Source organism: Notechis scutatus, chromosome 6 (genome assembly GCF_049901735.1).
Source record: "Notechis scutatus isolate UNSWTSFEM ecotype Mainland chromosome 6, rNotScu1.2, whole genome shotgun sequence".
NCBI lineage: Eukaryota > Metazoa > Chordata > Lepidosauria > Squamata > Elapidae > Notechis > Notechis scutatus.
In genome coordinates, this window is record NC_142014.1 from 53,073,535 (window position 1) to 53,331,025 (window position 257,491).

Below are 257,491 nucleotides of genomic sequence, written 5' to 3' on the forward strand. Positions count from 1 at the left end.
AACTGAAACTAATAAATACAGGAAATTGACAAACACAAGATTGAAGTCCATTTCAACCTTTGTTATTGTGGGGTCACTTGCACCTAAGATAAATATCTGCACTGACCCTTTTTCTGATAATATGGAATTGTACAGATGCTCTTTTTCTGGTTCCAATAAAACAAGGGAGGCCTGCTCTTTCCTCCCCTCCTTTGTTGAAAATCTGAGGTGAATAGGGAAAATAGGAGCCCATTTTCCAAAGCACCTGAAGGCCAAAGAAGAAATAATGGGTGAAAACTGATCAAGGAGAAATTCAACCTAGAAATAAAGAGAAATTTTCTGACAGTGTGAACAATCAACCAATGGAACAGCTTGCCTTTAGAAGTTGTGGATGCTTCATCACTGGAAGTTTTCAAGAAGAGACTGGACAGCCATCTGTCAGAAATGGTATAGGATCTCCTGCTTGAGCAGGGATTCGACTAGATGACCTGCAAGGTCCCTTCCAACTTTGTTATTTTATTTATTTATTGAAGAGAGTTATAATTCAGAAAACAAAATGTAAACAGAGAAGGCAAGCTACAAAAAAGAAACAGATTCTAGTGGAGGCTGACTAGTGATTAGAGGGCATGCTCAATCCACCCAAAACTTACCCAACTAGCAATGTCCACAAAAGGCAGCAATGACTTTATGATACAAATCCCTTACTACTTGTTCTGACATCTGATGAAAGCAGCATATTTTGCAGCATGAAAATATGATATACATTTCACTGCTTGCTCCTCTTACCACAGCTCTGAACTAATCTCTATGCACTTTCCAGATAATGGGAGATAGACTATTATGGATTTTATACATCACGAAGCTGTGAAAAGTTTTCAACTTCAGAGGAAAACATCTACATTTATTTTTAAGATGACTTAGAACTTGTGCTGGGAACAAGATGATAAGAATATCATGTATCCAGAGGGAAAAATGGAATTGCCAGATTGTAACGAATAATGACAGGCCCAGGGACTAGTATTAAAGGTTATATTTCCATGCATCTATTTTTGCTGCTTAGCTTTAGGATCTTTAAACTATTAGTTTTTAAGTTTACAACTAAGTATGTTGGCATATGCTGTCCTTCACTAATAATCCCTGTTCTGCCACAGCAATACACCTGCTGAATGATGCTGTTCTTACATACCTAATGGAAAGGGATGGGCTGATTTTCCAATCATTTTCCCCACAAAAGTACCAACTGCAAATGGGAAAACCATCTCTCCCATAGTGAGATGAATTTAGGTGAATGCTTACACACAGGGGTCCCCAAACTTGGCAACTTTAAGACTTGTGGACTTCAACTCCCAGAATTCTCCAGCCAGCATAACTATGAGAGAATTCTGGGAGTTGAAGTCCACAAGTCTTAAAGTTGCCAAGTTTGAAGACCTCTGGCTTACAGTTAACAGTTTTAGCTACCCACACTGTTGTTTAGCTAAAAGGTGACAGGTGTTAAGGTGAAATCACAAGATAATGCAGGAGGGAAGTTCCCCACTGCTTCTTCTTAGCACAGCTATACACAAGAAGCAGCAGCATCATAAGCGTCACTCAAATTTTCCTCCAGCCCAAGCCTAGTCATAGAAGGCAGTACCCAGTGGGGAGAGGGCATGCCCGCAGCAAGTCTAGGAACATTCCCAGTCACACCCCAATGCAAAAGTCAGGAAACCTGTCAGATCGCAACACCACGAGGTGTTTGCGGGAAAGGAAAACGCTTCAGATATGGAAAACTTTTAAGCTGCCTAATGTGCGGGGAGAGAGTTTTTTCTCTCTCTCTCTCTCTCTCTCACACACACACACACACACACAATTGCCCCAGCGCGTCCTGCAATGCTTGAAACTAACGAGGAACACCCTCAATCGGACGCTCCTCCTGCGCACCCAACACCCACCCCTCCCGGAGGCCTGGCAGCTCTTCCTAAAGCGGGAACGAGCGCCCCGCCTTCCGACCTTCCTTCCAATTCTATGCCACGCCTAACCGGGGGCGGAGCCAGCCCTGCTGCAGTTTATCCCGCCCCGGAGCTTTTTCTTCTTGCGCAATCCGGCAACTGAATCCACAAAAGGAACGAGGTGGGGCGGGGGGAAAGGAAAGCCGACCAACGGAGGGCGCTTCTTGTTCAAACTAACCAATAGGCACAGGGCGTCGCAGGAGATTGACAGCCCGGGTCAGGTGCGGCTCCTGCCAATAAGCTCATGCTTGTGAGGTTGGTTTGACAGGCGCACGGCAGGCGCTTGGAGAAGAGCCCCGTCAGGCTCTATTGTTGGCGCGCGGGGCGCTTGCCGAGGCTTCGAGCTGCCAACGGCGATTCATCAACTCACTTAGAAAGCCCCTAACTTCGCCTGCTGAGGAGAAAGTCCGGAACCTCTTTGAATTTGTGGGAGGGCTTCTCGTGTTTTTGTTTGGAATTTCTTTTGTGCGTCTCTCTTCCGAAGCCGTTGTGAAAGGTAACTCCGTGGGCTTAAAAGGAGAGAAAAAGGCAAAAGACTAATGGCAGAATATTTCTTCCTTTTCTTCTTTTCTTCCCGCCCCCTTCCTCCTCCTTCCTCTGGGCTGTGCTGTAGCTCTATGGGATCTCCCCCCAGCTCTCCGTCCGCTTTTGCGGTGCCCGAGCTATTTCCCACTTTCAAAACATCCCAGGCGGTGTGAGCCATTTCCTGCCCGGTCCCCTTCCAGATTGTTGGTAGGGATTACAGGTCCTATCTCCCACATCTTGGGTGGGGATGATGGAGCTTGCCCCACGTTTTGTTGCGCTCCGTCTTCCCTACCGCTCATTTTTTTTTCTTTGAGGCGTCTTCGAAGATTTCTGCCGCGTTTCTGCTACCTTTCTGGAAATGCGGCTGCTTATTATTATTATTTTTTTTAAAATCAGGCTCCGCTGCTTTCGCTTCCTTCCGGCAAGCGGACGCTGCGTTTGCTGCCGTCCTTAAAAAGCGGAGAGCCAGCTGCAGCTTGGAAGTTTTTTCCTCGGAGATAATAAAGAGGAGCGACCGGGAAAAGGAGGGCGGGAGGAGACAGCGAGTGAAATAGATACGCCCCGGTCCTAAGGCAGGCTTGTCAGGATCCAAGTTTCCGTACATGGATTTGCAAGTTGTGTAACGAACGTGGTTGCCGTCGAAAAGCGCAAGGCAGCCGCGTGGATCGAGGAGAAACGGCACAGACCGCTCGACCTGCTGTAAGGGAAACAACGGAAATGGTTTGACAGTTTCACTGCTGTCTGAACCGTTATTTTCTTTCGTGCCTCTTGGCCTTTCTTAATATTGGCAAATTGAGAAGTGGTGGTGGGTTTGAAGGAGCGAAGCATGGGGTTAAATTTCTTGGCATGTTTAATTTATAAAGAGAAGGAGGGAGGAGAATTTGCCGGTGGGAGGAGAAATCACGCCTCCTAATTTGGAAATCCTATCCTGAAGAGACCTAGATTCAAATTCTTCTTAAAGATGATCTTGGCTCATTGACAGCTCGGTCTAACCTATTTTGCGGGATTATTGTTGCGAGGGAAGAATTACTTTGTTTTCAGGGAAATGCAGAGAAATAATCATGTTTTAAGCCACTGAAAGAAAATGTGGGATTTAGTGTTACTGAAACTCCCAGGAGATTAGGGGTGACATATGTATCACTTTTAGCCCACTGATTTTCACCTCTCAAGAGCCCTCTGTTGTAGTCTCAGCAAAAAATACTCATATTTGATTATATATGCTGATTTATGCAATTTTAACTGGCATTCTTGAACCACATAACTTGTTTTCTTTAGACCAAAAAATGCACATGGTGCAGCTCAAGTACTAAAACAGATGACAACTGTTATTCTCATATGAGGGGAGGGGGTTTCAAAACTGAAAGTGGGAGCAGCTTGAAACACCACCTTGTGAATACAAGACAGAATCAAAATGCAGTTTGAATTTCTGCACACTTTCAAATTTGTCTTCTTTAGAACCATTCTTCCATTTTAGCAAATTGACCTTGTTGTTGAAAACAGTAGGGTAGGTTTTGTTCCATAGCGTCTCAGTAGTTTTCTTTCTCAGAGGTTGAAGCATAAAAGTTAAGGGGAAAGTGGGAGAAGAATGGATGATGTGAAGGAAAGGAGGCCAGCTTGTCTCCTGGGGTAACATACTTGATTTGATTTGAGCTGCCTAGGGATGAATGTGCATCCTAATTGAGATGAAAAGAGGCATTTGTATTTTCTTTTACTCTTGGGAATTTGGTACAAATTTTCTTTGATTTTGTTCTTTGCTTCCTACATATTTATGTGGAGGGGTGTAAAATTATGAGAAGGAATATGTGCTATAACAACAATTATAGCTACTAGCTGTAATTATAGCTACTAGTGATAACAACTAGCTACTATATTTGGGCTATGAAATCCTGATCACCACTAATGTAACAGAGAGGGATAAGGCAAGAGTCTTTTGCTTTGATATAGTGGTGGTCCAGAGCAATATTTCTCAGCCTTAGCAAGATGTAATGGATTTTAATTCCCAGAATTTCCCATTTGAAATCCACATATCTCCAAGATGCCAAGGTTAGAGAAACTGGTCTGGAATTTTGCAATCCAGGTAGAATATTGGAAATAACGAAGAACAGGAGGGGGCGTGGAGAATGGCAGCAGCATGGCTTATGACCAAGCAAGGGAAACCCTCTTGTAAGATGCATGTCATTTGACTTGCTGAACAATAGAAACATTTCCCAGGAGAACAGTTGTGTTGTAAGAGTAGAAATGCAGGCTGAGGCATGATAGACATATAATTAGAGGATTAATGATGTAAATGTTGATAAACAATTGCCAGTGAGCAGACTTCTGACCTGATTTGCTTGTGGCAACGAACAGAGAGGGAGGTGGCTATTTTTTAATTATATGAGTTAGAAGTGAAGTATAGGCACAAGGCCGTCTTGATTCTGCTATTTGGGTTTTTTCCCATCTCAGCAGGCAAATCTGCAGGGTGACTGATGCTGTATAAATATAGTTGTTGCTGTTGCTGTTGGGGGTGGTACTTGACTCAGTTCCAGACCAGCCTTGTCTTGGCTGGGATATGAACTATATTTTGCCTTGCCTGAAAGCTCGACTGTTTCCAGCCAAGAGGCATTTTGTTCATGATACTCTGATGGGAGTATCTCATGAATCCATCAACGGGCTGTAAATTGAGCTCACATGCAGTGGCAGTTGGAAGGTGACCCTGCAGGGTAGTTCAGTGCAAGAGCAATTAGGTATTAGTCCCCAGGGTCTTTTGATAGAGAAAAGAAATGAAGAAAAATAAATCCTCAAATCAAGCTGAGATCCTGATAAATGGAGACAAATACAGTCATGCTGGTTTGTTGGTGATAATACTGAAGTAATTTGCCATTCTTTTTGTTTTTGTTTATTTACCAAATGTATTTGTCTACATCTACCTGAATCTAAGAATGTGAAGATGACTGAGGCAACATTTGAAGTAGTCACTCAAGTCTTGCAAAGATGTGCCTGCCTGGATATTTCAAAATGAGTTACTTCATTGGCTCTATCACAATTTTAAAGGATTTCTTTCAAATGATTTGCATAGTCTGAATTGGTATGGATTATTTTTCCTTCAAGTCAGCATTGATTCTTGGTGACCGTCTGGACTAATCTCTGCACTTCTCTTGGCAAGATTTTGGTAATGATTTACCATTGCTTGATTCTAAGGGCTGAAAGTCAGTAACTGGTCCAAGTCGCTCAGCTAGCTTCTTGCCTAAAGCAGGTCTAGAACTTACGGCAAGGGTATCAAACGCGTGATGACACATTGTTGTCACGTGGTGTATTGCAACTTCCCCCCCTTTGTTAAAATGGGTGGGCGTGGCCAGTGCATGACGCATCTGGCCCATGGGCCGTGAGTTTGACACCCCTGATTTACAGTCTCCCAGTTTCTAGTCTGATATCTTAACCATGACACCAAACTGGCTCTTAACCAAACTGGCTCTTCACAGTCTTAGTAACCACTAGACAATCCATGCCCTGCTGGGTCATTGTTTCAGAGGTATTTGCTTACCTAGACAGAAACAGAATGACTACAGGTGGGCAAAGAAGCAGTGGGATTGAGAGCAACTTCTGACTTCCTGCTGGCTTCCCTATTGAATCTCCTTGTAGGTTGACAGCTTCATCAAAAAGTAGCAGAAAACTTTATCCTTTCCCTCCCAAGAATTTTTGCCAAATCTCCCATTTACTTTGTAAGAAGTTTGCAGAGAGAAAGTCAATGGGGGAAGCCAACAGGAAGTTGCAAGTCCAGCAGGCAAGTAAATTGCTGTCGCTAGTGAGGGGAATGAGGTGCAGGTAAGGAATTATATATGAAAGTATGTGAGAGGCATCATGCGGATTAGGAAATTATGTGGGTGTGCACCAGAGATGCCACGTTGGTAACATGGGGGGCATGGATGAATAGCATAGATTTGGAAAGTACCTATGCAACTGCCTTGGGGGTCACAGGAGTGCGTAAGAAGTCTATGTGGATCAAGAAGGGTGCAGTGTTTGTGTGCATGTGTCAAGATGAATGAAAGGGGATAACAGGTGTGAGAGAGGTGCCATAGCAATCAGGCATGGTATGTGGGGTTGTGGCATGGGTTGGGAAGGTTGCCTGGGAGTGCCTAGAGTGGACATAAGGTGCTGTCAAATCAGAGATGGTACGAGGGGAAGTTGGGAAGGGTGTGTGGGCTATGAGAGTGCCCAAGAGATGCTGCATGGATCTGGGGACACACGGGGTGGTGCAGGTTGGAGAAGACACATGGCGGGGTGTGTGGCACTGCTTGAGCCCGCAGGACAATGGCATGTGCCAGGAAGGGTGTATGGGGGCCTTTCCCTCTTCTTTCCATAGGTAAAGGGCTGCTGGGTGGGGGAAGGAATGAGAGATTTCAAGACTGGCTGGGAAACTGTCACAACATGTTGAAAATGAAAGTCTTGTAACCACAGCTCAGCAGCAGCCAGCAGCACTGAAGCAGCCACAGTTTCCCCATATTTCATCCTCCCAAGACACACAGGTCAAGTGTTTGGACACTTTCTGTAAGTTAGCCTATTTGAGTAACTTAACTCAAAAATTGTTGCCCTATGATTCACCAATTTCCCTAATTAAATGTCATGACAATGGGAGCTTTAGTAGTATATAAATTAGTTACTTCAGATAAAGGGAACTTCCCTATCTAAGAGCAATATACATTAGAACAATGGTGCACTCTGGAACACGTTAGCTGAGATTCTTGGAACTCAGTTTTGCTAAGGATTCTGATGTCCAGATCAGAAAAGTGGAATATGAGCAATAGCAAGATTTCAGTACCTATTTCATTTAAGTAACCTTTATAAAGAAATTGGCTTGGTCAATAGGAGAAAGAATGCTAGCCTTTGTGAACTTTTCTTCTGGATTCAGCAAAACTCTTCAATCTGTATAATACTTATAGCGGATGTAAGTCCTAATGTTTTCTTCTTTGTGCTGCTTCCTCTAAGAACTTTGACACAACTGGAGGCAGCTCTTTTTTGGTCATGTCTCGACGAAGCCAACGCATTGGTGGGACTCTTCGTAGTTATCAAAGTGAGGATACTGGCAGCAGTAGGATCGGTGGAGGAAGTTCTCTACTAAGTGAACCTCAGCCCCTGTTTATAGAAAATTCAAACAGGTAAGTCGGAAGGAAGGAAGAAGGAGACTCTTCCACGTATGCTATGCAGGGGTGGCCTGCTACTGGTTCGCACCGGTTCAGGAAAAGCGGATTTTAATTTTATGGCCAGTTCAGCATAATGGCAAATCCCACCTCTGGCTGGCCCTGCCCACCCCGCCCCTCCCAGGAGTCCCCACATGGCCCATTTTGGATCTCAGGTAAGTGCAGGGCCTGTGCTGGAGGCTTGGGGAGGGAAAAAACAGGCCTCCCAGAAGTTCCAGAGCCCCTCTGGAGGGCCAGATCTAACTCCCCCGTGGCCCGTTTTCACAACCAGGGTGGTGCAGGAGCCTGACTCGGCCACGCCCACCATGGCCACGCCCACCCAGAAACTGGGCAGAGAACCAATTGTTAAATCATTTGAAGCCCACCCCTGATGCTATGTCAAACTCAAGGCCTGGGGGCTGGATTAGATCTGGCCCATGAAGTGCTTAGGTCTGGCCTGTGGGCCTGTCCTGGAAACTGAAGGACCAGCCCGCAGTGCTTCTGCCAGAGAAAAGGAGCGCAGGGAGGCTGTGTGTGGCCTTCCCAAGCTCTGTTTTTGCTAGCAGAGAGCTACAGGAGGTCAAAAACAGAGCCTTGATGAGTGACATTGAGCTGGCCACACCCCCTGGCCCCCCAGGGTCAAACACAACCCTGATGTAGCCCTCAATGAAATTATAGGGTTATAGTTATACGGTTTCTTCATCTTTTGAGTGGTAAAATTAGTTCATTATTACTACTTTTTATACTTGTTATTGTTCCATCATCCCCAACTTGTTATCACAGGGGTCCTCAAACTACAGCCTGCAGGACCACAAGGCTGCCCGCCCACATTGCACCACCTACCTGCCAGCCCACACCTGCCTTCTGCAGGCCGGGAATGCCAAAGATGGGCTCGTTTTTGGCCTCCCGAGGCCTCCGCATGTTCCATTTTTGGCCTCCCTGGCCTCCATTACCAGTCTGCCAGCCAGAATTGGGCCCACATGACCACCTAGCCTCACCCACCCAGCCGGTCCAACCACCAAACAATCTGAGGGACCGTGAATTGGCCCCCTGTTTAAAAAGTTTAGGATCCTTGTGTTATCCATTATCAATGTCAGATACAATTCCCATGATTATTAGCACTATAATTCAAAATATTTAAAAGGCGGTAGAATAGAGAGGGGTCTGTGGCATGAAGTGGAAATAGGATGAGGTATTTTGAACTGTAGTATATTCACAGTTGTCTCAATATTAATATAGAACTCAACTAAGCTCAGATTGAATTCACAAACTTTCATTTTAGCAGGCTTTGATTTTTGTATTGATACAATTCTGTCTCAATTTTATTATAAAGAGATTTTCTTGTATACTACTGATTTGTCTTGTGTTAATAGTAGCTGTTATGAATGGATTGTGAAGTAGCAGCAAGGATGAATCTGGCTCTAAATAGAACAAAGTGTACCATTAAAGATTGCACCAAGCAGCTTCTCAATTTGCTTTGTCCCTTCTACATTTACAAATAATGGGTATTTTAAGACTTTTCAATATTTTCTTTTTACATCTGGCACTTCATAGCCCATTTCAGTACAGTAGTTGTAGTACACAAATAGCCAGTATGTAATTAATTTTAATATGCAAGGTTTTTTTTAAAATCACTTTCCCCAATCTGGTTGGGTTACCATTCTTTAATTTTCATTTAATTCAATCTATAGTTGGACTGACTTAGTTGTAGTTGTGAAGTTATAGCCCAGTACTCCTATAGTCACCAGAATAGGGAAGGCTACATTAAGTGGCTGGAAAGCTCCCATTCCCATTAGATACTTTGATTCTTTAAAAAGAGAAAGGAAAAAGAAATAGATAAATATTGTAAGTACTACAGCAGGAGAGTTAAATTAGTTGTCATTGCTGATATCATAAGAACTGATTATTATGGCCCATGTTCATGCCACTATGTTCCATTTGAAATAGCAATGAGGATTGTAAATGAAGAAAAACAAATATTTTCTCATGAAAATGTTACATTATTAGGCAATTTCTTTGTCATAGTCTAGAATTTTCTTGGTGGGAACAACTAATGACAATGGAAAACCATAAATACATGTTCAGTTGAATAAATGGAGCTGTAGATAGAGGCACAGAAGAGTGTTGGTGCCATAGGGAGAAGCTAAATTTGGATGTATAATTATTATTTTTTTCATCTCAGAGAGCTAGTTTTAGTACAAAAATGCACAAATACTTGCTTTTCTTACAAGTAGCCATAATGAAATATGGGGGGGAGGCTCCCCCCTTGATCAGTTGGAAATTCTAATTGCTTCTTAGTAGAAACTGAAAAATAAGAAGCCTGTTAACCTCATGTCACCCTTCGCAACCCATTTTTACAGCCCCCTTACTCTTCAGAATAACCCTGAAAAAATTGTGAGCTGCAATTTTTGGAAGAGAGGCCTCAGGGAGAATGACCTTAAAACGGGGCTCTAGGAAATCTAGTGCATTATTTAAAAAAATACAGCACTCTCCCCTCAAACAATGAGAAGAAGGATCAAAGATTTTGTCTTTGTCCAGTCTAGTGACATCATGCCTGCGACACTGCTGCAATCCTTACAGGTAGAAAAATAATTCACTTTTAAAAAATGTAATTTGTAGGAGGAAAAATATTAGCTGCAGCAAATCATACCTGACTTTTGAACAATCAACAAGGCATTGCCACTAATGGCAAGATTTCCCTGTGATGTGATTTGCCAGAGTTTTACTAACGTCTTCAGCTCTGTTTCTTGCTTCCTCATAAACAGCTCTAACCACATCGGAAAGCAATTGTTGTTGCAGAATAAGCAGGCAGGAAAGAGAGTAGGCTGAGTATTTTCTCTGTTGGTGCATTGCCTCCGCTTGGTTAAAGAAATGTGGGTGGATAAAAAGGATGTTACCATCTGTCTGTATTACTCCCACTTCTTCCATACCCAGGAACTTTAAAGAAAAATATTATACTCCGAAAAAACAGCTTCTGCTATTTTATTCTCTCCTTGGAGTGTGGTCGAAAATTCACCCCAAAAGTGCCAATGTTTGGAGAGCATCCAAAGGATTGTTCTATTAATTCCAAAGCTAGCAGGTTACAATGAGTCATTGATCTCTTGCAAAGAGCAGCAGCTGCAACATCACACAAATGTTATGTAGAATGTTGTTCAAATACTGAGTATGGAGCTACATAGCAGAAAACCCCAAATACAAAATAATGGCTTTACAATTAATAAGAAAACAAGATAACCACAAAACAGGTATGCTACTATTTATACTACGCTTAGGGATGTGGATTCTATAAAGTGGTAGGAGTTTACTGGTGCTAATTCTAAATAACAGCATTTATGCATGTGTACAAATGCATATACATGTTCATGTTCTTCATCTAACCATGTACTAGCTTATCAATATGCCATTTCTTCTCCTGTAGTCGAACCCTGAGAAGGAAACCAAGCAGTGTGAGACGCCTCTCCCCTACACCTAGCCTAGGGATCAGTTCTGCTCCCCATACTACCTCCTACTACAGTGAATCTGTCATTAATGAGTCTTACCTAACTGATGACAGAGGATTTTCTCTTAAAAGTAATGCGGTCTTTGATGAGCCATTGGAAAGCAGTTCTTATTGGAGTAAGTATATCTCTGAAATATATGCCAGGCACTTGTTTGGGAGAAATTAATATAAAATGCAAAGCAACAAATTGGAAATTCATAAACCTTGATATGTTTTTGAACTAGACTAGGAATTCCAGTTGGGGCTGATGAGAATTGGCATCCACAATAACTGTACCACATAAGCTTTTCATTCTTATTGGCTCTGCATAGTCATTGTACAGATCCCCAATTGTTTTTCACCTGTTATCTAATCTTTCAATTAACTCTGGTCCGTAGTTAGCATAATTCATACCCAAGTTAGAATATACTTCTGCATCATCTCGCCTACATGGGGCTTGAACCTATTTCCAATTTGATGCTATTGGAAGACCACATTTGGAGTAAATCTGTTGGCCTTTGAGATCTCTCGAGGTCCTTTGTTGTGACTTACACTATTTATACAGAATGCTTCAGAGAGTTCATTCAATCTTTATTTGTTGTATGCTGTCAATATATTTTTGACATTGTATCATTTTTTCAACTGGTGCCGTGGATATCAGCCAAATGATTTTGGAATATTGTTCTGGCTGATGAAAGTTAAAGTATAGCAATACCTGAAAGGCCATGCATGATCTTCTCTGAATTAGTCGTTGGGGTTTTGAATGCAAGACAATATTAAAGGCGACTGAGGGAGAATTGGGTTGGGACATGTGCTGAAAATCCAGCAAAAGCAAGACTATTCAAGGGAAGCTGGCTGGTGGAATTCTCAAACATCTAACCAATTAATATAAAATACTGTAGCTCTTGATGGTGATGTAATCCATCACCTGCATCATCAACAATAAGTATTAAACATGGATATGAAAAGGAGGGTAGAATTCAAAAAATAAACTCAAGGCACAAGGGAGTTAATCTTCAAGCTCTCCTGCAATTTTCACTAAATGCTTTGCTTAATTTTCTAAAGCTCATGGTATCTAGTTTCATTCAAGTTTTTGGTAAGAAACGTATAAAAAAATGATTGAGTTTATTTTTAAAATATTTTTTAAAATCTATGGTCAGGTGAGGATCTTTCACGGAGAAGAGGTACCGGGGGCATCGAATCCAATAAGAAAATCAATGGATTAGGAGACAGGAGGACATATGACACTTACGGTTCTTCATCTGGTTATTCCTCGGAGGATGACTACACAGGTATTGGGAAGTGCTGTGCGCCTAAGCAATCAGACGGGACTCCTGGAGGAAAAACATTGGGGATAGAATTTATTAATATCATTTACAGCAAAAACTGGTTGGCTTGATAAACTAAAGTAAGCCATCAGCTAACAAAAGGCCTGATGAACTCCTTGAACTGCACGTATTAAAGTTTGCCTCAAGGCTGTGCGTACTTAAAACTGATTTTTGGTTCCACCACAGATCTTTGTTATTCCACTCATCACAGAGAAGTTGCTTGTCTGTTACTTTTTTTAACACAAATAAGGACGTTATAATATTTTTCAGTTTGTTTTAAAAAAAAACAGCTGGAGCAAAACTGATCTTCCGTTTGGTAATGCAGAGACAGTATCAATAGTTATTATCTCCATACAATTGGCAGAGGATGAGTTTAATTTATAGAGAGGAAAGATTAACAACTATGTCTGCAACCTCCTTTCATAAGTCAGACAAACTCAGCTACCAAAACAGTACAGCTGTTAATATTTTATTTCTGCTTTAGATCGATAAAGTAACTGGAGGAAACCACTAGATCCAATTTGGCCAATTCCTGGCTTTGCAAGATTCTTACCATAGGATCCAATCTGGGTCAGTGACCAGAACAAGAGATTTAGCCTCCCGAGCTTTCAGGCTTATGTTGGAGCCCATCCTCAGGGAACTTCTCTCTAGCAGAAAATGTGTTTTGGTCTATTCGGTCTGTGGTATTTATATGGTGCCTGTATATATTTATATTTATACTACACACTGAATAGACCAAAGCAGAGGGTAGCTTTAATTAACTCTCTCTGCTGGAGAGTAGTTCCCCGAGGATGGAAAGTTCGAAAGACTACATCTCTGGTCCTAGTGACTGACCCAGATTGGACCCTGCAATGTTGTCCTGGGAAACATATATTTGCCTTCATTCTTGCCACAGAGTGTGAAGTGTGCATCATCTGTGCTCTCTATTAACTGCATGCAATGTTTTGAGGTGGGATGTAGGGGAAATTGATACCTTAAAAGCACCTTTATCTGTTAAGCTTAGGGTAAGGTGGATGTTGGAATAAAGGCTATAACATACAGATATGTCCTTGGAAATTGTTTGTGGGTCACTGTCAAACTGGGGCAGACAAGGAAAGGGAAGGAAAGGAAAGGGAAGGGAGGAAAGAAAGAAAGAAAGAAAGAAAGAAAGAAAGAAAGAAAGAAAGAAAGAAAGAAAGAAAGAAAGAAAGAAAGATGACTTGTTAGCTGACAAAACTGTCTCTGCTTCTTGCAGGTGGTTCTTCCATGGACCAGAATACATCCAATTTTGGGTTCAAGAGTATCTTCTCCAAAGTAGGGTCCTTTACTTGGCTGGTGCTTTTAGCCCCAGGTAAATGGAAAAGACTTGTTGGAAATTTGATTAATTATTACACATGTTAACAAAGGAAGCTATATAGCAGTGTCTATATCTCTCTACTGCATTTTCAGTGCTGACTTATCTGATATGAATTTCTTCAAAATAATGCTGAAAATGTTCATTTGGAAGGGATATAGGGAATTATATTAAGAGATGGCCAGAGGCTTAGGACCAAGCATCTGGAGAAATTTTAATTTGAGATTAATTTGTCCAAGAATGCAATTCAACTTGGAAAATTTTTATTTAATGTTTTGAATAATTTTTAAATTGTCCAGAGTCATTGGGAATCAAGGGGCATATATACAGTATGTGTAATTAATAATGTCTTGTGGGTTTTTGTAAACTACCATTTCTACTATTGAATGTGCAAGTACGGCTTCTGAGAAATTCAGCTGTAAAGAAATGGAAGAGATGGGAAAAAAAGCTGAGCTGTTGCTCATTTAAAAGTTGTTCTGTTTTTTTTTGCAGGACGGCTGTTTGGTTTGTTATACTGGTGGATGGGAACCATGTGGTATCGTCTAACAACTACAGCCTCTCTCTTGGATGTCTTCATTTTAACACGGTTAGTGGGAATAGAATTTGAAATATAAAGGGACATGGCTAACTTTGATTCCTGGATGGACTGGAAAAGTAACTGAAAAAGGGGGGAATAGAAGAAATTCCTGCAGGTGCACTGCTTGGAGTATCCCCAAATTCACCAGCATTTTAGAATGTGTGTGTATTTTTCTGCTACAGCTCTGTTTCATTTAATAACTATCCAACCAACTAGACGCTTATAATATGCACAATCCAACAGCAGATGTTTAAGAGCTGTGGGATGGACTTAAAAGTTTGAAGTGGCCCAACTCTACTGTGGTTGATGATTGGGCTTGCATGTTTTGCTAAATAATTTTTCACCATTCAATAAACCATGATTGCCTGGATTCATATAATCTAAACCATATTCCGTGCAGTTTATAAACCATACTACATTAGCTGAATCTACCCTATGCATTAAGTAAAAAAAAACAAACACAAGCAGACTATACTTTCATAAACACATTGCACATTTAGCTGGTTGGATGAACCTAGCCATTATAATTAGTAATCTGTGGCTATAGCTTAGAATATTATATGTATTGTTAAGTAAACAACACACTACAATATGTGAACCAGGTCTATGTATTTTGATTATTTTCCAATATTAACTATAGCACTTATGATATGGCATCATCATGTCAATAATATGAAATTGGGGTGTAAACCTCATTTCATTGAGGTTCACGTTACATGTTCTACTTTCATTGGCAAGCTGAGGCAGCACTGCTTTGCTTATAATGTTTGATTTTGTCTTGTATTAACAGTTTGTTCTCTCTCTTCTGTTGTTTGGGGCCCAGGAGCTATCCAGTGTTGAAGAAGATGTTGTTGTTTATCCTTCTGCTTTTGCTCCTGAGCTGTGTTGGTTATGGTGAGTTTCACGTTTGCCTTTGTCTGTACCTCTTAGAAAGTATGAGATGACATCACTCTGATAATAGTATTATTGTAGATCTTATATTTCAACATGTGATTCTTTCTGCAGACTTTTGCCTTACATTGTGCAACCGTTGAGAAAGGAAGGGAAAAAATGGGGGAAGGGAAACATCTTTTTAATGCACTCCTGTTTTTTTCTGTTAAAAATCGCTTCCTCTATTTAAAAAAATGTACCTCTGGGTAGGAGAATCTCTGGTTTCTTTCATGACATTTAAGCAGATAAACTCAGCTGGAATATTTTAATTAGGAAAACAGTGACCAGGAAGAATTGGGAAGTCTTTCCTCCCCCAATACAGTTCTTGTTCTCAGGAAAGCATTCCACTCAAGTAGTGACTTGTCCCAAACAAAATGAGATAAAAACTGTTTATTGGTACAGATCTGGAATCGAGTGAGTCCACTTGCCACTCTTGCAGATAAGCACTTAGAGATTCTTAGCTTGGCTTCAGAGATATAGTTAACGATGCTGAAACTAATGCTACTCTGCAATAATATGAATCAATTGTCGGGGTCTTATTATATCTTCATTCTACTGAGTGACTTTTAAAAGATTAGCCCTTTTTAAATTGTTGGCTTCTTCTTTGAGAGAGACATGTGGGAATGAGTCTCAGGATCCAGCTGAGAATATTTGTGAAAGGAATTCCGGGCCCATTTCTTAAGAATTATAGGGCTTTGGTGTTTCCCTGATACAACTGGAAGCTGAACTCAGAAGGGCTCAGAGTTCTGCTTTCCTTCCCAGTGTGGTTGGTACTAACACTATTGAAGGTATTTTTTAGGGCTTTTATACTTCAATATATGGCTTCTTCCTTCTATGTTATATATCCTTTCCAACTGCAACCACAGCTCCATTTGATCAGACCATATCCCTAAGAACTGCTGAAGAGCTATACCTAATGGCTAGAGTCACTTTCCTTGGAAGACCAGAAAAAATATATATAATTTTAAAAAATGCTTTGAAGAATTACATCCGTATAGCAGTGTTTCTCAGCCTTAGCAACTTTTAGATGCAGGGACTTCAACTCCCAGAATTCCCCAGCCAGCATGTATGGTATATCAGAAATATGATAATAAAAGGAGCTTTATGTTGTTGCTGGTAACAACATTAGTTCTTTCAATATCTGATATTTTTCTGACTATTCTCTTCTAGAAATATGATTTTGTGTGTTATCTTTCTGAGAGCATGGTCCTAAAAACAAATGAGAACTTTAAAATATGGAATGTAACACTGAACTCTAGAATTATGTTTGTCAATATCTTGAGTTTCATTGAATACAACCTGCCAGCCTTCATGTTTAGAATCTTCTGGAATATACTCGGCAATTATCCTTTATCATTTTTTATTTGATTATTTTACTTTTCTAATTATTTTAGGTGCCTGGTATTTTTATCCCTTTGGGCTTCAACCTTCTATGTTTTCTTGGGGAACAGTGAAATTATTTCCCTCTGGTACCAAGAAGGGCCAAGAAATGGGAGAGACTGCTGTATTTTCTGAGGTGTGTATTATGTGGATTTAGAGGGGTATTTGTAGGGAATCTTCATTTTTTGGTATCACCTATTGTAAAATTCTCATATTTGCTCAGAATTGGACAGTGCTTTAAGAGGAATCACCAGGATTTCTTCATGTCATAAATGTAGCACAGACACTTAACCAGCTTAATGTTATTTTGGTAGATTATTTCAGACTGAAAGGTGGTATGTAATGGCTAAAAAAATTGAGTTAGGAAGGCCCTAGTTTGAATATTGTTTTTGCCATGGACTTATTACATGGTCTTAGGCAAGGAATATAATCTCAGCTTCAAATCCTTCTATTTACAATTTATAATATTGATTTGATCTACAAGATTATCCCACAAATGTTAACTATTTAATACATCTTCAATAAGCAATAACAATGTGCAGCATGATATCAATATCAAACAAACATATGTATAAATTGGTGAGGAATGTGGGTCTTAAGTTTGTTATCACATTTGTTTGCTGCCCATCTTGTTTTAAAGTTCCTCTGGGCAGCTTACAACGTTAAAAGCCATAAAACCATAAAATATAAATATTTTATATAAATATTTCTAAAAGCAATAAATTACAATCCAAAGTAAATTTACAGTTAAAAGATGGAGAGGCAGCAGGATGAGTGGGGGGAGAGGAGGGGAGATTCTTAATTCATCAACCACTTCCAGTGTGATGCTCCCCTGTTGGGTCCCCAAGTCAACTGGCAAAGCCAGGTCTTCAAGCCCTTACAGAAGGTCAGGAGGGTAGGAGCTGATCTCACCTCAGGGAGCAGGATGTTCCAACGGGCAGGAGCCAAACAGAGAAGGCAGCTCTCCTGGACCATGCCAGCTGAAATTTCCTGATTGACAGGCCTGCAGCATGCCCCTTCTGACAGCATGGATAGGCAGGCAAGTCCATTGGGATGAGATAGTTCATGAAGTAATCTGGTCCTGTACCATTCAGGGCTTTAAAGGTAATAACCAAACCCTGAAGTGTACTCTGAAGCAAATAAGCAGCCAATGCAGCTCATGGAGCAGTGGTGTAACACAAGCCACCTTAGGGGCCCAAGAACTACCCATGCCATCATACTCTGCACCAGTTGTAGTTTCCAAATGCTCTTCATTGGTAGCCCCGTGTAGAGCAGATTGCAGTAATCCAAATGTAGAGGATAAGGGCTCAGGTGACTGAGCGCAGAGACTGCAATCCAGAAAAAGCCAGCCCGGGGGGTGGGGTGGGGGAGAGAGAGAGAGAAAGAGGAGAGATGCTAATACTGTAAATACCTCTATACATCTCAATGTAAATGTTAATATAATATAAAATAATTCATAATTTAAAGTGAATCATAAAAAATATTCCAGGTATTTGTGTTACACATTGGAGCAACCTGGAAACCAATGTAATGAGCAAAAAAAGTATTCCTTTCACTGTAGTCTACGAGTGTTTCTACTTTTTTCATTGGCTGCAGTTCACACAGAACATTCTGCATAATTCAGTTCTTGAGATTATTAAACTCTGGATGAAACTTCATTCTTTTTTCTTTCATATTGTCTCTTGATTAAAAGGCCCAGCAACAGGCTTTGTCTCGGCTCCAGGCACTGGAAAGACGTTTTGAGACCCTGGAAGCTGCAGCTTCTATGCTAGAATTCCAGAAAAGAAAGAACACAGAAGGTGCCACCCTGTCGCATGAGGATATCCTGGTGCTTCTGGATAAACTGATGACTCAGCAAGAGGCAGCCATGAGAGAGAAGCTTGGCTCAGACATAGATCTTCATCTCCAGGTCAGGGAGCAAGGAGGCCAGTTGGGACTAAAGGAAAGGTGCACTGTAAAAACTTGAATTATTGTGAACTAGAGCCACTAATTGCTCAAAGAATGTTAATCTCCAATCTAAAAATATGGGACCCTAAGTAGAAGCTTATTAAACATTGCAGTTCTATTCTATCATAATCTGTTCTAAACAGACACTTGGTAGCATACCATAAAATAAAATATAAGGTATATAATACAAAAACAACAAATACCTAAAATACCTAAACCACTAAGTGATGAGATGGTTCAAATACCCTCTGGAAGAATTCCATCTTCAACTTCTGGAAAGTGAACAGTGTCAGAGCTACAATAAGTAAATCTCCAACAAGAGGTCATACCAGAAGGCTGGCCTGACCAACAAAAATGTTTCCAGCCTTCAGCCCCCTTGACTTTCACCAAATGGTGAACAGTTAATTGTTTCTTCTGGCTTAATCAAAATGGTTGAGCCAATTTCAGGGGAGAGATTTAGTCCTGCAAGTAACTTGGGGCTGAGCTATGAGGGTCTTTATAGGCTACAGCTAGCATTTGAAATTGTACTTGGAATCTAATAGGAGCCAATGCAGGGCCCAGAATGTAAGTATAATCTAATCCTACCAATCCTACCAACGGCCACTGGTGAGCTCTTGGGCCACTACATTTTGCATTCACAGAATCTCAACATTTAATAAACTTGACAAAAATTTCACAAGATAAAGAAATGCTAAAGATTGCACTGATATTACCGGAAATCGCATAAGAACTCAGAATAAGATTGCCACCATTTCATAAAATGTGTATGTATACAAGCTCCTGGTATCTGAAAATATTGCTGTTTTTGGCATAAGAACTGTGTATAGTAATGTGAAAAAAGTTGGAGTCTAGATGAACAGAGGATGGCTCTTTAAAATTACATTTGTGAGCTGGATTCATTTTTATATGTTAAAGAAATTTGAAACAAGTAAAATTTAAAACTACTTCAATTTAAAGAGCGTCTTTACTTTTTTAATCAGCATTTTCCCCATTCATTAATTTGTGTTCCTTTTTTTCTGTTTTGTTTAGAATAAGTTGGATGCTTTCCGATCTCAGGTGCAGAAGGATTTTGACAATCTCCTGAAAAAAGTCTCTCAGACTTCTGAGGTAGAATTTGCTTTGAGTTTGTTTTAAAGGGGACAAGATGTCATGGTATGACAAAACCTGTCTTGCTCTATAGAGTTTATGCATGTAACTTTTATGTCAATATTTCACAACTGTTTTTCAAAACTTTTTGAAACATCTGGCAACACTATTGGGCACAATCAGTTACATTTTCCCATCCTATGTACCACTGAATTTTAGCGGACTTAATCCTGAAAAAGGAATTTCCATTTATACAAATAGTTCAACTGTTATTAAGGGCAACAGTCCAAAATGAATAGTATCTTAAATTCAGTCCCTCTGGGTTGTCCCGATATTTGGGGGGCTTGGTGGTTGAGGGAATTGGAAGGACTGCAGTGGGTCTGTTTAGTGAAGCAAAGTCAGATACTCATGACATACTTGTGGAGGACTGAAGATTTTCTACCCTGTTTAGTAAGCATGGCAGACTTGAGTTTTTCTTTCTCAGCCTACGTTTAGAGTACAGTTTCTTCTTATTCTGCTTCAAAATGGGAAAATATAGTACAAATGTTGATCCATTAAAGCAGGAGGATGCTCTGGGACTGTACAATATGGAGATGGGACTCATAGTCTTGAGGCACCAAAGCTTCAGGTTGTCCGTTCCTGGTTTAGCCTAAATCCCTAGAGAGTCTCTAGTCTTATTGGGTTACTAGCATTTCAGCCAGCTTCGGGAGATCCCAAATGCAACAATAACGTACCTTTGACAATCTATATCTAACAGGTATACATGTCAGAGAGCTGTCCTACAAGTAATTTAGGAACATGAACTGGTGTAAAACTGGCTCACAGATCAACCACACTTCTCCTCCCTTTTTCTTTTTTCTTTTTTACCCTTTTTTGTTTTGTTTCATTTTGGCTTTTAATCATCTGCCTAAGATTTCTAAGAAACTTGAAAGCTTATAACTGATACAAAATCTTGCCTGTGCTAACTGGTATTTCTCCCACAGGAGGTGGAGACCCAGACACTTGAGAAGACAGCTCAGTGGCAAAGGTAATTCGAGCGCCATGAGCAAATCATGTTCCTGTTTCTGTTGAAAAGGAACAAAGGAGTCATGGAATGTTCTTACACCTTGCAGGAATTGTTATTCTAAAAAAGCATTTTTAGCACTCATAAAATTTAGTGCATTTCTACCCAAACTGTTTAGAATGATGATTAATAGGTGATTATTTTAACTGAGGTCCGACTTAACTTTTCTGCCTGTGCAGTTACAATTCCTCAGGTCATTTCAAGAAGGCACAGTAAGCAGGAACATTTCTATTGCATCTGTGCAGGATACTTTTGTTTCTGTGCTATGTTTACTATGTTTACTAAGCAGTGCTGAAAGAATACACATGCAATAATATAGTGCATGGAAATTTAGATTTTTTTTTAAAAAAGGGGGGGGATTATGATCTCCAATTCTTTGCAATAGAAATGTATTCATAGCCAAATTTGATTTTAGTATTGGGATTGCTCATATTTTGTATCTGCTTTCTTGAGTTAATGTTTCTCTGTACTTTGTTGAATTACAGGGTTGTTAACCATCCAATCAGTATTTCTGGGAATTGGGATTCAATAGCCTATAGAAGACATGGCCTATCCACAAAAAGCTAGATACTCTTTATATGCCTTTATTTAAAACATTTTTGCTTTGTTGTTCAATAAGCAAGAGCTCCCAGACCAGCTGACATAAAATTCATTAACAAAACTGAAATTGGGTTTTTCCAACTGTTACCTTGCTATGATGTGAGATTGTCCAAGGATTCCATTTACTGTGTGCAATATTATTATTAAAGATTAAAGGCACAGTTTGCATAATTGTCAATACTTTGAGGATTAAAAGGTTTAAAAGTTCATATCCTTAAGCTAGCTTTTGATAAACACAATTGAAAAATGTGGATAAATACATTTTATTTGCATTGGATTATAAGTAGCACCTCAATGTTTGTTCTGTTTTTTCCTCTTTCAAAGCTCCATAAAAGAAGGCCTAATGAATACTTTCCGAAAGGAAATGGACAAACTGGAGGAACATGTATCAAGTCTGAAAAAGGAACTTGTGACTTTAGGTTCTCATCAGAAGGCATTGTCAAGACAAGTGGAATCTCTTCCAGGGCAGATCAAGGAAATGCGAGAAGATGTGAGATTCCTAATATGTTTCCCATTTTAAATCAATTTGTTCCAAATTTTCTTCCACTTGTGGTCCTGCCCCCTAAATGTCTGCCCTATTTCTCTTCACTCTCTTGATGATTCAAGGCGCCACTCAAACTTTGTTGGAAGGAAGAGGGCACTTGGGAGCACTAGTATAAATTGAACATACCATCTCCTTGTTTTCTAGATCAGTCGGGCCTTCAACAGTATTACAGAAAAGGCAGGAAATTCCTCAAGTAAATTTAGGAAACTTTCTAGAGTACCTGGTTTTAGACCATATTAACTAATCCTGCAATGAGTTATAGCAGGTATCGCTGTAAAAATTATCAAAAAGTGATCCATCCATGACAACATCCCCAGCCAACAAAAACATTTCCTACAGATGATGAGACTAAACACCTTTAAGAAGGTATCAGATTAAGGAAGATCTGTTCTTTTTAAAAGTCCACAATAATTCAGAGGTTCTTCTGAAATAAACAATACACTTTCTATCTCATTTGATAGAAAAATCATACATGATACAAAAAGTGAGGATGGAGGAATAAACTGTTTATCAAATTTGTTCTTCTCTTAATGATTTAGGTGGAAATTCAGTTTCCGACATGGTTTAGCCAATTCCTGTCCAAAACTGGAAAACCTTTTGTCCAGCATGAAGAATTACAGGAGCAGCTACGCAAATTGGAGCATAAGATCCTTGCCAAGATCTTGAAGGACCAAGAATTGTCTGTGCAGGATGTTGGGGTCACCCTTCATAAAGAAGGAATTACAGGAGTGACTGAAGAGGTAGGAGGATGTCTTTCCCAATAAATCGAAGAACATCATTTAATATCTACTGAATAAAGGGATGTTGTTTATACGAGATGTTCTTTGCACTTGTGCAAATCTATATTGTAAAGACCTGCTCTGTGATTTATATTGTGAATTAATTGCACTGTTTTTATCTGAATGGCTAAGTTCTAGAATTAATAGCACTTAGCAATAGCACCTACACTTATATACTGCTTCACAGTGCTTTACAGCCCTCTCTAAAACAGTTTACAGTCATCATATTGCCCCCAACAGTCTGGGTCTTCATTTTACTGACCTCGGAAGGATGGAAGGCTGAGTCAACCTAGAGCCAATGAGAATCGAATTGCCTAACTGCTGGGAGTTGGCAATCATCAGAATTAGCCTGCGATATTGCATTCTAATAGCTGCACTACCATGGCTCTAAACTATCATTTTGTGGCATTCTGCTATCAATCATAAATAGATTGGGCAACAGGGGGAGGGATGCTAGCCTTCTATATTTTTCCTCTTGACCTCTTTACTCATCCCATTCATTGCAGATAGACGATACGTTTTATGCAGCCTTCCCTGTGTTCTTAAACTAACCTCAGATGCATGAAGAAGGCAGTTTTGTTTTGTTGGCTTTTGTAGGAGAAATAGAGGTATATGCCCCTTGCCTTGGTATCAAAAGGTTTTGACTTATCTTTGCTGAAAGGCCTCCTTGCCCAGGCTTGAAGCCACAAATTTGAGAGGCTAGTATTCTTTCCTTATCTCTCACCCTATAGAAGGGCAATACTTGTGAAGCATTTTCTGGCTGTTACCACAGGAATTGGCAGTCTTTATATTTCTCAGCTTAATTTCAGTTCCTTTTACACTCTATACAAACAAAAATAGATGATTTCAGGTGTTTATAAGCAGCTTGTTTCTTGGAAGAGTGAAAACAGTGTGTCAGAGAATATGTGTCCCATCGCTTTTTGTACTCCAACTCCAGCTCTTACCTGACCCTCAGGCAATCACCCTGAGAGAATGTGACCCTGTATAAGTTGCTTCCCTTTAAATCTTCTTGTATTCAGTCTTGCTCTCTTGTTTCAGCAAGTTCATCATATTGTGAATGATGCCCTGAAGCGCTACAGTGAAGATCGCATTGGAATGGTTGATTATGCACTTGAATCTGGAGGTAGGTTATACCAAAAAAAAACAACCTTTCACAACAAGTTTCCAGTTTTCATATCAAGAAACTAGAATTATTTTGATCAATTTCATCTATAGGTTTAAACATTTGGGGAGCATTTTCTTTGCTCTGTGTGTTTCTGTGTACATAAACATACACACATATATATTAAGAGCAATAATAACTAATTCAACTAAATTAAAACAGGGACAATGAAAAGGGAGAAATAATAGGTAAAGCTAAAAGTACAAGGAAATGAGAGAAAGTAGAAAAAGGTTATAAATATAAAACTATAAAGAAGTATCTTCCAATATTCTTCACAGCACTTAAAAGTACAATTATATTGTAAACTCTTTCTCTAAAGTTACGACATGAGTCCATAAAGTATGCTGCATTTTCAGGCTTATTGCTTCCCAAAAGCTGGCAACTTTTTCTTCCAGGTTCATTCTCTGCAAAAAAATTTTTTTGCCAAGAATGAAGTATACAAACATGTACTAATAATCTAATACCAGATTTATAGTTCCTCATTTACAGAATGATTTGGAGATTAGCCCAGTGCACAACTTACCTTCATCTGTTCACTTTAATTATAGGGGCCAGTGTAATCAGCACCCGGTGTTCAGAAACCTATGAGACCAAGACTGCACTCCTTAGCCTTTTTGGCATTCCATTGTGGTATCACTCCCAGTCTCCAAGAGTAATTCTACAGGTATGGGTTCATTTTCAGAAGAATAATAGAACCACTGTCTTTTTCCCCTCCTCCCTGTTCACTCTCCACCATTTTGCTTATGCCCCCTATTTGTCACCCAGTTTACTTCCTGTGGCTTTTGTCCCATGATGGGGCAAGTTTTTGTAGCAAGGAGAATGGTTCTTCCTTTCTCTAGCATTTATTGTAATGACCATGAGATATCCATAATTACTTTGTCATTCGAGAAGGTAAGAAGCTTCTCTGCAGTGCGTTATTTATAAACTAAAGAAAGTTGGAAGGAGTCCTTTGCCTGATAGAGATAGAATAATCCCATGGCTTTTTTTAAAAAAAGCATTTAGGGAATGATAAACTTGGAAGTTGTCCTATTATTTCACTGGGAACAAAGCTCCAAACATGCTTCTAGAGGGATTTTTGCTGAAATTCTTTTAAGTTTTTATTTTGAATAAGATAGTTATTTCATAAGGGCCAGTGTTAATTTTTATCTGTGAATTTCTATCAAAAGACTGCCCAGGGTTTGTGATATTCTTTCTTTTGATTGAATAGAGTATTCATGTGCCTTGAGAGAAATAAATCTGCACACAAGGGTTTACTCTTTTTACCTCACATTCTTGTTTGTCTCATTTGATACAGCCAGATGTCAATCCTGGAAATTGTTGGGCCTTCCAAGGCTCCCAAGGTTTTGCTGTCATTCGTCTTTCAAGCAGGATCCATCCCACTGCTGTGACACTAGAACATATCTCCAAGTCGCTTTCCCCCAGTGGAACCATTCCCAGCGCCCCCAAGGACATCACAGTTTTTGTAAGTCTGGACAACACAGCAGGAAACAGCAAACTGTAGTGAGCTCATCCTGGTAAAGGGCAGGTGTTTTTTCCCCTATCACAGGGAAGACACAACCCACAATAGGCAATTCCTCTCATGTTTAATTGGCAGTCAAGGATTGTAGAAGTTCCTGAACTTTCTCTGTATAGGAATCTCCTCTCTCCTGCTTCCAGTTTTGCTAAAAGATTGAAAAATAATCTTTAACATTTGTCAACTCTGTATTCTAGTGGGAGAATATGTTTCATTTTAAAATGTTTTTAGCACTTCCCTACAGATAGTCTTCCAGTATTCACTCTAAATTAGTGAATGTCTAATTTGTAGTCATCAGTTCTTGTATTCATAGATAGCTTTGAACTAGGCGGTCAGGAACACTGGCTATGTGGTTTTCTGTGGGGGGGTTTAAGGAATGATGTAGCTTGTTGGGTATTGCCTTAGCACAATAAGCGATATGTAAACAATGATTTATGACTGAGCATTTGAACTCAACCCTTGTGACTTTTCCAATAAAGCATGGTTAAGCTTTGTGGTGCTTTAAAACACCAAGATAGAAACAAGGAAACCAAATGTTTGTCCTCCCTTAAGCGTGAAGTCAGCTGGGTGACTTTGGACCCAAGTTAGTCTATGTAAAGAAATAGACAAATTTACATGTATTTAACTACAGTTAAATAAAGCCAAAATAAAATAAAAATTGAATACAGTAAAACAATACAAAATATAAATACAACTAAATAAAAGAGAAATAAATGTCATAATGTCATCCATCAAAATTAGGATGTCTTATGGCTTATATAAATTGCTGCAGGGAGAAAATCACAACTCTGTTGCTGATGCTGGGTTTACTATTATTGCTAAACTATCATAAGGGTATGGAAAAACTTCTATGCTGGGGAAATGACTCAAAACATACTGAAAAGAGGCTGAGGGCAGCTAGAGTGCAGCAACTCAGGAATTGCTCAATATAAGTCTCTGGCATTGACTGAAATTCTGTAATCAGACATGTACTTGAGGTGGGAGATTATAAGTCTTTTTGCTATGTTGGTTCTATACAAGTAGTCTTCAACTTTCGGCCACAACTGAGCCCAAAATTTATGTCTCTAAGTGACAAATTTGTTAAGTGAGGATCACATGACTCTGGGAAACTGCAACTGCCATAAATATGAGTCAGTTGTCAAGATCCAAGTATAAATCATGTAACCATGGGGATTGCTATAACGGTCATAAGTGTGAAAAATCATGTCACTTTTTTCAGTTCCATTGTAACTTTGAACAATCACTAAATGAACTATTGTAAGTCGAGGACTACCTGTATGTGCCTTACCACCTGTGTGCTTTATTTTGGCACACAACTACACAAGTGGCTGTGAGCATCCCTTGCCTGCTTCTCTCATGATCTTTCCAAAATCCTCATGGCTTCAGCTCTCTCCTTTCCTATCCCCATCCTCACTTGTTTGCTCAGGGCTTAGAGGAAGAAGGGCATCAAGAGGGCGTCCTCCTTGGGAAGTTCACATACAATCAAGATGGGGATCCTATCCAAACATTTCATTTTCAGGTAAGAAAAAGGACTAAAAAATGGGAGGGAAGGGAGGTAGACCAAGGGCTTCAGACCAGAGGTGGTATTCAGCAGGTTCTGACCAGTTCTGGAGAACCGGTAGTGGAAATTTTCAGTAGTTTGGAGAACCAGTAAATGCCACCTCTGACTGGAGATTTTACAGTATCCTTCCCCTGCCACGCCCACCAAGCCACACCCACAGAACCAGTAGTAAAAAAATTTGAATCCCACCACTGCTTCAGAGCCTGCAGGAAAATTGGACCCTATTTGCCAATTTTTATTCAGTACTGAATGGATTTGCAAATAAAGCTAATGTCCCTTTTATTTATACAGACTTCCCTGTATAACGAACCTGTTTGTGAAATAGGTTTTGAACAGAACAATAAAATGTAGGGATTATAATAGTAGTTTTTGTTTTTTAAGTATAACTGTTTTGGTCTCATTGTGTTATTACCTCCAGAGCTACCCAAGGATTAGCCATTATGAAGGCAGCAGATAGATTTTCCTGATGTTTTAAGGGACATAGCCCAAGTCTGCTCCTACTAAAACAATAATAACCTTTAACACCATCAAACATCCATATCTGCTTATCCCTGGTCCTTGGGAAGGACTCGATAAAAAGATAAAAATGCCAAATAGAGTCTGAACATCTGGCTATGCAATAAGCTCCAATAATACGGTGAATAAATTGATCATTTTACTGTTCTGCCCCATACTAACCCAGCACTCTCCATATGTGAAGGATTAGATCCCCACTAACTCTGTTCAGGACAGTAATGAGTCCAAGCTAACTGGTCTGCGCAGGCTGGGGAAGAAGGAACACAGTTTTTATCCTTTTGTCAATGCTTGCAGAGTTCTATTATATTTCTATAGATGATAGAAACAAATTAGAATTATGTTTAAGGCTTTTCCTATTGGTTGTTGGTGGAGGCATCTTTAAAAAGTTTGTTTATACATTTGAATGCATGTACCCTGCATCTTGCCTTCAATTTGTGGCTCCCAACACTTCCAGACTGCACAATCAATTTTCAGCATTTTTAATTTTAAAGAAAAATGTGTACATCAAACATTTAAGAACTTAATGGCACTCACTTTTTCCCTTAAGGGAAATCATACAAAAAGGGGCCCTGTCCTATGCAGGCTTTACTATGTAACCAAATATATTTCTAGCATCTCCAGGGAGAAAAGTAAAAATAAAGCCATGGCTGAAAAAGTGACACATTCCTGTTTTAACTGATCAGACATGTTACTGTTCTCTAGGCAGTAAATGGACGTTTGAACTAAGTTAGGCCAAGCTGAAGGAGCAATCCTCCAGCATTCTCTATGGGTCACATTTTTAAAAGTCAACCTTTTCTTTTCTTTTCCCATCCTCAGGATGTAGACAGGCAGGCAGCCTTCCAGCTGGTGGAGCTAAGAGTTCTCAGCAACTGGGGCCATCCAGAATATACCTGCATTTATCGTTTCCGTGTGCATGGGGAGCTGGTCTCATAATGTCTTCTTGCACTTACTAGCTCAAAAGTCACCTACCTCAAGATCTGCACTTCAGACTGTGAAAGGCAGTTGGGAAACAATGTCAGGAAGGCAAGCAACTTGGAATGGACAATAGATCCTTTTTGCTATGTTGCACAGAGATGGGATGTAAGCTGAACTCTCTCTAATCAGTCAGCTGTCTCCTGGAAACAACACGCTTCTGAGTGCAGAGGAAGAAAGAGGCCTTTTGGATTTGATATTTTATATTTAGTTGTTCTTCAAGCAGATTTTTAAACATACTTAATCCAGTTCATATTTACCCCATCCTTTATATTTCTCCAAACCTGATTTCTGGTTGTTCCTCTGAAGCTCGATTTTCTGGGGACTGAAGGCATATTTAAACAAGCTAAGCAATGCAGGAAAAAATTTGGCAGTGACATAAGGTTTGATTTGAGGTAAGGATATAAAGCCTTTGCCAGATTCTGGATCCTGCTTAGACCCTTATTAGTGTCCTTCACAAAAGCCTCAATCTCTTCACAGAAAGGTGCCTTTTACCTTTACCTACTCTGAATGGCTCTGGGGGATACAGAAAGTGCTGGAAACTGTGCAGTTGAAATGTTTTTTAAAAGTGGTGTCATAATTTTGGCCACCTTTATTTCATCATATTGTGTGGAGGCAGGTAGAGGAATGTTTTCATGAAATCTGTCACAAATGAGGATTGTTGACTTAGGGCCATTCCTCTTCCTGTGTCGACAGGATTCTGATTATTTTGATAACCTATCCATAACAGATTGAGATTGAATTCCATGGGAAGCAACAATACCCAGGTTAAAAGCTGCAGAGAAAAATCAGAGATTGTTTATTAGGGAACTGTGATGTGTTTAAAAATGGAAAGCTGCAGTTCTGAAGAATGGAAAAAAGTGTTTTTCTATGGGAAAAATAGTGTAAAGATAAATTAGTGTTATTTGTATGGGTTAAATATTGACACATATTTCCCAATGTGCAGTATTTTATTTCTTAGAAAATGAGATGTTGTCAGGCCTTCACTCTGGCCTAGAATCAAATACACCAGTTCCTAATAAGAGGGAGGTGGTTGCTAATGCTGATGGCAAAGTATCCAGCATGTTCAGACTTGAAATATTTCTGAATACTGTTTTCTTGACTATCCCATATATTTTACAACAGTCAGTATTAGAATATCGGCTCATATTGTTTCATATTGAACTCTAGCTTTTAATCTGCTTGCAGAGGACAAGTTGCTTATTGTAGTTCACCAAAAGTTAAAAGACTCTTGGGTTGATTTCAACTCCTGATGATAATATAGATATATCAGAAGCTGCTGTAATTCAGACTGTATATGTTGGAAAGGGATTGAACGCTGTTTTTAAGCTTGCGTAATATATATATTTATCTCATAAGCCATTAAGAGTAGCAGGAACTTGAACTCCTAATGTACCACAACCTTATATTTCTAAGCTAATTGAATTTTCAGATGTTTATTTGAATAGTTTCTTGAGACAAAGTGCAACTAACTGTATATAACTTGCTAAATTAGTCCCATGTATCAGCTGAGAAAATAGTAAAGAAAAAAAGCAGCCCTCCTTTAGTAAAAAAAACAAATCCAGCAAAGAATAAAACAGCAAGCCAAGGAAAACCTTACTATCTCCCTGTTATGTAATTGTTAACTGACGAAACAATTTTACAGGTGGAGAGATTGAAAAAGTTGTGTTCTTTTTCTTTGCTCTAAAGTGTTATTACACTCGCATTTTTCTTTTTGCCCAATGAATGAAATCTGTCTTTGAATAGATATAGCTTTCTGGATTGTTGCCTAAGTAATTCCTCCTTCCATTTTTGAGAAGAAAATAGCCATACATGGCAAAAGAGTGTAGAAACTCTGGTGGGCCTCAAAAGACCCAATTTTTCAGACTGAAACAAATGCTTCCTACTTTAGAAAATTTGATCTGGGGGGAGCCATAGAGCCTTGTCCAGCATTTCTAATTTGGGTCCCTCCAAATGTGTTGGTCATCCTACAGGTCTGTAGTGTGGTCATTAATAGTTGACATTGACTTGATGACCCTGAATCAATGCATCAGATAAATTGGGATTACTAGAACAGAGATCAGATGGGGAAAAATTGATCTAGCATTTGGAACACACTAGTCAACATGAATATTATCTCTATTCTTGACTGCAATTATTATTATTAACTATTTAAATGAAGCCACATAAACATTTAGGTAGGAAACCATGCTGACAACTGGAAAGAGTGTAGAGATATCTGGTAGCAGGAGGATGTAGTGATCTACGCCAGAGTAATGTAAATGTTGAATGTCCTGGGTTCATTCTTTGATATATGTGGTTAAAGTTAGTAAAACCTTAGTTCTGCAAATGATTGTTGCTAGCACTGTCCAGAGGAGCTGCATAGTTCTCCTGTAGCAGAAAGAAAAACCCCATAGTCCAATCGAGTCAACTGGTTCCTTTTTTCCCTAAGGATAGGTGACAGTGGAGTAGGCTGGGTGTGGCTATTTCCTCTGCTTTGGGGCTTTGTTTTAAAAGTATTTTCTCAATTGTAAATATAAACTTAGTGGATGTGCACAAGTTTACTGCTGTACTTTGGTAGCTACAAGGGCAGGGAAGTATCCGTTACTCATTCCATGCACATACTGAGAGAAGCGGTGTGGGGGCAAAGGACAAGGTTTCTGGCAACTAGAACTGGTGCATGCATATAACAGTATTATAGAAGAAATAGTATTATTTGGGCCTTGCCTCACTACTTTGGTATGATGTGACTGCTGTGACATAACATATCACGTTAAATGCTTGACATTTTGTTAACATTATTGGGCTCTATAAACTTCGTTAACACCTGCACCAAACAAAGATCTAGCTAGTATTTGTGATGTTGGTGCAGACCTCTCTGGTAGTATTTGTCTTTCCTTGTGTGTAACTGTAAAAATGACAGATGGGTACTATCAGGCAATTCTCTATTAACTTTTTTGTAATTACCGTATATACTCGAGTATAAGTCGACCTGAATATAAGCCGAGGCACCTAATTTTACCACAAAAAACTGGGAAAACTTATTGACTCGAGTATAAGCCGAGGGTGGGAAATGCAGCAGCTACTGGTAAATTTCAAAAATAAACATAGATACCAATAAAAACTTTCACTAGGACAGTTGAGAATAAGTTTGATGTTCACGATTTCCTCTTTGAAAGAGACCAGTAAATAGGGAACAAGAAGATGAAGAAAAAGAAGTGTGTTTTTTTTTTCACACTGCAGTGAACAAAAATGGCATCGTAGGAACAGGCTTATTCTCAGTCCAAAGGTTTTTTTGTGATTTCTTCCCTGATTTAAGGGAAATTTGGGAAACGATCTCACTATCATGAAAGGTTTAATTGATTCACTAGCCCAAAAGAAGATGATGATGACAGTGGGAGGCAGGAGTCACTCTCTCCCTTGCAAGAAAAAGCAAGAGCCGTTCTTATGATCTCTCTCTCTCTCTCCCCGTAATACAGTCAAGCCCTTTCCAGCACGCGCGATCTGCCGCCGCAGCTTTGTACCTTGCAAATGCAAAATCCTGGGGTTTTTGCATTTGCAAGGTGCAAAGTGGCGGGGCGGATCGCGCATGCTGGAAAGGGCTTGACTGTATTACGGGAGGAGAGAGATCATAAGAACGGCTCTTGCTTTTCGTGCAAGGAGAGTGACCTGCCTCCCACTGTCATCAACATCTTCTTCTTTGGGTTAGTGAATCAATTAATTTGGGAAATGATGTCACTATCATGAAAGTCAGTGTTCTCTGCCCGTGGGGCGTAAGGGGAATCAGAAATCCCTGCATTCAACGCCTAGCACGCAGCTGTGAGCAAATACTGGGAAAACCTGATTGATCAGAAGGAAGGAGGCAAAAGAGGGAGGGGTGGTGGTGGACGGAGGTCCCACTGGTATTTGTGAAACACTTGGTCGGCAGCGCTTAAAGTCAACGTCCTGGCTCCCACCCACCCACCCACCCAAAGCCACAAAGTCCCCCAATTGCGCAGCCCAGAATCACCCTCCCCTCAGGGGGCAGCAACGACGCCCGGTGTTTCCCGAGACAAGAAGCTCCGCCGTGCAATGAAAGCGCCCTGGCTCTAGGCTCGCGGGCTCAGAAAACAACGCGAGCCGAGGTCACTTTGGCTCCGCTCAGCTTCGTTTCCTCAGCCCCAGCTGCTTTCAGTCCGCTCGGGAGGAGGGGGAGGAGGTGGTGGCGGCTCGCGTTGTTTTCTGAGCTCTAGGCTCTAGGCTCAGAAAACAACGCGAGCCGAGGTCGCTTGGCTCCGCTCAACTTCGTTTCCTCAGCCCCAGCTGCTTTCAGTCCGCTCGGGAGGAGGGGGAGGAGGTGGTGGCGGCTCGCGTTGTTTTCTGAGCTCTAGACTCTAGGCTCAGAAAACAACGCGAGCCGAGGTCGCTTCGGCTCCGCTCAACTTCGTTTCCTCAGCCCCAGCTGCTTTCAGTCCGCTCGGGAGGAGGAGGAGGAAAACGAAGCTGAGCGGAGCCGAAGCGACCTCGGCTCGCGTTGTTTTCTGAGCCCGCGAGCCTAGAGCCAGGGCGCTTTCATTGCACGGCGGAGCTTCTTGTCTCGGGAAACACCGGGCGTCCTTGCTGCCCCCTGAGGGGAGGGCGATTCTGGGCTGCGCGACTGGGGGACTTCGTGGCTTTGGGTGGGTGGGTGGGAGCGAGGACAGATGGAGTCCGTGAAGTGGGGCTTGCCTGCCCTTGCTGGCTGCCTCTGCTTCCTTAGGGGCGGGAAAGAGGGCTCATCTGAACTAAGGGTGAGTCTCCCCCTCAGTTTCCCCTGAAGGATCTTCCGTCGCTTTTGCCTTCTCCCTACATCTTCCCTCTGTTAAAAATCCACACACACACACACACACTTATTTTCGGGCGGATAGATTTCGTGTCTGAGCATTCTCACATGGCGGTGGGTCTTTCCCCCCCCCTAAAAAGAGTTAAAAAAAGAAAAAAACAATATATCCTCATGCAAGAACTTTTCTGCTTCCGATTACCCCCATGCTTAAAAGTTGCAAAGGAAACACGGAAGCAGGGAAGCGGCTGCCCAGCTCCGGAGCTCCACACCGTTTTTTTTTCAGAGGGGAATCTCACTCGAGTATAAGCCAAGGGTTTTTTTTTTCAGCACAAAAAATGTGCTGAAAAACTCGGCTTATACTCGAGTATATACGGTACCCAAAATAGGAATGGGTTAAAGATGGGTTTTTTTGTTATGAAAGCAATAGCAATAGCACTTAGACTTATATACTACTTCACAGTGCTTTTACAGCCCTAAGCAGTTTTACAGAGCCAGCATATTGCCCTCAAGACAATCTGGGTCCTCATTTTACAAACCTCGGAAGGATGGAAGGTTGAGTCAACCTTGGTGAGACCCAAACTGCTGGCAGCCAGTGATCAGCAGAAGTAGCCTGCAGTACTGCATTCTAATCATTGCGCCACCTGATCGATGGATGGTTCTATCTAGAAGGAAACTGAAATTTCTGGAATACTGCATTTTAAAGACATTTGATTAACTTAGAATTTAATATGGCATGATGAATGTGCAATGGTTTTGTGAAGTAATGGAACAATATTGAGAAAGATAAATATTGTGAAGGTCAAAAGCAATTGTATTCTTGTGACACACAAAAGCTAAAAGGCTTCAAATTAAAAAAAGGCTTAATTAAGCAGCACTTATTGGTATTCTTGCCCACCTGACCTTATTGACAAATTGGTCAAATTATTTGACAATTATTTGACAATTAATTGACTTATTATATGTAGTCAAATTTCATGGCTTGCCATCACGTCCAGGTGCATTACTTGGGGGCTGTGCAACCTGGGGCCTTAGGTTAAGTTTTAATATATGTTAATTCCTGGCCACCATTTTGGTTCAGCCAATAAATCTGGTTTAAGACCATCACATGGTATGGATAATATAGCTAAATGTGTAATTAACAAAGCTTTTTAACTTAAACATGTTACAAAATACAATCGGAGACTGAAAATCCAGTGATATCAAATCAACAGTGACCTTATGTAAGCATATGAAAAAGTATTATACTTTTATGATGCTAATGCCTTCACCTATCATTTGCATGCAGCTGCTCTCACTACTCACATACCTAACCCTTTTCACATAACCACAGACCGTGATGGGAGTCGTACATTTGAAGGTACTAAACTACAGAAGGCTAAAGACTGCTGACTGGGAAGCATTATAGTAGCTTCCAAACTGTACATATCCAATGGTTATCATCAGGAATGCTTTTATACAGTATGTTTTTCAAATGGATACAAGAAGCATGAAAAATATGACTTTTCCAGACTTATTTTTGTCCTTAGGAAGGTACCCCACAGATTAATGGTAGTAATAATAAATCATACTCCTAAGAAATCTTTTTGTAATTTGTACTGAGAGTTGGGAGGAGTGTATCTAAGTTTATAGATTACAAATGCTGCAAAGTCTGTTATTTTTGTTGCAATTTATACCTATGCAAGATAAATCAATAAATGATTTTTCTTAAAAGTGGTGAAACTAGTCATCAATGAACAAAGAAATTTGTGTTGTCAGAGAGGAGTAAAATGGAAGTAGAGTAGAAATTCTCATCAAAGAATAATGGCACTACATGTTTTTGTCAAATAGATCACAGACCATATGCAGACATACACCCCCCTCCTTCCTAAGTTGATACAAATCTCCTATGATGGAAGGAATCCCAAGAACAGTCAATCTGCTGAAAAAGTTACATAATTAAGAAAGAAATTTATACTGCTGTTTAAACTACTGTAGTTTAATTTTAAGAAAACATTTGATGTCAAGGCTTAACTAAAATCAGGATTGCAACTTTTCCAATCAGGTTTTTAAAATAGCAATAGCTTTGAACTTATTTTTTAATTGCGCACATTTCTTATGAACAGTTGTTATAAATATATTTAGCCCTTGGAATACTTCATACAATTCTGGTAATTGCACCTTTTTTGTAGTGCTAGGAAGGATGTAAATAGGATACCCAAAATAATTAAGCTATCTTCTAGCTCAAAAAGACTACAAACTATTTTTCATTCAAAATTTGATAAATGTATATAAAAAGCAAGGTAGAAATTTTCCTAATACCAGAACTTGGCAACCATGCATCAGTATGAAACTCAGGGGGATACAAGATAAGGCAATTCTTTATAAAGCACATAGAATTTGCTTCTATGAGATGAATGTGATTGGTGATACTGGTTTTTGTTTTTTTAAAGCTAGTCGAACCTGTAGAGCTACTGATTTCAGTGAAAGTATAATACCTTCAGAATGAAAAGCAGCATTTGCTAAATACCAGTTGTAAACACCTGATTTTGCTTATGCTTTTGCACAACCCCTTAAGTCACTTGTATACAAAAAGGCAGGTTTGATTCAGCAGGATCTTTCCTATGACACATGTTTCTTTTGTCAATTTGATTTTCTACAAGATTCTGAAAGCATTTTAGTTAATCTCCAGTTCAGGAGAACAACCAGCTAGCCCTTTAAGACTTTTCAGAGAAGAAATTTCAGCCATATAAAACATATTTACAAATTACGTCTAACCTGATTTACATTTTATGCAACAACAGGATTAGTGAATACCCCATTTCCTTTAAAATGGAGAGAACAACAAACTTTTTTTTTAAACCAAATTGTTCTTTTTAATGTTGACACCATGCGAGCCTCAGTAGTTTTTATGTGCGGCTCAAAAAGGAGAACACAGCACTGTGATTTTCTTAATGCTTGCCAGCATTGTACATTCATCTTTCTTAAAAGAATGAAACAAAGAAGACACCAGACTAAGGCCTCTGCTTCCCTTGGTATTGAAAGTGGAGACAGATGTAATACAGGGTAAAAGGCAGTAGCAGAGGTTGCTACCTTGCATTAATCATCCTCACGCTGATTTGTTCTGACAGGGCTCCCTTTAATGTTGCAGATGCTGAGCATTTTGTTAAAAAGGCAGATATAGCAATTTTCCTTAATCTGGTATCTTCCAAGATAGATTGGTCTGCAACTTCCATCCATCTCATATAGCATATCTGTTAACCATGCTTGCTGGAGAATTGTAATCCAACACATATACAGCACATCAAAGTTGAGAAGATGGTATAAGTAGTCCTACCTGCTCTTTAATGTTTATAACTTAAAAAAGGCTGATTATTCCAAAAAAAATGGTTAGAATGGAATAAATCCAATAGGGAAAATGCTATTCAAAGTTACAAACGAGTTAACTACAAACCACATTTTTTTCATGCTTTCTCCTTTTTAAAAACATGTAGTTAAAATGTCAGTTCAGAATGAGTGCCTTGAAGAGACACAGCTACCAAAGTTATAAAATCACAAATATGACTTTAAATTTTAATGGTGGATTCAATAAACCTCAGCCCACCTCTATGAAGTCTCTGTAAGTGTCCCAGAAAAAATATGGAGAGGCTGAAACAAGTTTCCAAGTTAGTCTCTAAAGCATTAAATTAAACAGGCAGCTATTTCTGTAATGTGAAGGGAGCTGAATATGCAGAGGCCAACGACAGCATCTATTCATGGTAGGAAGGAAATGTGACCTTCAAATTGGTTTGGAAGCCATGAAAATAAATGGACAAATAACCAGAAAAAACCTTGCACTCTGACTTTCTTGTTCCTAATGTGCCCACATAGCTGGGTGCAAACCTAGATATAGCATGCAGTCGGAAGCCTCTACAGTTTGTAGGAAAAAAAAAGTTTTGAACATAATATACAAAATATGAAATTAATTCTCTTTGGCCTCCAAATCTCACTTTCAAAACTCTCCTTTTCTTTCAGAAGAATGAAGTGTGTGCAAACAAGCTTGCAAATACACACTGAACTTCTAGGATTTCATTGAAATCTAAGGTTTGGGATGAGGCTTGTTTGGGAGGTTTCCTTTTTGACAGTTGTCATCTATGGTCATGGTGAAATTAGAGAGAGACCTGGTATCTGTTTCAAACCATTGGAAATATGGGGAAGAACTGTTTCCTCCCTGCCAAATACCACATATTCTTAATCGTAAACGCTTGGGATTTCAGAAATTCCCAATGGCAAAAGAATAAGTTGGCTAGCCTAATGATGAACGTGGGAATGGGGAAAACACAGGTACTTCATTTTCTTATACCTGTATTCTCCTGGATGCACATGCTCACAAGCACACTCACACATAAAACCACCATAATAAAAACATAAAAATCATGACTAAGAGCTCCAGGTGTACAAAATGTTTTGGGAAAAGGGAGAAGGTGGCTGCTGGTCAGTCCCATCTATTCGTTGTCACCTTCATTAGTGTCAATGGAAAACCCACATTCCCTGAAACTTCCTCCCCAATCCCAGTCCCCTACCCCCACCCCAAAATCTTCCACAGTAGAACATCAGCTGCAAAGGATTTTGGTTAAGCTGCTCCAGGTTTTTGAATTGAAGAAATGGAGAGGGAGATGTGAATTTCTCAATTACTGAAAAGATGTTCAGCAGCCACCAGCTGGAGTCACAATAACTGCTTGAGATTTCACTTTATGACGTTGGCCACCACGCCTCCGGCCACCACCCCCAGCCTTTGCCTAGGGAAAAGGGGTGGGGAGAGAAAAAAGCCCAAGTTAGAATAAGACAGACAAGAGATTTTGGATGACCAAAGAAACTGGGAAAAAAAAAAAGCACAAATACAAGTCACAGTGTTGGGTATTGGATATGTGTAAGCCCCATAAAAAACCATCTTCCATCTAAGCTTTCCCAATCCTATTGGGAAGAGAACATCTCGCTGATGCTTTTCTTATTGTCATGATGGTGGGGTATTCTCTGTTATTGTAAGTGGCACAAGCACTGCAGCAAAATAAAGTGGGCATGGAGCATTTCCACCAAAATGAAAAACAAACTATAAATATAAATAAAAACAAACTATAAATAAAATCAAATAATAAATGGGAAATGAGAGGATGAGAAAACATTTTCATAACAATTCTCTCTGAAGGTTCCTGAGTTTCATGAGAATTCAATTTAAAGGTTGTGACGAGCTCCCTCCAAGCCTGTGCTCCTAAGGCATGTAAGCCATAGTAGAGGAAATACCTTATTTCCCTCTTGATTGTGCGATTCTTCATCCAATGCAGGCTGAAGGAAAGCATTGGGAAAAGAAAAGCAGAGGTAAGCTGAACACAGGACAGACAAATAACCAAGACAAACAGACAACTAAGATTGGACAAAGGGAGTTCTGTTCCAATTCATGTGGAAAGCTCTAGACAGATAACACATGGCAGGAGACAAAACAAAGGCACAAACACACACAGGCCAAAGGAAGAAAGGAGACTGGTGTGCTAGATAAATACTGATTGCAGATACAGAGCACAACTATCTAAATTAAGGAGCACTGCTATGCTAAAACTCTCAAGCTTTTGTCAATTTAACATGCTACCTGGGCCAAAGTTTACAATGGCATCTTAACAGTTAAAATGCAATAGAATACTATAAATTCTGCAAATGAAAACCTCACAACTGTAAAAACTCATCTTGCAGAAACAGAAATTTGAATTGGATATATTTTATGCCTTCAATGTAAGTCAAGGAAAGCCCCATAATTGAAGAGGGAGTTCATTCTACACTTTGGGGCAACTGTAAAAATAAGGCTCTCTCTGTAAATCCTTACTATATTAACCAACATCATAAAGATAAAGGAAACAGTTGGATCCACAAACTGCAAAAGAACTGCAAGCTCATGTGGAAAAGATTTAACATCCCACGCACTATTAAACAGGACACTTAAAGTTGAGGCAGACAAACAGCTGTTTCACTCTGAACTAAATAAAAAGCTTAGGATGTTCATTATGGGATAGATGGAAATAAACTTCCATTTAAAAGGAAACAAAGATACAAGCAGTCTCCTTAGCTACAAGATTATTACCCTGACATTTGTGCCTGTGTTGGGAGTCATTTTTATGATGTAGTCATACCAATTGTGGACAGAAAAACAACCGTGAACACACAGTTTTAAAAATGAACATACAATACCCTGCTTGATTATTTTCTTTTGACTTAGCAGGGAATGGGAATCAGGATGCAAAGGCTTGTTCAACAAGGCTTAGTTTAAAAAGCATGTTCTTAATATGAACTCAGCAAAATCAGTGGAGGAGAAATGGTGGTTCCCTTTAAGGTAAGCCTGGGAAAGGCACTTTATCTACCTGTGGTTGTTGAGCACCCGGTGGTGCTGAGGCAACTGTTGCCAGTGAGGCTGCATCCTCTGCCGCAGAGGAAGTCAGCACTGCTATGCCAGCCTGGGGTCCACTCTCTTCGCGCTTGGTCAAGGGTCCTTTTTTGGTAGACTGCATCTTGATCTGCTGGGGCTTTGAGTTCATGGGAGAATTATTGGTGGTCTGGAGTAACTGCCAGTCAAAAACAGATAACCAGAATCAGGATCTTTGCTGAGTGTTGGGTTTTACTTTAAAGCACAGAATCAACCAAGCAAAGTTGATATGACTTTAGATACTTAGAAAAAGAAGCTAAGCTCTCTCATCTCCTCCAACTCCTGAAGCAGGAAGAAACTAAAGTTAGTTTCTTTTTTAAAAAAATCCAGGAGCTTAGGGAAGGCCAAACATTATGTAAAAGAGAGATGCTAACAGCAAAATAATATTTAAGCCATTTCATTTATTCTATTTGAATGATATATAAAATTATATTCTGATTTGGCAACCAAAACCTTCTGAATTTGCCATGCTTAAAAAAGGATGATTTACATTGCATTTGTAAATATGAAGAATCCATTTGGAATAATACCTTCATTCCAAACAGAAGCAAGGCTTAAAGGACATAGAACTGTAACTGGATTTGCAAGCCTTTAGAAAAGGTGGCTATTGCAGCAATTTTTAATTTCAATGGAAAGAACACTGATGCAGGACACCTAAGATGATTTCATTTTGGATGGGGTAAAAATTCTAAAAGATACTTGACTTGTTATGGCATCTCTAAAAAAAAGAAAGGACCAAAACTCCATCCTTTTCTCACTAGCTTCCCAGTGGATCCTTCCAGCAGAGCTAAATACAAATTCAGATAGACAAGCAACAAGTCAAACTAAAGTTCCTTACTGAACAACAATGTTCCAAAGGGGCCCGTGTTATGGCATCTCTAAAAAAAGAAACTCCATCCTTTTCTCACTAGCTTCCCAGTGGATCCTTCCAGCAGAGCTAAATGCAAATTCAGATAGACAAGCAACATTTTGTCAAACTAAAGTTCCTTACTGAACAACAATGCTCAAACTTGTTCTAGCTACCCGGGCTGAAAGCTCTGAAAAAATGGGAACAGAACCATCTTAAGCATAGAACTTGCTGTAAAATTAATCCCATCCAACACACTGTAAGCTTTAAGAAAAATATAGAGATACTGGAAAATAACAAAATTGTTCATCAATTATGTACCCCACCAGTAACTAGCAACAAGCAGTAACTGGAAACAAAGCAATACACTGTTTAATCAATGAAGAAGAGAAATTATGCACCTGCAGATGCCAATCTCTGAAACTCCTCCCCATCCATTATTACCTTGGTGATAGTGCCGACAGCTTTGGTACGCCCCTCACGAAAAACTAGCCGCTGGTCTATGTGCAAGTACTCTGGAGTTTTGATGAAGCGGAAGTGGACTGTGGCTTTGTCCCCAGTGCGTAAGCAGTCTTTGTCCATGCTAAGGATAGTGGCTGTTTGGCGAATGCTACCACAATGTACTAGAAACAGTAAGAATCTCACTGGCACTCAGAATATCACCAGGGAAACAAATATTGGCAATATACATGGATGCTATTAATTCACCACACAAAATAATTTCAATTTCCTTTGTTATGTATATGGATCTCTGACTAATAGGAACAACATCAAAACTTTACTCTTGTTACTTTCCTTAGTGAGCCCAGATCTTCATTGCTCAGTGGCATTCTTAAGCAGTGAGGGATTCCTCTAATGACAAATCTGAAGGCTTCCCATATGCCATGCTTTCCTCAAAACCTCTATCCTGTAAGATACAGGTTAAAAAAAATCACATGCAGCCCCTCGCTCTCTTCCCCCCACCCCCGGGGTCACCCATCAAACCTAGCACTAAAATAGAATTTGTACAGTGGTGCAAGTCATTGTGAAACTTTTGGAATGTGGCAGAAGAACATCAAGATTGTTGGGTGATCCGTGTCTAGGGTGCACCCTAGACACGGATCACCCAACAATCTTGATGTTCTTCTGCCACATTCCAAAAGTTTCACAATGAATAGTACTCTTTTTGCTCATTGTTGGTGCTGTCCCCTTAAGTTAGAGATGCAAAATATTAAGAGCTGCACCTGGCCTCTTAATGTTCTGCTTGAGGAGGGAAGGATTAAGTTAACAGCAATACTCCTAATCTATTTAGTAATTTTACAATTTAGAGGGGAGATGGGACTGCAACAAGAGCTTCAGGAGCAGAAGATAGTCTTGGCCCTATGTTGTACACTCCTATTCTTATGGAGAATAAACCACTACCATTTAATATTTCACTACTATTATAATTAATATTTCAAGCTAAATTACAACAGGTGTATATAAGACATAGAAAGCAACTTCACATACCCATTGCCTGATAACGTGGACTGATAGTGGTGGGATGGTGGAGTACCAGAATCTCTGCTTCAAATTCCCAAGAGGCTTGAGGATTCAACCGAGGTGATACCATCACCATGCCTTTCCTAATAGAGGAGCGTTTGATCTGGTAAGAGAGTTATCAAAATCAAAAGTAGGTTCATTGGAAAATAAACATACTTCTGTGGTATTTACAGAAGAGTACAACATCTTTAAATGCAACCTCTTCTGGGAGGTTGGATGTCCAGCTATCCAACTAACCAAGTAGGACACCATTCCAAGACAGCTTAAAGTGGTGGCTTGGTCAAAACTTACTAGTAAGTTTTGGCAAGATTTTCAGAAGTGATTTGCCATTACTTTCTTCCTAGGACTGAGAAAGAGTGGCAGGGCCAAGGTTACCCAGCTGGCTTTACGCCCAAGGCAGGACTAGAACACATGGATTCCCATTTTCTAGCCTTGGGCCTTAAAGTACTATAACAAATTAGATCTCTACATTTACTTATCTAGGACTAAATCCAATTGAACTCAATTTATTTCCTAAAAAAATTAGATAGGATTAATGAGTGGAAAGGAGATTATGGAAGAAAATAAAAGGGACTGCCCGTTCCTCACGCATATACATCTTTGTCGTATTTCTCATTAACTTATTCCCAGTGGAGGCAATTTTGGTTTGTAATTACAGACAAAACTCACTATACCTTAGCCATCATGAATATACAGACCAAATGTGTATACTTCTGGATACACGTTTACCACTTTACTGTCAGACACTGAAAATAAAGGCCTTCCCAGAAAGTACAGCCAGAGCAAGTTGGCACTCACCTTTTTCAGAGCAAAGGAAGCAGTCTGACCACCCCGCACCTCTTTGACTGGCATGCGCTTGCGATGGATGGATTTCACTGCAATAGGCAAGAAATTGCCAAGCGGATCTGGGCCTAGAAGCAAAGTGTCATTTAACTTGATTAGGCCTCTCAGGGTTGTCCCAGACACCACTGTTCCAACACCCTATTTCAGGAAGAAAGTAAAAAAGGAAACAAGTGAATCAAGTTAGGACTCAAATAGCAAATTACTTTTCTCATTTCTGAAAAAGTTGACAGAAACATTTTTCTAGAATACTTCTGCTTACTGGCACAGAATAAGTATCATCTATCTGGAATTCCGCAGGTTCTTCTTCTCGGTAACTTGTCCTTGGAGATAAGAGATTGAGAAACATCTTCAGCAACTCCAAATTCTCACCAGTGACATTGGAAATCTGGAAGATTGGGCACATCCTAATGAGAAAAAAAGATGATTACAAAACAAATTACTCGGGGCTCTTTACTATCTTATTCTTCATGTTTGGCTATGAAAAAATGATAAGATTGTGAGGGTCTACTTATATTTGCTTTAAAAAAATATCAATTTTACAAGGCTTTCCTAGAAGACTTTTATCTCTGTTGTAAGTTATCAAATTAGGATTCAACTTGTTTTCATTAATTACCTTTCAGAGCTGAAATTGGAGGCTGTAACAATAACATCATCTTTGCTCTGGACCAACACAGGGATCTTCCTGCATCCTGGGGACTTCAACAGTCGTTGCAGGAGCTTCAGAGTTTCTTGATGAACAAAATGAAAACAATTAGGCTTGTTTATGGCCCTTAATTTTGATAGGGTTAGTTGAGAGCAAGAGAGAGAGGTGGAACAGGATCATCTTCCTTCTGTCAAAGCAAGCTCCTGGATGATGGTCCCCTTACCATTTTTCCAGCTGGACCATTTGTATTCTTCTTGTTCTCCAGCTGACAACATTGCAAATAGCACAATGGCTCATATTCAGAACTAACCAGGTACTACATCAAAACAGCAGATAAGTACACTTCCAATTTATTTGAAATACAGTATTTACAGCCTGGAGCACCAGGATTTCAAAATTTATTTAAAAGGAGAAAAACAAGTCTTAAATAGAGCTAGAATTTAGAAAGCAAGATACAGATGTTCAGTGGGAGAGGGTTAATCAAATTAAAATTTAAAGACTGTAACAAGAACTTTGGAGGCCCTAAAACAGCTCCTTGTTTCTGCTTGCTTACAACTTTTATTCTCTATTACATGTACCTTTTTTATTTAGAAAAATCAGTCCTAAAATAAAGCAATTCTTACAGATAGAATTTAATCTGCATTATTACTTTGACCACAAGTTAATTTCACAAAACACAATAGTTTAAGAAAATGTTACAAGATTTAATCTTATCATGTGATCTAGGATCTTGTTTTGCTCTCAATATCTATTTTTAATAATGTTTCTTTAAATTTAAAAAATACAAATATAAACTAAAAGAAAATATAAAAAGTAAAAAATAAGAAAGGTACAAAAAAAGGTGGGAAGAAAAAAATATGTAAGGGAAAAAATGAAATGACTGCCCCCTTCATTAAGTACAAACATTTTAAATAGCTGATCATTTCAAAAGATCTCATCTTCCCATATCTCATTCTCATCTATGAACAAATTATGAAGACTGGTCATTCAACCTTCATCAGCAAAAGTCCATTAAGAGTTACCCAAAATAACAACATATATATTTCAACTATAATCAAATAAATCACTTTGTGTTCCTTTACTTTCAACACGATTGTTTTCTCTAATACAAAAAATAATCTTCCCATATCTCATCTCATATATAAACAAACTTTTCCCTCCTCTTTTGAACAGTCAAGAAAAATCCTTTAATAGCTACTAGAAACAGCAACAAATTTAAAATCATCATCTTTAATTCCTTTGATTAAAATTCATTTATCATTTTCTCTTTGTCTCCTCTCAGAAACTGCCTTGCAAGTTTAACATGTAACAGAAGTTTTAACTTCTGTATTTTAATCTTAATCATGTAAGCCAATTTGTGTAATCCTTTAACATCATAATTTATCACTTTCTCTGAAAATACAGACACACAACCTTCTTCTGATATATTATCTATAAATAAGTATATAAGGTCTCCTCATTCTGTCCTAGTTTAAAAAAATACTAAGCTACTAAAAACATGTATTTTTAATCTTAGTCTAATTAGTCAATTTTATATTTTTTCTTTTTAATTTTAAAAATCTTGAAGTTTATTCTCTTTAAATAGTAGTTGATTTCTTTTCACTTTTCCTTTTTTTCCCTCAGGAATTCCTTCATAAGTGTTAATATATCTCCTGGTAAGTCCAAAATAAGAAAGTTGTTCAAGTCACTCTTCTATCATTTATGTGTCCCCTTTATTTATTAACACATCAAGGGTTTCATTGTAAGTCCTGTATAACATCTTTTTCCATATCATTCTTGTATCTTATTATTTTTTAATCCATATCCAAAACAGTGTGGTTCTCACTTATACTTCTTCTATCCATCTATTCTTTTAAACCTATTTTCATGGTAGCAAGAGAAATTTCTGAATGCACTGTTACCAAATATTCTTTAATTCTTCCAAAGTTAAAATACTTTTTTCTGTTCTGTATTAGTGGGCCTCTTCTTCTTTAATTATCTTTTACTATTTCTGGTTGCCTGTATCCTCAATGTTTTCCCACAGGAAGATTTCTTACACTTAGATTCAAAATCCACATATATATTAAAAGCATTTTAAATAATCCAATTAGCTTCAAAATCTTATTTCCCACCATCTAGCCCAGGGCTGTCAAATTCCCAGCCTGTGGGCCAGATGCGTCATGTGCTGGCCATGCCTACAACCAGTTTAGCTAAGGGGGAAAAAGTCCTGAAATGTCACATGATGCCGCCATGATGACGTGAGTTTGACACCCCTGATCTAACCCCTCGGTCTGTTTAAAACTTTCCAAAATCAACATAATTACCACCCTTTGCTATTTATTTCAGAATTTAAAAAAATTAAGTTCTTAAATTTATATGAAATTTCTTTCACTATGGGTTGAAGGAGAATCATCCAGTGTGATGAAAGATATTCTGAAGGTTCTTAATATCCAAGAGGTGGTTAACAAGCCATTTCCTAAAATGATTTCAGAGAGGAAGTAGGTGAAACTAGTGTCCATTTTAAAGTTCCAAACTGGGCAAAGCTGGTTTTCACTACGCTCCCAGAACTCTTAACACCCACTGGAAACCACTATTTATGGTCTCCTTGCAGGCAGCATCTCAATGAGACACTTGTGGGTGATCCCATATCCTTCCCTTTATCCAGAATTTCAAGGCTTTTCATTCCACAAAAAGCAAATCTGTCTTCAGTCCACCACTGCTTTCCTGCAGTCTGGTTTTAGGTCTCAATATTAAAATGGTAAAATAAACAAAGGCACCAAGAACCCAGAATATCCATTTTATCATCATAACAATATAGAAATGCAATTTTTGCCCAGAAGCAGGCAGCCTCATTCATCTGCCAACATAACTGTGAAGGTGTCAGAACGGATCCTATTCCAGTCAGCCTGTTCTCTTAGAAATGCCCTGCTACAGAATGCTTTTGGCATTCATTGTACTTTTATACGAAGACAATAGCTTGTCTTTGACAGAAAAAAATAATGTCCCCATGAACACTTACCACAGTAAGGAATGAATGAAGATGCTCTTGTAAAGGACAATGTCAAAAACAGTCTACAATCTATAGATTTTGTAAAGAGTCAATTTTTAAGACCACTGGTGATAGACCAGCTTGCCAATCAACTCTGGGCTCACAGCCATTGTTCATTTTACAATGGTTTGCTGAATAAATCCAATTGTAGTTATTACGCCAAGCATATGTACTAGATAAACAAAGCCCTTATTTTCTAGATAAACAAAGCCCTTATTACAGAGCTGGCTATGTAGGAGCCCTGATCATACCTTACATAAAAGGCCTGGAAAAACTAACATCTGCAATATCAGAAAACAGTATTTGCCTACACAAAACTACACATTTAAAAAAAGATCAATGGAAAATCACTGTTTGAAACAACTAATATGTCCTTAGTATTTTCTTTTGCTTTTGCTTTTAAAGACAAAACATATGTCATTTTATTTATAATCCTCTGAAACAGAGTTGTACAGAGCAGAAATAAAAAACACACTTGCATATTTTAACTCACATTGATTTTCATGGCCTCTGTAGCATAAGATACACCCATGTCCCATTCCAAAACACAGTAATTGGTCTTGCCACTAACAACCTTGGCTGCTCCTACCACAAAGTATATTAGAAACATCCTTGCTGAGGGTCCTAATTTATGATGGCCATTGGTAACCATATTCATTTTAGATAGAATGAAGAAATAATGCTTTCATTTGTTCACAAGACTCACAACTATTTGCTACAATATATAAATAGAACTCTTTAATTCCAAAATAATATGTCCTTCATAACAAATGTTGGAGGACAATAATGCTGAAGGATTATTTACTTCATATCATTTTTCTGAGTTTGTTGAAAACATTTCAAAGGGGTAAAGGCTGGACTATAAACATCTTCAATTATGTTTATGTCCTGATGCTCCTTTATGTTTTCTTACATGAGATCAGCCTCCCTAAACAAGTGTCCTGCAGAGAACAGGAGCAGTAGCCCAACATATCTGAATAGTAACAAATTAAAAGAGGCTGCATTACTTCAGAGTTACCTGTAAACCCAAGTCAACTTGCTAACTGCAAATGCCTGCTGCAGGTGTGATAGTTATGGTTAAATACTTACATACTTATAACTCATAGATAAGTTATAAGCCAATATAATCATCTGCCAGATTCTTACTTTTTTCTGTGTTGCAAAATTCTATATAGAACTCACAACTTATGTGCTACAAACAGCTCCAGAAGTAAAGCTGTTTATAAACTAGTTATTAAACAAAATATTTTCCCTATTCAGACCTAACCTCCATAATTTAAGTTTTAAATATCTAGAAAGAAAGAAACCAATTACTATCACAATATCAGGAAAAAAATTTAAAGATCTCCATGGAAAGAAATGCCCATAACTCTTCATCTTACATTATCAAATGGATGAAGAAAACATATAAACTTTTTTCTTAAAAGTTTATCTATGAGACAGAAAAAAAAACAACAATGATACATTGATTTCGAGCCATTTCATTGCACCAGTGTGACTGTTTTGTGAATTGCAGATCACATAGGATGAATACAAATTTGAATGAATACAAAGATGAATACAAATTTTACTAACCATAGAAAATTTCTAATTCATTTATTTATTTAATTTATATGTCACCCATCTTGCTATCAAGAGACTTTGGATGGCTGGGTTAATTATTTTAATTAATCTTAATAAAGAGAAGGGGAGCTTAAAAACAATACAAATATAAAGGGTTACAGAGCTGACCTTGGAAATAGGGAAGCAATGAGCAAGCTGTTGAAGAGACCTGAAGATTACACAGTCCTAAAATAGGGGGAAATACAGGTGGTCCTTGACTCACGACTACAACTGAGCCCCAAATTTTTGTTGCTAAGCGAGACAATTGTTACGTGAATTTTCCCATATTACGACCTTTCTTGCCACAGATGTTAAGTGAATCACTGCACTTAAGTTAGTAACATGGTTGTTAAGTGTTTATCTGGCTTGCCCGTTGACTTTATTAGGTGGTGGTCATATGACCCTGGGACACTGGAACTGTCATAAATATGAGTCAATTGCCAAACATCTGAACTTTGATCATGTAACCACAGGGATGCTGCAAACGTCACAAGTGTGAAAAACCATCATGTCACATTTTTCAATGCCGTTGTAACTTTGAACAGTCACTAAATGAACTGTTGTAATTTGAGGACTACCTGTATGGCAAAGAAACTCAAAATAACCCCACCTTAATTTTGTTTAGGATAAACTGAGACAGAGAGAAACATGGACAGAATAACAAGATTCTGTAATTCAACCTTATGAAAATATAAAGCAGTCCTGGAATCCATATTGTGCCTGTTTTTTCTATCTGAACTACCTCAAAGGGCTAGTGTCAAATTAATTGGCAGTGACTGGAAATTAATATTTTAATATGATGCCACTACTTTCTTTGAAAGCATCAACCACAAGAAGAGATAGAAAAAGATCAGAAAAACAAAAACAGAAAAGAAAGCCAGGATGGTATAGTGATTAAGGTGTTAAACAGAATAGGGAGACTTGGTGTACTGTTAAGACTGCTATGGTTTCTCGCACAGTGAGCCTGGATTTTGCTTTTTTATCCACCTATTGAATCCTCCCAAGGACCTGGGATAGGAAGATGTTATTGTCTGATGGTGCTAAAGGTATTGTCACAGAATGTAAGCCCGTGATGGCGAACCTATGGCACATGTGCTGGAAGTGGCATGAGAGGTCGCCCGGAAGAGCCCCACTGAGCATGCACACATGCACCGCTTGCCAGCTGATTGTTGGGTATCCGGTGTGCATGCGCGGGGTCAAGGGTGCGCAGGAGGGGTCTTGCGCACATGCTCAGAGATGCGCAGCACGGGGATCACGTGTGATGCGCAGACGTGTGGCGTGCACGGGGATTGTGTGCACATGCTCAGAGGGCATGGGGCCCCCCGCTCGCATTGCCTTCTGGGTGCTGCCATGTGAGCCCAAAAAGGTTAGTCACCACTGATATAAGCTATTCCAAGTAAGGGTGCCTTTTGAAATTGACTGGTGATTTTGTCAATGCCAATGATGCTCAAGTGGTGCTCCAGTACTTTTGGGATTGCACCCAAGGAACCTATTACTATTATTATTTACATTTGTATATGACTCTGAGCAGTTTCAGCTTTGCCCTCAGTCATAAAAGCTCTTTGAACTTTTCTCAAGGCTGATGTGGGAAATTAGGAATATTTTTGTACTATATATGTATGTAGTGAGAGTCAGTCTGATGCGATTAAGAAACCAGGCTAGAAATTAGAAGGCAGCAAATCCTAGTCCCTCCTTAGCACAACTGAGATGAACACAGAAAAGAGAAACTGTTGTAGCAATAACCATTTACCTTGAAGTATGTTAGCCGGACACATATCAATCTTGGTCACCACCACAAAGACTGGAACATTAAGTGCCAATGCCAGACCTAGGTGCTCCTTGGTCATCCCAACAATTCCAGCATTGCTGCCAACCTGTATTGAGATAAAGTTTAAGGAAAAACAACTGTGACTATGAGGGCATTAAGCAATGGTTTATGGGTATGCCAAAAAAGATGGGCATAGACATGCACTTCAATCATTCATGAGAGAAAAAATTAGGAGTTGTAGCAAAATAAAAGTTGATCTATTTGTCATATGAGAAATAATTTTTCAGGGTTAGTAACACCATTTGTGAGGATAATTTGAAGAGCATAATTCAAGAGGAACCAGAGTCACCTTAGGTCATGAACCAGGAGAAGTAAATATTCCAGCCTATTCAAAATGTTATCTAAAAAGCAATTTTCCACATTTAAAAACTTCTCTGTAGTGTCTGATTTTTGCGTCAAAGCACTTCCCAAGCTTCCCTTTATTTTAGGATGGGATATGCACCTCAGAATCAGCATACAATGACAAAGGGAAACTACCTGCTTGCTACTGTCATGGAAGAAAAATCACTGATACAAACATAACCTAAATCAATTCTTATTAGGTTACCATCACAAAGTTACTTTTTTGTTTTTCCAGTGTAAGGAAGAATGTTCAATAAGCCAACAGGAGCCAATGTTTACAGGCTTTGCATGCATTATTACTTATGTCTTTGGGATAATCCCACATGGCATGGAGGTATTTCTACTAAGTTTACATTTTGTATTTGAGCAGCAACTTTCATACATATTGTAAGCTGCCCAGAGTTGTTCTTGATAGTGAGATGAGTGGCATATAAATTAAACAAATAAAATACATTCTGTACAATTCAAAAACAAAGTTAGGCTGAGAAATATCATGTAAAATCAAGACAAGCCACAAAACAGTTTCATGAGCAGAAGATAGACAACTGAAGTTCCCAACATTCAGTTTGGTAAAAAGTTTTAGTATGTAAATTCTACCATATTATTATTGTTGTTACTGTATTTATTATTGCTGTTATTGCTGTTATTTATCATATAAATTATATTCAACTGTGAGTCAAGAACAATGTTAGAAAAGGGCTGCTTTACCACAAACACCTTTCCCTACAATTAGCATTGCTTACCATTAGCATGCAAAAATCAGGGAGATGCCCAGTCATGCCAAAGACTGTAGTCTTCAAGTACTTCTCATGCCCAGCTAGGTCAATGAAGGTTATGACTTTTGTTGATTTCTCACAAATCTTGGTCCACTCCAAACTCCCACCATGGCTGTCAGGCTTGTTCACGACGTTGCCTTCGCTGTCAAAGCCCAAGATGTCATTGCCCACACTGCTGGTACGGCCTGATTCAATCTCATGCTTGTGGCGAAAAAGTTTTTGCCGAGCAAAACCACGTCCATTGTCCAGCTCACCATGGGTAAGAACCCCCAGCAAAGTGCTCTTCCCAGCATCCACATTGCCAACCACCGCTACCCTATAGGAAGACGAAGGAAAGTGATAAATTTCTTGGACTTCAATGCAACAATTGGAATCAATTTCCTCCTGTCAATATAGAATGAAAATCAGCAGCATCAGCAGCATCAAAATGTTGCAACATATATTTTAAGAGCTACTTCATAAGGTTCCAACCACAAGTTTCCACATCATATAAAACATAACTAAGACTAAAGGAGGAAAAAGTCACCAATGCCGTTGTTAGAACATTGAAATCTCACAAGGATGTGCACAATGACATAATCAGTACCAAAACTATTTCCCAAACACCAGTGTCTTCATTCAAACCTAAATCCAACACAATGAGAAGGCCCTAGGATTACAATTTTGTCTTATAACTCTTCACAGCTAGCACAACTGCTACAAGCCACCATTACACAATGTGAAAATATAAGTACATATTCAGAGCCCCTACTGTATACAGCTGGCACATGGCATGTTAGTTCTGTACCCATCTACAAATTTTCTACACTGACATAGTCACAATGGCGACCTGAGTGAAAATATCCCTTACAGATGCCCTGCAAATCTTAAGAGCATCTCAAAAATGCTGTCCTGACCCTTCAATTAGCTGTAATTTTTTAAAAGTTTTTAAAAATGGATCCAGTGGAATGTTATACTCATCAATGAAACTCTCATTGAATGATTTGCACAGAGCTAGCATAGTCAACCTTTGCTTACCTTCAAAACTAAATGGGTCAGACTTATTTAATACTTGGTTGGGAGATCATCACAGGAGTCCAGAACTGGGGTGGGAAGACAACAGCAGCCCAAAAAGAAAGCAGTGGTGAACCACTTCTATACTGTGACTAAGAAAACAACTTGTACACATTCATGAAGTCTCTAGGAATCAATCTGAATGTACAACTTTACCTTTTAACATGTACGTTAATCTTAAATGTTTTAAAGATACCCCACTACACATACATTTTGGAGATGAAGGGTGAAGGAGACTGTATAAACAGCATTTGCCAAAGAATAGCAAATTAGAATTGACTTAGAGGAAATTCTTAACTACATTCCAAGTTCCTACTATATTTCCATACAGCTAATAAGAATGGCATAAGTTTTTCATCGTGATACTCACCAATTACTATTAAACAAAACTGGAAAAAATATTTCCAGTTCTTAAGCGTCAGGATCAAATTTCAAGAGCTGCTATGTGCCAACTGAGTAAAGATAAGAAAAAGGTGAACAACTTAAGACACCAGTATCAACTTTTCATCTGGAAAATCCAGATTCATGGAATGCTTCCAAATGGGTTTAAATTCTCCTCATGAGCATGTTTCCATGACCTGTTTCATACATAATACTGGTTTGTTGAGTGGCAGAGCTCACCAGAACACTATACCCAAACCAAGTAAACTATGTTTTAGTTTAATATGCTGTGTTTGCCCACAGTAAAAAATAACTGAGCATAAATGTATAAGACAGTTTAAGCCAACCCTTAAAAAGTTAGTTGAAAAATCTATAAAGAAAGTAAATGTTTGCCTTTTGTTGGATATGAAAAATAGAATTTGCAATGTTCTAACCATAATAACTAGGAAACTGCCATTCAGACACTTCTTTATAAGAATATATACTCCTAGTCCCAACCATAAATTTATATGCATAGCATGGAGAAAAAAAATTAATTAGACCAAATTACTTCCATAGTCAAACCAGAGTTACCAGATTTTGCCACTGCTAGTACAAGCTGTAGCAGCAGGTATTATGCTGACTAAGCAAGCCTCCATATCTTTTCTTACCTGACCTCTAGGAAATCGTTATCACCCACACGTTTCCGCACCAAATAATCACGCACTTTGCCTCCTGCTTCTTGGTGCTCTCGCAAGAGAATTACATCAGCATCTATTTGTTCTGCCATGCTCTTCACTGTGGCATAGGAGGCTTCCATGTCTCCATCACTAAGCCCATAGTCAGTCCCATCTGATGAAGCATTAGGAAGGAAGGAGGAACAGTTACATGAACTTATTATAACAGATTTAAAGGTACTTTGTCCCTCCTGGTCTCTTAACAGATTAGCCAAGGGGTTCTATTATTTAAAAAAGTTTGTACACTTAAAGGGCATTGATTAAAATACGCAAGATAACGGTAGAAGAATAAAAACACTAATTTTATTTCAAATACTTATAGAGCCACTTGATAATGAGATGCACGGCATATAAATTTAATGAATGTATGAATAAAAGCATATAAAAACAACCTGTAGGACATGGAGGTATGTGACCTGGGAGGGGGTAAGTGCACATTTCACTGATGTAACCTGCCACCCTTTCTTTTCTATCTTTTCTACCAGCAGAAAACTAACCCACCCAAACACACCTAGCTGCATTTCTATGCAGCCCTTGTTTATCTGATGTATCAGAGGGAAAAGGAGTTTAGAGGCTACATGCAATCCTAAAATTACATATTACATCCTCTAATTGGGGAAGAAATATCTTCTGTATTACAGGTAGTCTTGGACTTACAACCATTCATTTAGTGACAGTTTGAAGTTACGTCACTGGAAAAAATGACGTGATAGGTTTTCACACTAATGACTATTGTAGCATCTCCATAGTCATGTGATTAAAATTCATATGCTCAGCAACTGACTCATATTTATGATGGTTACAGTGTACTGGAGTCATGGGATCGTCTTTTGTGACCTCATGACAAGCAAAGTCAATGAGGAAGCCTTATTAACTTAACCATGTTATTAACTTAACTGCAGTGATTCATTTAACAACTGTGGCAAGAAAGACATGTTTCACAAATGTTTCACTTAGCAACATAAATTTTGGGCTCAATTGTAGTCATAAATTGAGGAGTCCTTGCATTGTTTTCATTTTATATAGCTAATTTGAACATCCTTTATCAAAATCACATCAATCATCAGTGTTCATATTTTCTCCCTGAACAAAACTGAAATTCTTTATGAAGAATGTATGTAGTTTTTGTATAGAAATAACTATACATACACTGTATAGATGTATAAAGGACAGTATTTCAGTTTTGTTCAGGGAGAAAATATGAACATTGATGATTGATGTGATTAATTAGTTGGCACTGACAACTGAAAACAGTGCTTATTATGGTGTGATTTAACATTAGCTAGAAGTGAAGATGAGGAAATCATCTTGTTCTATTACGGAATAAAGTAGGTATTATATATTAGCCTTTTTTCCCAAACACAGTCAATTGAGCTACTTCTGCAAAACCACCATTTTTTAAAAGCTCAGCATTTGGCATTGAAAAAAACCAGAGAGTAGTTACCTGAACCTTGACCAATAACATAGATGGTCTCTCCACATCCTTCATCCATCCTCTCCCACATCTGTCGGAGTAAACTATCATACTGTTCGGATGTTGGGCTCACCATTACTAGCTAAATAGAGAGAGTGGGCATTTACTTCTTATAAACTATGTGAAAAACAAGTTATTTCTCTTAAGATAGATATTGTTTTAATCAATGACAAGTCAATGAACAAACACATTGAACAATACAGCTAAAACAAAATTCAAGCAATATATCACAAGTTTCTGTTAAACTGTTCCTAAGTCCCTTCGATGAATGCCCCTTAAAATAAATATTTGTTTGAATTGTATTGTTTTCAGAAAGAAACAAATGATAAAGAAAAACAATGATAGAACAAAAATACCCAGCTATACTACTTAATTAGGAAACAATATTAAAATGATTTTTAATATCTGAAATTGATTTCATTTTCAAATACTGTATTTACACTATGAGAAATAAAGTTTAAGTCTGCTGCTTCTGACACGGTATAAAATATCCAGAATTTTATCGTGTTTGACAGGATACATAACTATTCCAATACTTTAAGAACAGCTTCTATTTACCTAGATCTGCAAAGTTCAGTACAGCATAGCAACAGAGGCCTGATCTGTCAGTATCTTATCAGATTACACAAATAGTGAAAATTGCTCAGATCCCTTTCCAGTCCATCACATAACCATGCCCAGCAGGTTAACAAACACTGAGGTGCTACCACCAGTTCTTTGATCAGAAAAATGCAATATTAAAATAAATGGTATCCAAATGTCTATACACATAACTTTATACCCCAACTTTAAAACAACAATCAGTGGACATATAAGAAAAAAATTAATCAAGGTTACAATTCTAAAAATGTTTGCAGAAGAGTTAAGTCCCACTTTTTCCTTATTTATGGGAAAACTCATTCAGGAGTATAGGATACATGTATTAACTTCCTGAATCCAGGCACGTGCCAATGGTGAATGCCACGTACTCCGACTCAGATCCCGCGAAGCACCCTGGATTTACACTCTCACGAGTATTTTCTTTCAGACACAATCGTGTCGTTATCCGCGACAAAGGCAGAAGAAACCAACCTTTTACCATCTCCTAGCAAATTCACTTACAGTAACATTAGTGAAACGACCCCGAGTGAAGTTCCCCAAAGACTATCAGAACAAGGACAGACCTGGTATGGGTGGTAAGAAAGGGAACCGCGCTCAAATGAAGGACTGAGGCGGCGAAAGGAGCGCGACCCGGAGTAGTCACAGCCGACCTCCGGCCGTCTCAGCTCTTGTCCCCAGCCCCGCCAGGCCTACCTTGCTGGTAAGATCGAGCTCCGGCTCTCCATTGAGCAGCTCTCCGTCCTCGCTGCAGTCAGCTTCTGGGACGCCGCCGTGGGGCCTGGAGAAAGCCGCCGCTGTCCCACCGTGCGCCACGGGCTCTGGGGCGAACATCGAGGCCGGCACTGGCGAGCCCCCCACCGGAGAGCGACTCCTTTCCGTCGCCATCTTGGCAGTGCCAGCCTCCTTCCCCGGCCTCATTAGTATAAACCCCGCCCACTCGCGCGAAAATTGCTTTCAAGGAGCCAGCAGGGCTTCGCTTTAGAATCCGCCCAAACAGGTGGTTCAGCCAATGAGCCCTTGGCCCACCAATCAGGGAGCGGAGCCGTTTAAAATACCTTTACTGTATTGCTATGACGACCGCGTTAGACTCGATTAATATGGATGAGCCATGCCTCTTTCGAATATTTTCTTTCCGCTTCTTTCCAGGCTGGAAGGAGAAAGGAGGCGGGCGGTTAGTTTCGTTTATGAATGTCGCCTAGAAACTCGAGAAAGGCTCCTGCTCAGCCTGTCCCCCTTTGGCGGCTGGGACAAACATAGAGGCTGCTTCCTAATCCTGTTTTAAAGGATTTAATTTCAAGAAACGCTGGGAGAGACCGAGGCTTCACCAACCATTGGCCGCAGCTTATAGACCGAGCCAGTTAGAGGAGAAAAGCGTCGACAAGAAAGCGACCTATCTAAGCGAAAGCCAGTATGCTTGGAAACCCTTCTAATCCTATGCTTAAATGGGATTTCACCTCCTCTATTTACCAATTGTTTGGTCCGGGATAGTGCCTGTCCAAAACTGGAGATAGAGGCTCCCTGACCAGAGATATTCTTATCCTACCAGCAGCAACAGAGGTTTCTCGTGACTTTTTAACCCTGGCAGGGAAAGAATCTCTATTGCACAGTACAAATCTTCGTTGATTTGGTCGAGATGCCGTTGGGACATATCTGAATCTGAAAGTGAAATGTTTATTTATAGAAGTAAGTAATCCTATAATCTCAAAATCTCTTGTTAGCAAAAGCCCATGGCAAATGTTCTTGTGCAAATGCAGCCCTAGAAACTATGTTCCATAGGGAAACGTGTTGTTTGTAATCAGCTCCAATCTGATATGTTTCTGTAATGAAGAAGGGGTCGATGACTCCCCCCCCCCCAATATACAAGAACAGATGTTTCTTAGTAATGGGAAGACTGCTGCAACGGATTTTTCACCACACCAGTTCTCAGAAAACAAAAACAGGAAACATCTAATTTAGTAGTTATATCAAAACTTGTTTCATTGTTTAGGTTTACCATTTTTTTTTTCCTGCCAAGATAATTGAATTTTTAAACAGCTATTGAAAAGGGAAGGTTGTGGGATCTTCATCTCTGGAAATTTTTAAGAGGATGAATAGCTGCTTGTTGAGGAGAGCTAATAAACTTCGCTGTGGTTAGGAATATAAAAAATTGTGTAATCCTTTTTCATGTTCCTTTTATTACTAAAGCAAAATATGTAGAAAAATGTAAGACATATTTGCCCTCAACTACAGTCAGCATTTTTGTTTCCAGTTCCCATTTTTTGAAATCAACACTTTCCTATGGAAGAAAGTACAGTACATCCACACAATATTTTCTGAAGCAAAATACACTGCCATATTTATGAAATGTATTATATATGGGTGGATGATGCAAAAAACAAACTTTTAGTCAAGATGAGTCTGAAATTACTTTGAAGTTCCCTGTTTCTTAACAGAAAATGAGCAGTAAGATCTGATAAGAAGGGCATGAGATATAGGATCTTTTCAGCGGTTCGATAAACATTGACTACCTTTATTCCCAAAGTAATTTTGAATGTTTATAGAAATCTTTATTCTAATGTCAGATAGCAAGGTCCCATCATAATTCTGATAACACTAGTCCTTTCTCCACTAGCAATTTTACAGTAGCACCATCAACCTCTTGGTTCCTCCTTGGTCAGAAAAGGCTAGTCTCATTTTATTACAACTTATTAAACAACATTCAATAATTATTTTGTATACCGACATACAAGTGATTTTTCCCTTAAAAACCTGATTTTGCCCTGTCACACCTTGGGGGCTCCATTATTTTATTCCTGAAAAGAAGGGGTAAATTTTGCAGTTGTATATTTGTTCAGTTCCCAAATAGCATTAGGTGAGGTGCCACATCCCCGCTTTTTGTTATTTGTTTGATAATTACATCCCATATTTTTCTTTAGGTTCTCAAAATGGTATATATCGCCCTCTCCCCTTGCTGCACAACAACATTGTGAGGTTGCTCAGGCTGAGAGGAAAACTCACTCAAAATTACACAATATGGCTGTGGGTGCTCTTGAACCTGGTTCTCCCCATGACAGTCCAACTTCTTAATCATTATACTATATTTGCTCTGTTATAGAATGGATTATAGAACACTGAAATGAGGGATAATAAGCCTTGGCAATTTGCAATTATTTATGTATATTTGTCAGTTTCAGCCAGTCCCTCACCTACCCACTCAATTACTAAGAATCAACGTGCTTTCTGGCTATTTGTTTCAGTCATCCAGATCTATAGATTTCTCCTTGCAGTTATCTAATTATGTCTGTCCAAATATGAATCTGGCACTATTCCGTTAATTAAAATAGAGATACCTACACCTTTAGAATCTGGACTCACTTGCTTACTGTCAAGTGATTTTTTATCTTGTAAGAGGTTCAAATGGTGCATTGGATGGGCAAGCAAAGTGATCTAGAGGCCAGTTGCTGCAGAACTGTGCAGTTGCCACACCCAATAGTTTCCCAGTGTAGTTCTCCCATTGTGGATGAGTGATGATACTTTGAAGGGGAAAGACACAAACCCAGAGAAAACCCATCCTGCCTCTATAACAAGGCACTCACAAATCTGGGCAATGCAGTTGGGCAGGAAATTGCAAAAGGCAATAAAGAGATAGCATAGAAAATGTAGCAGCCACCCATTCTTATAAGGGTAATATTTTGTAGTGACAAGAGGAAGGTGTATGATGCTTTAAATGACTAGCTACACACATGAGGATGTGGCTCACTAAAGATAATAGAACTCCAGTACATGAGAACACAAGCAAATGAAAAACATAGAATGGTTTGTTCGTGCAGAATTTTCTATGAAGGTCAGGAAGGACTAATTCCCATTTTATCTTCAGACCAGCCACTGAAACAAGTCCATAAAGGAATATTATAACCAAAACGGAACTCCTGATACAGCAGACTCTCTCCAGAGTCTACATGTAATGCATGTAGCCTGCGATAGGCAGAACTCCACTTTCCAGAGACCCCCGGCCAGCGACGAACAGAGGAGCCCCCTCCAGCTGGGGGAGGTTTGAAAGCGGACGGTCTCTGACATCAGGAGCGCTTACGCTCGCGACGTCAGGCTGCGGTGGGGCCGAGCGAGCGTTGGCGCGACGGGCCGGGACTCCGTGCAGGGCTGCGCATGCGCCGTCGGGGTAGGTGGCTGTTGGTCCAAGAAGGCTGGGGCTGCTGGAAGGTGAGGTGAGCCTCGGGACGATCGGACTTCAAAGGGAGGCGTTGTGCTTCCCCTTCCCCTCCGGCGGGGAGCCTGGTTCTTGGGTTAGGAAAAAGGCGGGGAAGTCTCTGGGGCCGTTTGGGTAAGGGAGTCCTCTCCCCAGCGTCCCCCTAGCCGGTCGCCGTCCTCGCGGGTAGTGTGGGGTGGGGGTCTCGACTCGGTCCGAGGGTGCAGGTATTCTAGCCCCCCCGCCGCCGCCGCCCTTATCTTCCCCCTCGGAGGAGGGACTTTCCGGAGCTTTGGTTTGCCCACCCTGAGAAAGTGAGGGGCGCTTTGAAGGGCCTGCTGGCTGTGCTGCTGCGGTTTGGAGACGATAAGCCAAAATTGCTGAGATTTGTAAACACGGAGTCCCCTCCGCGGCCACGCAACGCTTGATCCACACGTCGGCTCTGGGGGCTTTTTCCGCTGACGGCGCGTGACAGCTTGTCGTGTAGTAAAGGATCCGAAAGGGTTGGAGGTTTGAGAGCTTTCCCCGAGGGGTGGATCTTGGCTGGAAAAGCGCAGGCCTTGAATCTTCGTTGTGTTAGTTCGGGAGTATTTCTGGCTTGGGAAGCCTATTGGGAGCTGTTTTAAAACTGATGGTCCTTGCCCGCTACAGTAATGAACAAGATCCTATGCTTAATTGAATATTTTCTTTCTCCTTCAGGAATACGAGGACAGCCGAGGAATCTTTGCTTCTCGAAGGTGGAGCGGTTGCTTTTTATTTTCCTCCTCTATCTTGGGAAAAGTAGCTTCTTCCCTGTCTTTTGATTGCTCTGTTTTGGAGGCCTTTCCGGAATGCAAAGATGCACTTGATGCTTTCCTTGGGAGCCTGGTGTTGTTTATGAACAGGAATAAAAGAGACACTCTTTATCGGGGAGAGAGGTGGGACGTGGATCTTGGCTTTACAGTCATCAGTGACCAAAAGAAATGGAGGAGAAGGAGCGATGTGATCAATTCAATCTGACACTCCTATGCTAAATACTCTCAAACAATTTTTCAAGGGGAAAAAAAATCAGAAGAGAAGAGAACAATATACTAAAAATAATTTCTTCAAGTTAAGGAAGCAGGCAGGTGAATGGAAGAAGAATGGTTCAAATTTTGAAGTTGCTTTTGCAGCTATCAAATAAAGACAATTGAAATCCAACTGCAAGTCTACTATTTGTGCTGAAATTGTCTATAAAGAAAAGGTTAGTTCGCTCTTTGTTTCTTTTGAAAAAGAACCTTCAAAAACATTATCTCCAATCTTCACATCAACGCCACTTTTTGAAAAATGAGTTGCGTGCCATGGAAAGGTGACAAAACAAAATCGGAATCACCAGAAACGCCACAAGTGATGCCAGTGCACATTTATCATGAAAAACAACGCAGAGAGTTATGTGCACTCCATGCTCTCAATAATGTCTTCCAGGACAGCAATGCCTTTACACGAGACACATTACAGGACATTTTCCAGAGGTAGGAAAAATGGTTTTATTATATTATTGTGGAGAGTTTGTTTACATTTCTTTGGTAGACTAGACTAGATCTTATAGTGATTTTCTGATGTTTTATTATTAAACTCTTCTATCATTCAGTTCACTTTGATCTTCATAAATTAGTCTACCTGCCTGTCTTAACTTCAGACAAGGAAGTAAAATCCACAGGATTATATTATACATTTCTAATGTAAAGAATGTAATGACTAAATCAATAATTAGGTATAATTTTCTGTTAAGGGGAACTGATACCAGTTCAGGATATAAAATTTAACTCTAGCTGTTGAGCATTTGGTTGCCCATAATCCATTAAGTTCTGCTGGCAAACTTAATCAGCAGATCTGTAAGTGTTCCTATCCTTTCCTGTTCCCTTTTGACTGCAAAAGTTCCTGTCAAGTGCCTAAGACATCTATCTTCCTGATTTATAGATGAAAAAAAGCTATGAAAAAGGCAACTTTTAGTTTAATCTCTATATGCTATTAAAACTTTCTTTATGACCTTTAGCTGGGTGAAACAGTGCATCATAGAGCAATAGTTTTTAAACCAAGCTACCTAAAATGGGCTAATTTATAGTATATATCCAGAGTCCATGATCCATGACCCCCAAGGAATGAAATTTGGGGAAGTTGTAGTTGCCTCAGCACTATTGGCTGCTGATGCACTGCTGAGCTACTGCTACAGTCACATGATCTTCATTTTCAATGTTCTGTGACAGTCTCCCAGCCAGTCTCACAATCCCCTGCTCCTTCCCCCACCCAGCAGCAGCCACTTATCTACCTACTATAAAGGGAAGGGAAGAGAGAAGAGAAAGGAAGAACTCTGATGCACAAGAAAAGTTAATGGGGAAGCCATCAGGAAGTCAGAAGTCAGTCCTGCTCCCACTGCTTTTTTGCCCACCCTTGTTCATCCTGTTTCTCTGTTTAGGTAAGAAAGTATCTCTGAAACAATGACCCAGTGGGACGCAAATTGTCTAGTTTCCTTTTTTCTGTTATATATTTATAAGGTTGGCTTTAACTTCTAGCTTTTTTCTATACAGTAGCTATGACACTGCCACAATTCATCTCTAAAAGGAGCTGGTGAGATGGCTATTTTTATATAAGTAACCTAGAAATCATCTTGATGCATGTTAAAATATAGCACCGTTGAAGTCATTTTGGATAGAGAAGTTTTTGAGATTCTAGTCCAATCCCTTATCTTCCTTAAATAATTGGAAAGATAGAGGGACCATCTGCTATCGCCCAAATGCCATTCCTGTCTCTAGGATAAATTGGCACTTCCTATAGGATCCACTGAAATGCTTACATGTTAAAGCATCTGATTTGCATGCAGAACAGTCCAGGTTCTTACAATTACTAAGTAATGCTAAGAAGAACTTCTGATATCTACCTGAGCTTTCGCCAGTCAATAATGAACTAGATGAACCATTGGTTGGATAAGTCTAGTCTCCACATGTTTTACATTTGATGTCAAACTCTAAAGCAATAATGGATAATTTCTGTTGAAAATTGTAATTGCAGATTGGCTTGAGTTGAAAAGCTGTGCTCCCCGCTATTTACAAACTTCATTTTTCAAACACTGCTTTATGACTAGATTTCTTTGTACATCTATAAGAAGTAATGTAAATGCATAAAACCGTACTTTATATTTTGAAATATGGTAATTTCCAATAGTTGTTAAAATGAAAACTATAATGCAATTTCATTCAGTAGCTGCTTGCAGTGTTTATACAATGAGAATTTTACCTTATCTGGGCTTTACAAGACTCATTAAGAAGCAATGCATTACAAGTTAATTCTTGTGACTTAGTGAATTTTGAATGATAAACTTTGTGAAGTTTATCACTGGTGTAAGTGGGATGGGCTTATCCCATCAGGGAGAGAGAGCTCCTCAGAAATGCTTTCTCTGGAAACTCAGGGTGTCAAAAAAGGCGGCGCCGCGGCCTGGCGCCGCTGGGGGGGGGGGGGGGGGGGGGGGGACCCGCCGACCGGGGGTCAAACTCAAGGCCTGCAGCCGCATCCATACTTAGATCTGACCCATGGGACCACCCTGGAAACAGAGAAGGACCAGCCTGCAGTGCCTTTGCCACAGAAAAAGGAGCTCAGGGAGGCCGCACATGGTGCACAACATGAAGTTGAGCAAAGGCCATCCTAGCCATGACTGCCACCTACACTTTGAGCAGGAGTTGTGAGTCCAGGAGGATGCCCAAGGTACACACCAGATCTGTCTGGGGAATGCAAACCCATCCATAGTTAATTACGTTAAACAATTTTATGATTTCGTTGACTTTTAGATCATGCCCTCAAAGCTTAGGATTTTCTTTTTTTCCTAAAATATTTTTTAAAGTGTTGTATATTAAAGTCTTTGTTACAATCATATTTATTTAATGTTAAGTTTATATTCTTGTTTTAAGATAATTTGCAAACTTGTATTGCTGGTTCTGTAAGGTTTTATGTGTGCTAGCAATATTTTTTCAAGAAATAGTTGAAAATAGGAAAATTACAGACTTATTAATTCATATGTGGCAAGAATTTGGAGAGAACAATGCAGAGGTTTGGGCTGCAAGTGCATACATAACGTGTACTGGTAATTTTTAATAGGAATCTATATTCAACCTAGCTACCAAAGTACCTCTTTCATATGATTTGGGATAGCAAACTTTTTTTTCAAGCACTGATACTCTGCAAAGTAATGTCTAGAACGGTTTTCCCTAGTTTTATCTTTACAGGAAATACTTTGTGTAACTTGGTCTCTATGTGTGTAACTGGTTTAAAGTAATCTAGTGAATTCCTTGGTCAAATGGGAACTTGAACTGATTCTCCATGTAATGGCATGTGAGAGAGATCTACTTTCTAACTAGCTAGTCATTCCTCCATTATCAGCAAAGAAAACTCTTCACATATGAGTCATTAGGATATGGAGAAAGTCCCTGCCTTAGGAAATAGATTCTAAAAGAGGAAAGCAAACCAGTTGTTGAAATTTTTGTAACCTTATTCTGCCTTCTTTCAATAAATCTTTGTTAAAAATTTTATTGGAGGAAGCATACTTTCTGTGAGATGAAGGCAGTCAGGAACTTGACCAGTCAATACCTTAAAATTATCATAGTACATTCTCTCTCAGTTTATTTGTATTATTTATTTGATGACTAGGCTATCTCCCAACACCATGGTGACACCACACAAGAAAAGTATGCTGGGGAATGGAAACTATGATGTGAATGTTATCATGGCAGCTCTTCAGACCAAAGGTTATGAAGCAGTTTGGTGGGATAAGCGCAGGTAAAGTAATCCAGAGTATATATTTATTGCCATTAGAGATGGCTGATTTGAAAGGATGTAAGAATTTACTTTTCCTTCCTCTTTCCTTGTTCAGGGATGTTAATGTGATTGCCCTTTCCAATGTCATGGGTTTCATAATGAATCTGCCCTCAAGCCTCTGCTGGGGTCCACTGAAACTTCCTCTTAAACGGCAACATTGGATCTGTGTCCGGGAAGTGGGAGGAACCTACTATAACCTTGACTCCAAACTAAAGGTTCCTGAATGGATTGGTGGTGAAAGTGAGCTCAGGTAGGTTGTCTTTGTTAATCTGAGACCTGAAGTGCTATCATCGAATTTATTCATCTGAATAACATTGTTTGGCTTTAGGCAATGAAATCTCCCTTCCCTCTCCCCACTAACCCCTCCAAATTAATCAAATGTTCCAACAAAGATAAGCGAAATTGTCTCACTTTGGATTCTGTTCTTGTATCTTTACATATCACAATAATAAATAGTCACATTTTTATGTAACTATTTCCACTGCTTATGACAGATAAGTTTTGAACTTATATATTGTTTTTGGAAATAGTATCAGTTGCCAAATTCAGTGGATTACATTTGAATTAAACAAAATTTGTACAGCTCACTAAACTATCTAATGCTAAGAGCAGCAGTTAGATTTTAGCCAAGTTAGCACACAGAGAGGTACTAGTTGCTTTGAGCTTCAGCAAATCCAAACCACAGGTTTGCTATTTTTCATGTGTTTAAAATAGTTTTGTTTTCAGGAACATGGAAGGAAACATTTATTTCAAGTAGCAGCTGCTGAATCCAATCTTTGTCCAACTGCACTGCATGAAGAGCATGTACTGTTTTCATGCATTAATTAGACTTTTTTGATTATTAGAAATCAATAAAGAAATAGACTTTTTTGATTATTAGTTTGTGGCTTCTTCCAATAGCATATGCAATGTGTATTTTTACAGTGACATAAAGCTAAACAGAGCAACATAGCTTTATGCTTGGTTAATCATAGACTCAACAGTATAAGCAAGCTGTTTTTGAGGTAAAATGCACTGTTGTATTTGACAATTTGCCTAAAAAAGCACAATACTATATATCTTTACTATATGGTAAATTTCACTATAGAAATTTAAGAACAGCAAACTTGCCCATTGGCAACAGTCTTATATTTAAAATGGTTCTCAATCTCTGAATATATAATTTAGTGATCTCTTCCATTACCACTTTATTCCATTAACTAGCTCCAGTAAAAACAGCAGAGATGCTATCTATGCCTCATTTCATTGATTACTACACTTTGTCCAAGTCTCTATAGCTGGAGAATGTAATAAAAGAACAAAAGATAGGAGAGTGGAACTTTTCAGAATAGTTTGCATATTCAAATCAAATCAAACCTTTTTTGTCAATGTACAACATGTGTACAATGAAATTGAAATGAGCCTCCCTTGGTGCAGCCCCCCCCAAACATAAAATACCTCTCAATAAATGAAAGAAATAGAATCCCTAAACCCAAATAATAACTTAAAACACATTCCCATATATCTATATGTATGTAACATATATTACACGGGATGAACGTTGCACGTTGCACTGGCCCTGCAAGTCTATCATATTAAACCTAATTGTGATGTTATGCTGTGTTCAGAAGTTTGACAGCCCATGGATAAAAGCTATTTTTCAGCCTATTCGTTCAGCTGGCCATGCTTCTATATTTCCTGCCTGATGGTTGGAAAGTAAAGAAGTGCTGACCAGGGTGTGAATCATCCTTGAGGATTTTCCTAACACTCCGCTGTTTACAAAAATTCCAAAATATCCTCAAACAATATTTGTGCCTTTTGTGCCTTCTTTTTATTTCCACAGGAAGTTTTTAAGAAACCAGCTTCAAGGAAAGAACTGTGAACTTCTGCTCGTAGTACCTGAGGAGGTAGAAGTACATCAAAGTTGGAAAGTTGATGCATGACCTGCAAAATATCTTATCTTTGCACTACAGTACTGGTCCTTCTCCCTTCCAACTTCTAATGTCCTGTGATGTGGATAATGAGCACTATATTCTCCCCAGGAACTTTCCATTATGAAGGTGCAATAAGGCAGTCACAAGGTACTGTCAGGGCCAAACCAGATTATTGAAGACGGACTTAGACAAAGAAGTAGAAGCCAGTTTTGCGTTCTTTCATTATAATGCATAATGAATTAGAAATGGGGTATTGGAATCCTCTCCATTAAATTCTGATTCATTTTCTTACCCACCACCCTAAAATACTTTATATTGAATTGTACACTACTGTCTCTAGGAGTCTCTATAGTTGGATGGTTTGTCGCTCCTTCAGGAGAGGTTTGAGGCTAGGCATGTTCCCTTCATATCTATGACTCCCTTCTCTACCAAACTTAAGTTGAAGAAACTTGCAAACGGTATGGGTCTCTCAGGAAATTTTAGATACTCTTAGCAATGGTATGGTGCTTGTGGATTCCCTATTTAAATAACAATTGTGCCAACAGTTAGGGGACATTGACATAACGGGACCATAATTCAGGAACGCCTATTGGAGTTTGGGGCTTTTCTTTGTCATACTTGACTTTTTTTTTTATTTGAGAATGAAAGAGTAAATAATTTGGGGAGATAATTGATGCTTAATTTTCAAAAACCTCAAATATTTTTGGTTAGGTGGGTCAGGTATAGCCTTTTTATTTATCTTGTTTGTCCTGTAATTCAGGGAAATAATTCACTGAGCAGGGAATATATCAACAGACTTCTTAAGGATAAAATCATGACATAAAAGGAAATTATAGCCAAGTTTTTGTAAGGTAGAACATTGTTGAAAGGGCAAATGTTAATTCTGCAACCTATTGTCAGGAACAAATCCAAGGATTAGAGTTTTGTTCTTATTTCAGCTGATAATAGCTGAGATTAAAAAGTTTCCAGGGAAGTTTGATGCGGGTAGATGAAGACTATTTAAAGCAGGTAAGCTGAGTTACATTCTTCCATTCCACCTGGCAGGAAATCATAATCTCTCTTTCCCTCTAAATAAAAGAGCTGAAGACTGGCAGGAACCTTATTAGTTTCCCCTTTCACTTCATCTAAGTGTGCCTCATTTATTGTCATGGTTTTACCCTGTTGCATTTAAGTGTCATTTACATTAGAACTGATATATCAAGAATGGGACCCATGTTTCCAGCATCATCCTGGTAAAGGAGGGGCAAAAGTAACTCTTGTAATTGTAAAGAATGCCTTTTACTTTCTATTTTGAGTAAAAGCAAGATAGACACCTTTCAATTTTGTACTTGAACTGTCCTTTCAATCAAATACTTTGAGGATGACAATGAAATCAAGACAAATCTTGTTTATTGATGCCTGGATAATTTGTAGCCATATTCTGGGAAACTGAATTGTCTCTTCTCTGCATGTAACAGTTCAAACATAATACTTCTAGTTTAATAGAAGCTCTCTTTTCTTCTGGACTATACATTCCATTGGTAAAACCAGCTGATATTTTTACACATATATTTTTCATAAGCAGAACATTAGGCCTGAAGTTCTGCTTCTGACTTGAAGCCATTTTTTTCATGAATTTTAAAAATATCAGCAGTAAAGACTATTCTTTATGCTGACTAAAACAGCACTTTGGAGAGACCGTTTGCATGGAAGCCAATGGACCAGTGCATTATATACAAATATCTTTTAAAAAGTAAAGCTATTTCTTTCCTCTCAGTATATTGATGTCATTGTTCTGGCCATAGGGAAAGTGGTGTGATTCAGCGGCTCAGGAAAAGGGAACATGTAATCATACACACTTCAGAACCAGAATTATGACACAAGAGGAGAATAATCAGCCCAGTCCAATTGCTTGGGAATAGAAAAGCCCATGATTGTTTTCTTGCTTGTTTGGTTTTGTTATAGCTTTGTCTTGGGTTTGTTTACAGAGATGTATTTTGTTTAACCAAATATTAAAAATAAGAAAACTTTTCCCAATGTCCTGATATTTGTGTGGAAATTGTGCTGCTCTGTTTGTAAAAGTGGAAAAATTGTACATCTCATAAATCAACTATAACTTTCCTCATTGGTCTTTAAGATATTCTACCTAAAGAAAAGTTCAGAAGCATATATTATTTTATAACACTGAAACTGGCTTAATAAAGTTATTGCCTTATTAAGGATTGAAGATTTTATCCCCCACCCCCCATGGCCAGTTCAACTATCTTATTTTTTTTTTAAGGTATTGATTCAGATTTGAAGACTTAAAACTCTGCTAGAAGCCTTTTAATACCCAGCTTGAAAATGTGGCTCAACAGAGAAAACAATTGCCCATGTGGTCAACTTTTTATCATAACATGCAATTAAGCAGTAAGCTGAAACAATAAAGAAAACATTCCATGATTACACTCAAACAATTTAATACAAAAGGGCTGTAGTGGATTTCAGTATCAATAGAGATGCAACAAAATTGGTGAAAATGACTTATCTAAGGTTCCCTCAGCATCGAAACATTAACTCAAATAGAAGCTCACTCAGTAAAATTTAGTATGCACCGGACTGTTCCATTGTACTTGTAGCATGTATACTTCAGCTTGTGCTGTTTCTAGTCTAAAATTCATCTTCAGTATTTCAGGAGAGAAACAGGACTTTATATAGACAAACATCGCTAATTAAATTTGGCCAGAATCTGGCATGTCCTGAGACGGTTTCCTGGAAATAAGGATACCAAAATAAAAGCTTCAAATGTCCTTGTTAATTGGTTTGATTATCAACTGAGGGAAGGAATAAAAAAATCATGATTGCCTAAGGATTAAAGAAGAGGTCAATGTCATAAAATACATATTGGGGTATGCCTCCATCATAAACAGATGTCCAAGAAAAGAAAAGAAAAAAACCCCCACTCCTGCCTAATAAACAATTGCAGTATTTCCTTCCATAATATGGCTCCAATGATTTGATTAAATCTTGCCAGGAAGAGAAGGCAGAGCACTTGACATTCCTCCAGAAAGCCCTGTATTTGGTCCTAATAAAATCTGTAAGAAATGAGAACATGTCAAAATGATTGAAATGCCAAACTAACATTCAAATTTATGTAACTTATTTGAGAAGAATTTCTATTTCAAATGTCATAAACCCAACAATTATCTTGCATCATTTTTACCCATAAAGAATACAAATATAGCATTTGTTTGTAGTCTGTCATTACAAAAATACAGTTCTTGGTTCATATGATTATCAGATTTACTGTATATGAAGAAACATTTGTAAATGCACTCATGTTTTTGATCCTGCAAAGTGCAAATACCTTAGTGTGCTAAATCTTAATATTCTGGTTAAGTATGAGACCTGGAAAGTTTTATCCTGACAAAAATTCATTTAAATCTTTGGTTTTCTTCAGAAAGTGGCCACTATTGTTCCATTTCCTATTTTATCATATTCATATCATGTTCATATTTTCAATGTTAGTGTATGAATCCAAGTAATTATAATACTTCAGCAAGAGAGGGAAATTAACAATCAGAAATAAGTTTACTCATCCCTGTAAGAAAGCAATGTTTACAAAAATGACATGATGAAACAACTAGTATGTAAAAAAGTATTGTGAGATACTCCAAGGAGTTGTTTTTCTGAAAGCACTTACAGTAGAATATTACAGCAGTCATACCAATCACGATAAAATGTGCTCCTTTCAGCTGAGAATTATACCAGTAGTATAAAGGCTAAAAGATACCCATCACATCCAGCAATAACTTTTTTCACTCTGATAAAAGTGTGAACATGCACATTTATTAATGTGAATTACTACACAGACTAATGAGGCTAAATTATTATTACTATTATGGGTGAATATTTTAAAGGGATGGTGAATACATACATATATACACATATGCATACAGTGTATATGTGTATTTTGTTTAAGTCACTTTTTACTTGTATCAATTACATGGAAAAGACCATTTCATTTTCTTGGCAATTGTTTCAAAAAATGGTGATGAGCTAAAAGGCTGCAGTCTAATTTTTTTGGGTGTCCTAGCACTGCCAGCAGCTGTTATGACACTAGAACACTAGACTTCAGTCATTAAGTCTGGAAGTTCATCACCACTTGATTGATGGCAGCATCAACATATTTTTAGCAACAGTTTGCTATTTCCTTTTTCTTATGGCTGAGAAGAGCAATTGATCCAAGGTCACCTAGCTGCATTCAGTATCAAAGGTAGGATTAGTTTCCTGGCTTCTGGTCCAATGCATTTATTTAACTATTACATTACAACTAACTGTCATGGTAAACAGATATACAAAACTTTCACCAATCTTATGCTTTCCAAATGTGTTGGTCCAGACTTCCAAGACAGTACTGTACATTGGAGAAGTATACAAGCTGCATTACAGATGAAAAATTATATTAAATAAAATGTAGCTTTCCAATGAGTTTCTTTATAAATTCTTGATAGGTTGGAGAATGAAGATATATATACAGTTCATGGACAAAAGGAAGGTTAGATTCATTAAATTAGAGCTACACGAAATAGTATTTACCTGTCGTTGTTGCAACTGCTGCTGCTGCTCCATTTGCAGTTTCTCAGTTTCAAAAACAACAGGAAGAACTAGGATCATGAAAGAAGTGGTCCCAATCCATAAAGCTGCCCTTGAGAATCTTTGGGAAAATGGGAGAAAGCAGAAGTATATTCTGACTTTTGTGGAGATGGAAAGCAGCTACTCTACAGATCTCAGTTGCAGTATGGAAGTGACCCATTTCACATAGATTCATATACAAACTACATATTCATAATAATTTGTAAAACCGTATTTTAAAATTACCAATATGCTATTTAGACCTAGCATAAAGCATAAAGACATACATATTAATTTCACCCAATCTTTGATCTTATATGTAAAACTAACTAAAGAATTTTAAAAATTAAATTCTTACTGTTTATGGAACACGTTGTGACCATAAGATTGGTATTCTTTAATAGGAATGAATAGCACTTAGGATTTGATTTCCAAAAGGTACTTCAAATGCATAGCAGCATGTACATAAAACATGTCTGCAATGTTTTAAAGCAGCTATATATTTTTTATGGGATTGCACAACTGTCTTCCATAGTTGTTCCAGGATCACAGGAAAGGGAGCACCTACTTTAAGGTAAATAGATGCTACATTTATGCTTTGATGCACTTTTTGAAGGTTGAATGCAAAGTGCCATATACTCCTGTTTTTCAAACAGAATATAGCAGCATTTTTTAATTTTAATCTGCAATCTAACCACCAAAGGTTGTAGGCTATCTTTCCTAAAAAGAACCAGGGGATAAAATCCAAGTTTGGTTGAATAAAAAAGCTGTTATAAGTGAGACAGGCTTCTCTAAGAGACAGATACAGGAAATAGCTGTGGTTTAATACGTGCATCTTACAGAAATGTGAATCATAGATTTATATTCTGTCTTTTCTTTACTACTTCAAGGTTCTATGTGTAGAACCTACTTCTCCATTTCCCCTCACACACAACCATCATCCCATGAGTTATCCTGGGCTCCTTTAGTCATACTACTGAGTTTCAGCAAGATCAGAAAAGCTGTAATATATAGCTGCCTTACTACTCAGAAATATTTAAATAGTGTTATTTCATTACCATCAGATAAAAAAAGCATTCTCAAACAAAATTTTGGGGAGGAATATCTAGAAATTGTAACTATAATTTATGATAATGATATTTGGCTTGTTTATTTTTAATATAGCTTTATATAAAATACCTGAATATTTGTGTTTAATTTTAATTATGTGTTAAAAACAAAGACTTTAATATATTTAATAATGAACTTTTATTGATTAGAATATTAATAAATATGCCTATGCTGCAGATAATCACATAATTTACAATTTATGCAGTTCTAAGTCTATCTCTCCACCACAACTTCAGTGACACCAGCATCTCAATCATAATTAACAATAAAGGCTCTCTGGGATCTCGTTTGATACCATCAACAATGTATCTTTATGCATCAGCTTCAAGAGACTCCTTAAGCAGACTCTATCCTTATTTGGTTTGCATTTTAATTGTTATTTGTATCCTTGGTTAATTTTTTTTACAAATAACTCAAGGCAATGAACATATCCAACACACCTTCTGTTTCCTATTTACCCCACAATAACAACTGTGAGCTGGGCTCAGTTGAAAAAGAGTGACTGGCCCAAAATCACTCAGCCGGCTTTCATAAGTAAGATGGGACTTGAACTTATGGTCTGCTGCTTTTTGGGAAGGTATTTTAACCAATAGACAAACTGTGATTACAAGGAATGATCTGCTATGTGTTACATGCTGCAAATTGAAATACAATTTTATTCTTAGCTTCATTTGAACTGCTTAAATAGAACAGATTCCAGCCACATAATGAAGAAACTTCTCTCCAGCCAACTGTAGTCCTGAGGTAGCCCTCAACTTAGGACCACAATTGAACTCAAAACTTAAGTTGCTAAGTGAGAAATCTGTTAAGTGAGTTTTGCCCCATTTTACGACTTCTTGCCACATCGATCAAGCAAATTACTGCAGTTAAATTAGTAATATGATTATTAAATGACTCTGGTTTCCCCATTGACTTTGCTTGTCAGAAGCCCTGCAAAAGATGATTACATGACCCAAGGACACTGCAACCCTCAGAAATGTGAGTCAGTTGTCAAGCATCCAAATACACTGCTCAAAAAAATAAAGGGAACACAAAAATAAGACATCCTAGATCTGAATGAATGAAATATTCTTATTAAATACTTTGTTCATTACATAGTTGAATGTGCTGACAAAACCACACAAAAATTATCAATGGAAATCAAATTTAGCAACCCATGGAGGTCTGGATTTGGAGTTACACTCAAAATTAAAGTGGAAAAAAACACTACAGGCTGATCCAACTTTGATGTCGTCCTTAAAACAAGTCAAAATGAGGGTCAGTAGTGTGTGTGGCCTCCACATGCCTGTATGATCTCCCTACAACGCCTGGGTATGTTTCTGATGAGGTGGCGGATGGTCTGCTGAGGGATCTCCACCCACACCTGGATTAAAGCATCCCCCAACTCCTGGACAGTCTGGTGCAATGTGGCGTTGGTGGGTGGAGCGAGACATGATGTCCCAGATGTGCTCAATTGGATTCAGGTCTGGGGAACGGGCGGGCCAGTCCATGGCATCAATGCCTTTGTCTTGCAGGAACTGCTGACACACTCCAGCCACATGAGGTCTAGCATTATTTTGCATTAGGAGGAACCCAGGGTCAACCGCACCAGCATATGGTCTCACAAGGAGTCTGAGGATCTCATCTCAGTACCTAATGGCAGTCAGGCGAGCACATGGAGGGCTGTGCGGCCCCCTAAAGAAATGCCACCCCACACCATTACTGACCCACTGCCAAACCGGTCATGCTGGAGGATGTTGCAGGTAGCAGAACGTTCTCCACAGTGTCTCCAGACCCTGTCATGTCTGTCACATGTGCTCAGTGTGAACCTGCTTTCATCTGTGAAGACCACAGGGTGCCAGTGGCGAAGTTGCCAATCTTGGTGTTCTCTGGCAAATGCCAAATGTCCTGCACGGTGTTGGGCTGTAAGCACATCCCCCACCTGTGGACGTCGGGCCCTCATACCACCCTCATGGAGTCTGTTTCTGACCGTTTGAGCAGCCACATGCACATTTGTGGCCCGCTGGAGGTCATTTTGCAGGGCTCTGGCAGTGCTCCTCCTGTCCCTCCTTGCACAAAGGCGGAGGTAGCGGTCCTGATGCTGGGTTGTTGCCCTCCTACGGCCTCCTCCACGTCTCCTGATGTACTGGCCTGTCTCCTGGTTGCGCCTCCATGCTCTGGATACTACGCTGACAGACACAGCAAACCTTCTTGCTACAGCTTGCACTGATGTGCCATCCTGGATGAGCTGCACTACCTGAGCCACTTGTGTGGGTTGTAGACTCCGTCTCATGCTACCACTAGAGTGAAAGCACCGCCAGCATTCAAAAGTGACCAAACCATCAGCCAGAAAGCATAGTGGTCTGTGGTCACCACCTACAGAACCACTCCTTTATTGATGATGTCTTGCTAACTGCCTATGCTTTCCACTTGTTGTCTATTCCATTTGCACAACAGCATGTGAAATTGATTGTCAATCAAATTGATTGACTTGGCGTTACATTGTGTTGTTTAAGTGTTCCCTTTATTTTTTTGAGCAGTGTTTAAAACAATGTGACCATGAAGATGCTGCAACTGTAGTAAGGGTGAATAATGATCATAAGTCATTTCTTTCAGTACCGTTGTAACTTCAAACCATCATTAAGTGAAGTGTTGTTAGTTGAGTACCTCCTGTGTATGAAACAGGTTCTGTGCCCCTTTTGCAATAATGACATACAAGTGACATAGTAGTATGTTATTAAACCATTAGAAAATCATCTCAGCATCTCTGGATTAATTGAGTAAGTTCCCTATTTTTCCATTTCCTTATCTCACCTGTACATTTTCTGAGCTACAGAAAAGGACACGTCGAAGGTGGCTCCAGCTGCCGATCGAAGGCGCTCTGGAAACATCTCTGTGAGACCCCAAAGTCTCTCCGCCAGGGTCTCATCCAGCTGCAACAAGGTGAGAAAACACGGAAAGTAGGAGTCCACCTAACCCTCCAGCCTGCTCCCATTCCACCCCCACCTGGAGTTGAAGACCTATGGACTCAATTAACGCCTATTCATGCCCCCCTCCAAGGAGACCCTCTTCCAAAGCACCCACCGACCCTCCCCAAAACACGCTCCAACTGACCTCGTGGGGCCCCGGCGGTCTCCGCACGCTCTGCCCCGCCTCCAGGAGAGGTTAAGCCTCGCACGGTTTATGCCAAGGCGCCTTACGCAGCTCCGCGGCAACGACCCGCTTACCTCATCTTCCTCCTCCTCTGTATCCTCTTCCAGCTCATCCGTTTTGCCGGCGCTTCCCTTGGATGGCAGCAGGTCTTCAGGGGACAGCGGCGTCGTAGAGGCGGCCATGACTGCAACTGAATGACGAACGAGGAGGCTCCCGCAGCGGCTAGACCGTTACCGGAAGTCAAGGTCTGGATAGCCCGGCGGCCCTTCTGCAATTGCACAGCGACGCACAGCGCACGGGAAGAACAAGTGAAGGTAGCGAGCGCAAAGGCTTAGCCCAGCGTTTCTCAAGCTGGGTAATTTTAGGAGGCGTGGACTCCTTTTCAAGGTTAAATGAGGTTAAAAAATAGTGGCCTACAGCAAAAATGGATGCATTCTAAGGAAGATATGAGGAAGTGCATATATTGATTTATAAACAGGAACTGCAGTATTAATGTCTCTCCCTTTCCTCAGTGGGACTTGATGCAGTCATTTTTATTTCCAGGGTAATGATAGGTGTTTGGTTTTTTTAATCCAAGTTTTGCGATTTGGCACTGAAATTCAACTTATTTTTTTCTTCCTGGGAGATGGGGACAGAAGAAAGTTACTTATCCGGCTAAAGTCTGACTTTAGCCGTGACCATACCAGAAAATTCAACGGGTTGCAGGCATTTATTATGAAAAAGGCCAAATCCTAAAATACTGCAACTTTATAAAAAGAAATATTCTAAAAATAGGGGGGAGTTAATGGTTGAATTCATATATGGTAAGTCATAATGAGTGGTTTTGGTTCACTGTATTGTATAAATCCACCTTTTAAGTGATTTATGACCATGTTGCAGAAAGCCAGCTAATCATAATCAGTAAATCATGGTTATTTAAATCATAGCTTAGTTCCATCCCTCCCTCCCAGGCAATGTAGCAATAGCTATGTAGATTCCTGTGTAGATATTTAACTTGAAAATGGCAGCTTTTGCTGTACTTTTATCTGTGCCAAGGATTATATTTAATATATATAAAATTAATGGAAACAATGTTTATTTTAAAATATGAAAGTAGATTTAAAGAGCAATTCAAGAACAATGTTTTTCTTTAAAATGATCTGATTAGACCTGCAAATTGCCCAAAATACCTTAAAAGGGAAAAATGTGCCTCATTGGCCCTACCCCCAGCAACTAAAGGTCAATACATATAATTCCATAAAAATATTGAGAATTCCAGTTTATCTGGAAAATACTTTCAGAAAATAAATTCTTTGTTTAGAAAATTTGTATAGGGTTCTTCAATTCTGAGAATATCTTTATAAAAATGCAATTACCAATTAATGAGGAAGGATTCAATTTTCCAAATCTGGAGCTACATGTTTACCTACTGTCAACCATTAGATACTGGAAGTCAACAATTAAGTGTTAATTTTCCAATTTGGACCATTTTGGAATATATTGGTTGGATGGACAGTGTTAGGATCTAATCTTAACTATTCTAGTACTCTAATATCTCTGGAAACAATTGTGTCAATTAGAAAATTATGGAATATAATATCTAATAAAAAGATTTGATGCTTTTTCCCATGCCAAGTTGACTTTATGGAGAATCCCAACTTTGAGAATTGGGAAATGATGGTGATATAGAAATGGAAATGCTGACATTGGACCACCAGATACATGATGATGAATTATTAGCATTCTAAGTATTAGAGGTAATTCAAAGTTACAACAGCCATGGAACAGGTGCTTTAGGGCCTGTAAAGTACCCCTGGTAATTATAAATGGACAAGTCATCTGTAGTCATGTGACCACATTGGGCAGATCAGCTTTAAAATTGGTCATGGTTTTCAAGGTTATATGACCGTGATTTAAGATATTTTTTGCTGGTTTCTGGCAAAAAATGCCAAAATTAATGGGTTCACCAAATGATGGAGGTATTTGCTTAACGACTGCAATACTCCCTTAAGGACAGCAGTAAGTACTACGGAAAAAGTGGAAAAATTACTTCTGGTTACATGAGTGCCTCAACTTACAATCACAATGATTTACAACCATAATTCTAGGCTCAATTAAGGTCACAAATCAAGGACTCTCAGTAAAAGATAAATATCATTTATCTGATATAACCCAGTGGAAATATTTACAATTATAGTGAACAACATTGTTTGGACCAGCAGCATTTTCAGCTTCTGAAATACCTGAGATAATAGAAACACTTGTTCAATCCTTTAAAATTAAAAACCCTATTAATTTTTTTAGATGTTATCAATAAATCAATCTGATATGCAGATATTAAGAAATGGATGGAATAAAAAATAACAGGTTCCTAAATTGTCTGTATAATGGGAGTGTGTTTAACCCCAATTTATGACTTTTATAACAAACAATATTTAAAATTCACTGGAATCTGTATAGAAAATAACTATTAAAAACAGCATTTTGTTGGAGATGTATTAAGAATAATGCTTCTTTAAAATACATGTTTTTACAATGTCCTATACTTAGGAAATCTGGGCAGAAAGTAGTGGATTACATAAATAGGATTGTGCGACAAAAGCAAAAATTCTGAAGAGAATAATATTCTATTGGTTTACATATTTAGTACATAGAATTTGACAACTGGACAATGTAAATGGATTCTCCATGCCCATACTATGGCCAAAAGACTTGATATTGCATCATTGGAAAGATTAACTCATGGCCCCTTTCACTCAATGGATTGAATACTGATTGCATTGGCTACCTATGACCAGATTCCCTATAGGTAGCCTATAGCTGTTATATACATGGACAAATATAATATGTGACTCATTTATACAGAATACAGTTACTTAAAAAAGTCATGTTACCAGAAATATGTACATCTGAAATAATATTTATATTAGACAAGTATATCATTGCATGACATTTGTTTTTATTTTTTTGTTATAGCATTTTGTGATTTTTTTCATTTTTGAAATAAAAGAATATCACTATCACTGTTTTTGGTTTTTGTTATTTTTATTAATTAAAAAACAAGAAAAATAATTTTAAAAAGAGGTGATTTATTATGAATTAAGGAGCAGAAATAATAAGAATTGGCTATTCAGTGTAAAGTTCAAAGAAATAGGGTTTGGTAAGATATGTAAAAAAAGTTGTTCTTGCACTTTACAGGTAAATTATTGTAGTTATAAGGCAACCTTATTTTTTTGAATTGTAGAATAAATAGGCCATTTTTAGATGAATATGTTATATCATCTAAGTATCTGTGAGCAAGTGACTACTCTATTAAAGCAGATGCCACAACAATTTTGTTAGCTTTTAAGGTTCCTCAAGATGTGTCCTTTTTCTGATGTCATAGATTTTAAATGTGACCTCACTGGTGGCTTTCTATATACTTTCAGGGAAAGTGCAGGGGCATTTGTGATACCTCCTATAATAAAAGAAACTAATGAAAAGATATGGTGTGCTATCTATTTTGTCTGCCATATACCAAGTCATTGTCAGAAACTACAATCCAGAAATATTTTGCACTCCACACATTAGACTCCCAGATACCAAGGAATGCATGGATAGTGAGTCTAAAGTAGATGAAAGAAAGATAATGGCTTATTTTAGACACAACATGAGTCCAGGCATGATAAACCAAAATGTGCACAAGCAGCATGCACTCATGTACATACATTCCATTTGCAGGCAACCAGTTCTGTATAAAGCAAAAAGCAGGCTACATTCCTAGTTCACACTTAACCTGTTAAATGTGAACTTTCAATTAAGACAGGATTTATAATCTAAAGCTGACTTTCAGTCTGCCTTGTTTAGACACAATTTACCATGTTTTCAGTCTTACGAATTATGAGTAAATTCAGCTTTCTAGCTTGTTTTACAATTCACATGACAAAATAAGTGCATGCTGAATGTATATATTCTAACTTAATAAACTGACATTTCATTATTAAGTATCCTGAGATGTATTGCAAGGAATCTTCATATCTTCTCATCTGATCTTTCAGAGTGGTTGCTATCTTCTTGGAAAGATGACATAAATATTATCTATACTTAATCATCTATTAATTATGTATTGAATATGTGTTAAGAGCACTTGGATAGAAGTTTCACAAAGAGAAAAAAGTAGATACTAGCTTCCTCATAGCACTGGAACTTACTATTTCTTAGTTGGGGCCCTGGCTACAAAGAGTCGAAGACAGCAAAGTCTTCCAAGGCAGATGTGACTTCACAAGTGATGAATCTGATTGGCCTAAATCATATTTGCCTGTTATTTCTTCCCCTTATTTCCTAGTGATTGCTAATTTATAATTCACTTTCTCCTTCGGCTGTAATTTTTCAGTTCTTCTAATTCCTTTCCCATGAGGTGGGATTCAGCAGTTGTCTCAGAGAGCTGAAAGTGCAAGGCATAAATGGGAATGAAAATATATACATACTAATGCTGTAACACATCCAGAAGTATTTTTCTTTTGGTTTTATTCCAAAGCAAAATTATTCCAAAGGTCTAGTTAGATGGTCTGGATTCAATCGTGTGTTTGGGATAAAAGTAATTCTTTACAAATAAATCATCAGCTGCTGGTAATGTATAACATATATGGTATTCTGTTCTACATCTTAAAATACATTTTCAGACATTGAATAAAATATCTGAATACTGATGCAGTCGCTTCCTGCTGTTTCTACCAACCAGCAAGAACGGTCATTTTCAAGTTCCATCTGCAAAACGGTGCCATTTTGTGGGACCTAGAACACAGGTGATCACTGTAGCTATGCTTGCCCTGTGAAACAGCATTCCTCAGAAGTCCATATGATCCTGACTCTGCTGTACTTTCATGAATTTTTAAGGCTGGGTTTTCCAATAAGCTTTGTTGCAGTTTGGATCATGATCTGTGCTTTGTTTATTTTTCTTTCAATTGTTACTGTGTCCTGTTTTGTTCTTGGTGTATAGTTGTATATTATTTATTTTTATTGTTTTTAACCCTTATGTTTAAGCTATCTAGAGTTATTTTGTGTTGAGATGGCATACATACTGAACAAGTAAACTATTTGAAATTTATCTGGAAAACCATTTCTCACTCAGAAAAAGCCTGTTACTTGTAGTATAATTTTTAATTTTCTAGATTTAAGTTTGGATAATAAAGTCTACAGTATCTTAGGTTAATGAATGTCAGATTTTATTCACTGGGAAATTCTCCTTATGGGCTGTCCTGTGTTGGGGCCAAGAAGCTGGCTCACTTAAAGCAATCAATTCACTTTGAACATTAAACATAAATGTTTAAGCATGTAAAGAATAGTATACACCGGACTCCCAACAAAACATTCAGAGATTGCTAAAGCAGAATCACAGCTCACATACCTTTGGCCACCACACCTGGAACTGGCATATAAACTATTCGGAAGGTGTGAAATGCAATAGCACCACACATCTTCAAATCATGCTAATTTGAATTTGCAAACTGTGCTAAGAAATCACTAAGAAACTAAATAACTACTGAAATATGCTAAAAAGAGAGACAACACAGTGACCTCACCATATCCAACAAAAGATCCACTTTCAATCGAAGAAGATTGTTCTCTTCTTCCAGTTGCTGATTCCGTTTGCGAAGACGCTGTGTCTCCCTGCGGTCCCCATTGCTTCCAAATGATTCTGGAATTACATATTCCAAGATTATCTAATTTGTCTTGCTCTAGGTATCTCATGGAAGATGACAGCCAGAACCCCAGCAAGAACCAGTCACATTAGCTTTACTAAAATAGGCAAAATAACAACTCAGAAAAACAATGAAAATCTGATAGAAAATAACATTTTATAAAGAATCATTAAAGCCTAATAAATAAAGATATTGCAAACAATATATTACAGCACATGACTTAGGTCTGGCCTAGTATAAATCCAGGCCAGAAGAGATATCTTTGAATATCGTAACATTTTACCTGCATCTAAAAATTCTACAAGGACAGTGATGACAACCAAACACTTTAATGATGGTTGTCAAAATAAGGTCTTTATTAGTTAGTTCGAGTTTCAATCCTTTCTGCATTCCAGTCTGCAAGATAGTGTTACCTTTCATTTGCCAGTTGGATAGATAGAAGCCTAGTTCTCACAGTAAGGGCTGCGTTTCATTCACGCCTGAAGCCCCTGTTGTTTCCTCCTTGTTTACAGCAACCCAGAACTCAGAATATGTATCTGAAAGTTTCCAAATACTCCTACTATTTGGATACAAGTAATCCTCAACTTATGACCACAGTTGGGAACCAAACTTTGGCTATCTAAGCAATGGGATTGTTAAGTGACTGACATCCAATTTTACAATATTTTTTGCCATACTTGTTAAGTGAATCACACAGTCATTAAACAAATCTGGCTTCCTCCACTGACTTTGCTTTTGAGAAGCTGGCAGGGAAGGTCACAAAACATGTGAAACCAAAATGCTACAACCACTGTAAATGGATGCTGGTTGTCAAGTGCCCAAATTTTGATCACATAATTGAGGAGACAGTGTGATGACCATAGGTGTGAAGATAGTTGTAAGTCACTTTTTTCAGCAACATTATAACTTTGATCATTAAATGAATGGTCATAAGTCAAGGACTATCTGTGTATGGCCATCCCTATGGCAGTGTAATGAAGTCAGTATGTCTTGTTCTTCTCATTTGCAATTCATGATTATTTTAGATTTCAATAACTGAAGTTCTCTGGGCATTACAACACTATTTGAAATAATAAGTATTTCTGATTAAAAAAAAAACTGAAGCAATAAAATAGAACATAACATTGCATAGTAAATATAAAATCTATCACTCCACAGTAAATTAAGACCTTAAAATCAAATTGAACATCCACCAATAGATATGCCTGTAGGTATGTTTTGGTGCATACTACAACTTTTTTATGTCTTCGGGAAAAAATGAGAATCGGTGTTATGTAAAGGATTAGCAGGAACAAAGATCTATCTGAACCTATGATTTAGCAAGAATACCAAACCAGATAAAATGACAGTATGAATACCACCCCTAGCATAACTATCAACACGCTCTAGATGGGACTGCCCTTGAAGAGCATCTAAAAGCTCCAGTTGTGCAAAATGCAGCGGCCTGCATGGTTTTGTGCAGACCCCGGTTTGCACATGTGTCACATCTCCTGCGGGAACTGCATTGGTTGCCGATTTGCTTCCGGGTGCAATTCAAGGTGCTGGTTGTCACCTTTAAAGCCCTTCATGGCTTGGGACCAGGTTATCTGAGGGACCGCCTCTTTCCGGTCACATCTACATGACCCATCAGAGCGGGGAGGCAGGGAATGTTGCGGTTTCATCCCTGAGGGAGGTACACCTTGTGGGACCCAGGAAAAGGGCCTTCTCCGTGGTGGCTCCCTCTCTCTGGAACATTATTCCCCCAGAGATTAGAATGGCCCCCACTCTAGTACTCTTCCAGAAGGCGCTGAAGACCTGCTGCCAGCAGGCCTGGGGAACCCAGAGAGGGATGGAGCCCATTAAATGGCTCGTGTGATCTGCTGTTGCTGGGGCAGGGGGGTGGATTTGAAGGGTGATTTTGTTATATTGTATTATATTAATTTATTTGATTCTTTTTGTTAGTTTTTATTGTTTTAAATGTGGCTTTATATTCTGTAAGCTGCCTTGAGTTGCCATGGACAAATAGGCAGCAATATAAATTCAATAAATAAATCTTACTATTTGCACACCCAACACAATAACAACCATTAGTTTTTGCAAAAGAACATCAAAAGAAAGTTGATAGCAGGAAGCACATCAGGCTGATTGATTATGCTCCCTTTTGGAAGGAATCAGGATTTAAATACCTCATCCTTAAGCACTAGAATATTAGACATAGGATCCTGGATATATACTGCGGGATTACAGGTAGTCCTCAAATTACAATCATAATTGAGTCCACATCGAGACTGTTGTAAAGCAGGTCATTATGTGACTGCACCCAATTTTATGACCTTTTTTGCATCAGTTGTTAAGTGAATGCTGCAGTAATACAGCAAATGCTGCAGTCATAAAGCAAACGCTTAAATAAACCATTTTTTTTGCTATGGGAGATTTTCTGCCTGAAACCGAAAGTAAACACTAATTTTCTATAGAAACATTATAAATTATGATCCTGTGACCACAAGGTGCTGCAAATGGTTGTCAATGCAGGCCGGTTACCGAGTTTCCAAAATGAGATCACAGAAGCACAGATGCTGGAACTTCAGAATGGGCTGAAAGTAGTTTTTCAGGATGTGTTATAACTTTGAATGGTTGCTAAGCAACCGTGGTAAGTCAAGGACTATCTCTAGAGCTATATCTCTGATACTCTGCAGAATTCTGCAGTCGCTAAGATAATTTCTCTTTCTCTCTTACCAGGTATCCATTGGCCATTCTCAAACCTCAGACTCTGTCCTGTAAGTGTCATAACAGGAGTTCCATATTCTAAGCCCAGCTCAATTTCACGGGTAGATCTGTCCAGCTGTAAAACAGAAAAATCACTTCAGTATTTTCCCAATATTTTACTTAATTTCTATTTATTTTCTTAGCATAAGGCAAACCTGTACAAAATATGTCAAATCCATTTATTCTACCGCATAAAAAGTATATATTTTATTTAAATATGCATGGGAAGTTGTTTTGCATCCTCACACTGATGCATCATTTTAGGGAAATATGGATGCAATTCTATTGCTTTAGTGTCCAGTCATTGCAGAATATGTTGGATTCCCACCATCAAGATCAGGAAACCTCCAATATGAAATTTCTTTTTCAACCTCTTCTGAAACCAGTTCCTCTCCTGAGACTGGGAAATGTAAACCATAAAAAGTTCAAAACAAAAACAATAATGAGATGGGCTAGGCTGATGCTAAGATGTAAACCCCACTTTCTTCTCTACTATGTTACAAAACAGAACAAAGATTTCATTAGAGCTCGAGAACTGCTTTAAATCTCTTCTTTTGCACACAACACAAGAAAACTTTTTATTATTTTTATTAATAGTTCTTTCCTCAAAGGGAGATAGACGACCAAATACATTTTACTTTCAAAATAGAAATATTATGTGGTTTACTGGTGTAGCCAACAATTTTGTGTTTTTATATTCAGTTTACAGTTGGTTATTTATTGTTAAAAGAATATTTTATCATTTAAATAAAAATGGGTAAAGGCGTATAACATCACAAGAAGAATTCAACAAGTAACAAACTGTGAATATTTTATATGCCAATGTGGCTTAAAGAGTCTCCTAGTCTGATGAAAAAGATAGCATAAGGATCTTCACTTTCTTCTAGAACTTACCGAATGGAGGTTGGAAAGTGAGGCTGATTTTCTGGGCGGAGTTTTCTTTGGACTGAATGTGTTTCCAAAAAGTGGCATCTTTCTAAATTCCTCTTATCTTTGGGGGGAAAAAAATATCCCACAAAGATTATCATTTCATTGAAAAACGCATAGATCAATCACTGCCCACAAGAGTTGGGAGGCAGAGAACTTTTTGACCTCAACTGGACTATAAATTCCCTGCTACCATTGCCTATATAGTAGCCTACATGATCGCCAGAAGGTACCAGGTTCGGCCAAAAGGCAACCATAAACACTGCTTTTAACCACATGCAACATGTGAGTATATGTACAATAGAGGCAGCTCGGCTGAATTTCATCTGATGTATCGCTGAGTACCGACCGTCTCCTCAAGGTAGCGGGTGGCAATTTGAATGCATCTCAAGCGACCCAGGAGCCTTATTACCGCCTCTGCTCCAAGCAATACCCCACTGGAGGATTTTTGGAGAACCCGATATTCCGGACCTCCTGTGCTTAGAAATGCAGAATCCAAGTTAACCCCACCTTTAAAAGAGCTCCATGACAAGGAGCGGTATTTTCTTGAAGCCGCCCCGCATCTCATACCTAGCGCTTCAGACCTAATTTAGGGAACTTTCACACCATGGTCACGCTCCCCGAACATACAACAGTCCCAACCTTCGAAACCAATCTGCGCAGGCGTAGCCTTAACCGATGTTTGAAGCCTTGCAACCCGCGGTAGCCCAGGGACGATCGCGCAGGATAGCTGGGGCAGCACAAGGGGAGGGGAGATTATTTTTAATTGCACAATTGCGAAAATCAGCTTTGATATACATTCATGCAAACTGAACGTAGATAAACTAAGAGCGCGTAACCGAATCTCTTAACAGGAATAAGAGGGACGTATGAGTAGAAGGCTTGCGAAGTTATAACCCGTATCAGAAGATACAGCCCCCTCCTCGTGTGATGGTAGCGACCCAAGCTATGTGAAAAGAGTGAACAGCAGCAACCGGGATAGGATCGTACCACCGTTGTAATCCGGGGGAGGAAGAAAGAAAAATAATAATTTTAATACAGATATTTTAATGCTGTTGTTCGGAAGATGTGTTTTCAAGTAAATTATTCCCAATTTATTACATTTTCCATTAATGGCGAAAAAGTGCTAGGCTCTCCTTTAGTCTGGTATAAAGGTAGACTAAGGGAATAGTTTCTTCCGCTGGTTGTTGTGGCAACAGAAGGACGCCAAGCTTCCGGGGGAGGGCGGTCCGTGGCCTGATTCGAGCCTTGGTCTGTGTCAGGAAAGTGAGCTTTTTTTATCCCCATAATAGCCGTCCCCAAACTGAACAATGGCTGGGAGTCTGGATGCGGTGTGCTGTTCCTCAGCGGACAATGCTCGACAAGTTGTAGTTCCCATGTACCGAATTAAGAGTCTCAGCCCGTCCAGTTTGCTCTTGGACAGATCTAGGCAGGGAAAGGAGCGCGATACTTTGTTCCACTGTAGAATTCCTGCCATTGTTAGGAAGCGGTTTTTTTTTTTTTAAATAATCAGTCGGAATCTACGCTCCAGTAACGCAAATCCATCCATTATTTTGAATCCTACAGTTCTGAACAGTACAGAATAGTCCTTCATTATTTCCAATGTGACCTTTTTATTTAGCATGCTCAGATGTAAGGCAATGGACTTCATTTCCACTGTGATTTAACAGATAACAGATAATCAGAGTTGGAAGGGACCTTGTAGGTCATCTAGTCCTGGGGTCTCCAACCTTGCCAATTTTAATCCTGGCTTTGCTGGCTGGGGAATTCTGGGAGTTGATGTCCTCCAGGCTTAAAGTTGCCAACGTTGGAGACCCCTGATCTAGTCCAACCCCCTGCCCAAGCGGGAGACCTACACCATTTCTGACAAATGGCAGTCCAATCTCTTCTTGAATGTCTCCCACAACTTCTGAGGGCAAGCTGTTCCATTGGTTGATTGTTCTCACTGTCAGAAAGTTTTCCCTTATTTCCAGGTTAAATCTCTCCTTGTTCAGTTGCCATACATTATTCCTTGTCTGGCCAACAGGTGCTTTAGAACAGGATCCCCAACCTTCGCGCTGCCCGGTTCCGACATCAGCTGGGCGCGCGCCGTCAGCGTCAACTGGCGCCGCCATCTTTTATGCGAAAAGCGCTTCCGTGCGTCATAGCTGGTGAGCTTTTCGGTAGAAATGGCTTTCCAGAAAAGCTCACGGGCCTGCGCCCATCTTTATGCGAACAGCGCTTCGGTGAGCGCAAAAGATGGCGGCGCCCAGCAACCAGCGGCCGTAAGGCTTGTTCCGCGGCCCGGTCCGTCGCGGACCGGCGGTTGGGGACCCTGCTTTAGAAAATAGCTTGACCCTTCCTCTCTGTGGCAGCCCCTCAAATATTGGAAGACTGCTATCATGTCTCCCCTGGTCCTTCTCTTCACTAGACTAGCCAAACCCAGTTCCTGTAACTGTTCATTGTATGTTTTAGCCTCCAGTCCCCTAATCATCCTGGTTGCTCTTCTCTGTACTTTTTCTAAAGTCTCAACATCTTTTTTATAATGTGAACAAAACTGGATGCAGAACTCTAGGTGTGGTCTTACTGAGGCTTTATAGAGTGGTATTAGCACCTCCTTTGATCTCGATTGTATCCCTCTGTTAATGCAATTTAGGATTGCATTAGCTTTTTTGGCTGCTGCTGCACACTGCTGGCTCATATTGAGCTGGTTGTCCACTAAGACTCCAAGATCCCTCTCACAGTTACTGCTGTTTATATATTTATATCATCATGTATATTTATATCATCACGTAAATTTATATATTTTCTCCACAATGCCCTATTTTCCTATATAAATGTTTTAAATTAATAAATTCAGCTTGGAAATTGAAACCAATATAGCTAAATCCAAGTTCACTTTCTTGGAAGAGGATTATATTGGAGCCCACTTCAAAGTCCCCAATCTCTTGTCCGCCTTGCCCTACCTCCCACTTTGCATTCATGATAGTCCCAATTCAATCTTCGCTTCCCTCCCTGATTGTTAATGCAACTGTTTTCTACTCTGGCCACTTCCCCAACTTCTGCAGATTCTTCCCAGGTGATATCACAAGGTGTCACCATGGTCTTATTCTTGGACTCTATCCAGCCAGCTTCTAACTCCTATAAAAAATAAATAATCCCATCTGCAAAATACTTCACTGATATACCTCAGCAACCCATATACTTTAATAGGGCCCAAGCTATTGTAAAAAAGGACTTTCAACATGTTTTCAATACAGTTTCCTATGTAAGTGACTTCTTTTGTTTCTACATTGCAACACAAGGTGATGATAATTTGTTAACTTCAAGAATGATTGAGAGTAAAGTGACTGAATAAAAGTGTGTTTCAAGTGAAAATATGCTTTCCTTCCCCTTTTTAATGTTGTTTTCTGCAGGATGGATTTAATACATACTAAAGCATTTTTAAGCCCCCTAAGTGGGTTCTTGATTTTGCCATCCTCAACCCAAGAAGAGAGAAGCAAAACCTTGAGTTGCAATTTGGATGACCTTCCACGCTGTATCCTTTTTCCTTTTTTTCACTAATTACAAACAACATGAAGTTTGCATGAAAATATTTCTCTATATACACATGTATATTTCCATTTAGCAGAAAGATGCTTTTGTGATACAAATTGTTATTGGACCAAGTCCCCGCTCAATTTATTTTAGAAGAGATTTGAATTGGATCTCTAAATTAAGGATTTCTTATGAAAAATGCAAATAACTGCAAACAAACAAACTAGATTCTGTTTTAATTGTGACAGATATTGATGTCTAGCCTGGTGCCTTAACCACTACACTAACCTGGCTTCCCAAATAAAACAATGCATATCACATTTAAAAAGCAATATTAAAGTAAAGGAAAAAGAGACAGAAATAACAGCAACATTTGTATAGTGTCTCTACAGACTTTTGGGGGAAAAAACCCTTAACAAAATTGTTAGTGTATGTCATTGGCAATATACAAAATGTGAATAAAAAAATATCTCAGTTAGAATTGGGACTGAGAAGATATGACAGTAGCGGTGTGGTAAGTAAAGATACATTGCAGCATTTTTAACCTGTAGAATTCCAGAATGTTTTTCTGATCTAATTTTAAGCGATTTAGGAATTGTCAAATACCTTGCTTAGCCTTTTTGATGACAAGGTGAAAAACAATGCAGTTTTTTTTCTTTCTAAATATAAATACACATATAGCTGAATAGGTGCAGAAAATAAAAAGCACATACCAAGCTGATGCAGCTGCATGAACAGTTTAAATAATGAAAGCTTTTCAGCTTGAAATTATGCACAAATGTACATAGCACAAAAACACAATAATATTTATCAGTTTTGGGGAAGAGTATTGGTGATTATTAGTTGTATAATGTATTGCTATTCTTCACACCATAGTTAAATCATTCTTGTTCCACATGAATGAATTATTTATCAGGTTGAACATTGTTAGCAATATAGAGATTTGGATTTCTTTTAAGTAAATGAAAATTTATAGAGCAACTGAAAATGAAGAACATGATTCTAGGAAAGGCAAGCACTTTAAAATTCCATTACTTTTGATGGAGGAGATGCAATATTTTAACTATTCAGATAAATGGGAATTACAGAATAGATAATATTTTCTTTTACAGTTTCTCCACAAATAAGATACATTTAAAGAAAATTGTGTCAGATTATCTTTTTCTTTATTGTTATCACTGAAGGTGATTGAGGATATGATGCAGAGGAAATATGCAGGGTTGAAGGGTCCTAGAAGAGGAAGACGTATTAGCAAGCAAAAAGGTAAGCATAATGATAATATTAAATCAGTGGTCTAATTGCTTCAAACATAAGGTTTCATTACATCATATTTAAACATATCCATTTTTGTCATTGCTAGTTAAATCAGATATCTTACTAAACTGCTCTTCTAATAACCATAGTTAAGAATCCAGAATGTTTGAGGAAGCTGTTGTTTGCATCAACCATCTCCGCTGATGAAATACTTGACATTTCCCGCATTGGCCGAGAGCTCAAAAACAGAGACGGCTCTGTGGCCCCACGCTTGTGCAGAGTCATTTGCAAAAATGAATCAAGCAAACGTAAATTCATTTACACTATAAATTCACTCGCCAAAACCAACACCAACCATAAGAACCTCCGTTGTCGCCCTGACCTAACCATACAGCAACGTGCCAGCTCCCGTGTACTCCGCACTGAACTCAAAAAACGTCTAGACAATGGAGAGAAGGACCTGTACATTGACTACCATGCTGACTGTATCAAAAGTAAGCCACACAACCCGCAACTCAGCTTTAACCCTCAACCACAATCCTACCTCAACCGATCCACCATCACCCAAGACTAGGCATGCATGCCCCTAACTACCTCAATTCCAACTACTGCTGGCCTTAAATGCAAACTACTTAATGCAAGAAGCCTCGTGAATAAAATACCTGAATTTTTCCTCCTACTAAATATGGCTAAATTCGACATTATATTTGTCTGTGAAACATGGCTCAATGCATCTCTCCCTGACTCCATTACCACAGTAAGAGACTATCATGTTTACCGATCAGATCGTGAAATTCGTAGAGGAGGTGGTGTTGCTATCTTCTATAAAAAGTCCTTACATCTAAAAAATATCAAAGTTACCCAGGAGCTCTTCCTGAGACCATCATCTGTGAACTATCCTTAAATATCACAATTCGATTCTTACTATGTTACAGAGCACCTGATTATGACATCGAACATGTAAACAAGCTAAATACATTACTAACATGGGCTGCATCCTGCCCATACCCTTTTATCTTTCTTGGTGATTTCAATCTACCTCATATTGACTGGACTCTAAATGATTGTACAACTGAAATCATACACACAACCTTCTACAATGCTATTACAAATCTGGGACTGGAACAACTAGTAACCAACAACACTAGACTAAACAACTGCCTCGATCTCATCTTCTGCAATAGTTTGAATTTAATTTACGGAATACAAACTAAAGAACCCTTTTCCAGCAGTGACCACAATATGATTGACTTTTGTCTCAACATACACCCACACAAAAATCACCACAATGATGTAATCCCCAATTGTAACTTCAAAAAAGGCAACTATAATCTTATAGACAACGATCTCTCATCCCTTGATTGGCAATCTCTATTCACTGGATGCAATACTGTTGAAGACCATTACAACATATTTTTACTTGAAGTCAAAAGAGTCATCAAACTATATGTACCAACAACTCCCAAAACAAAACAAAAAAGCAGATTACCCATAACAATAAGGAAACTTCAATCCAAAAAGAGATAACTCTGGCGGAAAAACAAATCTGGTCACGTTGCCAATTTCAAAAGCCGATACAAAAATTTATGCCACCAGATAAAGACCGAATGCACCAATTATCACATTAAACAAGAGGAAAACCTTCTAAGCACCAATTCCACCCGTGCTTTTTACAATTTTGTAAACAACAAACTAAAAGATTCAAGGTCCATCCCACCCCTGATAGGACCTGATGGTAAAGACTGCAATGACGACACCATTAAAGCCAACATCTTTAACACATTCTTCGGCTCAGTATTTGTAAACAGCAATGGATCATGCCCAGTATTTCCTAGCCGTACCACAGATAACCACAATGATCTAATACATATCGATTTTACAGAAGACAATGTTGAAAAAGCACTACGCAATCTAAAACCATCTCTATCTATTGGACCGGATGGAATATGTGCCTACTTCTTAAAAAAGCTATCCACTGCCATAGCCAAACCTCTAAGCATAATCTTTGAAAAATCTTTCAGGACCAGCTCCTTGCCTAACCTATGGTCACAAGCCACAGTCATCCCCATCTTCAAAAAGGGAGACCCAAGCCTAGTTGAAAATTACAGACCAATCTCCTTATGCTGCGTCACCTGTAAAGTCATGGAATCAATTATTAACCAATCCATCATCCTCCACTTAGAGACAAACAACCTACTCTCCAATAAACAATTTGGTTTCAGAAAAAAAACTATCCTGTAATCTGCAACTCTTACACTGCAAAAACATATGGACGACACAACTCGACCAGGGCAAAGCAATAGACACAATCTACATAGACTTCTGTAAAGCCTTTGATTCAGTGGTACACGACAAACTACTCCTAAAAATAAAATCCTATGGTATCTCTGGACAACTGCATAACTGGATAGAAGCATTCCTGGCAAACAGACAACAAATGGTCAAAATTGGGAGCGTCCTATCAAATTCTGTACCTGTCAATAGTGGTGTCCCCCAAGGCAGTGTTCTAGGACCAACTCTCTTCATACTCTACATAAATGACCTCTGTGATCATATTAAGAGCAATTGCGTTCTTTTCGCTGATGATGTAAAGCTGTTCAATACCACAGACAATACTGCTACCCTACAAAAAGATCTTGACTATGTATCAGAATGGTCAAACAAATGGCAACTTCAAATCTCAACAAATAAATGCTCTGTCTTACATATTGGCAAAAAAATCAGAAAATAAAATACAAGCTGAATAGTCAAGATCTTGTTGATGACCCAAGCTCTGTAAAGGACCTTGGAATACTCACCTCTAATGATCTAAGTGCTAGAGCCCACTGCAACTACATAGCCAAAAAGGCATTAAGAGTTGTTAACCTAATCCTCACGTAGCTTTTTCTCTGGTAATATCACACTACTAACCAGAGCATACAAAACATTTGCCAGACCAATACTCGAATACAGTTCATCAGTCTGGAACCCACATTACGTATCTGATATTAGCACAATTGAGAAAGTCCAGAAATATTTCACAAGAAGAGTTCTCCACTCCTCTACTCGTTGTAGAATACCTTATGCCACCAGACTTGAAATTCTAGAACTAGAAAACCTTGAATTACGCCGTCTTCGGTCTGATTTAAGCATGGTATATAAAATCATACATTGCAATGTCCTACCTGTCAATGAATACTTCAGCTTCAACCATAACAACACAAGAGCACACAATAGATACAAACTCAAAGTTAACCGCACCAAACTTGATTGCAGGAAATACGACCTCAGCAATAGAGTGGTCAATGTCTGGAATCCTCTACCCGACTCTGTAGTTTCTTCCCCAAACCCCAAAAACTTTAACCTTAGACTGTCTACTATTGACCTCACCCCTTCCTAAGAGGTCTGTAGGGGTGTGCATAAAGCGCACCAACGTGCCTACCGTCCCTGTCCTATTGTTTCTCTTATTCTTTTATTTTTCTTATATGTACCCATATCATGTATTCACAACTATGTATACACTTATACTTATTATCTTGTAAACAATTGGCAAATCAAATAAATAAAATAAATAAATAAATAAATAAAATAAAATAATAAATAAATAAATAAATAAATAAATAAATAAATAAATAAATAAATAAATAAATAAATAAATAAATAAATAAATAAATAAATAAATAAATAAATGTTTGAGGAAGCTGTTGTTAGATGTGTACTTTTACCCTGTTCTATTTGTTCAACATACATCTTCAAAATTTCATAAGTTCACTCCTGGAGCATGAGTATGATTGGGGATGGGGACATAGCAATGGTCCTAATTTTGTCTTGTCAGAGGATTATGAATCAGGGCTAATACCAAATTACAATAGCTGTTATTTTGTGTATAAATAAGCTCCCTTTAGCTTTAAATGCACGACAAAACAAAAACTTTTGACATGGAACAAGTCTACATTTCTCTGTCTGATACATACCAATTACATTTGTATATTAAGTGAGCTTCTATTCAGGGGCTCAATAGGAGTTTTCTTTTTCTTACATTGCAGAGAAGGATCAGGCCGTGACACAGAGATACGGAAGGCTTGGTTCAGATGCAGCTACTTTAAGAAATCAGAAAAAAATAGCTCAGAAAAAGGTATGATACTGAGTGACAAATCAAAAGTCACTGTTTCTTATAAGTATAGTATATAGTATTTAGAAGCTATATTCTTCTTAATGGTTAGTTAATATACATTTTACTGTGAGATGTATGCTATGAAGAAATCATGCAGGATAGGGATCTTTATGTTTAGTGACTATTAAACTACAATTTGTAACCTATTGCATTAATTATGCTAATATTGCAAAATATTTTATTATACTTACTTGGAATTCTGGGAGCTTCTGTAGAAAACATCTATTATGTGCATCTCTCAAAAATACTATAAATGTGTCCTAATAGTATTTAGCATTTAGTAGGGTAAGCAATCTATGGCCCCAAAATTTTTCCGCTTACTGCAACTTTTCAGTATAATTTCCCACCATATTTAGGCAAAATACCAAGTAAGCATAGTGGGAATCCTTTAAAATAAAATTAAAGTAGTTATAAAAAACAAGAAACAAGAAACTCTGAAAGTAAAGAAAAAAATAAAAGCCTTCTCCATGTATATGCAATATTAAATAACCAATGAAACCTTGGATCATCATTTCAGAAATATTTCCTTACCAGATTCCTCAAGCCTCTAGCACTGAGTTTTTCAGCAGAGCTTCTAATGTACTTGAAAAGTGCTTAAAATTCAGAGTAAAATTGAGATATAATAAAGATGTAAAGGAATATAGAATTGAGGCAAAAGATACGCATTTAGACAAAATACTCTCAAGTCCTGAGAAAGGGTTGATTTCTAAGCTATATAATTATATATTAGAACAGGGGTCCCCAACCGCCGGTCCGCGGACCGGTACCGGGCCGCGGAACAACCCTTACCGGGCCGCTGGTTGCTGGGCGCCGCCATCTTTTTGGTAAAAATCATTTTTTCGTCAAAAAGATGGCGGCGCTGCGCTCGTGAGCTTTTCCGGTAGAAAGCCATTTCTACCCGAAAAAGCTCACCGAAGCGCATGCGCCGCCATTTTTTTTGATGAAAAAATCACTTCCGGTGACGTCACCGGAAGTGATTTTTCGTAAAAAAAAATGGCGGCGCCCAGCTGACGCCGGAACCGGGCCGCGGCGCCCAGCTGACGCCGGAACCGGGCCGCGGCGTCGAAAAGGTTGGGGATCCCTGTATTAGAACATGAAATGGCTGAGAGAATCATGAAAGGACCTATATTAGCCTGGGGGAAAAAATTTGGTCACAATATAGATCTGGATGACTGGGAAGAAATTTGACAACAAGACCTCGTACTAACTAAATCAGTGGCACATAAGGAGAATTTGTACAAAATGATGTATAGATGGCATCTGGTACCCTCTAGATTGGCCAAAATATTTCCGACAGCAAACCCATGCTGTTGGAAATGCAAAGGTAAATTTGATACTTATTTCCATCTATGGTGGACCTGTCCTGAGACAAAGAAATATTGGTTAAAAATAAAAGAGTGGATAGAAGAAAATATAGAGTGTGGGCTGGAGTGGAAACCTGAACTGTTCTTGTTGGGAAGATTAAAGGGGAATATTATACTCCTAAAGTAAGATATCTGACCATTCACTTATTGACAGCGGCACGGATTTCATTAGCAAAATATTGGAAGAATCCAAATGTACCACCGATACATATTACTATTCAAAAAACGTATGAGTGTGCCCAATTGGAGAGGCTCACACTCAAAATCAGTGAGAAGGAGGACACAGATTATTATAGGATATGGGACAAATGGTACAACTGGGTAGACCGTAAAGGGAAAACACGTAAATGAACCCTAGAAACAAATTATATGCAACGTTCTTTATGAAATGTACAAGAATAACAAAGGTGTGAAATATTCTTTTCTTCTATATTATTATTATTATATTCATTATATCTTTTTATTTACTATTCAAAAATTATGAATTTATTATTAATTAATAGATAGTTATAATCCAACGGGAAGATTAGTAGAGTATTGCAAGTTACGTAGTGATTAAGATTTGATAGTTAATGGAAATGTGAGAAGTATTAGTAACGATTATCAGGCCGTATCAAATTCGATATCAAATGTAAAGTGTTATGTATACATTATTGGTTTTGTATTTTTAAATTTTTATGTTTTTAATTCTTGTAAATAAAGTTTATTTAAAAAAAAAAATTCAGAGAGATATCCAGAGATGCATCTGCCTTGAAAGAAGGTCATACTGACTTGTATAATACAATCAAATATCAGGAATTGACACAAGAAATGTTTTATAATATTTTGTATTATGTCATAAAACATTTTATGATAATTTTATAAGATTTGCCAAATTTCAGTTCTTTGGGAGTCATGGGTCCCAGATTTTGGAAGGATTTTATAAGTTAGCCCATACGAGGTACCTTGGTTGAAAAGATTTTGTTCTATGTTACACTGTTTCAACATAGTTAAAAGTTACAGACAATAGATTAGCCAGTTAAGCCCTTCTCGTCGACGGACTGGGGACTGCGACTGTCCGCAGCTTTGGTCCGTGCTCTCGTTGGAGAGCCCCAATCATTGTGATTAGGGGCTGAAGCTGCCTCGGAGGGGTGGCGGAGTAAGGGAAAGCTGCCAGCCAGGTCCAGGGGAGCCACATCCCCCCTCCCTAGGCTAGGCAATTTTTCCCCCTGAAGACCACCGAGCAGTGGTCTAAAATGGCCACCCTGAAGAGGAGGACTTAGCTGCACTAAGATTTGTGCAGGAGAGAAGAAAGAGGTGGACAACATAAGAACTGGACAACTTGGTGCAACAATTAATTAAAAGGTACCCCAGGACGGTATTTTAAGAATTTTTATGAAAGAATAATAAAGCGGCAGATTTTTAAAGGGAAAGGGAAAAAGAGTGAAAATATCTTTGACAGCTGAGCAGGGCTTCGAACCAGGATTGGAAGAAGCCGGAACAAGATATCCAAACAAATTGAATTAAAATACATTGCTAACAAACAGGCACAATTTAAAGCTGGACTTAGGAGTTTTCAAAAAGAAGGGGGAAATATTTAAATTGAAGATTTTATTGCTTTGGAATACCGAGGTTTGGAAAACCCGAACAAATAAAACGGGGGAAAAGGTGAGGACATTGTATAATGGAGAGTGCCATCTGGTGGACAAAAATTTAAGCTGAGGGAAAGTTCCTATTTCTCTATGAATCGGATCTCATACAACGAAAAGGAAATATTGAAACAATATAACAAGTACCCTAAAAAGTGAAAATTGAATAAGAACAAAAGAAAAAATATGGATTGTTGGACTGATTGGTGATTTTGCTATAAACCCAGTTCGGGAATAGTTGTTAATCCAGAAAGTTTGAAGAAGAAAAAAGAAAAAGATTGGTGATTGTTGGATTTTAATGACTATAAGATATAAGAGTGTGTAACAATATCTCTGCGGGATCTAAAAATGGAACTTAAAAATTTGAAAGAACTACTACATTCAAGAGGTGAATCACTTGCCTCTGAGTTAAAAGCTATGGAAATGGCGATTGAAGAATATGAAGAAGAAACTCAAGAAGCCATCTTAAATAGACAATCAACACAAAGAACACCACAAAGAAGAGGAAAAAGAAGGGGGGTTAAAAATGGGATATTTAAAAAAGTAACTAAAATAGGGAATATTTATAAAAATCGGAAAGACAGAAAGAAACAGCAGAAAAGTAAAGGGAGAAGGAAAATACACTGCTCAAAAAAATAAAGGGAACACTTAAACAACACAATGTAACTCCAAGTCAATCACACTTCTGTGAAATCAAACTGTCCACTTAGGTAGCAACACTGATTGACAATCAATTTCACATGCTGTTGTGCAAAGGGAATAGACAACAGGTGGAAAGCATAGGCAGTTAGCAAGACATCCCCAATAAAGGAGTGGTTCTGCAGGTGGTGACCACAGACCACTTCTCAGTTCCTATGCTTTCTGGCTGATGGTTTGGTCCCTTTTGAATGCTGGCGGTGCTTTCACTCTAGTGGTAGCATGAGACAGAGTCTACAACCCACACAAGTGGCTCAGGTAGTGCAGCTCATCCAGGATGGCACATCAATGCAAGCTGTGGCAAGAAGGTTTGCTGTGTCTGTCAGCATAATGTCCAGGGCATGGAGGCACTACCAGGAGACAGGGCAGTACATCAGGAGACGTGGAGGAGGCTGTAGGAGGGCAACAACCCAGCATCAGGACCGCTACCTCCACCTTTGTGCAAGGAGGACAGGAGGAGCACTGCCAGAGCCCTGCAAAATGACCTCCAGCGGGCCACAAATGTGCATGTGGCTGCTCAAACGGTCAGAAACAGACTCCATGAGGGTGGTATGAGGGCCCAACGTCCACAGGTGAGGGTTGTGCTTACAGCCCAACACCGTGCAGGACGTTTGGCATTTGCCAGAGAACACCAAGATTAGCAACTTCACCACTGGCACCCTGTGCTCTTCACAGATGAAAGCAGGTTCACACTGAGCACATGTGACAGACGTGACAGGGTCTGGAGACACCGTGGAGAATGTTCTGCTGCCTGCAACATCCTCCAGCATGACTGGTTTGCAGTGGGTCAGTAATGGTGTGGGGTAGCATTTCTTTAGGGGGCCGCACAGCCCTCCATGTGCTCACCAGAGGTAGCCTGACTGCCATTAGGTACCAAGATGAGATCCTCAGACCCCTTGTGAGACCATATGCTGGTGCGGTTGGCCCTGGGTTCCTCCTAATGCAAGACAATGCTGGACCTCATGTGGCTGGAGTGTGTCAGCAGTTCCTGCAAGACGAAGGCATTGATGCTATGGACTGGCCCGCCCATTCCCCAGACCTGAATCCAATTGAGCACATCTGGGACATGTCTCGCTCCATCCACCAACGTCACGTTGCACCACAGACTGTCCAGGAGTTGGGGGATGCTTTAGTCCAGGTGTGGGAGGAGATCCCTCAGTAGACCATCTACCACCTCATCAGGAGCATGCCCAGGTGTTGTAGGGAGGTCATACAGGCATGTGGAGGCCACACACACTACTGACCCTCATTTTGACTTGTTTTAAGGACATTACATCAAAGTTGGATCAGCCTGTAGTGTTTTTTTCCACTTTAATTTTGAGTGTAACTCCAAATCCAGACCTCCATGGGTTGCTAAATTTGATTTCCATTGATAATTTTTGTGTGATTTTGTTGTCAACACATTCAACTATGAAATGAACAAAGTATTTAGTAAGAATATTTCATTCATTCAGATCTAGGATGTCTTATTTCTGTGTTCCCTTTATTTTTTTGAGCAGTGTATATATAGAGAGAGGGATATAAATCAGAGGGAGAAAAGATTTGGAAAAACAAAAGGGAAGAGAGGTAATGAGGAACAGGAACAGGAAAGAAAGAAATATGGGAATTGTAAAATAAAGGAAAAAATTTCTTTACCTAGAATATATCGGGACAATGGTAAATGAATTAAGAGGGGATTCCGCATTGATATGAGGGGTAATAATAATGTACTTTGCAATTACAAATTATAGAATATAGTTTATTGAGAGGAGGGAGGGGCACTGATATCTATTTAGAAGATGAATGCATTTTCTTATTTTTATTGTTACAAGAAAGGTTAATGTTTATTATATATATTGAAATGATTGGAATGAATTGTGAGGAAGTTTAAAAATGAGATTAATATCAGTGACCAAGCAAAATGGATTAATTGTTTCTTTCTTTCTTTCTTTTTTTTTGATACCATAAATAAAATTTTATGGAAGTAAAGGGAGAAAATACATTGCAGAATCTGACTGAAAAGTACAATGTAAAGTAGTTTATTTTTCTAGGGATTAATTATTACTATAACTAAGTAAAATAGATGTTTAATTGGGAATTACAGATGAGGGAATTAAGGCATACTACCACTGAGGTGACACCCCAAACTAGTAAAAGGGGAGGGGAAATTTATGTTTTGTTTTATGTGAAAAACTTGTATTAATCTAGATTTTATGAAAAGAATATGCGATGGAAATGCAAATTTGACAAGATAAAAAAGAATTAAAAGGGAATAAGTATGAAGATATGGAAACTATTAGTGATTTTAATGAGAAAAGAGTACTTTGGAAAAGGCAACATTTAAAAGAAATGTTAAGGCTTAAGAAATACATTTGAAATAAATTGAAATGAATTGAGAAGATGTTTAGAATGAGAGTAATATTAATGAATAGCATTAACTTGCCTGTTCCTTTTCTTATATAAAAGTTGAGTGGTAACATGAGAAAAGAGTACTTTGGAAAAGGCCACGCTTAAAAGAAATGTTAATGTTTAAGAAATATATTTGAAATGAATTGAGAAGATGCTTAGAATGAAAGCAATATCACTTAACAGAATTAATGTGTTTGTTTCTTTTCTTATGTAAAAGTTGAAATGGAGAAGTAATAATAGAATTAAGTTAAAAATGGACAAGACAGAATGTTGAATGTAAAAATGAATATATAATTACTGTCATATTTTCATGTAAAAGTGGTGACTTGGAATTATGTTGTACACTGAAAAGAGCCTTTTTTATGTTGTTTTGAAAAATTTAATAAAACTTGTTTAAAGTAAAAGTTACAGACAATAGAGTTTTAGTAGTATACAGACATATTTATATTCGTTTTATATTATTGCCACACCCACTGAAGATTTGGCCTCACCTCTAGATGTTAAATCATTCCCCACTCTTTATAGTTTTGAACTTTCAAAAATATATTTTTAAAAAAATTATTGTTAAAATGTTGAAATATAAAAGGAGGCAAAGAAATGAGACAGAACAAAAGAAGCACTATATATAGATTTCAAAAAAGAAAAAGGCATAGTTAATAGATCTTCTTCCTTTCTATTTGTTTCCTCAACTACTAACCATAATATGTATTTATACATTACATAGAAGATTAGTGGTTGTTAATGACTTCTAATTAAGTCATAAAAACCCTATTTCATATTACATTCAAAAAGTTTCTACATTCATTATCTTAATGTAGTGTATAAAATAACCCAGTATCTATATCAACCCCATAGTGTAAATAAGAGTTGTGGTTGAAGACCAAACCAGGCATGAAATGTAACACCTGGTAGATAATTATTAGAACATGTGGGTATGAATTCTGTTAGAATCATTGTGTGTGGAAGATAATCCTTACCTACCCTGACAAAATCTTTCTCCTAGCTGCACTTGCTGCCAAGTCCAGAAAAGTAAGCCCCGATTGGTGTAAACGACAATTTACTTTCTTTTATCTACCAGGAACCAACCTTTGTTTCAATTTTTACCATAGCGGGACATGGAATGACTTTATACAGCTTTATTTGGTACATTAATGCTGGCCTTTCCTGCTAAAGGAAGATCTAGCCTTAGTTATGAATCTCATGGTTTGAGGTTGGACAAAATATAGCTGTACAAAAATAACAATACTATGTTCCTAATAATTAAATAAAACACAGTATTCATAATTATAATAGTAAACATTGTTATGAAAATTTATTTGGCCCATAGTCACACTCTGCACAAGCAGATTTAATCAATAAGTTCTATAAAGATCAGGAAGCATAAAGTAATATGTTCTGATTTATTGTTCTATAATGGTAACTGTTACTTAGCCTCTTACAATGTCTTCTTTAGTCAGATCCAAGACCTGAATCCTGCTTAGGTCATCACTGCAAGAATAACTGGGGCTTAATTTGCTTGGTATAGTGAGTCCCTAGTCTGACTTATTTACTAACACATTACATTGAACTTAATATATTCTGAACAATAGTGCAACTTGATTGAAAGGTAGCCAACCACACCGGCTTTATTAGGCAGGAGGACATTCATTTTTTCCCTAAACAGATTGCTTGAGTAGAACGTATTAAAGTGTAGGCCTCCTATGTTTCTCATGTATTATACCTTCCTTTCATCCTTAGATGAGCACAGAAAAGAATAAACTTGTAGAGTTGTATCATTACCCAGGATATCATGAAGAGGAACCCACACCACTGCCCAATGGAATAGAGCTAAATGAAATTTTGGAGAAAGTGATTCGTGCTCAGAGTAAAACTGCAGTTGGGAAGGTAGTTCAGACCTTCAGGTTTATGTGGCAATACTCTTATCTTCTGGGTAAAAATAATAGGGATAGATTAATGATATATTTACTTGTTTTAATGTCTATTAGCACCTGCTATTTATAAGTAGCCATAATGGACAATGGTGATGATTGCACAGGTTTTTTTTTTCCTTGCTCAGCTTCAGTATGGTAGATCTAGTTACTTTTCTAATTAACAGAGTATCTAGACATAGCCACTTGATAAGAACAAAAGACTTGTCATCACTCATTGACACAGGATAAAGGTTGAAATAGGTTGTTCTTCCCTATTTCATTTTCCCTTATGTCTTATTATGATTAAAAATGTTCATAGTGAAATGTTTGTCATTACATCCAGAACTGGAAATTTCAGGTCAAAGATCAGAATATAAATCAAGGATTCAAGGAACAACTTTTGTGATTTACAGATTGAGACGGAACCAGTTTTATAATGTGAATTGATTTAGTGGAGAGCATGATCTTAATTATTTTTTTTCAGGTTTTAACTGTCCTTACTTATTCAGATTAGCTCAGTTTGGAGAGCTGAGATTCAAGATAACTGAAACCCCTTGCTATGACTGCTTAACATAGTTCTGATTAGGCCCCCGAGGGAGTAAATGTACCATAAAATATTCTTTCCAGTCAGTTCTGAGGATATTTTGACTAGTAGTTCCCAGCTGACCTTCTCCAGAGGTACAAAATAGCTAGTCCCATTATTGCCAGGCTTTGTCTATGCATACAGGGAAGTCGGGGAATTGCAGTTCCACACCTGTGGAGGGATCATAACACAAGAGAATACAGATCTAGACTATGCTGTCACTCTTGTTTCTTTACAGACGAAGTGGGCTGTGAAAATGCTGCATAGGTTTTTTGATGTTCCGTGCACCCGAGCTGTTTTGCTGGATAGTTTCTGGTGGCAATTCCTGCACTTGTATCATGTAAGGATAAGGATAAGGTTACTGATTAGATTATTAAATTCCATTTCTCCAATTTTTCATTTTTGGTTCACCATTTTTATATTGTTCCATTTGTTTTAAAATAGAGGTATTCCAAATGTAGCACTATCTATATCTCTAATATGTTCTATATAATTATAAAATTATAATAACCTATTCAAAAATTTTTAATATTGGCAAAGAAAAACTATAACACTTTTTAAAAAGTCTTATAACTATTGCTTTAATTTGGATTTTTGCATTCATAGCCGCACAGGTAGTCCTTGACTTGCAACCATTCATTTATGGACGTTCAAAATTACAGTGGCACTGAAAAAGTAACTTTTGACCATTTCCCACACTTTGGACTGTTGCAGCATCCCCATGGTCATATGATCAAAATTCAGACACTTGGCAATTGGCAGTAGGGTGATCACCTTTTGCAACCTCCTGACAAGCAAAGTCAATGGGAAAGCCATATTCAGTTAAAAAGCCATGTTACTAACTTAACAACTGCTGTGATTCCCTTAACAACCGTGGCAAGAAAGGTCATAAAATGGAGCAAAACTCACATAATAACTGCCTTGCTTAGCAATGGGAATTTGGGGCTCAGTTGCAATTGTAAGTCGAGGACTACCTGCAGCTTACTTTTCCAACTCTCTGATTCTGTACCACATAATGTTAATTAATGTTAATGATGTTGTTAAAGCCAGTGAAGTACATATTTATGGCATTCACTAATGCATTATGTTAACAATTTTGTAGAGGGGAGAGAAAAAGTATCTGATCATATATCTCAAAAATGTGAATATTGCAACTCAAGGGCATCAAACTTACAAGATTTCTACAAGGATGGTGCAAGAGGAAAGAATCAGATGTCTGTCGGTCTATCACATTTTTGGAAAACCAATACAGTATATGATCCTCCCTCCCTTCCCCTTCTCTTTCCCCTTCTCCGTCCCTCCCGCCTGCCTGCCTGCCTTCCAGCTTTCCCAGTGACTTTGCTTGTCAGAAAGTTGCAAAAGTGATCATATGATCCCAGGATACTGCAACCGTCAAAATATGAGTCCGTTGCCAAGAGTCTAAATTTTGATCACATGACCATGGGGATGCTGCAATGTTTGTAAGTGTGAAAAATGGTCATGTCACATTTTTCAGTACTATTATAATTGTTGTAAATCAAGGACTATCTATACTTCTCAGAGGCAGTCCCATTTCATCTAATGATGCTTTTATCTTAAGCATCTTGTAACTAGTTTTCCTTCCTAATATTACATTGCCATGACACTGTGGTTAAATAAATATGCTTTCAATAATCCTGCAATTTATAATTCTCCCAATAGCCAAATCGAGAAATTCAGGGGCATTTGTTTCAACGCATTGCAGAAAATTATGCCCTCATTCTATTAGGCAGGGCTTCCAATCAGGAATGCATCCTCACGGTGAGTAAAGAATTTTAAGAAATTCTGGACTATAAGCAATATTAGTGTTATCTTTTTAAAACCAAATCTTAAGAGTGATATGATTTAAATTTTAGAAATACAGGAAGAAATTTTAAATGTAAGGGTTAAAACTGGAACACTACTTAATATTTCTTTTTCAATAATCAACATGGCTTTTTATTGTATAAAATGTGTGCCATCTCTTCATTTCCAATGAATATTAATACTTTCTCCTCCTAGGAAAATTAGATAAAAATTAAGATGAACTTAATCTATGGATTTTTTTTCCATAAGTGGTCAGTATCTAGCAACAGCTTTCCTCTGTTATGGTATTTATTTCTAGGATCTGGTTTTCAAGGAATATGGAAGTTCACCTGAATGTGAAAGTTCTCTCTAGTTTTCATTAATACCAACTCAGTATCTATGTAGTCATCGACATTTTTTACTGTAATTTAATCCTCCAACAATATATACAGACATTTTGTATCCTTACCTTTGTGGCAAGCTATGGTTTTGAGGACTAAACATCATCATTTAAATAATTATGCAGTAATTTCTACTGAAAGAAATCATTGCTCAAACCTATGCACAGAAATCTTCTTAGTTTGTACCTGGGCAAAACTAGTTAAGATTCAACAGTATTCAAGGGGGGAGGGTCGGACCTCAGCCTCGTGCCCACACAGGGATTCTAGACTAAGTCCCCATTTGGCTCTTCCCCCCTGGCTCTGCCAGTTACTCTCCTACAGAAGGTTAAAAGAGAAGATGATAATTTTCTGCCAATGGGGACTTGTAAAAAGGTTTTAAGGAGGTTTGATATTCTTATAACATAGACTGAGAATTAATTGGCTGAGAAATTTAAATTCTCAAATACAATTGCCATAGATTTATTTGAGATTTTCTCCCCCTCCTGCTTTGTTTGGGTTTTAGTTTTTTCCATCACTACTATGTCAAGCTGTGTATATCTGCTTCTGCTCCTGTTTCCCGAGGTCCTGGTTTAATACCTCTGAATTCAAGGCCCAGCTCTGTGATGTATTCTTCGAGTGGCTGGGAGGTGAGATGCCATCATATTCTTACTCAAGGAGTGGATCTTATAGATTTTGACCAAGAATTCATATATTTTTTTATCATGTGGTATGTCAAAACATGAAATATCACTGCCCCTCAGTTATACTTTACTCATCTAGATAGGAACCACACTTACACTTTCCAAAAATTACTTTAAATTATTGCAACAAAAATATTGATTATGGCATAGTTTTTTGTGAACTAGAGACCAAAGTATGCCATAATAATAATTCTTTAAAATGTTTTAAGATTCTTTGTTGTTTCGACTAGTTATATACCAAGAGAATTTGTCCTTGTATTTCTTAAGCACAATCTTATGTCAACTAGGTAACACAGCATGTAATATGGCATATGGAAGAATGCTGTTTATAGAGAAGACAGCACACTCCACACCTATGCTGCAGTGTTTTATTAACTTCTTGTGGTATAATCCTTTAACAGTTATCCTGCAGTACATCAGGCAAAAAAATCTAAAAAAGGTTCTTCAAATTTTTTCTATTTTTTGAATACTTGGAATTCAGCTGCCCTAGGAAGCTTTTGTTAGGATGGCTGTCATTGTCTACCAATATATATTACATGCTAGCCAACCATAATCTACTACTTTCCAGATGAGTTAAAGTTCAGCTGTGTTGTTTGGGCTGCTTAGAAATCATGAGCTGAAATCTCAACATATTAGGATGGCCCAAGTTGCAGATGTATGTGCCAAAGGCTTTTTCCCAGTTATGAACCCAGATGGTTCATAATCTGGGGGGAAAATGTAGTGCTGAAACTATCCCTCTTGGTTGCCTGAATAGAGACTGCTTGGGAACAATAAATATCAGTCCCTTTATATGATTGTTAAATAATCAGATACAACATGCTATTTGAAAATGCATTATGTTGTATTCATTTGGTTCTTTAAATTGTTTTAATTGTGGTCTCCCGTCAATTTCTTCCTCTCATTCCTTTTGTTTCAGCATAAAATCTAAATTATACCAACATCATCCACTAGATTATGATTTTCACTATGAATCCCTTTTGGCACAACCTTGTTAGGTACACTGCGCGAACCAAGAAGTTTCTATAAATGGGATTACTCCCAGCTGGAACCAGAGCGGTCAAGGAGAGAAGATTTGATGTCAAGAAAGAAAAAATTAGGGACTGGTAAAATCTTGATAACATTTATGTTTTCTTTCTTATGTAGTCATTGATTTAAATAAAGTAGTTTCTCATTATGAACCATTATATTGTGTTACATCAGTAAAATTTAAACAATATGCCAGTTCCCCCTTCTATTAAAGTTCAACCATGCTAAGGAGTCAAAATGAAATCAAGGTTTGTATAGTTGTCATGGATTAGTGCTAAATATATGATTTAATTATAGAATACTGCAATTTTAGATATTCCAAATAATAGTATTTCAATAGAGAATATGAGAAATATTGACTCTTCTTGGCAGATTATAATGCAAGGCTGGATAGATCAATGGTCTAAAGCAGTACAAATTAGACCTACCATATTTTCTTTTGAGTTTTCAAAATTAAAAGTTTTAGTAAAAACATTAATCATACATACATCTTAAAGCAAGGGTCTTCAACCTGGCAATTTTAAGACTTGTGGACTGAGAGTTGAAGTCCACAAGTCTTAAAGCTGTCAAGTTTGAAGACCCCTGTCTTAAAGCAAAGTTAATCTATAGTAAATAGATTAATCTGAAAATGGTGGACAATCTTGTCTGAGATTTTGTAGAAGGTGAACATCTGGATGTAAATAGCTATTGCAAGTCCTTTTATTACTTTTTAACTCACTCTATCATATTAACTGTAATATAAGCCTAGACACTTGCTTTAATTTTTTCAGGATTATGTACCTGCATAATACCTGAAATTTTCCACACGTGGATAAATGGCAAGTTAAAACAACCCTGATCATAATATGCCTTAGAGATGAAAACTAGCCTATAGGTTATATGTTTTCATCACAGCCTCTCTTGAAAATAGGTTGCAATACAATGTTGTAGAGCAGCGGTTGCCAACCTTTTGGACCTCGGGGACCACCAAACTCATAATTTTAAAGCCCAGGGATCACTAACTGGTTCTGTGGGTGTGGCCTAATTTGTGGGTGTGGCTTGGTGGTCATGACTGGCTGGGCATGTCTTGTATATAAATATTATAAATATTTATATAAATATTGAATTTTGTATAAAAAAAGAGCAACTTTTACCAAAATCAGGGGAAGGAGGCAGGCAGATTGAGTTGCTCACAGATTCATTCAGTGATCTATCTATCTCCATCAGCTACCTGAGTCTGTCACATAAAATTTGCTTGCCATGAGTCTGCACTGAATAATAGAACCTTCAGTCCTAAGGGAGGTTCGGCTGTGCTTAAAAGCAGAGCCAAAGATCTAAAGACTAGCTAGAAAGCAAGAAATTCAACCATTTCCTGCTTCCTAGCTAATCTAAATCTCCTGGCACAGCAGAACACCTGATGGTCGGAAAAATAGCAATTTAGCAGGCAAGTTGGCCAGTTAAGGAGTGAGTGGGCAGGGAGGGTTCCCGCGGGCCATTTGGGTGGCGCAGTCTTGTGTTTCTGCATAGCCTGGATTAATTGCTTTTGGGGGTGCTCTGGGGGTGAGATTTCTCTGCAGCCCACCAAAATTTTCTCGCAGCCCATTGGCGACCACTGTTGTAGACAGCATGCACTGGATTCAAGGCAAGGAGAATATACCAGCCTTTATTGATTAAATTTCATATTTCTTTCATCTCTATAGGCACTGGTATATCGTTTGAAAGCTACAAGCAATACAGTGCTATAGGAAAGACTCATTTGCAGAAGGTAAAATATGATTTAGAGTTGGAAATAAAGCCATTTTTATTTTTTTCAGGATATGAAGAAAAAAAGAATTTACCAAATGCTAAAGCTGAATGTAATGCTATTAAGAATACATTTTTACAAAAAAAATCAAAACAATGTTTGTAGCAAGAAATCATGCACAATTATTTTGCTTCTTTTCAAAGAGCAGAGGATCTTAGATTGCCAAATATATTTAAACTCTATTTTTCTTTGAAAAATGTACCAACCCATAAATCAGATTGTAATGCACCTCCAGTTCTCTTTCCTAGTCTGATCTTCTAATATGAAATTATATTTATGTTTTTTTCATCTTTCTTTTTTTGAAACAGATTCCATCAAGGAAAACATTTAACCTATCTATTAAAAAAGGCAAGAAATCTGTATCTGAGAAAAAAGGTCAAAAGCAGCTTTCCAAAAAAGTTATCGTATTGGAAAGTGAAGGTAACATCTGCAGAATTTTCTATAATACCAACTTTAATAATGTATGTATGACTTCATTTTCAGACTAAGTAAGCAATAATAATGTAGAATGCTCTCTCCAAATAAATGGATATTATCATCATCGTCTCTCCAATTATAAAAAGGGATCTTATTTTCATATATCATGCAACCATATTCCTATGACAGAAAGATACAAATATGCTTCATTTAGTTAGTTTGCAGAGAATTCACAAGATAATAATCTTGTAATGCTGATATTTATCACAAAACTTGACTAGCATATGTCTAGATAATAAAGTACTGCATTTATCTAAGGATTGTATGGAAGCAAAGAGGTTCTGCACTGGTTTATTTCTGTACCATTAGCATTGTTGATTTACAGATGAACACGCTGTGAAGCTACAATTGTTTTACAATTGTTTTTAAAATGTTCTTTGTTTCCCCAAAGATTACAAGCATTTTTGTTTCTTCTCTCTTCCTAGCTGTGGAACTTCATCTAGCTTAATAGTTTTGTAACTCCACTACAGTAGCCAGTTTCCCAAAGTTCTTGTCTTGTCTTGTTTTTCCTTTCCCCCTGGTAGGGTGGTGATGGTAAGGAGATTTGTGTTGCTGCACACCACAATAAGTGTGTTTTCAGCATTTCAGTTTGGCAGAACAATCAAAGATCACCTTTAAACTAATTCTGATAATTTTGGGAGTGAAAATAATAGCTGTAAGTAGTACCGTATTTGCCGGCGTATAAGATGACTTTTTTGCCCTGAAAAACATGCCTCCAAGTGGGGGGGTCGTCTTATACGCCGGTAAATACGTTGTCACTCGGTGCAAGAGCGATGGGGGCGGAGCTCCGCAACTTGCGAAGCCCCTTCAAGCCCAGCCAGAGTCTCTCTTCCTCCTCCTCCCACCCACCCACCCACCCACCCTCCGCCCGGCTTGGGGCGCTTGCGGAGGCCAATCTGGAGGTGGGGTGGGGGTGGAGCGGGAGGGTCTCTGGTGGGGCCACTTCGCCCAGCCAGCCCCGAGCCGCGTAATAACTTAATAAATATTAAGCAGGGCCACCCGGCTCCCGAGCTGCTTTCCAGTGTCCCCTTGGGAAGAAAAGGGGCGGTGGGCGGTGGAAGAAGGCGAGGGACCTCCTCCCGCCCCCTGTCCCATCCCGTCCCTCCTCTTGTCCCCTCCTCCCCTCCCCGCTTAAGAGAGAAAGATCCGCCTCCCCTGCACCGATCTTCCACCCGGCGCCGCGTCTCCCGGCCAGCGCGCTATGACTTGGGAACCGGCCAAGCGACTTTAAAACCGAGCGGAGGCCAGAGATAGCCGGAATTACCCTCCACACCACACACACACACACACACACACACACAGAGAGAGAGAGAGAGAGAGAGAGAGAGAGAGAGAGAGAGAGAGTTGGCAGCTGTCCATCCCCCACCCTTGGAGTCCCGATGGCACGCACGCAGGGGCTGTCACAAAGAAAGGGAGAGGAATTGAGTGCCAGCCTGAGAAAGGCGAAGCTGCCTCTCTAAAGCATTTTGGTGGCTTTGTAAGTTTGGGGGAAAGGGGCGGGGGTGTCAATCAAGAATTATATCCAGAATACCCCAAGTGTTACAACTTACTGTATTTGCCGGCGTATGAGATGACTTTTTTGCCCTGAAAAACATGCCTCCAAGTGGGGGGGTCGTCTTATACAGCGAGTATATAACAAAAACTATATTTTGAGTGGAAATGTTGAGGGCTCGTCTTATACGCCCAGTCGTCTTATACGCCGGCAAATACGGTATATAAGATTAAGTGCTATCGCTATAAGATTTTGAACTGCATTAGCAGAAAGATTCCGTATATTACTATATAAGATATAAATGCAGTTAATTACATATTTTTCTATGAATTCTTTAAAAAAAACTAATAAAATCCTTGCTAAACCTTAATAATACAGATAGAAAATTATATTTTGTATTTTTACTGATCTGCACATCTAAAAATGCATGTAATTTATGCTGCCTAGATTTGATGAGATGAGCTCATCTAATAAATCTAATACAGGTATTCATAGATGTACAACTGTTCATCTACATAAATAAATGTGACCCCTACACAAATCAGCATTCCATTGTTCTGGAAGAGTTTTCTAATTATAGGCCAGTCTCAAATATTCAATTTTCAAATAAAGTGATTGAGAAAATTATGATTCTATAGCTCCAACTGAATGAAATTTATTTTGGGAGCCTATTTGTTCCAGGATATGGTAATAAGTGTAGTGAAAAACTCTGATTGTGGTCTGCTAATAAAATATGGATTTGCTCATCCATGAGGTCACTTTTCTTCAATACTTGAATATGAGTAATAATTCCTTGGGAAAGTAAACTGTATATGTTATTTATTGATTGATGGTTATTTGAATATATAACTCCTAATAGATTAATACTTATCAAATGAGTGCTCTTTTTAGAAATAAAGCATACTACATCAAGTAGTGACCAACTTAAAGAGGATAATGAGAAAGCTGCATGGAGCAGACACCAGAACTTACCCAAAAAGAAACTAAAGATAGCTATGCTTCCTCGAGAGGTGACATTATTTATGGATAATAAAAATGATAAAATAAAGTAATTATTGATGGATCTGTATAAAATAAGAATGTATTACTTACTCTTGTTCAAATCACCCTTTGACATCATAACTTAATTCTTTTCAATTATTTCAACATATATTTGCTTGATTTATTTTGTGGCAAAATAAATCAGCTCTCTCCCAGGTAATGAAAGTAATTTGTCTAAAATGAACTAATGATCCAGAAACATTTTACAAATCTGAGAGTTGTTCAACCTTATGTTTGGGTTGGTTCATATTCAAGTATCAACCTCCTTGAGATTGTGATGGGTTCAGAGTCAGCCTGACAATAAACATCACTCATTTAGAAAGACTGGCTACATTTAGATGAATTATGTAATAGTTAATTAGGATACTTGGATATTGAATATCAGAAAAACCATATATATGGAGAAAAATTATCAAAATTCATAGGAGAATTTCACCAATATATGCATATAATTTTTTTCTTCTGTTCAATGATGTTAAATTCTTGGAGACTAATTGGGAATGTCCTGGCTGTTTTCTTGACAACTATACAGAAACAAGATCCAAAGATTGTGAACAATTTTAAATATATTGCCAAAGTTGTAGCATAATTATTCACCTGATAAAAAATATTCATTCTGAATGTTGCTTTTAGTAATAGATCTAATAGTCATGTATGTTTATTTTCTAGTCACACCCAGCTTGCAATGGTCCTGACTTTACATGGCATCGTTTCAATATTAATGGTCACAGTCCACTAATTCAGCATTACTTCCAGAAACACGGCACTGAATCAAAATCAGGATGTGACATCTTTCTGTCTAGGAGGGAGATATACAAACCAATGCCATATCCTTATGATGTTCAGAAGAGAAGTATTGATGGAAAATTCTTAAGACTGAGCTTCTTCGTTCAACTACTATTTTTTTTTTCAGTATAATATTTAAGAAACGCATTGTTAAATTTACATATAAATATCTAGGTCATTTTGGGAACCCATTACTTTTTCTTTGTGGTTTGCTTAAGAAAAAAATTCTAAGTAGAAATTTCCTTTACATTTAAATTCACTGATTCTGTCAAAACATATGCAGAAGTGATCAAGGAAAATTTTCATATCGTCCATCAGAAGCACAAAGCCTTCAGAAAATGTTATTGGCAACAATACAGAGAAATGAGGAAATTTGATGAACAGAATAAACATAACCAGGAACTTTACAGGTACCCCAAAGTGTACAGTATATTGAAGCTATGTAATTTTATGCATATAATGTCCAGATTTTAAAACTCTTTCTGGATGTAGATATGCTTGTGTAACAGCCACATTATTTTCTTCCTCTAGACTTTCAAGTTTTGTTTCATACCATCTTGTGTGATGAAGAAATCTTACCCATTCTTTTGAATTAGCTGATATTGCTTTAATAAAGAATTGAAAGGAATTCTAGCATCATGATATCAACATGAGCAAAACAGGGCTCTCTCTAGAAATTCCCTGTTTCTTACACAATGCATTTATTATTAATTCTTATTTCTTCATTGACCACTATGGATTATTCATTACACTAACCCAATACATTGCTTTAAGGATTTTTGTATTTGTTTGCTCCCACATTTACATTCTTGATTTGCCCTAAGCTTCACAGTTCAACAAAATCCAAGCTTTTATTTTGTAACATCCATGCGTACTCTGTAAGAATTGCATTTCTGTTGTGTGGATGTTATACTTTTCCTGAATAATTTCAGAGGGAAAAAAATCTTTAATTTTGAAAAAATCCAAATAATTTAAATATATTATTGTACTTTTCCTATATTGGAGAACTCAACTCTTAAATACTTTTAATAAAATGACAGGAGCAAGTTCTTATACTACCCTCACTCTTGCAGCCCAGTTACCTCTTCATCTTAATCTCTCATTCATTATATTTGAGTGAAATACATTATTCTATGAAAAAAAAATCAGTATCTCATAAGCAGCTAGAGCACAACTTGGACTTATTGTGAAAGGCTTTATGTATGTACATAATATGTATACATATATTTCAAGCATTTAGGAGCTGCCTGGTTGAGAGCTTTATTAGAAAATATTGCTTCAATCTTTAGCTGCAGTCATAACTAGATTTCTTCTCAGTTTTAAAATTCAAATAATTTCTCTTCTGCTACTTTATGCTCAAGTAAATTTCATTTTTTCTCTTATCTTGTTCTGCAGAGAAGCTATAAAAGAAGAGATGAAAAAGAGAAAAGCACAAAAACAAAAAGAATTGCTTTCTTTGAGGGATAGGCAGAATAGCTCAGAACCTTCATCCCTGTTTTCAAAAGATTCATCCGGAAAACGCCGTAATTAACCTAGATCCCCCCTTTTGAACTGACATTGATTGAGTTCACTGGAAGCATGTTACAGAATGACAATTTAAATAAAATTAAAGAACCTAGATTTGGTACTAAATGTAAATGTATTGCTAATTAGAAATAAATGAGCGCTACTACATTAAGGGGGAAGAATATGATAATGTTTTAGGAATGCTACTGGAATATAATTTCTTTTATTACTTTTGAATATGATACGTATAATTCTTTCCCATTACATTTGATTTTATTGTATCTCTTTCATTCTTTGTCCAGTTTAAAAATATATTGACTCTAAATTGGATTATTTGCAGCTTTTCTAACATCAATTTCATAATAGGCATACACAATGACAATACTTTTCTTTAGAATTACAATATCTAAGTTTGGAATATTTAATTTGTTAACTGAACTCTACATTTTAGCTCCTAGTGAAACTAATGTGCAAGGTGTTATTTTTCTTTGTTCTTCCATATTAGTCCCAATAAATGAAGTTTAAAAGAGCACCTCTTTTTAAAGAAGAGCATTTCCAAATATTAAAAATTGTATTATACTAGTATGTCTATAATGTTGTAATTATGTTGTAATTTAATTATGTTGTAATTAAATCATGACAATAATAGATATGGATTTATATATATATATATATGAAATTATTTCTATTCTTTTTGTAAATATAATATTTAATTAGGTTCTGAGTATTACCTTTCAAAGAGGATATTCCTAAACTGGAACATATACAGAGGAGAGCAATCAAGATAATTAGTGGCCTAGAAGTTTACATTTGTGAAGGAAAACTGGGGAGACAGAGACATGATAGGTCTCCAAGTATCTGAAGGGCTACTATATAGAAGCCCAGCAGAATTGATCAAGTTGTTCTTGAAAATATGCCAAGAAAAATTGAGCTTAAAGAAGTTTTAGTTGATCAGAAGAAAAAAAACAATCCTAATAGTAAAAGCTGTTCTGTTCCGCTCTTAATTGTTAGGAAGCTTTTCTTTAAATCCATTATTCTGTGTCCTTTGGAATGGTATGCCAGTGTTTCCCAATCTTGGCAATTTACTGTGGAATTCTGGGAGTTGAAGTCCACACATAGCAAAGTGAAAAACATAGCCAAATTTGAAAAACATTGTCTGAGAAGCTAATTTCTTTTTCCCCTCCAATTTGGGAGCTCTGTTCCCAACAGCTGTAAATTGTGCCTCCAAAGTCGATGTCTGAACTGCAGGCCAGTCCGTGTCAACTTGCATCAAACTCAGTGGCATATAAAGCAAGGTCTGAGCAGCATTTTGAGTGAAGGGAAATCAACCTCTCTGTCCCTAAGGCTGCAGATTATTCCCCCACCACCAAGTTTTCTCTCCCAGCCCAATTTACTTCCAAAATTACTAAAATGTTATTTACAAGTTGGCATAAAAGTGACATGAAGAGAGAATTGAGAGGAGATAAACTTCATCTACCTAATTTACCTCAGAGCCTAACTTTACCTATCTAATTTGCCTCATAGCATTCAGAATGTCTGGTGAGGAAGCAATAGAGGTTTGAGTAGGGGAAGACTGATATGCCATTCTGAGCTCCTTTGTGATAAAAAAAAGTAACTGTTTTTTACAGAAGATAAGAGGCCTTTGCAAATTTTACACTTCTAGCTTTCTTTCAGAAGCAAGTCTCCAGAATAAGAGTTGGCCTCCATAGATAAAATCGATATTAAAATGTGTTCTAGAAAGATGAGGATCACACATATCTTGTATACCGTATACTAGTTTTTTTTTTCAAAGTTGCACTTTAAACAATATATCATTTCTCATTTATTAGATGGCTATTGCAGATTTAGACAGGAAAATGTGGCTTATGATGGAAGTGAGCAACATTTTTATGTGTATATGGTAACATGTACAATTATGTAATGGATATATTGCATAATTATTATCTATGTACACACACACAATTATATTTGTGTATTTTAGGAGTGTAATTTGAAAATGATTAGATAAGTTATACGTTGCACTATAATAAAATTCACTGTGAATCTGTTAGTTTATTGTTACCATAGTTTTATTACCACATTGGTATATGCTGCATTTATTGTCACTGCTATTGCTAATGTGGGATTTTATCTTGCAAACAGCACAACGACCCATGGGTTTTATCTTTAATTGGCCAGACTATGTTCCCTTGCCTTCCAGCTAAATCAGATTGCCTCCTTTTATTCCACCTATTGATAGGACAAAGTGAGCTTCTGAACTTTGTGTGTGTATAAGCATATTTAAATCTAAAACTGCATAGAACAGTTTTATCAAAATCGGTTTCAAAACACAGGAGGTTACTGTAAATATATTAAACATCCTAAGAGCTTAATTAACCATTTTTGTCCTAAAATACAAGAAGCCTAATATATAAAAATATTTAAATATTAATTAGAAAATAGAAAAGATTAATATGAATATAAGAGCAGGTAGATATGTTGTTTGATGCATTTTGAGTAAGCATAGCTTTATGCTTCCTTCCTTTCCTCACAAGAGTTAGGGTCTCTGTTAAAGTACATTTATTAATTTCATTCAGAATATTATCACCTCACAACTTTAGCCAAGTTAAACATACTTTCTTGAGGGACATTTGGTTTTCTTCAAGCATGAAAGTGAAAGAACTGTATGAGATAATCATTATTTTAAAAAGGACAGCATTACCATTAATTTCATAAATCTCCAGATTTAAATTTTTAATTACTGCCCATATTCTGGATGCTAATTTACAATATTCAAAGAACTGTGAATATTACTATAAGTTAAAACATATAGTAAATATATAGTATTTGAGGACTGCCTTCATGTATTGTAGGCATTCATAATTACAGTGAATTGGGTATGAAAGCTATTTTTTTAAAAAAAATCTCAAATGATGTTGCAACATTTTTGGTAATCTATTTCTCCTTTTAAATCTACTTGGAAAAGATTTAAATCAGGGCTGATTCAAAGATCAGATCACTGTAGTAGTGAGTGGTATATTTATTTTGAAATGAAATTCATCTGAGTTAATGTATTTCAGTAATCTACTTAGCCCCTTCTAGGTTAGCATAATATAAACATCAAAAACTCATAAAATAATTAGCTTATTTATGCTTTTTAGCAGTATTGAATTGATTTCTGCAGCACTGACTGAATTCTATTAGTTCTGTTTTCACAATGAAATCTGTAGAAGACCAAGTTGTACAAGAAGAACTAGGATACCAAGATGAAGAGGTATGGAAGTATATTTGATTCAGTAATAATTTTCAATGTAATCTGTCCCTTGAGAAAATTCCATACAAGAAATGTAATAAAATGCATAGTTCATCTACAAATAATAATTTAAATATAGATCTATGTTTATATTGTCATTACGTATCAGCATCAAAATAATAAGAGTTAGTTGGCAACAGGCAGGTGATCTCAGTTGAGAACAAAGAGTTAAACAGGATTGGACTTGGTATCTGAGAAGTTATTAGGACTGTAGACTAATTAAAAACGTGAGACTGGGATGAGAAGAAACATGCTGAACCTAAACCCAAATAAGATGGAGTTTGCATTTATTCATCAAGATTGTCAACTAGTTCCTGTGTTTCCTTTGGATGGGATGACTGTCCTAAGCACGGTAGTGAACATCCTTTGGATGTTTTCCTTGATTCACATTTACTACTAAATATACTTAAGATATACTTTACCTTTTCCCACATGTAATTAGATAAGATTAAGGGTTCAAAAATATCAAAATAGGAAAGGTCAGTGATGGGATTCAAATAATTTAACAACCGGTTCTCTGCCCTAATGACTGGGTGGGCGTGGCTGGGTGGTCATGTGACTGGATGGCCGTGGCCAACTTGATTGGTCTCACCCTTAGGAAATTTCTCCTTAGTCCAACTCACAATAAAATAGCACAATAAAATAGTGCTATTTCAATATTTAGAATAGAATAGAATAGAATAGAATAGAATAGAATAGAATAGGAAAGGATCTTGGATCTTGGAAGTCCTCTAGTCCAAGCCTCTGCTTAGGCAGGAAACACTACACCACTTCAGACAAATGGTTATCCAATCTCTTCTTAAAAACTTGCAGTGTTGGAGCATTTACAACTTCTGGAGGCAAGTTGTTCTACTGATTAATTGTTGTGTCAGGAAATTTGAGGGCCTCCTACAAAAATGAGAGAGTCAATCTATTTTCTAAAGCACCAAAAGGCACACAAGTGCTGTTTCCCCTCCTTCCAAGGCCAACTGGTGTTGGTAGGAAATGAAAAGTCTAGCTCACGGTCCCTTTATGGGGTACTATAGGGCTCGGTGCTCCTTTTCAACATCTACATGAGATCACTGGGTGAGATCATCCATCTCCATGGAATGAGATATTACTAATATGCTGACATTATTATATAAATTGTATTATATATCTCCATCCCGGATGAAGTAAGTGCTGTAATGGGCGTCCTTTCACAATACCTAGATACTGTGGAGGTCAGACTGGGTAACAACAGATTTAACTGAACCCAGTAAGAGAGTGGGTGACCTCTTCTGTTCCTGGGATTTTACCATCCCTGGTCTTGGATGGAGTTGCACTACCCCAGTCTTCTTGAACTCACAACTCCTGATCAAAAGCAGGTGACAGCCATGGCCAGGAGGCCCTTTGCCCAAGTCCCATTGTGCACCAATTAAGACCTTTCCTGGACAGGGAAGCTCTATATTCAGTCATTCATGCCCAAATCATCTCCCATGGGGCTATCCCTGAAAAGTATTCAGAAGTTTCACTGGTTCAGAGTGTGGCCACATGGGCCATATTGGGTGCCCAAAGAAGGACACATGCTATATAACATCCTTGCTCCATGAACTGGTCATCACTTATAAAGTTCTACATGACATAGGATAAAATTACGTACAGAGCTGGCTTCACCCCATCTCATCAGCTTGCCTCAATCAATCAGGCAGAGAAAATACACTGCAGGTTCTGTCAGTCAAAGAATTTTGACTGGTGGGGTGTAGGAAGAAAGCCTTCTTGGCTACTGCCCCTGCTTTATAGAACATCCTATCCCCAGAGGTGAGGAAAGCAACTCCCCAATATCTTGACTTTCTGCAAAAGAGTTAAAACTTGGCTGTACATCCTTGAGTGAGAGGCACAGAAGCCCTTGCAACTGTGGTGCTGGCTAGTCCCATGAGTAACCCTCCCTCCACACCGGTAATAATCATCTTGGCATGGCCATTTTAGGATTTTTTTTCTTTTCCCCTTTTTGATGTTTAATTGCCATCATTCGACAATTTTAAATGTTTTAAACCTGATTTAACTTAAAATTTTATATGAGGTTTTATTTATTGGTTATATCTTGTCTTTGGGGGAGATGGGCAGTTTAAACATATGAATATAAATAAATAAATAAAATAACCAATATTCTGTTCTGATGTTAACAGGAATCATTTTTCCAGGACATTGATCTGTTACAGAAGCATGGAATTGTAAGTACATTCAGGGATTAAACTACAATACCATAACAACAGCAAAAGTGGGTGTTTTCTCAATGGATGTAAACTCTTTCGATACACTTAAACATGATCCTCTCTTTCTGTCTTTAATTATTTACACTTGTAGTTATCGTAATATTTTTTTCTTCTATCTCTGCTAAAAGGAAGAGATTGTGCATATGTGTGTTTTTATCTGTATTTTTGTGAAAGTGGTTTGCATGTGTAAGAGAATGGCTGGTGTAAGAAATAATATTTGACATAAATGAGCCATATTTTAAAGGCAAATAATTTATTAGTTTTTTTAATCCTATCATTATTTTTTATAAACAACTCAAGGCAGCTTTCATACCTAAGGTGGGACTAGAATTCACAGTCTCCTGGTTTCTAGCCTGGTGTCTTAACTATTACACAAAACTGTCTTTTCCTGACCATGTCTTTTTTTAAATGTATGGATTGTGTTGTGAATTGATGCATACATAAATGCACATGGATTTATAACTTTTCCTCCTGCCCATGTTTATTGGTGAAAGAGGGATAACATCTGCAGCACTGGCTTCGCCTAGATTAGGCTGACAAGAGGAAGACATTATTCCAAAGAATATTTATTTCTAGGAAGATCATCTTAAATTCAGAGTCATCTTTCTTTCACTACTTTAGATCATGTTTATTTCCTTCACAGAATGTAGCAGACATTAAGAAGCTGAAATCAGTAGGAATTTGCACAGTCAAAGGGATTCAGATGACAACTAAGCGCGCATTATGTAATGTGAAGGGACTTTCGGAAGCCAAAGTAGAGAAGATAAAAGAAGCAGCCAACAAACTTATAGTAAGCAAAAATTATCCCATTAGATTTTCTTCATAGTTATTTCCTACAGGAAACCTGAGAATGTACAGGTAGTCCTTGACTTTAGTATATGTGATTCACTAAAATATATCACATTTTCTAGGAAAGCATTTAATTCTACATTTTCCTGGTTTTGTTTTTATTTTCTCTTTTCTCGTTCCTCAGAAAAACTAACCAAAAACACTAAGATATGACCCTGTCTTGCATTGTATTACCCTAGCTCTCAAGATTGCAGAATTCTGATAAAATTATTCAAAGTTATTAGAAATTAATTCATACACACATACACACATTATAGCGAGCATCAAACAAATACATGTACATATACATACATACATATATATAATGTGTTTGCTGCTTATCTCACTATAAGGCAACTCTGGATAGTTTATAATATTGAAATAAAACCAGAAATATGTGCATAAATATATATAATTATATTAAAAAATACAATAAAATACTAGTTATAACTAAAGATGGGAAGGAAGGAGAATATATGAGAGGGAGGTGGGAACTGCTATTAATTGATCAACAACCTCCAGTGTGAAATTCCCCTATCAGGGCTCCAAGCCAACAGGCAGAACCAGGTCTTCGGGCTCTTACAGAAAGTCAGGAGGGTGGGAGCCAATACAACCTCAGGTGGCAACATGTTCTAAAGCAGAGGTGTCAAACTCGATTTCATTGAAGGCCACATCAGGATTGTATTTTACCTCGGAGGGCCAAAGTGGGTGTGGTCAGCTCGACAGCACTCATGTCAGGGGTGCCTGTGGTGGCCCAAGCCCTCTGCCAGAGAAAACAGGCTCCTGTGCTCTGTTTTCGGCTGCAACGGCCTCCTGTAAGTAACCCTCTGCCAATGAAAACAGAGCTCTAGAGGGCTGTGTGCAGCCCACCCGAGTTCTGTTTTTGCTGGCAGAGGCACCGCAGGCCAGTCTTTCGCCGTTTCCAGAGTGGCCCTGCGGGCCAGATCTAATCACCCCGCGGGCCGGATCTGGCTCCCGGGCCTTGAGTTTGACACCCCTGTTCTAAAGGATGGGGCCACAGTTAAGAAAGCTCTTCTCCTGGACCCCACCACCTGGAATTCCTTGGCTGATGGGATCTGCAGCATGCCTCCACTGCTGGCATGGGTGGAACGGACCTGTCCCATAGGGGTGAGACAGTTTGTTTGTGATGACACGAAAGCAACACAGCCAGAGAACAGGTCTAACTCCCTTTTATTGCTGCAACTTTGCTCCCGAACATCCCCACGTTTACTACAAGTCCTGGAGCAAAGCATTCACATGCACCTTCAGCAGCCTCTGGCTGCGAGTAGTCCAATAAGCGAAGTTAGCCAAACAGTAACCAGGGCAAAAATTTCAGCAGAGTAGCAAACCGGGCAAGCAGCACAAAACAGAGTGTCAACTCATAAAATATTTCTATGGTCTTTTTAGAATTGCCAACAGAAAGGGAGGGGGGAAAGGGTTTTGAAAGAGCAGTGCTGCAGCTTGGAAAGCGAAAGTGCATTCCATAAATAGTTTTTCAAAGTTAGTAACTAGGTGACTAAAGTTTCTGCTGTGCAAAATTCTAACTGAAGAACATAATTGATGACTCTTGGCTATGGATGTGTCTCATTGGAGAATATGCATTACGATACACCCAGGGGGTGGGGGGAAACCAGGGTCAAGGGTGACAATGAATTATGTGTCTCAGAGTCAGCTACATCCAGGCAGTGCCAGACATGTTAACTCCCAATAAATCCTTTTTGAAGTTTTGGAAGTTTGGCTTGAGATTCATGATTTAATTGGGGTAACTGCTGGAATCCTGACAGAGAGCACAGTAATCTCCAGGTGTCGGCAAGTGCACACGAGGCTCCACAGATTCCACACTTGTTCCTGACAAATGCCTCTCCCACCAGCACCTCCTTACATCTCAGTCCCCAGGTGTGCCTTGTAAGGGGAGCAGGGCACTCTTCTCCCTCGTCTGTGTTGGTCTCGCCTTCTTCCTCCAAGGCCAACAGATTCAGACTCCAATGGGGGCATGACATGGTTCATCAACTAATCTGGACCTATGCCATGCAGGGCTTTATAGGTAATAATCAACACTTTGAATTGCAACCTGTAGCAAACCAGTAGCCAGTGCAACACTCAGAACAATGGTGTAACATGGGCCATTTTAAGGGCCCCAAAGATTGGGCACACTGCTCCAATCTGCACCATTTGAAACTTCCAAATGCTTTTCAAGGATAGCCCCCATATAGAGCACATTGCAGTAGTCCAAGCATGAGATGACTAAGGTTTGAATGACTGAGTGCAGGGACACCTAATCCAGGATAGGCTGCAACAGATGCACAACCCAAAGTTGTCTTCTAGCCAGTCTTGAGTCCAGGAGAACCCCCCAAGTTGCAGACCAGGTCTGTATCTAAAGCAAAGTCCCACATCTTTAAGTCCATGTATCCAGAGCCATTTGATCTTGCCAGGGTTCAGCCAACACCTGTTGTTCCCCAGGCAGGCCCCCATAGCCTCCAGCACTAATACTTTTTCGCTGTTCTTCTTATTTAATACTTTTTCTTAAAACAAATAATTTGTGAAGTAATTCGATTTTGCAAATCAATAACCAATTGTTTCAAAGTAATTTGGTTTCAGTCTTCCTCAGGTCCTGCTTTGATTCAGTCACATCCATCCAATTCAGTTAGGAATTCTGCCATATATAATACATATCCTTAATTTACGTCACCATGTGTTTTGATAGTTTGCTGCATAGAATCAAGCTTTGCAATGTCTAGTCATAGTCAACAAATGGTGAAAACCTAGAGTAAATCTAAATTCATTAGTTCAGCTCAGCAATCTGAAGTGATCTTGTAACCAGAATATAACTATTAAAAAGTTATTGCTTTCTACAAAATAAGCATGAACTACTTTATTCAGATTTGTTAATTCAAGAACTGTTCTATACACTTTTGAATATATACCCCACTAAATATTATGCAAATTACATTGAATAACATATTCAGAGCTTCAGGTAGTCCTTGACTTACAACCACAATTAAGACCAAAATTTCTGTTGCTAAGCAACACAGTTGTTAAGTTGCACAAAGGCTCTTCTAGCCACAATGTCACCTACCCTGAGCAGGCATCAGAGTTGCACACTGGATTTCTCTGGGATAATGCAATTCCATACATATTTAATATTATAAACAATTTTATGACCTTTATTGTAACACTTGTTAAGTGAATAATTGCAGTTGTCAAGTTAGTAACACGAATGTTAAGTGAATTTGACTTCCCTATGACTTTGCTTGTCAGACAGTTGCAAAAGGTGATCACATGATCCTGGGACACTGCAACCGTCATAAATATTAGTCAATTGTCGAGCATCTGAATTTTAATTGCGACCGTAGATATTCTGCAATGTGTCAGGGTTCATCAAATGGTCGTTAAAACTGTCATAAGTCACTTTTTTCAATGCCATTGCAATTTTGAACAGTCACTAAACAAGCTGTTGTAGATCAAGGATTACCTGTATACTACTATCACTACTACATGGTTAGGAGCTTTGATCAAATATTATATAATTGTTTGCTCTAACTACTTGCATTATTTGTTCAGTGTACAAAGCAATTTACAAATATTAAATTACCATGACTGCAAGACATATTAAATAGTTTCATTTTCCCCCTAGGAACCAGGGTTTCTGACTGCATTTGAGTATAGTGAGAAGCGAAAGATGGTATTCCATATTACCACTGGAAGCCAGGAATTTGAGTTAGTAAACTGACAATCCTACACCCTTATTTTTTCATTTCCTTCATGCTCAAGTTTTTAATCTTTTGATTTTAATTTAGTTTCAGCTGAATATCTGTGCCCTATTCACTCACACTCACATGTCAGTGTGGTTTATGGAGGGTTTTTTTGTCTTCCCCCAGCTTTAGCACTGTCCCAACCAAAACCAGCCATGAGCAAGGCCAGATTAATCCCCCAGGCAATGGCCAATTAGTCCATAACACAAATAGCAAGCTGCTCAAACAGCAAGTCGAATAAACAAACATAAAGCCCCCAGGAAAAACCTAAAGTTCATCTGTGTTAGCTGATGGGTTATAGAAATTCAGAGTCCCAGGAAACATGAATGAGTACATAGCCACAACCACACACATTGCTTCCAGCAACACCTCCTTCCGCCTGCTGTGCTAAATAGCTGCTGGTGCAGCCCATCAAGAGGAGCGAGGCCTCCGTTTCTCTGCCCTGCATGCTCTGAGATTCACCACAGCATGTAGCTCCTCTCCCTCTTCTTCAATAGCCTGCAAGCTGCCCCTACCTGAAGCTGTTCTGCCGGCAGTTCAGAGTCAGTAATTCGTGACATGCCAGGAATGATCTCTTTCTCCCTCCATCTGGCCTCTGAGGAAGTGTTGGAGGAGTTGTCATTATCTTTATAGCTTCAGCAGTACCATAATTAAGCATTTAACAGTGCCCCTGACATGTTATCTTACTCCCAGAGATTATATTTTCTATTAGGTAAAATGTAAAACTGTTAGAGAATGGGCCAAATTCTGCTTATTAAGGGACAAATTATTTTAAAATTAATTAAATTAGTATATAGCATACTCTATAAACAACTGACAGTCACTAGATTGTAATGGGGCACAAGTTTAATAAATTTAAATGGTTGCTTTGGTTTATAAATAAAGCTGGAAAAAAACCCAAAAGGGAATATTCTGATTAATTACTCTTTTTTATATTTCCCTCTTTTGATATCATATATCAAATAAATAATTGATTTTACTCGCATCTCCTGATATTGTTAAAGTTTTAGTACATTTTAGTATTTTTCATTTTAAGCAATAAATTATTCCTAGATAATTTAGAAATTCCACACTAATTTCTCATTTGACTCCTCCCCCTGGCTTGGCCAGTCTCAGTCCTATACATTCCACGATTTTAAGTTTTTTTCTTCTTTCCAGTAAACTCCTAGGTGGTGGGATTGAAAGCATGGCTATTACAGAAGCCTTCGGAGGTTAGTGAACATATTGGGGAATAATTCCCCAAACCATAGGAATTGTAAGTATATTGAACAGGCACTATATTTTGATTTCTTTGTCAATATTTAAAAGTCATATAGAACTGGAAGGAGCTATACCTTTTTTTGTATTCTGGTACCTACTATGCATGTAAGAAAAATATATCAGATTGTAGTATATCTAAGTCAGTTTTCTTAGTGTGATACCATTCAGGTTGGATAGAATTCCCTGAAGATATTCGGGTTGTGAATTCTCATGATAGTCATTGCAAAGCATCTTTAGCATGCCTAACTGGGTTGCTTTAAACCTTTAAACCCATTATTAAAATTACTTAATGCCATCTTAATATTTTTAAAGTAGTTTAAGGCTGTATCTCTGCATAAATGTTGTATCTAGTTGAAGTGAATGGAACCTCAAGTAGATAGTAGGTAGGTATCCACTAGGTAGGCCACACCAGAAAAATCAACTTCATAGGATGACTAAAGTTATACTATAGTGACAGAAACTTGCAATCTTCTTTCTTCTTTCAATCCTCCAGTGAATCAGGATGATCTGAATGACTTCTGAATACTATCTTCTTCCTCAGGCTTCAAGAATATTTCAATGCTCTCTCCATATTTCTGTCAAACTATCTCCCTTACTCTCTACATCAAGTGTCCCTTCTGAGTGGTTTTCATATCAAATTCATTGAATAATGGAGTTCTGCATATTATCATGCTATTCAATTGATCCTTCCATTATGTGACAATATACATATTTTTATATAAATATATAAATCTTTATAAAATTTATCTGAACACAGGAGCTTTTCTGCAAGTAAATTGACATGGTTTCAAATAAGTAGTTGTGTTAGTCTTTGAAACAAAACAATAAAAAAAACTTTGGACTAATTAGCGAATGTATCTTTGCATGACTGACTACCCTTCTTTACAATTTTTATTTTTTGTTGTTTTTAATAGAATTCCGAACAGGCAAAACCCAACTTTCTCATACTCTTTGTGGTATGTATCAAATCATAATTATATTTAAAACTGCATGTTCAATATGCAAAAATATACTGATGGTATTTAAAATCACATACATATGTGTGAACATGCTAAATATTATACTAGCTGAAGAATTAGCTTTCTTCTCTTCAGTGGTGGATTGTATATCTCACTTGGTAAGGATAACTCTAATCCTCCCTTCAGCCTCATAGCCTTTCTGACTCCCTAGTAGAAAGCAAGTCCCTAGATGCCACATTACAAAGAAATGAGTTATACTGTGTATTTACAGCAACCATATTCTGAGGGGAAGAACTATAAGAATTGCCTTCTAGTCTTGCTCTGGCAAGTTCCTTAGCAATATCATCTACTTAAAAGTATTTCCCAAAATCATTAAAATAGAAAAGTGTATTAAATGTTCAGGCTACGAAGCTTTCTTATCAGAATCTCAATGGTAGTGGAAAGAAGAGCAGTCAGGCTAAGCAGCTTATACTATGTATACAGCTGGCATGTTATCAAGTCAGAATACTTGATATGTTCCATCTGACAAGGGAGGTGATGAATGATCAGCAAATGACTTCTTCCATTGTTTCTGACAACATTCATGTTATGGCAGCCTCAGATTTTTCAGTTTTACTATATTGTACAAGATAGATGTGGAGGAAACAGTTATCTGCACCACTGGAATATTCTCAGCTTCATACATGGCTGCAGCAATATTTCCAGTCCCTTCTTATCTGCAAATATTTATCTGTATAGAATTTAAGGCAACATACAATATACAAGGAAGAAAATACAAATATAAAGCCAATGTAAAATATAACAAAAACAAATCTATATGACAGCCTTATCATTAGTTCCTATTACACCCCGGGAAATGCCATTTCTAAAATGATTTTAGAATAAATTAAAATCTTTCATTTTGATCTTTACTCACCTAATTAACACAATACTGTAGCATGGAGCTTTTGATGCAGTGGCCGATAGAAAAAGGGGATTTAATGTAAAATTCATTCATTGTTTTGACAGTAACCCTTTGATTTGGGATATTTGAAAATTTGTTACTATTATTATTTATTTTAGTGACAGCCCAACTTCCAGGAGCAGATGGGTATACAGGCGGGAAGATTATTTTCATTGACACAGAAAATACATTGTATCCTGAATATATTGTGTTGACTGAACAGGGTGAAAAGATTTCAAAGGATTTCCTATATAGTATTAATTATACATTTAAAATTTGAGCTTATGGTACAGCATAAGCAGAAAAGACATTTAATGTGCAGAGAGGAGAAGATGAAAGCCACATGCAGGGAAGTGATCTTCCCATTTGCCGTTAATTTTATATCTTAATGTTTATTTGAATACATGTTGTTCTCACAGTTTACAAAACACAAGCACTTTCACCATGAGGTTTGTCAGTGTAGGGCTCATGGAGGACATCTACATGATGTCAATCAAGCTAAATCCAAAGTTGTTAAAACAGCCTGTCAACTAATTTGCTTCCCTGAACTAGGCTGGATGTCACATGCTGAGAAGTAGGAGATATGGGAGAAGTTACTGAAATGGGGACAAAGTCCATAAACACAGGATTAATTTAATGGAATGTGAATTTAATTTGTCGTTCAAGTGAGGTCAAAATACAAATAGATTTTTAGATCATAAGTTTTGGAAGTTTGCGTTGCATCAAGACTGGTTTGCAAGTAACATCTGGCAATCAAAAGAGCATAGTTATTAAAAGAGGGGAGAATTAGCATCTGGAAGTGCTCAGTTTTGAGAAGATATTTGTTTTTATGAATGGGATTCAGCTATATATCTGAGTACTGAATTAAAAATCATATACCTTAACTAAGAAACGTTCCAGTCGTCCAGACCGCCTACGTGACATTGCTGATCGCTTCAATGCGGATCATGAAGCAGTTCTTGACAACGTATTGTATGCACGGGCTTATACTAGTAAGATTGCAACAAGATGGCACAGGAATCCTGCTCATTTTAAGAATGAACAATTATGCATCAAGGGGTTATCACTGGAATGATGTCTATTTTTAAATTTCTGTTTCTGTTTTGAATATACTCAGGATAATTATCACATAAGATTGAGTTATAAAGTTTCCCAAAATCTGAACATATTATCTATCAATTTATTTCTTCTCCCCAAAGAAATATTTATATTGACTTCCCTTCAAACCATATTACTGCACTATATGAATTCTGTACAGTGGGGTTTGTTTATAATACACAAGAGACTGTTTTCTTAAGGAAATTGACATAATAAAGGTATTTTTCTTTTTCTAATACAGTGTTCTGTACAAACACTCTTTCAAATGTTTAATCAGAATTTTCTAAATTATTGTGATAAGACCACATTTCTGCAAGCTTGTTACAATCAATCAATCAATCAGAATAGAGCTGGAAGGGACCTTGAAGGTCTTCTAGTCCAGCTCCCTGCTCAAGCAGGAGAACCTATACCACTTCAGATAAGTGACTGTCCAGTCTCTTCTTAAAAACCTCCAGTGATGAAGCACCCACAACGTCCGATGGCAAGCTGTTCTGCTGGTTAATTGTCCTCAGTTAGGAAGTTTCTCCTTAATTCCAGGTTGCTTCTCTCCTTGATTAGTCTTCATCCATTGTTTCTTGTCCTGCCTTTTGGTGCTTTGGAAAACAAGTTGACCCCCTCTTCTTTGTGGCAACCTTTCAAATACAGGAATACTGCTATCATGTCTCTCCTTGTCTTTCTTTTCTCTAGACAAGCCAAACCCAAATCCTGCAAGTGTTCTTCATACGTTTTAGTCTCCAGGCCTTTAATCATTTTAGTTGCTCTTCTTTGCAGTTTTTCTCAACTTTTTTGTAATATTGTAACCAAAATTGGATGTAGTATTCTAGGTGTGGCCTTACTAAGGCTTAGACTACATTTTATTAAGCAAATAAGTAAATTAGGAATGTCACATCAAATGTTTGAACATGACATTGCACATGACTTCTGTATGGAAATATTGCAGAAGTATAGGTAAAACTTATAATTACCTACATAAACATTACTGTAACCTCAGCTAGAAATGAATATTATCATACTTTGCACGATTTTCAAGAGAGGATTTCAAATATTTATGAAGTATTTAGCTTCTTTTGGAATTATTTTAAAGTAACGTTTTAAAAATGGCAACCTAAAGATACTAAAACTTAGTTATGTCAGTTGTAACTCAACTACTATACATCTTGGTCTATCTAGCAAGTACTTCTACTTTTCTGATTTAAAACAAATGTTATTATTATTACTATTTCCTCCTTGGAAGGTGAGCATCAAATGGAACTACTTGATTATGTTGCTGGCAAATTCCATGAGGAACCTGGCATTTTCAAACTACTGGTATATATTTTATAATCCTGTTTATTATATACTTCAATTCCTTTAATTAATATGTTAATGTTTTAAATTTATTCTCATGAATTAATGTCTTTTTGACATTTAATGTAGATAATAGATTCCATTATGGCACTGTTTCGTGTGGATTTTAGTGGTCGTGGGGAATTAGCTGAAAGGCAACAGAAACTTGCTCAGATGCTCTCGAGACTCCAGAAAATATCAGAAGGTGGGATAAAGTAAAAAAAAAAAAAAAAAAAACTTGCTAAGCACATGGTTTTATGTACACTGTTTTCTCTTTTGAAAATCCCAGTGAGATTGAAAGATAAAAGGGATGGAATCTTTTTAGTAATATACTCCCTATATTGTATAGTTGTACTCCACAAAAGGACACTTGGCTTTTAATTAGACTTACACAACACTTTTTAATTTGGTTTTAATGATCTGGTTTAGGTTGATACTGCTGGGTATTTTTTAAACTAGTATTTCCCAATCTTGGCAACTACCATTTCATATTTCATATTTCAAATGAAACAATTATCACCAATAGGGAATTTGAAGATTTGTCCACACATCTGAAAGTTACAAAACTTTCCATAATACTATTTTATTTGTCTGTTAGGGTTATTAAAACTGATCTCCATGCTTTTTCAATATTGTGGAGAATTTTATAGGCATAGTTTATTAGAAATCTTTTTAACAAAAGATTGTGGAAAGAATACTAGCAGAATATTTTTTCTCTCTATGTCTATTCCATCTTTTGACCTAATTTTCTTACTGCAGAATATAATGTGGCTGTGTTTGTGACTAACCAAATGACCTCTGATCCTGGAGCAACTATGACGTAAGTAAATTATTGATGTTCTTAAGTCACAGAAATAGGATTTCTTAATTATATTTTTAAATCACAGAAAAAGTACTCTAGAAACCCAAAGAAGACTCATACTTGAACCATACTGATAAGGGATTCTAGGGAAATAGTTTACCTGAATGTCAGTTTAAATAGGAAAAATGACTGAAAGTCTAAGCTAGGTATGTAGTTTAAATGCGTCTTTATATTTAAAATGCATATGTTAAAAAAGCACCTGGGAAAATGAGGTGAAAATTACTGAGAGAAACAGCACAATGCAACTACTTCTTGTGTTGTCTCATCTGGAGAAAAGTCCTGCTCTTAAAATTATTTTTTGCTTTTAGAGTGCATTTATAGGGTTCTCAGATTGGACCAATTCATATTCTCCTTCAATGATCCTGAGAATGATTGAGGCTCATACAGTATCTTGTTTTCCCATTGCAGATTATGCAGAGTTCAGAGCTAGCTTACTACTAAAGCTTACTTGCAAATGATGTATTCCTGGCTCCCCGCATAAAGATAATAGTTGATGGGTTAATTAACAATAGTTTCAGAAACTGGAAAGAATATTGAGTCAAGAATTCATTTCTTTTTGTCAAGCATTAGCTCTCTTATATACAATCTCATTTGTATTTAGATTGTGCTATAAACTGAGGAATTATTGGTTATTATTTTTTATGTTAATTCCCTTCTTTGTCCATCATCAATAAAGCCAATGATCAGTAATATGTGGAAAGAGAGAGAAAAAAAGAGAGTGAGAAAGTGAGTGCTTAGTATAGCAGTTAAACCATCAAACTGTAGGAACTTGTGCAGAAGTCACACTCACCTGAAGGCATACGGACAAACATACAATAATTAAAAGAATGTTATTTTGTTAATATTGATGTTTCTCATGGCGAACTATATATCAATATTATTTCAAGATTTTTAATAATTTAGGGTCATATTCCTCACTTTGGATATAACAGTTCTGTCTTTATTTGATGTAGCTTTCAGGCTGATCCCAAGAAACCCATTGGAGGACATATTCTTGCTCATGCTTCTACAACAAGGATTAGTTTACGGAAGGGAAGAGGAGAATTACGTATTGCCAAGATATATGATAGGTAATATAGAAACTGACTGGTACAGTACACTATACTTCAACATATTCTGTGTAATCATTGTGACTTATTTGGGTTTTAATTTTTAAATGAATGTGTAAAAAATTAAGAGATATGACTAAATTACTTTAATGTACTGTCAGTTGTGACAGTACATTATATTATACATTACAGTGTAGAATAGAATACAGTAGAATAGAATATTATTTGCCCAAGTGTGATTAGGCACACAAGAAATTTGTCTCCAGTACATAAGCTCTCAGTGTCCATGCAAAACAACAGACTAACAATAATCAAAATGATACCAAAAAGAGAATTATCCTTTTATACTTGACACCATCACTTCTTGGTTTATGACAAACACTTTTTTGTAACCCAATTCTATGGCATTAAATGTTTATGTTTCTCCTGATATCTTCAACTCTAACTTCTATTTTACACATTGGACAGAAGCATGCTATTACCATGTTTGCTTTTTCAGCAAGTATTCATCCTTCTCAAGAAACTGTATGCTACCTATTATCAGCAGTGCATCATGGTTTCAAACGTCAAACTCGTCACCTCAATATCTGATATTCAATGTAACTGAAAACACCACCCAGCATAAACATTATATAAAAATAGAGAAACATAGAGAAATATAAAGAAATTTCCCCCTCTAAGGGGTTTATATGAAAGTAATATAAAACTCTGTAGATGGTGGGGGGGAGCAGAATATAATGTAACTTCTGCCACAATCCTTTTATTATTGACTGCATACAGGTAATCAACTTGCAACCATAATTGAGCCCAAAATTTTGGTCATAAGTCATAGTAATCATTAATCAAGACACCCATATAACTGCTACTGCATGGATTGTTAAGTGGACAGATCAAAGAAGCTGTCTTCTGAGGCAGGGTAGTAGACAGTTTCCCTCCATGTGCAGAATGGAATTTTAGTGGCTGGTTGGAGAAAGGAGATCAAAAGATCTGAGCTTCTTTTCTTCAGCCTACTGCAAGAGTTGCCCACACCTCCATGTACAGATGGGAACTGTCATTTCTCCAGCCCACCATAGGACTCTGTCCACCCCACACACCCCATTAATCTCATGTATGGAGGGGAGAGTAGATCTTCCAATAGGAGGTAACAGTTCGCAACTTTTCCTGTCAGCTTCTCCATCGGCTTTCTGGGGAAGCCATTTGAAATGCAGTCATGTGGCAATTGGGGGAATGGTAGCAGTTGTTACTTTGAGAAAAGATCATAAATATCCTTTAAAAATCGGTCATAACTTCAAATACTTATTAAATGATCTGTTGTAAGTCAAGGACTACCTGTAACAGGATATCTAAAATAACACTGTAACAATTGCTTCTATAGTGAGAAAAGCTAAATGAAAATTACATTATTTTTGAAGGTAAGTAACATCAATTATAATGTATAGGATTATAACATCTGGGCTGCAAAAATCCCACCACTATATGGTGACCAAAATGATACTGAAGTTTAACTTTTTACCCCTATCTACAGGGGTGGGATTCCACCGGTATAACAACTGGTCCAGTGATTGTGCGCCCGCATGCACCAAACACATTCTCTGTGTGCGTGCTCCGCCTTTAAAAAGCTCTAATACTACTGCGGTCCCTCTGAATAAAACAGCTGAGGTGCAGCAAACTGCTCTGCCACGCAAATCAACTGTGCTCTAAAAAAAGGAAATAAAGCACGGGAAAGAGCAGGGGCCCACACGCTTGTTGCAGCGAACCAGTTTGCAGCCAGCTGATCTTCAGAGCAAGGGGTTCACACGAACCAGTCCGAACCAATAGAATCCACCCCTGCCTATCTAGTGTTCTTCTGGATTTCTGCATCCAGTTCTATCATGCAAAGTGTCTCTATTTATTTACAAAATTCCAAAAGAAAAGTAAAAGAATTAATTTTTATTTCTTTTTTCAGTCCTGAAATGCCTGAAAATGAAGCCACGTTTGCAATAACTGCTGGAGGTATAGGAGATGCAAAAGAGTAGGCTGATCTTAATGATAAACAACTGAGAGACTCCAATCAAATTATATCAAAAGTTATTTAGTTCCTACTTACTTATGTTTATTATTCCAAATTTAGAAAAGTTAAAATTGAGAGGCAGCAATATGATTGCTGGAAATGTTTTTTGATGTTGCTGAGCATATCTGATTGTTCACAAGAAATGTCAATCATGTGTAACCATCCTTTTCATAACAGCACTAATTTTGTGCAGGGCGTTTCTACTAGGAAAGCACCAATGCACTGCAGTTGCAAAAGTCTGAAGTCTAGAGATCATAAGAATAGAAAATATTGTTACTTAAAAACATCTCAAAATGCTTTATGGATCCTTTAAGGATTTTTAATGTAAAAATTTAAGGATTTTTAATGTATTAATTGTGCATATAGAATTACCGTAACTGAAAGTAATTTATCTTCATTTTAAAAAATTAATTTGATAAGGAGTTTCTAGATCAGGGGTGCCAAACTTAGGTCGTTACGGGTCATATCAGGACTTTTTTCTCCTTCACTAAACTGGGTGGGGGCGGGGCCAGCACATGACATATCTGGCCAGTGGGCCACGAATTTGACACCCCTGTTCTAGATAAAGTAGGCTGGAATTAAAAATTGGAAATTGATTTTACTCAAGAAATATTTATTGTTTGCAAAGTTTAAATATTTGCTTAATTGTAATTAAAATATCTGCACATGAACTTCATGTAAAATCAAACAATTGCCTCTCTTTTTTTCTTTGAAAGCAAATTATATTGTCTATATTCCATCAATGGATATGTAATAAGCCCCCCAAATCTAAGCGAATATTTTATGGCGTATTATTTTCCTGTTCCCTGTTAAAGCAATATTCAAACATGTACCTGTTTTTCTTGAATACTGTCGCTCACCAGAAAATAACACTGAGCATTCTGAACATAAGTTGGGGTTCTGGATATGCATAACCCTCCAGAATAAGTTATTTTTCTTTTTATATTCTAACACAGCAGTCAGAAGTTGAAAGCATCCATTTACCATTTGTGAATTAGTTGGAGTAGGCTATATGATTTTTAAGCTATGATTAATGACCTCAAGGCCATTATCTAGTTAAGTGCCCACATGAAACAATCAAAGGCTTATGGCATCAGTAGATTATCTAGGTTAGCCTGTCAAACGTTTTAGACCAGAACAGTCACTGACTTGGCCATGGCCATACTGGCTGGACTAATAGACAGGTTCCATATACTGAAAGGGTAACAGTTTTCCTCCCCCTCCCCAACTTCTTTTCACACAACATGAGAGAAAAACCACCCTTTGCTTGAAAATTATCCTGCTTATGTACTACCATGTAATTAATAAGAAAATGCATAGAAAATGTGTAGCTACCATGGTGTACAAAGTTAGCACCCACCACTCTTCTAGAAAAATGAAATATTTTGGGAAATATTTAAAAAGGCAGAATGATTATATTTCCTTAAAGGAGAAACATGCTCTTGGAAAGCAGCTCCCGCCATTGTTAATAGCCCGAGCAGGACTGGTCCAGCCTATCTACAAGACAAAATACCTTCAGCTTCAGTGTGATGGGATTAAGACATGGCCCTTCAGGACATAATAGAACCATTTAGCAGAAGACACAGAGCTCACTGCATTGCACTCTCTCCTAAGGACACTGCATCACTCAGCAAACAAATCAACTAAACCTGTCTGGGAGCTCAAATATGACCCCATAGGAATCTGACAACATCCAATAGAATACATGTTCTTGCACAGGAACAGGAAGTTCAAGTTCAAAGCCCAAGAGAAGGTATTGTTGGTAGAAATATCCTTCTGGGTTCAGTTCCAAGTGGGGAAAAAGACACTGGAAACAGGGAGGCTATTTTGGAAAGATGGTTTAATAGTGGACAGCAGGACCACAGGGCTTGAAGCTCCAAAGTGAAAAGGATGATCACATGCTTCAAAGTGAAAGAAAAGAGAAGGAAGGGGCCGGCCAAGATGCTGAGGCCCTTATATACCCCCTCTGTTGCAGGGGTGTCAAACACAAGGCCCTGGGCCAATCCGCCCGCCAGACCTCGTCTGATGGCCCGCGGTGCCGCCGCCAGCCTTGCAGCCTCCCCTTTTTTTTTTCAATGAATTTACTCTGTGCCTGCACGGAGTAAATTCGTTTTAAAAATGGCTCGTTAAAAAAAAAATTTACTTACCTTCCGGGACCTGGCCCGACTTCTTCCTGTTCGCACTGCTCCTGGGTGTCGGACGTGACGTCATCACGTGACGCCTGCCCGACATCTCCAGGGATCAGAGGAACGCGCGGACGCCATGGAGAGGAGCAAGAAGAAAGAAGTAAAAGAAAGAAAGAAGTAAAAGGTAAGTAAAGTAAATGGAGGGGGCAGATGGCTGGGCACTATAAAAGGGGGCAGATGGCTGGGCACTATAAAAGGGGGCAGATGGCTGGGCACTTTAAAAGGGGGCACATGGCTGGGCACTTTAAAAGGGGGCGCATGGCTGGGCACTATAAAAGTTAAAAAAAAGGTAATGCCTTGTGTTTTCCATATGTTTAATAAACAGTGTTTGGCAATATTTGTATGTTTAAAAAAATTAATGTTTGTTACCAAAAACATTTTTCAATACATTGTACAATAATTGTACATTTGAATATCTACTTGTCATTATTCTGACTATGTTTCTGCTTTCAGAGCTAGTTATTACTTACATTATTACAAAAAACAGTAATAATTGAATGCAGTGACATTAATTTATGATAATAAAGAGTGGACACATAGACCTACAGATACAACCGCCCTTTGATGGGGACCAAACTGCTGATGCGGCCCCGATGAATTTGAGTTTGACACCCCTGCTCTGTTGGGTCCTACCTTAGTGTTTCCTGTTCCTGTGCAAGAAGTGTATCCCATTGGCTGTCAGACTCCCAGGGGTGGGGGTCTTAGCTAACTTTGTAGGCTTTCCTGAGTTCCAGGCTTGGTTGAGCCTTGCTGGATGATGATGATGCACTGAAAGGGCTCTTGGGCAATTTTTATAGCTTTTACCTGGAGATCTTTGTTATGTAAAGTATTCTGGCCCAGGCCTTAATGGCCCACCCATTAACAAAGGTGGGGGGGCTGAGTTTCTTCCTCTCTGAGTTACTACTTTACTCTTTTTAGGGGAAATATTCTGCCTTTTTTATATTTCCCAGGATATTTCATTTTTCTAGGAGAGGGGTGGCTGCTAACTTCCTACAGTGTAACCCCGCACCCACCCACCCCCGTCTCAATTCTATTTGGTCAGCTGCCCAGAACCACCCACGTGCTTCTGCTTCACCATTCTGCTTTCCAATCAGCCTTTGTGTTTCCAGTGTCTTTTTCCCAGCTTGGAATTGAACCAGATGGATATTCCAACAAAGGCATTCTGTGGCATTCCTCTCTCACACCCATTGTTAAGAAAAAGGATTCCAGGAAGATAAAGCCAGTATAAACTGCCAGGGCATATGGCAGTGAATGGACTTCTAAACAGGAGGGATTAGTCCCCCCAGGGCTCAGTCTTCCCATAGTAGAATGGCGTAACCAGTATTTGTATCGTTCTAAAATGAATAGCTTTCAGCTATGAAAGTAAGCTGAACTGTAGGAAAAAAACTGTTGTTGTATTTTGAAACAAGAAAGGGAGTTAGTTATTGGGTAAACCAATTCTACGTTATAGATATTGGAACTATTTGTCTCATAAATCTCATACCTTTTCGTTCAATACAGCTGATAAGTATGATTATTAAATTCCGCACATTGCTGAGTACACATAACTCGCCAGTTTCTACGCAAAATGGGCAGTCAGTTTTCCTGCTCAAAATGTGGCGCTGCACTAAGCGACGGCAGCAGAAATGCTACGGACTCGCAGTTCCGTATTTCAGTGCTTTTAAGATTGCTAGAACTGAAACTTGGCATACATGTGTTTCGAGAATACATTTAAAAAATAGGCTCTTCACGTAGAGTTCTTCGATAGTTTACGGCGCAACCTAGCGAAAGCTTCTTAAATCGCTTCTATGAAACGTGACCAGCGTACGTGATCACTGCTCGAGAATAAGCGTAGAGAAAGGCTTTCTCTTTCCTCGGTAATTCAAGAGACGTATCTTACGCAACAAGCGGGCTGGGCGACAGCGTAAGAGGCGGCAAACCGGGGTGACGGCGGCCATTTTGTGTCTGGAAGCCGGAGAAGAAAGGCTGGTTTGCTTCTTAACCAGCGCCAAGCAGTTCCTGGCGCGACTCGGCTCTCAGAGGCTCCAGAAAACCAATCCTGTCGGCCGTCTAGATAGGAAAATTAAATCCGGGAGTTGTTTTTATAGCCACAAGGCAGCAGTAAAGTTCAGAGTAGGCGCGGTTGGCCTCTCAGCGCTATCTTTCACATAAGTCGAGCACAGGGGTCCCTTTTCCTGCTTGGAAGAATGCGAGGCTTCGGTGACCGAGGCCGCGATCGCGACCGCGGCGGGTAAGGACGATGTGAATGAGGGAATCGGGCTTCTTTCAAGGGTTTTGTCGTATCTCTGCCCTCCCCTCGTCTCGCCCTTTAGTGTTCCTTCTGCTGCGTGGCAGGCAGAAATACTCCGGGTACAGCCAGCGGTGCCTGAGGGCTGGCCGTGCTAAATTTCTGCCTTTCTCGTGGTAATTAAAGCGTTTGAAGGACACCGAGAAGAGGGGTGGGGTTCTGCCATTTTGTCGAAATGGGAAACGGTCGAAGTTGGGAGCAAGTTCCTCAGAACTCGCCGGCGACTCCTTAATTAATCAGCACAATAGTATAGACTGCGGAGAGAGCAGATGTAATGGATGAAGGCCGCCGGTTTGTAGGGTTTGGGCTTTTACGTCGTGGGGAAAAGAGCACTTTAACAACGGGACCTTTTCTCGTAAGGAAAAAAAAAAGGTTCACTCTCCGGGTTGCTTTTCTTTCCCCCTCCCCGTATTTCTAAGGTTAAGCCAGAAAATTTTATGCGGGTAGCTGAAAGATGGCGTCACAATATGGAGGTGAACGTTTGACTGGGAGGTGCCAGATTAATGTCGGCCTAGGAAGAGACGGAGATGGGGGGGAAGTGCTGGGCTTTGGAAGGACTAGGCGCCCCACGGAGAGATTTTGCATTTTCTTTCCTTTGAGCAGAGGGCTTCCATGCCGTTACTATACACTAGTAATTGATTCACCAGGGACTCTAACCCTCAAAGGTTATATTGTCACTTATCTTCTGATCCAGCACACCTCGTTTTTCTTTATCTCCTGGTGAATAGGCCTAATATAATAATTACTGCCGAAATCCGAGTGGCTGCGTTGGCATAATCTAAAAATAAGAAATATTTTAATCGGATTTTTCTTTGCTTCTGTCTATATTCTTGTCAAATTGTTAAGAATGGTCTTATACTGCCTACTTCCAAATTTTACCTGCGCTAGTGGAAGAGTGGGAGACTTATAAAATGCAATACAATGGTTATAATAAAAATCTGCACTCATTTAAATCAAAAGCCAGATGGAAAATCAGCACCCTTCCCAACATTGTGGCATCCTAACTTTGCAACTCTTGGCTGAAAAACTGTTTTTACAACCCCTTTAAAAGTGTACCTATCAGTTCTGATGAAATAAGTTAAAACTTGCAAGTAAACATAGTTTGGATTGTTATTTAATTAGGAGGAAATTATGAATCATTGATATTTTACTGGGCAGGCCCAGGGATTAGTTCTATACAATATGAGAAGCTACATTATTATTTTGAGAGATGTTTATTGTAGCTGGTGATTCTGAGGTAAAGATTTTAACAAATCTTTAAATATGGGATATGTTTTTTGATAATAGTGTGACTGATAAAGTTAATCTCATACTGAATGGAAGTGCTCTACTAAAGCAATCCTAATTATATTTATGCAGAAATCATTAATCGTATAGATTAGTGCTCTCAAAAGAAGGTGTGCTTTTACTGTAACTCACAAGAGCAGGAATCAAATTGCTTATTAATTATTACATGGTGTAATCTATTCTTAAAATAAAGAGAATAACTTAGTACCTTAATGGTCAAAGTCAAACTAGTTGAGAATAATACTCTCCTGTCTTCAAGTGAAGAACCAGAAAATCCTAATACTTTCCAGAAGTACAGAAGGGTGTGTGAGCACTACAATGTAATTTTTGAGAAGTATGTTACTACTGTAGTTTACAAATGCAAGGTTAACTATGTGCATTAATATACTGTATACTTCTCACTGTTTTTAGCAATATATGAGAACAGACCTCACTAAGTCTTCCTGGGTAAACCAGACAGGAAACAACTAAATGAGAGCTAAATCTATCTTAAGGTTACATTAACAGAATCTTGCAAGTCTAAAAGTACAAAGCTTCCCTGCTGTCACTTTAACTGCTTGATCTATTAATGGCAGATTCTTTCTAAGTTTCTTTCTCTTTTGACTGTTAAGCCACTGGGACCTTTTGTCTTTCTTCTCTGATTGTTTCCAAGGCAACATCTTTCCCCCCTTTCTCTAAGATCATTTCCACATTCCAATGTGCTTATTGAAGATAGTAGATTTTGTATTGATTAAAATGCTTGGTTTCCTGCCCTTAGTTTCTTTGTGGCCTTATTGATGTTAATGTTGCAATTAAAACTGTATTCTGATGTATTTTTTTTTGTAATTTGTTACTCTTAAAGTAGAAAGAATATTGATTAAAGAGTTACATTTTTCTTCTATATTTTTATGTAAAACTTGCCCTGTTTTGTCATTTCCATTGGAGAATGTTATACACAATACATTTCTTCATATTTTCATGTTCAAGTATGTTTATTCTTTTATTGCCAAAGATAAAATACAAAACAAAGAAAAGCAAAAAAGAAAAATAAACAGATTAACACATGTCCAACACTAACATCTTAAAGAGAAAAAAAAAGCCCAAATACATCTAACATTAAACATTAAAAAAATTAACCCTGGTTGAATGCTGAAAAGATACATCAAAATGTAATATATTTCTTTCCCTTAAATAACTGGTTTACAAAATAGCCATAAATTTTCCCATCTGTATTTAACAGAAATTCTATATTATATAAATAAATATCCCTGATGTGGAAAACTAATAATTAAATTGACCCAGTATATGTACATATACACACACAGAAACAACAGATTACTCCAAAGTTAAAACTAATTTTCAAATCCCTTTGTTAACCATCTGTCATTGTATTTAAGGTGTAGAAAATCTAAAAACTGCTTCCAGTCTCTTATAAATTTGTTTAATCCATTGTCTTAATATTATCCAAAACACTTTGTGATACTTTTTGCTCATTTACTATATATAAATTTTATTGAATCCAGACTTGGTCATGCATATTCAATGAAATGAATATAATTTTTCAGCCATGAGTGATTTTTTTCCCCATTTCTTTCAGAGGATCTAAATTAAGCATGGTTTAATTCAGATATGGCATATTATATAGAATAAACATTACCATTGCTATTGATGTTTTTCAACATAAATTTAATGACACTTTTAATCTTCATAAAATAATGCTATTCCAGATTAATCAACTAGAGAAAATAAAAAGTAATTATTTCTGTCTAATCCTTTAAGGTTTGGTAGCCCTCTGCCTCCTAAAAAATTTGGAAATCCAGGAGAGCGTTTGCGTAAGAAGAAGTGGGACTTGAATGAATTACCCAAATTTGAGAAAAACTTTTATGTTGAACATCCGGAAGTAGCAAGACTCAGTCCTGTAAGTTCTGTTTTTTCTTTCACCTTTGTCTTGTTCAACTACTTCAGTTTTAATATCTCCAAATGCTGTAGCAATGAAGATGATTAGAATTGCAACCATTATCGTAATGAAATTTTCTATTATTTATTTTGTCAATTTAGTTCTGATCTGGGATTGTAAAGCAAAGGATGTAAACATTTGGATGCCACTAGATGGCAGAAAAGAAATGTTGCAATTTTTTTGCAGCCCAAATCTACAGTCCTGTTCTTATCCATATTTTCTGTAAAAATACATTTCATTTGAGGATGGCTGTGGAGTGATTTTGTTCAACTGAATCTCCAAATGTCTTCCATTTATCCTAGCTGAGATTTCCTAACTTGCAGGATAGTTTCTAGTGTTGTTTTGGCCAAAGGAGAAGTATTCCAAGTTCAAAATACATATCTAGATTATCTAGAGTTTTATATTATAATTTTTATTAAAAATAGGTTATAAAAAAACAAATATGAAGGCTTGCATTTGCTTGTATTTTCATATATATAATAAAATTTATTTATTTACATACTTTTTAAGTAGTAAATCACTTTTAGATCATTGAAATATACATGGGAGAAGCTAAAGTCTTGGGAATGTTGTGCATATGAAATTATCATGCTGCAAAATAATTTTTGCAGCCCAAATCTACCTGTTCTGATCCATATTTTCTGTATTTTAAAAAAAATACATTTCATTTGAGGATGGCTATGGAGTGATTTTTTTTAACTGAATCTCCAACTGTCTTCCTTTTTTCCTAACTGCTATTTCCTAACTTGCAGGATAGTTTGTAGTGTTGCTTTGGCCAAAGGAGAAATATTCCAAGTTCAAAATACATAGGTGTAGTTGGAAAAAGGCCATTTTGAGTTGGGACACTTACATTAAATTTTGGATTCATTTTTTCCATTTCAGAATGTTTACCCAACTATATAAATAAAAATATTTCTAATCAGATGCATCATCTTCAGTGAACGCATCTGCAGAGAAAACAATTTGCTCTACTAATTTATTACAGGTCAAAACCAGAGGTGGTATTCAGCAGGTTCTGACCAGTTCTGGAGAACTGGTAGCGGAAATTTTGAGTAGTTTGGAGAACCAGCAAATACCACCTCTTACTGGAGATTTTACAGTATCCTTCCCCTGCCATGCCCACCAAGCCATGCCCACAGAACCAGTAGTAAAAAAAATTGAATCCCACCACTGGTCAAAAATAGTACATCTTTATTTGTTAACTGATATGTTTTATTAGTTTATTACTTTGGAAATCGTAGTTCACTTTTCATGTTAAAGAGTATATGAAATATACCTAGCTTGTTTAAAGTTTTTGTTGTAGAATTACTTAAAATCCTTTGGATGGTAAATTTGAAAGAAAACAGAATAATGTCTATGGAGACATAGACTTCTCAGTCATCCAGGTCATGGTTGTCCGAAAGGTGCTTTTTCAAGAGGCAACTGGACTTTCTATTTTTTCTTTGAAGTCATTTCACTTCTCATCTGTGATGACGTGAAGAAGCTTCTTGGATGAGAAGTGAAACATCTTCAAAGAAAAAACAAAGTCCAGAAAAAGCACTTTTGGAAAAACAGAGTAATGTGTGTACATGTTCATCTGCATATAAAGGTTATATTGCTAGAAGTTACATTGAATAAATGCATGAAATGGAGAATGTTTTGAATATTTTCTTTTTTTTATTCCAACCTGTATTTCATTATACATTTTGATAAGCTTCTGAAAATGAAGTCAATAACAGGAGAGTAATTGTCAAAAGAATTGCTAGAACAATACTTTAGATTCTTTATGGAGAATACAAAGAGATGGTGATTACTTGAAGTAAAAGGAATGAAAATTCATATTCAGTGATTGCTAATAATAATAAAAGAACACTACAATTTCTGTTTTTCACACTTTACTTGCAATTTTCACTCTAAATAGTATGAAGTTGAGGAGTTGAGAAGAAAGAAAGAGATTACTATAAGAGGGTCAGATGGTTGCCCCAAGCCAGTATTTGCCTTTCATCAGTGTAACTTTCCACGTGAGTATTCTGTTACCCCTAAAACAACAGCGTGGGAGGATGGGTGGGCATGTTAAATAGCATTATTTGTCTGGATGTATTTAGTTCTGGAAAATTGAGCTTAATGACATAGAGATTTGGGGAAATAGTTTTTGAAATTAATGCTATAATCTAAATTAATTTCAGTACAAGATTTACTTACATAGCATTTGCAATATAAATTCATTTGTGTATTTTTATCTGTTAATTTTTTAGAATATGTAATGGATGTCTTGATCGACCAGCATTTTACTGAACCAACTCCAATTCAGTGTCAGGGCTTTCCCTTGGCCCTTAGTGGGCGTGATATGGTGGGCATTGCACAGACGGGCTCTGGGAAAACATTGGCAGTATGTATTTTTCAGTTTCTTTAAATTTTCTTTTGTCTATGGATCTGTAAAAGTATTTTTATTGTATTTTATTCAGGTAATGTAATTAATTCATGAACAAAATGAAAAAGATAATTTTTTAAAGTTTGGAACAAGGGCTTTTGTTTGGGCTTCCAGTACATTTTGGAGTTTTAGTCATTTGGGGTTCCAACTCTAGGAAACAATGGAAATTTGTGGTCAGTTGTTGGCTCTGTAGTTTGCATCCCAGGGCTGTATCACTAGGTGGGGTGATAGTAGATACCTACTACTAGCCAGCCAGTTTTCAGAACTTTGCCAAAAGTGTGATTTCTAAAAATATTTATAAAAAATCTTCACAGGAAAGCATTTGGATAGGAAAAATAATTCCTAGAAAAATATATCCTAGAAAAGCTAAGTTGTTGATTGTTTTTCAAATGAATCCCCTGGGGCACCAGCAACAAAATAAGAGAGAATGAGATAGCTAGTTTCTCTCATCAAGTACAGCCTACATTTAGATTATTACTATAAGCAAGCCAGTTTTTCTAAAAAAACAACAACAACCAGGTATAAATTTCATTGGCTATGTATGTTTCTACTATTTTATTTAACTTAGTTTCAAAAGTAATTTTTATCTAAGTTATTCTGCTACTTGCAATTAATAACTTGCATGACAATCATATGATTTTTATAATTTGTACTGTCTTAGTGGCCCCATGGAGGTGGGAAAAAGGATTTTAAAATCTGCATCTACTAAATGCATTCTGAAAAGTACCGATTGGAACAGAAATTACACAGATACAGATCTGAGCCACTAAAAGTTAAACTGAAAAGTGCAGTGCAAGATAGAGCACAAAAAAACCATTATCAATCCCAAAGGGAATCAAGGCTTAATATGAAAATAGTTTGCATTCATTTATCTAGAGTTTTATATTTTAATTTTTATTAAAAAAATAGGTTATATCTATAAAAAAAACAAATATGAAGGCTTGCATCTGCTTGTATTTTCATATAATAAAATTTATTTATTTACATACTTTTTTTTAGTAGTAAATCACTTTTAGACCATTGAAAGATACATGGGAGAAGCTAGTCTTGGGAATGTTGTGCATATGAAATGTATCATCACATGCATTTCTAGTGATGGAGACAGCACTCATTCATTTCTCATGAATACATGATCTTTTGGTGTATGATGATAGTGGATGAATTGGGGGGGAAAAGGTACCATAAGGAAGATATTTACGTGGCTCATGTCATTCATCATAATTGCTACACTATTAGCCATAGTAGCAGCTCAAATCCTATCAATCCTTTTAGTTTGTTTTTATTTCTTTGGGCTGAAGGATCAGATACCATCTCCCTGAATATTCAGGTAATGTTCACTTAATGACAATTCAAAATCAAGACAATGTTAGAAAGGGTGCTTTATGGCCTACAAAGCACTTTTGGACATTACAAAATGTTACACCATGCCCACCACCTGCAGTCATATGATCACAATGGGTGCTTTGGCAGTCTGTTTGCATCGGTTGCCAGTGTTCTGTGATCAAGTGATGGACATTTGCAATCTTTGTCAGCTTCCCCAGAAGATCAATGGGGAGCGAGCAGAGAACGTTGCAAGCTGCAGCTGCTGTCTGCTCTCGTGTCTGGGGACTGGCTGAAAGAGCTCCCTGTTTTAGTACCTGCTTGAATCTTTGCATCTGAAATCCAAGCAAGCATGGAGCTTGGGAGTCTTCCTCTCCTTGCCCCGTGCAAAGAGTTTTAGTGAGACAAGGATATGGGGATCTACATACTTGGATTTCAACAGCCAAGCTCCAAGCAGACACGGAGACTGGGGCCTGTTTCTTTTCATCCCCCTCAAAAGTTTTCTGCAGAGGTTGGGAAAAACCCCAAACTCCTATGTCTGCTTGAACCTCCGCAGCTAAACTTCAAACATACACAGAACCCCAAAACAACCCTTTTTGCCTCCATGGAGAGCCCCACGGAGGTGGGAAAAAGGATTTTAAAATCTGCATCTGCTACAGGCACTAAACTAACCCACCCACCCCAATCTGCACTTCCATAGTCATGGAAAGGGATTCCATTCGCTGAATGACCCATGAGACAACTTTATGACCACAATGGGGACTGCTGGGATCACGGTCATTGAGTGAAGTCACAGTGTCTTGCTTAACTTCTGCTTCACTCAGCAAGCAAGACTTTAGTCCTAATTGTAGTCATTAAGTGATTATTTCTAATAAATAAATGGACAAGTTTACATGATCACGTATAACCAGTGCAGCTTCTTCAGTAACAAGGAGCTTTAAAATTATCCAGTTGGGACACTAGTGCATTATTACTCTTTCTACTCTGTTTTTAGTATATCCCTCTGAGACTTAAACTGGAGGAAGCTATAAACTGAATTTTTAATTGAAATTGTATGCTTACTATTGCCATGCTTGCTCCACATCTTGTTTAATTTTATGTTTAACTTCTAATGTCGTCTTGCTGATTTCTTGAGAATATAGGAATGGATGTACAGTGATTTAAAACAACTAGTTAGTTATCACCTTAATTAGCTGTCACAACTGAAATATGTTTCTCTTCTTTTTCAGTATTTGCTACCTGCAATTGTTCATATAAACCACCAACCATACTTGGAAAGGGGAGATGGTCCAATTGTGAGTATTATTATTATTATTATTATTATTATTATTATTATTATTATTATTATTATTATTATTTATTAATCTTTAGTGAGATTCACAGCCTTTGGGGCTGGTTGGTAGCTCAGCAGCTCGAGTCCTAACCAAGGACCTAGGAACTGTTAAGGTTGCGTCGGAGGATATAAGCTGTTCCAAGTAGGGTGGTTGTTTGTAGAATCACAGTTGTTGTTATTATTGTTAAATATTTAATCTTCGGTTCACGATCTGGGGCTGGTAAAAGCTTAACAGTTCAAGTCCTAACCAAGGACCCAAGAGCTGTGAAGGTAATGACTGAATATAGATGTTATAGGCAGTTCTGAGTAGAGTTGTTGTTATTGATGTGTATGTTTACAGGCTGCCTATGGGTCTTATTTATCTAATTGGAGATGGCAGTTTTGTAAGCTCTGGTTCTGAAGTTTAAGCACAAAAAATTAAGTATATCACTCAGTGTTATGGATGGTTTCTTCCCAGTGTTTAGTTTTAGCTCCTACCCGAGAACTGGCCCAACAAGTCCAACAAGTAGCTGATGATTATGGTAAATGTTCAAGACTGAAGAGTACCTGTATATATGGAGGAGCACCCAAAGGCCCCCAGATTAGAGACTTAGAAAGAGGTAACTATGATAGACTTATATATTATAGGGTAATTGTAATGATCTTCCTTTATTAAAGTCACTATTAATATGACTAATGGCAATTTTGTATTGGAATAAGATGGAATAAAACAAGCTTGGGGTGATTAATCAATTATCTGGAGTTTAATGTGCTTGCTTGGGAATATCTGCGCATATGTATGCATAAAACACACGCATGTCCAACTCTAGTGAGTTTCTTTTTTTAAAAAAAACTTCTTAAAAAAGGAGCCGGGATATGGAAAATGGTATTTTATTTTCATTAAATAAATTGTTTTTGTCAAAATATAAGAATTGTTACAGTCTATTTAGTAGTATAAACTGAAGTTGCACACTATGTTCATGAAATGGTCCATGTATTTCTACAGTCCTGTAAATGACAGTTAGATTATTGTCTGACTTTTTGAACTCTCTTTCTCTATCCTGCTCTGTTCTTTGGAAGGTGTTGAAATTTGTATTGCTACACCTGGCCGTCTGATTGATTTCCTGGAAGCAGGGAAAACTAATCTTCGCCGCTGTACATATCTTGTATTGGATGAAGCTGATAGAATGCTGGATATGGGTTTTGAACCTCAGATTCGTAAAATTGTTGATCAAATACGGGTCAGTATTTCTTAATATAGTTTAGGTTTCTTCTTGACTTCTCATTTAAAGATTACTGTTGAGATAACACATGTCTTTTTTCAGCCTGACAGACAAACACTCATGTGGAGTGCCACTTGGCCAAAGGAGGTGCGCCAGCTGGCTGAGGACTTCCTGCATGATTATGTCCAGATCAATGTGGGGAACTTAGAGCTGAGCGCCAATCATAATATCCTGCAGATAGTGGATGTGTGCATGGAGAACGAGAAGGATCATAAGTATGGATGTTGTTATGTTACCTTCAGATTTTATCTTGTTTCCAAGTAGTCCTCAACTTATGACCACAATTAGGACTGGAATCTTTGTTGTTGAACAAATAAGTTGTTAAGCAGGATACCCACGTGATTGTTTTCCTCAACAACCATAATCTCCAGGTTATGGTCATTAAGCAATTCCCAGATTGTTAAACACATGGACTAAAAGCAGCTGGCCCAGTTCAGTTTCCCTCATGAGTAGAAGGAACTGCTTGGGCAGTTGCAAGAATGGAGCTTGGACTTTTGGGATCTGTTTTTCCGTCCTGCCAGAAAAGTTCAGTTTCCCTCAGTAGGCAACTTAGTCAGTCAGCCCCCAAAATTTAGGCTTGCATCATTCCCCACTGGCTTCCACATTGATTTTTCTTGGAAGGCCAGCAGAGAAGATTGTAAATAGCCATCACATTATTGTGAGGTATTTGATAACTTTGATAAGTGCAAACAGGTTGTCAGGCACCAAGATCGCAATCATGTGATCACAGATTGTGTGTGTATGTGTGTGTGAGAGAGAGAGACTTTATGATGACTGGAAGTGCTGTCAAGTACCCTTTCTGAGGCCACTCTAACTAGACTTTAAATGGTCTTTAAATGAATGGTCATAAGTTGAGGACTAGCTGTAAAATCATTTTAGCATTTTTATATGAGCTGTGATGATTTAGTTACACAAACAGACTTAGCAAATTTTATAAAATCTTTTTAATATTTTATTCTGACTTTTTAAAATCTTAACTGTATTTAAAAGCCTCTAAGACAGGGGTGGGCAAACTTTTTGGCTCGGGGCCGCATTGACTTAAAATTTGACAGACGGGCCGGGTCAGCACAAGATTTTTGGGAATCGCCCCCACCCTTCCCCACCCTCTTCTCCTCCTTCCCCTCCCCTCGGAGGCCCCTGAGTCAGGAGTTGCTACCACCGGCGCGGCTCGCGCGGCTCCAGTCCCGCGTTGCCTCGGGAAGGGAAAGGCAAAAAGGAAGAGTGCTTTGCAACGGGAGCAGCGGCACCGGAGGCTCAGGCTCAGCGGCTCCTGGTTTTGCCTTTTCCTTCCCAAGGCAACGCGGACTGGAGCGCGCGAGCTGCGCCGGTGCAACTCCTGACAGCCCAGCCGGACACCTGAGCGGAGCCGGGTGGAACTGCCTGTTGCTGCTGCCGGAGCACCGCCGGTGTCCTCCTCAAGCAGCCCGCCCGCCCGCCGGACTTCCCCTCTGCTGCGCGGCTCGGGGCCAGGCGCGAGCGCCCGCGAGTTAAAGGAAGCCGAAAGTTGCTGGGAAGTTGCTCGGGTGCTGGGAGCAGGCTTTTAAAGTGCCACCCGAGCAAAGTTTAAGCAGCCCGCCCGCCGGGCGGAACCCTCCCACTCCTCGGCGGGAAGACGCTCCAGCCTGCAAATGTTACCTTTGCAAAGTTTAAGCCTGGAAGCCCGGAAAGCCGAGCAACTTCCCAGCAACTTTCGGCTTCTTTAACTCGCAGGCGCCGCGCCTGGCGGAGGAAGCCCGGAGCCTCCTCCAAGCAGCCCGCCCGCCCGCCGGGCTTCCCCTCCGCCGTGCGGCTTGGGGCCAGGCGCGAGCGCCCGCGAGAAAAAGGAAGCCGCAAGTTGCTGTGAAGTTGCTCGGGTTTCCGGCTTGAGGCTTAAACTTTGCACAGGCAAAGTTTGCAGGCGGGAGCATCTTCCCACCGAGGAGCGGGAAGGGTTCGCCCAGCGGGCGGGCTGCTTGGAGGAGGCGACCGGCGGCGCTCTGGGTTTCCCCTCCGCCGCACGGCTCGGGGCCAGGCGCGGCGCCCGCGAGGAAAAAGGAAGCCAAAAGTTGCTGGGAAGTTGCTCGAGTGCTGGGAGCAGGCTTTTAAAGAGCTGCCTGAGCAAAGTTTAAGCAGCCCACCCACCCGCCGGGCGGAACCCTTCCCACTCCTTGGCGGGAAGACGCTCCAGCCTGCTAACTTTGCCTTTGCAAAGTTTAAGCCTGGAAGCCCGGAAAAAAAGGGGATCGGCGGGGACTCACCTTGGAGAGGTCGCACTCGAAGGTGATTTCGAACTCCCAGCCAAGGCCTTTGCAAAGTTCTTTTCTTTCCTACCCGAGAGCGCTCCGCACTGTTTTGCAGCTTTGGGGGCCACGCGGCACAGGGCAATACGCCACACCCAGCAATTTTTTTTCAGGGGCGGGCCGGATTGGACAGACCAACGGGCCGGATGTGGCCCGCGGGCCGTAGTTTGCCCACCCCTGCTCTAAGAAAACAAGTCAGTGCTATCTGCTTTGATATTTTAGAAGTAGTTCAAACCACACACCTAAGTTCAGGTGGAGGGAAGCTTTGATTCACCCTTTTCAGCATTGTAGCCAATTACAGTAATTCATTAATTGTAGGGTGCACAGAATAGAATATACAGGAAAAGAATGAAACAGTATGTTGTTTGTATTTGTTTAAAAGATTAATACAGCTGATGGAAGAAATTATGGCTGAAAAAGAGAATAAGACTATTATCTTTGTGGAAACAAAACGGCGATGTGATGACTTAACACGAAGGATGCGTAGAGATGGGTAAGGTTTGATTTTAACAGTGTTAAATTGGGAAAGACAGATTAATTTTGCACCCCCTCGCCATGTTATAGTAAAGAGGTTTTAGTGAGTTATAATTAAATCCTAAGAAAGCGTAGATGAGACTGACTACTTGAAAAGTTGTCATAGAATGCCATGGTTCATTTAAAATACCAATAGATGTTACAAGGTTCTTATAGCTCATGATAATATAAATGATAAAAAGAAAAAAAGATAGTCCATTCATTGCAACAATTCCTTCAGCGACAATTTGAAGTTATGGCAGCAGTGAATGAGTGGTACTTACATCTGGTCCCTGAAGTTGTGGCTGTTACATTTCCCTGCAATTGCAATATCAGAACTCAGGCACTTGGCAGGACACCCACATTTACAACCGCAGGAGTGCTTCAATTCCCATGCTTGCTTATTCCCCCTCCCCCAATCTCTTGCCCTTTTAGCCACCCTAAACAATGGCACATAGGAGTGAAGGTCCAGGGGCTAAAATAGAGATCCAGAGGCAGTGGTGGCCCACTGAGACTGCTGAAGCTTCAGTCCCAATGATGGTAACACCACTGAGGAATGCTGTTGGGCAGGGTGGCCAAAAGGACAAAGATGGTGGGAAGGAGAGTTGAGAAGAAAGTCCCTTATCTTGCCAAGACTAGGACTTACCAAGCTGGGAATGGCTTGGATTGGGGTGTCTCCTTGCCTAACAATTGGTGGGATTCAGTTAACAGCAACTAGGACTGCTGGGTTGTTGTCCGTAAGCAATGCAATCACATGATGTCACTTCACAGCTGCATAGAGATGGAAATTCCAATCCCAGTTGCTGTTGTAATTTGGGGGGCACAAATAGTACCAGTTTAATACCATTAATTTGAGAGGATGTGGACTTCTTAACATATGCAAGAAAATAACATTTAAAAGATGATAAATAGAAAATTATGGTATTTCTGAAATAACAAAGATTATAATTTGACAATATAAGCAAAGAACATGACATGATTCCCAAAAGTTTTTTGATGTTACCCTAAGATGTAATCATTTAATATACTCTATCCCCAAAAGTGTTCTGCACATTTATTAGCTTTTGTTTAGTTAAGTTACTTGAATTGGTTAAAAAATTCCTCCAGTGCAGAGAAAGTAAAAATACGGATTTCTGTCTTCATTCAGAAAAACCTGTTTCTATGTATGAAAAAGCATCACTTGCTTCAGAAGCATGGTATTGTTTTGAAAAGTAATTTCTCAGTTTTTTGTTTTGATTTCTAAATCAAAATTTTGCACATTCCAAACCAAAAGGTTTTCTTTAAAATTCTTGAAAATTACAGTGAACACTTGGTTTAGTAGTCTTTGGTTTAATAAACTCTGGATAGCCTGGGCAAATTTTGTGTTAAGGATTCGTCCTAATTGAATAGACTTTACACCCAGAATTACGCAAATGACAATGCAACTCACAAAAATGAATCTTTATGAGACATCTTTAGATTTAATCCCCCAAATGTTTAAATTGAGGTTTTAAAATATTTATATTAATTTATATTATTAATCGGTAAAAAGGTTCATATTTTTTTGAATATGTGATAGCTGAGAATGCTTAAAACTCTTTGTTACAGTTGGCCAGCTATGTGTATTCATGGAGACAAAAGTCAGCCTGAACGAGATTGGGTGCTTAATGGTGAGTTGTAGAAAAAAGATTGTTTCGTTTACCCAGAGAATTGTCAGAATGCTCTGGTTTCTTCAACCAGCTGCTATGTACATTTTTATTGCATAATGTAAACATGAATACTAAAACAGTTTTTAAAATGGTGTTTTTATGAAACAGAGATCAAAATTGGTTTTTTTTTTCTTTCAGAATTTCGTTCTGGAAAGGCTCCTATCCTCATTGCCACGGATGTTGCATCTCGTGGGCTAGGTTTGTACACATGAGCTTCCTGCCTGTCATTTCTTTAGATTGACATTTTTTTCCCCAAAGAATTTTAAAGCGTGACTTTCTCATATATGAAATGCCTTTTTAACATTGATCTTCTTTTTCTTTCATATTCAAAATCTCTTCCTGCTCCTAATGAACAGGCTTTGGTCTGCAGCAAGGCCTAGGCATGACTAATCGATCGCCAATGGGGAGAAGAGACGTCCAATTACTCAATCCAATTCTTCCACTATACCCCATCTTTAATTCCAGCTTTGTGGCTGGGTGGCTAGGACTGAACAGTATTCATTCCATTGTTATTCAGAATTACCAGATGGTAGAACAAGCATCTCTTTAACAATCCTTTTTTGCCCAAATGCATTACTAATGTAATTGCACATTATAACCGGCCCACTTCAGTATCACAATACATAGATTTATATGTGTGAGCATATTTTGCTTTTTTACACATTCTTTTTCACTTTTCTTCCTCAATTGGATTGTTGAGGTTATAGTAAAAACTCTTAAGGGGAGGGTTATAAGGAAAATCCGTCAGCCTTTCAGTATTTTCATCTGGATGTTTAAGCAAACAATTCCATTGCTCTTTATATTTAATGTTCAAATCTCTACTTCTAGTACATTCAGAAAGTAAATTTAAATGGGGTTGTAGATACTTGAAAAACTTTAAAAAGACTTTCCTAAAAGGTTTTCAGTTAATGCCTGGTTCAGTAGACTCAATCAATCTTTTATTAAAAGTAATTTCTCAAATATTTCAGATGTACTTTAAATAGAGGATCAGTTAAAAGCTATTCTTGAAAATGCTGAAAAGACACACTACGTTAGCATTTCTGAAAAATGACAAGTTGCTAGTCTTTTCCTCACATAAAATCCATTCTCCCATGCCATCTCCAAAATTACCCCAATACTACTCTAGTTCATGTGGTTTCAGTCTCTTGTGTTCTGGGGTCATGTCTGGACCTATGCAGGTAGAACTTGGGCCTGTTAGGAGAAGGGGTGAGGCTAGTTTTTTAAAACAAAACAAAAGGACAATATTTTGGTTGGCAACATTTTGGTTTTTAAACAGGCTTACTGTGTGCTGGTAGCTTCTTTGTGCATCTTGCCTAGACACTTAAATCAGCCCTTCTCCTCATATATTTCCCCAAAACAACTCATTTGGATACTGTTGGAAGAAAACAGTCTCCCCGTTCTGCCTTCTCCACTTGACTTAGGCTGTGGGGAAAAGGTATCAGGGTCTGTTTCTTGTTACGAATAATATCTTGGCTTGTTTTGGGGCCCAGAGTTTGCTACTTCATAAAAATACAATATCTAACTGGCAAATCTCTGGACGAATTCCTCCAAGTTCCTGGAAAGTGAAGGCTTCTACCTAAAACATAGAACAGGGGCGCGCGCTTTTTGGCTGAGTCACCAGGGTTTTTCCTTCTACTCAAATGAACATTGGTCTCAGAAAACTCCTTCCAGGTAAGTTGAGTGCCCCATAATGGCTTGTTTGTGAATCATCCCCAGGGCAGAAGATTTCCCTCTGCACTGTTCATTAAAAAAATTGGTTACACTTCACTCTGTTAAAGTCAAATCATTAAATTTCTTTTTGTTTGTTTTCTTTAACAGAAACTTTGATATCAGCTGCCGATCACTCAGTGCAGGTCTGGGGACATATCTACATTGGTGGTCGAAGCAGCTTTCTAGATGATCGAGTTTGCTAGTTTCTGCCCCTCCCAATTAACAATCAGACATTCCTTTGGGGGGCATCTCAGTGGATAAGCATCCCCAGGTAGTCATATTCCTTTTTAGAATGAACAAATTCTGTGGAAGAAACACAATTTTATGCACAATTTTATGCCAGTGCAAGACAGATAGGAAGAAACCTGCATTATAACTGCATGTTCTCTCCCTGAGTCCCCAGCCATATAATATGGATGTCATAACTGCCATTCGAAGGTGAAAATTGGCCCCGCCTTCTCTTTGCTCTCCTTGCTGTCCTTCCATGGATTTTCTGGCAAAATCGATTCCCCAGTACCTTCATTGTTGACAATGTCTGTATTTCCTAATAAGCAAATGCTCCCCGGTATTCATTGTGACCATTTTGCTAATGGATGTACATAATGGGATTGATTGAGGTCCATAATCTGCTGTTTGTCAGACTCCAGTGAAGCCCTAGCTATGAAGATGTGAATGCACATGGTGTGCTGCCCTGTCCTTATCTTAACACAAGCCCTTTTCACCAAGGACCCTAGTTGGGAGACTCGCGCTGCCCCCTGTGAAATCTGCCTTCTCACTTTTTGGTGTGATTCAGGACTTTGGAGTCTGGAAAGATTGAGGAGCCCCCCCTTGCTGTAATAAGAAACAGACATAAACATCTCTTTGCCACTGCTACAACCCACTTCCATTTTTGCTCTCCCTCCCACCCCCTTCCTTTTATTCGAAATTGATGCAGTCTGGGCAATAGATGCAGCCTGACCTGTTGGATGTAATTTTTTGCATCTGCAATTTTGGCCCCTTTAAGTCCTGTGAAGGGACAAAAAGTGTTGGAGGACCTGAAACATTTACGTGAACCCAGGTTCTCAGGCGCTTGACGGCCAAATAGGCTACAGAGAAGCATCTAAGCCAGTTCACAGAGAGCGTGTGTGGGGACTTCTCGCTGCCATGGACCCTTGATGCATGCTCCCCACGCTCCAGTGGTCCCGTGTCAGAGGGCGGAGTTTTCGAAAGGAGGCCGCCAAAAATAAAAGGCAAAGAGACGGGATCGGCTGCAGCGATTTCCCACAGGAGGAGGGAGTGTGCATCGGTCTGGTAACAAAACAGGGAATGTTTCTCATTTTTTTAAAAGAAAAAGTCAATCTGTGTTTTATCTTGGATATATTTTGAATATTCTTTGTAAAATGCAGATTTTTAATGGGTTAATTTTAATGTAATACTGCTTTTGTTTGTCAGTTTTTTTTTATCAAAACAGTACACTAACATTTACTTGTTTTTCTGTCCTCATTTCTGAAAACTCAGATGTTTATGACTTTAAATGTTTGCATCTGGGTTCTCTTTGTTCAGGTTACACTGTAAACAATATGCTAAAATTTTCTCTAAAATGAAAATGGTGGTGTGATCAAATGTTAGTGTGTATTTTTAAAAGGAAGATTAAAATAAGCTAGTTATCTATTTACCCAAACTGGCTATCTTGAGGTATCTTTTGGATATCAGGAAGAGGTAAGTGATCTTGTGTTGCTAGTTTTTGTAGACTTCTCCTAACAGAGTTAAAGTATTCAGCAGTTCTCTCTCTTGCTCACTCTGATTTGCTGCATTTGTAACAAAAACAGCAGTTTGTTCTTTTTGAAATGCTGTTGTGGAGCAAAATTGCCTGAATTATATAAGACAAGGTTTCAAAGATGACAATTTGTGTGTGTGTGGGTGCGTGTGTGTGTTCGTGACATGCATGCAGCAAAAGATGGATGAATTTGCGAGGAATCATGAACTGCTTTGATTCGATATTTGCTTTCTGTGCACAAACTCCTTTTTGTGCACAATTATCTTAGTTTAGCCTTTTGCTCTGTTAGGAAGAGTCTATATTGTCTTTGTATTTTACAAATACTAACTTTTTTCTTTTCTCTTGTTACTGTCACTTGCATTTGTGCTCCCCACCTTCTGTTGGCACATCCTTCCTCCACTGCTCCTCAATTCCTCACTCTGCTTTGATTGCCTTACAAGATGTGGAAGATGTGAAGTTTGTGATAAACTATGACTATCCAAACAGTTCAGAGGATTATGTGCATAGAATTGGCCGTACTGCCCGTAGTACCAACAAAGGCACTGCCTACACATTCTTCACACCAGGAAATCTGAAACAGGCTAGAGAGTTAATAAAAGTTCTAGAAGAAGCCAATCAAGCCATCAATCCAAAACTGATGCAGCTTGTGGACCACAGAGGTGGTGGTGGTGGAGGAGGTAAGAGATTGTAGAGTTTTGGCTGTTTCTGTGTCTTTAAACTAGGTTTGGTTTCCCAGCATGTGATAACATTTCATTACATTTGTTAAGAGGCTAAATCAGGGGTGGGCAAACTTTTGGCTCGGGGCCGCATTGACTTAAAATTTGACAGACGGGCCGGGTCAGCACAAGATTTTTGGGAATCGCCCCCCACCCTTCCCCACCCTCTTCTCCTCCTTCCCCTCCCCTCGGAGGCCCCTGAGTCAGGAGTTGCTACCACCGGCGCGGCTCGCGCGGCTCCAGTCCCGCGTTGCCTCGGGAAGGGAAAGGCAAAAAGGAAGAGTGCTTTGCAGCGGGAGCAGCGGCACCGGAGGCTCAGGCTCAGCGGCTCCTGGTTTTGCCTTTTCCTTCCCAAGGCAACGCGGGACTGGAGCGCGCGAGCTGCGCCGGCGGTAGCAACTCCTGACAGCCCCAGCCGGACACCTGAGCGGAGCCGGGTGGAACTGCCTGTTGCTGCTGCCGGAGCACCGCCGGGTGTCCTCCTCCAAGCAGCCCGCCCGCCCGCCCGACTTCCCCTCTGCTGCGCGGCTCGGGGCCAGGCGCGAGCGCCCGCGAGTTAAAAGGAAGCCGAAAGTTGCTGGGAAGTTGCTCGGGTGCTGGGAGCAGGCTTTTAAAGTGCCACCCGAGCAAAGTTTAAGCAGCCCGCCCGCCGGGCGGAACCTTCCCACTCCTCGGCGGGAAGACGCTCCAGCCTGCAAATGTTACCTTTGCAAAGTTTAAGCCTGGAAGCCCGGAAACCCGAGCAACTTCCCAGCAACTTTCGGCTTCCTTTTAACTCGCAGGCGCTCGCGCCTGGCGGAGGAAGCCCGGAGCCTCCTCCAAGCAGCCCGCCCGCCCGCGGGCTTCCCTCCGCCGTGCGGCTTGGGGCCAGGCGCGGCGCCGCGAGGAAAAAGGAAGCCGCAAGTTGCTGTGAAGTTGCTCGGGTTTCGGGGCGAGGCTTAAACTTTGCACAGGCAAAGTTTGCAGGCGGGAGCATCTTCCCACCGAGGAGCGGAAGGGTTCCGCCCAGCGGGCGGGCTGCTTGGAGGAGGCGACCGGCGGCGCTCTGGGTTTCCCCTCCGCCGCACGGCTCGGGGCCAAGCGCGGCGCCCGCGAGGAAAAAGGAAGCCAAAAGTTGCTGGGAAGTTGCTCGAGTGCTGGGAGCAGGCTTTTAAAGAGCTGCCTGAGCAAAGTTTAAGCAGCCCACCCACCCGCCGGGCGGAACCCTTCCCACTCCTTGGCGGGAAGACGCTCCAGCCTGCTAACTTTGCCTTTGCAAAGTTTAAGCCTGGAAGCCCCGGAAAAAAAGGGGATCGGCGGGGACTCACCTTCGGAGAGGTCGCACTCGAAGGTGATTTCGAACTCCCAGCCAAGGCCTTTGCAAAGTTCTTTTCTTTCCTACCCGAGAGCGCTCCGCACTGTTTTGCAGCTTTGGGGGCCACGCGGCACAGGGCAATCGCCACACCCAGCAATTTTTTTTCAGGGGCGGGCGGATTGGACAGACCAACGGGCCGGATGTGGCCGCGGGCGTAGTTTGCCCACCCCTGGGCTAAATCATTCTTTAAAACAAATACATTTCCTTCTGTATATCTTGCTTCAGCTAAACTTCATTCTTTCTGTTATTGGGAGATATTTCTACAGCCCAACATGATCATATTATGTGTCAGGAATATTTCATATATTATCAAAGCATATATATTACTGGAAATCCAAATTATATGGTATTTCTCTGGAATTTTAGAATTTTGGACATTTTAAACATGCTGGCGAACAAGATTAGAATATTGTTTGTTTGTCATAACTCCTGCAGGCTAGTCATAAAAGAGTTTAGAGAGAAATAGTGTTTCTAACCTTTTTAATAATTAAATTTGGCTCTAGTGTGAATAACAGCATTCTGTGATGTCATGCTGGCCACACGACCGCGGAAATGTTTTGGACAGTGTTGACTCAACGTCCATTGAAAGGGAGATGAAGACTTCTCCCTTATAGTCAGCAACCACTAGCAGAGTAAAATCTGCAGGGAGTCCTTTACTTTTTACCTTTAGTGTGAATAAATCTATAGTTCAACTAATCATTGTATTTGTGCCCAAAATAACTGCATGTCAGGTTAGCTTGCCTGTTGTTGCTATTACACATTTTTTATCTGTTTTGGATAATCTGATTTAAAATTATAGCAAAAACTGTAAAGATAAATAATATATCTTCACAACTTATTTTTTGTAGCCAGTAATAGCTCTCCCTATTCACTCTATCATGTCAGAATAAGGTTGACAACAAGCGCTTTCGATAGGAATAGGAATGACAGCTTTCATTAACAATGAAGTAAAATTATTTTCAATCTTTTGGCTATGTTTTTAAGAAAATAGTTGGGTGATTATTCTCAAAATAGTAAACGAAAACCCTGTTAAGTTACATGAGGCCTTCATGATGAACTAGTAAACATATCTAGTTGTATTGAATATATTCAGTGGAAATTACTAAACTCAGGTCTGTCTGTATATATATATATATATATATATTACCAGGTGGTCGTTCTCGTTACCGCACAAGTAATTCATCCAACAATCCTAATTTGATGTACCAGGAGGAGTGTGAGCGAAGGCTCCGGGGAGTTAAGGACGGCCGAAGAGACTCAAGTACTTTCCGAGACCGTGAGCGCACTGACAGTTTTGCCAATGGAGCCAACAAAGCCTATGGTGGTGCTTATGGAAATGCAACTTCTGCATTTGGGGCACAGCAAAGCCAATATGGTTATGCCCAGGGAGCCTATGGAACTGCAGCTTATGGAGCAAGTGGTTATGGGGCAGAATATGGTGCTGCTGGGTATGGGGCAGCCAGCACTGCTAATGCTGGGAGAAACTCACAAAGCACCAGCCAACAGCAATATGCAGGGATGGGCCGTTCAGGCCAGCAGCCGCAGCCACTCATGTCGCAACAGTTTCCTCAGCCTCCTGGCACCAGTGTGATGGGCTATATGGGGCAGACTGCCAGCTATCAGTATCCTCCACCGCCACCACCCCCTCCTCCTTCACGCAAATGAAGCCACTTCATTTAGTGGCTGTCAGTCAAGATTGCAACCCTTTCTCACTTTTTCTGTCTCTTCCCCTTCTCAACTCCATCTCCATTGTGATGTTTTTCTTAATGCAGGTTAGCTTTAGAGTTTACCGTCCAAATTCTGCCCACAAAAATGGTACATAAATTGATTTTCTTTCTAAAAAGTAGTATTGACTGGAAAATTAATTTCCTTATGCATATTTTGGCCTTGCATTATGTAATCTGAAATTTTCTGCCTCAAAATGAAGAAAGACCTACAAGGCAGGTTTGTCCCAGTCCAGCTGTTATTGTGTCTGAGGCTTGTGTATGAAAAGTTACTGCGGAGAGGACTTCTCTATAATATAAACATCAAAAAAGATGGTGCTAAGTAGAACCTCCTTTTTAATAGAATATTAAATATGGTGTGATTTTTGCTTACTGAAATTGAGACTTAGGTTTTCTACAGCTAATGAAATGAGGCCTTGGATTTGGCATAGGAGAATTTGGGACAATAATTTATTTGGTTTCACTCTACTTATTCTTTCAAACGTTTACAAAACATAATTTTGAGTTTAGCATTTATGCAGCTCCTGAATCTCTTACCAGTCCTAAGCATAAGGGATGTAAGTGTTGGAGATTAATGTTCTTTTCTGTTGCAATGCATTTTCACCTTAGATGTAATCACATAATTGCTATACTTTATTTTTATTGGATTTTTCTGTGGCTCTTAGATTTCACCCAAGATATCACAAATGACATCTGCCCCATAATTTCAACTCTGGGGTTAAAGTTGTACTTATAACAAAATGTATATCTATAAACATGAAGAATCTATACAGTTCCTTGATGTTCATCTTCTGATCCATTTACTTGGTATCAAGATTCGTCACTGGACATGCGTGAGATCCCACTGCATTAAGCAAAAGTGTTCCATTTTTCAGAATTATTTTAAGCTAAATAAAATCTTAAAATCTCTTAAAGGGGTGGTGAGGAGATAGCTAATATGTCTTGAAGCTGCATTTATATCCAATCTGACTAGGCTTTCCAATGGCTTTATGAGTGAGTTTGTTCAGCTGGCTCTTATACTCAGCTTTTACAGGTAGGTAGCACCCTAAATTTTAGGAAGAGAACTTTAGCAAATGCTTTCATTCTTGTTTTTTCCCCAGTCTGAGAAAGGTGTAAAGTTGAGGGTGTGGGGGAAGGTGGGATGGGATTATTCAAATATTAAAGTTTCTGTCTTGTAACTAGCAGGAGAAAGTTGATAGTAGTTGGTTTCACCTGTTATATCCAGATAAAACATGGCAGGAAAATCTCTTCTGTCCTAAGGGTCAGAATCTATGGGGTTTTTCTTTTTCTTTTTTTTTTCTTTTCTTTCTTTTTTTCTTTCAGTTTTGGGAAACAGGTTGTTAAAACAACTGAGTTATTTATAGCAATGTGGGTTTGACTTATAAAAATGGGATTTAAATACATGCTTAATAAGAGCAGGCTGAGAATAATAACCACTTGTGTGTCTGTGCACATCATACAGGTAGGTTGTTGGTACAGACCTTGTACAATAAAGGCTTGCTAGTTAAAACCTTCTTTCTCAGTTTGGTTTCCATAATCATAATTAAGATATATATTTGGCAGTTACCTTCATTGAAAATATTAGAAATGAACATTCATTTACTGAACACTGCCTGATTTGTATTTCCTTTCTTAATAAAAACATCATGGAGCTGCTGTTCATGCTGAAATGAATCTACAGGCCTAGAGGAGGGGGGCAGAATAAATTCTTCCCCATTGTCTTTAAAGAGATTTGGTCTTCATCTTTGCCAATAGAAAATTGTATTAGGGCCTCACAGTGTTGTACTGTAGCTTGAACATATAATTACAGCTTGATGTGTGTTGTGCTCAGACTGAGCATTAACAAATAATCGAACTCTGACATGTACAGCTTGTTTCCACTTATCAGTTTAAAAATGGCCAATTGGTAATAGTCATTATTTGCTCAGTAAATATACCAATATCCAGCCTATATTCCCTTTTACAAAAGTCATTGTGTAGGCTTTGTTTAGTTAAAAGATACAGATTCTTAAAACCCTGCAAGCTTCTTAGGTTGAATCATTGGGGACTGTTTCCCCCAAAAAAAAAAAATACTGGTATTTGAACACATTCCTGTTCTGTGAATAAAGACTTGAAAAGAAAGATTCATAGCTCTGTGATGTTCAGGCACAGTATATTAAAAAGCTATGTTACTATTAGTTTGTAAATTGTCCTTTTGATACCATCTTGTTTTCTTTTGTAGGTATGAATAAAAACACTGTTGTCAATAAAATTCAGAAATCTTGTTTTTTATTTAAAAATACAGTTGAATATTTAAAAAATGTTTTCTCTAATCCCTTGAAGGGAACATTGATAGTTTAGGAAAGAGTGTTAGGTCACAACTGTTTTAGTCTTTATAATCATTTGAAATTTAGCTTAAGCTTTTTAGAAAAGGGTGTAGCCATTATAGAGGATACAATGGTTACATCATCATCTGGTTTCTTTAATTTTGAAGGAATGCTTCTTTACAAAAATACAGAAATGAGTCATCTTCGATGCTAAATAGTTAAGTTCTGAAATGTTAGTTACTTAGATTGCAGTCCCTTTGGTGCAATGTTTTCTAATCAAAATATAAAGAAAAAGACATATGCTCTGAATTCAAATAGTGACATGGCAAAAGAGTCCTTGAATCCCGAAACAGGGGCTTCATCCGCTTTCTTCTGTGGTGCACATCTTCATATAGGCATTGGGAGACTCAGTTTCTTCCCTTTTAGTACTAAAAGAAGAGGAAAAAATAGCTCAATAGTAGAAAGCAGTGGCCTTTTAGTTAACATATTTTTATGCTATACAAAGAACACTTAATGGTGTCTTTAGCACAAGAAAGTACATTGATTTCTGTACAAAGTATGCTAAGATGAATTGTTTTTTTACCTTACTACTCAAAGTAATATTTAGCAATCCTAGCATACAAAGATTGGGGTGGGGGACAACACAGTATAATTAGAAGTTAATATACTTTTTATCTCTGCTTGTGATTTAAAAAACATGATTATGGAAATTCCCTCCAAAATCCTGCATGTGCATTTTTTGTTAAAAGTTATGAATGAAAAAGTACAACTAAGGTGATGGGAAAGCTTCTAGGTTCACAAACTATGTGACTTCCCTCATAAAACAAATATTCAAATAATCAAAAACAAAATCACTGTGATTGACAGCTCTCTCAAAGGTAGCTTTTGGGGGGAAGAGGTATTCAAATTCGGAAGCAGAGCCTGCTGTCTGTTTGATTAGGCCCAGCTGAAACAGGTTTTGACAGATTTTCCCCAAGGCAGGAATGCTGTCCAAAGTTGGTCCAGGAATTCTAGAACCCTGTCCTTTTAAATTGCTCATAATCCAAGAACTAACCCAAACCTGTGACTCGTGCCACAGGAGATAGCATATCATAATCCATTTAAAATCTTTTGGTGATCCTTACCTTTGGTGATATAGAGATAAAAAAAGTCACAATAGAATATTGTCTGTACTACTCCAGAAACAACAGCAATGTGATCAAAGAAGTCTTCTGTGTAATAACGCCAGATCCAATTGGCAAGGTAAAGTGCACGATAAAGGCCCAAGAAGAAAAGGTAATGTGTTGTGATTGTCTCAGCTTCGCCTGTTTTGCTAATCATAAAAAGTTGTGGAAGGATAGCCACAGATTCTAGATAAATTGAGAAAGTCCATAGTATCTGAGGAAGAACAGTAAATCCAAAATAAATATCCAAAACATTGACATGAAAAGTTACAAATATGCATAAGCTATTTAATAAGTGGTTTCAGAAAGCTGAGCTCCCAAAAATATGGACATCGTATTTAAGCAGAAACAAATATCTTACCTCTAAAGAAGTGAATTGGTAGTTTTCTAAAAATGAGAGACCTGTGACAGGAACCAAAAGGAACTCAAGACGGAAAGAATCCTGTTCACTGTCAAAAGTTTTCCGGAATTTTCCATAGATCAGGTACACAGTAGCATAGGCACAAAGTAAGAAAATAACCTACAGAGAAATAGAAATCATTGCATGCTATTTCTTAGAACTTCCCTGTTCAAGGGGAGCTTCTCATAATTGGTCACTGACACTAATTGGACACAGAGTGGTAGAACTTCCACTATTTAACATCTGATGAAGTGAACTGGAGTTCCAGAAAACTTTTGGGCCCAATAAAGTAAGTTAATCTTGAAGTTCCTACTTGACTTTATGTTACCACAGAGTAACCTGGCTTTCCCCATCTTTACTTAAAATTATTTAACAGTTAAGAGAAATAGCTTTCCATAGGTTTCCATGTCATGCAAGTTCGGGTCTTTTCCCATGTAAGATTAAGAGTATCTTGGCACCAGTTGGTGGCGGACCTCGCCGTCCAGATACTCTAATCTTATCTGGAAAAGACCGAACGCACTGCTTTACCTGACCGTGAAATCCAGCCTGCTTGTACTTCAAATATTGCTAAGGAGCAACGCCGAAGAACACCAAGCCAATGAGGATGGCAAATAGGGGACAAAAAACCATTCTGGCAGAGCAGTAGGCTAGCCCCAAATTTAAAACTGAAACGGCTGTGAAAGCCTGACTCACAGACAAACACAATACAGAAGCCTGATGATGGCAGTTGAGATTCTGCCGAAACGTTGCTACAACTTTAAAAGCACAACTATAATGACGTGGGAAAATACCCGAACAAAGCTGAATACTATACATGTAATACTGTAATACTGTACATGTAAGTACCCGCGAAAACTTAAGAAAACAAATTGTGTGTGTATGTATGTATGTATATATATATAGAGAGAGAGTAGCACTTTTTAAATCTCAGAGATTAGTCCTGGGATGCGAGTGGCTTAATCAGCACTGCTAAGAGAAAGGTGTACCTTGCTGCTCTTTCATTATTGCCATGGAAATGGGAATTTCTGCATTACACCAGCTGCTTTCTTCATGAATAGGAAGCTTGTCAACTTTTCAATCTTTTTTATATGTCTCTATTCATGCAGGAAAGCATTTCTGTGTATTTTGGGAGTTTTAAAAGTGTAGAGAAATGAAGGGTATGGGGACTTTAGCATAACTGAACTTTTGGAAGCTTGAGGGCAGATTCAACTGGTAAATTTGGCAGTAGGAACGTAGAAATAACTTGCAGCTTCCCACTTTTATCCCACTGGGATGGGAACAGCTAGGGAAAGCAAAAACATCTCTAGTACTGACCCTTTGCTGCCTGGGAGTTTAATTGTTTAATTGCAGTTAAGTTAGTAAAAGTGAACCTGGCTCACTCATTGACTTGTTTCTCAGAAAGTTACCAAAAGTGATCCCATGACTCCAGGACATTGCAACTGTCATAAATATGAGTCAGTTGCCAGGCATCTGAATTTTAATCAAATGACCTCGGAGATGCTGCAACAGTCATAAGTATAAAAACCGTCACTAAATGAACTTGTTAAGTCAAAGACTACCTGCATATAAATAATCTAAAATTACAATGCCTTCATTTGGAAATGGGAGGGGGTATTTAGCTATCCCTTACTCAAAATGGGCTACACTGAAATAATTGCATGACTTAAAATATATGAATTACTCAATGAGTGAATCAACTAGCTTCTCCCCCCCTCCCGTTTCCTTACCTTCATGATGGTATTGTAAAAGGAGATGAAGGTTGTGAAGAGGTCAAGGTAACGGCTTGTGAAAACAAGTGCAAAGAGGATCTGACTCTTTCCTGAAATACCTGCACATCATGAGAAATGAACAACAAAGATAAAGAAACCAAGGAAAGGCTGTTTGAGGCTTTTTAAGCCTAGATGCAGATTACTTAGTTGGCTGTGGGAGGCAGCAACTGATACCTGATGCCACAACCACCCAAGAGAATCCTCTGAGACCAAAGCACCAGTTTCTGTCATGGAAAGAGACAGTAGCAGTACTGCACATTCAGTCAGGCAGTTGAGTAGTCCAGCCCAGGCCTCCCAGGTTCACATATTATTCTATTTTGTTTAATGGTTCCAGTTGCAAAAGTGTGTTTCTTTAAAAAAAAAAACCAGTTCTTTTTGCAAAGAAGCCTTCAGAATTCAGAGGAAACTTGGCAATTTGAGTTATTTTGAGTCAAAATGCACTGATGATGTCTCCTCGAATGGTGATGAAACATTTGCAACCAAATTGCCAAGCTTGGAGCTGAAACCAACAGCCGATCTCTATTTTCAAGATTTCTACATACATATCTATACAGTATGAATATAAAAACATTTCAAGAGGAAAAATCACTAAAATAATTTATCTAAAACTATACTAATGTCTACCTAAAAGCAGTAACATCAAACAAAGCTTGATACAAATGAATTAAAGTAGCTGAAAATAAATATTAGAATCATCTCTTTTTTAGAAGTATAAGACACAGTAGAAGCTATTAAGACTAGTGATTGTCCCACAAAAGCTCAGTAAGACTTAGCTACTTCCCACTACAAACAGACTAGTACTAACAATCTTTTTTAAAGACAGAAGAATGCTGAAGTAAGAGCTGAGAAAATTAACCTTTTAGTCTTGATTTGGAGCAATGATTTCTGGGAAGTTGTTTTCAAAAGTGGTTATACTATACAACATGTTGAAATAATTGAACCATGCTGCCTTATTTTGGGAGGGAACTACATCAGGATAATTTAAATGTTTATCCAGAGTACAGGCTGTACAGGCCTTGGTCTTTTATCACAATAGAATAGTCTGCAATTGTAAGGAGGAAGGAATAGAGTTGGGCTTGATTTGTCTATATAGAGAGCCTCTTTTCTGTGGGTACCTCTCCAGCTCTTATTCACATATAAATACACCCAAAATGTCAAATGTTTCTATTCTGTCTGAGCAGGAAATCATTGGATAATTCCAGTGATCTAAAATCTTGTACATTTCCAAAACCAAATACTATTTATAAAAGAGAAAAAACGTGGATGGGTGAATCAGCAAGTTGAAGACAAATTTTCAGACATTGTAATTCAATCATTCAACTGGCTGACAGGTTCTATTTTTTTCTATATTTCTCACAGTGTCACCGTGGGGCTGATGAAGAACATTTGAACATTGGTGATGATCCACCCTAATCAGTTACAAAATTTTCATCTTGTTTGGGTGGATTGCAACCAAATTATACAAGGGGATACAGCACCTCAGTATGTATTAGAAAGTATACCTTAAAATTGTGCCTATAATTTTTAGTCTCAGCCCAACTGAAGTCCACAGGATTTTTTTTACCATTCATTCTGAACATCCCAAACATCTTTGAATATGTTTCGCTTCTCATCCAAGAAGCTTCTTTACCTTTGAGAGCTTCTTGGATAAGAAGCAAAATGTCATTAGAGAAAAACAAGAAAGTCCAGTTACCTCTTGAAAAAGTACCTTTGGGACAAATATGTCCTGGATGACTGATTATCTCCATAGACATTCACTATAAAATTAATGGAAAGTCCCATTAATCTCTCTCCATCCTGTTTTCCATTCATCCAATCCCTCTGGAGGGAAAAAAACTTACAACATAGAGGACACTTACTTTGGAGTAAGCCTCACTAAATTCAGTAACAGTAAAATCAGTTCCTTAAATGTATGTATAGCTGAATTGAGCATATACCTCTATCATTCTACTGTACAATTTTCAACAGTACCCAGTATCGGGATGTTGCAGTCCCATTAGCCCTTTTATGTGACAAGCACTTGTCTTTTGTGCATTGATTGGTGTGTGTAGGAGGTGGAGCTCTCGCCTCACAATCAGGAGGCTGTGATTTTGACCCTAGGTAGAGGCTAATATTTGGAATAGGACTCTCCTGCTTGTGCAGGGGGTTGGACGAGATGACCTCCAAGGTCCCTTCTAACTCTGTTATTCTATGAGGTCTATGAGGTGAAGAGACAGAGCTGGAAAGACACTAGTGTTACATCTGTCTTTATTCACCAGTGGAAGTAACCACCCCATCATCCACTACTTTGTTAACCCTCCTTGGATATTCTTTCTGAGACTTCATAAAAAATTCAGTACATTGAATGGGAAAAGAAAGATTCTGGAATATATTTAAACATGCAGGGAGGGGGAAAGGTGTTTTTTTTTTTTTTTTGCCTTTTTGTTACTACTCTGATTAGATTCTCTCTTTTTGGAAATTTGAAATTGGCTGGTAGCTTCAGAAAAGCGCTGGCATAAAATGATTGCAAATAACAATATAAGCAAAACAGGAAAGGAAAGCAATCTATTGTAGAACATAGAAAAGAGTAGACTAAGTCCCTGAGAAACGATCATTTTATGAGCTGGAGCAGTGTTTTCCAATCCTAGCCACTGGGTAATTGAAGTTCACACATCTTAAAGTCTCAAAGTTTGAAAACAGGGCTAGAACATTAAAAAAAAGTTCTTACAAATGTTCAAAGTCAACTTATTTATTGTACAGATAAGTTCTACAAGCAATCTGTTATTCTTTAAGATGCTACACGATTCTTTTCTTTTTCTCTCTCTAAATAGTTATTCTGGTGACCTGTTTGGATCTTACTGGGGTTTCTTTCCCATTGCTTTGCCTCAAACACAACAATGAAGGCCTTAAGTAAACTTTTAAAAAATTAAAAAGAAGACACCTGGATGGAGGGTTGGGAAGGCAACAGGGAAATACAAAAACAAGAGGAATGCTAACGCTTAATCCAAGCTTGTATGTACTGATGTATTTTAAAGAGAAAATGTGTCACAGGTTATCTCTGGGTCTTTGACAGCACAAACATTCTAGTTACTGAACTCAGGGGACATCACACCTGGTCTTCCATCTCTGCCATGCAAAGTGGGGGTGGGGGTGTTGCAAAAGACTAGAAATTCACCACTTCAAATACTACATCTAATTTCTGAAATCCATCAAACAAAGGCTGGGGCAGGGTGGAGGGTTAGGGAGACAAGACGATTAGAAAAGAATTAAAACTGCATGGACATTGGTGGAAATTGGTTACTGCTGATGCTTGTGTCTGGAATAATCACTGCAGTTGCAGACATTCGAAGTTTCACAGTCTAAGTAGAAGAAATTAAAAGTGAATATTCCTATTAGTGCATTTTTTTTTCAATAATAGTGACTGTGGACAGGTATGCTCTATAAAAATAATCTGAACCGACAAACATAATTGTCTCTGCTTATTTAACCTCCTGTAGTATTTGTTATCAGATGCGTACGCATCAACATCAGAAACTATACAATGTTTGCATTATATAACTTCATAGCACCACTTCTTCTAAACACATATTTCATTCTCAGAATCAGGAAGAAGATTGGTGTGATAGAGTGGAATAGGCTTGCAAAGAGGAAGCTGGGCATAAGGTTTTTCCCCCTACCCCAGGTCTAGGAAATACAGATTGTGGCAAAGGATGAAACAGGTGAGAAGAAATCAAGAAAGTTAAGTTAACTGGTATGAAGTTGGAGTCTTAGAAACTTTTTTCAGGAATACGGTATAGGCTTCAGTGCCTGGACTAATAAAGATGATATTGTTAAAATGGAATGTAATTTAAAAAATTTCATAGTTTTTATCTACATTCAAGATAGTTTTTTTTTTAAATATAAAAACTCCAATCAATATTGGCTCCACACCAAATATCAAAAAGTGTGTGTGTTGCTATGGTAGTAAGATTTATACCTCAAGTTGCAAACACTGTGGAGACCAGAAGACGGGGGCAAGACTTTCAGAAAGGTGGACAGGTGGAGAGCTATTCTGCCTTCCTTGCATTCCCTTGGCTAGCCTGCTGCTGTTAAGCATGTTGGAGCACAACTTTGTGAGCTGCTCCTCCTGTTGGTTCTGGCCCTAACACTGGTAGACAGAAGGGATGCCATCTTTTTGCTTGTCTTAGGCTGCAAAAGTTCTTGACTAAATTTCCTAGTCTTCTAAATCAGATTAAATGTGTTTTCTTGCCTCCTCCTCTACTGCAATAAAAAACTTTTATCTAGATTGGGATAAGAAGAAATTTAGTTTTGTTCAAGGAATTACAAAGTGCTGCTGAGCTGAATAACTCATTTCCTGATTTCCTTCCCATATTCTTTATTCCATATTTATTCCTCTATGCTTTATTATAACAGTGTGCTACACATTTAGGATGAATGTCACCCCAACAGCCTAAGGCTAAATCCCAAATCTGACACTCTGTGGTCCATTTGTGTTCAAGTAACAAATTTCTGGCTGGCCTGCCATTTCATATGGCTTTCTCATCAGTTTCAGCAAGATAGAGAAGATAATAATGATAATAACAATAAAACCTACCAGAACATGACTTTGATTTCCAGATTTTCACTATCAAAATGATCATAGCTAAGAGATGAGAGACATCTCCAAGGATCCGAAATACATTCATGATGGCCCAAGAATGTCCTACAGGAATCTGAAGAAAATCAAGGGAATGTAAATTGAAAAGGAAGATGCCGATTCTCCACACTCAAAGGGGCTGCTTCTCCTCTGTCGGCTTCCGGCTTAATGATCCCTTTTCATTAAATTTCTTTGGATGTGCCTGTTTCTAGGTGAAAAACTCTCTCACAGCAGAAATCTTCAGAAATATCAGGCATGGAAGTTTGAAATTAAAACTTGGTTGTACTCTGCATAGACCAAAATAAATTCCTTTTACATTCTTCTGTAGAAAGTTTCTGCCTTCTCTGAAACTGATCAGCTCCTCTCAACCAAGTAATGGAAGAACCTTAGAGAACAGCCTCGGTGCAGGCACTGGGTGACGTGGCGTAGATGCTGTTTGTACAGAGAGGATGGTGGAAGGAGGCGGGAGCAGCTGCTAAGCCAAGTTAGCTAAACTTTCTCTTGCATCCCTTGACTTCTCAAGTTACAGCTTGAAATGTCCTTAAAGGGAAAAAGGCAGGGAGGAGGCAGATGACTTTCTAACTGGGGGAGGTGGGCCAAGCCACTGATATTGTGGCAATGTAACTAGCATGCATTGGCAGTGATAGCCCAGGTTCCCTTTGGAACAGCTTTCCAGGAGGAATCCTTTATTTGGACTCATATTTTCCCCCTTCCCACCACCATTTCTTGACCTGCATATGGATTTCTTCTTCCACATCTACAGCTTTTCGGGTACACAATTAAGGGACTGTTGAGGATCTGGAAAGAGTGCAGGGAAGGATGGAAGAAGCTTACAAGCTAGATTCCACAAAGAATAGTTAAAGGAACTTGATGTATTTAAACTAAAGAAGAGAAGATTAAGGGCTAGGAGTGCAGCATTTGAATGCATAAAGGAATATTAGAGGGCAGAGGGCGTGGACTCTCCATAGCACCTGAAGGTAAATACAAGACTCAGTGGTGGAAGCTTTACATGAGATCTAAATTGAAACCAGTGTTTTTCAACCTTGGCAACTTAAGAATGTGTGCAAATATGCTGGCTGGAGCATTTTGGAAGCTGAGGTTCACATTCCTTCAAGTTCACAAGCTTGAGAAATACTGTTTTGAAGCAAAAAGGAACTGTAAGAATTCCTGATGTAAGAATTCAGAGGTAGTGAAACAGCTTGTCTCCTGAAGTACTACCCCAAGAAAAGATTGGGCAGCCATTTGTCTAGGAGGGTATGAGGATTCTTGCACTTGTCAGGGAGTTGGATTAGATGACTTCCAAGGTGCCTTCCAATCCCATGATTCAGTATATTAATGAGTGCAACCCAACTCAATTCACTGTAGAATGTAAAGGCACCCACGAATAATCCAAAATATGCATATATATTTTAAAAAAACAAAAAAACTTTAAATTTAAAAAGACTCCTCTTAGTAATATTGGGTGGAGGGTGCTGAAAAATAAAGTAGGATTTCAAAAGATTGGTTTGTAGAGCAGAGTAGAATTCTTTATTGGCCAACTGTGATTGGACACACATGGAATTTATCTCTGGTACACAAACTCTGTTTACAAGAAGTGATAAGTCATAGATCATTAATCATAGTTACAATCATTAATCATAAGATGCAAACAACAAGTGATAAATCATAAAGTACCAATGGAAGAAGATAGTAGGAAAGATGAGAAGATGAGAAAAGATGAGAAATTAGAATATGAGGAGGATAATAGCAATACACCCTAACTACATGGGTAAGTATCTTAGGCCTAAAGACCAGTGCTGTGAGAATTGGGTGTTCAACAGAATGATGGCACGAAGGGAAAATACATGTCCATGCAATGTTTAAACTTTGGAATGCAAAGAAAAGGTGATAATCACCTCCTTAGATGGGCTTCAAAGAAAGTTGGGTTGACTATTGTGAAAACAGAACATTCAGACCAGACTAGGACATTTTGCTTCCTGTATATCATCAATATATATATATATATATATTGGCTCTCTGCATCTTTCTGCCATTTGTTCATTACCCCAACTGGGTGGAGAGTTTCTTATCTGCTCAAACCTGCTACTGTACAGTAGTACTAGCATGTGTCATGTGAACAGAGCAATATTGAAGTATACGGGCAACTCCTGATGGATTGGAGGAAATGCCTGTTTGCCAGATCTCTGAACCAGGTGTTTTCCCAATTATTTGGCCATAAACTGATCTGACATCCCCATCATTACCCATCAAATGATTATTTTGTTTACAAAACTACAGTATATACCTTGCTTACAATAAATTTATCTGCTTTTCTTAACAGTCAGTTATACTCTCAGCTTACTCTGGCTCCTGTTCTTATTGGATTTTCTCTTGTCATATAAAGTATTGGCACCCTCTGTTCACTGATCAGGATCACACTTCGCAACAGTGAACTCCTGAGATAAGCAGGCAACACCACCCGCAAAAAGCAAACCTCTTAGGAGGCCAGGAACTATGAAGAGAACAATACTCTTCCTCCTAGCCTCATTGTTTGAGGGCAGCATCCTTCTGCCTCAAAGTAGGACCTGGCATGGAGTTCTTGTTTTTTTAAAAATTCAGCAGCACAATGTACTACTTGGTGTAAATGTCAATTTCAATTCATGTGGCTAATGGCTTATTTGGGTCTACAATTTTAGGACTTGAGGGGCCAACAAAATGCATCATTCTGTATGTGTGTGTTGAAAAATAAATAAAAAATTTAAGTGGGTGCTGTCCTCTTGACATATTAAGACAGGGGTGTCAAACTCAAATTCATCGGGGCCGCATCAGCAGTTTGGTCCCCATCAAAGGGCCGGTTGTATCTGTAGGTCTATGTGTCCACTCTTTATTATCATAAATTAATGTCACTGCATTCAATTATTACATTTTTGGGGTATTTGATTGTAGTTTATGGTCCCTATACCACTGTAAAGTGACATGGAAGTGGTCAGTATATCCAAAATTTACCGCTCCACCTGCCTTATATGTGCCCAGCCATCTGCCCCTTTTAAAGTGCCCAGCCATGTGCCCCCTTTATAGTGCCCAGCCATGTGCCCCTTTTAAAGTGCCCAGCCATGTGCCCCCTTTTAAAGTGCCCAGCCATGTGCTCCCTTTTATAGTGCCCAGCCATGTGCCCCCTTTTATAGTGCCCAGCCATGTGCCCCCTTTTAAAGTGCCCAGCCATCTGCCCCCTTTTATAGTGCCCAGCCATCTGCCCCCTTTTATAGTGCCCAGCCATCTGCCCCCTCCATTTACTTTACTTACCTTTTACTTCTTTCTTTCTTTTACTTCTTTCTTCTTGCTCCTCTCCGCGGCGTCCCGCGCTTCCTCTGATCCCTGGAGATGTCGGGCGGACGTCACGTGATGACGCCACGTCCGACACCCAGGGAGCAGTGCGGGCAGGAAGAAGTCGGGCCAGGTCCCGGAAGGTAAGTAAATTTTTTTTTTTAACTTGAGCCATTTTAAATGAATTTACTCCGTGCAGGCACGGAGTAAATTCATTGAAAAAAAGGGGGCTGCAAGGCTGGCGGCGGCACCGCTGGCCATCAGACGAGGTCTGGCGGGCGGATTTGGCCCGCGGGCCTTGTGTTTGACACCCCTGTATTAAGAGAAAGAGGGCCAGCCCTAGCTAGTGAAGCTAGAAACATGAAACAATAAGGCCTTAAGAGATGCAAACAGCCCCTCCAATGATGCCAACAAACTGTATATTTTAATGACAGAAGGAAAATATTATATATATATATACACACACACAATTTATTACATAATTGCCAATTATCTTACCCTGGTTTCATATAGATTGAATTTGCCCTGGCTCTGCCCACATCCTTTATCTGATCTCACCTAGGTTTTTTTGGAGTGTGAGCCTCAGCTTATCGATCAAAGTCCAAAAATGATGCCCCCCTCCCTTAAAGAGTGGAATGATGAGCAGGTACTTAGCGTGACGCAACGTTCCCTTGCCAAGGAAATTACTCCTCCCTCCCCCTCAAATCTGGAGCACCTCCCACGGCTGTCGTAATCTAGAGTGAGAATTTGCCCTGCAATGGGTGCCACAGTAGCCTAGCTCAAATGGAAGATGAGTGAGCAGGGACCCATATCTCTTTCCCTTCAAAGCAACCTTGTGCTGCTGCACTTTTTCATGCCATGTTCTTCAGGCTGAGGAGAAGGCAGAGGAGGAGGCAACCAAGCATGAGCGATCCAAAGGCTCTGATTGTGACATCTATGTGCCATCAAATGGCTGAGGGAGGATGTGGGTGAAGACAGGCTTGAAAGAAGGGGGTAGAGTTTCCAAATTTGGAATAACTGAGAAAGAAAAAGTTGGCACATGAAGTGGGGACAATTAAAAATAAACCTTCCCCCACCTCCTCTCTTGCTGCAAAATAAGCTTGAAGAGCCTCACTCCAGGTGTCTCCCTGTCTCCTAAAATAACCCAGAATGCTGCTACTGTCTCTCTCTTTTTCTCTGTGATGCTTTCCTCCCCATCTCAACGAGTGCCTTGAGTTTCCATGGTGACTGCAAGCCATGTCGCTAGGGTGACAAGAAAGAAAAATATTTTAAAAATCAAAAAAAGAGGTATTTTGTGTTTTTTTTTTACTTGAGGGATTTTTTTATTTTTTTTTATTTTTTTTTAACCAAGATGAGGCCTAGTCATTTTCAACCCTTGTCCAACTGAGTACCTCCTAGAGTCACGGCCATGCTGCCTAAGAATTTAACACCCCTAATGATACATATTGAGGAAGACATTCTTTTTCCTAAGACTTCTTCTCCATCACAACTGCTTACATACACATAGAGTATGTAAGAATGTCTTGTAGGAGATGCCTGATTCCTCTTCTACGCCAGCAGTAGTAGACCATGCTCCTTAAAAGTTCTCCCACATGGCATGTTGATTTCAGAGTTGGTTTTGATTAGAATGATGTATAAGTCCAATCAAATAAATAAATAATCCAATTCTTATTTGTTATGGATATAAAATTTCTGCATATGCCCTTCAAAATCTGAAGGCATGTGCAAGAAAGAATTGCAAAACATGGGTCTGAGTCTTGAATTTAGGGCCTCCAAGCATGGAGGTTTGCTTTATGTATTTATGGTAATATTTATATTCCTCAGTCTTCTGCACAATTCTAGGTTCCTCACAACAATTACTAACATAGAAATATAAAACAATGAAACAATTGGAGAGAAACACAACAGCAGTAATAAAAAACACGAAAGCAATGTGATAAAAAAGCAACAAGTTTATACACAGTAGGCCTTCCTCTGAAGTCAACTTCCTATATTTCTTAGGGAAAGCTACTGCAAAGGAACGACTCCTAAGGAGTCCTCTCCAACACCAAAAGTGTCAGTTCTCTTTCTATCCTGCTTCTTCAAATTCTAACATATATATCCATAAAGTATTACATGGAATAGCATTACTTGCATTATTCTGATCTTTCTAGATATAGAACAGGGGTGTCAAACTCGATTTCAATGAGGGCCGCATCAGGGTTGTGTTTGACCTCGGGGGGCTAGGGGGGGCATGGCCAGGGTAGGTGTGGCCAGCTTGACGTCACTCGTGCCGGGGGGCACCTGTGGAGGCCCAAGCGTTTTGCCAGTGAAAATGGGCTCCTAATATCTGTTTTTGGCCGCGATGGCCTCCTGCAACCCTCTGCCAGTGAAAACAGAGCTGTTTTTGCTGGCAGAGGGCTGCAGGAGGCCTTCGCTACCAAAAATGGGGCCTGGGAGGGCCGTGCGTGGCCCTCTTGAGCTCCATTTTTGCTGTCAGAGGCACTGGGGGCTGGTCCTTCACTGTTTCCAGGGTGGCCCCATGGGCCAGATCTACTGTAAGCACCCCGCAGGCAGGATCCTGTGTCTTGAGTTTGATACCTCTGGTATAGACAGATCACAACAATTGATCTTTTGGTTGAAGACCTCAAAGCTTTTGTGGCTGTTCTATTCTTAAGTGCTATTTGGTATTTTTTTGTCATTCCTGATTAAATAGTTTACATGGCGTGGAGATTTTCTTTATCTTTAGACAAGACCAGGATTCATTGGGGCTAATTCTAATCTGCCTCTGGGTGGACTACAGAATCAGCAGAATATGCTTCCTATCCCATGGCCATGTTGTGTGAACAAGACCAATAGAAACCAGAGACTTGAGATGAAAATCCATGTAAAATTTTGCAGCTCAAAGACAACAGCAGTGAGTTAGAAATGCCTATTGAAATAATTAAAAAAACTAAATAATAAAAGTAGCTTGGGGTGACAGTACATTTACAATTGAGGTCCATAGAAAAGTTTTATAAACTTGTATGGTTATTTAAGTGTTTGGTGTTTCAGCCAGATTCTCTCTTCTATATTAGCCACACATATAATAGAACCTCCCAATCCATATTCCTTCCTTCCTGCCTTTCCTCCCTCCTCCCTCCCTCCCTCCTTCTCTCTCTCTCTCTCTCTGTCAAATATAAATATCACCCATCTCACTCCCAGAGTGACTTTAATGTAGGTTCATATGGATTATATGGATTAACTTGTTCTTAAGCCATTTAGGCTGTAAATAAAGAAATAATTTTCACTTCAGACTAAGTTTGGATATGAATGAGAAGTCAATAAATCCATAAGGACTCTTGATTAATGTGTGACAAATTGATGCATGCTCATGGGATTCAACAGTATCCCACAGAGTGTCTAGTCCCATGATGGCAAACCTATGGCATGCGTGCCGGAAGTCATCTCCACCGGCACGTGAACTGTTGCCCCAGAGCAGGTCCACTGCACAGGCGCACTTGCCGCCCGCCTGCCAGCTGATTGTGGGGTAGCTGCTGCACATGTGCAGGGAGCAGGGTGCACACAGGAGACACGTGTGCATGAGTAGAAATGCATGGTGCATGTGGGGGTCATGTGCGCATGCACAGAGATGCACAATGCACATTGGAGGGTCACATCTGCATGCGCAGAGATGCGCAATGTGTGCAGGTTTCTGCATGCATGCACAGTGGGCATGGCCCCCCCGCGTGCATTGCCTTATGGGTGCTGGCACATGTGCGCACACGCACTTTTGGCGCACGAGGACGGAAAGGTTCGCCATCACTGGTCTAGTCAATTGGCAGTGTTTGAATAGAGTGAATCTTATATTTTCTTTCTTGGTACATATTCAGAATTTAAGCTCTCTCACTAATGCTTTTGCACAGTTGATGTTGTCCTGTACTTTGAGTATAAGGTCCTTAAGAAAATGGGTCCATTAAAAGTTAATTTTGTAACCAGTACTAGAGGATTTTCAGCAATGAAAAACATTGTTCTGTTGGATAAAGTAACAGACAGAATTTTCTTTGCTAAGATGCTGGTTTCCCGGTTTGCTCTTCTTCTGTTTCTCCTGTTAAATCAGAAAGCCAAGATCTTTTCTCTCTGGCCATTTTCTTTGCATCTTCTGCATGTGTTCTGAAAACAAGGTGCTATTCAGGGGTGGGATTCAAATTTCTTAACAACCGGTTCTGTGGGCATGGCCTAATTTGTGGGTATGGCTTGGTGGTCACATGACTGGCTGAGCATGGCTTGTATGTAAATATTGTAAATATTTATGTAAATATAGATTTTTTTTTTTATTATTAAAAGCAACTTTTACCCAAAATCAGGCAAAGCAGGTAGGCAGACAGAGTTGCTCACAGAATCACAGATTCACTCAGAGATCTACCATTCTGCAACCTGGCCTCATCTCTGCCTCCAACGCAGAGCCCTTGTCAGAGCCTTTCCCAGCCTCCAGGACTGGCCCATGTTCCTCCACAACCTCCTCACTGTCCGAGTCTGCTGACAGCTCCGCTGGAGGGCCACAACAGTTATTTCCCTGCCCCAACTGTTGTAGATCCTGGAGTTTAAAGCAAATATCCTTATCTCTACTTTGTGGAAGTAGAAAATATTTTTTAAATGCCCCACCTTTGTTTTGCATGTTATATATTCATGGGGGAAAAAAATCTAGGCAGTTTTCTTTTCTCATAAAAGTAGCCCAAACTCACGAGCTGGCAAACAGGAATTCAATTAGAACAGGGGTGTCAAACTCACATTGTCATGGTGGTGTCATGTGATGTATTGGGACTTTCCCCCCCCCCTTCATTAAACCAGGCGTGGGTGTGGCCAGCGTGTGACACATCCAGCCCACAGGCCGGGAGTTTGACAGCCCTGAACTAGAGAATATAAAAAACTAGCAGAATCAGCTCTCCAACACTATCAGTCTCTTAGGATTGAAATTCTACTTTTTTATTTATAGTAATTTTATTTAAAAATTACAAATAAAAAGATAAAAAACTAATACTAGAAAATAGAAAAGGAAGAAAAAATAAGAATATAGCAAAGAAAAAAAGCATAAAGAATTTATCACCTCCTTTTAAAATATAACAAATATAACAAATGATCTCTTCTTCCTATATACCATTTCTTATCTCTATAAAGGAATTATTAAAGCCTTGTCCTGCTCAGCCAAAGTCCATTTAGGTTTACCAGAGATAACAATTTTTAAGCCTTGATCAAATAAAGTAATTTAATTTTTTTCCATTTACTTTTAACACCTTGATTTTTAGTCCCTTCAAATAATTTAATTTCTTTTCATTTAATTGTTTGTCCCTTCTAACAAAATTCTTCAAAGCTTTAATTTGGATTTTTCTAAATCCAATATAGGAATGCATGTCATGGTCACTCTTTTGCTTTGTTATTTGTATATCCATTTTAATTATTAAGACATTAGCCAGTTTCATCTGTATGCCCAGTGTAACATCTTTTCTCATATAATTCTTGTAACCTTGCATTTTAAAATCCACTTTCTTATCCAGTAACATTTGTTTCTGTTTCATAACATCTTTTAAACACAGTCTGTCCATAGTGGCAGACACTCTTAAAATTAACTTCTGGGTCCATTGTCCAAAAATATCCTTCAATATGTCCAATGTTACAATGTTTTGCTCAATTCTGTATCAAAGTTCTAACCACACTTTTGCTGTTTATTTTTTAAAAACCCTTAAATTCACCTAGTGCTATAACACTTGTCAATCCAAGGCTTCCTAATTTTGAAAAGCAGTTACAAGCAATATCTAAAAATGATTTTAAAAGGAAGTATCTGAACCTAGTGTTCTTTTTGAAGTTGCCAACCGCAGTTTCTGCAAGATAGTTATTGCTTCATCTCCCAGAGCTCTAAATCCACTGTTTTCAATTTCCTCACAAAAAGCAACTGTACAGAGACCTGTAGGTGATCTCAAGTATTCTTCTTGTCTGGAGAAGAATTACAATCTCCTCACCTGTTCTTCATTCTACCACAGTCATCACCATTTCTTCCAAGAAATGCCAGGACTGGAAACTTTCAAACAACATGTATATAGGAATTATGTTCTCTATTTCCCTTCCCCAAACTAAATCAATTTTTAATGTTTTAATATGTAATATATGTAATATAATATATTTCTCTCTAAAACATCATATCTGGAGGTGCCTGCATGCTTGCATTCCTATCTTCCATATTGCTAGAATTTTCAAAAGGTTATCTTGCTGCTGCTTTTGTATTCAGTATTTCTGGAGGGAAAATATCTCATTCCCTCTCTCTATCTGCCACACAACTCCAGTTGGGAGGTCCCAAGTGGTTTTTAATTCCTCCTCAAGCCAAAATTAAAATGGAAGATAATATTAGAAGAAATAATTTCCCAACTAAAAAGGCTAGAACCTAAGAAGATTTATCCTGAATTGTGGTAGCCCCTCGGAAAATCCTTGGGATCAGTTGAGAGGGAAAGCCATCCCATTTTCTGTAACTTTGATAGACTGGTTCCACTTAGTCTAACTGACTTATTTTGCATTCCATTTCTCATAGTGATCAATTTTATTCCCATTATTAAGACTAAAAACGTATATTGTTTTTTACATAAAAGTATTTCAAAGTGGTTTTCCAAATATAAATTAAGTTAATAATATACACACATATAGTAAAAAGGGAGAAACAAATAAAAAAGCATTTATACAGAAAAGTCCTAATTAAAAAGATCATTTAAAACTGTTGCTTAAATCAGGAGTCCCCAACCAGCACTGGGCTGTGGCCTGCCAGGGTGCACAAGGGCATGGACCAGCACTGGGCTGTGGCCTGCCAGGGTACACAAGTGAGTTAAGTCCCATTTGCACACCTGCAGGATCTAGACAGTCTGTGAAACTACCCCCACCCCACCTCCGATCCATGGAAAAACTGCCCTCCACAGCCCAACAGATTGGGGGCTCCTGGTTTAAATGGTCCTTCTGTCTTGGAAGGAGAGATAATATGAGGCAAATATATACACCAAACTAATATCAGCTTGCCTTTTCTGACTATCCAATGCTCATTCACTCCCTGAAGGTACTTTGTGCTTTGAGAAAGGACTCTCTTCAAATTCCAAGGGCATACAAGTTGGCTTTAAACATACAGAATCTAAATGGTAATGGTTCATTAATTTTAAAAAGTGTCTAGAGACTAGGTAACATCACTGAACACATAACAGTTAATTTCAACAATCAGTGCCAGTCTTCCCCAATTTGGTCCCCTCCAAGTATTTTCTGATTCAATTCCAATATTCCTTACTGTTATTATTGAGGAAGCTGTTTTACCATATGCTGAACAGAAGTTAGATTAGTTTTTCTTAAAATACATAAAATTGATTGAAACAGAATACCAATCTTGATGTTCAGTTAATTATATATCAATATAGCAGTATGTGGCAATCATATCATCATTTTAGCAGTGGAAGAGATCGACGTGTATTAACTGAAGTTACAGCTATCGATTGTTTAGATGGTGGTGTGAATGAATGTTTATATTTTCCCACTTGTAATTCTCTAATTCTGATTCCAGTTGAGTCAGCTTAATATTATGGAAAGGTTTTGGCAAGGAACAAGGAGAAACTTCAATCATTGCATCACCTTTTAAATGTGAGAGAATACCACAAAGAAATTACTCAGAGAAAATATGTACACCAAAATGTAGAATTTTTAACTGCAGACTTGATGTGGCCTTCAAGGCTCTTCATCCAGCCTCCTGAGGACTGAGCAGAAGTTCATTTCTTTCTCCCATTCTCCACATTATCCCTGGTTCCTTCAGTTTTTCATATCTTCCACTTGCAAGCCAGATTAATCCATATTTTTCTGTTTTTACAGTGTAAACAGAATTTGACACTGGAGATTTGGGCTTTTTCTAATCATAGATCCTGAGGAGGTGAGATTTGCAGTAAGGAAAGTTTGGAGGAAGAGGGATCAATTTTGATACCAGGTTCTCAGGAAAGCAATTTACCCTGAAATAACCTTCATCCCTACCTTCACTTTATTCTTTAGAAAAATAAGTTCTGAAAACTGTCCTTAACACCAATAAGAATTTAGCTACCTATTATCTCAGGCTAGAAAGTGGCATCAGTTTCAGCTTGGGACAGGTGGATGACAAAATTGTTTTTCTACTTTTCCAAGGAGCTACTAGTTCTCCATTTCTACACCTCCCCCATCCCCACAACATTAGCAGCAGGAAAGGTTGGCGGAATGGGACTATTTTGGGGAACGTCTCCTTAGCAACGGCTGCTGCCACCGTCTGTGGTGGTTTATCCATAGGTGCTAAAATATTCTATGCTTCTTAATAAAGAAAGCAGCTGGTAAAGCAAAGTTGGAGGTAGGAGGGATTGTCTACCCGACCAATTTGCCCAGTAGCTTCAAACCTTGGAACTTGGAATTCCAACAGAAAACCCTTGCTTAAAAACAAGTATAATGTAGAGTATGAATGATGTTTTAAGACAGAATTTGTTTTGGCAACAGTTTTATTAAGGTCTTCATTAGGAAGCAGACACATAGCTTCCTACTGGTGAAAAGTCTCAGTTTTGTATTTACAATCCAAGTGGTTATAACCCCAATAGCAAGTTACAGGTGAAGTTTTTTTTTAAAGCTTCTTTATGTCTATGGAGATTCTCAGTCATCCAGGTCATGGCTGTCCCCAAAGTGCTTTTTCAAGAGGCAACTGGATTTTCTGGTTTGTCTTCCCAAGGAGGGGAAGCGAAACATCTTCAAAGAAAAATCAGAAAGTCCAGTTGCCTCTTGAAAAAGCACCTTTGGGACAAAACTTTACTTTTTTTGCTTTACCTTCTTTACTTCTGTTGCTTAGTTAGATTTGCAGAAGAAGGCACTTGTTTTGGAATGGAAGAACTTTATGACGAATTCTTTCCTATGGGGAGGGAGGGTCTAATTCTTACAGATTAACAGTGAAGTTTAGCAGAGTAAGAAAGTCTGAAAAAGAAAAGGCATACTCAGAAACATAAGCTTTTCTTAGTCCTTTCTATCTTCTGGATGGAATGTAGAGCAGGAAAGCAAGTCCTTAAATAAGGTCTGGAATTACCCCCAGGTAGAAGAAGAAACTTACCCCACACAAATGATGAAGATGAGAGCCCTTTACACAGAACCTCCCAATGCTATTTGAAGTGAATTTGTTAAATAGTCACTATGATTGTTGGCAGGCAGAAGGGTATATCCTGATTTCTGGATTGCCTTACATTTATTTTTTGTTTCATTTTCATCCTTCAGCTAAAATAACTTCTCAAAGCAATTTCCAATATAGTTACAATAAAATATGACATAGTATCACTTGAATCAAAAGCCTAGAGAAATAAGAATGCCTTGATCATTCACTTAAAGTTATTAATCCCAACCCATGCTAACTGGTGGATGATGGAAATTGTAATCTAACACATCTGAAAAACAATAGTCGAACCAACTGTGCATCCTGAAAAAGGGAAATATAGTGTTTAACACACCAACGAAAAGGTCTGGCCCACAACCAAACCAGCTGAATTTCTGAAATTAAAACATAGGAAACAAGGGTATAAGTATTGTATTAAGATGAGTCAACCCATATAGAAGACAGTGTTTCAGGTAGCATGAGTTCAGGTTTCAAAGTATATAGATCCTTATGGATAATCACTAGCATCTTGTTTTACATCAGTATGTGGTTAGAATGGTCCATGCAAGATCCATCCTGAGGCCTTCAATCGCGTAACAATTTGAAAATTAGAAACGTACATGTTACTATGCATCAGTCAGGTTCAATGAGCACCTTACTAGAGATAAAGTTTTCACTTTCTGTGTGCAAGACACTGAGTCTTACTCTCTAAGTGTATAATATGTACAACTTCTAATTTCAAAATTAATTAATGCAGGAGGATTTCTAGCCCTAGAAGCATGATTAAACTAGAAAATACAGATGGGAGATGTGCTAAACGTAATTACACTGAATGAGCTTGAAGATCAAACAAATCTGGAATTACTTTTTAGATCTAAGATGAAGGTATAGAATAATAATAACTGAAGAACAGAAACCTTAGAGAACAAACAGCACACATTGCTCAACATTTTTGAAGAAAACAAGTCTTTTTTAAGCATAAGAGAACATATCAGGAAAAAGTTATGAAACTGTACAATGTAAAAGTCATGCAATCCAATAGTTACTAGTATGCAAATCAAAAATTTTCAAGGGGTGAAACCCAAATGAACATTCTCAACCAATCTCTCAGAGGGATTGGAGCTCTTCAAGATTAGATCATTTTCTTCTGCAAAGGTTCTGGACTGGTCAGTTTATAAGTGCTGCTTGGGCTAGTGGTAAGTTGGTATTCAGTTTCTTTCCTATGGATCATAAGCTATTATATAAAATATACTAATACTAAAAGGCATTTTAAAACTGTGTACTGTACATGGCAACTTCTTGTATCTTGTATGAATGCTGCCTAGAGTCATATCACATGAGAAAGGCAGCCATATAAATAAAATCTACCAACTGGTGGCAGAAGCTGATCCATGAAACTGTCCATGTTCCTGCCCCGGTTTCTTTTTAAGAAGAGATTTGGCAAACCATTTGTCTGAAATGGTATTGATTTCCTGCTTGAGTAGGAGGTTGGACTAGAAGACCTCCAAGATCCCTTCCAACTCTGTTATTCTGGTGGTGTAGTTTTAGAGACTGAATGTTGAAATATGGAAATGTTACATCACTAATTGATTGGGTTCTTCAGTTCAACCATATATCACTCCAGCAACTCCCATTGTCTCTAATTAAGCATCAGACTGGCAGGACACTAGTATCTGCAGCCTTAACAAATCTAGTGGGTATCACATATAAATGAAAAGTGCAAATGTGCAAATATTATATTGAAAAAAGTATTATTTCAGTAATGATACCAAATGCAATAATTAATAGCTTCATTTGAAGGCACACATTATAGAAATTACTATGTGGACATATATACAGTATTTAATATATGGGTATGTGGTATTTGATCACTTACAACATGTATATGACAATACCTATGGTGGAGCCAGGTTTGCATGGCTCCATGTGAGTGAAATGTGAGATTTGTGCAGGGAAGGGTATCATAGGATAAGAGGAATAGTGATGAACAAAAACCAAAATTTTAAGTTGCAAAAAGGAGAGAACCGAACTTGCATCCTTTTCGTGATTAGTCAAAACTTTTCTGACATCTACACATAAATCAATTATAACATTGGACTACAATCATGTGAGGCTTTCAAAGTTGGTCTGTTAACTTTAGCCTGTGGTTAGGCTAATCAGCTCCAATCAGGGTACAGCTTCCAATTCTATGCAGAATTGCAGAATTGCTCTGACCATTCCTGAGTCTTTTTTCACCACTTTGCTCTAAAACAGAAAATACAACTTACAATATGCCATACTCTGTACAAAACTACTCAACAAATGTTTTCACAAAACAGTTTGGTTGTGGTTGAGGAAACTATACAGAAAGCCAAAATATCTGCCCTAATAACACACTTGGGGCACAATTTGTATTCTGTACTATTAATGGGGTAATTTGAATTTTCTGTCACAAATGCTTGTGATGTCACATTAAGGTATCCAGGGAGAAGGTGCTGGAAATGCAGTAGAACTTAATTCTATCTCTATTACTACAGAACAGACTCATGTTGCAACAGTTAGGAAAAAATAGGAAAACACAAGCAACACATTTATCTATACATTTTCTGAAAGAGACACCAAACTTCTTCAGACCAGGGCATTCTGTGCTAAGATGCTTGGGGCTTTACACTTGGAGGTCTTTGCATGCCCACTACTGTTTCCATTGCTTTGGATTGTACTCCTATCATTCCCCATTGCTGAATCTGCAGCTTGTATCCATGGTTTTGAGATCACACACAGGGATGGGTTAAAGTAGTGCAAGGCTGTTGGATTCTAGTGGAATTGCTGACTTCTTAGTTACAGACTGCACAGCAATCAGACAACGGGAAGCAAGCAATTTGAAAAGAAGGAGTGAAAAAGAAAAACAGAGAAAAGCAAGAGGAAGAACAAACTCTGGAAGAAAAGTGTGAATGAAACAGCAGGAATGTAAAAAAGAAAGCTAAAGGATAGGAGGTGAGGAGGAAAGGCAAAGAAAAACTAGAAACAATATTTGAAAAGCCTAGGACCGGGCTGCAAATTTGCAAGTGGGAACTCCTAACACAGCATGTTACAGTCAGAAAACTATCAAACAAAGAAGAGAAGAGAAGACTGAGAAAACAATGAAGGAAAGTTGGAGGAAGATCAAGAGCAGAAGAAACTATAGTGAGTTACTTGGAGATCTGACAAAAAAGATGGACCTAGAAAGAGAACACTTTTAGGGGATAAAAATGAAACTGAATGGGATACAGACATTGCTCTCTTCTCCTTTCCCTTATTAGCTGGATTTTGCAAGGCTCTGATGGAATAAACTGGCTTCAGAACAGGTAAGAGATCATTTGTGGCACTTATGTACCCATGTATTTGCTTTATCCCAAAGTTGATGTGATTTCAGTGCCTGTTTGTGTAGACAAGGGTGCACTGTATGTCTGAGTATCTGTTTCAGTGAAGGGACATAATCTATTGTTGGTTGAGATTCTGAGCATCACTGCTTTTGTTCTAGCAAAAGCACAATAAGAGGTGGGGGTTGGGAAGGCTCTGGTCCATTTATAAAAACGTATGTTAACAGAAATCTTGGAAATGCTACACTACTTAGAATGTTATTTTAAGAATATTTGTCTGCTTTATTTTATGTTTCCATCAAAACAACAGTGAACCATGTTTTAATACAAGTTTGTAAAAAAAGATCAGTTCTGCATCTCTGTTGTTTCTTGTCTGGACAGTTGTTCTTTGGTACGGCTTTCTAAACAGCAGTTTTCAAGTTATTTTAGAAAGTCTGAAATTATTTTAATAGGATTATCCCAGACTAATTGGCGGTGGTTGTTGTTTTTTTAATGTTTTTTTGTTTTGGCAGGGGGCTCATAGGATTTTTATGCGAAGACAGGATCAAAAATATCAATTTACTCACAGAATATAGGTATACCAACATTCTTTCTTGGATTAGAACTAGCCTGAATTCATCTCTCACATTGTGGTGCCAAACATACAGTGACCCATTTCTATTAATTTTCTATTTTCTTACTTTAGAGCAACATTTCCCAACCTGGTGTATCCCAGATGTGCTATGATTGCAACTCCTGAATTGATTCCAGCAATCTGGATGGTACCAGGCTGGAGAAGGCTGGTCTGTGTTCTGAAAAATCAATCACTGAGCTGTTTTTAGTGGTGATAAAAGTAAATCCTGCCATGTGATATCCTCTAAAATAGCATCAATTGCTAGTGTTTCTTTAAAGAATTCAAAGGAGTCTTTAAAAAAAATATATCTTGAGTGAGGATAGTGGGAGTGCAGACAGCATCAGTGGCCTCAGACTGAGCTCTGGACTATATTTCACGAATATAGCAAAAAATGGACAGCTAAATATACTTTGCTAATTTCAAGTATTAATTTTTTTTATTTATTGCCATAGTTACACCTCCCTTCATCCTTGAATATAACAGAATGAAATGTGAGAGTACACTTAGAATCATAATAGGATGTAGAATTAATAGAAAAACTGATAAAAGGACACTTAAAACCAAGAAGAAGTAGCAAATGTGATAAAGACACAATCAGACTAATCATTTAAAACAGCTAAGCAAGCAAAAAAAAAGTTTTGAGCTGATGTGAAGAAGAATGCAATGCAATGCCTTCTTGGGTGTCAAAACTAAGTTAGCCTTTTCTCTTATATAATTCAGGCTACTTAAAGTGGGCAGGCTGATATAGAGAAAGACATTCCTTCAGATCTTTGATTCCCAATTCTTTATGCTTTAAAGTTAAACACTACTTAATCTACAGCAAATAGCTACCCCAAAAACTTACTGTAGGACTACTTTTAATGATAAGGAATCTAAAAAATAAAACATGCCTTTGGAATCAATGTATTGTGTTTCTATCTGGCTGTAACCAAAGTAATACTGTCCGTGGTATTCAGCCTCAGATGAAGTATTCACATTGTTTTCAAGGGCAGCCCCACAGAAAATAATCTTATTGAAAAGTGTCTAAAGTATGAACTAATATGGCCAGATTATTTTTGCCCAAGATAACTCACAATGGACAAACCGGACAAACCAGACTGGTTAAAGGCAATCCTAACATGTGCTATTTTGCCTTATGGCATCTTTCTACATGTAGTGATTTAAATATATATATTTCTTTTTAACAACCCCGTAATACCTTAATTTTGAATTAAATTGGATAATGTTTTTCTCTTGACAAGATGTTTCTTTGCTGATTGATCTGATTTCTACCTCATAACAATCTATGCAGACTCTTAGCGGCTTTCAAATAGGGTAAAATGCAATATATTATCAAAATTGAAACAATAGCAATAAAATATAACCTGAAATGTGTCACATACATGGATGTTCTCTAGGTGTCTCTTTCTGAATAGTTGATATTTTGCAGGTATGGTCAGATAATTAGGATGCGGATCTTGGGGCTGGTTATCTTATCTTACATTGCTGGCAAGTGGGAGACCATTTAATCATCTATCTAATTTTATATAAAACTGAATAAATTTAGTTGTGATTTTATTTTTTTTAAAGTCCTATGGAAACTCATAGTACAGCTTGCCACAATCTGTGCTTCACTGGCAAGTGTTTTAATCTTTTACAGTATATGCATGGCTAATGTCTACTGTCTACATAGGCAAGACTGATTGGGGATGAGAGAAGTTTTGCTCCAACATCTTTGAGGTTAAGAAAGAACTATATTGACATGTTTGAATGTATGCATTTTCCTTGTATTATGGTGATGCACAGGCTAAGAATGTTTCACAACTACACACAACTTAAATGTTTCACAAGGAGGCATTTTAAATTTTGAATTTTGCAATACTACAGAGCAGATTCTCATATGATAAAATCATTTAATATTATTGATTGTGTGGGTCCAGTGAAAAAAATCATTCAAGCTATGGGACATTTGATACAGTCAACACCGAATGCATTTGCTTCTGATGTTATGATGATTAATTATAGGTATAAGAAGGAATTTGGCCTAAATATAATTAGGGTTTTCAATTGTGGCATATTGTGAAAGCAAATGCACTGTATGTCCATTTAACACAGTGTTATGTACAACAGCATTAAGTGTTCATAATGCAGACAGAGAAAATAAATGAAGAAAGATTAATGATATAAAATTGCATGGAGAAGGAGAAGGGGAAAGGAAAGGAGAAAGAGGAGGAGGAGGAGAAGAAGGATGAGAGTGGTGTTGTGGAAGTATGTTTTGTTAACAGAACAAAAGAGAAATTAGAGAGAAAACTTATACATGCACTATTTCACATCATTTGCTATTCAGCAATCTATTTGCTGAAATACCAATCAATTACATTTTGGTTTGTGACTTTAAAAATGGATTGTGTTATCATCCTGAAAATTGGATTGTTATCCACATAAACTGGTGGCAGCTTCCAAGGGTATAGTAAAACTGGCATTGAATAGAGACGGTGGAAACAGAACTTACAGTTACATGTATCATCACAGTGGAGCACTTTAATTCCTCTGTGATACTCCTGCAATTTTTACACAACTGCAGTTCTTAGTAGCAGTTCAAATTGCTACAGAGCATCTCTATGTCATAACACTGGGATGTAAGGCAATGCCCTGCCAAGTTTCATTCTGCTCATCTACTCCAAACATCAAAGAAGGCCTGCTATAATGATTTTGCCCCAATGAGAAGTGTACGGGACTTCAAAAAGGAAACAGATATAGTAGCCCTCATGCTTTGGAACCTGCTGTCGCTAGAAATGGAATTAACAACCATCTTCCTTTAGTTTAAAAAGGCCTTAAAATTATCATCTTTCAGAGGGTCTTCAGACCCTGGCCTAGGAAGATTGAGGAGCACATGGATTCTAATTATTGTGATCGTTTGGACTCTATTGATTATTTTAACTGCTGAGATTGTTCTATTTGTTAGGTTCATGTGCTCTATTCACACTCAGTTCAGACTGAGGTAGTTTATAGATCAATAAAATAAGATAAAATAAAAGTATAAGAGATGCAAACCATACTCTGAAAGATTGCAAAACTACTGACTTAGGAATAACCCCATTGAATACAGTATGGGGTTGACATCAGAATTAATGTACATCAGATTTCGCTGTCAACCATTTTTCTCCCTGTGGAAATAAGTTCTTATTATGGTGATTCATCAAGGGAATCATAAATGATTTTTTAAAATAATTAGGTATGTATTTGTGTGCAGGTGAAGATAAAGTTCAGAGCCCCTACATCTATTGAAGCACTACTTTACATAATTCCAATTCTCCTATATGCACATATCTGTTGTACATGCTCAAGACAGTTATGAAGAGATTCATGCAGTCATTAAGTGAACCTGGCTTCCCAATTGCTTGTTGTTTGCAGGACATGAAGTGGGAAGTCGCAAATAGCAATTGCATCTTCCTGGGATTCTACAACCATCATAAATACACGCCTGTTGCTAAGCATCCACATTTTGATCACGTGACTGTAGGGATGCTATGATGGTTGTAAGTGCAAGGACTGATCATAAGTTATTCTTTTCAGTGCTCTTGTAACTTCAGATACTTTCTAAATAAATGGTTATAAGCAGGGGTGGGATTCTACCAGTTCGCATCTATTCGCTAGAACTGGTTGTTAACATTCTAAGCAGTTTGGAGAACCGGTTGTTAGAAGAAATTACTGGCCTAATCCTGTAAGGTAGGCAGGAAGGAAACATTCTGGTGTTGCTTATAGAAACTGCCTCTCCTTTAACCCTTATTATGTTTTTGGCAGGACTAGACTTCCTGTCTCTGGAACTTCTCTGGAGTTTTTTTCCCCTCCTTTGCTGGTACTTTGCTTGTGTGGAGTGACCATTGAAAAAAGTGACTTATGACCATTTTTCACACTTACGACTGTTGCAGCATCCCACAGTCACGAGAGGCCAGGCGAGGAGATGCGTGCCTTGATGTGAGTGATGTTGAGTTGGCCATGCCCAGCCAGTAACATGACCACCAAGCCATGTCCACCCAGTCACATGACCACCAAGCCATGCCCACCAACTAAGCCATGCCCACAGAACCGGTTGTTAAAAAATTTGAATCCCACCCCTGGTTATAAGACAAGGTCTACCTGTATTTCCTCTATTACTTCCCCATGAAAGTAATGCCATAAAACTTCCTTTTCTATTTAGAAGCATTCCATCTCATTTCATATGTAACTATTTATTTATTAAATAACTCCACATTTCCCTGGGAGCCATCCTCAGAACTACCTTGCGGAAAAAGTTGAATAAGAAATAGCGCCAAACCAAAAAAAAAAATCCTTAAAAGTTTGCTATTACTATTTTCCCCTCAGAATTATCTTTATTTCGGTGAACAGGAAGCAGATGTTGGCCTACAATATAAGGGCACTTTCTAGACGGAGGAACTATCTGACCCTTCACAGCTTATGTAAGAGTTTGAAATGAGGGAAAAAAAACCAGGTGCCAAGAGAGGATTTTAAAGGTCCTCTCTGTTGGAAATGGTGCCTTCAGAGGAGTGAGTCATTAATGCATGAGGCCTTCTCTATAGAGCTTCTGACAATGGTAATAATTACACAGCAGAGAGAGAACAAATATTTTAAAGAGTAATTCTGATGGGGATGGAAAAAGGGAGGTTAGTGAAGGAAGGGAGATGAGATGAATACCAGAGAAGAAAAAATGAAAGAAGCACAGAAACCTAGAAAATTGATGGCAGAAAAGACCCAGTGGTCCACCAAGTTTGTCTTTTGAGTTTTTTCTTGTTTCAGTTTTCTTTTTAATTTATTAATTATTTTAAATAATAAACAAATATTTATTTGTTTATTTTAATTTTTGTCAGATGAAAAACATGTGTTCAACCCAAGCAATTTTTAAACTCAGTTACTGATTATTACTGACCCACTACCTCCACTAAAAGTTGGTTCCACTACTCTTGTTATGAAGTAATACTTTATAACATTACTTTTGAACTTCCCTACTGCGAGTTTGAGATAATGTTCTTGATTTTTGCAGGACTTGAACTTGTGGTCTCCTGCTTTCTAGCCTGGTGTCTTAATCACTAGATCAATTTGGCTCTTCATTTGCTACAAAAAAATGATACCTTTCACATTGAAACATTTTAGAGGTGTCTTTACACTGCTGAAAGTTTAGGTGAACTCCAGAATGAATTGGCCCTCCATTGTGTATTTATAGCCATTATTCTGATTGACATCACCGAAATAAGAGACCCCAGAAAATACTGGGGTTTATGTCTTCTGGAATTCACAGAACTTATTAAGGTTTTCTCCATCTCTGAGGAGCACCCATTGTTTTAATGCAGAATAATCAGGGGTGGGATTCTACAGGTTCGCACCTATTCGCTAGAACCAGTTGTTAACATTCTAAGCAGTTAGGAGAACTGGTTGTTAGAAGAAATTACTGACCTAATCCTGCAAGAAAGGCAGGAAGGAAACATTCTGGTGTTGCTTACAGAAACTGCCTCTGCATTAACCCTTATTACATTCTTGGCAGGACTAGACTTCCTGTCTCAGGAACGTCTCTGGAGTTTTCCCCCCTCCTTTGCTGGCACTTTGTTTGTGTGGAGTGACCATTCAAAATTACAATGGCACTCAAAAAAGTGACTTATGACCATTTTTCACACTTACGACCTTTGCAGCATCTCCACAGTCATGAGAGGCCAGGCGAGGAGATGTGTGCCTCGATGTGAGTGATATTGAGTTGGCCACACCCAGCCAATAACATGACCACCAAGCCATGTCCACCACCTAAGCCACACCCACAAAACCGGTTGTTAAAAAATTTGAATCCCACCCCTGAGAATAATTCATATTATGAAAACCCCAAATATCTGTGAATCTCTGCTAGGGTACACAAAACAAATTCATATCCAGATAATACTAAGTGACTAATGATACTAAATAAAAGGCAGAACAGAAACACAATAAGCATTTACTCCTAACAGTAATCTTTGATCCTCCTGCCCTGTATTTTATCTTATAACTGCAGTGCAACCAATCAAAAATGAAAGGAAAATTACTTTTTATGTTTTCTTCCTTCCAGTTCTCTGCTACCACCAACACAGAGAGGAAGATTCTCTCAATGAAAGATGGTATTAGTAGCATAATTATTACTTGTTCAGTTTTGCAGATGAAAAGCAAAACTGCAAATCCAACAGTTGCTCAAACCTCATACATAACTGGACATTATCTGGAATTTCAGTTTCTCAGACAATGAATCTTATGTCCATTACACTCTTAAGGAAGTCATGCTAACCACGAAACAGCTAATAATTATTTTCCTATGCAGGTTCTGAATTGACTGTGTTTTTACTTTGCCTGGTTATAGCTAATTCAAGCGCACAAAGCAGGGAATATGACAATTTTTTTCTTATAAATCAGTTCTTTATTTGTAAATGTTCCCAGAATGCTCCATATATATGTATATGATAAAAATATCTTCGCCAACACACAAATGTCTGTCACCAGATTATGCTAATAATAGCATTAGAATTTATTGTTGCTTCTGCTGTGTGAAATTGCTTTAAACGGCAGTTGACCAGACTCAATTTAGAAAATAAGATCCAACTTATCTAATAGCATAAATCATCCCTGTTTTTGACAAGTTTATCCATTTTTTCTCACCAAGGGTGAGAAATCTATTTTTCCTCCAAATGTTTTAAATTTCCATTTTTTATTAGTTAGTTTGGACTGGATTGATAGCAATTAAATTTCAAAACAGAGGAAGATAAGTGCCTTGGTGGCCCATCAGTATATTTTGACCTTTGCAAATTTATTTTGAGAGTCACACGGTACAACCATTAGGAATTAGATGACTTTCTTGCCCTTGGAACTCCCACAATGCTAACACTTTCATTCCCCTCAAAGCTTGAAAGCAGTTTGAAGGAAAGCTATCATTGCATTTTTTTTCTTCCAGTTTGCAATGTTGAGAAAAAGCAGCAAAAACCAATACCTCACCCCAAACTGCTACCAGTTCTACAGCAATAAAAATTCCCTTATCTTTAATCCACAATAAAGACAGACGAAAAGATTTACATCCCTGCAGTTCATGCCAACTCCTCTCATGTTGAAAAAGGAGAGAGAAATTGACAAAAGTTTGTCAGTTTCAGTCTTGATTTTTATTTAGGATAAGTACAAGGAGCTGCAAAGGTATCAAACTACTCTTTCTTTGATAGGACCTAAACTGCACAGGTCCAGAGAAAAGATAAGGCAAGAGTTTCCTTCAGCATAGAAATGAAGTTATCATGGCTTAAACCAAATCTATGCCACAGGAGAGAAACCAATTTTATGGTTTTTTTGGTTTTTTTTAACTTTGCCAACATTGTAGGAAGACAAGCATCTGGAACTGCTTTTAAACTGGCTCCGAACTCTGGTGTGAAAGAACCATTACTCACACAATTCTGAATATTCAAAGTGTTAAATATAACATGAAAACATGAAGCACTTGTTCCTTTTTTGCCTATCTTTTGCTTATCTAGTGTTAAAACCTCAAGTCCAAAAAATTTCTGCTGACATAATCAATTAATGTGATAGTCTTCTGGTGATTAGGGTGTGAATACATAATTTCATTTGTTTTTTTTCCAGCTTTACAATATTCTTTTAAAAGGGGGTGATGAAAGCTGTATTCCAGACTCTGCCAATATGATAATGATCTTGTTTAACGCTTTATTTTCAATTCTTTTCTATTATTCATGAACATAGAATATGTTTTTCCCCTAGCAGCCATAATCTCTATCCTGATCACCGCATAGTCTACCACAAATCCGCATGCCACAACTAGTTTAGACTCCATCACCATGTACTGTATACAAAATTAAGGTTTTTCTCCCCAATGGGTGTTACACTTTATACTTCTTAACAAGTTTACACCATTCTTTCCATGTGAAGAAACCATTTTCTTTTTGTTTATTTGCTAGGTAACATTTCTCTTGAGTCATGGTCCACCCTGACTGAACTAACTGGGTATGTTTATATGGTTTTCTTTAAAAAGGAAAATAGTACGAAAGCAGTTTGCCACAACATTTTCTGAAATGTTTAAAATTTTCAGTTATAGCTTACAGTCTTGGAATTTCCTGGTTGTTTTCAATCATAGTACCAACTAGGTCTGATTACTTAGCGTTTTCTTTTTCTTTTTAATTCAGTCAAAGTCAGTCAGGGGATACCATCATGAAATATGGCACTCTTGGCCATCTCACAGTTCATCCCTCTATTCTTCACATCACTTATGAATACTTTTTAAAGCAATGGTCCCAGTTCAAGTTTCTGAAATGCTCCAGATGTCTTCCTTCTGCCACTAGAAGCACTTTCAGTAGAGAGTAACAAATTACTGAGTCATAAGAGAGTGTCTTCTCTTTGCCCAGGTCTTTGTCAAAAGGTTTATGAAAGTCCAGCTGAACTGAGTCAGCCATATGCATATGCTTATGTTCATGTTTTAACAAATTTAAGACTGCAGTCATATATTAAGTGATCATATTTATGATTTATACATTGATTTATTCAACATATTCCACTCCATTCATTTCCAACAAAGCCTCCCTATGGTGGTTCATAGTATAAATGTAAAAACTGCAAATACATTATAAAGCATCAATCTATTTTAACTATTATAACATCTATAAATAATAATGCTATATAACTAAAAAAGCATTCATGGCTTCAATCCTTCAATACCCTAGTAATTATTTTAAAGTAATATTTTTTTAAAAAAAATTATTGGTTTTTAAAAACAAACATAAACAAACAAAACATAAAAACATCAAACTATCTTCCATATGTGTACATACAGTGTGCCGGTTGGTTTACAAATTGTTTTGTGCTTCCATTTCGTAGTCTTCAATTACAATTACATTGCATATAATCTCATAGTTTCAATCAAAAATTAATGATACCTTAGTATAATTATTAATCAGTCATTTGACTATACTTTTATTCATTCATGTTTTACAAGATAATCATAATTTACTTAGTTTATTTTATAACAGTTCATATTATCATCCCAAATCTATCCTAAAATCATTTAGTAGATATAATAAGAAAGAAGTACATCTTTATATATTTATTATTTTCTAAAAGTCTACATATTTCATTACTGTATTTTATTATCTAACCATTGATAGAAAAGATCCCAAATTTTATAAAATTGTTTATCCTCTTGTTCTCTAATTTCAAATGTCAATCTACTCATTTCAGCACATTCCAATATTTTCTTAATGATTTCCTCCTGTGATGGTATTTTCTCATTTTTCCAGTTTTTAGCAAATAAAATCCTAGCCGCTGTTAATCCTCTAGTTTTTGTATAGATTTGAGTTCACCTTTTTCATTCAATATTTCAGCATATCTAACTGTTCCTTTTTGTATATTATAGGATAAGAAAATGCTTCAATAGTCGATAACCAGACTGGAATTTTCAAATAACATTGTCTTTTAATCTTCTCCCAGTTTAACCACAGAGACTCCCGCATATAATGTCTTCTAAAATACCCCTGTGTTTTAGTTCCTTTATACCATAAAAAAGCATGCCACCCCAACAACAAATCATGTCCTTCTAATGTCAACAATCTAGTATTTCTTAGTGTTATCCATTCCTTAACCTACATCAGATTTGTAGTTTGATAGTATAACTCCCAATTAGGCAAACCAAATCCTCCTCTAATTCTAGCATCTTGCAAAAGTTTTAACTTTATTCTTGCTTTCTTACCTTGCCATATATATTTCAACACAATTTTATTTAGATCTTCAAAGTAATCTTTTCCACGCCTAATTGGAATTGTTTGAAACAAATATAAAATTCTGGGTAATATATTCATCTTGATTGTTGAAATTCTCCCTATTAGTGACAGTTGTAAATTTTCCCATTTCGCCAGATCTAGCTTAAACAAATCTAGATCTGTTTAAGTTTGATATAATTATTCTCTTTTAATGTACTACATCTTGCTGTCAAATATATCCCCAAGTACTTGATCTTATTCGTGACCTGAATTTTCAATAGGTCTGCCAGTTCTTCCTTTTGTCTTAATAGCATATTCTTTGTCAAGATCTTTGTCTTATCTTTATTTATTTTCAAACCAGCCACCTTTCCATATGTCTCTATCTTTTCTATCAATTTTGATGCTGTTTCTAAAGGGTCTTCTAAGATGAAAACCAGATCATCTACAAATGCTTGCAGCTTAAATTCTTCCCTTTTGATTTTCATTCCTTTTATATTCTTTTCATCTCTAATATTTCTGTTTAGCACTTCCAAAGTTAACACAAACAACAAAGGTGATAGTGGGCACCCTTGTCTTGTTCCTTTTCTTATATTGATAGAGTGTCAGTTCTCCCTCTATCATTACCTTTGCTGTTTGCTTATAGTATATAGCTTCTATTGCTTGAATAAATTTTCTAGCAAAACCCATCTGTTCCAACAGTAATAATATGAATCGCCAATTCACGTTATCAAATGCCTTCTGTGCATCTAGAAATATCAGAGCCATTTGTTTTTCAGGATGTGCCTCGTAGTATTCCAAGGTGTCCAAGATTACTCTCATATTGTCTTTAATTTGTCTCTTTGGCAGAAATCCATTTTGTTCAGGATGGATAAAATTATTTAAATATTTTTTAAGTCTTTCTGCCAATATTGAGGCAAAAATTTTATAATCTGCATTTAGTTGAGAAATGGGTCTATAGTTTTTAATTTGTAATGGGTCGGCCTCCTCTTTTGGAATAAGTGTAATATAGGCTTCTGACCATGATTTAGGTATCTTCTTCTTTAACATAACTTCATTCATAACTTCTAGCAATGGAAGATTCAATGATTCTTGTAATGTTTTATAAAATTCTGCCGGAAGTCCATCTGGGCCTGGTGCCTGTCCATTATTTTGCTTCTTGAGTGCTTCAGTTAACTCCATCATCGTTATATTGCTTTCTAACATTGTTTCAGTCTCTTTAGGTATCTGAGGTAAATTAGCATTCTGTAAGTACTGTTTAACTCTTTCCTCATCAATATTCTCTTGCATATATAATTTCCCATAGAAGTCTCGAATGATTTCCTTCTTCTCTTTACTACCATAGCAAACTTGGCCTTGGTCATCTATTAATTGCAATATTTTCCTTGATTCTTTCTCCTTTCTCAATTTGTATGCTAACCATCTACCTGGTTTGTTTGCGTCTTCAAAGTAGTTCTGTTTAGCACCTCTAATTTTCTGTGCTAATTCTTCTTTTTGTATTTGACCCATTTTATGTTTAATTATATCCATTTTTAGCTTGATGTCCTTTTTCTGTGGCATTTTCTGTAGCTCTTTTTCAAGTCTTTTATGCTCATCCTCTAAGGCCTTAGAGGCTAGTCTTTTCATAGTATTCCTTTTCCTTGTATAGTCTATTATTAAGCCTCTAACATATGCCTTCATTGTATCCCATACATTCTGAATTGATGTATCTTCTTTTTTGTTTTCTCTAAAGAAAAAAGCCAATTCTTTCTCCATCCACTGTGTGAAGTCTTTTTCCTTTAAAATAGTATTATTTAACGTCCATCTAGATCAGTGATGGCTAACCTTTTCAGCTTGGTGTGTCAAAAATCGGGAAAAGGTGTAGCCTTCCTCGGGTCGTGTGTCACTTCAAGAAATATCAATAATTTGGTTTATGACGGACTGGGCTGGGGTGATTACACAGGGCTGTGAAACTCGTCTCCCTGGTCTTAGGGCTGCAGGTGCAGGATGTGGGGATCGGAAGGCCACCTTACAGGGCTGTGAACCTCATGGATCTCCTTTCCTCCTGTAGCGTTCCTGAGGTAATGAAACTGACAAACCTCAGTTTATGGCGGTTAAAACTGGTTCTCTGCTGCAAAGATCTTGCGGCAGCGGTGACACCACGCCTCCACGCAACAAGCAGGGAGCAGGGATTGGAGCAGAGCACAGGCAGCCTCTAAATGTGCAGGTTTTCCCCACACCAACAGGCGTGTCAGTCAAAGCGCCTCAGCATGTCACAAGTGACACACGTGTCATAGGTTAGCCATCACTGATCTAGATCTTCTTTTTTGTCCTTTCCATTTAATTGTCATTGGATTGTGATCTGCCAGGTACTTGTTTCAATATTTATTTCTTGAATATTAGTTATTAATTCTGTTGATATCCATATCATATCTATTCTGGACCATGATAAGTGTCTATTTGAATAGGTGTATTGTTTAGTTTTAGCATTTCTTTCTCTCCATGTATCTTTTAAGTTTATTTCATCTACCATTTTAAAAAAAGATTTAGGGAGAGTCTTTCTGTTTTGCTTTATTGTTTTCTGTGCTGTGTAGTCCAGTTTATTGTCTACAATTCCATTAAAATCTCCCTTCATAACTATATTAGCATAATCCAGTTCAATTATTTTCATATGTAATTTTTTGTAGAATTCTTCTTGTTTGTCATTTGGAGCATAGACTGCAATCAGGAGTGTTTTCGTATTATTGTCCATTATTTCCACCATTAGTATTCTTCCATCATCATCGGTATAAATAAATTTTGCTGGGGTGGTCTCTTTAATATATAAAACCACTCCTCTTTTCTTACATTGTGTCAAAGAAGTAAATATTTTCCCTAATTTTGGCTGTATCAACAATTGTTCATATTGTTTTTTAATATGTACTTCTTGTAGACAAATTATATCAAATTTTAATTTCTCTAATCTATGAAAGGTTTTCCTTCTTTTAACGGCTGAGTTAAGTCCATTTATATTAATTGTAATCAATTTTTTCTCTTCCATGGTTATATTTTGTAGTTAAGTTTAGCAGCTCTCATAGATCTTAGTTCATGTTGTTCTTTGGCTTCCACCTTTCCACCTACTGCACCTTCTTCTTTTTCAGTCGCCATTTGGGAGTCCTCTTGGAATTCAATTAGTGAGATCTCTTTTTCTGCCTCTTCCTCTTTCCCTCCAAAAAATTCTGTATAAAATAATTCCGCTTTCTCAATTGAATCAATTCTATGTCTCTGTTCTTGCCATGTGAACATTAAACCTTCTGGAATCAGCCATCTATAATTCACCTCTTTTTTAAGTAGCATTTTAGTCAGGAATCGGTATTCTCTTCTCATCTCTCTCACTCTTCTGGGTATTTGTTTCAAGACCACAATCTCCTTGTCTTTATATTTCAATGTTTTCTCTTTTGCCACTTGCAATATTTGCGTTTTAATGGCTTTCTTTGTAAATCTAATGTGAACTTCTCTTGGTAAGCTATTTCTCATCGCATATCTTGTGAAAACTCGATAAACCTCATCTATTCCATCCATCATCTTCTCTTGAGTTATTTCCAAGGCTTCAGCCAGTATTTCTATCATTATCTCAGCTAAGTTTTGTCCTTTTTCTTCCTCTACGTTTTGGAATCTAAGATAGAATTCTGATCTATCCATCTCCCATCTCAACATACCACTTTTATCTTGTTCAACCACCGTTAATCTATTATCAATATCTCCAATCTTCTTGTCTCTTTGTTTATCTTCTTCTTCAATTTTTTGGAATCTCTCATCATACTTCAACATCATTTGTTGGATGTTCTCCACTTTTTCATCAGTTTTCCCTGTTCTTTGTTCAATGTTCTCTGTTCTTTGTTCAATGTTCTCTGTTCTTTGTTCAATGTTCTCTATTCTCTTTTCAATATTCTCTGATCTTGCTTGAATATTTTGAATTCCTTGCATAATCATCTGCAGAGTCACTTTTTCTTGTTCTTTTTCTTGCTTTAACATAGTCTGTATTGAACGTTGTCCTCCAGATGGTGGAGAGGAAGAAGTAGAAGTTGAAGAACCAGGAGCTGTAAATTTCCTACTCATTTTAAGCAATTCAAAATCTTCAGGTTCTTCTAAACCTTAATCCAATTGTGAAGTAACCAATTATAGTTCAAAATAAAAATAGTAGAAAAAAGACGCCAAATAATAATGATAAAGAAAAAAGAAAAAAAAGGGAGGACAAAATGTCTTCAGGTTCTTGTATACCTTAATCCAATCAATAGTTAGATGAAGAAAAAGGCTTGAGAAAAGAAAAGAAAAAAGAAAAAAAAAGGAAAAGGAAAAATTCTTCAGGTTCTTCAACACCTTAATCCAATTGAAAGGTCTCAAATAGAAAAGAGTGCATAAGAATAAACCAGAAAGGTAGATGAAAAAACAAAAATACCAGGAAAGGGGAAAAAAAGGCTATAAAGGCTTTCCCTTTAAAATAAAAAGCAAACGTAGAGATTGGACTTCCAAAGAAAAAAAGAAAAACAAAGACAAGCTCCAACAAAGCCAAAAACCCAAATAGTTATTACAAGAAAAAAAAAGATAAAATAAAATACAATAAAGCTGGTGAGGAGGGATAGCACAACTTAGAAAAAGTAAAAAGAGCACACTGCACTTTGTTTAATTATCCAAGGCTCTTATTATAGCTCTCTTCTCCAAAAACTTATCACCTTTTTTCCCCCTAGGTTTCAACACCAGACTCCAGCTGTTGATAGAAACCCAGAAGAGCACCTGCAATAATACTCTCCCATGCTCTTCCCTCTATCTTATCAAATAGCAATGTCCTTGAAAAAGAGTCTCAGTTCTTTCTTTCTCAGCTTTGTCTGGTCACAGGGAAATAGAATATTTTCAAGCCTCTAGTTGGCAGTGTTACAAAGTTTGTTTGCTCTCACTTTCCCCCTCCTTTTCCAAGCAAGATATAATAAAAATTAATAATAATTAAAAAAAGATATTTTTTTAAAAAAGAAATAACTAAAGGGTGTGGTAATATAACCTATTGATCATTTTATCATTTTCTGTAAGGCCTTTGTATAACTAGCAGTAAGTCTAGGAAGATGTGGGCATTCTTGGTGGGGGTAGGAGTATCTTTGCTCAGAGTGCCTCATTCTGTTTTGATTCTGCCAGTTTAGAAGGAATAGGAAAATGGGTGAAAGTTCAAGGTACAAGATACACAGTTGTGCTTTCTCATGGGACTTTCCAAACTTTCCCATGAGACTTTCCGTGGCTGTATGATCTCACCCTAGCAAGGTAACATCTGGGACTTTCCAAGATTGTGTGTTCTCATGCTGGTGAAGTAATCTCCTGTTGAGGTCATTGTTTTCTGAATATGCATACTGTATATTTTGCTTGTGTGTTTTCTCAATAAATACTGCTACCTGAGTTCTCTCAGAGTTGGCATTTTTTCTCAGAGACAGTTCCCTGTGTCTCATTTCAATGTCAAACCACCATAAAGGGAGCCTCTAGCCTAAAATATTACAAAATCAAAAAGGAGAAAAAAAATAGATGTAAATGAAAAAAACAGTCCAGTTTCAAAATACAAGATCATGTACAGAAAATCCAGCAATGAGAAAAAAAACACATTACTTTGACATTCCTGTTTAAAATCACCGCTTAATCACTTCTGTCAAAACTTTTACAGATTCTTTCTTTTCCTTAGGGTGTCCTTTCAGATCTTAGAATAAAAAAAAAGTTCTCACCAAACCGGCACACTCTCTCTTTCTGTTCTTTTCCATTTCGGAGCTGTCCCAACTTCAGCAGCTTTAATGGCTGCCTCTTTGTTGCTGGCAAGAAGAGCTTCTCCTGGATCTACCAGGGACTTTGCAGTATCCCTGGGATTAACAGGATGCACTCTTCACTTTCACCGTCTCTTCGGGATAGTTTAGATCCGATAGGACCGTCCAGGAGCAAAGATATTGGCAGCGATCTCAGACCTCCAAGATCGCATGCCGTATCGCCGCAACGCCAGCTCCGCCCTCTAAAGTAATATATTTTTGATGGGAAGGGTTGGGCTTAAAAATAGGTTTTTACTTTAGAGCAAGCCAGGGAAAAACCATGATCTAAATTTCTAGTAAGAAGGGATTCCAAAAATCTACTTCCACCTCTGATAAAACTTGCTCTTAATTGATTCTAAAGGAGTCTCCCTTTGGATTAGAACCACCAAGAAACCACAGAGGATGATCAAAGATAGCCATTCCACCAGATATGCCGGCTCCAGGCCATAAGAGTTGTATGTATCAACAGGCATTTTGAAGTTTATAGATAGGGAAACCTGTATGAACTCAGGCCATTATAATTGATTTAATATACCATGTTTTTATAGCGTGGATTAGTGAGATGTTCAAGAAAGCAAAGTGGTAATTTCTAGTAAAATCCATTTGTAGTTAAAATGTTCCATTGCTTACCATTGTTTTTGATTTAGGGTGATGGTGGAACACCATGCTGACACGAATACTGTTTAATTACACACACATGCCCACACATACACAGAGTTGCATAATATTTAACAAAACTGGGATTAACGAAGTAATATTTTTCCAATTACAGTGCCATCTCCTATAGCCCTTTGGGTAGTTTTTGGAAGCACAATTGGCCAATGGGAAGAAGGTGCAATGGGAAGAAAGTGCTGAGCCTTGGTCCTAACTCAATGGCAAAAAGATACAAGCGATGAGAATTTCACAAGATGAGAGCATGAGGCTACTTCAGCTATGAGTACAGCCATAACTCAAGATCATTAAATCCAGGGTAAATCACAATCACAGCTGTGCCTATTTGCCTCTCCCTTCTTTATTTCATTAAGCTTTCCTTGTTTGTGAGGAGGGAGGTGACTGGTTTTATAGCCAGTGTTCAGCTGTGCTATGTCAACCCTGAAGTGAACATCGTTGAAACCATCTTGAACTTGGAGGCTTCAGGGTTGCCACACAACAGAGAGAGGGGGGGAAATAGTTAGATGGGGTTTTGTAGCCAAAACAATAAAACTTTCCTGTGGGAACCAAGGACATTCTCAAAGGTGGCTGGCTAGAGGAGGAGCCCAGTAACCAAGCAACCGGCCAGCATCAGGATTGTACAACATGACCAGTGACTTTTAGAGTCGGCTTTCACCAGTCGTGCCTATACGATGTATCCAATAAAACTGTTCTTTGAGGAATTTGACTGCCTTGGAGTTCTACTTTGTATGGGTGCATTACTTGGAACCCTGGCATGCTATCCTCAAATTGGTCAGGTGTGGGACCCCCACTCTTCTTTCATCGGTCCCTCATCCCATTCCACTCCAAGCTGACAAAATTCCTTAACAAAATTCCATCCCTTCGGTAGAAAGAAAACAAAAGCTTGTCAGCAGTCTACTTTACTACCTTTCTTCATAATCAATCTAGGTTTTTCCTGTGAACCGAATGCAGGCTGTTTTAAACCTAGGCAGGTGGTGGATTGAAAGGCTAGGTGACTATCATGCCTGAAGGGTGAAAATAAAAAATTCCAGGAACTAAGGAGGGGGAAAAAAAGAGTTGAGTTTGCAATGCTCTCCCCCATGCAAGGCAAAGAACAAACATCTTTTTATGTTCACTGCTACAAGCATAGCAGAAATAGTATCAAGAAGAAGTGGTAAAATAGTTTTTAGGAATTAGGAAAATATTCCAAAATAAATTATCCCGGAAAAGTCTATATAGTTGCTAAAAGTTGACACCAGCTTTATGGCACATTGATTGATCTGCTGGGTGGAGGAAAGGGCAATGTCATTTCTACTAATGGGACATATTTCCACCCTACATGAAAATTGGGAAAGATTAGAAGTAGTGAGTGTTCTGCCCTTTTGCTTCTTTACCTCCACTCTATTTTGGCTTACTCTGGCTGTCACTGACATCTTTATTTCTGCAGTTGAAACAGAAAAAATATGTCAGGTCTGCAAGCTTTGAATAGATTCTCAACATGGGGGAGGTATGAGGTGACAACTCATAATTTTAAGTAAGGATAGCCAAAAACTGAGAATTAGGAAATTTAAAATCTAATACAGTTGAACCCTGAATCTAATACAGGGTGAGGAAACAGACAATTAGCTTTATAATACAAATTCCATTCTCTTGTAGATTGGGTGTTTGCAGCCTCCCACCCCCAGCACCTTGAATTCATGCTACTGAAACTGGCAACAAAAAAACCTCATTTCATATGATTTAAAAAAAACACCAAATGGCTACAGAAGAGTTCAAACAGCCTTTTCATCTACAATCACAAGAGGATTTCTAATCCTTCATTTGTCAATAAATACTGTTGTATAAAGTGCTTCTACTTAAAGCTCATATATACAATTGCTTTGTTGGATTAAAGAAATTAAAGAGTCTAGGTAATATTGGTTTCCTTTTGTAACTTTCCTGTTTCTGCCCCACGTTTTCCAACTTTAAGTTTTCAGGGGAGGAGGGGGAACCAACCATGTCAATCAATCAATCAGAATAAAGATGGAAGGGACTTAGAGGTAATAGATAATAGATCATCAGAGTTGGAAGGGACCTTGTAGGTCATTTAGTCCAACTCCCCCGCCTAAGCGGGAGACCCTACACCATTTCTGACACATGGCTGTCCAATCTCTTCTTGAAAGTCTCAAGTGATGGCGCTCCCACAACTTCCGAGGGCAAGCTGTTCCATTGGTTGATTGTTCTCACTGTCAGAAAGTTTCTCCTTATTTCCAGGTTGAATCTCTCCTTGTTCAGTTTCCATCCATTATTCCTTGTCTGGCCTACAGGCATTTTCATAAATAGCTTGACCCCTTCCTGTCTGTGGCAGCCCCTCAAATATTGGAAGACTGCTGTCATATCTCCACTGGTCCTTCTCTTCACTAGATTAGCCAAGCCCAGTTCCTGTAACTATTCTTTGTATGCTTTAGTCTCCAGTCCCCTAATCATCCTGGTTGCTCTTCTCTGTACTTTTTCTAGAGTCTCAACATCTTTTTTATAATGTGGTGAACAAAACTGGATGCAGTACTCTAGGTGTGGTCTTACTAAGGCTTTATAGAGTGGTATTAGTACCTCCCTTGATCTTGATTGCATTCCTTTGTTAATACAATTTAGGATTGCATTAGCTTTTTTGGCTGCTGCTGCACACTGCTGGCTCATATTTAGCTGGTTGTCCAAGACTCCAAGATCCTTCTCACAGTTACTGCTATTGAGCCTGGTTTCATCTTGTCTATATGTGTCCTTTTGGTTTTTCTTGCCTAAGTGTAGGACTTTACTTTGCTCTACATTGAATTTTACTTTATTAGATATGGCCCAGTGTTCTAGTCTGTCAAGATCCATCTGGATCTTGAGCCTATCTTCTTGGGTGTTAGCTATTCCTGCCAGCTTAGTATCATCTGTAAATCTGGTAAGTTCCCTCATCTAAGTCCCTCATCTAAGTCATTAATGAAGATATTGAAGAGTACTGGGCCTAAGATGGAACCTTGTGGCACCCCACTGCTTACTTCCCTCCATGTAGACTTGGACCCATTAAGGACTATTCGTTGAGTACGGTTTGTCAGCCAGTTGTGAGTCCATCTAGTGGCGGTGCTATCTATTCCACTTTTTTCTAGCTTACTAAGAAGTAGGTTGTGGTCTACTTTGTCAAATGCCTTGCTGAAATCTAAATATAATTATGTCCACAGTATTTTGCTGGTCTGCTAATTTAGTCACTATGTTGAAGAATGAAATAAGATTGGTTTGGCATGATCTGTTTTTAAAAAACCTGTGCTGACTGCTAGTTATTACTTTACTCGTTTCTAGATGTTGGCAGATCTGTAGGTCTTCTACTCCAACTCCCTGCTCAATCAGGAGACCCTATACCGTTTCAGACAAGTGACTGTTCAGTCTGTTGTTAAAAACCTCCAGTGATGAAGCACTCACAACTTCTGAAGGCCAGCTGTTCCACTGGTTAATTGTCCTCACTGTTTGGTAGTTTCTCCTTAGTTCCAGGTTGCTTCTCTCCTTGATTAGTTTCCATCCAGTGTTTCTTGTCCTGCCTACAGGTGCTTTGGTAAAAAAAGTTGATCCCTTCCTCTTTGTGGCAACTCTCAAATATTGGAATACCGCTGTCATGTCATCCCTAGTGCTTCTTTTCTCTAGGCTAGCCAAACCCAAATCCTGCAACCATTCTTCACATCTTCTTTACACTTTTTCTAAAGTCTCAGCATCTTTTTTGGAATGTGATGACCAAAACTGGATACAGTATTCCAGGTATGGCCTTACTAAGTGTTACTAATACTTATAAGTGTTACTAATACTTCACATAATTTTGATTCTATGCCTTTGTTTATAGAACCAAGGATTGTATTAGTGGTTTTGGCTGCTGCCGCACACGGCTGGCTCATATTTAAGTGAAGGTCCACTAGGACTCCAAGGTCCCTTTCACAGTTATTGTTTTTGAGCCAGGTTTTGCCTAATCTTTCATTTTTCCTGCCTAAATTTTCCTGCCTTGCTTTTCTCTACATTAAATTTCAAGTTGTTGGAGAAGGTCCGTTGTTCAAGTCTGTCAAGATCTTTTTGGATCCTGAGCTTGTCTTCTGGGGTGTTGGCTATTCCTACCAGCTTAATATCACCTGCAGATTTGCTGAGTTCCATCATCTAAGTCATTTATGAAGATATTGAAGACAGAACCCTGTGGCACCCCACTGCTTATTTCTCTCCATGTAGATGTACAACCATTAAGGATTACTTATTGAGTATGGTTTGTCAGCCAGTTACTAATCCATCTGGTGGTGATGCTATCCTACATTTTTCTAGCATACCAAGAAGTAGGTTGTGGTCTACTTTGTTGAATGCCTTGCTGAAGTCTAGGTATACTATGTCCACAGCATTTCACTGGTCTACTACAGAAATTTAGTCACTTTGTCAAAGAATGAAATAAGATAGGTTTGGCATTATCTCTTTTTAACAAAGCCGTGTTGGCTTTTAGTTATAACTTTATTTGTTTCTAGATGTTCGCAGATCTATTTTTTGATTATCTTTTACAGTATCTTCCCAGGTATTGATGTTAGGCTGATTGGTCTGTAGTTTCCTGGGTCTGTTCCCCCCGCCTTTTTTTTTTAAATGGGAACCACATCAGCTCCTTTCCAATCCTTAGGTAATTTCCTGATGTTCTAGGATTTTTGAAAGATATGATTTAATGGTTCTGAGATAATATCTGCCAGCTCCTTCAGAACTCTGGGATGTAAATCATCATGTCCCGGTGATTTATAGTCATCAAGATCAGATAAGTGTTCTTTAATTATTTTCTTGATTATTTTAATTTTTATTTCTAGTCTGTCTTTAACAGTTAGGTTTTTGGTAGGTTGGGCTATTTTGGTTTTTTTTGCATGAAGACTGATGCAAAAAATGAGTTAAGCAGCTCTGCTTTCTCTCTACTATCTGTTACTTCCTTGCCATCTTCTCTCTTAAGTGGACCTACTGTTTCCTTGCCTTTTTTCTTGTTATTTATATGTTGAAAGAAATGTTTCTTTATTATTTTTTATTTTTGTTGCAAATCTTTGTTCACTGTGAGCCTTAGCTTTCTTGACTTCATCTTTGCAGATTTGGACTATATGCTGGTATTCTTTCTTAGTAATGTGTCCCTCTTTCCATTTTTTGTACTTGTCCTTTTTGTTTTTCAATTTATCAGAGAGATCTTTGTGCAACAATGCTGGTTTCTTCTTGGATTTCTTGTTCTTCTTTTTCAGTGGTATTGTACTCTACTGGGCTTCTATGGTCATATTTTTCAGAGTTTCCTATGCTATTTCCATCTTATGGAAGAAAATATGCAATAGTTATCAAATAGCTTTGGATTGTTACTGTGAAAAGTTCTCTTGCTTGAAAGACCCCAAATCACCAAGTACCTTTCATTTTCAAAAGCAGCTTTGCAGCACATCAGTTATGGCCAAGCTTTTTGATGTGCTGCATAAACAGGCAGTGCAAATATTGGGAAGACCTGTGCAGTCAAACAACAGTGATTTCACATAAACAATACTTTGTGTGAAATGCCTCTTGAGAAGTGGGAGTGTTACGCTGGCAGAGAGAGTCATGTGAGGTGGCAAAATGATTGCTCCAATTTGCTGTCTTGCAAAATCAAATTGTAGCAGATTGTTCTGTTTTACTCCTGCATGAGTGCTGAAAAAACAAGGATACATTGCAAACATCATATTGTAATACATGAGTAAAAATGAAATGTTAAACAAATGAATTAAATATACAACCCTCAAGACTAGCTGTGTCACCCTACATAATGGTAGGCCTGATCTACAGAAGTACATGAGTACAGCTATGTAGAGATCTGAATTTGAAGAGGAAAATATCAAGGACAGGGGTCCCCAAACTTGGCAACTTTAAGACTTGTGGACTTCAACTCCCAGAATTCCTCAGCGAGCAGCTGGCTGAGGAATTCTGAGAGTTGAAGTCCACAAGTTTTAAAGTTGCTAAGTTTGGAGACCTCTGATCTAGAGCACTCATGTAGCATCTGTTGGTAACATCCTGAAGAAGTAGTGCCTGTTCTTGGGCTCCTAAAGCAACTGTTGTGCAATTCCAAGGATATATCCATTTGGTTTATAGAGATATTTTCAAATGCTACATGTGGGCACAGTTGTATTATTTCTACTTCTAAATCTGGGTTTCTGCACATAATAAGTAGAGAGTGACCTGGGTTTTACTTCTCACTACTACAGTCTAACTCTCCTTTGTTGACACAGTACATCAAGCCATAAATCATACAGTGCAGTAAGTGAAAGGAAAGAAAACGTGTTTTGAATGAGATGAGTGTTCAAGGGCTGTGCATTTGACAGTGGTTTTGCATATCATCCTAAGTCACAGTCTGTTTTAACCATGGCTTAACAAGACATTATGGCATGGTTCACATACGAGGCTGGGTCTTGTATCTTTTGCTAAGCCAAAAGCAAAAGAGCCATATAGAGTAGCATAACACCTCTACATCTATAAGTGGGAATACCAGATGAACTTTATCAACTCATCCCAGTAAATGATTACACTGCAAATTTCCATAATTAGAACAGTCCGATTAAAAAACTTAATCAGTGATTCTAGCTAAAATGAAGGTCTTTCTATGCCCTCTCATGTGTTCTACGTTTGATTGACTCAAAAAGACAGACTGTAGATGATTATCTGAAGATTCTGATGGAGATTTCACTTTTCATCTTATGCTTTCTGTCCTCTTAGCTGCTTCCCCAGAAACAGTGGTATAGCTTCTGCAGCCACAAAATTTGCAGGCTGTGATGTTCAGGGAAGAGGTTAGAAGCCTCTCTTATTTCTCCAAGTTGCCACCCAGGATACACCCAGGATGTTGCTTGAGATATAAGTCCATAGCCTGATTTTCTGTTCTGCTGTTCTGATTTTCTGTTGCAACTGGGGGAGGCTGTGTCTTTGTGAACTTTACCTTTGCCACATGTCAATTGTGTCATCGAGTAGGCCTTGGTGAGCCTCTTTAGCTTGTCTGACTTTTCTTCCTCCTTCCCTTTACCATGTGGGCTGATCGTGGCTCAAACTTTTAATTCAGATGGTAATTGAAATAATAATACGGGCAGAACCCTTCTGTCTCTGAAACTGCAGCTGGCTTTATGGAGCTATGAATAGCTCTGAGTCACGCTCTGAAGATGGTTCTGCTTCCAATCGTTTGTTTTGTTTTGGGGGTGGGCTTTTTTTGGTACTTTTCTAATGACTATTAACGAAAAGAAAGGGGGGAAATCATACCCTCTTCTTTCCTCAATGTATCCAATTAGAGATGTGTTAATAAAATTGCTATTTAAGCATAATGGCATGAGATAACCTAAAGAGATCAGTCTATTGATAACGACTGTAAGGACAGATGGAGACTGTTGGCCTAGATTTGGTATATTTATAATTATTTTTTAAAACACACATTTGGTTACATTCCCCTCTATGTACCTTTTATATGCTACTTGGCTGAACAAACCAAGACCCTGGTTTACCAAATGCTTGGCATTTTTTGATAGATTTATTTATTTGTATCTTGCCATCTTCCCAAACCGTTGAAACAGCAATAGCAATAGCAATAGCATTTAGACTTCTATTCACAGTTCTTTACAGCTTCACAGTGCTTTACAGCTAAGTGGTTTGCAGAGTCAGCATATTGTCTCCAAAAATCTGGGTACTTATTTTACTGACCTTGGAAGGATGGAAGGCTGTGTAACCTTGAGCTGCTGAGAATCGAACTGCCAAACTGCTGGCAGTTGGCTGTCAGCAGAATTAGCCTGCAATACTGTATTCTAACTACTGCACCACCATGGTTGATTTTCCCCAGTTTGTCAGGGAAGCTGGGACTGTAACACCTGGAATTCTTAGCTAACATAAGAATTCTGGGAGACGTAATCCAAACAACAGCTCAAGGCTACCATGTTGGGCAAGATGGAGATCTGTTCAGTGGTACTGTGTTCATAGACTAACAGACTGGGAAACTGTTATTTATACTATAGTAATAACACTGGGCAAACATTGGGATTGAAATTTCTGTGAAAACTGCTTAAAAACTACACCCTACCAAATGTAGAATTCACAGATATGCCTCTTCATTGCTTCCCCCCCACACTATATTATTATTGTATTAATAAAAGTTGATTTAATTACTGTATCTAATTACTGTTCTACCAACCTGCCTCAACCAGTTCTATTATATAAACTCTAAAGAATTCTTAGAGATTTTACTACTCTAGATCTTAATTCTATCCCATTGTTTGAATGCCAGCACCCACTAACATTCAAATGAGCCACGGTAATAGTTAAGGCACTGGACTAGAAATTGGAAGATTATGAGTTTTAATCTTCTCATCAGCATGAAAATCAGCTTTGGGAAAAATGTCTATGGAGATTCTCAATCGTTCAGATTATGGGTTTCCAAAAGGTGCTTTGCCTTTTCTTGTTTTTTTTTCCAGAACTGAAGAAGTTATTGGATAAGAAGTGAAATGTTTTCAAGGGGAAAACCAAGAAAATCCAGTTGCCTTTTGGAAAAGCACATTTGGGAGAGTTATCCCCACTCTGACTCATTATTCTGAGGAAAATAGAAAATGGTGGTATAATGTACACTGCCTAGTGTTCATTATATTTTATTTTACAATTATTTTACAATTTAGATCAAATTAATAAAAAAAACAGAAGCATCATTTTAATGGCATGTGTTTGGTTACTGTATTTTCACTCTAAAAAGGATGAGATTTAATTATCAGAGTCTGGAGAAGGAATGCAACTTAGTGTGGAATAACAACATGAGCTGGAAAGAAAAAAACAAAACAAAGGCACTATTACAGAAAAGCAAGGGAATAGAGAATACCATGTAAAAACTGTTTCTAGTCAGACAGATTTAACCTAAGCCTCTTCTAGATCAAAAGTAAACTCTTTCAAAGCAGCATCTAAGTTTAACTTCAGTCTGCAGTTCAGTGGTGGGATTCAAAAAATTTTACTACCAGGTCTGTGGGCGGTGCCTGGTGGACGTGGCAGGGGAAGGATAGTGTAAAATCTCCAGTCAGAGATGGTATTTTCCGGTTCTTCGGACTACTCAAAATTTCTGCTACCGGTTCTCCAGAACTGGTCAGAATCTGCTGAATACCACCTCTGCTGCAGTTGTATCAGCCAAAATCAATATTTGAATATATATGCCAAATACTGTATGTTCCTTCTTCCTTTGGACTTACTTCCAAATAAACTTAAAAATGATTCTCTCTCTTGGGAATCCTCAAAAATGTGGGATGGTTGGAATCTAGAGATCTCTATTAAATTGGTATTCTCAGCTGAACATTTCCAAGGATAGGGGTAAAGAGGAAATGACCCACAGCAGTTCAACTCACATAAAAGTGGTTTCAAAGGGGGAGAGAGAGAGAGAGGGAGGGAGGGAGGGAGGGAGGGGAGAGAGAGAGAGAGAGAGAGAGAGAGAGCGCAGTTTCTGAAACCTGTATTAAATCAGGTTTCACCTACCTGTCAGTATCAGATATTCTAAATAGGCCAGTATTCTAGGTTATTAGTTCTTGAGATAGGGAAGGGATGGTAATTTATTCAAGGTTAAAAGAATTGAGGATATGATCATATTACAAGTGGTCTCAGCACTCCACTTCAGAATTTCAGCTAGCAGAAAAATGTTGTGAGAGCTATTCTAATTATACATTTCTCTCCAGCCTGTGAAGTCACAAAATGAAGCACTGACAGTTGATGACATCATAGATCATGGTAACTTCTGCTTCCTCCACTGTTAAAGAGACACATACCTACAAGGATTAAATTCAGATGCTTCAATAGGCCCTTAAATAGTAGTGAAGCCAACACCACTGGCTCTACATTCGACAGGGCTGGTTTAACCAGTGGAGAAGAACTGGGAGCTATCTTGGGGCTATCTTGGGAAGAATGCAAATGTTCTAGATGTCAGTTGTCTGTCCAAAATGCCACGGCCACCTCTTGCTGGCTGCTCACATACCCGAGCCCTAAAAGATGATGAAGAGGAAATCCAGCCCTGTTATCACCATCATGTTCCAACTACTCCAGGAGACCATGTCAAGAATCATAGCAGCTCTGGAGACAATCAGATGAAAAATTCAAATGACCCACCTGCATCTTCCTTAAAAGGGTTGGTAAAAAACAAAACCCGTGGTACATCAAGACAACATGAAGGAAAAAACAGAAATAATAAGAAGAAAGTGTCCAGGCAGAACCTTGTCCTTGAAGAAGTGTCTCTGTCTCCAGAATCATTAGGCTTGAGTTTGGAGTTTCAGGAGCCACTATACAAAGAGGCAACAGTTTCTACCCATTTATCAGATGATGATGATGATTGGAGAGAAAAATTCCCACCCTCTTCCTATGATAAAACACATTTATCCAGGATCTGTAATGTTACCCAGTGTGATCCTTTTGATTACAATTCAGCAATTCTTTCAGGAATGGAATCTTTCTCTTCATGGCCATTCAATGATAATGACCCATGCATTGGGTGCCCTTCGCATGCCAAAGTCACAGAAAGCTATACTTCCCACGAAGAACCTATTGAAGAAGTGGATTTTGTGTCCTCACAGTTGAGTTATCAAGAACTTAAAGAGGAAAACTCCATGCTGAGGAGAAAGATCAAAAGAATACAGAACTTCTCTGAAAGTCAGACCCAGATGGTACGAAACCTTGAGAGGACGCTGCAAGCCACTATGAATAAGGAGGAGAAAGAAGCTCAAGATTTGGAAGCACTGATGCAGCAGGCAGAGCAGAATCTTCAGTGTATGACCCAAAGAGCTCTGAAGGCAGAAAGCAATATTGAGAAGATGAAACAAGAAATGGCCTTCCTTCAGGCCGAGTTGACCTGCTACAAAGTAGAGAATGAAAGCCTGCGATCAGGCCAATCTACTAATATGGGGGCAGTGAAACAGCATGTGGACATCGCTTTGCAAAATCTTCTTAGAGTCACCAACCATGCTCATGCTACAATTCATCAGTTGGTCTTTGGTGCAGAAACACTGGCACTTGTTGCTGACCTGCTTAAATCTGTGGGTAGAATGTCAGAAGTTGAAAAGGAAGAAGAGACCAGACTAACTTAGGGGGACTCTCTTGCCTATGAGTGTAATGCTCCTGTAGTGCTCTTGGGGCTTAAACCTTTTGCTCTCGTAATGTATGGCTTCAAATAAGTAACCTTTCTCTTTTCCCCAGAAGTACTTTTATTACATAATGGAATATTAATTTCATACTTTAATGCCTTGGCTGCTCTTTCAAAGCTACATTGTACAAAATGTATAGATCCCAGGACTTCTTTCGGTTGAGTGTTCCAAACGGAGAGTTAGCATCAAAGTTAATGTGTTTTGAAAATATGTGGGTTTTTTTCTTTTCTTAACCGAATAGTTGCTGAAAGAAAAAGGGCTGAGACATCCAAATTGGCATTATGGTACTGGAGGGTGGGCTTTGTAGTCCTAGTCTTCAATCCTACTTTCCACTCCTACCTTCCATAGTTTATGTTTATAAAGAGCATAGTAAGAAATGGGAGGAAAGACATTTCTAATGAGAAAGAGCCTTCTTTTCAGGATATTGCACTAATATTAAAAAGCGTGGTTAGAATGCAGTATTGCATGCTAATTTTGCTGACTGTCAGCAGTTCGATTCTCATCGGCTCAAGGTTGATTCAGCCTTCCATCCTTCCGAGGTCGGTAAAATGAGGACCCAGATTGTGTGGGGCAATATGCTGACTCTGTAACTCTGTTAGAGGGCTATAAAGCCCCGTGAAGTGGTATATAAGTCTAAGTGCTATTGCTATTACAAATGCAGAATCTACACTGGAGTCCTTTTCCTTCTGGGCTTAACAACCCTAATTGTTTCCAGGAATTCCATTGCTAGGGGAAGTGGTCATTAGGCAAAATATACTGTAACTGCACTACTTAGTGACAGCAGTCCTGGTACTCCTTGTGGCAGTCACTAAGCCAGGACCTCATGCTTCTCCTGCTTCACATTTGCCTTCAACTTCCACCCATCTATTTCCCCCCACCCATCTCTGTCCCTTTGGCTGCCCTGCACTCCACCACCCATTGCCCTGCACTCTGCCATTCTTGATGCCCCCACCACCCTGCACGTCCCTGCCCCTACTGCCCCCAGCTGTCCTTTGCTGTCTTCTTCCAGCTGCTGCTGCTGCTGCTGAGATATGCTCAGCTTAGCCCTTTGCAAGGCCTTGGGAAAGTTGTGTGAGGCCAGCAGCTTGCTCACAAAGGGCAAAGCCAAGTCTGCCTCATCAGCAGTAGGAGGAAAAAAAATGGCAAATGTCAACTTGGGGCAGAAGGATTGGTGGAGCAGTGGACTGTAGGACAGAATAGGGGGCAGCAGAGTGGAAGGCAGCAAAAAGAGGAAAGATGGAGGGGAGATAGTGGGAGGTGGGAATTGAAGTATATGCTGCAGTCGGAAATGTGGGCAGACTGTTAAGTGCCTGTATTTCGATCACATGACCAAGGGACTGCTGCAATGGCCATAACTTTGAGGGGCAGTCATGAATACCATTTGTTGGGTGCTGTTGTAATTTTGTATGATTGCTGAACAAAAGGTCATTGAGCAAGGACTACCTGTATTATGCAATGTACTCTGTATGTATGGTACGACATGTCATTATTTATTATTTCTTTCACAGTTTTTAAATACCATTCTAATTAGTATAGACTGGACAGGGTACAACCGAAATCTCTACTAATCCCCCATATAAAACAAAAACAATTGTGTCATTAAGTTATTCAATTACTTCTAACTCTTTGTAGGAGGAGAATCAGGCTAGTCTGACTTTCAAATTTTTCTGAGCTACCAGATTCCTGCTCCCCCCCCCCCCACCTGATCAATAATATTTTACTAGGAATTGTTTGGCAATAATTGCTTCTGTTAGGTCTTATAACAGAATTAACCAAAGGGAACATGTTTTTGTAACAGGACATGGTTGTGTTGCCTAAGATAGTACCTAGCCACATTGTCTTCTTTTTTCTAATCATTGGTTCTTCACCAGTGATTCCATTCTTCACATTATGTCCCTATTTAAGTTGTAGCTTCATTATTAAGGCTTCCAGTAAGCAGTCTTGTGTTATGCTTTTTAGAACTGAATGATTTGTTGTTCCTGCATCTAAGGCATCCTTAACAATTTCCAATATATAATCATGTGGTAAACACCAAATCCCAAAACGTAGTATTAGAACACGCCATACAAAGGAAATAGTGGCTTTAAGTAGCAGATGTGATACAAAGTTGTACATCATGTGACTTACCTTTGCTCCCTGAAGTGTAACATAGAATGATCCCATCACTAGTGGTGAAATGGCATCAGTTGCCAAGGAGCAGAGGTACTACTATATTCTTCACAAGCAACAAAACTTCTTGAGACAACTTACATAGCATTATAACTGCTAGAGAAGGGAAAGTTCACATGTCTCAATTATGTTAATAAAGGGACCACCTATCACAGCCCTTAAGTATTGAGCTGGAAGTGACAACCATGCAGGTTATTTTCAGGCTTTTATGAATTACTGTTTTCCAGTGTGTGGAAAAAAATTGTATATTGGGGTATAAGCAATGTTGAAGAAATAATTTGGAAAAGCACTCTGGGTTATACAAGTAACTAGATGTTCTACCATGGTATAAAAAAGTCACCTTAGCATAGATTGGCTAACAATGTAAATGTGCCTCGTCAGATTCTTTCTTCTACTTTGTCTCCATATGACATTGCCTTCCACACTTCAATGAGTCAAAGTTAAGTTGTCCTTAAATAGAATTGTCAAATTCCAGTGTTGCTGTAGCATTTTTCTGCTTAAGCTGGTGGCAATTAACACAGTTTCAGTGTAGATAAAATCTGATGTCCATCTATAGACTAGTCACCTGTGGGGTCAGGGTTGGCAACCCATGCTTATTGCCCATTTTGGCAATTGAACTTCCTCTTCTCAGTTCTGTGTGGAATGGGACGACTTGCCACAGGCAACTCGCTGCGGCCAACTCACCACAGTCAACTCGTTGCAGGACAACTTGTTGCAGGACAATTTAACAATTCTATTTAATTATTTAAAATAAATAAAAAATATTTTAATTTTTTGCCATTCACATTTCATTCTCTCCCTCCTTCTGCATCCTTCAATTATTCTTTTCCATTATTTGATATTAGTGTAATTCTTGTCCTGCAGTGAGTTGTCCTGTGGCGAATTGGCTGTGGCGAGTTGGATATGGTAAGTTAGCCCTGACAAGTCGACCATGGTGAATTGTCATAGACCCATCCTGCGCTCTTTTCCAGCTCCCTGGTGAAAAGTCTGGGACACAATTGTGAATTTACTTTATTGGGCAGCCCCAAAATTTTTGTTTTGAGAATACTAAACCATACTCAAAGTAAGCCCCTCCGAGGAGCTCTGGGGTCTGGTGGAAGATAGATGCAAACAATATGGTGCCGCTTTTGTTCAAAGGAATCTGATTTGAGCCATATGGGAGGTTCTAAAGGTGACTATGATACATAAATGACCGTTGTGTATCTCTTCCCAGCCTTTTTATAATGAGTTTTTGATTTTAAATGCCTGCATGACAATGGAATAATCTTTCATTTAACATTTTTCCTGTGTAGCCTATCTTTTAAAATTATTTTGGTTGTTTTAGTTCTCCAGTGTTTTGTCTCACTTTGTAATCTATCCATAGAACTCCATTGCTTGGGTGGATTAAAAAACATAAACTTCTATTAAATGGACCTTTTGAAAATAGACTTTTAACAAGAACAACTGAATTTGCATTCACTCTTTATCCCCAAAAGGATGCACAGGTTCATTGTTTCTAATGACATAATTTATGTTTTTACATCATTTATGTCAATGTACATCATGATCTAAGAACATCAATTATTTCATTATGTAAATGGTGCAATTATATAAATGTGGATTCAATGGACATTATGGGTTTAACAGAATTCCCCTCCCCCCAAAAAAGTTTTATTAAATCTTTTGTCTTGATGTAATGTTCAATCCGACTCATTATAAGTAAAGCATGAAAATTAGGCCATAATGCCTCATTCAGTTAATCATAGTTATAAAATCCTGGCATTGTGGCATCTTAGAATGTTGCATTGTTGTTGTTGTTGTGTCTTCCTTTATCTAGACTGGGATGAAATATAGTTCCAATGGGAATGTCAGGTCAGGAAAAGCTAATCAAATCCTAGTTGCCTCTTGCCACTGTTAGTGCTTCTATTTCCAATGCAGAAATGTTCAAATGAAAATGTTACGTTACTGAATTGGACCTGATGTTTATAGCCATATTTCCAAAGCTTATTCTTACTTTAAACCTCATGGTGCTAAGGGTCCATCCTTTGGTATCAGAGCTTCTGATCAGCATGGTTGGCATGATATTGTTAACAGGATAACAGAGCTGGAAGGGACCTTGGAGGTCTTCTAAACCCACCCCCTTCTCAAGCAGGAAACCTTATACCCGTGATGGCAAACCTATGGCACACGTGCCACATGTGGCATGCAGAGCTATTTGTGCTGGCACACGAGCTGCAGGACAACTTATCTCACTGCACATGCAAGCACCTCACGGCTGATTTTCAGCTGGTTTGGAGTCTTTTTCGGCCTCCCAGAGGCTTGAAAAAAGCCTCTGCAGGCCAAATAGGCCCATTTCGTCACTTCCTGTAATACCGGAAGTGATGAAACGGACCTATTCAGCCTGCAGAGGCTTTTTTCAAGCCTCTGAGGCCAAAAAAGGCCTCAAACCAGCCAAAAATCAGCTGTGAGGCTCAGTGCAGGTAAGGGACGGATGGGGGAATGCGCACACATGCGCAGGGGGTGGGGTGTATGCGTTGCCTTCTGGGTGTTGGCATGTGAATGCATGTGCGCCAGCATGCACACAATTTTTGGCACAGGAGCCCAAAAAGGTTGGCCACCACTGCCCTATACCATTTCAGACAAATGATTGTCCAATCTGTTAAAAATATTTTTCAACTTGCTTTTAAATAAAAGTAAATAAAGATAATCCAATTTATCATGCTTTGATAGTTTCCAAACTTTTGGATTACACATTCACATTTTAACTTTCATTTTCCTCGACACCATATTAATATTATGAATATTAAATCAAAATGCTAACTATGCAACAAGTTATTTATGTCATCATTCCATCCCAAATGTTACACTTCTAAAACAAAGTTTGAAACCAAACTTTTAATATATCTCCTCTATGGTGACCTCTAAGCACACAGAATATTAACTGATATTAATTAATGTCTAAGATTATAGGATACCTATAAACATACAAAAATATTGTGTTAATTATATTTGGGATCACACAATACCAATTTAATCTGATTTAAAACTCTTGCCTTTTGATTTGTTAAAGCTATTTCAACTCATTGTCCCAAATTACTTGCAGGTTTCCCATAGTAATCAGGCATAGCAAATAATTGTACATTCAGGAACCTTCAAATTTTTATCTAGTAATCTTAATATTACAGAATTTGGGACACTGCTAAAGCATCGGTCTCAAATTTTAAAGCCAAAGGATATTTTAGTTGAATTAATTGCAATTTACCTGTTTTAAGTAACCCAGATTTTTTTTTCAAAGAGAAAAATATTTTAAAAGATTGGTTGATGTTGAATTGATCCAAACTAACACTGCCATTTTTGTCCAAGAACTCCAAAGGAAAGAGTTCCTAGAAATGTTCAGGCTACATTATCCCATAATATTGAATTCTCATGAGAACTAGTTTGGATTTAAGTCTGCAGATATATATCACCCACATATAATTTGCAGCCTTTGGTGCAGTAAATATAACTGACTTATATTTAAAAAGGAACCAAATCCAGAAATAAAGAAAATCTATAATCTCATCAACTCCATCCAATAATGACTTTCTCAGTCTCCCTCCTTCTCTTGACTTCTTCATTCCTTCTACATTGACTTTTAGATTCAATCTTAATTTTCATTACTTTCATTAAACATTCATTCCTTGCAACATATTATTATTTTTCTACCATAGGCATGTATTAAAGTGTCTTCATCCATCTCCCCATTAAACATTCCATTAAATAATCAAATTCATCTACTTGATACAATATCCTATCATTCCTATATAACTTGAAACAGTTTAATTCATTTTCCAAAACTATTTTGGTTTTTAATTTTCAAATCTGTAAATCCTTGCTGCATCATACAGTTTCTCTATATTCACTGCAAACCATTCAGATTTATGTCACTTTTATTTTTATGTCAGCTTTCATTTCAATTTTTTTTAAAAAAAATCTGGAGGCATCTTCTTCAAACATCATCACCCACTTTCAAAACAATTTTTAAACATTTCCATTAAAATCATTCTGTACTTTTTCTGCATTTTTAAAATCAAAACTATTCCTTGCTCTTTTTGATTATATTCTTTGCAAATCTTTTTTTTTTTTTTGCTTTATAATATCATACAGTATTTTCCCTCATCCTCATTTTTGAAAATAGTTATTCTTTTATATGACAGTTTCTCAACCGTAGGCTCTTTCATTTCTTCCTTTCACATCTTTTACATACATCTCATTAAGGTAGTTTCACATATTGTTCTGGCATTCTGTAAAATAATTCTTTTCATTTTATTCCAAGCCCTATTGGTAACTTAATTTCTTAGATTCACTTTACATGCATTCTGTTGGAAGATTAATGTAATCTAATGTCTGTCTGTCTGTCTGTCTGTCTGTCTGTCTATCTATCTATCTATCTATCTATCTATCTATCTATCTATCTATCTATCTATCTATTCATTTATTCATGCATACAAGTTCCTTACTACTACTTACCGCAGTTGTCCTACTTTTATTTCTTCCATTTTTTTTTATTCAGAGATCCACATTGACTCTATCAAAAATGATCCGTCTCACATTCAGAATCCTTTATCACTATTGTATTATTTACCAGTCTCTCCCTCTTTCCACATAATCAAATCAATCCTGTTCATTTTTTTTTCTGTTTCCACGTAGACATATGAATAGCTTTATGTTCATACCAACTATTATAAGCAGATGCTATTGGAATAGCCACTATTCACCAATAGTCGCCAACAATCTCTAAAAGGCCAATTCATTTTCTGAACTCACACCTCACTTCCATCTATCCATTCATATCACCTAGCAGAATATATTTCTCCCCGTCCCCTGACTACATTCATTCAAAATATTGCAAAATTTCCCCCTAAAACTCATTATTGGTTCTTCCAGTATCACTCTCACTGGATTATACCATGCAACTATTATCAGTTTATATGTATTCACACGTATCCTCAACCTAAGTAACCACAAGAACCTAAATGACAACAATTCATACTTCCTGATACACATTTCAGCTCTTTCATTCATAATTAAACCATTGCCTAAACTTCTCTGAATGAATTTATACAGTATACACACGGTCAGATTATTTTCATTCATTTTTTTTATTAATTTATGATCTTTACTTCGCATACATTCCAAATCAGTCTTTTATGTTTCATAGTCATCACCAGATGATGCCATAGATACTGATGTTTGAGGTCAACCAGCATTTCACATAACAAGATAAAGTATATTGTAATACATTGCTGGAAAGTAAAATCACAACATTCTGCCTTACTTATTTCAGCCATGTCATGTGACCAAACTCCGTGGAAAAGGCAGTTATGCTTGGAATGGTCAGGTGTAAAAGGAGACGAGGCCACCAAAGGGCATGGTGGCTGGACATCATCAAAGCTGACAGCAGCCAGACTATAAAACAACTGAAATGTGGAAATAGCTGGTCCATAGAATCACTAAGAACTGGACATGATTGAATGGATAGCATCATTGTCTATTTACCAACATATTTATGACACTTTCTCTGGTAACGGAAAGGACTGTATGAGTTGTTAAGGTTCATTTTGGCAAGTTTGCATAAAATACAATTAAAAACTTTGTTTCACCCCACATTTACACACACTTTGTTATGTAAGCTAGAATCCTAATCTAGAGCCACTTTCCAAGCCAACTTAATGTTACCCTCATCCCATTAATTAGGAGAAATTTGCAACACTCATTCGAAACACTGTCCCCAACCATTCAAAAAATGTAATTTGCATTGTGAAGCAGTTGAGACTAAGCTAATTTTTAAAGTCTCAACTGATTTAAATGCCTAAAAGTCTAGTCTTAGATCAGGGAAGCACAAGATGTAACAAACGCTGAAGCCAAAAAGTCTAGATCTGATATGCTTAGATATGAGACTGTTGGGGAAAAAATGGCTTTCAAGATGTGAGGTGGATCTGAGTTTTCCTGCCCTACTTGTTTACTCCCATACTATTTATTTTGCCACCACTGTCTTAGTTATTTATCACCATGGATTCTTAGTCTCCCTGTCCTTTCCCCTTCATTCCTACATGATATTCATTGCATTAAAGAAAAGCCTGGAAGCAGGAAGATTATTATGGTTGCTTGCAAGTCCGCCAGACTGGATTTGGCATTTTGTTCATCTATACCACCGGTGTCAAACTCGTGGTGTCACATTGCTGTCATATAATGTGTCATGACTTTTTTTCCCCTTCGTGGAACTGGGGCAGGTGTGGCCTGCATGTGTGATGTGTGATACATCTGGCCCATAGGCTGCCAGTTTGACACTCCTGGTCTATAAAGTGCTTCCCATGATCCTGGGATAAGCAGAAGTTGTTATTCAATATTAAAGATACCATTGCAGGATGTAAGCTGCTCCAAGTAAAGCTTCCTTTTGTAATTGACTGGTGGTGATTTTGTCAATGTCAATGATATTCTCTTTAGCTAGAAATTTATGTTGTCCAGATAAGCAGGCACTACAATAGTTCCCACCTTCTTCAACAGTCTATTCAGTGTGGTTTTGATTGGCAATGTTCCTACATACCAATGTGAGGGGGGAGGACAGACACACAACTCACACACATACACATCCCATAGCAATAGCTATTACACAGTATAGAGGTGCTCACTTGCAGTGCTTCTCTTATTGCCTATTGCTACGTTCATTTCATTAAACAGTTCTTTGAACCCACCTCTGCCCTTGTGCTTCCAGAATTGGCTCTGAAGTCCAACCCAGGAGGGCCTCTGCATGATAAACTCAATGGCTGTGTTGCCACTGGTTTTATATGTGGAAATGGGGGCGGTGGCTTGTCTTCCAGTGTCCACTCATTGGCATCACATATTGTTTGAGCTAAGTCATCACATTAAATCTATAACATGGATTGTTTGGGTGATGCATGTTATGTAACTCTGCAAATGTGTTTTGTTTATCCAGGTTTGGGGTTTAACAAGTTGTAGGAACATAGCTTATGTATTCCTTCCTGAATTCTGTGCTAGAGGAAAGATGAAAAATGAATAAATAGAGAGAACAATACAAATGGGATTTTATTGATTAGGGCTTTTTTTTTTTAGTTGCTGTGATTTTTCTTCTGAATTTTTTGCTTCTAATCTAGGTATCTATTCCCTCATGAAAGGAACCGAAGCTTTTACAGCCCCGGGACACCATTTGTGTGTGTCCAGTGTGTGATACTCCCAATCATACACAACATCGGAAGCTGTTCAGCTTTATAATACGAAGTACCTCATGATAAAACGAGTCATGGGCAGCATCCGAGTAAACAGGTGAGTAACATCTACCATCCAATTTTTACTGCTCTGTAGCCATCTTATTTTTCTGTGGGCTGTATGTATGTGGTCCTACTGTCCAATTAGGTATTTAAAATGTCTACAAGTAATTGCTGAGGGACAATCATGGAATTCACAATATAGGTTCTAGCTGTATGAATTGTATGCCAGGGAATCTTGTATTTAGGACTTAAATCCAAAGTACCATTTCTCTCTCAGTCTTTGTCTCTCTCTGGAACACACACACACACACTCACACTCATTTTGTTGTTATTTTAAATAACCTCCAGGAAGGCTAATAATATTAATATAAGATAATATGCAAAATTGTAATTAAAATATTGATGCAAAACAATAAAAAATAAGTAGTCCCCAGACCTCATCCTTGACAACATCACATTAAAAAGCAAAGATTTGTCTAAATAAAAATGCTTTTGTCACTCAGTAGAATGGAAACTAAGATAAAGCTGATCAGGTGGTGAGAGGTTGTGGGAAGGTGGGGGATGAGATATTTGAAGGTTCAGGGTTGTTGTCAAGCCTCAGCTGGTAATACAAATCTCCAGTTATAGTTATTTAATTAAGATAGAGTGTCTTTGAAACACTTTTTTCCATAAAATCTGACCAGGTTTGCCTCTTGTGGGATGAACACTCAAGTGCCACATCTCCTGCTTTCCTACATCCTCTCATAGTAGGTTGCCTTTGGTAGGGAACTCCAGAACTTTGAATAGCTGTATGAATATTTGTTACTTAAATTACTTTTAATATTCGACTAACCAAATGGTAATAAAATCAATTTTAGGAAATGATTCTACAAAGCATTCATGGAAAGGTTGCATTTGCTCAATAGGCTTAATGATGTTATATAACTAATCCATTTTCTTAGTTTGCTTATACATATAAGCCATAAAAACCTAATGATAATTCATGTTTTGCAAATGCCACTGCTACATCATTAGCCTGACCCAGTGATGTATCTTATATAACCCAAAGCCAGTAAATTTGCGGAGGTTTAGGGCAAATTGAGCTTGGTTTGCATTTTAATAATCCCATTGTTTCATGAGAATTCTCTCCAATCATTATAAGGTATATATCTGAATTAGGTTTACCTATAACATACTGACCATTCTGTGCTGGATTCTCTCTACCTCAGTATCTGGATGTAAACAATTCCTTTTGCTAGTAGAGTTTTCATTGGAGTGGTACACATTGTGCATATATTCTTATTATTTGTTATAGCTGTTCTACTCAAAAAAAAATGAGTCCTCAATAGATCTGTCTTCTATGAATTGATCCAATCTCCTTTTTCATATATCCAAGTTAGTGATCATTACCGTGTCCTATGTAATTAATTTTGCATAAGTTTCATTGTAAAGATGCAGTTTATTACACGCTGCACAGTGTAAAGATCACTTTCTTTTGTTTACTCTAAATCTCCTTTCAATTAATTTCATCAGATGACCCCATTCCAGGTATTTTGAAAATGAGAGAAAGCCTTTATTCTGTCCACTTTCTCTACACCTTCCATAATTCCATACATCTCAATTATGTCCCCCATTTTGTTAAACTTTTTCTAAGCTCAACAGTCCGAAACTTTAAACTTTTTCTCAGAAGGAAGATCTTTCAGTTCTTCAGTTTCAACATTAATAGAACAGGACAGAACAGAACAGAACAAAATAGAATTCTTTATTGACCAAGTGTGATTGGACTCACAAGGAATTTGTGGTCATGAAAATTTATGGTCATGAAAATGCTCAATAGAGATAATTACATACCTGTTTGAATAGATGTGACTTCCTATAGCTGAATCTAGAAAGCAAGAACCAAAGTACAGATGGAGAGTCAAACAACACGGGATGGCAGGGAAAGCAGGACTGATGGAGATACCCAACCACCTTCTCCACTTTTGCGAAAAGCACCGCCCACCATGCTAGAGCTCCCATGGAAGCGTATCCAGATCAAGTTCATCTAGAAATGAATCTTGTTTCAACCTTGCAGGATTTATGTCTCAGCAAAAATAGTCTGTTAATCTGCTATCATGAGACATAGCATTGAAATAAGACAGTAAGATCAAGGGCTCACGTCTCACTAAGCTCTCGTTTATATAAATATTATAATGAATAAATAGAGGTTGCAATAGACTGTCAAAATCAAACAGATCATAGAATTATCACAGTAATGCATTACATCAGGGGTCCCCAAACGTGGCAACTTTAAGACTTGTGGACTCAACTCCCAGAATTCTCCAGCCAGCACTAGCTTGAGAATTCTGGGAGTTGAAGTCCACAAGCCTTAAAGTTGCCAAGTTTGGGAATCTCTGCACTACATGAACAATTGAAACTTGCTGATATTTCAGTCTGGCTTTGTCCCTAGCCTGCCCTAACCCAAGCCAAGAAGCACTGTTTTAAATGTATGGCATTATATATTTGATCCGAGGAAAGAATAATTCTATAACAACATGATATAAGCCCTTCTGCTTGGAATTTCAGTCAAGTTTGCAAAGTGTTCTGCTGAAACAAACAGAAAACAAAACAAATTAGAAATATTTTGATCTTAAGACATTTGGCATTACAAAAAGAAAAGTGTTGGCAATTAATCTCTTATAGGTCGTCTCTGTGTCTCTTCTCTGTTTCTGTCTTTCTGCCACAGACAGACTTTAAGATATCATTGATAGATATTTGCTATGACTGCATCTTATGTTCAAATGATGTCAGGCAGAACTTCTATGATGAAACCACCCAGCAGCTCTTCTCAACTAGGAAAAATGAATATAGAGAGAGTGGAAAATTTTGAAGAAAGAGATAAAAGCTAGTCACAGCTCTTGAGGAGAGGGAGTTTCTTTTAGGATATCTGGCAACTCGTTGTCTCTTGATCTCTAATTACACCTTAGGTTTTAGATATGGGCTGCTGGGAAACATACTTGTTGCTGTAGCAACAGAATTGTCTAGAACTCTGGAAGTGTATAAACATTGTCACAGATGCACGATTAGATCAACAAATGCAAACTGAACAGAAAATAGAAACTTCCAGCCTTATGCAATTCTGAGATAAAATGTTACAAAATCATATTCATATGGCTTCATCTATCCCAACTTTCTGTCCTCAGAGGTGTTGGAATATAATTCAACTATAGCCACTGTGGCAATTATAATCTTGGTTGGGTACAATAGGAATTATAGTCTAGTACACCTGAAATCTGCTATAGTAGGTCCTGCTAATTAAATCTTGAAAGAAACCGATTTTTTTTGTTGGAGAATGGTATATTCATACCAATCCCAGAAATCAAATGTCTTGAACAGTTAAGTGGACATCTTAATACAGCATTATTCTTCATTGCTTCAAGCAAAGACTTTTGATTCAGACAATGTGGAGATTATTGTTTTAAACTCTTGTAATTAAACATACTGGAACACTGCAGAGAGAATAACTCATATGTCTTAAAGTCTTATATGGGGGTGAGTCCTAAAACTCCTATTTTTAAGATTATTTTAATGGCTTTTTTCTTTCTCTGATACCAAATATAATATCTGCAGTAATTTTTTAAAGATAACCATCAAAAACTGCACAGAATAGAACATTATTTTAATTGCAGGTATTCTGCACTTGGAGTGATTCACCCTTCTGAATTGTTTGCACAGTACTCATGAATGCCAGTGCTATATGATTTTCTTAGTAATGCTGAATCTACAGTGTGCATGCCACGTCTGTAAAGGGTCATATATATAGAACATCTGGGGTGGTTGAAAAAAAAAAAAGAGATACAGGAAGTCCTCGACTTACGACCATAACTGGGCCTACAATTTCTGTTGCTAAGCGAGACATTCATTAAAAGAATTTTGCCTCATTTTACAACCTTTCTTGACAGAAATGTTAAGTGAATCACTGCATTTGTTAAGCTAGTAACATGGCTGTTAACGGAATCTGGCTCCCCCATTGACTTTGCTTGACAGAAAGTTGCAAAAGCTGATCGCGTGGCTCCAGGATGCTACAACCATCATAAATATGAACCGATTACCAAGAATCTGAATTTTGATAAAGTGACCTTGGGGATGCTCCAATGGTCATCAGTGTGAAAATTGGCCATAAATAATTATTTCAGTGCCATTGTAACTTCAATCCATTATTAAATGAACTGTTGTAAGTTAAGGAGTTCATCTGTACTAGATTTGGGTGTATGAGCACTTAAAATGAACTTTTGAGAAATCACAACTTGTCTTCCTCCTACCTTTAACTATCCCTTTTTCCCCTGTTCATAAGGTACAGCATTGTTTCCACTGAAGAGGATGGGCACAAAGTCTCCTCCCTTGGCAGCCTTAATGAGCACAGTCATAATGGGAAAGGTCATGCCCCTCGACGGAAACGACGTAACCGCTTTGTCAAAAAGAACGGCCAGTGCAATGTCTACTTTGCTAACCTAAGCAACAAATCTCAACGTTACATGGCTGACATCTTCACTACTTGCGTGGACACTCGTTGGCGCTACATGCTCATGATCTTTTCAGCGGCCTTCTTGGTCTCATGGCTATTCTTTGGTTTGTTGTTTTGGATCATTGCCTTCTTCCATGGTGACTTAGATGTCCCTGGTGCAGGAAGTGGTTCTGTTGCTACAAAATTCTGCATCAAACATGTCAACGGGTTCTTGGGAGCTTTCCTCTTCTCAGTGGAGACCCAGACAACAATTGGTTATGGTTTTAGATATGTGACTGAGGAATGCCCACTAGCTATCATGGTGGTTGTGGTGCAATCCATTGTAGGCTGTGTTATTGATTCTTTCATGATTGGCACCATCATGGCAAAAATGGCACGCCCCAAGAAAAGGGCCCAAACCCTACTCTTCAGCCACCATGCTGTCATCTCTCTGCGGGATGGCAAACTTTGCCTCATGTGGCGGGTGGGGAATCTAAGGAGGAGCCATATTGTGGAAGCTCATGTTCGAGCCCAGCTTATAAAACCCTATATGACAGCAGAAGGTGAGTATCTTCCATTAGACCAGAGAGATCTGAATGTGGGCTATGACATCGGCCTTGATCGTATCTTCTTAGTGTCTCCCATTATTATTGTTCATGAGATCGATGAAGAAAGCCCCCTGTATGGGATGGGCAAGGAAGAACTGGAGAGAGAAGACTTTGAGATTGTTGTTATCCTTGAGGGTATGGTGGAAGCAACAGCCATGACCACTCAGGCTCGTAGCTCCTACTTGGCTAGTGAGATTCTTTGGGGCCATCGTTTTGAGCCCGTTGTCTTTGAGGAGAAGAAACATTATAAGGTGGACTATTCACGTTTCCACAAGACTTATGAGGTGGCTGGAACCCCTTACTGTTCTGCTCGGGAATTGCAGGAGAGTAAAATTACCATCCTGCCTTCACCTCCTCCACCTCCTAGTGCCTTCTGCTATGAGAATGAATTGGCTCTTGTTAGTCAGGATGAAGATGAGGAGGATGACTTGGATGTTGGAGTAGATTTGGGAGGAGATCCAAAGGATGATGCAGGAGTCATACCAATGATGGAGTTTGGGAGCCATATGGATCTGGATCGATTGCAAGTCTCCATTCCTCTGGATGCACTCTCATACCGTAGGGAATCAGCCATCTGAACTGCCATCTTGTTTTTCATCCCACTTATATTCCCTAAATGTTTCCTTATTCTAGCATAAGCTTTTGGTTGGAAAATCCCTACTATACTTCTACCAACTATTGAATATATATAGACTTGACACTTGCCTGGTGTTGGACAATCCAAGCTTCCTGCCATGCAGTTATCAATTGGTTTTAAATATCCTGAATTTAGAACAGAACCAAGGTCATTTCTCCTCTTTTCACATTTCTCTTTTCTGTGGCTTAAAACTGTGACAAAGCAGCAACAGATGTGACACACTAAAATAAGATGGGACATGTTTTGCTAAGCTGCCAGCAGTAGCAGAGAGACCAATAATGTTGCTGCAGGACAAGGAAGATGCAAATATTAGCAAGCTGAATGAAACTGGTGTTCCTCGGTGTCATAGAGAGATCTGGCAGTGGCATATAATTTGCATGTATATTATTTGTTGCATACAAAATTTTCAGGAGAAAATAGCTCTATCTTTCTCCATCTTCAAATATGTACAGTTAATCTCAATCTCATCCTGGTTCTTGGTATCCATGATGATTCCCTAAGTAAGTTAATACCAAGTGTTCTGATCCATTTAAATTTTATGTATTTTCCCATAGAAATGCAAACAGGGCAAATCAGAAATATTTGCAAGGAGAGATGTTACAAATTGGGTTAGAATTCAAATGACTTTTAACTGGTCCTTTCTAAGCAATGCAATCTATATGCCTACTTCATCTTCCAATGTTCTCCTCTGGAAAATTGATTTGGAACTGTTTATTTTTAAATAAAGTATACAATTTAATAAAATATAAAAGACTGGAAACAAAATGGGGAGGGGCTTTTACTGCATAATGCTTTATTACTATTTGCTTAATGATGGTGAGTTACCTTTCACCTACTAATTACCCTCCAGCTGCATTGAACTGCAAGTCCCGCCATTCTCAGTCAGCATGGCCGATGACCTAGAAAAAGAGGGAAAAGTTCAATAATTTATGTCTGGATTAGCATCTGCTTGATGGTTACATAATTCAACCTTAATTGAATAACCATGCATACAGTTGGAGGAAGCATCTGTGGCTTTTCAAGTGTTAATGAAGTATTACTTGCAATATTCTTTTAGCCTTGGATAGCTTGTGGCAGTTGGCTCTCAACATGACCTAGAAGGCTACAGGCTTCCTATTTCTATGATAAAGGTTGAAAACATGAAACAGTGTTGACTCTGGCAAACACAAATGTGAAGCACTGCAAGATTCAAACTCTAAACATTAATAACATAATATACATTGAACTGAGGTAAAATGAGGATAGGAAGAATTCATTTTACACATACCACACACAAATGAATTTTAAAAAGATAACAAGAATTAAATTAGCTTGGCAAGCTTAAGAAAGCAAAACAAATATTATGGATGTGTGTTTTTTAGAAACTGAATGAAGTGAAGAGTTGAGGTGAACAAGAATTTAGAGAAGGAGAAAATTAATAATGAATAAATAAAAATAGAATGTTATTCTAAAAGGGGCACTTTTGTAAATTTTAACTATCTTTTATCTAAGTGACTAATTAGATCACACAAAAAAGTAAGTTTGTCTTGAGCCAAGGTGTTTTCCTTGACAACCATACAAAAGCGGTTTGTCTTCTTCCAGAATGTTTTCTTGACTTCTCAGTCTGACCTACAGCCTTGGACCGGCCTAGTGATCTCTCACACAAATACTAATCAGATCCAATTCTGCATAACATTTTGAAATAAGATTAGCTAGGTCATCACCGAATTTTTTTCATTAATTAGGAAATAAACATGCACAGATGCACATTCAAAAATAATGGCTATGTTTTAAAATGTAACAATTTAAAAGAAATACAATATTCCTGGTCTGTGTGGGAAAGAATCAGACCAGTATGAATAGATGACCTTAAACTCTTGATATGTCTCCCAATTGATCTTTATGCTGAAACTGGCCTTGAAATGCTTTCATGCAGAAAATTGTTCTCTGACAGCCTTTTATGGAGAAAATAATAGTATTTACTCACACTCATCAAAGATCACTTGGCCATACTCTTTTGGTTACATGTTGCTGAAAATCTTCTGTGTTTATTACCCTAAAATTGCCCATTTTTAAATCAGATTTGGCTCTGTACTTTTAATAACACTACGTTGAATTAAAGTATTCCTTTAAAAAATTTAAAGATTCCAAAATACCAAATTTCCAAGCATTCAATACAACATGTTAAGTCCTCCTATCATAATATGTTCCATTTTTGTAATAATGAATGAAGATATTAGTGTCTTCAATGAGGTTAACTTAGAAGAGTTTAATATCTGAAAGAACTGCCGCCCATAATAAGATTTGAACATTGTCTGCCAAAACTGATTACTCCTGTTTGTACCTCTTTCCCCTTTTCCAAATCAGCACACTGTTACATTGCCATGCAGGATTTTCTTTTAGAATGCTAATTTGAAGTGTACAAACACTATTCTTTCTATTCTGAAATAAGAATTTGAAAGGAGGTTGTACAGTATGGATATGCAATAATCAGATTAACTCTGTTTGCTCAGATAATGCATTTTCCATGACATGGACCTGATCTTTGAGACAGGAATCTACTGGTAGTTATTACTGGAAACTTTGGCTTCCTTCAAAATACATCTATTCTTAAGGCATGCCATGTACATTTTCATTCAGGCTTTTAGAGCATTAAAAATCATATCCCTGTCTAGACAGACAAATTTCTTCTTTTCAGCTGCTGCAGGTTTTTGCTCATCTTTCTGAATATGCAACAGCAATCTAGCCATTTTGTCCAGAAAGCCTGCATTCCAGTTGTAATTTTTACTATCACTATCATTTCAAGAACTGAATAGCAGTGTATCATTGTTCAATTAAACTATTAAAAAGGTCTCACTTTGAACACAGTCAGACTTCTTCATACTTCATATTTTATTCTCTTCATCAAATGTTTGTGTAGTTCAGGGGTGTCAAACTCATGGTGTCATGGCGGTGTTACGTGATGTATCGCTAAACTGGGTGTGGGGGTGATCAGTGCGTGATGCATCTGGAATGTGCACCAGGAGTTTGACAGTGTAGTTGGTAATATATATTAGGAGGATGACACGTTTCTCTCTCTCTCCTCCCCCCTCTCTCTCTCACACACACGTGTGTGTGCATGCCCACATAAAAATGTACACACACACATATAAACATAGAGGTACAGTTCTTTCAATGAAAGTTTAAAACTATTTAAATTTTGTTTTCTTTTTCTTTTTTCTTCAAAAATAATTCCTCAAAAAGATGTGAATCAATATATTTAGCTCAAATTTCTAACCTTTTAGAAATGCACAAGTTCCTTTCTATTGCAAACAAAAAAGCACATACTTTTCTACAGAAGTAGGAAACTTCTGCAAAATATCATTATCAATTACATATCCTGTACTAAAATTTCAAGAATCAAGCTGAAAACTGGGAATAGTAATCATATGTTACTATTTCCTGAACTGCACCCCAAAAAATGTGATACAATTCATGAGTTTAGTCTGGGATGAATTGGGAAGGAACCATTAGTGCCTGCTCTGAATACAAAGATTAAAAAGGTAGAAAGAAATGAACATTGAAGTTCACATCTGTTAAATGCTAATATTTTCAAATCTAAGAATTCTACATTTCTAAGATCCCAAAATCATTATTTCATAACAACTGGAATATCTGGAAAGGTTTGCTGAGGGGAGAATGAGGGGTAAGGAGCCCAACTACTGACATTGAAACCAAGCATTTCCTGAAGCAAACGTCCTCACAAATGTCTCCTTTTACTTTTTGTGCTGAACAGGTTTGAAAAATGTATGAAAAGGAAATAAAACAATAGATTGATGAGTAAAGGTTGATGACTTCATCTGGATATCATGAAATTATTGCAATGAGATTGGAACTTGTATTAAGAATCCATTTGAACAAAACCAGAGCAAATTAACAATAACTATTCCGTCTTTAGGGGTTAGTTTGCCAACACAGACTGGAAGAGATGATGTTGCATCTTGAAAGCAATTTAAAGGTGTCTTACAAAGACTAAATGGGACATACTTGACTGTGAAGAGGTAACAGAAAACAGGTCCTGTTTCTGATAAATTATGACACTTAGAGAATATGATCCACAACAAAGATGGTATTCCTACAATCATCCAAATACTGTGAGACTACAATTTCCATCAACTTAAACTTGACTAATAGTCAGAGGTGATGGGAATTTTACTATAACAGCAATTGGAAGGCCAAAGGACTGGAGGATATAAATGCATCAGTTTATGATTCATCCACAATTGATTCAAATGGTAAGTAAATCCCAATGGCCATAGAACAAAGCCTCGTTTATTGACAGTTGATTTAATTCTGTGCCACCAGGCCCCCTGAACTGATTCCTACTCCTTCTTTTTCAATAGTATTTTTGTTGTCTACCTGAGATCCCTTTTTCAAATACTGGCAGTTGCACTGTTTCAAGGCATTGTACTGCAAACGAAGTAAAATAATGGATTGGGAAGCAAAGGATCTATAAGTGAATCAGAAGTTCAAGAACCATCTGAGAAAGGTGACAGATGGAGAAAGATGGGTCTCAGAAAAGAGAAAGATGGATCTCAGAAGAAGCACTAGATTGATTTGCCCTTGAATATCAGACAACATTCCTATCAACTGCAAATATTCTGAACTGAGATTGAAACCAGCTTTCCACATTTGGTTTCTTCCAGCTGGTAGTATGATTCCTATAATTCCTTCTTAATGGAAATTATGTTTCAGTCATCTAAAGGGTTCTGGGGTAGGAGAAGACTTGCTGGTCTACATTAATAATATTCCCAGATCAAAATGTCCAACTCCCAGAACTTGTCATCAAAACTGTAATATTTTCATATGACAAATGAAGAAAATATAAAATAAACAGAAAGACAAAAGGCCTCCTACGTACTGCCCAAATATTGGACTTTCCATTCCCTTTTTAGTAGCATAATGCATCACTATCATGCCCTCTAAAGCTCTTGAAAGCAAGAACAAATACTCCCCCCCCCGCAAATATGTAGCAATTAGCCTCAGCCCTGAGATAGGGGGAATGATTAAATTTATCTTGGCTGCTTGTGTTTCAAAATTCAGCTCATGCAAACAAAAAGAACATTATGGTACAAATGAACACATTGAATGAGGAAGGAATGAACAAGATACAAGAAGGTGGTATTTATGCTTAGTTAATTAAGAGCTTGAACTTGTAAATGCTTTCCTGCCCGGAAGCTTGTTGCTGTACATGAAGGTCTGCAACTTCCTTCCTCCAAGCTGCTCCTACAAACAGAGGTTGGTGGGAGCATCATGTAAGCCAAGGTTTCATTATGTTATTTAATAAGCCATAATTGCCTGGATTTGCATAACATGATGAGCATGGTATTCTAATCTCAGTGAATAGACTTGGCCCACATGCTAAACCAAAACCAAACGAGCCACATAATCACTTAGCATAATGTAAAACAGGCTAAGTCACTGCTCACTGCCAGAGTTCGATCCTGACTGGCTCAAGGTTAACTCACCCTTTCATCCTTCCGAGGTGGGTAAAATGAGGACGCAGATTCTTGTGGGCAATATGCTGACTCGGTAAACCACTTAGGAGAGGGCTGTAATGCACTATGAAGTGGTATATAAATCCAAGTGCTATTGCTGTTGCTGTGGCTTGAAAATGTAGAAAAGGGCCAGTCTGAGAAAGAAGTATTTTACTTCCAAACTGTACTCTGTTAACCATTGCATGACTCAGAAATGAAGAGAGGTGATTGTCAATTGCTAGCATTCTTTGATACTTCCCCAACCTTGTCCCTCTACCGTATAACATAATTCCCTGATCTGAACAAGTGACAGTAATAGATACCAGAAGAATGACCTAATTTAATTACATTGCTCTCTTACTCCGGTTGGTTGTGTGAAGAAGCTATGTAATTAGGTAGCAGTCATAGAACTAATGAGAAAATTTAGCGAGGTGACACAGCAGATGGTATCTTGGTCAATGTTTCCAGGTCTTGGAACAGAATCTATGAAGCTGATAAAGAAGCCTATGCTAAAATGTATGAAATCGATTGCTGAAGCTTCAGTATTGCTGTGCACTGCTAGGTTGGAAGAACTATAATATATTCTGTAAATGAAATTCTAGATTTGGTTTTATCAAAATTTTGATCAGAAGAATTTATAGGTTCTCACATTGCATTACCATAACATGATTAGTTTGGTTCTGGCTTAGTCTGATGTGTGAGTTTAGCTATCTTATATAACAATGCAATGTATTGCTTTAATTTACTGATTGTGGTTTATTAAAAAATATAGTTAAGCATAAGGGTGGTATGGTATGCATACCTCATCAATGTCTTCATAGTCATTAAGAGAGGTTATGTTTTTGCTGATAGGATATGAGAAAATACCCTGAATTAGATATGTTGCAATATGAAAAAATTCGATATGTAAAACCTCTAAAACCTGGATTTTAATTTCTTCAGTGATTCTCACACCTGCCTAAAACTATTGCTCTAGAGAAAACCTGTTGCTTTAAACACCTAGACTACTGCATCCGGTTCTAGAGTGTATTTCTGGAAAAATGGAAGTATGTATAGAAAAGCAAACTGGAGCATGTCTGGAAAACTGGAGCATGTCTAGAAAAGCAACAATGATAATGTGGAGCCTGGAAGCCAAAAAAATGATGAATAGTTGGAAATATTGGGGACTTTTTGCCTGGAGAAGAAAAGACTAAGAGAGATCCAGTGACTTCAAGTATCTGAAGATTTGTAATGTATAAAATGTGGGATCATTAAAAAACAAAAAGCAAAAAGCAATAGGTTTAGATTACTATTTCAATTGGATTTAGAAAGAATTTCCTTAAGGTAAGTGTTGTGTCCGGCGCAAGGAATGAGACTCGGAGCCAGTGACTTAGTTCAGCTCGTTTATTGGTTCCCGAGATCGGCTCGGCTCTGTAAGAAAAACGGCGGCTTTTATTCTTTGGCCGCGGCGCGGCCAATGGCACCGCTTTGAATCTCCCGCGATTAGTTTCCACCAATCGCGGGAGATTAGCGGCGAGCCAATCAGTGCGGCTCGCTCGACCAATCAGCTCACCATGCGTCTTGGCCAATCGCTGTGCGGTTTTACAAGAATGGTAATGACCGTACAGAACAGTAAGAGCTGTTTGTGAATGGAAAAGAAATTGGATGGCTTTTGGGGATGCTCTTGTAACAGTAGATTCCTGTACTGGATAAATAGTTTATTTCCAGGATTCCTTTCTAACTCTTAGACTATATGATTCTATGAAACCAAAGAAGGGAAACTTTTGAATGAAAAGATACTGAATTATTGAAAGACACATGTTCATAAATACGTGCATCAAATACAGACATGCATGAAACAATACTATTAGCAATATAAAAACCCTGGATTTTAAGCAGAGTCATTAAAAGTGGCAAAACACTAACTTGATTCCCTCAGGTTATCTTACAGATGATAATTTTTTTATTACTACTACTGCTGCTCCTACTAACTGTTGGAAGTCTGAATGATTTGTCAGGATAGAAATTTAATTGATAATAACTCTGAGAAACCCCAGACTTTTTCTTCCCACTCAACCATACTGCTTGATCAGCTGATAATTCTGGAAAGTTGACAAGACTCAAATGTTGAACATTTGGAGGCCAGAAGTTACCCACTTATCAACTAAGCCAAGATACAGTCCACACTCAGCAGGCAGCAAGTGATGCCCAAAGCTAACCAGAATAGAAATTCGACCACAAACTGATGGGAAACAGAATCATTTCCTCGTAATTTTTGTGGAAGCCAAACAATGTTATGTATCACTGGAAAAGGTTAGTAGAAAAAGTTTGAAAGCAAAACAGCAACAAATAAACTTCCTTTTTAAAAAAATGTTTTCCAATATTGGAAATTTATTCTGCATAGTTGCACAATACTATGATATCCGTCCTTTTTACTGTAGACCTTGGAAACAAAATGATATATTGATTTTTTTTTAAAGTGTGGGGGTTGTTTGAAATTTGTTGCCTCCCCTCTAGATTAAATGGATTAATGATGTGACTCAGTATAAGGCTGATGGTAGGCGTCAGTACAGTTTTACCACCCACCAAAATTCCCACTCAGGTCAAATGCTTACAATAATAGCATAATGAGATGTAATTTTTTCCTTCAACTGGAGAAAGCTTCACTGTCTTCTAGTCACTTAGCAAAAATGTAAAACAAATCAAAAAGTGTTTCATTATAAGGATTTTGTCCCTGAAACTGGTCTTGTTGATCATCCCAAGAATACCATCTAGTGAACAAAAACTAAACTGCAGAATCCTGCACGTTCTTCAGCGGAATTTCTTTCTTTCATAGAAATAAATTTTTACTTTAAATGTGTCTTCAGGGGAGCATGGCTCAACTGGGAATTAAGAGAGAAATATATTTTATTGTATTTTAACAGAAAAGTTCTGAGAGAATAGATGAACTGCAACTAATGAATAAAGCTGAGATCGACATTCCCAAATCAGTGCAGACTGAAAAGAGAGACAAACACTGAAGCAGATGTAAAATAACTGAGCGTGTGCAGAACTGAACAGAAATATATATTTTTTGGGAAACAAAATCACACCACTAAATAAACATTCCTTCCTTTCCAATTCTCCTGTACTAATTCCCATTCTCCCTGTGTTTTTCTGCCAATCTTTCTCTAAACTAAAATGCTGAGAACAAAACAACTCTTCTTCTGCTCCACCTCCACAAATCACCCCCCTCCTCATTTTCACTGGAAAGGGGCCAGCAGCTCTGATTTACTTAAACATCTCCCAGCCAGACAGCCATTCAGCCCCCTTAATTCACTATGTGCCTCCAAGCTAGCTCTCACAAGCTTAACTGCAAATATAAAGTTCAATATTAAAAATAATTAAAGCTGCAGAAGCAGTATTTAATAACTTTTATTTCTTTATATCACTATCAAAGTCTCTATAACAGCAAGGGAAAGGAAGAAAGTTAGCAGAAAATATTATCCGAGGTTTGCATATATTCTTCTCTGCATGCCTGCCTGCCTAAATGCTAAAAATGAAAACAATGTCAGCAAGAGCAGATCATCTAATCACACACCTGGGAGACAATCTATGTTGCAAAAGAGGCTGTGGGCATTCGTTTTTATGTGCTAAGCAAAATCTAAACAAACTCTTTCAATAGGCTGGAAAACCGGAGCCTTTGGGCAGGTCAATCCACTGAAAACAGGTCCCACAGAAAAACCAGGCCCACAGTAAAATCTCGGGCTGTTGCTTTTGTTCTGGTTGAGTAGCAGCCTCCTTGCAGCCAAGCAAAAAAGGGGCTGATGGCACTACTACGGATGCTTCCTCAACTCAAACCAATGCAGTCATGGCTGACTGTAGCTGTGATATGCCTCCCTGACATGGCTATTTGTTCTGTGATTTCTCAATATCTCACAGTACAGGAAGCAATAGCACTAGCACTTAGACTTATATACTGCTTCACAGGGCTTTACAGCTGTAAACCTAAGGGATTTACAGAGTCAGTATATTGCCCCCAACAATCTGGGTCCTCATTTTTACCGACCTTGGAAGGATGTGTAGGAAGTTAGCACCCACCCCTCTCCTAGAAAAATGAAATATCCTAGGAAACATTAAAAAAGCAGAATATTTCCCCTAAAAGGGACGTAGAAACTCAGAGAGGCAGAAGCTCACCCCGCACCTTTGCTAATGGGCGGGCCATTAAGTCCTGGGCCAGAGTATTCTACATAACAAAGGCTTCTACCCTTCTCACCACCTGGCCTGGGAAGATTGCATCAGCCAGGACTCAGGTGAGGCCATGTGGTCCAGACAAAGCCTACAAAGTTAGCTAAGACCCCCGCCCCTGGGAGTCTGACAGCCAATGGATACATTTCTTACAAAGGAACAGGAAACATTAAAGTGGGGCCCAACAGACGGTATATAACTAAGGGTCTCTCAGCATCTTCGCCCTTCTTTTCCTTCACCCAACATCTTGAAGCATGTGATCGTCTTTTTCACTTAGGAGCACCAAGCCATGCGGTCCTGTCCACCATTAAACTATCTTTCCAAACAGCCTCCATGTTTCCAGTGTCTTTTTCCCCACTTGGAACTGAACCCAGAAGGATAATTCTTCCAGCAGATGGAAGACGGAGTCAACCTTGAGCCAGTCAGGATCGAACCCCTGGCAGTGGGGCTGATGAGTTCCTGGTGCAAGCCATACAGCATAGTGATAAGGAGGGCTTTTCAGGGCTTCTTATGGCATCTTCATTTGCCATTTCACAGGGAATGACAGTTTCAGGAAACTGATAGGCAGATAGTTTTCTTATTTCACAGTTTGGGTTTAAACAGGGGTCCTCAACCACCGGGCCGCGGACCGGTACCGGGCCGTGGAGCACTCTCTACCGGGCCGCAAAGAATTTTTTTTTTTAAATGGCGGCTTTCTTCACCTTCGGTGAATGCTGCTGGGATCGGGGATCAAGGACACAAATGAAAGAAGGGGAGGGAGGAAGCAACCGAAGCCTGTCCTTCTCTCTGGGTCAGCTCTCTCAGTCGCTCTCTCGCTCCTCCACCAGCACAGGAAGAAACTGCTTCAAAGAAGCGGGGGCTTTTCCTGTCGCCGCAGCTTCCCCGAAGCGCCCGTTTCTCCCCCACCCCCACCCCGTCCGCGGTTCAACCCAGTGCTCCGTTCTGCCTGCCTGCCTGCCTTCGTTAATGGTTGAATCGGAACAGCTTCGGCTGAGTAAAAGAGGCGAATAGTTATTATTCTCAGCCGAAGCTGCTCCCAAACAACCAGAAACTAAGGCAGGCAGGCAGGCAGGCAGAACGGGACACTGTGGATTGAAGCGCGCGGGGTGGGAGTGGGTGTGGGGGTGAAACGGGCGCTTCGGAATAGCTGCGGCGACAGGAAAAGCCCCCCCCCCCGCTTCTTTGAAGCAGTTTCTTCCTTGGATGGTGGAGCAGCGAGAGAGCGAAGCCTCCTTTTCTTCTCCCCCCCCCCCCCCGGTCCTTGCAAAAATTTTCTGCTTGAAACCGGTCCCTGGTACAAAAAAGGTTGGGGACCACTGGGTTTAAAGATTATTCCTACTGCATGCAAACACTGCTTAATATAATCTTCATTATTTGAAAATACATTGGGCTTTTTATTTAGTTTTGCATTTTGCATTTTAACTTTGTTCTGAATAAAATTAAAAGATATACCCAAAAAAAGGAAGTTCATTGGGTTTAAGCTAAAGGAAGAGCACCCCCACAACTGCTTCATCCCAGTTATTTATTCCTTGCTTTGTCCTTTAGGGACTGGGAAATAGAAATCATTCTAGCAGGGGTGCAAAACTAAATAAAATTTCCACAAAGTGTGCTATGTGTCACACCTGTGAACAAATCAAGTTTCTTTTTTTCCAATTTCTGAAATGTTAACAAGCAAAAGAGAAATTTTAATACGGGTGATTTCTGAAGTTGCTAAATCTTACTGTGCAGGATTTCATATTTCCTCCCATGCTGAATTCCCAGTAGGGATAGAAACTTTTTGTATTCAGTGCTGTCAAGAACAATAAACAATGGAATAAATTCTACTTAAACAGATATTCATTCATCATTATAAGACAATAGAAGCTCAATGATCCAAAGTGAATCCCATTTTTTCCTATGCTAGTTGGGCTACAAATGCTTTATGAACTCTTCTGAACCCAGGAATTATCATTTTTGACACTCCAGAAGCACTTTGAAGCAATACCCAATCACTTACTTTTCTACCGACCTCAAATTACAGAAGAAAAAAGGTTATGGACAAAGGGAAAAGCCCTCCCATAAATTCTGCGCAGCTCCAGTGCTTCAAGTGAAACAACTCTCTTTGCAAGGATTTTACTTAAACTTTGGCAATGTTAGCAATAATTTAACTCCGCTCTTCGACACAACCAGGCATACAGGCAAGTCAGTTATGAATTGTCTCAAAGACCCAAAGGGGAAGGCTTCTAAAAATTATTTTATTTTAAACAATTTCCTTGTGACTCTACTACAAAAAAAATACCCCTTGCACCCTTGACTAATCAGTGTCCTATAGCTTCCTATTGCTAAAACCAAGAGAAGCTCTCTGCTCAGGAACAGTTTGCATAACAGTTAATGGGTAGATCTATTCTAATGGACTGAAGCCCTGCTGAAAAGCTATGTTCCCTTACTCTCTCTTCATGCTCTATTTAAAAATCCACAAAATCCACAGAAATATTACTACTATCTCATCTTCCCATGGATCTTTTCTTAACTATCCTCACTGCAACTTGTTTCATAACAGCCTGTGCTGACATCTTTGGGTCCACATGGGGGCAGAGAGCTGCTGGAATCTTTTCTGCTTAGTGGCTGCCACTGCCTGCCTGACTATGAGAAACAACAAACAAGCCATCTTGAAGCATTGCACAACCTTACTTGTCCATGCATAACATGCATCTGTGCTACAGCTGATGACTATTCAAGAAATCCACACTCTCACTCAGATACGTATTGCAGAAATAGATTTCCCTGCTCATTCAATGTGTGCTGTATATTTCCTAATACAGAGAACATTAAAATAACAGTCTCATGAAAAAATTTAAACACAAAGTTGTGTACACCAGTTGTGGCTAATGGTTGCAAAATATGATTTAATTCATGTGTGCCACTTGTCCCCTTCGCTAAGTAATGTTATTCCATAAGAAGAATAGCTACACCTTGGTAAATAAAATGTGCAATAAAACATCAAATCCACAAAATGGTTTCACAATTTAAAGTTTACTTGGTAACCACTGGAGATACAAAATTTCATATTGTAAGTGCACAAAATTGTATACAGGTTGTCCTCAACTTACAACCATTAGTTTAGTGACTGTTTTGAAATTACAATAGCGCTAAAAATGATCTACAATTGGTCTTTGCATTTATGACCATTGCAGCATCCTCACACTCACATGATCAAAATTAGAGCCTTTGGCAACCAATATGTGTTGGTTGCAACATACCGGGGGTCATGTAATAGACATTTACAACGTATCCAGATAGTTTCCAGCAAATAAATGGGGGAAGCCAGATTTGCTTAAACACTGCATGATTCACTTAACTGCCATAATTGCCTAAAACATATGAAGAATGGTTGCAGAAATTGGGTGGGTATGTCTAATTTAATGAAAAGAAGGACTAGGGGTGACATGATAGCAGTGTTCCAATATCTAAGGGGCTGCCGCAAAGAAGAGCGGGTCAAATTAATCTCTTGAAATCAGAACAAGAAAAAATGACTGGAAACCAAACAACGAGAGAATAAACCTAACCAACACTGGAGGTTTTAAAGAAGAGATTAGATAACTATTTGTCCGAAATGATGTAGGGTTTTCTGCTTGATCAGGGGGTTGGAATAGAAGGTCTCCAAGATCCCTTCCAATTCTGTTATTTTGTTATAATTCACTTAACAACTGTGGCAAGAAAGATCATAAAATTGGGCATGACTGACTTAACCACCTTGATAGCAACAGAAATTCTGATTCTAACTGTAATCATAAGTCAAGGACTACCTGTACAGGTTAATGGGCTGAGGGAAAAGGGACAAAATAATCAGTCCTATTTTAAAAGATAACATCTCCTTCATGTTGAATTCAGCTCCTGGCAACTACACAAATACATTCATGCTATTTTCTTGAGAACAATATGGAAGCAGTTTCTCATTGCCTTCATTTGGGATCTACAGCCTATGTCCAGATAAATGCCTAATAATACTTTTAAATGTAATGACAAAGCTCTCTCCCTTCTTTGCAAACCTATGGCAAGCTAGGAAAATTTTCTCCAGATTAAGAAATAATGTCAGCTTATTTGTAAGAAAATATGTAAGGAAATTTCTTATTTGTAAAAAAAAATAGGTTAAACAATTAAACAACACATAACAGTATTTCAGTTACATAATTATAACCTTACTGATTACTCAGCAAAATATTAATGCTTCTTCGTTAATTTGTTTATAATAAAACAAGTAAGAAATATTTATCATGTTTCTAACACATCACAAATTCCGTATATGGCAAAAAGACATAACATGATGATTACTAAGACTAGAATGTTTTCCCTAATAGCTGATTCTTCCTATTAGTATTTAGTTCCATTCTTCTTGGTTTTAATCAACAGATTAAAATCCATCTTTAAGGGAAAGAAAGAAGCATATATTTTTCTGGGAATCTATAATAGTCAACTATTCCTGCATTTCTCAAAAATGTTACATGGATTTGACATATATGTATTTAATTCTGCTTTAATTGCTCATTTTATTTGTTAACCACCTTAATCGTTTGGCTGCATGGAAAGGCAACAAATGCAGTGCACTCAATAAATAAACGGTAACACCAAGATTGGCAAATATACAAAAATATACAGGAAGAAAAACCTATGGGATGCTCCAAAATAGCCTAAGGACTCAGAATGCAGTCTGTACTGACCATAGAGTGATTACTGCCATCGAAAAGGGAAAGGAAAATGTAGGGAAGGGAAATGTAAGACATTCCCTTCAGAAGGACTTGGCTAAGTAAAGGACACTGTAACACTTCATTAAAGATTCCATGAGTTAAAAGGAAACATTTTGGTGATACTGATACCTCCAGAGTAAACAGATTTTGTTTTTAATGTTCTTCAGCTTAATAAAAACTGTCTGGGGATTTCCCCATGGTAGATATATGTGCACTAAAGCCAAACAAATGCCTGAAATATTTTGTTGCCTTGTAGCAAAAAGATCTGCATGCTGGGCTAATTGATATTTCTGTTTGGTGTTCATATACGGCTTGATTCTAACTCAGCTAATTAATCATCTTTGCCCATGGAAGGCAAAAAAGAAAGAAAAGGTGAACGGCAGATAGCCACAATCTGGAAGGCTTAAAGTACTGAGGATTTAATTATTTTATAGGTTTATTATTTATTTTATAGATTTATTATTTATTTATATTTATTTATATTTATTATTAATTTTTTCCCCTGCCCATACATCACCAAAGGGGACAATTCAGAAGAAGAGGTTCCTACTTCAACTGCACCTATCAACTTACATGTTTTGGCCAAGTCATTCAATATTTCTTTACACAAGGATCAGTTTTAACACAGATGTTGGATGGAATATAATACCACCACCAGATTATTCTGAAATTATGGCATTTTGCTAAATAAATACGGTATATTCTAATATATTTACCCCATCGGCTTGAGCAAATCCTTGGGAAAACCCCAGACATTCTCGCTGATATGGAACACTAAGAATGTAAGCCTTCCTCTACTTGCAATTGATATCCCTGGCAATTCTCATTTTCTCCCTTGGCCACACAATATTGTCCTCATTCCACCCACAGCCCATAAATTAAGCAGTCTTAACATGCTTCTTTGTAAACAGGCACCAAAGGGTCTTCTGCTTCTTAAGCTAACCTTATCCTATCATAGCTTCACATTTTTAAAACCTGTAGCTACAGTGTTTTATATCTTGGTATAAAGAACAGATGTGTTTTGGGTGTGACCAGAGGTGTGTTTGAGGAATGTCAGAAGGCACAGATACACTTCTTCTCTTTACATTCTAGCCAGCCTATGTCACAGCTATTTCTTTAACAGGATTTGTTCTCTCCATTAATACTTCCTTTTTCAAGTTCCTTTCATATCCTCACCCACCACTCTCTATTTTTGCAGACACTTCTGTCCAGATGGGGTAGATTTCATTCTCTGCATGCTTATGGAGGTTATGACTAGAAGGGACTATATAACCGGGACAACTGTGTTTGGAAAGAAGTTAACTACATATTAACTCCTTTTCCTGGCTTTGTATGATATAGTAACTAGGCTATGGTTTCGCTGAGTGGATCTGTATATATGGTTTCTGTTATGAACTAATAAAAACTATTTAATAAATACTTGTCAACAGTACGAGAAAAGCAGGCTCGTAATCCTGCACCTTTGATTGGCCCATGGATAGCGAGCTGGGATTGGTCCTTACGGAGCAGCCTGATTGGCTATTAGCTGAACATCTCTCATTGGGTACAATTTAAACGTTTGAACGCAAATCATTGGTTAACGGGTCAGCAGCCAGCTCTATAAAAGAGCTGCTGCTGCCCAGGGTTTTTGCTCTGTTCTTAATCGTTAATAAAGAGTTGAAGTTCACAAGTTCTCTGCCTCGTCTCCGTTCCTTGCGCCCATGCTCAGAACTTAACACTGGCGACGAGGATGGGATGCGGAGACAACAGAGCTGACTGAACACTACAGAGCACCAAACAGAGCACGTGGCTGAAGGCGCACCAACAACAGCAATATGGCCAGCGGTGCTATACCACCCGCTCCATTTGACTGTTTCTGGAGACCAATAACTTAAAGGACGCTACGACCGGCAAGAAGCGAGCAATATTCCTGACCCATTGCAGGCCTGCCGTATTGAAGATGGCGAAATCACTTGCAAAACCGGTTGAGGTGAAAACGATGGATTGGGACACCCTCGCGCCCCTTCTACGGGCCCACTATGCACCCGCAGTGCCAACACTTGTCCGTAGGCACGAGTTTTACCAGAGGGACCAACGGAAAAGGGAAAGTCTTGCAGACTTCATCGCTGACCTCCGGAACTTGGGTGGCCTCTGTGGGTTTTCAAACCTCGAAGAAGCCTTGAGAGACCGCATAGTTCTGGGATTAGATGACCACACAGTGCAGAGCAAGATCATGGCCAAAGGGGACATCGATCTTGCCGATGCCATCGCAGACGCTACCGCCGCAGAAGCAACCAGGAAGTCGGCCGCTCGAATGCGCTGCACCAACGCACCACTCCGTCAACTCACGAATGATACCTCGCCTCGCCCCGAGAGGCACTCAACAACAGCGCACCATGAGGACCTGGAATCCCCATCAGAAAGTGATGAGGAAGAGGTCAACCGACTCCGGTCCGAACGAGACCAACAAAACCAACGATTCCCGCGACAATGCGCGGGTTGTGGGGCAACCCACCCACGATCCAATTGCAAATTCCTCGACGCGCTCTGCCGTTCCTGTGGAAAAAGAGGCCACATCGCAAAGGTTTGTAGAAGCAAGCGAGGGTCCAGCCCAAAGCGCAGGGAGAATAACTGCAGCCAGTCTTCAGGATATCCTCATGCGAATCGAAATCGCCAGAACCACCAATGGAACAACCACTCCTACAGAAATAAAGCACCTGCCACTTCAACGAGACGGGAAGAGGCACACCAAACCATTACCATCGGCCACGCTTCATCCTTAGATGCAAGGAAGATCCGAGTGAGGGTCGCCATCGAGAACCAACCTTGCATGATGGAAGCCGACTCGGGGTCGTCTCTCTCGATGGTTTCCTGGAAGACCCTCAAACAACTGATCCCGGCCATCCGTCGTCAGGACCTCAGCCCCCAAAGGATCATACTCAAGGATTACCAGGGCAACAGAAGCCCGGTCGTCGGTTCCAGCCAAGTCCAAGTCTCCTTCAAAAATCGTACCGCATCACTACTGCTGACCGTCGTCGACCGTGACCGGCCTAGCTTATTAGGCCTACAATGGTTCACCCCACTCGGGATCGAGGTAGCCGGCGTCCACCGAGCCGAGAGCAACGACTGGGAGGAGTCTCTTGTCCAAGAATTCCAGGACGTTTTTTCAGAAGAGCTAGGCAAGTACAAGGGGACCCCAATATCGTTTAACCTTAATCCTGAAGTAGCTCCCATCTGCCTTAAGCCTCGTCGGGTGCCTTTTGCGCTAAAACCAAAGATTGACGAGCAGCTCGATAAATTAATAGCCCAGGGTGTTTTAGAACCAACCGACCACGCCCGTTGGGAAACCCCAATTGTAACACCCATTAAACCAGATGGATCATTAAGAATTTGTGGGGATTATCGGGCCACCTTGAACCACGCACTTCAGCAGAGTGCGTACCCGGTGCCGGTGGTTCAACACCTTCTCCACTCCCTGGGTGGTGGGAAGATATTCGCTAAATTGGATTTAGCACAAGCGTACCAACAGTTGCCCGTAGATGCGGAAACTGCGGAAGCACAAACTATCGTTACGCATAGAGGTGCTTTTAAGTGCAATAGACTCCAATTCGGAGTGAGCGTAGCTCCGGGAATTTTTCAAAGTTTGATGGAGAGACTTTTACAAGGCATAAAAGGGGTCGTGCCATATTTTGATGATGTTTTAATCGCCGCCCCCAATAGAGATATCTTAGAAAAGCGTCTCAGAATGGTTCTACGGAAATTTAAAGACGCCGGCCTGAAGGTTAAAAAAAATAAATGTCAACTGTGTACTGAGAGGGTGGAGTTCCTTGGATACCTTCTTGATAGTCAAGGAATCCATCCCACTGATAACAAGCTAAAAGCAATTAAAAACGCCCCAACACCTAAAAATAGAACAGACCTCCAAGCTTTCCTGGGGCTCATTAACTTACAACATCTTCTTGCCCCAGAAGGCGACCGTAGCTGAGCCCCTACACAGACTTCTCGATAAAAGAGCAACCTGGGTGTGGGGACATCGAGAGGAACGCGCCTTCCAACAAGTGAAAGATTTACTAACCTCCGACGCTGTATTGATGCAGTACAACGAGACTTTACCCTTAACTATTACATGCGACGCTTCACCGTTTGGAGTGGGAGCAATCTTAAGCCATGTACTACCAAACGGAAATGAAGCACCTATTGCGTTTTTCTCACGAACATTATCAAGGGCTGAAAGGAACTATAGCCAACTCGATAAAGAGGCCCTTGCTGTTGTATCTGCTGTGAAGCGTTTTCACGAATACGTGTATGGACGAGCGTTTACGATAATCACAGATCACAAACCATTGCTTGGTATTATAGCGGGAGACAAGCCAACCCCCTATATATTATCGCCAAGAATGACTCGTTGGTCTGAGTTCCTAGCTGCCTACAATTATCTGTTGCAACATCACCCAGGGAAAGCCATTCCCCACGCTGACGCTTTAAGCCGTTCCCCACTTCTGGAAATCGTCAACGAACCAGCTCCAACCCTCACGACGCTCCAAATCGAAACGCTGCACTCGCCACCACTAACAGCGAGAGACATCGCCATCGAGACAAAACGGGATCCTGTCCTGGCACGAGTTCTCAGCTGGGTCGAACGAGGATGGCCAGTTGACCAACTCCATGACGATTTTGCGCCATTCAAGAATCGGCAGACAGAACTTTTCTCCCAGAAAGGCTGCGTTGTCTGGGGGTATAGAGTCGTCGTCGCAGAGAGGCTACAACAGACTGTTCTAAAAGTATTGCATGATGGACATCCGGGCATCGTGCGCATGAAGGTGCTTGCATGAAGCTATGCGTGGTGGCCGGGCATCGATAAGCAGATCGCAGCCTGGGTAACCATGTGTCGGAAGTGCCAAGACGTTAGCAACGCCCCACCTAAAGCGACGCCAACCGAGTGGGAAACCCCTCGGGGTCCGTGGTCCCGTATCCACGTTGATTTTGCAGGACCCACCAAAGGACACACGTTTTTATTAACAGTTGACGCCTATTCAAACTGGCTAGAAATCCAGAAGATGAAGACAACCACAACGGAGTCAGTCATTAACAAACTGAATAAATTATTTGCAACGCATGGGTTACCAGACGTTTTAGTTTCTGATAACGGGCCCCAGTTCACTGCCCTGGCATTTGAACAGTACCTAGCGGACCGGGGCATCCACCATGCGCTAACCTCACCAGCGCACCCTGCGGCCAACGGAAGGGCGGAGCGAATGGTACAATTCGTCAAAAAAACCCTACATAAAATGGACTATGGGGACATCGATGACAAGCTCAACCGAATACTCCTGCTTCAACACATCACCCCACACAGCATCACGAATAAGACGCCTGCCGAACTGCTAATGGGGCGGAGACTTCGCTCCCACCTCGACCGTCTACATCCTTCTTATTCACCAGAAAAACCTTTCGGATCTAGCGGGAAATGCCGCAAATTCAAGGTAGGCGACTTGGTGTTTGCTAAAAACTTTTCTGGCGACCCATTATGGGTCCCTGCAACCATTACCCAACCCACCGGCCCCAGATCCTACCGCCTACAGACTAATGACGGGAGAGCATGGAAACGCCATATAGATCAGCTACGATCCAGATTACCACCCACCTCCCGCGACTCCCCTAATTCGCAAACTGAGGGGGGAGGGGATATCGAGGAGGCCGAAAACGAAATAGATGACGACATAATCAAGGGGACCCAGCAACCCAACCAAAGAAACACGCAATCTGAAGAAGAATCAGGAAGCGGGGTGACATCACCGGGGGGAAATAGCACGAGGGAGGCAAGCCCACGGGACCCGGAAGTAAGCCTAGGAGACTGGGATAACAACAACAATAGCCGCGCCGAGTCCTCCCGCACAGAAACGGAACTAGCCGTACCAGAAAACCTTGAAAGCGCTCCACCGGAATCAGACTGCAGACAAAAACCGGTGGAGCAGCGAAAATCAAACAGGCAGGTAAAACGACCTACATATCTACGCGAGTATGTTACTGCACCCCTCAAACGGAACCTAGGGGGGAGGGGTTTTATGAACTAATAAAAACTATTTAATAAATACTTGTCAACAGTACGAGAAAAGCAGGCTGGTAATCCTGCACCTTTGATTGGCCCATGGATAGCGAGCTGGGATTGGTCCTTACGGAGCAGCCTGATTGGCTATTAGCTGAACATCTCTCATTGGGTACAATTTAAACGTTTGAACGCAAATCATTGGTTAACGGGTCAGCAGCCAGCTCTATAAAAGAGCTGCTGCTGCCCAGGGTTTTTGCTCTGTTCTTAATCGTTAATAAAGAGTTGAAGTTCACAAGTTCTCTGCCTCGTCTCCGTTCCTTGCGCCCATGCTCAGAACTTAACAGTTTCACTGAGGGAATCTGTAGCAAACTATGGTTTCAAATTATGGTTGAACTCTTGCTGTCGGATGAGGGTAAAAACATTTCATCCATTTAATCCATGATCTGCTTCAAAAAGCACGCTAGGCTTAGTGGATGTTATAAGCATAAGATTCCACCTAGCAGTGTAGGACAAACCAACAATGAATGACTCCCAAATTCCTGGAAACAAAAGTTCCTGAAATGTGCATAGGGAATATATAGAACACTAAGACTGAAGGATCGGATAGCATGCATTTTCCTAAAGTTGGTGTCACCACTGTAGCTTCCATTTTGCTTCAAGTCTAAATTTGCTGCTAAGAAGCTGGAGTAAGGCTGAAGATTACTGACTGATACCCTATTAAAAACATCTTCAGGATAGCAACTTACTGAGTTTGCTTGGAAAGAAGTAATTTATTCATATCTAAAGACAGAATTCTATAATTACCCTGATCAAGATTTCTTTTGTGGCTCTTCTATGACAGGACAAAAAGTTTCAGACTGAGATTATAAACAGAGTACCTAAATTAAGAATTATTACCGTATCATTTTGGAAGTCCTAATTATAATTAATAACCTAGATGTCTTCATTGATTTAAAAAAGGGGAGTTAAGCCAAAAAGGAATATCCTACATGGCAGAGAATTTGCATTGTAAAAAAATGGGGTGGGTGGGTGTGAATTCATTCACTTAAGAGACAAACCTAGGAGAAAAAGTGTGTTGAATGTTATGTAACCTGTGTGTGTACAAATTCACCAGGTACCACAGTTGCCATAGGGACTGTAATTGTGACTTGGAGCCTGGATGGGTGGGTGTCTATGAGCTCGGTCTGAAGTCTGGAATAGAAGAAAACTTTGCTCTGGCAAAATTACTTTCCATGTGAGGTGTCCCATTCCTGGTTTTTCTTTGTTATAATGGAAGAACTGGGATCTTCAGAAATAGAGGCACTTTATCAATGCCTTGTAAATGGAGGGACATTTTGTCAGATGGCTGAAGCCTAAACTGCAGATGAAGTAAACTTCTAGCCTTTATGACACCACTTTATCGATCTGGACAAGTTGTGGGTCATTGTTGGCTGCTTGACAGCTTAGTTTTCTCCTAGTCTCTAAGGACTACATAGGATACTGCTGAATCCTGAATCTCTCTGCAGAAGACAAAAGGCTGGAGAAAGGTATAATAGGTTTGAAATGGCAAGAGTTTGAGGCTAAGAGGTGTGAAGAGGTTAAGTTGGATAGTTAGCTAGCTCAGCTGTATCATGAGTCAGTTGTGCATGGTATGGAATAATGTTTGCAGAACTGAATTCAAATGTGTTTACCTTTGCATTTGGGGCATGGTTAAGCCAAGTTTTAGTAATCTGCCATCTGGTTAAGACAACCGCTGGACTAAAATGCTTCTGTTGTAGATGTTTATGCTATTTCTTAAATGGGAAATCCACAAATGTTATAATTAAATTGTTGTTCTCCTGTAATTTTCCTAGTTATATTCTTGTTTTTTCCCCTCCTCCAGACTCCAGAAAATCCAGCTGTTATAGAAAAAAACAGAATAATAGTGAAAATCTACAGGTATATATTACCTCAGCATTACCTTTTTTGTTTTTGAAGGGGCATGGTTTTGATAATGCAGTAACGTATTAACTGAATGGGTTGATTAATGGGTGTCCCCACTTTATAAAGTCATTTGGTTTATAAATAGATTATGAAGCACTAGGTAATAAACATCAGTGTGCCCACAGATGCTGCTACTAAATGAGAATATTTGGCATTATAATCCAGGACATGCTATATTTTTAGATTGGGTATGGTTTGACTCTTTTTAATTCTTTTTTTTTCTTTTTCCTTTCTTCCTTACAGAAAATATAATAGTTTGTGTTGATAGTACAACTATAGTTATTGGAAATATTAAAATTTCCTGCCACTTATTTTGTAAACATCAAATTCAGAACTTTTATATGTTCTTAGTATCTCTTTTTAAAAGCAGACTCCTGCTAAAATAAAACCATTGCTGATAAAATTGTGCTGTCCTTCTATTTCCAGTAATAATTAAGCTTTCTCTTATTTTTCCCGGCCTCCCAAGGACACAGGACAGAACGGCCCGATAATCTGTCTTCTAAACTCCATGCTGTCGGATGAGGGTAAAAAAGGTATATCATCAAATATTGGTTTGGTAAGAGGGCCACAAAACCCTCAAAACAAAAATATTAGAGGATTGGTATTTGCTTAACAGCCATAGCCAGGGGTGGGATTCTACCAGTTCGCACCTATTTGCTAGAACAGGTTGTTAACATTCTAAGCAGTTCAGAGAACCAGTTGTTAGAAGAAATTACTGGCCTAATCCTGTAAGGAAGGCAGGAAGGAAACATTTTGGTGTTGCTTACAGAAACTGCCTCTCCGTTAACCCTTATTACATTCTTGGCAGGACTAGATTTCCTATCTCAGGAACGTCTCTGGAGTTCCCCCCCCTCCTTTGCTGGTACTTTGCTTGTGTAGAATGACTATTCAAAGTTACAATGGCACTGAAAAAAATGATTTATGACCATTTTTCACGCTTACGACTGTTGCAGCATCCCCACAGTCATGAGAGGCCAGGTGAGGAGATGCGTGCCTCGATATGAGTGATATTGAGTTGGCCACACCCAGCCAATAACATGACCACCAAGCCATGTCCACCCAGTCACATGACCACTGAGCCATGCCCACCACCTAAGCCACGCCCACAGAACCAGTTGTTAAAAATTTGAATCCCGCCCCTGGCCATAGCATTGTCAAATGAATGTTCTGCATTAAGATTGTTGATCCGTGGGGAATAATGGTAAGTAGCAGTGGAACACCAGGGCAGAAGAGGATGAGAAAGACAACTGTTAGAGAGGAATACAGAAAGGAGAAACTCCTTCTTCGACATACAATACTTTAAAATGCCAGAGACAATCTAAAACATTGCCTAAAATTGGAAAAAGATTTGTTACGATGAATTGTAGAACGTATGAGAACATATGAGCACATATACATAACTACATTACTATTATAATAAGAAAAATGTGAAAGGAAAAAAAAAAGGGAATACTCTAATCATTAGCACCCGTCCCCCCGCCCAATTCAAACATGCTTCCTCACTGGAGGGAGCAGTGTTAACATTCTAGCCCCTGGCCTGTTGGGACAACCAAGCTTTCCTATCTTTTCTCAAAGCTCAGAAGGAAGAGGTCATTCCATTAACGGGAACCTAGTTATTCCCAGGAATGGCTGCAACTAAAAAAGGAACATTTCTTCAGTCCCTGCAGATGGCATCCCTAAGAGAAGGGATCCAATGAACTTGTGTATCTCCAAAGCCACAAATAGTCATTTGAACTACAGTCTTCTAGTTTTCAGTAGAAAACTACTGTTTTTTTTAAAATGCTCTTCAAAGGCAGTCCGTGTAAAGCCTATGGCTGTAATCCAATTGTGTATGTGCTCCCATTCCAAGAGCAGTCGTGACTGGTGTTGTTAAATGCTGTAATATAACCATGTGAAACTTAAGACCTTTTATAATATCTGGTCTATGGGTCTATGACATGCATTAGGTTCATGTTTACATGGAAGGTGAGGTGTTATAGTTTACACCAGGGGTGTCCAACCTTGGCAACTTTAAGACTTGTGGACTTCAACTCCCAGAGTTCCTCAGCCAGCAAAGCTTAAAGTCTTAAAGTTGCCAAGGTTGGACACCCCTGGTTTACACCCTCCTCCACCTTTTGTGGGAGAAAATATTTCCTTAAGTGTGAGGTTGAGGCTGGTCTGTCTTGCTTTGCGACATTTTTCCCCCCAGATGATGGTCCCAGGGTTTGCTTTAAATGCAGTGGGTATGAAAGAACCGGGACATGTAACTTATAGTTCTGCTTCTTTTGCCTTCATATTTTTATTGGGTATGATGTTATCCGCTTTCTTTATATATTTACTGTATGTACATGGTGCCAATTGTGCTGACAGGGCTTTCTTTTTCTTTTTCATTTCTGTGAGGACCTAATCTAAGGGCTCTCTGACAGCTTGTCCCCTTTGAATGGGTCAGATATTAGGATCGACTTGGATTTGGAGGTACGTTCAGTTCTTTAGCTATAACAGACTCCTAGACTGCCATATCTCTGGCTGAGATGGGATGCATACCAACCTAACATTTAATATGAAAGCAGTCATCCAGATTGGTTTGTTCAACCCTCATATGAGCTCCCGACATGAGAGGGATGAGTTGATTAGCTCTGTGGTCCATAGAGAAGCTCTAAAAATTGAAATGGCAAGGATTGTCCTAGTGACTATGATGTGACCTCATGGGATTTATACTGGAGGATCTCTATTTCCCTGTCTTCTTGGTGCTTAGATGTGTCTTCCTCATTCTTATTTTCCATGGTGCTGCCATAGGGACACAACTAGTTAGATTTTGAGATGATAATGTTTGAGGAAACCAAAAGGAGTCCACCCCCCATACTGAGCTGTCTCTACCAGCATTCAGCCTGCCTTTCCTCTGGGCTTTGTTGAATGCATCAGGGAAGGAGAGACACAAGGTAGAATGGCTGGCCAAAGAATATCTCTACTGCCAATTAATCTTTTAGTTAGCAGATCCAAATGGGAAGCAATTTCGCTTCCTTGAGACTTAGAACATTGTCAGTCCTACAAGATAGAGTCAATAAGAAAGCCAACTACACAGGAAGATTAGAGTTAGACAGCACTTTATTGAAATTGTCTATAATAACAGCATCTTGCAAACCTCATTGTGTTCTACCACTCCTCCCTCTTATACCCCAGTGAATCAGGGAGGAGCCTGTTTGACTCTATTCCAAATATTATCTTGTTTCCTAAGTCTAAAGGAATGTTTCAGCCCTCTTTGTTTATGTAACAGTTCTTGCCTATTTCCATCAAGATCATGTGACACTCTATTAGTATTACAGATTTTTCTGACATGCTTCAGGAACACTGACTTTTAGAGCTTTCAGATTGATTTAGAACTGGCTGTGGTTTGTATTCATTGTCTAGAAACAGCTCTACTTTTTCTCTGTCTGACTGATTCTGAAAGGAGATGTCATGGGCAATGATGTGAAGACTAGGTGCACCTCTGTTGTTTGGTTGGCTGGTCCATTTACCTATAAAGATGACACGGGCTTGAGCCTATTGGTTGATAGAGGGTCTTGGTGAAGGAGGACACTTGACATAAGGAAGGAAGATGAGAGTAGTTGAACTTAATTTGCTGTAATCTTCCTGGGGAGCTCTGGGGAGCTTTGGAGGGAAGACTGGAGTAACTAATTGCTACTGTTCATTCAGTGATGAGTGGGGATAGGATTGGACAATTGGTGCTTCTATACATTCTGGTAATCTTATTTTGCAGTTCCTGTAAGGAATAGCAACAGGCCTTCTTATGGCTGTTATGGACACATGGGACACACATGTAGCCCACACTTTATAAACTATAAGGTTGGTTGAGGAGAATGTGAAGGAGAAGCAAAAGGGCACACTGGAGTGTCTCTGAAAGGAAGCCTCAGGCATTACAAAGGTCCTCCAATGTATTTCCAGACAGCCAATCATTGGTTTAGTAACCATGTCAGGGAAATGAAAAAATTATCTGTCAATATTAAAAGAATCCTAAGTAGAATTGCTAGGAATTCTTGTTCTCCAGAGCAGGGCATGGAGAACATCTCCTTTCACAAGAAGCATCATCAAAATGTTGCTGTAACTAATGTTTAAAGTCTTTACTGGTTCAAAGGAGCAATTCAAATTTGTCTACTGTACCCTCTGTTAGAGATCTAATACAGAGGTGTCCAAACTTGGCAACTTTAAGACTTGTGGACTTCAAATCCCAGAAGCATAGCTGGTTGAGGAATTCTGTGAGTTGAAGTCCACAAGTCTTAAAGTTGCCAAGTTTGGGGACCCCTAAGCCTAGTATCACTTTGAAAGTAGGCCTATTTCTGTTAAAGGCTTTCCATAAAACATTTATGTTGTCTTTACCTGTTATCATTTTGAAAATGGATCCAGCTTTTTTTCTGCCCTTAGCTATCAAAACACGGGAGTCCAAACTTTTGACTTGCCTGGGCCACAGAGAATAAAGAGGAATTGTCTTACAATCATGTGGGTCTGCATTACTACCTATTCATTCTAAAATTATTTTAACATTGCTGTGGGAATTCTAAATTACATCTCCACTCCAGAACTTGTGATCTGAGATTAGTGTGGCAAGTTTTATGTGTTTGTGCATGTTCATATGTGTATGAAAGTTGAATATGGAAAAACAGACAAGCACTCTGGTTAACAATGAAATCTAAACTTAGCCTTCTTTATAACAGTTTAATTATGATTAATTTGATTTATTTAAATCCTGTAGATTTAATGAGCCTATTCTAGATAGGGTTAAATTGTGAATTTCATCCTAGTAGAATAATAAAGACTGAATTTTTGTGATGACAATTATATTCTTCAATAAATTTGTTCTAGTTTTTTTTAAGCTTTGTAGAATTAAATTTGAAAGAACTTCTGCTGAGGCATGTGCAAAAAAAGTAAAATGAATGAATGTTGGAAATTTGCCATAAAAATAAAAGCTCCTATAATTATATAGTAAGGGTTGGATATAAGCCAATAAAAAAATGCAACATTATAGGGGTAAAGGTTAACAGAATCTAGTAAAAATGAAAAGTTATTCCCTGAAAGTGTATTTAGCTGAGGAAAACAAAGTTACCTAATTTATACATTGCACTAGGCTATGGCCTGCTTAATTATAGTTTATTATATCATCACTGGGTAGGATTGCCAGATATGCTGAACCATCAACTTAGCTTAAAAATTACAATGGGCAGGTCACATAATAAACTCTGTCAAAACCAATCAAACGGCATTATGCCTTAATGTGATATATATGAACCCAGTACATGCATTAAGAACTAAATGCTTATTTAAGTTATATATTTAAGCATTCTCGTTTTACCAGGAGAAAAACAGCTCTACCTTCTATGGCATTAATTATTGCCTGTATAGACTTATTCATTTTGTAATCTTTTCTCTAGCAGTAGTCTCAATCCCAAGTCTTCTATATGTTACAGGAATCAAGATATAGAGTTTCTAAAAAGTTGGGGTTCATGGATTTGGGGGGTGGAGAAGGCAATGATTTTACAGTGGAGGCAGATGTTCTTGGACATCTGTTTGAAAACTTTTTTAAACCATGTTGATAGGGAGTTCTATAGATATACATCTGAAGTGGAAAGGGCATATTATATCACTAGAAGTTTACCTCTTTAATAACTTACACACTTTCTGAGATGCAAAAAACCCTGATTCTGCAATGTTATATCTAAGCCCCCAAATCTCAAGGCAACCTGACAACATAGTCTGAAACCATTTTTTTGAAGATGCTTAAAATCCATTCAACACTACTCTTCTTATAACCTTAGAAATCTAATCATGGGATGTCCTTTCATGTTTTTCATCAGGAAATTCCTGATTCGTGCATCTAAACTTTACTTACAAGTGATCCTGACACCAATGGGAAACAGGCCCTTCTCCAAGACTAAGTTTTCTGAACAGTCAGGAAACTCTGTGGGCTTCAAGGTTTTTTTTTTTGCCCCTGTGTGTGACAAATATCTGCCACCAGAAGAAGGCTGGCCAATGGTGCTTTCTTTGTAGGGAATTTCAAGAAAGGACTGGTGGATTCCCTCCCTTCCATCAAATGCCACCAGCTACAGGAAGGAAAGAATGGCCCTGGCAGACAATACCTAGGAATCAAAGGGGAGAGGGAGTGCAAGCCCTCATCAGCTGAAAATAGTCAATAAGTGCAGGATGAACCCACTGAGGGTCAGTAGTGTGACACCACACCGCCACATCCAATTGCATCCCTAGCAAAACTGCCATGGATTTTTTTCCTGCGTAAAGGGAAAAAGCACCCGCTTAACTAAGGACCACTTGAAGCAGTCTGAGATTCAGGTTGGGGATGAGATGAAGACAATGTCATGAGGACATGGCAGAAAAAAAAAGAGATTTTTAGGCCATGTTTGATCTGGGATTAGATATGACTGGGGAAAGGCCCCATTCAAATATAACAGAAATCTTTTTGTAATAGAGCAAAACTTGTCCTGTTTACTATAAAAACCCAACAGAAACATGTTAGAAGCACCCTAGCCCTTTCTTGTTTTTGTTTCTTAGCAACTGGTAGTCAGGCATATTGTCTTTGAAGATGAAAGAAGCATGCTGTTTGATTATTTAATAGTTATGCTTAAAATCAAGAGCCAGGGTAAAGAAAAAGGTGTTGGATTTCAATGAGAAAAAAATGGATTTTAATGAGAAAAGTCAAGGTGAAGTCCAGATTCAAGTCACTGGATGGCTTTTGGCCGGTCAACTTACCTCCCCAGGTTGTTGCTGACAAAATAAGGGGAACCCCACTAAATATGCTGCTGTGAGCTTCCAAACAAAAGGTAATTTACATGCAATACAGTAATAAGATGTTTAATAAAGTATCTTATTGGTTGTTGCAGATTAGGGGGGAAAGTAATTTTAGTATTAATTTAGCTAACAGAGCAGAAGTTTTAAAGTGTTGTGTTGATGTGTTTGATTTTAAATCTCATGAGAAATAAGCTTATGTCATATATACAATACAAAATCTGAATAGATATGTTTGTAGTGTGATATATAAGAGATTTACACATAAATATAATGAAGTAATTTGATAAAGGATTAAATATCTGGAGTCCAGCAGAAAGAAAAGTTTATGGATGCGTGGAATTTAAGATGTTCTCAGGTATCAGGTTCATTTAGAAGTGATGTCTACTGAATTCAGTAGAGAATAGAATTATATTATTAATTATATCACATGATTCATTAAACAATTGTAAAAATTCAGATCTTGGTTGTCAAAGGATACATAGTTAGCTGCATAACTGTTGATTCATAGCATCATCATGATGGTCATATTTTTGCACTAGAAATGTGTATTTATGCATCCAATGCCTGCATAAATAGAGGACTTGCAACTTTTGCAAAGCTAACTTAGGGCCCAAGAAGATAAAAGTAGATGTTGCTTTGAATGTAATTTAAAAAAAAATCATGAAGACTAAATGGAAGATTTTTTTAACCCAAACTTGGTTTTTCAAAAATATAATGGGATATATGACACTTGATAATATTAATGATTGTTAAGTAGTAAATAATTGGAGTTTTGTCAGTTTGGTGTAATGGTTAAGTGCCAGGCTAGAAACATAGTCCTTTTGTGTGTGTCCTTCTAGTCCTCCCTTAGGCACAAAACCAGCTAGGTCAGTGGTCCCAACTTTTTGGGCACCAGGGACCGGTTCCATGGAAAACAATTTTTTCACGGGCTAGATTAATGGTGGTTCTGCGCATGCTCAGATGAAGCTTCACT

General features: G+C 38.4%; 10 protein-coding genes, 1 long non-coding RNA gene and 1 pseudogene across 19 annotated transcripts; 7 read left to right on the forward strand and 5 right to left on the reverse strand.

Annotated features, from left to right (window-relative positions):
• Nucleotides 1–2,216: 2,216 nt before the first annotated feature.
• SUN2 (Sad1 and UNC84 domain containing 2) lies at nt 2,217–28,847 on the forward strand. 3 transcript variants are annotated; one of them, XM_026694868.2, is made up of 18 exons: nt 2,217–2,460; nt 7,455–7,624; nt 11,064–11,260; nt 12,284–12,415; nt 13,686–13,781; nt 14,277–14,370; nt 15,185–15,255; nt 16,686–16,807; nt 18,365–18,580; nt 19,648–19,725; nt 20,688–20,731; nt 21,692–21,857; nt 22,451–22,651; nt 23,729–23,813; nt 24,401–24,516; nt 25,147–25,314; nt 26,792–26,884; nt 28,259–28,847. In XM_026694868.2, exons 2-18 carry the CDS (start codon nt 7,491–7,493, stop codon nt 28,373–28,375), a joined length of 2,130 nt encoding a protein of 709 aa, XP_026550653.2. In that variant the 5' UTR covers nt 2,217–2,460; nt 7,455–7,490; the 3' UTR covers nt 28,376–28,847. The 3 variants fall into 3 exon arrangements, with proteins under 3 accessions (XP_026550653.2, XP_087824429.1, XP_087824430.1); XM_087968303.1 differs by having other exon boundaries at nt 2,239–2,460; nt 19,648–19,707; nt 28,259–28,739; XM_087968304.1 differs by having other exon boundaries at nt 2,351–2,473; nt 7,466–7,624; nt 28,259–28,739.
• A 7,173-nt stretch (nt 28,848–36,020) lies between these two features.
• Nucleotides 36,021–56,182, reverse strand: GTPBP1 (GTP binding protein 1). Of its 2 annotated transcripts, XM_026694871.2 has the most exons (13): nt 55,966–56,182; nt 54,643–54,754; nt 53,133–53,313; nt 51,016–51,364; nt 49,853–49,976; nt 43,443–43,557; nt 43,089–43,233; nt 42,785–42,967; nt 41,954–42,089; nt 40,910–41,088; nt 39,557–39,757; nt 38,451–38,492; nt 36,021–37,948 (listed from the first exon to the last, which is right to left on the reverse strand). In XM_026694871.2, exons 1-13 carry the CDS (start codon nt 56,155–56,157, stop codon nt 37,856–37,858), a joined length of 2,052 nt encoding a protein of 683 aa, XP_026550656.1. In that variant the 5' UTR covers nt 56,158–56,182; the 3' UTR covers nt 36,021–37,855. The 2 variants fall into 2 exon arrangements, with proteins under 2 accessions (XP_026550656.1, XP_026550655.2); XM_026694870.2 differs by lacking the exon at nt 38,451–38,492.
• A 3,202-nt stretch (nt 56,183–59,384) lies between these two features.
• On the forward strand, nt 59,385–68,202 carry JOSD1 (Josephin domain containing 1). Of its 3 annotated transcripts, none has more exons than XM_026694873.2 (5): nt 59,385–59,469; nt 60,155–60,945; nt 64,112–64,240; nt 64,335–64,529; nt 66,102–68,202. In XM_026694873.2, exons 2-5 carry the CDS (start codon nt 60,761–60,763, stop codon nt 66,199–66,201), a joined length of 609 nt encoding a protein of 202 aa, XP_026550658.1. In that variant the 5' UTR covers nt 59,385–59,469; nt 60,155–60,760; the 3' UTR covers nt 66,202–68,202. The 3 variants fall into 3 exon arrangements, with proteins under 3 accessions (XP_026550658.1, XP_026550657.1, XP_087824434.1); XM_026694872.2 differs by having other exon boundaries at nt 59,412–59,474; XM_087968308.1 differs by having other exon boundaries at nt 59,442–59,590.
• A 411-nt stretch (nt 68,203–68,613) lies between these two features.
• On the reverse strand, nt 68,614–75,230 carry TOMM22 (translocase of outer mitochondrial membrane 22). The gene is made up of 4 exons (XM_026694874.2): nt 75,102–75,230; nt 74,689–74,807; nt 70,750–70,867; nt 68,614–69,245 (listed from the first exon to the last, which is right to left on the reverse strand). The coding sequence occupies exons 1-4, from the start codon at nt 75,207–75,209 to the stop codon at nt 69,171–69,173; spliced, it is 420 nt and encodes a 139-aa protein (XP_026550659.1). The 5' UTR covers nt 75,210–75,230; the 3' UTR covers nt 68,614–69,170.
• Nucleotides 75,231–77,945: 2,715 nt separating this feature from the next.
• Nucleotides 77,946–85,094, reverse strand: CBY1 (chibby 1, beta catenin antagonist). Of its 3 annotated transcripts, none has more exons than XM_087968310.1 (5): nt 85,002–85,094; nt 84,327–84,423; nt 83,403–83,508; nt 80,568–80,683; nt 77,946–79,429 (listed from the first exon to the last, which is right to left on the reverse strand). In XM_087968310.1, the coding sequence occupies exons 2-5, from the start codon at nt 84,402–84,404 to the stop codon at nt 79,349–79,351; spliced, it is 381 nt and encodes a 126-aa protein (XP_087824436.1). In that variant the 5' UTR covers nt 84,405–84,423; nt 85,002–85,094; the 3' UTR covers nt 77,946–79,348. The 3 variants fall into 3 exon arrangements, with proteins under 3 accessions (XP_087824436.1, XP_026550662.1, XP_026550660.1); XM_026694877.2 differs by having other exon boundaries at nt 84,870–85,089; XM_026694875.2 differs by having other exon boundaries at nt 84,930–85,050.
• Nucleotides 85,095–87,737: 2,643 nt separating this feature from the next.
• LOC148130226 (uncharacterized) lies at nt 87,738–136,469 on the reverse strand. Its single transcript, XR_015750117.1, has 3 exons — nt 136,169–136,469; nt 93,083–93,208; nt 87,738–89,105 (listed from the first exon to the last, which is right to left on the reverse strand). It is a non-coding gene; the product is annotated as an uncharacterized LOC148130226 (long non-coding RNA).
• Nucleotides 87,756–113,370, forward strand: FAM227A (family with sequence similarity 227 member A). The gene is made up of 15 exons (XM_026692792.2): nt 87,756–87,876; nt 88,304–88,389; nt 89,060–89,138; nt 93,155–93,243; nt 101,096–101,242; nt 102,090–102,191; nt 103,532–103,630; nt 104,558–104,681; nt 105,731–105,838; nt 107,441–107,505; nt 107,853–107,964; nt 110,405–110,523; nt 111,224–111,381; nt 111,601–111,750; nt 112,736–113,370. Exons 1-15 carry the CDS (start codon nt 87,756–87,758, stop codon nt 112,869–112,871), a joined length of 1,695 nt encoding a protein of 564 aa, XP_026548577.2. The 3' UTR covers nt 112,872–113,370.
• DMC1 (DNA meiotic recombinase 1) lies at nt 116,043–133,100 on the forward strand. Its single transcript, XM_026694878.2, has 13 exons — nt 116,043–116,099; nt 118,286–118,330; nt 119,016–119,162; nt 122,835–122,917; nt 124,111–124,163; nt 125,127–125,168; nt 126,234–126,306; nt 127,015–127,106; nt 128,447–128,520; nt 128,629–128,743; nt 129,298–129,358; nt 130,354–130,470; nt 132,395–133,100. Exons 1-13 carry the CDS (start codon nt 116,043–116,045, stop codon nt 132,462–132,464), a joined length of 1,029 nt encoding a protein of 342 aa, XP_026550663.1. The 3' UTR covers nt 132,465–133,100.
• A 147-nt stretch (nt 136,470–136,616) lies between the features above and the next one.
• On the forward strand, nt 136,617–160,511 carry DDX17 (DEAD-box helicase 17). Its single transcript, XM_087968311.1, has 13 exons — nt 136,617–136,915; nt 140,018–140,156; nt 142,096–142,195; nt 142,430–142,563; nt 145,155–145,220; nt 145,716–145,857; nt 146,318–146,478; nt 146,563–146,735; nt 149,182–149,292; nt 150,900–150,961; nt 151,139–151,198; nt 154,907–155,143; nt 157,687–160,511. The coding sequence occupies exons 1-13, from the start codon at nt 136,872–136,874 to the stop codon at nt 158,199–158,201; spliced, it is 1,944 nt and encodes a 647-aa protein (XP_087824437.1). The 5' UTR covers nt 136,617–136,871; the 3' UTR covers nt 158,202–160,511.
• On the reverse strand, nt 160,512–168,935 carry KDELR3 (KDEL endoplasmic reticulum protein retention receptor 3). Its single transcript, XM_026694880.2, has 5 exons — nt 168,472–168,935; nt 163,857–163,957; nt 162,091–162,249; nt 161,691–161,943; nt 160,512–160,994 (listed from the first exon to the last, which is right to left on the reverse strand). Exons 1-5 carry the CDS (start codon nt 168,560–168,562, stop codon nt 160,954–160,956), a joined length of 645 nt encoding a protein of 214 aa, XP_026550665.1. The 5' UTR covers nt 168,563–168,935; the 3' UTR covers nt 160,512–160,953.
• Nucleotides 168,936–182,013: 13,078 nt separating this feature from the next.
• KCNJ4 (potassium inwardly rectifying channel subfamily J member 4) lies at nt 182,014–228,380 on the forward strand. 2 transcript variants are annotated; one of them, XM_087968312.1, is made up of 3 exons: nt 182,014–182,133; nt 221,512–221,680; nt 225,938–228,380. In XM_087968312.1, the coding sequence occupies exons 2-3, from the start codon at nt 221,643–221,645 to the stop codon at nt 227,271–227,273; spliced, it is 1,374 nt and encodes a 457-aa protein (XP_087824438.1). In that variant the 5' UTR covers nt 182,014–182,133; nt 221,512–221,642; the 3' UTR covers nt 227,274–228,380. The 2 variants fall into 2 exon arrangements, with proteins under 2 accessions (XP_087824438.1, XP_026549022.1); XM_026693237.2 differs by lacking the exon at nt 182,014–182,133 and adding an exon at nt 183,772–184,260 and having other exon boundaries at nt 225,938–228,379.
• LOC113430362 (endosome-associated-trafficking regulator 1 pseudogene) lies at nt 211,016–212,152 on the forward strand (annotated as a pseudogene).
• Nucleotides 228,381–257,491: the final 29,111 nt, after the last annotated feature.

What these genes read in the sequence shown, in the direction of transcription:
- SUN2 (XM_026694868.2), top strand. Translation starts at nt 7,491, where the DNA reads ATGTCTCGACGAAGCCAACGCATTGGTGGGACTCTTCGTAGTTATCAA. An exon ending in GCTGGTGCTTTTAGCCCCAG is followed by an intron (nt 13,782 to 14,276) that starts GTAAATGGAAAA and finishes TTTTTTTTGCAG; the next exon opens with GACGGCTGTTTGGTTTGTTA. An exon ending in TCCAAACATTTCATTTTCAG is followed by an intron (nt 26,885 to 28,258) that starts GTAAGAAAAAGG and finishes TCCCATCCTCAG; the next exon opens with GATGTAGACAGGCAGGCAGC.
- GTPBP1 (XM_026694871.2), bottom strand. Translation starts at nt 56,157, where the DNA reads ATGGCGACGGAAAGGAGTCGCTCTCCGGTGGGGGGCTCGCCAGTGCCG. An exon ending in TGTTATTGGTCAAGGTTCAG is followed by an intron (nt 53,314 to 54,642) that starts GTAACTACTCTC and finishes ATGCTTCATCAG; the next exon opens with ATGGGACTGACTATGGGCTT. An exon ending in AACGATTTCCTAGAGGTCAG is followed by an intron (nt 51,365 to 53,132) that starts GTAAGAAAAGAT and finishes GTCTTCCTATAG; the next exon opens with GGTAGCGGTGGTTGGCAATG.
- JOSD1 (XM_026694873.2), top strand. Translation starts at nt 60,761, where the DNA reads ATGAGTTGCGTGCCATGGAAAGGTGACAAAACAAAATCGGAATCACCA. An exon ending in TTACAGGACATTTTCCAGAG is followed by an intron (nt 60,946 to 64,111) that starts GTAGGAAAAATG and finishes TTTGATGACTAG; the next exon opens with GCTATCTCCCAACACCATGG. An exon ending in GTTTGGTGGGATAAGCGCAG is followed by an intron (nt 64,241 to 64,334) that starts GTAAAGTAATCC and finishes TTCCTTGTTCAG; the next exon opens with GGATGTTAATGTGATTGCCC.
- TOMM22 (XM_026694874.2), bottom strand. Translation starts at nt 75,209, where the DNA reads ATGGCCGCCTCTACGACGCCGCTGTCCCCTGAAGACCTGCTGCCATCC. An exon ending in GTAGCTCAGAAAATGTACAG is followed by an intron (nt 70,868 to 74,688) that starts GTGAGATAAGGA and finishes ATTTTCCCAAAG; the next exon opens with ATTCTCAAGGGCAGCTTTAT. An exon ending in AGCAGTTGCAACAACGACAG is followed by an intron (nt 69,246 to 70,749) that starts GTAAATACTATT and finishes CATTTCTTACAG; the next exon opens with ATTTTATTAGGACCAAATAC.
- CBY1 (XM_087968310.1), bottom strand. Translation starts at nt 84,404, where the DNA reads ATGCCACTTTTTGGAAACACATTCAGTCCAAAGAAAACTCCGCCCAGA. An exon ending in CACTTTCCAACCTCCATTCG is followed by an intron (nt 83,509 to 84,326) that starts GTAAGTTCTAGA and finishes TCTGTTTTACAG; the next exon opens with CTGGACAGATCTACCCGTGA. An exon ending in TGGATCTTTTGTTGGATATG is followed by an intron (nt 79,430 to 80,567) that starts GTGAGGTCACTG and finishes TTGCACTTTCAG; the next exon opens with CTCTCTGAGACAACTGCTGA.
- FAM227A (XM_026692792.2), top strand. Translation starts at nt 87,756, where the DNA reads ATGGATTTAATACATACTAAAGCATTTTTAAGCCCCCTAAGTGGGTTC. An exon ending in ATCAGGAATGCATCCTCACG is followed by an intron (nt 103,631 to 104,557) that starts GTGAGTAAAGAA and finishes TTTGGGTTTTAG; the next exon opens with TTTTTTCCATCACTACTATG. An exon ending in TATCGTATTGGAAAGTGAAG is followed by an intron (nt 107,965 to 110,404) that starts GTAACATCTGCA and finishes TGCTCTTTTTAG; the next exon opens with AAATAAAGCATACTACATCA.
- DMC1 (XM_026694878.2), top strand. Translation starts at nt 116,043, where the DNA reads ATGAAATCTGTAGAAGACCAAGTTGTACAAGAAGAACTAGGATACCAA. An exon ending in TGTTACAGAAGCATGGAATT is followed by an intron (nt 118,331 to 119,015) that starts GTAAGTACATTC and finishes TTTCCTTCACAG; the next exon opens with AATGTAGCAGACATTAAGAA. An exon ending in GTATGCACGGGCTTATACTA is followed by an intron (nt 127,107 to 128,446) that starts GTAAGATTGCAA and finishes CCTCCTTGGAAG; the next exon opens with GTGAGCATCAAATGGAACTA.
- DDX17 (XM_087968311.1), top strand. Translation starts at nt 136,872, where the DNA reads ATGCGAGGCTTCGGTGACCGAGGCCGCGATCGCGACCGCGGCGG. An exon ending in GATTAGAGACTTAGAAAGAG is followed by an intron (nt 145,858 to 146,317) that starts GTAACTATGATA and finishes GTTCTTTGGAAG; the next exon opens with GTGTTGAAATTTGTATTGCT. An exon ending in TGTTGCATCTCGTGGGCTAG is followed by an intron (nt 151,199 to 154,906) that starts GTTTGTACACAT and finishes TTGCCTTACAAG; the next exon opens with ATGTGGAAGATGTGAAGTTT.
- KDELR3 (XM_026694880.2), bottom strand. Translation starts at nt 168,562, where the DNA reads ATGAATGTATTTCGGATCCTTGGAGATGTCTCTCATCTCTTAGCTATG. An exon ending in GAAATCAAAGTCATGTTCTG is followed by an intron (nt 163,958 to 168,471) that starts GTAGGTTTTATT and finishes CATGATGTGCAG; the next exon opens with GTATTTCAGGAAAGAGTCAG. An exon ending in TTTACAATACCATCATGAAG is followed by an intron (nt 162,250 to 163,856) that starts GTAAGGAAACGG and finishes ATTTCTCTGTAG; the next exon opens with GTTATTTTCTTACTTTGTGC.
- KCNJ4 (XM_087968312.1), top strand. Translation starts at nt 221,643, where the DNA reads ATGATAAAACGAGTCATGGGCAGCATCCGAGTAAACAG. An exon ending in GGCAGCATCCGAGTAAACAG is followed by an intron (nt 221,681 to 225,937) that starts GTGAGTAACATC and finishes CCTGTTCATAAG; the next exon opens with GTACAGCATTGTTTCCACTG.